Source organism: Tetrao urogallus (genome assembly GCF_951394365.1).
Source record: "Tetrao urogallus genome assembly, chromosome: 5".
NCBI lineage: Eukaryota > Metazoa > Chordata > Aves > Galliformes > Phasianidae > Tetrao > Tetrao urogallus.
Window position 1 is genome coordinate 23,558,549 of NC_136818.1, and position 288,358 is coordinate 23,846,906.

The 288,358-nt window shown below is 42.9% G+C and overlaps 8 protein-coding genes across 12 annotated transcripts; 2 read left to right on the forward strand and 6 right to left on the reverse strand.

Annotated features, from left to right (window-relative positions):
* Positions 1 to 4,638: 4,638 nt before the first annotated feature.
* Positions 4,639 to 5,584, forward strand: PIGC (phosphatidylinositol glycan anchor biosynthesis class C; the record flags this gene model as incomplete). Its single annotated transcript, XM_079535796.1, has 1 exon — positions 4,639 to 5,584. One exon carries the CDS (start codon positions 4,639 to 4,641, stop codon positions 5,530 to 5,532), a length of 894 nt encoding a protein of 297 aa, XP_079391922.1. The 3' UTR covers positions 5,533 to 5,584.
* Positions 5,585 to 10,418: 4,834 nt separating this feature from the next.
* DNM3 (dynamin 3) lies at positions 10,419 to 177,397 on the reverse strand (the record flags this gene model as incomplete). Of its 4 annotated transcripts, XM_079535787.1 has the most annotated exons (23): positions 10,419 to 10,615; positions 13,345 to 13,415; positions 28,944 to 29,180; positions 30,187 to 30,413; positions 34,619 to 34,783; positions 59,978 to 59,989; positions 64,081 to 64,192; positions 74,433 to 74,542; positions 127,784 to 127,897; positions 134,074 to 134,103; positions 135,746 to 135,794; positions 139,371 to 139,441; positions 142,817 to 142,903; positions 144,470 to 144,608; positions 147,227 to 147,294; positions 148,997 to 149,132; positions 150,548 to 150,690; positions 153,991 to 154,151; positions 155,053 to 155,151; positions 155,403 to 155,606; positions 157,038 to 157,187; positions 166,099 to 166,172; positions 177,252 to 177,397. In XM_079535787.1, 23 exons carry the CDS (start codon positions 177,395 to 177,397, stop codon positions 10,419 to 10,421), a joined length of 2,802 nt encoding a protein of 933 aa, XP_079391913.1. The 4 variants fall into 4 exon arrangements, with proteins under 4 accessions (XP_079391913.1, XP_079391915.1, XP_079391914.1 ...); XM_079535789.1 differs by lacking the exons at positions 10,419 to 10,615; positions 13,345 to 13,415 and adding an exon at positions 15,955 to 16,024; XM_079535788.1 differs by lacking the exons at positions 10,419 to 10,615; positions 13,345 to 13,415; positions 59,978 to 59,989 and adding an exon at positions 15,955 to 16,024.
* A 4,413-nt stretch (positions 177,398 to 181,810) lies between these two features.
* METTL13 (methyltransferase 13, eEF1A N-terminus and K55) lies at positions 181,811 to 186,249 on the reverse strand (the record flags this gene model as incomplete). Of its 2 annotated transcripts, none has more annotated exons than XM_079535793.1 (8): positions 181,811 to 182,085; positions 182,432 to 182,563; positions 182,947 to 183,159; positions 183,282 to 183,425; positions 183,651 to 183,846; positions 184,242 to 184,441; positions 184,885 to 185,632; positions 186,097 to 186,249. In XM_079535793.1, 8 exons carry the CDS (start codon positions 186,247 to 186,249, stop codon positions 181,811 to 181,813), a joined length of 2,061 nt encoding a protein of 686 aa, XP_079391919.1. The 2 variants fall into 2 exon arrangements, with proteins under 2 accessions (XP_079391919.1, XP_079391918.1); XM_079535792.1 differs by having other exon boundaries at positions 183,282 to 183,440.
* Positions 186,250 to 186,730: 481 nt separating this feature from the next.
* On the reverse strand, positions 186,731 to 190,208 carry ITPA (inosine triphosphatase; the record flags this gene model as incomplete). The annotated part of the gene is made up of 8 exons (XM_079535802.1): positions 186,731 to 186,941; positions 187,250 to 187,326; positions 187,696 to 187,811; positions 188,444 to 188,475; positions 189,263 to 189,336; positions 189,811 to 189,875; positions 189,973 to 190,030; positions 190,146 to 190,208. 8 exons carry the CDS (start codon positions 190,206 to 190,208, stop codon positions 186,821 to 186,823), a joined length of 606 nt encoding a protein of 201 aa, XP_079391928.1. The 3' UTR covers positions 186,731 to 186,820.
* A 4,252-nt stretch (positions 190,209 to 194,460) lies between these two features.
* On the reverse strand, positions 194,461 to 205,901 carry VAMP4 (vesicle associated membrane protein 4; the record flags this gene model as incomplete). Its single annotated transcript, XM_079535803.1, has 8 exons — positions 194,461 to 194,487; positions 194,629 to 194,722; positions 195,680 to 195,731; positions 196,399 to 196,478; positions 197,322 to 197,422; positions 204,294 to 204,344; positions 205,150 to 205,196; positions 205,836 to 205,901. The coding sequence occupies 7 exons, from the start codon at positions 205,899 to 205,901 to the stop codon at positions 194,694 to 194,696; spliced, it is 426 nt and encodes a 141-aa protein (XP_079391929.1). The 3' UTR covers positions 194,461 to 194,487; positions 194,629 to 194,693.
* A 728-nt stretch (positions 205,902 to 206,629) lies between these two features.
* Positions 206,630 to 208,627, forward strand: MYOC (myocilin; the record flags this gene model as incomplete). Its single annotated transcript, XM_079535794.1, has 3 exons — positions 206,630 to 207,128; positions 207,582 to 207,701; positions 207,843 to 208,627. 3 exons carry the CDS (start codon positions 206,630 to 206,632, stop codon positions 208,625 to 208,627), a joined length of 1,404 nt encoding a protein of 467 aa, XP_079391920.1.
* Positions 208,628 to 214,069: 5,442 nt separating this feature from the next.
* PRRC2C (proline rich coiled-coil 2C) lies at positions 214,070 to 265,493 on the reverse strand (the record flags this gene model as incomplete). Its single annotated transcript, XM_079535785.1, has 31 exons — positions 214,070 to 214,327; positions 217,594 to 217,720; positions 219,378 to 219,481; positions 221,252 to 221,470; positions 222,638 to 222,745; positions 223,222 to 223,456; positions 225,511 to 225,647; positions 225,937 to 226,049; positions 226,705 to 226,908; positions 227,881 to 228,094; positions 239,060 to 239,311; positions 243,046 to 243,234; positions 243,979 to 244,064; positions 244,557 to 244,887; positions 245,141 to 245,295; positions 245,686 to 245,894; positions 247,074 to 249,437; positions 250,212 to 250,425; positions 251,501 to 251,747; positions 252,374 to 252,543; positions 253,309 to 253,924; positions 254,641 to 254,715; positions 255,693 to 255,834; positions 256,115 to 256,202; positions 256,286 to 256,419; positions 256,987 to 257,066; positions 257,458 to 257,636; positions 258,565 to 258,696; positions 261,125 to 261,231; positions 264,177 to 264,354; positions 265,379 to 265,493. 31 exons carry the CDS (start codon positions 265,491 to 265,493, stop codon positions 214,070 to 214,072), a joined length of 7,782 nt encoding a protein of 2,593 aa, XP_079391911.1.
* A 16,914-nt stretch (positions 265,494 to 282,407) lies between these two features.
* Positions 282,408 to 288,296, reverse strand: LOC306946695 (dimethylaniline monooxygenase [N-oxide-forming] 2-like; the record flags this gene model as incomplete). Its single annotated transcript, XM_079535795.1, has 9 exons — positions 288,067 to 288,296; positions 286,776 to 286,913; positions 286,519 to 286,707; positions 286,020 to 286,182; positions 285,521 to 285,666; positions 284,621 to 284,820; positions 283,849 to 284,201; positions 283,587 to 283,656; positions 282,408 to 282,792 (listed from the first exon to the last, which is right to left on the reverse strand). Exons 2-9 carry the CDS (start codon positions 286,905 to 286,907, stop codon positions 282,408 to 282,410), a joined length of 1,638 nt encoding a protein of 545 aa, XP_079391921.1. The 5' UTR covers positions 286,908 to 286,913; positions 288,067 to 288,296.
* Positions 288,297 to 288,358: the final 62 nt, after the last annotated feature.

A 288,358-nucleotide genomic window follows, 5' to 3' on the forward strand; every position in this document is an offset into this window, starting at 1 on the left:
ACATTTGTCCCCAAGCAGCCCCCCACATCTGCATGCTTTTGTACTGTTTCTGCTTTGCAGGAAAGAGATGGCCCTCATCTGGGTGTGCGGCCACACTGAGGGTGGTGAGAAGCTCTCCCAGGCAGATGGGGAGGAGAACTGCAATCAGCGATGTTTGGCAGGGACTGCATGACCCTGTGTGGGAGAGTGACTGCTTTCATCTCTGGCCAACCAGCCCTGATCTAGAGCCTTGATGTCTGGCACAGGTAGACTGTGGCATGGTCCTACAGCTCCTAAAGCCCTGATGCACATGTGCTAGGGGCAGGTGAGGGGCAGAGGTAATGCCAGGGGGTCCAGAGAGGCCTCCACATGCTGCTGTATCCCAGCACAGTCAAAGCAGATGAGTGACCAGTGTGACACATCCTGGGCTCCTGCCGCTGCCCTGGCAATCTCCCATTTGCAACCCAGCCAAGGGCACATCCCTGGCCCTGCAGGCCCAGGTGACTCCAGTGCAGAGGCTGCTGCTCTGTGCCAGCTGTGCCATCCAGCTGCTGAAGCCACCCTCTGTGCCCATCTAGGAAAAGAGAAACCAAATCTCATCACAGAAACTGAGGTGTACGCCTATTCTTTGTCCCTGTTTCTGAGAGGACAGCATGGCTTGAAGCTGCTCACAACAAGATGAGGGGTCAGGGGAGCACCTAGCACCACAACATGGTGTTGGTTTCCATTCTACGCTCTAATGCAAATCAAGGTGAAAGCAAAGCAAAGCTCTGCAAAGCAGCACAGTGGCACATCTGTTGCTTTGTCAAGGCAAAACCAAACCTGTGAGCACCCCAGGACTGGGGCCATCCTCAACAGCTCCTTAGCAGTGGCACAAGGAACACATAAGATGTAAGCCAGACAGGAGCAAGGCTGTCAGAATGCACATTTTGTTGAGGATGGTGCCTGCATGGCCCATGGACAGGGCAGAGCCAGTGGCACCTTGCCTACAACTGCTTTCAGCTCGCATTTCTGAAACAGCCCCATCTGTGCTTCCTTCAAAAGATGACTTGTTTGCATTCTCACTTCATTTTGTCCAGTCTCCTCTGGTCTATTTCTGGCTTTCTTTGTACTTATGCAGCCAGAGAACAAAAACTTCTCCTGGACAGAGGAAGAACCTTGTGGGGAGGCACTGTGTCTTTTCACACCGCTCTCGCTGTGTCTCAGAGCCATTGGGAGGAACCAGCTGCTGGATGAGACTGCAGCTGGCAAGACCCCCAAACGTTGTGTGTCTGCTTTCCTCCCCCCAGGGGGTGATTTTTGGTGAGTTTTACCACTCATAGCTCTCCATGTGTTGTCACCAATCATGGCTGAGCTGGATCAGCACCTCAAATCCCATCCCCACGCTTCAACTTCAGGGCAAAACAAAGGGGAACACAGTCAGAAACAACCCCAAAAAGGCTTCATCGGGAGCCCCAGCCCTGCTCTGCCTGGGGTTGGGAACCTGAGTCCCCCTTACTCCCACACCTTTGGCTTTTTTCACCCTCAACCTCAGTGATTACCTCCACACTGCTCATGCAGACAGGTTTTTATCCTCACACCCTGAGGTCTGTTTTCCTCCCTGTGTGCTATGGATGTGCCACGTACAGTGTGGGTTGAGCTGAGGTTACCTGGGCAGCTGACACTTGGCCTCCTCCCACACGGCGCTGCCCAACCTGCAGCTGGCAGGGCACATCCTTGACATCATTCTTGGAGGCAGTTTCCTAGGGACTTAAAAAAAAAATAATAATAATTTAAAAAAGCCAGTGAAAAAGCAAAAACTTTCCCACCACATTAATTGCATAGAAGCCTCCTTCAAAACAGGAACCAGTTGTCCCCTGTCCTTGAGCTGGCTGGAAATCCCAGCAGAACCACCTTGTTCTCCTCCCAGCATGGGTGCTGGGGGAGTTTGGCCGCAGGGTTTCAGAGCTATGTGCTGACCGCTGGGGAATGCCAGCATCGGGGAGCTCAGTTTGCAGCCAGAGGTCACATCCCTGTGTGTGCGTCCCTCCAAATTGCACCCCTCCTGCCCTAGCTCCACAACACCTTTTCCATCCTTCTACCCTGCCACTGGCTCAGCAAACCTCATGCTGCAGGTCACAGTTCTCCATACTTCCCAGGTGCTTGCAGACGCTGAGGAGGAGCTCACAGGCCTCATGGGCAGCTCTGGGAAGGTCTGGTCAAAAAGACCACTTCTTGGCTAGCATAAGAGAGCATCTGTCCTTAGCACAACCTGCCCATGGTGAGGGCATTTCTGGCATCTCCCTGGGACCAGGAAGTGGCCCCAGATCCAGGACCTCAGGCAACCAGCCATGTGAGCCCCAGCATCCCTCCCTGACAGCTTTGTAGTTGTAAGTCTGCTCAGAGCTTAAGGCCTGGTGTCACAGAATCACTGAATGGCTTGGGTTGGAAGGGAACTTAAAGATCATCTAGTTCCAACCCCCCATCCACATGCACGGGACTTAAATTCCTAAATAGGTGCTTGCAGGAAAGCAGCCGCAGCAAGCGCTCTGGGGCCATGTAAGGCAGGAAATGGTCTCTGGTCATGGAAAAATTCAGCTGCTGGAGCCACGCCAACCTCCCCCCAAAAACATTCCTCCAAAGGGAGGTTTCGGCTCCAGGGTCAAAGGGAAAAACTCAGGGATTGGTTGTCAGAGAAACAAAGCCTGGGTGCACATAGCTGTGCTCACAGGCAGACCTGCCAGTCCTGCAGCCTACACCTGGCAGAAGCAGCTCAGGACTGCTGGTGAGAAGGAATGAGCCCATGCTGCAGGGACACCCTGGGGACACAGAATGCACTTGGTGGCATGTTAGACTCAGCAGCCGTAGGATGATGAGGAAGAGCCTGAGCTGAGGGATGTGGGAACACTCAGGATCTGCCTGTCCCCACAGCCTCTGGCATTCTTGTCTCCAAGCAAGGCACAGTTGTTTGGAGGAGCACCACAAATGCCAGCTCACACACACTCGTCCCACTGTGGGAAGATGCAGACATGGCGCTGAGGCAACCCATGCCCTGAATACTTTGATATTCAAATACCTTCAGCAGAGGCCTAGATCAGTCACAGCTATTTAAATCCCAGCCTGTCACCTTTTCCAGCATGGCTTCCAAAAAGCTTTAGCAGCATATTGCAGTGCAGGAGCCCTGAAGAAACTAAACAGGTCTGCAGTGGGGTCAGTTGTGCAACACAGTGGCTAGCATTGAGCTTCAAGTGGATCTGAAACACAGGTGGGAGCAGTTGTGTCCCCCAGAGCTGGCGTTATGGCAACATAACCACAAGTGCTCCTCAGAGCTAACTGTGTGGCAGGATGGGTAGCACCACCAAGTGTGTTGCTGTATGACAGAGGGCTCAGCCTGTCTGGGGTCCACAAACCCCCCCTGCAGCTGGTGAGGGAGATCTTGTTGCACGGAATTAAGACATGCACAAAGGGGTTTTGCATCCTTGGCCTTAGGCACCACTCGGGGTGTGACAGGAACGTCCTTCTCCCAGCTGCTCTGCTCTGCCTGCCAAGTCCACGTTGCCGTGGGAAGGCTGAGGGGTGACTCCACAGCACGTGCTCCCTCCGACTGGCAGGGACAGCCGGTGACGTGGCTTGTCCCATAGTCATAGGTGCAGGACTGCTGTGCAGGCAGGTGATTCATTCCCTGCAGACAGAGTCTGGGCCACCTGGAGGGCTGAGCTGCCCTTTAGACCGCGGGTGGAGAGTTTTCCAGAGGGATGCGAGTGCAGTGGCAACAACAGGTGCCCTGTGTTCCCATTCCCGAGGCATTGCAGTCACTCACAGCAGTCTCAGGAGGAGGCACCCAAGCGTGCTGTGACGCAGCCGCAGGAGTCAGTGGGTGGTGAGCCGAGAGCCTGGAACGTGAGCACAAAGCAGCGTCAGTGCAGGATGGGCTGGCAGGGGTGCCCATCGCCCCCGGCCCACATCGTCCACCCCCTGGCACAGCTTTCTTCTGCCACGGCGGAACACGGCTTCTTTCAAACTCTCAAATCCCCAGGCCGTGGGATGGCAGCACCTGGGGGAAGGCTCTGGCAAAGAATAAAAAATAAAAAAAAGTCCAAGCCGCTAACTAAGCTTGTAAGCGATTTCATTTATCCACAGTTACCAAGTTGATTACGATCGCCTCCAACAGGCGATGAGCATCCCCTGCACACCGCCCCTCCCCGCCCTTCTCCCTTCCGGCCCGGCTCCAGCGCCGCCCAGCTCCGGGGGCAGCGGACACCCGCTCGGCGACCGGGCTCCTCCGCCAGGGGGCGCCTCCGAGCGCCCCGGCGTCCCTTGCGCCGCGCCGGGCCTGGCGGAGGCGACGGCGGCCGGAGGGAGCCGCGGAGCGCGGTGCGGGGTAGCCGGGCGGGCGGGGAGGGGGGTGAGCGCCGTCCTCGCGGCTGGAGCAGGGCGGGCCGGCGGAATGGATCGCTGGCTCGGAGGGAGGGATGCGCAGCCGCTCTTGCTCGCTCGCTGCCTTTTGTCCCGGGCGGGCTGCCCGAGTCCCGTGGCCGTCCCGCAGCCCAAGGGGGAACCTTACGTCACGGTTAACACGCACCCTGCTCTTTCCCAGGTCTCTGAGAGCATCGTCAGGCTGTGAGCGGAGGAGAGGAGCGGAGCCGCGTGCAGGCCTCCTCTGGGGCAGCCCGTGGGAGGATGGTCTGTGCGCAGGTGGAGACGAGCCCGAGGCGGTGCTGGCAGAAGGTGCTGTACGAGCGGCAGCCCTTCCCCGATAACTACGTGGACCAGCGGTTCCTGGAGGAGCTGCGGAAGAACATCCACGCCCGCCAGTACCAGTACTGGAACGTGGTCTTCGAGTCAGGGGTGGTGGTGCAGCAGCTCTGCAGCGTGTGTGTCTTTGTTGTAACCTGGTGGTACATGGACGCCGGGGTGCTGAGCCCGCAGGGGTTGTTTGGGGCAGCCCTGCTCACTTCTCTGCTTGGCTATGTCCTCTTTGATGCCGTTGACGCCGGGGTCGGGCGGCGGCAGAGCGGGCGGACACGGTGGGCAGACCTGAAGAGCACGCTGGTGTTCACCGCCTTCACCTACGGCTTCTCACCGGTGCTGAAGACACTGACGGAGTCCATCAGCACGGACACCATCTATGCCATGTCGGCCTTCATGCTCCTCGGCCACCTCATCTTCTTCGACTACGGCGCCAACGCCGCCATCGTGTCCAGCACGCTGTCCCTCAACATGGCCATCTTCGCCTCGGTGTGCCTGGCCTCTCGTCTGCCTCGCTCCCTCCACGCCTTCGTCATGGTCACCTTCGCAATGCAGATCTTTGCCCTCTGGCCCATGCTGCAGAAGAAGCTGAAGGCCCGGACGCCATACTGCTATGTGGGGGTGACCGCGCTGTTCGCGTTGGTTGCCCTTGTGGGGCTGGCGAGCGTTTCCAGTGTGGGTGCTGTGCTCTTTGCCTCGCTGCTGCTCTCCGTTTCCTGCCTCTGCCCTTACTGCCTCATCCGGCTTCAGCAGCTCAAGGACAACATCCACGGGCCATGGGATGAGGCTGAAATCAAGGAGGACCTCTCCAGGTTCCTCATGTAGGGGGGAAGCAGTGCCCTCTGCTGTGAGGGGCCTTTCTGGGGCACAGCTCCAAGGGGACACCCAACCCAATAAAGACTCGCACTACAGCAGGGACTGCATGTGTGTGTGCTGTGACTGCTCTGGGCTGTTGGTGAGCGGGGAGGTGCTGGCAGACGCATGGCAGTATTTTTGTCCAACCACCGAGCCAGAGGCATGGAGCAAGGTCTCTCTGCTTTCCTGTGGAGGGATGTAGTCCCAGCAGTGGGCACCCAGTGGCCATCCAGCCCAGCCCCAGGGTGCTGCAGCAGTGATGGGACATCCACTAGTCCTTCCTGGCACTTACATGTCTGGTTTCTGACTCCACACACCCCACAACAGAGGGTCTTCTAAGCAAAAAAGTCAAACTGGAGGGCATCTCCGTATGAGCCAGTGCTGTGTTGTTGTTTTCCAGAGGCAAGTGGTCCAGCAGAGCATGGGCTTGGCCATAGGAATAGCATTCTAGGCTTCCTTTTACCAGAGCCTTCCTCATGCTGGGCAGGAGGCCGAAAGCACAGGGGCACACACAGACCTGAGTACACTCACACATCCTGCATGCACAGCCACACTGCCATGTCCATCAGCAAATACACAGTCTGCACCTCTGCAGACTGTGGGACCACAGCTGCTTGTTCCTGCAGTATTTACCCCTAGCATTAAGACGAGAGGAAGCACTGCTCCTTTCAAAGTAAAAGAGTCAGAACCCTCCTACTCTGGAGGCAGCACAAGGAGATGTTTAAAACACCCAATTTCTCCAGTAAGATGTGGCACCAGCTTTGCATGCACGCGCAGGGGTGGTGGAAGATTACAGGGACGAGGAGCTCTTCTGCTGCAGAAGTGCAGGTTTGAACCTATTGATTGAATCCATTGAGTGTGAAGGGCTTTTGCAGGCAAACAGCTCAGAGCACTGTTGTCTCATCCCAGCAAGCAGGCGCTGGCTCCATGAGCTTCTTAGGAAATGAGCAGCCCACTGCAGAGCCCCCAACACCTCCAGTGCTTTGTTAGACAACTTGCCAAGTTTTAAATGTTGCTGTTGTTGTCATGGAGATGACTACATCTAATTTTGTTTTTAATTAAAGAAAACCTGCAGAGGTTTAGAGTATGTGCTCCAGGCTCACAGGGAGTGCAGAGTAGCCAGATGCTCACAATCAAGATGACAGTCTTCAGTTCTTCTAAAAGAAGATTATTTCTTCATGAGGAGGTTTCCAAGAAAGTCAGTCAGTTGCTGGTGGCCAGGATGCCCCAGTCTATCAGACTCATGCTGCTGTAACACTGCCATCCACGGCAATTCACAGAATCCATCTCTGGACAAGGCTTTGGTATGCTTGGATCAAATTTAAGAAGGCAAGTAACAGTTTGTCAAAGAAGCAAATGAAATGTAGCTTTCTTGGCTCCTGCAGTTAATGTCTCTCTTGGTAGGGCCATGCTCTTTGCAGTCAGGTTTACTTGAAATTGCTGCTGCACAAACACCTCTGTCCTCAAACTGTTGTTAACTGCCATCCTAAACCTTTGCAGTTACCAACTGCTGGTGCATCTCAGATGTAGCACAGCCCTGACTCCATTTTGAATATGCAGTACCCAGGCTAACGGTGACAAAATGGAGTGTGTACAGGAGTTGTTTCATCTCAGGCACAGCACGTGAGGCTGAGGAGGCAGCTGTCCCTTGTCAGTGGCCCAAGGAGGCAACAGTGATCTGGTGGTTCATTAGGCTAATGCGACTGGGGCAAGGTAGCCTTGGAGTTTTTTTTTTGAGCCTGGACTTATGACTACAAGATAGTATAGTTTCTGCTGGACCCATTCACCCAAAGTGAAATGTTTTCTAAAAAAATACTCTTCTCAAATCCAGACTCTTAAACAGCTTTGTGTTAGGAAAAGTGCAAACATCGGTTATCCAGTTATGATTCCATGTGGCAATGCGCACTGATTATCACGGCTCTGGGCAATAAGGGAGCTAGAAACACATGGAAGAGCAGAGAAGCAGCGTCTCTCTGTTGCTACCCCAACAAAGCTTCATCTCAGATCCTGAGAAGGACTCGGGGTGATCCAGAGGCTGTGCTCTTACCTTCACTGGAGCTCTCTGCTTGTCTGGAGCTGCTGTCCCAGTGCTGCTCGGTGCACAGCAATCCACATGCTGGGACATTCAGGTTCCCTGCTCTGATGTGGAATGGTCATGTCCAGGAGGAGGAGGAGACACTGCCTCAAGCTGATGGAGACCTGTTGGGCAAGTGGAGGCCAGCTGTGGCATGTGGTATCTGTGCCATGGTCACCTCAACCACAGCTGAAACCCAATGGGCTTATCTCTGGCAGTTTAAAATTACTTGCATTTGGGCCAGATCCCTGGGCTTTGTTTGATCCAGCACACCACACCTTCCTTGCTCCAGGCAGGATGCAGGATTTGTCTTGTACAGCTTGCTACAAGCAGTTTTACCCCCTTAAGTTGCCACAGGCCTCTTTGCTCTGCCCAGCTCCTTCAGCCCTGCACACTTTACCAACACTGCTGGAATAAATGGCTGCAATAAATATGTCCTTATGCCTGAGATCAGAATATGTTGTACAGAACATAACGATCTCAACTTACTGTTCAACTCATCAGTAAAATTACATGCCCTTTTAGCACTTGCTACCTGAGTGTACAGCTCTCTGGTTTGGCCAAACAGAGAAATAGGTCCATCTTGGTTTGCATGCGACTGGATCACCATCAAGCAACTCTGAAGAGTTAAACATTAGTTTGCACCACAAGAAAGTGCAGTTCCTTTATCTAAAGTTGCCATTCCCAAGTCCACTGAGATACAGTATCTCAGCAGGACATTTTCTTTTGATTTGAATCTGGCCCAAATGCAAGTAATTGTACACTGACCAGGGCTAAGCTGTGCTCCTGGGGGAGTCGCTGACACGTGCCGTCTGCAATCTCCATCTACAGCATCTGCAGCAGGGAAAGGAAAGCGTCAGCCACCCACAGCAGGCACAACGGGCTGTCAGGGGCCTCTGTCCCTCCTCCTCGTGGGAGCACAGCATCTGGGAAGCCTGGAAACAGTGAAGCTTTAGTCTTTGAAGGTAAGATCTTTTTATCTCTTCAGTTCCCACTCTAATCACTAGGCTTTTCTCTGCACATCATATAGGTTCATGCTGTGAGGAGGCCACAGCAGAGTGAGCAGGAAACCAAAACTGGCTTTTGGTCTGAAATCATCCTTTGAGAAAACCTAGGATGCATAATGCCACCAGCTGGGGTACAGCACCCTCCACCTTCACCAGCTACACTCAGAGCATATGCCAGTGCAGAATGAAAACAGCACAGGGTTGAGCAGCTTCTTTAAAAAGTCACCCTGTGAGCTGATACCAAAGCATGTGCCAAAGTTTTCCAGCACAAAAGCTCCTGCACTCATCACCAATGCCTTCTGCTACCCAGCAGACTTTAAGAAGAGCTACTTGAAAACCATGAAGTTCAGAGTCCCATCTCCAACAGTATTTTTAATAAATACTTCTGAAGAATGTAACCATTTCTGTGAACGATTTAACACTATAAAACACCCCTAAAAGAGAACTTTGTGCCTTACAGCACTGATGCCGGCTGGCAGACAGGAAAGCAGCAAATGCTTTCTGGGTTACTGTAGATAATAAGGCTCTAGAATTAAAATATCAGCCATTTTCTACCTGTTCCCCTCTCAGGACCTTGCCATACTATAGAGGTAAAGCAGTGAGTGCTGCCCCCAGGCCAGAACAAATTCTTCAACAACCCAGAAAGAAGAAGAAGAAAAAAAAAAGTAGCTAGTGAAATTCAATCTGGTCCCATTCCCTCTTACCTGGGAGGTGAGCAAGGCCAGAACCTCTTGCCTCTTGAACAGCCTGCCGGGTACAAATGCCACTTTCTGTACTTCTGAACTCTGCTGAGGGCTTTTTAGCTACTATCTGATGACAGCAAGTTCCACTGATGAGAGATGCAGCAAGGTAAATCGGCCCCAACTAAGCAGTGTCAGACCTGGCTTGAATCTGAGCACAGTCTGTGTGTTGTCAGGCTCCTTCTACACATGATACGAATCTCCTCTGCTCGTCTGCTCCCAGAGCGGCCCTGCAGCAGCTTGCTCTCACTGTAGCCTTCCTACTATAAAGAAATGTTTTGTTCATACCTTTCAAAGAACAGGCTGGAATCCTGATGCTGCACTGTACCTCCAGTTCATGTCTGTGCAGTTCCCTCTGATTTATCAGTATTGTTTGTGAGATTGTCCCAGTGTCCCTTCACTGTTTTCATGTGAGAAAAAAAATAAATCAATAAAACCATAAATTTAAAACTTTTTAAAGACTTATTCTTTATATACTTCTCTAGCACCTAAGACAAGAACATCTTCTGAATATTATATTAAATTCCAGATTTTATCTTCCACTCAACACTCAACACTGGGTCAAACTTACTTGAAATCCAGAGGGAACTACTTACAGATACTTTAGCTCAGATGCTCTAGTGAGGTTAGCTTGCAGAGAATTCAGAGGTTTAGCTTGAAAAAAGTGGTCAGAGCAGCTGCAATGTGTTTACAATTGTGCAGATTCATCAGTGGAGAGACTGCTACAACCTTCTTAGGTTTTTCACTCAGCACAGTCATGGGCTGCTGGTGCATTAGACATCTTACAGGAGCCTTTTGCAATCTCTGCTGTTCAAAAAGTTGGAAGTTCTTCCTGCTGATGCTAAGTCAAAGGCATTTACAAGAACAGTCATGGTGGTCAATGAATTCAGATACAGTGACGGAATCCCAGCAGCACATCCCTCCCTCCAAAACCTCGGATGTGGGGGGTCTCTTCAGAGCCGAGGCTTCATGGAGCATTAATGGCTCCTTTTGAGAAAGAGTAGATAGACCCTTCCATTGAAAAACAGCACACATTCATTTTGTAGCCAGAATTTTTATTTTCTTTATATCCAAGCTTATCATTGACATCTGAAAATAAAATCTTTCATTTACAAATGGACTAGTGCAAATTAAAGATAAATTTGGACAAAAAGAAGACAGACTGCATGTAACAACAACAACAACAAAGTGTGTGTTAGGCTGATCTTCCTGGAACGGCTGGAGGAGGTCGCCTAGGAAAAAGACAAAAAATAACCCAAAATTCGTGGGGAGAGGGAGAAGAGATTTAAAACAAAAGCTCAAGATACAATAAAATGACTCATATACAAAATTATCTTAATAAAATGAGTTAAGAGGAAAAGGCACAGAACATGCACAGTGAGGAAAAGAGCAAGAACGAGATTAGGATCAGCTGGCTATCAGCACAGCCTCAGCTTTCATCCTCACCGCTTCCCATCTGACGTCCTGGCACCAGAGAGCTGGGACAATCACACTGAACAATCACACTGGACAATCGCATCGCAAGTGTGTTGCTGCTCAGAGGCTTTCTAATTTTCTTGAAGGAAATAATATTCTCCAAAGGAGCCTTTCCTCAGCCAGCCTTAAAATTTGCACTGCTATATGCTTCAAACGCTGTTCTCACTTCTACAAGTGAGATTCTGATGAAATCAGGAGTGATAAAACAAGATGGATCTATGCGCTCGTGTATCTGGAGGGGGGGGGATTGCTCATTGCTCAGGAAGTTAGAAGCTTGGGTGATGGCACTGCCGTGAATCTGCTGCCAAAACGAGCAGGAGTGACCCGTGGCAGCGGGTGCCTCAGTGCCTCGGTTGGAGGAGAGTGGCTGCTCATCCCATTTCCTGCATACAGCACCTGTGTGTTACTGGCCAGCATGCCAGGAAGCAGCTCACACAGCAGTATGTAACATAATGCAGGCAGAGACATGCACGTGACGTGGCTGTTTACCAAAGGAGGCTGCACAGACTGCCTATGACAAAAAAAAAGGTTCCCAAATTTGCTGTGAGTACAATGGGGATGTGAGTGCTTTGCTCATCCCACCTCTTGTTCCCTCTTTCCCAAAACTTGAGGAGCAGCACAGTGATGGTTGGTGGGGAAATGCCCCCTGCTGTTGTGCTGTTATAACTGTGCCATGCAGATCATCTCTGAGCACCAATTTCACTTACTTGGCTCACACTAACCTGAAGGAGGAACTGAGTAATCAAGGCATTTTGAGGCAGCTGCATGTGCACATACAACCGCTCTGGGGGGAAATCCTTTCCAGGCAGGACATGTCCACATGCACAATTTTACTCCAACTCCTGAGAGGTTGCTCTGGCCCTGCGCTCAGCTTTCAATCTCCCCCCAGACACACTTTTCCCAGCAATGAAACAAACAGCATGCACTGCCTGACAAACATTCACTTAGCAAAATACCCCTGCAGCTCTGCAAGCCCCTAGCAGGGTAGCATGCTGAAAGCTTCCCATGGGCTGCTTCTCTTCTGTCTGCCCCTTCCACGACACGTGTATGATCTGAGCTGCAGCACACACCTCTCTGGTCAATCCTCACCGCAGTCCCAACAGAGGCAGGGTGCAGAGTGCCAGATTGGAGATCGCTCATGCGCATCAGAAAGTAATAATAAAGCCCATCAAGAGTTACAGTTTATTTCAGGTTCAGAAATGCAGCATAACATGTTTACAGCAGGTGTATGCAATGCTCAGCAATGACCATGGTTTCGAGAACCGACTGGCTGTGCTCAAAGATCTACACCAGATACCACTTACAGACTAGGAAACCAAAGGCAGATGTTTTGGTTCATATGAAGCAGGGTATTAACGTACAGAGCAAAATTCAGTAAGAAATGAAGCGTTTGCTTCTTACAAAAAGAAGTCATTGTTTACACCATCCTGGAAAAGTAAAGAGACAGGAAGTAAAGCAAACGGCCAGCAAGACGGGACAAATCATATATCAAGCAAGAGTGGAGGACTGTCTGGACGGGAGGAGCCATCGGCATCAGCTCGCCTGCAGACAAAGCAAGAGGAGAGACAGGCAGAGTAACATTCATTTACACAAGGGAGTTGTTCTGCAAGAGCCCGGGGGAGGAGGTTCAATGCCACCGCGGGAGGAGGTGTGCCATGAGCACACCAAGGAGTCGATGCCTCCCCAGTGCCACATGTGCAAAATTGGTCTGCTTAGAATTCAGGAGGTTTGGACTATTTTAAGACAGAAAGACAGAACTAGGCAGTAATCTTAATATGCTGTACACATTATGTAGTGTAGCTGTCTGCAATACAGAGTATAATATTTTCTACGTTATACTTCAACATGAAATGCTATAACCTCTAAAGTATCTCCTTTAATATAATTACCTACTTTTATGAGGCTTACTCAGAAAGTGCAATGAGATCGGCAATAAAACAAACATACATCAACTATGTACAAAAGCCTTTTCTTCAAACATACAATCATTTTAATCCTAACACAAGATCCCTGGACGTTAAAGGCCAAGAGCTATTTACAGTGTGAGCAAGCTCCTCAGCTGCTGGTCAGCCGTATGAAGGTGAGGTGGAATGTGTTCTCTGGGCACAGGCCCAGGCTTAGCCTCCATGCAGTACTAGATAAGCACCCTCCTGAAGCTTTGCTGCCTTCGTCATCCAGCTCACTAAGCTTGCAAACCCTGCTGTTGCTTAACGGGAGTCTCCACTGCTCCCTGGCAATCTTCCCTTTGCCTGAGGGTATCAAACAAATGGAGAGCAACCCGTGCTTCTCTGTTATGGGAGCCCAGGCTCAGCTGTCCCTGGGTAAGGGTACCTGCAGAGGGGCCGGGGCCAGTCCCAGCCAGCTGGTCCCCCTAGCAGATCCCTGAGAATATACTGGTGAGCTCTTCCTCCTGTCCTTCAGGCACAGAGCAAGCTACTGCCAACTTGCTCCTCTGAGAACAAGGGATCGGAGAGACACAGCTTACCAGAATCAGGAGCCAGCAGGACAAACAAACACATTCCAGGCACTGTACAGCACGAGGAAAATGGGTCAAAGCTAGGGAGGAGAGTATGTAGTCAATTGCAAGTGGCAATTTCTTGGGAAGCAATTAGCATGTTCCTAGGAACAATTCTTTATAGTTTATTCTAAAAAGTGTATATGCAATACATTCGAGGTGAATTCATCAATCTATGGATCTGTGCTCAACACCAGTTATTAGCTTACACGTCTCAAAGCTCTGCATTTCAGGAGCAGGTTCTTATTTAGATGTGATGGAGATGCAGAGGATGGGAAGGCTGCGCAGCTGCACTCTGTGTCCCATGAGCTCAAAACTGAGTGCAGAATGCACTGCTGCTGACACTGGGGCCACTGCACTGAGCTGTGCTATTTCCTTACTCTTGACAGAAAGGGTCATCAAAGTAAATTAAGGAGTCTCAAGTACAGAAGATTTAAGCACACCTTTTTAAGTCAAAACCTACATCATTTAATTGAGGCTCCTAACTTACTGGCATTGCCACCCTCATCTCCCAAGCAATTACACCAGTCTGAGTCATCCCTTCTCTTTCCACAGAACAAATGGGAGACCTTGGACAACTCAGCCAAGTGCTTAGGATAAGGTGGGATAAACACAGCCCATGGGCTCGCCGTAGCACTGAACGAATACCAACATTTGGGATTAAGGTGACTTTCTGTGGCTGAGGTGGAACAATGTGGTTGACTTTACAACCTTTTCATCCTTGAAAGCTGATTCTGTGTGCTCCGCGTGGAGGATCTAAGCCTACTCCCCAAACAAACAGCAGCCATTTAAGCAATCTTCTGAGCTCACCGAGATGCCGGTGTGCTGACAAGTTTCCCCGTGCTTCAGATGTTGACCTCAGCTCCCCAGGTGTGTGTCACAAGTGTGTGGTTGTCAGGAAATTAAAGTCAGGCTAGCATACAAATCACGATGCTTTCCCAAACTCGTTTCTTCTACAAGCAGAAACACGATTTGCTTTGGTAGTGAACATAACTGTTATTCAATCAGCGGCCTGGGAATATTTAATGGGCAAAATCCCCACTGGTTGTGGCTCCTTGATTGGATTCTTCCTAACCACGGGGCTGCAGCATACTGGAGCCCTACATACAGCTTCAATAAGTGAATTTATTAGACTGATTATAGTGGGGGACTTTGAAACCACCAATCGCTTTGCCTAGGGATCTGTAACCATAATTGCAATAACAGCAATTAATATTTTCTGACTACACAAGGCCAACTTCATCTCTGTTTTAATCCTGTCAACTCAAGAAGTTTTAAATTACAGGGGTGTTGCGGAGCTTAAGTGTTTAAAGTTAAGGAATGCAGTTAAGACAAAAGGTTTTTATATTACATTAATACACAGTGTAAAACAACAGGCAGAGAACTTCTGAAAGTGAACATCTGCTAAAAAAGAATGCACGGCCAGGATGCACAGCTGAGCATTTCTCAGCACCTATTTGGATACAATGACTCCTAATCTGAAGTGAGTAGAATGTCAAGAGACACAAAGGGAAAATACTTAGTGGACGTCGTGGAACTTTATCAACTGGTGTGAGCAAATATCTCAAACCCAAATGGGATCCCTTGGAAAGCCCAGATGCAGATCTAGGCCATAGCTCTGAACTGGCTCCCAGAGTGGGCCCATTTACAGCTGTGCATATATTTATACATATATACATCTCTCAGTTCTCTGGACCCTTCCATGCATCATATATATACATATTACATGCTCTCACTTACACACAAGGCTTCACATGAGTTCAGTGGGAGGACCGATGTGAGTGAGCGCTACCAGAGGACAAAGCAAGCTGGCACAGCCTGCTCTGTCACACACTGGCTCTTCAAAATGCCCTTCTCACATCTTTGCTGCAGGGTGAGCCAGCTCCACACCTTACAAGCCGGGGTGCTGCAGCCTGCTCCTTACCTGCCACCCAACCAGCTCTGCTATCAATCAGCAGAGGGGAAGGAAAGTGAAGCACACACTGTCTCACACACATCCTTCTAGTTTAGCAATATTCCTTATAAACTTAGCTGCAGATCAGAAAAAATGATAGGAGAAGCAGCGTTCCAGCAAGCTTCTTGCAAGAGAGATGAAAGCGTGAGGCCTTCAGAAGAGCTTGATAAGAAACCACGCTTTTCTCTGCCCAGTTTAGCCATTAACATAGAAAGTGGGCACAACTGTAAAACACCACGTGACAGAAAACATGAAAGGTACAAATAAAAGCAAGATTTCGGCAGGTAAGAGAAAAAGAAGCAGCTAAAATCAACACGTGCACAAACACAGACTCAAGTCCTCCTTTGACTGTATAGGATTGTGAGCACGGGTGCCTGGGTGAACACGTGTGTCAGTACATTAGCTAACATCAGCTACTGCAGAAGGAAAAGTCAAGACAGCACAGACCTTCCCAAAACATTTGAGAGCTCATAAACAATGCAGAATGGACAGAGATATATCAGTAAAATTGGTTACTTGCCTATGGACGTCCATACATGCGACTATACATTGGTTATTGCAACAGTTATCAAGCAGTTTGCTTCCACATATTTGGTTAACAATGAGTGGCATGCCAGAAACTTCATTTAGTCTAACAGGGATGAATCTAATGGACGAATTACAGTGGGCCGAGTAGGTGAGGGGGGTGGTCTTCGACTGGAGAAAAAGAGAGAAGAAACAGTAAGCACAAACATTAAGAGCGAACTCTGCACCTTTCGTGGCTGCTACATGAACCTGCACATGCACCCAAACACAACCATTTCCATGTATACTGGCAGCCACAAGGAAGAAAGCAAAGGGGTTGCAGCATGCATACCGTGTATCAGTTCCCTCACGTATTTGACAGCTCTCTTCTCCAGCTCACAGTCTGCTTAACATCTGAACACAGCCACTCTCTTCTGCCAGGGAAATCAGCAGTGGATGATCATTATTCCCATTTTCTCAGGGGTCATCCCAGCCTGGCCAGCCACAGAATGGACTTATGGGCACATGTGAGGGTCGTCAGATGCCTTCACAAAAGCAGCCTGCAGTGACTTCTGCCGCTGTATGCAGAAGAAAAATCTGTGGCTTCTTACACAGTTGGTCTTACTGGGACCACAGCACAGAGAAGTGGTGGCACAGAACTGGTTCTCCTCCAGTCTGTTAAAGGGGACACACCGACCCTACTAAAGTTGCAGATAGTTTATCTTTGGTCACAACGCAACTGCCTTTTGCATTTCTGCTTATATTTAGGGTACACAGTCCACGTCAGCATGGCATGGAAATAAATCAGCTTTGTTAGTGGTGCTGCCTTGTTCTCTATCTCCTTGCTACTCTGCTACCTCAGTAGCTATTCAGCTCTCTCCAGCAGCAATCTACTGCTCCAATTTATTCCATGCCATCTCTTAGCACAGTGTTTTTGCCCCCTAGTTTCTTGAATGGGAGGTACAAATGCTCTCTCTGTTCCTTAATCTGACAGAGATCATCATAAGAGCATATATCTGAGCTTGTGATCTGAACAAAGGAAGCCAAGGGCTCTTCAATTCTAATCCAGCTTTGGCAGACTCTATCAATGACCCTAACAAACCACAGAGCCCTCTCCTACTCCGTCCTCTACCTGTCAAAGTAGGAACTGCCTGTCTCTGAAGAATATTACAAAGAAAATTTGTCTCGTTCTGTTAAATAAAATTAAATAGAAGATGAAAAGAATACAACAATGTGTTAATCTTCTTTGAACTGGAACATAATACACGAGACAAATTTACACTTGACCAAAAAAAAAATCTTGTTTGGCTTAAAGTGCATCTTGTATGACAATATTCTCTTTTGGTGAAGAAATGAGAATTTTAATCCCTAACATGCAACAAACAGAACGCATGCCAACCAAAGCGTTCAAGTAAATCAGCAAGCTAAAACAAAATAGGCAAAATATAATTTCTTCATGGTGTATTTTTCTTACAGAAAAATGTTACTGTCTTAACTATTGTTCCTTGTGTTGCTCCAGTGTAGGTCTTCTGGACCCATTTCCAAAATTTGTAGTTTCATAAAGAACCACTTCTAAGGCTCTGTGTTTCTGCTGGGTTGCATTAAATTATTCCTTTGTTGAAATGCCTCACATTGCATTGTTTAGCGCTTACTGAAAACATCATATCATGTGTATACAATTTACAAACAAGGGAAAATGCATACAGCTGTCTTCATATCAAATTTAAAAGTTACAAGCCAAAGCATGCATTTTAATATGAGGTTGAATGCAGCACAATGAGTTCAAATAATGTAATTTAGTCAAATTGCTGTTTAGCCCAGCTGGATCAGAAACTGGAGGGCACAAGGGGAGGTTATCCTGGATTTAATCACCCAAACCAAACCTGAATCAAAATCAGGCCTGAGCCCTCTTTTCTCCTTGACCCAGGGCTGCTGCTGCACTTGGACAATTATTTTTTATTTTCCTTCAAGCCCAATCCAAAACTGCTCAGGAAAATACAGGGATGCAGTGAGGCACAGGCAGACCTCCTCAGCCCCATTCCTCTCCTCCATCCCATAATGGTGCTGCCTTGCTCCATGGGCAGCGCAGCTGCTCACAGCTTCCTTCTGGCTCCACGATCACACCATGGCTGGGGGAGCGGGATGTGCCCTCTGCAAGTCAGAAGCACCCTCCAGAGGAGTGGCAGATATTTCATAGAATAGAGTCATGGAATCATGAGGATGGAAAAGACCACTAAGATCACCTAGTCCAACCATCTGCCCACCCGCACCATGCCCACTGCCCACGTCCCTCAGTGCCACATCTCCATGGCTCCTGAACACCTCCAGGGACAGTGACCCCACCACCTTCCTGGGCAGCCTTTGGGAAGAGGCAAGGCTTGGGAGACCTGCAAAAGCACCGTTCAGTCTCCTGGGCGCGTGCCTGTCATGCAACAAGATGGGCCAAGGACCACTGCCTCAGGCATGGCCCAGCACAGAGCTGCAGCTTGGGAAGAGACCTGGCCTTCATTAGCCACCAGCATGCAGTCATGATGGCATGAGCTGGAGCTCAGAGCAGAAAGTGAGGGAACGGACAAGCCCAGAAATTGTCTGTCTCTAGATTTCCCTACCAAGGTGACAAGCCACTACACGACCATTTTTTACTCAGGAAGCACAATTCAGACCTCTTTTTCTCCTTCTAAAAGAGAAATCAACCCCAGGCTGAAGGAGAAGCCTACCCCCACACCCCTGTCTCTCCCTGCATCACAGCTGGATGTGCTGGCTGTGATGGAGCAGTGCAGAGCCTGGCACCCAAACTGCCACCCCAGGATAATGGAGCAGGCACCTCCAAAAGCACAGATCTGAGGAAGGCTGGCTTGGCTTTTGGCACAGCTGCTTTCTGAGCCTAAAGTTGAGCAAAGGTTAAATAAATGTGTACTGCCAGTCTCTTCAAATGGCAGCCGTGCAGAGGCCGGCAAGCAGAGCAGCAGAGGGAGCTGCAGCCTGCCTGTGGCCGTGCAGCTGGGGCAGCCGCAGCACAGCAAGCCCCCGCAGGTCCGGCTGCACTGGCTGCCATGGCAGCGAGGAAATATGTGACTAAGCCGTATTAAATGTTTAGTCTGGAGCCAAAAGATGAGACACGGAGAGACAGCACAGAGCACATTTTCTCTGTGTTATCAGAGCGATTCCATCAGCAGCACCGAGCTGCTCCTCCTAGGCTGCAAGGGGCTGCTCTGGATTCATAGAAAGCTCTGTCTTATAAAAACGGCACTTCTGCACTAATTCCTGTTTGCTTATTGTCTCAAGCATTTTCACTGTGTTTTGTAGTTGTGGGGCCGAGTCCCACTGCTCAGCCCCTCAGCCCCTTTATCACTCTGCTATTTGCCTTTTTTTTTCTTCTTCTTTTTTTTTCTTTTTCCCTTTATTTTTAGGGTAAAAAAAAAAAACCCAAAAAACAAAACGGGAAACAGTGTTTGTAAAAGTTAGTGCTAAAGGGGCAGGGGATCATAGGTCCCTAGGGTTGAGTAAACGAGTCTGCAGAAAGAATCAGTTCTTCTAACTAGCACACATTAAGCAGACATAAAGAATTTACCAATGAAAATTGTGGACTAAGTATGTATTTAATAACTCCCTGATGTTGCTGCAGAAACTCCTCCTTTGAAGAACTCAGTGGGATTTTGAACGGAGGATAACTCTTACCCCCATGCACAAACTTTTTTAAAAGGAAAAGTTTTCTATTTATTTTTAACATAAGCAGCACACCCCGTTTTTTTTAGTTTTGAAAGAAGTCCCCAAAAGCTTCAGCTAGGCAAGTACAGAGCGAATGAAACTAAGTAAAGCAAGTCTAGACTTAAAATGCGATCAGAAACATATGGGAGCTCTTCAAACATTTGCCTTCTGCAGAGTGCTATCACTCCCCACACAGAGTCCACAAAATATGCTTTCAGTAAAGCAGAGCTGTAATTACCATGGGAGGCCCCGTTCTCAGAAGATGGCTTCTCTTCTCGGAGCACAGCTAGCATGCTTCTAAATAAAAGGCTTGCGTTTCCACTTACGTTTCACATTCTTGTTTGCTTGTGACCACCAGAGAACACTTGCGGAAGGCATGCACATAACTGTATTTTATGATACATTCCTATAGATCTGAAGCTGTAAACAAAAGTCCATTATTCTCTCCCTTTTCCTCGATCTCAGTTTCCCTATAGCGCAGGCCCCTTGGAGTACCCCGTGATGTGATATTCATTGTTTTTGCAGAATCTAACAAGAAAACAGTTTGAAAAAATCTCCAAATGGCTCTAGGTCTGACTGAAGGCAGATTTTAATTGAGGTGACAATAAAAATCTGGATGTGAGTCACTCCAGAACAGAAAAGTGGCTTATTTCAGGTGAGAGATAAATATCAAATCTCATTGATGTGATTATTCAGAGGTACACGTAGCCCGTTTCCAAGGCCTGTCCTTGGGAGAGTAACAGTGCCTTGACTCATCTGACTTCTAGATGACTTTCTCAGTTTCAGTAAGATTCCAAAAGACCCACACAACTTCAGCCCTGCTTTTCCCAATTCTTCTATCAATCTGTCTTTATACATTCCATCTTGACCTTCACCAGCTTCTGCATTTGGCAGAAAATCCAAACCAGAAGTGAAAGGGCTGTAGTTTAGCAGGGGGTTGGACTAGATGATCTCCAGAGATCCCTTCCAGTCCCTACACTTCTGTCATTCTGTGTAGCCATGATGGCTGAAGAATAGAGGCGAGATACGGTTTGCAGGTCTGATGAGCTTGTCTGCTGTCTGTGCTTACTTAAAACTCTTCCTGGCCTGTAGCAGAAGCAGCATGGCTGCTCTGGAGACTCCAGAACATCAGCTCAGGAGGAAGGATCTTGAGTAGAAGCAGGAAGATCATGAAGAGGAAAGCAACTTAATACTAGTGACAGTTCACAGGAATATAGGAAAAGCAGAAAAGGGATGAAAGTAAGAGTGGTTCAGCAGAGCCACAGACAAAAATGGGTAAGAGATGTTATGGGAGAAATGAGAAACAGCCCTCAGTGGTGATGAAAGGGGAAAGTAGTGGAGGAACGCTTGCTTGTAATGGTCCCTTACCTCAACATTATGGTCCAAGAGACTGAAGGTTTCTCTCATCTGTTTCTCTACTGAAAACTGTTGTTTTCCGTATTGAACATGAAACATTGCTAGTCAGCATGCCAGCAGGATTCTCCTTGGAGGGCAAGTCAGGAATGGAAGAACTGAGATGCATAGCATGAGACTGCCAGGTTCTGAAGCAACCCTCCAATAGAACATGTATGTATCAGGCTCCACGAACATACAGAGCATGCTGTATTGCCAATACTTGCACTATTTCACTATTTCAGATGACCCAAACAATATTCTGTCAGTGGAGTTTATGTGTTTAGTATGATCAAGTTAAAGTAGTTAGATGAAGTGTTTTTATCTGATGCCTATTTCTCTTCAGTGAAAGAATAAAAAACAGCAAATGGGAAGGATGTGTCCTTCCACTAGACAGCATAAAGCAGCAATCTAAATCTCCTTTAATGCAAATGCTAGCACTGTTTCAAAGCATTAAGATTACTGTGGTTCCAAAGCATGTGATTTTACATAATGTGGATATTCCTTTCAGAGGCAAAGAGGTCAAAATATGATGCTCCACTAGATTAATTTATTTGCAAATCAAACTGGGTTTTCTGTATGACCATCACAAATTAACATCTATCACAGACACAAACTTGTCTGTATGTTTAAGAGAATGCTGCATTTTGAAATTAGTCATTTTAGGGAATTAACGTGTCATATGGAAAAAAACAGCTTGAAAACACACACAAAAAAATAATAATTCAATGGAGCAACCAAAAGAGACTATTATTCTAAACAGTGTGTTCTTATTTGCCCTTCAGCAGGGAACATGAGAAGTTTGCAAGCTCGCTAAACATTAGAGGAGGTCTGTCCCAACCCTTTGGAAATCCAAGGTCAGAAAAGGATCAAAAATCCATGAGGAAGAAGAGAGATTTAGGAATTCTTAGTGATACATTCTGAATGCTGCTCTTCCTTTGTCCATCTGCAGCAGATGATGACAACAGAAGGGTCACAAAATCTGGAGGAGGAACATACGATCTTTATGTAGTCACTCCAATCTTGTGTACTGGTCTGTGTTCAGCTGTACTGTCCCATGTCAATGTAAATCATGTATGAAGTCTTTGAAGGCCGCAGCTACTTCTGCTCATTCTGTTCTTTCTTCCTACTCACACTCCATCCTCCTTTCCCAGTTTGTCTGTCTCTTCTATACTTACCTTAAGGCAAGAAAGGGAACAAGCATTGTGGCTATTACCTCTAGCTGGACTAGCACCTCTTCTTGTCCACGATAACAACTAACATTATCCATATCAATCTTGTTAATGCAGCCATTGAGTGCCCTGTTTTTCAGTAATGATCCAATACAGCTTGTGGGCACAGGAATGTTTCAAAATGCCTGCAGGTTCAGGAAGTTCAAATCATCACTACTTTCTTTTTAAAAGTACGTCACACATTTTCTCTTGCAGCATAAGGAAGGCTAGGAATGTACTACTATTCAATCCGCTCTTTCAAATACGGCCAAAAATTTCCTGTTAATCACCCTTGCTTTAATCCTATATAACCTTCATGTTGTTAAATTACTCTTTTATGAGACTGAATAAATAACTGAGACCAGAGCACATCTTTGGATTCCTGTCTGTATTTCTGGCAAACAGCATTTGCTATTGTTTGACTCTACTTTCCTTTTTCAAGTTGAGAGATGCTAAAAATAAAAACCACTTCCTTTTATTGATAGTATATTGATAGAGAAAAGGCTAAGGAGGCAAAAACAAAAAGCAAACAAGCAAAAAATTACTGAAAATACCTAACTATAAAATTAGTCATTCATGCAGTTCACCAGCTGACAATCCCAAAGCTGACTTCAGCTGTATTTTGGTTGGGGACTGCAGTCACAATATCATTTTTATCCTAGAATGACTTCTAACAACTCTCTTTAGGTTACTTATTTCTCTGTCTACCTCTCTCCTGCATAATTTTTCATTACCCTTCTCCATCACATGGGACTGGTCAACGCTAAGAGTAATGAAGAGCCATTTCAGCTGATCCAGTTATAGCTGAATTGCAAAAGTAACTCACAACAGTCCCAAATGATGTGTCTCTCTCCTTATTCACCTGATTTTAAAAGCAATTTTTGTTGAATAAGTTTTTCGGAGCAGTAGCTCCGAAAAGTAGCTCAGTAACAATAGTTTACTATTACTAGCTAAGTAGCTCAGGAACAATACTAAAGACAATCAAAACTACCTGAGTTACAAAAAGCAGATTAAATCTAAAACCCATGTAGAACAAGCAACTCTTCAAACATTTGTTCAGCTGTCCTAGTGCATTGCCAACCACAGCACATAATAAAATCCCAGCACCACTGAACGTGCAAAGTGGAGAGCCTTTGGCTGATGAAGGGAGATGCTGATGGAAGTGAGATTCAGAGGCAGCAGATGTAGTACCTAGGCTGCAGTGTCTGCCATCCCATGAATTGCGTTATAGCTGGTCTTCAGGACAGTCATCTGCAGGAGGAGCACACGGAGGAAGGTGGTGAACAAAACGCTTTTGCGACTCTAGGAGACAGCTGTCCTCTTAGGGGTGAGCAATTGCTGCAGCTCCTGGAACAAACTCAGGGACACTCCTGTCTCTGACGGCGTTAAGTACAGGCTGCTGAAGAGTCTCTTCTGCCCATTTCTGCTTCAGATTTCTCGCAAGAACAGTATTGAAGAATTATAATGAAACCACAGGAGTTGTTATATTCTGATATGTCACAAGTTTTTAAAAGGTTCTGCGTCCCACTTTCTGGCCAACCCCTCCAATGTTTATCCTCATTCAAAACATTACTTCTTTCATTGATTCTATTAAGAATGAAGCTGCCAGGTGACCATATTCCTCAATTTTTTTTTTGCCACGTGGTATGGCTACCATAAGCAGTGTAGCTAGAATTTCTAGAGGTTGTCATGGCCACTAACACCAAGCTGCTGTTAGAAAAAATTGCCAGATATTGCATTTTATGGTTTGAAAACAGGATGAAAAGCTTTAAAAGAAGACAGAAATACAAGGAGCAGGAGACAGATTTACTAAGGTGCCAGGGAAGGGATAAGTTGGAAAGAAACCAACAAAAGACAGTGAGAAGGAAAGGGGGGAATATGTGGGGAATGGAGACAAATGTTCTAGGCAGGAAACCAAGAGAGGGGAGAAGGTGAAAAAAGAAGTAGACAGGATGGTCAAGAAAGGGAAAGCAAGAGACGTGCAGAAAAAGGGAAAAACAAAATAGTGATAAAGGAGTCAGTGGAGGAGGGGGGGGGAAAAGCAGAGTTACTTTCCAACAGATAAAGGGAAATATAATCTCCAGCTGGAAGCAGCCAGTAGCTGAGTGTATTCCTGGGTGTGCCTTTCAACAAGAACTGTAATTGAGAATGGTAACAAATTGCACAGGGATGTCTTCCCACAGGGGAGAAATCCCAGAAAGAATAACTGATATTCTCATAAGTCTTGTGATCTGGGGCTCTTTGGGCAGGCAGAGTTGGAAACCTACTGACTACAGAAGAGCAATGTTCCCTCCTGTGATGGGCTCTGGCTTTGCATCACCCGTGTAGCTGTAATATTCTTCTGACCACAGATGTGAAATGCAGAACTGAAGTAGTTATGCTTTGACTTCCATTTTCCCTTTAAATTCAGCAGAATTTTGAAATCCCTCCAGATAACAGTTTTGCCCCTTTGCTTACAAGAAACATTCCTAATTACCAATTATGTCTTGTGAATCATCTTCACTGAAGGTACATTCAGAGAGGACAAACAGATTCTACTGTAAAACAAAGCTGTACTCTTCTTTGTGGGTATTCAGACTAAGATCATCCAAATCAGCATGCAGTAACTTTAAAGCTAGCACCTATTCACCCTGCCATAAGAGTCTGAAGCAATGGCTATTTGATTATTATTTATATTTCATTAAAAAAATAGTGGTAAGTTTTTAGAGCTGCAAAAGGAAGATGCCTAGACTAACGTAGGCTAAACCATCTGGCCTTATCTGTGTATGCATTATGACAGAATTTAATAAGAGGATTTGCATGCAGTTTTTGCAGTGGATCCTCTTATTGTTCAACACACAGTGTTGGATGTTAACGCTAAATGTTTTGAAAGAACACTAATTCATAAAATCCATCACAGAAAAGTGACTTAGTGGCTGATGTTTGGCAATCGAAGAGCTGAGTTCAGAGCCTGCAAACCAGGAAATGTTAGGCAGTGATACTTTCTGCAGTGCTTCTGGCTTTGTCTGGAATTGTCTGACTGCAATTACTATCAAGTATAAGCACTTTTTTAATGCTGGATTGGCAGAAGTACATAACGATGGCTAACAATGCAGATTAGCTATGAACACAACTGGTCATATAATTAGCCTTAGTGAAACAATAAAACATAGGTGGATGGTAGCATCTTCTGTGTTGGTTGGCTGTGGATTGATGTAAATTGTATGAAGACAGCTGAAAGAGGAGGCAGGGAGATTATGGGACCACTGCTGAATGGCATGAGATGAATTATGAATTCTCTCTCTGCTCTGCTTGGCTCACGTGTAAAGATTATCCTCAACCCCAGGGGCTGTGCACCAGCAGCCCTGAGCACAAGTCATAGGTGCTTGAAAGTATGTATATTCCTGTCTGTTTGAATGGACTCTGAAGCCCTTCAGCTCCTCTGTTTAACCAGGTCCACATAAGACAGGGTTTGAATGGCAAAGTGAGTCTTAATCTTTGGTTCTTTGTTGGGGAACCCTTCATGAAGCCATAGGGGCACTGCCGAGCACAAGACAGAGAGGAAAGGGGAGCACCATCCCACCCTCGCTGACACCAGGGGCCCTGCTGCCAGGAGAAAAACATTTCTAATTCAATTGTTCTCCCTGTGGCAAAGCTGAGATTCCCGTTCAGGACATTTAAAAGTCATAAATCAAAGCATCCCACAGTAGAACTAAATTGATCAAGATCAGGCTTCCCAAAGAGGCAGGCAAACACACATCACGGTAACTAAAGAGGCTACGGTGCCTGCTTCAAGCAGTCCTACCAAAGTGAGTGCACAGCTGCATTTTCTTTCAAAATACTACTGCAGCCTTTTAAGAGAGAGAAGGAATAATCTCAATTCTGGCAGCAGAGAATATTTCACAAATCATATATGCTTTGGCATCAAGCCCTTAACAAAGCCAGGGGCCTTTACTCACAGGCTTTGCTGGGAGAGATCCACCCACCTCAAGTGGGATTAATTAAAAGAGGCATGTATCATGCAAATAGTTTCTGTTTCCTTACAGAAATATTCAGAGCACATAACCCGAAACAGCTTTAGAATCAGAGCGAAGCAAGGAAGAAAATTATTTCCTGCTCCCCTAACCGCTTTCCTTTCCCTGTACAGTATGCAAAGAACAGTGAGAAAATGCAGAAAGCTCACAGTTTCTGGACAATTCCTTTGAATAAATGCTAATAAAAGCTGAAAGAGAAGGGGGAGAGTGTGGTTTTATTATTATTTTTTTTAAAGGCATAGGCAATACCTCACTATAAAGTAGCAAACTCTCCAAACTAAATGTGTGTTCAGCCACTCATTGGAACAGGATGGTTCCAATCTTACTCCTGGAAGTGACCTTTTATCTTGAAGTGGAACACAAGAAAAACTGAATGCTACTTCTTTGTGTGTCAGGATTTTCAGCTCCATGTGACAGTGACGGGGCTGCATCCAACCAACCTATGGAAAGCTGGATGCTAACCTATTCCCTGGATGTGACAGATCCCAACACTTGAAGAAACACAGCAGCAAACAGCGGCAGCACAATCAGAGCATGGAGCCTCAGCTCAGAAACAAATTATGGAGAAAGGTGAGGTTTCCTCAAGAACTCTTCCTCAAAATGATTTCTTTTTCCTTTTAATATCTCAGACCCATTTTCTGAGTCAATCTCCTATGATCCTGCGAAGGCTGTTATTGAAACCAGACCAAGCGTAGCAGAAATTCCAGGGCTCAAAAGGACTTTTAATAGGCACAGGAGCCTGCCACACTGTCCCCCTCAGGTGATTTCCCCTGCAGCCCCTTCCCTGGGATTTCCTCTCCCGGAGTTTAGTCAGCAGGAGAAGCCTGAAGTTTCAGCAGAACGGCAAACCCTTCCTGCATTCCTTAGCATCTGAGAATTTTATGTCTGAGGCTTTCATAGCTCTAAAAAAAGGGGACTAGGATCCAGTCCAGAAGATGTGTATTGCAGATATTTTTTTCCACAAAAATGTCAGGCACTCGTACATTCAATTATGCATCCAGCTACAGCATTTTAAAAGCACTGACCTCCTTTATCAGGCCCTGCTTCGCCTGCCACCAGTGGCTGTCATAAACTGAGTTGTTCACAGGCTGCTTACCCCAAGTGTCTGTGAGCTTGGAAATTCCTTTCTGGTCTCCATCCCACCTATCACTTCGGCATCAAAAAGATGATCATCAGACATGCTCTTGACAAGCCACCTCAGGAAAGCAATGCTCATGCAGAATCACAGCCAGGCTGGACAAAGGACACATGCTGTTCTCAAGGCAAGGTGAGAGACACTGGAGAGCTATGGTTCTTTCCAGTAGGACAACTGATGAAACGCTGGACCTCCTGTCCACATCTGGTACATCATCTATCCACCGATGGCACAGTGGGAACACCCCTGCCAGTGCCTTTCAAGCTCTCCCAGTGGGGAACCTGGGCTTCTTTCTTTCCAGTGTGAAGTTTAGTACCCAGAAACGGTGTTTCTCCCTAATGCAAGCTATGGAGTATCCACTGAGACGAAAGAATGACTTTCATGATTAGGCAGTGCAACTCCTTTTTCATAGAAAATAGATAAAAATGCTTCATTGATTTGATATACCCTCTTTAACTGATTTATTTTTCATATTATAATGGTCATAATGATATATAAGTGCTCAACTTCAGAAGTAGCAAGCACCCTCCAACAGCGTGATATGCATCTCCATACTGTGTGATATATAAATGGTGATGTTAGAAAAACTGGGCATCACATTTAAGTTGCTGACAGCTACCACTGATCTCACTTATTCAAAAGAAAGTATTCAATATTTTTTCTCCAAAGGCAGGTTACGGTTTTATTTTCCATTACTATTTCTAAAATTGAGAATGTACACATTTTGTTTCTGTTTAAGTAGGTTTTTTTGTTCGCTTTTCTCCAAACTGTGACTAAGCCTAATATAACAGTTAATTTATTAAAATTGGAGAAAGATCTTTGTTCCAGCATTGCCTAATGTGCCCATGCCTCTCGTAATTGGGGAAGTTACTGAAGCTCTAGGAGTTAGAGCCTTTCATATATGAGTGATTAAGTGTGTTATGTCATACTGAAAATAAATACTAAGGACAAGTTTTTCATATAACTTATATTAAAAAGTGGTTAATGCCACACAGAATTATAACATATGAAAAGCTACTTTTAAAAGTACTGATAACTGCAAAGTTGTCAGAAGGAAACAATGTGATCATTAAAATCCTGTTCCTTAACTAAGCATGTTGTGCTGTGTGACCTACACTGTTAGACAGCTGCAAACTGTTTTCAACTGGCTGTAAATTATTTGCCTTGTGGAATAAAAATCAGACTCCCATCAGTTTGTTCCACTGATTCTACAAGGCCTTGCTCTTGTTCTCTCCCCAAAGAGCTGTTACTTCCTTCAGTGAGCACTCAAAATGGTGAAAGTGAGCTATTTGTTGCACCACTGCCCATGTTCTGGTGGAGGTCTAGAGGACTTGACTCTGTGAACAACGCCTGTGTTCATGATACCACGTAACCAGAACAGGGGCTTTTAATGTAATATAATCTAGTTTCTTCGAACTGACTGACAAGAAAATGCTTTCTGCCACAAATACAAGTATCTTTCCAAAAAGTCTTATTTGTGCTAGAAATCGGTTCCTCACAACACCTTTGACTCTCTGCAGGGAATACACGGTTGTGTTTTGTTACTGGACTCACTCAACAACAGTGCTTGACTTTCCTGGGTCGTGCAGCATCTGTCTGTTATGCTACGGGAAGAGAACCATGCCCACCACCAGGAAGCTGAGACATCTTACCTTGGGACACTGGGAGGAGCCCGCGTCGGCCGGGATGGAACTTGGGGAGGTCCTCCATGGGCTTCACCACCACTTGAAAATGGTGGCAACGGTCCTGGGCGGAACGGGACCGGGGGAGCCCCTGACTGAGGGCCTGGAGATGGGATTGCAGGAGCAGGTCCTCGGCCAGATAAAGGTCTGGTTGGGGGATTATTTAATGTAGGCCTCCTCTGAGTTGAGGGACTTGGAGGAGGTGATCTAGTGAAATAACCAGAGATTGAAGATGTTTGCTACAGTGCAAATATTTATTTAAAAAAAAAAAAGTTAAAATATTTTTTTTTCTTTGCACCCCCTTTGCTGCCAGTTTCAGACCTATATGTATGTCTAACACATACCATTCCCATAGACAGCTCTGAGATAGAAGAAATGGAAATACAGTCAAGGAGCTAATATGTAATGGATTGAAATGCTAGAATTCTAACAGTGTTGTATGAAAAGGATTTGCTAGGACATGCAGCCTGAAGGACTGAAGTTTAATAAAAGCTTGCAAGAAAAAGCCTTGTGAATACACAGTTGGGGTTAGATTGCAGAGACAGGTGGGATTTCTTCAATAAAGGAATCAAAACAGTATTTGGTGGCAGAAGTGGCTGCTATTTGAAGCATCAGACAAGCTGTAAATCCAACATAAAGTATTCTAGACAAATGAATGACAAATGTCTTGTCTGGTGTTTATATGCATACCCATAGAATGTCTATATGTGGAAAAGGTTTTTAAAAAATAAACATGTAAATGGGGACATGCAGCACGCATGCAGGTTCGCGTCTGCTCTGGAGCACAGTATCTGGATTTCTGGATTTGGCCTCCAGCTAGTGTAACATGGTAGCACACAAAGCTCCTGGCACTTTAGGTAAAATGCAGCTCACTGAAACTAGAACTAGAAGCAGATTTTTCTCCTAGCTGGGCTTGAACAGAATACGGGATGCTGGGAAAAAGGCTGATGGCTTTACTAGAAAGAGCTCATGGGTGTTTAAAGTCTGTCTTGTGTCAGGTATTCTAAGCAGCATGCAAGAAAATAAATCTGCATGTTCTTTATCTTAATGTACTCTAAGCAGCTCAAAATAGCGTCTAAATAATACCAAGATGTCTGATTTCCCTCACAAGTGTCATTAAGACCTGCCCAAAACACAGGTAAGAAGGGAGTTGCCAATGCTAATAACGTCTGCCAGTCCTAAATTTCATTGCAAAGCAAATCAAGAACCTCACCTGCGGGCCTGCTGAAGCCAAGAATCATCTACAGGAGGTGGTGCAGGGGTTGACACAGTGCTAGTGCTGATATCGCCAATGATTGCTAGGGCTTCCTTTAGAGCTTGGTACATGCGGAGCATTTCATCTCGCCTCTGTGCCTGCTCAGCTGATTCCTCCATTAGAGTATTTTGGTCCTCAGAAGAATACAAGTGAGCCAGGAGCTCAGCGTTGATAAATTCTTTCACCTATTTCATTGCACAAAACAAATGCACAAATAAACAACAAGAAAAATCGAAAATAGAGCATTGAACAAGTACAGTGGGTGACCCACAGAACCAGGAGACAGACCTATCTAAATTGAAGCAGTTTTTCCCACTGCTTTGTTTACATTGAGTCTTGGTCGTGCAGCTTTTTGTTAGGTCTAGTGAGGGACTCAAAAATGCTGAACTCAGAATGATCTGATGGTGCAGCAGCCTGGGGGGGGGGAGCTGAGACCCAGGGAAAGGCTGGCATACAGCTGGGCAGAGCAGCTGGAAAGGGATGGACTGGACATTTTAGCAGCTGTCTGCACGTAGATGGGTTTAAAACAATTACAAAGCTACATTTTGAGATCGCTATTCACATCTGAGAATCAGACAGTTTTGTGCAGTCCCTCCACAATGAACTGTGGACTTTTTTTCTGTCTTTGAAACATCAGACTTGGTTGGAGTTAACACTGGTCTTTGTCTCTAACACTTTACAGCATCTCTGTCAATTATTTTCTTAGCAATGATATACCTTGCTGTAAATGATGCTCTTCATCTCCAGCAATTTTGCCAGATTCTAAATATCCCATGCACACACATTCAAGCTGAAGGAAGAAGTCTCCAAGTAATCTAATTCAATATATTGATTTCGTGCTGTGCCTGCCCCAGTTATGGAAACCAGGGCCACAATAAGATAAAAAGCTAGAGGTGTTCTGATTAAATAAGACTTTGGTAAATAGACCAACTGCTGACCTACTAAATCCTTGATTTGAGCCTTTTGTCGCTGTTCTGATCTATGTCTCATTTGGTTTTTTTGCTCTCTAAAGGGTTTGGAGTTGTTTTGAGCTGGAGATACTACTACTGGGAATACATTCCCAAGATTCTGATTACATAAACCTGAGTTCCATTTGCACATGGGTTTGTGCTAGTCAGCTACAGTGATATAAATCCTGATGAGTCTATGGCAACGTTTGCATTCATATGAGGTCAGCTGTGCAAATTGTGCAGGACGGTGAGCAGAAGGTCGGGACAGAGCTTACAGGGAAACAAACCCATATTGACTGAGCTTGGCTGTCATTTCCCATTCATATATGATAAGAGATGCTCAAAGTCTTAGCAGAGCCTGCAAAACTTTTTCATGAGCCTCATGCTGTTTTCCAGTAGATGGTACTGATCAAGAGCCAGAGTACACTACTTTCCTCATGATTGCCAAAGACTCCACATTAAAAACAGATATCACAGTTAAACAGCATCACATTCTACTTGATGAAATGAGTATTTTAATGGCAACACTTCAAAAAAAAAAAAAAAAAAAAAAAAAGAAGTCCTAAAATTAGATTAAGGCTAGAGCTGATTGTAAAAGCATTGCTAAACCGCAAGTATCTCTTTGGAAAAAAATAAAAAAATCCTGTGATGTTTATCATGAGATCCCTGCCTGCCACTAGCACAAACTCAAGAAACTCGCTGCACTCTTCTGCAAAGGAAGACTACTGTATTAAGACTGGTTCTTGAATCAACCTCCTTCCTTTACTAGATAGAGGAAGGTCTTCCTAAATAGCCACTTTCTCTGGCTTGGGAAAGGAAGAGAAAGTGACACTTTATGAGCCTTTGCCTTTTTATAAAACAGAAACATTCACCACAATGTTTTAAAATGTTTCCCTTACAGACTTCAAACCAACAGTCAAAGCTGAATCACAGCCAGCATCCAGAACACCCATACTGCGAAGCCTGCCCTGTCCCTCCAGAATGGGGTAAGATGGGCTTGCAAAGAACTCTGATTTATCAGTGGGCAGACTGCAAGCAGCAGAAAAGCCTCAGAAAATTAATTTCTTAAGGTTGGCAGTAACAAGAACTCCTGAGTTTTTCTGCTCAGCTGAGATGAATATTAGCACTGGCTATAGAGCAAGTATTATCTACTCCAAGACCACCCCTCTTGAATAATCTGCAATACTGAGGCATCAAGAACTAATGGTGAGAACTCTGAAATGTGTGTTTTGTTTGTGCATGTTTGAATTTCTAATGGTAACTCAATGCAATTCCATGCGGTAAATGTATTTTCTTTTAGGGTAATCAACATCCACCCCTAAGGGAAGAATAAGGGATGCATTTGGAATACAACAATCTAAGTTTAGGCCTCAAAACATGCTTAGGGACATCATCTAATTATTTGCTGTATGTTGAGTTTGAATTTGATACTTCCTCTGAATTGAAAGTGCTCATTTACAGGCCCACAAAATGGAAAGGAAGTTCTAGGAGGACTTGGGAGGTAACAATTGTCATGGAAACAAATTCCTTGGGATCAATCTGTTTCCAGACTTTTGAAGGCAACAGAAAGTACAGACTATTATCAGCCAGAGGAAGAGAAGATATTTTCTCTTAACTCCGAGTGAGTAGGTTGGACTCCCGAAGGCTCCAAGGAGCACACGCACTACTTAATGGGACCCACCTTCCCTCACAGCTGCACTTCTTTCCAGGTCTTTGAACAACTTTTTGACCTGCTTTAGCAATCTCAATTCAAGCATTCCTTTCTCTTTTTAATAGCTCTACTTTTTGAAAAATTCCTATTTTAGTTATTATATTTAATGTGGTATTTACTGCCTATGCTGCAAAGAAAAAAAAAGTGCATTAAAGTTTTCAGTCTCGTTCTTTACAGTCTTTTAAAAACTTTTGACTCTTTGCCATGAATTTAAATTCTAGGATTGAGGCCTGGTTGTCAGATCACTAGCAAGTCCAAACACAGCTATGGACTATGAGGTCAACTGAAAGGTGGATGATGTGGTAAGTATGCTGTTTCTATGTGCCACTGTCAGCCAGCATGGCAGGTTTCTACCAATGTAACAGTTGATGAGATTGCAAGTACAAAATCTTCTGAGTAAAGCAAGCACTTCTGAGACCCTTAAACTATTCCATATGAGGAGGTGAGTGGCAGAAAATTTAATGTAAACTTTCAAAAGGAGCTGCTCACCAACTCTGCAGTTCATGAAATGAGAGCTGAAAAACAGCCCTTTTAAAAGGCACTGAAGTTGTGCTAAGTGGAAGAAGCAAGTTGCTAGCTATGACCTGGAAAGAGCTGAGGGAATATGCTCACCTTATAAATTCTAGACCACGTCTGATTTCAGGTGGAGAAAAAAAATAGGCAGCTCCATTGTTCCCATGCTCTTCTGCAAAAACTCACCCATGACTGGAACATAATTTGGAGTCTGACTTCCCTAAACTTACAAGAATTCAACAGAGTATCTCTTGTCCTCTTGCAAAAATTCTACTCGTATTATCTTTCCCTGGAACTGCCAATGAAATTTCCTGTCCAGCCACCTACCTCTTAGGTGAAACACAAATTCTACAGGGCTAATGAAATTCATCAGCGTAAAAACAGAGGTGACTTCAAGTCAAGAGAAAAATCCTTTCTTACCAGATTTGTGTAACAGCACGCTTGTATTTGTAACAACTGATTGGCAAAGGTACTACCCATAACTAACAGGAACTGTGCGCTCCACATTAATTCTTATGGCACCAATGGCTCTAATAGCCAGCTCAGTTCAACAAAGTCCATTCAGTACTCTGCCAAAAAGGAAAGGCTGAGATTCTAGCACAGTGGAAAAACAATGATATTTCAAAGCCATTTCTTTAATCAAATAATCTTCAGATCTAAGAAAGACACACACGATAAATCAAACAACCACATCTGCTTATCTAAACAACGGTGTCCAAGGCTTCTAGATTTATTCCTTGAAAATGGTATTCAGAAAATATAAAGAAACCCAAATAAAATAAGAACTGCTTTAAGAAACTGTGACAAAGGACTACTGAAACTGAGACTGAAAATCAAGGAAGCACTGCTCCACTCCTCTCACAGACTGCCTAGATGGAGCTCCCAACCCCCTTTTCCCGGCTATATCAATAACAGGGCAGAAAAAAAAGGATCTTTAATTTACCTTTAAATAATAACATATTCTGATTAAGACATGAATTCCATCTTCAGCATGCTGGAATTAGCACTCAGGGCACTGTGCCAGCTTTCAGAAGGCTGCGGGACTTTGTGCTACTGAAGGAGAAAGGAGTATTTTGTTTTGGAGCGTGACATTTATGGGATCGTGTTCTTCTCCTCAGTTTGTACTGTTGTTGCTGTCTGTTCAAGAGGTATGTTTGTACATGTGCAAGAGATTTAACAGACGTTGAAGGAGTCTAGAATCATGGCTGTTACTTACATTATTGATCATAAGGTGCATGATTGTTTTCGGTATCAAATCTCGGATACATTTGTTGATAATAGACATGTAGGAATCCACCAGATTTCGAATTGTCTCCACCTGTCTCTCCAATTGGGGGTCCATTGAAAAATTGTCCGCTTGACCATTCTCATCATTTTCAGTCTGCATGGAAGAAGAAAGGAAAAATCAAATATTTCAGATTACAGCAAACTGGAAATATACTGGGGGGAAAAAATAGACTTACAATGTAGTAAACCAGTAACGCAACTCACACAGAGAATGTCTGGAGGTTTTCAGGTGAAGATGTATGAAGGTAAATGAAACCCCAAGATACTATTTCAGATCACCGGCTGCAATATTTAATGTCAAATCTTTTACCATCCAGATCCAGCCTGCCTGACTCATGCAGCGCTGTAAGTCTGGATATTGAATTTTACCCTCTTATGGGGACAAAACTTCCTTGTTACCCAAAGCTGACTCAATTGTGACAAATTCTGCATTTCAGTCTCAGACTTGTTAGATGTGAATAGCACCTATCTAAACAAAGGATTTTTTATGAAGGATAACAGCAAAAACATCATTGGTTCCAATGCTCATAACATAAGCTGGTTTATATATTAGAGATCTCTTTTCCATTGGACAGAAAAAAACCTTCTTTGTATGTAAATAGGTGACCTAATTAAAGAAAATACAAGGAATTTTAACTGGAAGCTAAAAGGTATGCACTTTGCTTTGGTCTGGCCTGTACAAACCCAAGAAAACTGAGCAATAAAAAGAACAATATCCCTTTGACAAAAATCACACTGCTTTCTGAGGCTCAAAGACGCCAAAAGAAAGGAATTTCAACCTGTGAAGTAAAAGGGCAATGTCCTTTCCACAGACTGACACATAATAGTTCTCCCTGAAAACTAAGACAGCGAGCACTTCAGCCATGCTAGCATGAACTAAAATCCAAACCTGTTCTGTGGATAGCATGAGGAAACAGTAATTACTTGCAAAAATTAATAAACTATAATAGAAACTAGTTATATACCAGCCAGATATCACTACCAGCACAATTCCATTGACAACCATAGCACTGAGCTAAACTTTGCACATCACCAGTCCTTTACAGACTCCTCGATCAGTTGCAATTGGTAGCCAACCTGTTAGCAAAAGCCCATTGGAGCTGGAAAGAGGCCTCTCCTTGCACAAAATGCTGAGCCACAATTACCCTGAACCTGATTTGGAATACTTTGTTGTGTATACCAACTACAGTTTGTCCATGTATTCTTACTTCTGCTGCTGCTGGTTTATTTTTTTCTTTCTCCCTGTTTAAAAGATAGATTACAGTAAGATTCTTAGCTTACTAAGAAGCGAAGTGACAGATGTTTATCATTATCCTCATCAAGAGAATGTAAAGTGAAAATAGTAATTAGTCTCTGATCTTAAAGTCAAAGAGTGATACGTCTGCAAACATTTAACCTTTTATATAGAGGCACACAGGTGATATTTACAGAGAGTGAGTAATACTTCAGGAGTCCATGTCTTGTTTGAAACTGTAATGGAGCTGATTTCATACTGTTGATTTGTTTTCTCTAAAAATTAAAAAGTAATTTACTTTTTAATAAATTACCTTCAGTAATTTATTACAAAAGCTCCTGACCATAGCATTCCTACTGACCGGCCATCCCAACTGAAGGCTTCTCGTGCCAGCAAGCACTTTGATGCAAGTGTTGGCATCACACCCCACACAATGGAGATGTTTGCTTCTAGCAGCTTTCCCTGTTACTGCAGTGCACCTATGAACGTCATCAGGCTTTTCTCAGTGCCAAGAGCAGCACTTGAGAACAAGGGTGCTTGTTAATGCTGGGCATCATAACAAGATAGAAGTGATGGACACACCACATTCCATTTTCATTCCATTCTTTCAGAATGGTTGGGTTTCTGCCGGAGCATCACAGTGACTCTAACTCCAGCTCCAGACACCCTTCAGCCCACTGCCCGCCATCTGCATTCTGAAAAAGCATTCTCAAGTCTCCGAGTAACAGCAGTGCTTTGCACACACTGCACAGCATGCTGGCAGAAGCTGGAATGTAGGCCAAGAGGTGTCAGCATACTGAGCAGAAAAGGAAGAAGCCTAGAAATGGGTTTCTGTGCCTCTATTCCCAAGGGTCAGGGCAGCCACCATCCCCTTTCAGTGCTCATCACCCACAACTTGTTAATCCCAATGGCAAAGCTTTAGGTGCCAGCACCAACACAACTATAGTCATTTTAGGAGCTTTTTGAAGCCTACAGCAAAGAAATGATGGAATAAATGAGAGCTAAAAATCAAGTAAAGAAAATGAGATTCGCCCATGGAAAGTGAAATTGAATATCAGATGAAAATACACAAAGCTAGATATAAGAAACAGGAGAAAAAATACATAGAAGAAGGTAACGTGGAAACCAGGATGCTGCTTTCATTTACACATAGGACACATTGCCACAGAGAGTAAAGAGACAGTCCTTCCTTTCAAAGTTCTCCATATTTGAAGGAATGAAAATAATCTCTCTTCCTTCAGCTCTGCAGAAGGTCTCACCTTTCATAAGCTGCCTTACGATCCTTGCAGGACAAGCTGGCAGTGAAACACCAAATACACAGCATTGCTATTGTATTACAACCACTCTTCTGTACTAAAAACGTATTAGGATTAATTAAAGCGTCACACAAGAGATAACTGAAAACTGCATGTGAAATTCAAACCCCTTAAGTTTGTGGGAATTTTACTGTTAGCTGCAGTGGGAAAAGGATTTCACCCTTCGGATGCATTTTGACCAGAAAAGTTATCAGTCTTCTCTAGACTGTAAACTCCTTGGTGCAAGAGGAAAGATTTAATGTGGTGCAAAGGGAAGGAGGCACGAGTAATTACACGCGATCCAAAAAAAGGAACAGTACCTCAGAACAACAGGATAATTTTTCTGATTGGGGGAATTATAAGACTGTTGAAGAGTGTCTCCAGAAATATCCAAGAGAACTAATTCCTTCTGAAATTCACAGTAAAGCAGTGCAATACACTGAAAACAGTCCTGAGCTGGCCACACAGAGAGCAATACTTCTAATTTCCATGATTTCATTACATTCAGGGCAGCTGCCAGCATATTTAAGAATGTCTTGTATAACATTCCTGATGTCAGTTCCAAGAAGGAGCATTTGTCTAGCATTTTCATTAGAACAGTGTATCAACCAATTTTGTGTAATCAAAAAGGCATTCAATTAAAAATGACTGAGGGGAAGCAGATTTGAAGGTGACTGATGAAAGGGTAAAATCCAAAGCAGCAGCAAAGCAATAGGCCGCGTGCTACAAAATGAATCCATGGCTGCTGTGAGAAACCAATCATTTAAAAACAACTTTCATATCTTTCATTTACAGATGCAAGCTCATAACAACAACCACCTGAAAAGGAATTATTCCCTCCAGTTCATATTTATGTTTGAATTCACAACTGCTGAACACATAATCTGCTTTTATCTTCTCTTGTCCAAGCAGGATTTTTCTTTAATGCAGCACCACTCAGAAAGTTGCATTTGTCCTAAAGCCCCCTGCTTTCTCTCAAGTCTTTTCAACTGATTCTTGATATTCTCTCTTTGGTGCCTTCTGATGTTGTATATGCAATGTAGCTAATATGCCCTCAGCTGCACACAGCGTGGCTTTTGCCAGAGGACTTCTGAAACCACATGACAGCTTCACGCAGGGAGGTTTTCTTACTGGAAGGAACCACAAGTAAATGACAATACATTGCTGTTGTGTATGTACAACAAAGCAAGAAGCAGAAAAAGAACATTTCCTGGGTAGCTTGGAAGCTGTCCTTTCCCCTCAGAGAGGGTAACTGCCACTCTCTTCATGCTTTCAGCATCTCCTGACTGTGAGTCGCTGCTGCCTTTCCTGAGCCACCCACAGGCTGCCCCTTTCAGCAGCGCTGCTTTCATTTGCAGCCCCGCGCTGCTCCACACGCAGCTTACGATCCAGGTTTCCCTTGCACCTGGTCTGTCTCACTTCACACCCATGCAGAAGATCGCCAGTTCAATTTGATTCAGAAGCATTTAACTATCTGGATTAGTTTAAACAATCGTCTACTTGGATTCTTCTTTGTGGTTGCAGACATTGTATAGCACAGACCACGAGCTAAAACGTTCTGCTGAATCCACATACTGGTCCCCAGATATTTACATAACTTTAATGATCCCAAACGTTCAAAATCTACACTAGGCTCTCCCTGCCTCCTTTAATCAAGAATCTGATTTGAAACCATGAGACTGAAAGGAATGATGTATTACCAGAACTCTGACACATCCGGAGTAACTTTTGTCTTCTAGTTTGCAAGCCTTTAGGGTAGTTTTTGTAAACTTCAGCCATTTTTCAGCTTAGTGCAGCTGAAGGAAGTTCTTCTAGACTTAAAACCAAGAGGCAGGGAATGAAGGCAGGTCTCCTCCTGGTAAGACTGTGAAACAAAGCACTTGACAAAAAGACACAAGGAACAACCAACGAGGATGTCAAGTAATCACATCAAGTCGGTCCAATTTCCTTTTAGAGCAGAGATTTGGATCTTATGGGCATAAAGTCAGATGCCACATATTTCAGACTTTGGCAAAGCTTTTTGACACCATTATGACGTTTTCATAAAAGGAAGTGTGCTCCCTTTGCAATTACTGGATTGGGTGCACATTTCCATAGAAAAGCTGTCAGTGGCTCGCTGTCAAACTGGAAAAGTTTATAAAGGGCACTTCATATGGGATGTGTTAGTTAATGTGGTTATTAATGCTTTAATGCTCAGGATGGTGGGTTACAGCCTATGCTTATTACACTTACAGATGAGAAGAAACTTGAGGGAATGCAAATATGTTAGATGACAGGACCAGAATTCACAATGATCTAGAGAAACAGTTTAAAATCTAAATGAAACCCATTATGAATAGAAAATATTTGACTTAGGAATAAATCAGTTATAAACACACAGCATGAGAATGGCCACTTAAGTAGCTCTTCCGCAGAAAGGGAACTGCATCTGCAGTGGAATATAAACAGAATATTAGTCAACAATGTCCTGCTATTATGAAATCAGTACAAGAATTATATATCCAAGTTCATTTGTTACAATATCAGAAATTTGCGGCACATTTTAAGAGTGGTTGGAGGAAACAGAGGAGCAGAAATCCTGCTTTGAGGCAGGGGAAAGAGCTGGACAACCTCTTGCAGCCCTTCCATTGGGTGACACTGGGTGCAAAGCAGCATGAAATTATGAGCTGGCAACGCTGCAACAGGAAAGAGCATTTCTGACAATACAAAAAACAACAGCGATATCTTCTACTCTACTGTTTGTTCTTTACAAAAACCGAGTAAATAAAAAACAAAAAGCTAAAGCATCGCCACGAATAGTAATCTCCCCTCAAAGAATCTGTGCTCCAATTTCACCATTTGCTGCCATGTACATCACTAACACAAAGAACTTTTACATAACCCTCCCTGCACTGCAAGTTCTGAGTCCGGGCCAACAGCTGCCTCATGCCTTTCAGAACAGGCTGCTGGACAAGCAAAAGCAGAAAGAGGCTGGCATAAGGAAAACAGCACCTTTGTTTATAAAACAAATACTACTTTGGAATTTGCAAACTTTTCAGTCAAAGAATTTCCTTGTCATAACAACAGATGAAGTGCCTCATATTTATGGGAGCACATTAGAAAAGAAATACATAGATGGGAGATATCATTGATGTAGCATTTGCCATTATTTTAGTGCAGAAGAAGGTCAATGGGCTTTGTGAAGTCTCAAATGGCAGCGAGTTACCCAGGAACTCAAATCATGATAAAGACTCCAAATGTGATGATCAGCTCAGAAGATCTAACTGTGCTTTTGTAACATGGCACATGAAGCAAACCCCAAAGACAATAGCTTAAAGCAGCACTGGACTTATCTGTAAAGAGAGCAGAATCAAGAGAGGTTGCTGTTGGAGGATGCAATCAATGGGTGCAGGCATCAGCCAGATATGAAGATTAGGGCTGTTGGTGGTGGTTTGTAGTTCTGCCCAGAACAGAAACAAATAGAAGTCCTGCAGCTTCTACCAGAGAAGATGGCACTTACAGCACTGATCAGAGGAGTAGTAAGAGTCCTCATGAAGACTGAAATTAACACCTTGCCATCCATCTTCATTATATTTTCCTCCTTACCAAAACTGTTCTTAAATGACTGTTCCCCAAACGTTGGCAGAAATGATTGATACTCAGGACTTTTGCTTAGCAGTATCCATGCAACACAGGATGACTAACAAAGCTTTCCTTGTTCCAGCAACAGTGCATCAGCTTTGGCTGGAGGACTGCACTACCTCATGGGGTTAGAAAAAGGCACAGTAAGTGTGCAGTGTGTGGATGGTGCATTGGTGAGGGCAAATCTTGAAAAATATTTTGCCCAAAATTATGCATTTAAAACACAGTTTATGACTTCTTGTGCCTGTGTGTATAGAAGAGTTGTGTGCTTTTCACAAATGTGGTCATTGTAGAGGTAGAAGAGAGAACAATAAGAATAAAAACCACAATTTTATTCCTAGATCTTGTACCGAGTGCCTATTCCGTGGTCTTCCTTCATTTCTCCCAGCTTTCCAGGCTGGTTTAAATGAATCTGCATACAGAGAGAAGCAGGGCAGAATGTATATCTCCTTGCACCCTGGAAGGGGAGGACTTGGGGGAGGCCTCGCAGTGGAGGAGCTCTGTACAGTATCCAATGCAGGGACCCTATAAATTACAGCCTCGCCTTTCATTTTTAGCTGATCTAATGCAATGTGTCACCTAGAACTGCACTTTTTTCCATAATTGATGATGTCTAGGAAAATATTCTGAAACTCCCCACTGATAAGCACCTAGACAAAATTGTTTCCTCTCTGAGAGTTTCCTCTCTGAGAGGCAAAAGAGGATGTTGAACTGTTCTCACCCCCATGTCCCCCGAGTCATGAGAAGTACCAGAGCTGTCTCCTGGGCCAGACTAAGCCCTGCTTCACCACAAACCCAGTGCAGTACCGACAAATGATCTCCATAGTAAATGATGCAAATAAGAAATGTCAGCATGTTCCAAAATTCCTCACTTAATCTTATTGCCAGTTGTATAGTCTGGATAATCAGTAAATAAATTCCTCTAACTTTGCTCAAATCCTTGGGGGCTGAAAACACAGAAAGTGCTTTCTAATTCATTCTCATTAACCTTCCCAGCTCTAAACAAAGCTATTTCCTACTTTTCTTAGCGTCTGATTTTTCCAACTGGCCTCTGCAACACCTGAGTTAGCGGCAATGATTTCTCACTTGTGATTTCTGTTTTGAGCTGGTATTGTTCTTTCTCCTCACACATATGCTTGCTGGAATAGCACGAATCAGCAAGATTTAAAACCTCTCATTCTCAAGTTTGAAGCCCCTAAAGGGAAATTGCAGTTGTGATGCCAAGGAACACAGTCGTACGTTATTTGACTTTTCCTCAGCCAGGCTGACAGCAGAGGGGGGAGGGAGGGAGGAAGGAAAGGGGAAGGGAGAGGAAGATGGCATTTTAATAGCACCCACACTGATTTCACACAGTTGGATCACTGTGCTCCAGAGCAGCACCATTTCCTTTCCCCTTTGCCTTGCATTCAGTCAATATTACTAAGCCAGACTCTATGGGAAGGATTCTCAATCTTTTTCTCCCAGAATAGACCACATCTTAGTAGGGAAATCTGTCAAGTAGACACCTCCCTCCCAGGCTAGCTGGCTAGCCCAGCTATTACCCCTCGTTTGTACAGACTATTACCAGCTCAGGCTTTGCACAGACCACCCCACCCGAATCCCAGATGTGACTAAATGGGTCAACATTCCTGCCATGACAAGATGGATTATCCCCTGTTTCTCACCCCAAGTTTCATAGTCTCTGTAGAATCCACACTAATTGGCCATCTGAAAAAAATAATAACCAAGAGCAGGTACGTATTTAATCTAATTGAGCAAGTGAACATACAAGAAGAACCAGAATCTTACACGGATAATCTACCTTTCCCAGATATTAGTCAGATGTTAGCCAGAGGTATCTTGGCCAAAGTTCTGCCCAAAAGATTCAGTTTGGCAACTTGGGTCCTAGGAATGGGTTTTCCATAAGCGCCCTGTCAGGCAAAGTCACAGTGGTCTATGAGTCCTGGCACATGCTGTTATGCCAGTAGGGCACTGCTGATTCCCACCATGTAAACTCCCCATTTAAGAAGTCCTTTAACTTTGAAAGTGAAAATTTGAGCTGCAGCATTCCTGTGGCAGAACTGCCTCACAGCAGAACAGGAGAGGAATCTGAAAACACAGAGAGCTTTACTGAAGTGTAACAAATATCGCTCAACAAAAGAAATTCACCCATAAAGGAGCACTTGGGTTTCATACGACAGGAACAGAAACTGAACATTACTGGGCAAAATTACTCTCAAGAGAAGAACAGATTTGTGAGCAACTATGCTACCTATAACCCTAGATCAAATTAAATTAGGTACTGCTTTTTGGCGTGGCTTCCATTTGGTATAAATAGGCCCAAACCTTTCTTAGTATTCTACAAAACTAGTAGAAAGTGAAAGATTCTTTTTCTTTCTTCCGAAAAGAAAACCAAATTGTGTTTAAGAGCCAGTGAGATTCTGAACAAATACTTCATAAGATCATGCTCTTGTTGGCAAAAAACAACAAGCTGTAAAGTTTAAACCTGAAATCAGTTTGATTTTCTCTATTTGGTGAAGTTTCAGGGCACCAGAGATAGCACCTTGCTACCGAGGGCCAAGCGGACACAGGATGGAGCTGATCGGTACAACGGAGACCATCTGCATTTACTGGTGCTACAACGACCTTAACCTACCGCTTCATCTGTCTATTTCTGCCAGTCAGCTTTGCAGTGACCTGTAGCATGCTGATCAGCAGCAAAAGGTACAGTAAAACCACCTGACTTCTCTGACTGTTTGGCTCCTGCACTGCACCACGCACACAAGGAACTCTGTCCCTGTGGCAGCGCAATGAAAAGGCAGACTTCCTTCAGACATGGCGCAGTCGCTCACACTCGCACACATAGATTAGAAATTCTTTTGTCAAGAGGTAAAAAAGCTGCCACAACACGAGGGCTCTCCTCTCCCTGTTCAGAGGGTTGCTGGCTGCTAAGCAGAGATGGGCAGTCCAACCAGTGGTTTATCACGTCACCCCTATATCTAAACAACTTGCTATACAGCTATAGACAAAGTTTCACTCTTCTTCCCCCATGGTTCTATTTTAAAATGTTTTCTGCAATAAAATTACTGTGAGACAGCTAAATCCAAGGGCGGGCGAGGAACTCGAACCCATGGCCTTCTGGCTTAGAGGTGAGACTATTCCAAACGGAGCCAAAGTGACACACACACAATACGCTTTCAAGGTTTTTCGAGAGCTCTGTCATGATTTAAAAACACTGAGTCTTTGTGGTACAAACCACAGCACAGGAAAGAACTGGGGCTCCCTTTTTACTGCTAATTTTAGCTGATGAATTGTTTATAATCTCCTGCAAAATACATACAGCCTTATTCTGCCTTAAGCGAGGAGGGAACAGCCTTTCAAAACTGATTCTTAATTATAGCATTCCCCAGTGCTGGATGGAATGGAGTCAGGTTCCAAAATTGTGTCAGAGTATATGAAGTGATAAAATGAGGATGGGTGAGCTATTTTTAAACACACACAAAGACTTTGAGGTCAAAAATCCCTGAATTTATAGCCTTACAGCCATATTAAGGCTCATGGGTTATTAAGACCTGCATGGTGAGACTCAAGCAGCAATTTATTTGAGACACTCTCTGGCTTCAGCACATGTGCTCCCTACCGGTGTGCTGCCAAAGTGGGGCCCCCCAGGGAGCAGCCTTTAAGCACAGATATATTCCCATGTCCACAGGTACTTGGGAGACAAAGGGGATCAGATGCTTCCCTAGCAGTGTACCCCCTCCTCTTCCTCTCTTTTCCCAGGACATTTTGCAAGCCAGAGGCCTGTGCTTCCAGATGGGCAGGAAGCAAGCGGGTCAGAGATAACTTGAGGAACATGAGACAAAAGCACAGGATTTTTCCTTACTCTACCCAGCCTGGAAAGCTAGAACAGCCTGGCCCCACTGACATCCCCTCCTCACAAGCATTACCTGGGGAGGAAGTGCTACTGCCTTCCTTTGCCCCACAGGCTTCTCAGCACTGCCAAGTGATGCTCCTGATCCCAGTCTGATTCGTAGGAGCACTTGGCTATGGAAAAGCTGTTGCCCCCTATATACATTGGTTTCTTTTCAATCACAGTCAGTATACACCATGTCATTTTAGTAAAGGACAAAAGCTACCATTGAGGACAAACAAACAGGACAGAATTTTCATGCTTTACAAGTCAAAATGGAAACAGCTCTGAGGCCCTCTTCCCTACCCTTCGTGACACTCTACAAAAGCTTTTGCAGTGTCTTCCTCTGGAAGGTGCAACTCATCTTGAGGCACAAGCAGAGGCAGTAAAGACATCAGGGTTCCAAGGGTTCCAAAATAATGTGCACCACTTACACTGTTCATTTTGTAAATGAAGAAAGGCTTTACAGGAAGCTGTGGCAAAGTGTTGAGCAAAAGAGATGTATTATTTTTGGAAAAGACCAGACGGAGGTTTGGAGCATCAGAGAAAAACAAAAGGCTTTAAGAGCCACTTTCAAGTGAGTACATCCACTTGTCCAAGTTGTGCAGCTGCATTCATCTAAGTATCACCTAAACTTGCCTTTTTTTTCTTTTTTTTTTTTCCATTTGGACTTCCAGGTAGTGGCTGAACATAAAATTCTAATGAATTGTAGATGGCCAATGTGAAAATAAAAACATTAGTCAAAACTTAAATTTTTTCTTGACTGCTTATGGATTTGTAAAGCAATAAAAACCACAGTGTTCACCAAACTAAAGCCTAGTAATGAAAAAAAAAAAAAGGTTTAGTACAAAAGGCCTTTTAAAAAAGAATCTAGTATTACTGGTTCTGTCAGTAATTAATGTACCCTTAGGTACTGATCAAAAAGGACCTTCTGAAGTAGAATCTGTATTATTAGAAGACTATGATGCACATATTAGCTTCAGAGGTTCTCCCACTTGGAGCAACACTGAAGGGATTCGTGTTCCTTTACTTAAGGAATACCTGCATCTTTTTTACAAATCCATGGATCTATACCATCCTGTAAGCATTAAAGACTCATTCATTCCTGTCCTCCTGAAAACCTTTGCCACATCAAAGTGATGCACTCTGAGGTACTTTTGCTCCTATAGCAAAGGACGTCATTCATATTTCCCCACAGATGCTCATTATTTATTTGAGAATTGTTACCTTCAGGAATTTGGCCTCATTTATCTCCAGCTGAAGTCACTAGGCATCTTCCTCCTGAACTCCACCAGCATTTAATCAGACTACAACAAGGGCTTCCTTACGCTGCAGGAAAGGCAGAACCATTTTTAAAGCTTTTCCTATAGGTGCCCTTCTTAAGTTTGATTTCCAGGAATACAGAATTCATTAACTCTGCTCTGCACCACAAATCATCCTGCAGCTACATCCTGTACAACTGCATCCAACTCTGCTCTCAGTGAAGCCCTTGGAACAATTCCCACCAAGTTTAATAGTTACGTCCTATTCCCCCCCTGTTCCTAACTAAGGTTAATTTCTTCTCTCCCACTATACACAGAAATCAGCAGGTAAAAAAGTTTTGTCTAATGTGGCACCAAGGCTGTGGAATTTACTCCCATGTGAGAATGGCACAATAAAGTCATTTGTTTAAAAGTAAATTGAAAACATTCCAGTCCTCTCAGGCTTACCACTATTAGCTTTAGTTTCTGCACAGCACTGTAGAATGTCTGGCATCAAAGGCACTTTGTACACTGCACTGTATTGGACACTGTTAGTGGACCATTAATCACTGCAAACAAAGACCCATGCAAACACAGAAAAAGTACTGGTTTTTCACAGGAAAAGGTTGACAACACAGTTTTCTAGATACTATGCAGTTTAAGATGTGAGGTGTTGACAAGGCATTCTAAAGGGTGCAGATTTTTCAATTGATAATTACGTATCCCAAATTAAACAACTCTCATTTGTGCCTAATAGTCTCTAGAATTACAGAGAAATGTATCTCAGCATAAACTAGCACCTTTAAATTCACAGATGTCTATAAACTCACATGCTTCATTAAACCCCCACACAGATAACATGCATACGTGCACAGGTAACGGTTATGGGTAAGAAAACCTTCAAGGATATGAACTCGTAAACCATGGTTGAAGAAAGCAAAGGCTTATATGAAACATGCATTAATGGAAAAAATAGCCTGAGGGAATATGATTGCATGTTTGGAAGTGCTGGAAGAAGAATTGGAACCCAATCAGTTCCTATAGAAATGCAAAAATCTGAGAGAAAACCAGTTCATGGCCGGGCAAGAAGCAAATAAGGAAAGCCCATGGTCTGGAACCACAAGCTGTACTTCAGGGTGCAACTTACTGATGAGATCAAAGGAAAAAAATGCTGCTATGTCACAAGAGTGTGAATTACTGCGTTCAGCTCCTCATCATTGCCATAGGCAGTTTCTTCCCATCCAGAGCAAGAGAAAATCTGAGTCAGCAGCCCCAAAGATTGTTATATATCATGAAGATTTCCATTGAGTTTCTCAAAGCAAAGTATTTTGTCTCTCAAGGAGAAAAGCTGTTGTATTCTTCTACCAACTGTCCCAGGTGAAACACAATCCACAGTGCAAGGAAATACAGGTCTAAGTGTAATGGCTCTGTAAAGCTTTGGAACATAATTTTAAAGACAGGCATACCAAAATAAACAAATAAACAAACAAGCAAGACATCAGACTCAATCAGTCAACTGATGTTTTGGAAATTTTACAGATCTTAGTTTCGGTAGAGTTATAAGTGATATCTTTAGAAGACTGCTCATTGAGTTTGTTAGGATGGGTATTAATGAAAAGAATGGTAGTCATAAAGTAACAGATAGGTACACGGCAGCATGGCAGGAAGAACTAGCAGCCTTAAAAGGTTTCATCATCAAAGTGTCCAACAGATAGTCCAGCTGGAAGAAAATAGCATGAACTTGCCGGGTAATGTTGTTTCTGCCCATAACGCAAGACTGAGGTACTGTCAGTACAGTGGACAATAGAAAGGTGTCCTGCAGGACACGGTAATGTCAAGGACTGGAAAAACAGAAGCAGGATTAAATACAAGTTACACAGTGGCAGACTAATGATAGCTGCTGTGCTGGACTGAGGTTCATCAGCTAGCAGTAATAAAAGAAATCCTGAGCACCTTTAACAAAGCATCAGGCAATTCTAAGGCAATACTATCACACGGCCACAAAAAGGCTGAACGCGTTTGCCTCTGTTATGAGCAATGCAGGTCCAAGAATGGAAACATGTTTTTTTACAGTACAGGTGTATCATCTCCAGATCACTGAGGGAGGAGGTTATATGCCATCTGGTGAAAGATAACATTCTATATCTCCCTTGATTCCAGAGATGCTGCATACTTCACTAATAGTCAAATGAAACTGAGTGGCCAGAACAACAGGATTTTATTGCAATTGCACCGAAGCTGCTTTTCAGCATCTATAGGATAGAGCACTGCAGTTTTCAAGAGGGCTAGACAGTTAAATTGAAATATTTCTGCATCTTATATGAACTGTGTAGCCTTTTTCCTTCCTCCCTCACAGGGTTCTTGTCCATGTTCCAAAGCATGCTCCCTGGTCTCAGAGCTGGAACAGGCTCTGCATCAGCACTCCCATTAAGCAGGAGAGTATATCTGGGAGGAAAGAGTGAGGATATTTGATTAGTGGTCTCGGAAAATTCCCAGGTACACACTGATCATCCCAAAGCTGCTCCTGCTGCTCACGGAGCCTGGGAAAAGATGAATGTGGCCTTTGGAAAAGACCTCTCTTAAAAACCCACTGGGCATGGAGATTGTTTTTTGATCACTTCCTTCAGGGAGGGCTGGAGAATGACTGCATGTTCCACAGGTCTGTGAAGAGTGATTTAGAGAGCCTGATGAGACTAGAGGAGAGAAATGGTATAAGAAAACAATTTCTGCCCTTCCGGGAATGTTTTTTTTTCCATTATTGTCTCAAAACTGGAATATCAGTCCTGCGTATCTTCACCTTCTTCTTCACGTGGAGGAGAGGGACCAGGCTGTAAGAAAGAGTGATCTGAATGGCAAAAGGAGCAAACAAACTGTCACTGCCAGTACAACAAGCTGGTCCCACAGGCTGACTTGGCACCTTCTGTCACCCTTCCTAAGCCTTAATCCAATTTGGTAAGAGCACATGTTGTTTGTGAGAAAAGAGCAGACTGCTGAGAAGGCAGCTAAACAGCTGATGAAAGATACTGATGCTACCATTACCATGTAGGTTGCTGGTTACAGCTTTCTTGCAATGGAGAGGGGGAGGAAAAACTTCATGTGAGACCCTAAAATTAACTTTTGAATTACTAAAAGCACATTGGGCTAAGCCTTCAGTAATGAGCATCAGGTATGATGCAATCAACACATCAACAGCTAACCTCGTGTAGTGGAAGGATGCCTTACAGTTATCAAATGACACGCTGGAGAATCTGCTACTCCAACTAACTCTCTGTATGTGTCAGGAGAACTTTTGGGGTGTTTATCAGAAGGGGAATAGTAGAAAGGGGTGAGAGAGAGGTGAACTCCTTAAAATATAATTTATTTTCTGGCTACCTTCCTTTCATAAGGGGAAAAAAAAAGTTCAGCTTAAATTACAGGCATGCAGGCAAGCTCTTTCAGCCCCAGAAATTCATCCTACATGTTGATTAATAGTCAAACTATTACAGCTTTAACATGAAAAATGGGAAAGGCTTCAACTGAAGACTGCCTGTAGCTAATGATGCAGTGGAATGAACGTTTTCGTTCCAGCTAAACCATTCCTGTTCCTGTAAAAATAAAGAAATCCAATCCTGGGATATGAAAAAGACTCAAAGAACTATGCATGTTTATTGGCCTAAAATAATGCCATGTACGTATGGGATATTTTACCTGTTCAATGAAACATATGTAATTGCATACATGTACACACAGAATATACATAGCTGAAGTGAGATAGATATCTATAGTGGGTACAAAGTGCAGAAGATAAGTTGGTGACCATAACCTGGAATTTCTCTGTAAGCGCTTCACAGAGCTAATAGATTTTAACGTAGCTCCTGTCTCAGGCTAAAAAAAATTAAAATGCAATAACCAAAACACCGCAAGGAAGTGCAGTGGGCTGTATAGAATCTGCCTGGCAAGGCTGCCTGACACACGCAGGACTTGCTTGGAGATCTCCCTGCGGTTCAGCCCCTGGCGCCATCAGTTGGGCTCAAAATCAAAAGCAGTGGAAGGAGGTAATTAAAAGTGACTCTACACTGCTCTCCTGGCAAAAGACGACTCCACTGCAGCCACTGAAGGAGGGTGGGAAAGGATTCAGGGGTATGTAAGAGAAGGCATGTGTCTCTCCAGCTTTAGTGATTTCCATTATGGAAAAGCAGCGCTTTCCAGCTTTTAACCTTTACGCCGCTGAAGTCAAACATCAACTTTTTGTTTTAATTTCAGCATGTAAAAGACAAACTCCGGTTTGGCTAATGTCAACAGCATGCTCTCCCTAAGCTATAAGTAAGGTGCGGAGCTGAAAAAGCCCTACAAGGCAAAAAGCTGAGAAGCAAAATGATAGAGAAGCAGCGATTGCCACCAGCACTTCCACTGGCTGACTTGGCCCAGTGATTCTCAAGGCTATGGGACACAGGGTGAAGGGAAAGGCCAGGAGGTTCAAACCATGCTGTTGGCTGCAGGAACATCCATTAAAAGAAATTAAGAGCAAAGTCAGACCCCAGAAGGAGCAGAAGACACTGTGTTCCAACTCTAACCAGCTGAAGGAAAGTTTATATAAAAACAATCCCTTGGTCAGTGAGTCATGAGGAAAGAATTCCTAAGCTTTCTTCAGGGAAACCCCAGTAAATAACATGTCTAAAAACACATGAAGATGGTGTTGTCTGTTTCCTTACGATACTTGGTCTACATGATAAAACCTTTGGCAGCAAAACAACCTACCGAGAACAGATCTCTTTGGGAAACCCAAAAACCAGTAAGAACTGCTGTGGCTCCTTGCAAAGCCTGTCTCATATTCTAGCTCTTGTATGAGTTGTCTAATGCAAACTGGGAAGAAACATGAAAAGAATGCTTTTCCTTACAGCTTTGGAGAGTGCTTCTCCGTCGATTGCATGCAGTCGTACTCTCAAGATACATAGATGCCTGGATTTCAGTACATTCTGCATCTTTTATAACTATGCGCTTTGGACCGAAATATCTTGCTGTACTACGCCCAAAGAAACTGAATGAAAAGCTCTCTGCATGCACAGCCTGTCTGGAATATGTTATCAGACATGCAGCAGGCTGTGCAAGAAATAGTACTCTAGCAAAAGAAAGGCTGGATGGCTGGATTTCAATTCCAATGTAAAACTTCTTTGGCTATGAGCATTTTTTTCATCTTTTTTTTTTTTTTTTTTTCTTTCTTCTTTTTTAATTATCACAACATTTTAGAAGCGTGTTACGTGTTTTTAAGCATATCTTCCAGCAAAGAGATTTTAAAGTAACTTAACATAGGCTCAGAAAAATAAGAGATTGCAGTGGTTTCCAGACAAATGATCAGAGCTGAACACTGTGCCGCCTGAATTTGGACTGACTAAAAACTACTGTTGGAGATTCCAGGTAGGAATATTAACTAAAGCACATATATTCTGTGTCAAGCAGAGCTCACACTCTGTAGCAAAGCTTCTTAATTGTTGCAGATGCCCAGGACAGACTCATTTTACCTCTCCCCATAAGGAGTTTTTAGCTTATTGAGTGTGAATGTGAACGTTTTGGTTTGCACTGGAAGCTTCGCCTGCCCAATGTAAAATTCCTTTATGGATTTTATTTCAGGTTATGCTGCTCCCATATTTTCAGCTGCTATAGATCCATAGCAGACTCCAGAAGTTTTCCAGGATATAGCCAGAAACTTGTCAAGAAAAAAAAAAGGAAGGTTGGAAGCATTACAGGGTAATTCCCAAGGGGCTGTGGAGTTACCATAGTAAAGGAGTGTTTTTACCAAAATGCACAGAAACAAAAGAGGTAGCTTCACTGATATTTGAATTGTAATTTTCCATGCTTTGAGTGAATAGGGCATTTGTGACCATCTTTCAGGTATCTGTGACTAACTGTAAACTCTGGGAGATAGCTTAATACTCCTCTGCGTGAAGAAATACATGATGAAAAATATTGCTTAAAAGCTATGAAGGATCAGCCTAAAGGCTATCAGTACTGACAAAGCACAAGCTTTGCACAGAGAAAATGCAGACGCACGATGAAAGGAACTCTTGAAAATAGGAGCATCTTTTAGTCCCGTTAAACCAGTCCATCATCCAAAAGGGAAGATGAAGCCAGAAAGAGCACAGGTGGAAAGAACTTTTTATCAAAACTCACAGAAGTGGGATAGGTGACACTGAGAAGTGCTGCATCCTTTCATCTTACATGGAGCGGCAGCGCTCCTGAGCCTTACCAGAGAAAAGATGTGTATTTAAGTGCTTCATCATAATCTGAATTCTGTTGCTTAACTGTCATGGTGCTGGTAGACAATTAATCAGGAACTTTAACAATTACACACGAGTATCAACAGTCAAGAGATCCAGACACAGAAGGAATAACCACAGATTATTCTAGACACAGATGCCTGGAAATACATGCAGTTCCCCAGTGGGGTATCATCCAAAAAGATCTGAATTGCGACAGGAAAATGTTGGCACTTGTACACGTAAAGCAAATACATTCAGCATATCTGAGCAAACACACCAAACCTCTCAGGATGCGCACACACACACACCCTCTTGACTCAGGTAAAATCGTTTCAAACAGTTCCCCACAGTTTTTCTTTCTACTCTTCATTAAACCAGCAAAAGGATGAAGAGTCTCATACACACCTAGGTTAGTTAATAACGATTACTGACTTTAAAGACTTCAACAAGTGACCTAACAAAACTGCTTGAGCAAATTTCCAGTCTTACTTTAAGCTGAGATGCTTCTGGTTCCCCAGCTAAGGGGACACTCAAATTAACTGAAATCAAATTAGGATTAATCCATCATTGTTGATTCTTAAATTCATCACTGTATATGCAGATGATATAGGAGTGAGGTATTTTTAAAGAGCAAAGACAAAGATGTTTTGCCAAACCTGCTCCAAACACCAGAAATAGTGCCTTCTTAGGCTTGAAGAGACAAGTCCTGTAGAAAGAAATTATGCTGCTGCTCTACAGAATTCCTTAATCATATAATAATCTTAAAGCCTACATCGCCTGCTAGTCAGACCAGTGACAAACAGGTAGTTTGTTCTGAGACTATCAATTTCCACAGATCTCAATGGCTAGTGACAAACCTCTAACCCAAAATGCAGACAGGACAATGTTCAGTAATTATCCACTGATTCTCTCCTGTCATTCTTTGACTGTAAGCTTTACAAGCCAGGAACCACGTTTTTATTTTACATTTGTAAAATGGGATCTGGGTCCACAACTGCAGCTTCTAGACAAATAGTATCTATTCACAATATTAACAACAGCTGCTGGAGAGGCATCATGCTGTGACTTACAAAAGAAACTGTACGAATAAGATGGAACTAAATAAGAGAAATGCAACATGGGGCAGAAATCACAGTCCCAGTTGGACAACACCAGGACTGGTTCTAGGAAAGGAGGATTTTAGCAGAACACTCACCAGACTACAGTAAGCAGGGAAAAAAACAGCATTCCACTAAAAACTTACAGGATGAAGCAGAACACGTTCAGTCACAGCAGATGAAATGCTAACCCTCCAGACATTGATGGGAGCTTTACAATTGACTTCACCATGCCCAGTTTTCACTCATGTTCCAGTCTTTTTGCTACCAATGCTGGTTGCAGTTTAATTGTTTCTGAGCATATGCATCCACTCATTGGTTTTTATTCTACACAGCAGTATATAACAGAGACCATAAAGAAAAAGAGTTATGTTTTCAAACTCTTGGAGATGACAAGTGTCCTAAAGCAAGGGCCCATGATTTCCACCATACCAAGAGCAAGACACTGTTGAGGACTGCACACAATGCTGCATTTTGCTCTTGGTTAACTTCCTAAGCTTTAACATTGAAACTAGCAGTGAGCCCTGAATTGGAAGCCATTGATCCAGAAGAAAAGAAACCCGACAGATAAAGGTAAGCTATAGACACCTATGCATTCGAGGTTGCTTGCTGGTGTCCTTGTTCATAGAGTCAGATCATTCCCTGGGTTGAAGCCCTCAGCTGAGGAGCAGCAGGTACAGAGCCCCTACTCACTGAACAGCTCAAGAGAATACTGTGACAAATAAAGATGACTGAAAAGTTTCATTTTCTGCTAATGAAAAGGTCCAGTGCAGCCCAACACCTTGTGTAACAGCTCGTGGGAACTTTCTGTCTACGCATCACAGAGCTTTCATCCAGCCAGATAATTTCACATACGTCATTTGAACTGAGTGCAATATTCAGTGATGCATCATCCTCTCTTTGAATTACAAGTAATTTGATTAGGAAATGTTAGGTTTAAAAAGAATGAAAGAAGGTAAAGGTGAACCAAGTAAGATGATTTGTTTCTCCACTTTGGGACCAGGAACAACAGTAGGTGAGGCACCAAAGTGGAAGAGAACCAAAAATCAAATACCACAAGTGTCCACAGCCAGCTTTTCCTAGGGTCAAAACTCAGTTCTCCAGAATCAGCACAGTTAGAATAGCAAATGTTCTCCAAATCCATCAAACTGTGAAGAACAGAGAACACACTGGTCAATGAAAGGCCACAATGGAACTGGGACACAGGTGCAGGAGGGGTGACCACAGAACAGGAACAAATGACATCATGAGTGCTGTGAGGAAAGAATGAAATTTCAGAACAGGGAATTTCACACACAAAGCATCGTGTGAAATTGACTCCATGTGGACAGTAATTATAACCCTACCTCCACCAAAAGAAAGGTAGGGTAAGCTAAACAAATCCAGGATAAAACCATGCATCAGAATAGACATTGCATGTCTTTGCTTTTGTCCAAAACAGAATGAGAAAAAACAGCATTCAGTTTCTCTTAATGGTCTTGTTTTCTCTTACAAGTGAGAGAAAAAGAAGGATCTGGCTGTTTACCAGCTGCCCTCCACCCTCCTGTCCAATGACTACATTTCCTGCTACACTGTAAATGCTATGGAAGTTACTCCGGTGACATTTTTGGCAGAAAAAACTCACATTTTTATTTAGACCCAATTACTTTTTTTAAAAACTGCTACTCAGGAGTAGTTTTTTGTGCAGGAACTGACTTGGAGAACAACAAAAAAAATTGCTCAAGTCTCGTGATATCTGAGTGCGTTTCCCTTTCTGTTCAGTTTTGCACATGGGTGACACGGTGGAGCTGCACTAAAGGGGTTTGGAGGCAACGCGACCTTCCAGCTATGGCTGTCCTGAGACCTGGGGGCACAGACACCCAGCCTGCAGTCTCAAGGATCTCTGTAGGTCTGAGTAGTGCAGCACAGCCCAGAAGCACCCTCCTGTGCCAGCCAACTCTTAGCACTCATTGACCAGTTCTAGGAAAGGATCTGCAGGAGTTGGCTTTCTTTACTGCCTTCCCCAGGGCGGATCTCCCTCTCTTTTCAATAGCAATTCATGTCCAGAACATGGCTGACACTCCACACTCCATCATCTGAAACTTCACAGCCAGAAAGTTTTCACCTTCCGGTACAGCTTCAATAAAATCCTTCATTAGAGTGGAAGTGGTGCAAAAATGAGCTGCACCATAAAAAATGAGAATTTAAAAATATTTTCAAGGTGCAGGTGTCTCATGGAAAGCAAAGAGCCCACCACGAAGACATTGCAAACATAATAATAATAAAAAAAATCTGCTCCATTCTAAATTTCCTGGAGCTTGCTTAATGTCAGCAGGTTTGTTTAATAGCAGAAATGTAAAACTGTGACAGCTATTGAACGGCTGACCCCTGACACAGGCAGTTACCAGTTTGCTGGGACTGGTTCTGAAATCCTTCAGTTAGCAAGGCTGCATCTTGTTACAGTCAGTGCAACTGATGCAATGCTCTGGATCTCTCTCTCCCTTGTACGTTTTTAAGTCTCTTGTGCCAACAATTATTTTACTCTTAGAGAATATAAAAGAGGGCTGCTCTGTGTTTCAGGGAACAGGAGTGCCTCTAGGTTTGGTTTGAAGTAGTAAATACTTAGAAGGATGATTTTTATGGAGGGGTGTTTTCGCATTCATGAAAGCGTAAGGCAGCACGGAAGGCACTGACAAACAGCCATTTCCTTTCCTCCCTCTGCTTTGGACTGCTGCTGACCCTGTGGGGACGCGCATGCACGCACTGCTCTGCTCCGTCACGCCGTCACTTCATTGTAAAACTCAATTCATCTGTTTGAAGCAATGACTGAAGCACCGTCTATAAAATTATGGCATTTTTCCCGCTTTAAAAAGTATTATAACACTTCTTTCATTTGAAAGTTATTTTTAAACCTCCTTGGCCTGGAGCCAATTTTAGTCATAACTGAAGTGGATTCTTCTTTTCCTAGAATTCAGTGCCTTCCTTTCCTAGAATATAGTTGTCTGGGTGTTGTTTTTTTAAGTTAAAAAAAAACAAACCAACAAAAACAAAACAGTAAATGCACAGTTTTCATTTCCATCTACGCTGCTTTCCCTCTGACACATCAGCACAAGTTGCTGTTCAGCCTGCTGCTACACAACAAACACAAGCGAGTCCTTACTTTTTTTAGCTTAGGACCTTAACTCGAACACCACCCTCAGCAGTCTGGGAGCAGAGGCACCGACTCTCAGTTTGAGCCTGGCTGGGAACATTACCATGGCCAGAGTCAGAGCGTGATTTGCAGGTAAGTGCAGACACTTCAGAAACACAGCTGGATTTGGTAAAACAAGCATCACAGCCCTGTTGCAAAGATGCACGTGGCTTCTGGCGCAGTACCTGCGTAGAAACGTCAATAGCCAGGCATGAAATAGATGAACTGAGAGCTGTTGTCATACACTTAGGTAGGATGAGTACCCTGACTTCACTCACTCTAAGTTCCCACTTTCCAGGGCTGTCTCGAGAGGGAGTAGGACATCTGGTCTTCTTAATGAAGTAGCTGATCTGGAATCTGGGTTCGGTATAACTACTCCCATCCCTTTCCCCTCCCCCTCCCAAAAAAAGAGACTTGAAACTAAGCAATTAATATGTCACCAAGAAGTATTTTAAGCAATAACATGCAAACTGACCTGGCAGCGAGATTATTTTCCTTTTCTTTTCAAAGGAAATTCTGTTTTCCTCAGGAGAAAATTCAAACTAAATTCTACTAAGTGACTTTGTATTCGGTGAATGCTCGTATGCTCAGTGTTATCCACACTGAGACAATTCCACTAACCAAGATGCAAATTTTGTGTGTGTGTGTTTTATTTTTGCTAGCTCAGCCTATGGGGTTTGGGATGAGAATTTCAGTAGGACACAGCACCTAGTAAATCTTCTAACCTAACAACGTTGGGCACGTACAGAAAACTGCCTATGTGAGAATATTGTAGGCTTTGTTGCTGTTGTTATTTTCAAACAGCAGGATCTGGAGGGCTGCTGTTTTTTGCTTTTGTTTTTAAACAACAAGAGTGATGAAAATGCACGGGGGAGGAAGCGAATTCACAAAGATGGATTAAGACACTGAGTCAGTGTCTTCAGCATCTGGACCGAAGCTACAAGCAGCTTCCCAGCGCTCTGTGCAGCTTGGCACAACGCTCCTCTCATCCTGCTTCTGCACAGGACTGCAGAGCAGAGTTCAGTTTTAACTTTAGTAAGACGTGGCTTGCCAACATGTGCTTGCTGAATGAGGTAGGTCTCCATTACCTCATTCTAAACGACCCCTTTTACAGATCTTATCCAACAAAGCTTTGAAGATATATTTATTTTTAACCATGTGAGAAATCTCACTTACAGTAATGATTGTGCAACAATAAAAAGTAAAAATAACAATGATTAGTAGTCCACTGATGACCATAAACCCTCTTCTTTTCCCTCCCCCTGCTTTTTCTTAGGACCTCATTACTCCAATGTTTATTTTTACTTTGCAAATTTAAGAGGCAAAGCTAAGGGCAGTACCCATTCAGGTTGTGTGGGCGGTTACGGAATCTTTCCACGTGACATGAGACAGTGTGAAAGCCCTAGCAGGTAATAATAAGAGGAATTTTAAAGCCTTGCTAGGTACCCAAGTAAATCCATACCAGGACAGTAAGGAAGGATTCTGCAGGTTTGAAAACCCTGGGATCTACAGTCTGCAGCTCCTCCTTTCTCCCAGCCACATCTCAGACTCTGTTACCGCCTCTCAGGTGCACCCACTTCATTTTCCATACAACTAGGTACAGAAGTCTCAAGATGTCTGCAGGCTTTGAGCCACTACAGGCAGCTGCAGTTAGTTCTGCCTGCCTAACTGGGATTCATAACCTCCTAAAATCACAGAATCATAGAATGGCTTGGGCTGCAAGGGACCTTTAAGATCATCTAGCTCCAGCTCCCTGAGTATGAGCAACTCATGTGAAAGAAGGGAGGGGACACAGATGAGGATTCGATGATCCTCACCAGGATCTGGGTTCCAAGGGAAAGATGAGGATGGCTGTCATGGAGATTTGTTTTGGAATTACCTTCTGGCTGACATCCCAAGGCCAATGGGGGAATTTCTGCGAACGTACAGCAAAAATCACCCATTGCTCACAGCATAAGGAAAGCTAACAGATCCAACAAGCCTCAAATCTCACAGGTTTCTCCTATACCTGCTTAAATCTATCCTATCTTTTGCTAGCAACTGAACTCCACGTCAGACACTACTACTGGTCCTCCCTCCCTGGAGGTGCCCCATAGCTCAGGTCACTGGAGAACAGTGCTTGTCCACATGCATCCTGACCCCTGTTTCTGGCAGCGCCAACAGATCTCTGGTGCCCCATCTCACTTGACAGAGCATCTACAGTCTAACTCCTCTCATCAGGAGATCAGCTCAGTACCCAGCATAGCAGCAAAGCCTTAAGTCAGCATATCGTAAAGCAACATTATAAACATTACCTTGATATTTCAGTGTACACAGTTAACATTTACATTTCACACCAACTCCTGCATACAGTCCCTCTCTCTATGCCATCAATTCTTAACCCTTCACCACCCAACAGGCAAGCCAATAAAACACATTTTTGGTGCTTCTGAGCCCAGTTACTATGGAGACAGCAGCAGACAAAAAGTGATAAAAATATCAAAATTAAAAGCAGACAAATTCCCACATCTTCAGGCAATTTTAAGTGCACCTGGGTCTTTCCCAAATAGCCAAGAAATGTTAGAAGCTCACAGTGAGATACTACAAGCAATATTTCAAGGGACAGTTTCAACATTTGCTATGAAGCATCCTTTGATGCTCCAGATACATCCTCCTAAGGGTTAATGTGTCAAAAGAGGAAAGAAAAAAAATGCAAAAGCCGTGTAAATTCTTTCTGTAGCATGACAAAATCTCTTTGCATCATGTTCCAAAGTGTGAGATGTGAAATTTTCATTCTTAAGTTAAGTAAAAATGGCAGAAAAAGTACAAACCCTGGGAACTACTTAATTATTAGTTTATCAGATCAGCATCAGCAAAACTATCTTTTTATGTGCTGCTCAGTTTTAAAAATCTACCATGCATATTTCAGTTCTCCCTCTCTACACCCCACACCCTTCTGCTGCTGTCCAGCTGGAACACATCAAGGGTCTAGAAGCCAAGTCAAATGTTGACCCCACCCTCCTCCATCCATTTTAAGGCACCTTCAAAGCCACTACACTGATCTAGTTCAGCTTAGCCAACAACGCCAGCAAATCTGTTATTTAAGACTTTAGTGCCGGGTTTTTATAACTGCCCATTAATACGAGCTTTGATGTATGGTCAAAAAATCCAGCTGTAATGAGTTTCATCAGACTGTAGCAACCTTTCCTCAGAAGGTCTTTATTACTGTACCTTCATAATCTTCGGACCCAATACTGTTTTATAGTATCATTCTCACTGAACTGCCTTAAAAAACAACACTCGGCATCATTTAACATATCACCTTCTGCAAAATTAAAATACAAAGATCTGTTCATAGTTTCATAGAAGACATTTTTGTACCTACATTTCCTCTTAGAAAGAAGCTAGGAGTTTCCTCGTAGGAGTATGCAGGCAACAATTGTGTGAAATAGAAGATAAAGTGATTTTTATGACAAAACCCTTGAGTCAGGATACAAAAGGATTTTGTAAAAGCACAAAGAACTTACTCTGTTATTCCCCTTTGCAGGATGCAGCAGGGAGGGAAGAGGAAAAAAGAAATATTAGATACATACATTTTACATACATTCAGTCTAACTTGTGCAGTTCTGGAAGTAGCTCAAACCAAATGAACTGACTCAAAGTACATTCACAGAATCCTTTAGTCAGACAGCTTCCTGAGGAGCACAGGACATTCACGAAGGATCTGAAATGGTCAGTGAAGCTGTAAATTCACACTGCTTTTCAAAATTTCCTCTCTACGCAAACTTTCAGATTCTACTTTTGCTTCCTCCAGTGTAAATTAGGAGCAGCTCCAGGGAAGTCGGTGGACACTAAAACAAGGGTGAGGGAAACGAGGCTCAAAATGATCTAGGGATGGGACCAAAGCCAGAGGGATTTTCGTGCATCGGTAATACTGAGCTTCCAGTACGCAAAGCAACCACTAAATATGTCTGCTTACCCTTTCACGACAGCCACTCCCTGCAACATGCCAATGAATGGAAAGTTTCACGATCCAGTGCTTTTAAAAAGCAAATATTGTACGTTTAGACTAGTAATGAAAGTAAGGAGGAGATGGCATTAGGGAAAGGGGAACGGGAATGGATGGTTGGTGCCAGCCAGGTAAAGTGTGCTGAACAGCTTACGATGAACATCTGTGCTTTCTTTTCTTTTCTTTTAATTACAAGTTTTGCCATGAGCTGGCATGAACAGTGTATATTATCCAGTGGGAAGCTGGCCAAAATAAACACCAGCCGAGTTGAGAAATACAGTCTGGAAAGGTTAGTCACAAAGTTGTAGCCATTTTTTAGAAAAGGAGGTTTGGATGCCTCAATACAGAAACCCAGCAGTAAAGTCAGCTGGTAAATGGATATCCTGTTTCAAAGTGAATTGGCCACAGTGTGATTTATATCAAGCAAGCTGCCTTGCATATGGGTTGGAATACTAAAAACACTGATTCATTGCTATCTGGGTGGCTGTCAAAGCTCACGTCCTGAGAAACGCAAATCTCTGGGGAGGGAGGTGACCTGGAAAAGTCCAAAAGAATTCAGGGGCTCAAAGAAAAACTCTGAAGGGTGGTTAAAGATAGCTAACAAGTGAATGAATACGTGAATGTACATCTGCACTCACTGAGGGATGGAGAACGCAGGCAAAAGGAAGCAAGAAAATGGAGGAACGGGGTGTTAGATGGTTTAATGAGTTTTGTTTAGGCACAAAAACAAAATGTCAACAACCTTAGACTTTGCTTAGGGTATTAAAGTAGTACTTCATAGCAGTAGTGGTAAGTACCAAGCCCCATTACCACTGTCATCATTCAATTTTAAGTAGTACTACTAGAAAAACAACAGAAAAACAAATATTCTTAGTTGAGAGATTTGCTCCTGGTGAGAACTTGAAGCAAATCTCTTTAATTCAGTGACAAATTCCTACTATTCCTTTCATTGCAGAAGTAAACCAAGTAGGGGCCAATGCGTTGGGCTTTATATCAGCATTCCCGTATGTGAGCAGCAGAGCTGTTAATGAAAGCACACAGCTTAACTTCAGATTCCAGGCTGTGCACGCTCCTCTGGCAGTTACAGAAAGCAGGCCAGCCTCACCACTGCAGCACTCCAGGTTTACAGCACTATTAATCTATTTTTCATTTCTAAGCAGCAATTTTTCTACTTCTGGTGCCAAAGTCTTGGATATTCAAAGTTACCAGCTGCAACTTGCACATGAAAAAGAATGAGAAGGTCATCCTCTGAAGGGGCTGGGGTACCTCTTTGCATTTTTAACTGCGGGACTGTGAAGCTGTTAAGAAAGACTGAAGCAAACACAACTTGCTGCCATTTCCTAACAGCATTTCTTGCATGAAAATGAGGTCTCTCAATCTTTGAAGAAGAGTAAAAGACTGGTGGGCATCTCAAAAACTATTTTATGTTGCCAGGCAAAGGTGCAGAACTGAGGAGTGTGCATATGATTATAATGAAAGTTCTGTCGAAGTTCCCAATGTGCCCTGAGTGCTGTAGCTTTTGCTTTATAAAATATAGAACTTTAACTGCAGACTTTCATTACACATTTGAACCTACAGTCGTAGTCGTAGTAGGAAGAAAATACTCTGCAAGATTAGAGTAGCATGAAGGATCCTTCCTGCACAGTTTGATGAGCTACAGCATGAATTTCAAACTGGAGGGTTTGGAACAACAATATTCACTCTTTTTTTGTGATGTAAAGGTGATTCCAGCCCAGACAACAACTGAGTTTTGACTGCCTCCTAACTTTGTCTTTTAAAGACGACTTTCAATCTTGTTTCTGAGATTCCTTCAACAGACAAACTTTAAAAAAAAAAGGGTTCTTCAGAAAACCTATTTTGAATATAAAATATTTTTAGGGAGATAGGAAAAACAAAGAGACAGAACATAAGTTTAGAAATCCAGCCATTGTGCCTTTTTTATCAATAAAGGATCAGGTATATGAAGAATATGGCAAACATGGCAGATTCAATTGGCTGGTTTGACACCATAACCTGAGCAAAAAATCAAAACGATGCAGTATTTTGAAAGTAGGAATGTATTAGATAACCTCTTATAACTAATCCTTGTAACATGACTTCTGGTAGTCCTAGATAAGAGCTAATTTACGGGGACAGGCACCCTACTGGAAAGTCATTAAGAATATTTAAAAACGAGTGCCAGATATTTGGTAGGTCTCCTGCTGAATTTCTGTCTGACCTATTAAAAAAAAACCAACACTGTTATTATAATCACTGGTCATTTCTACAATAACTGGAGAATCCCACAGTTCAAGTATTCTGATTTGGCTTTTGTTGGTAGCCTCGACAGTGTTTACACAGAGTACAGGGAGCGTTTCCTGCGCATGTAAATAGCAGCAGGAAGAGATGCAGAGAGGATTATAGAGGAAGATGTACAGGTATCACAAAAACAAGGGAAGTATGAGGAAGATGATGAAAATGGAAGACATCACAAGACCCGGGGCTCAAGGGACCTGCCCTTGTCATGGAAAACAAGCAGGAATAGGAACAAATTCCACCAAAGTCAAAGCATCATTTCTCAGAATAGATTCTCCTCTGAAGGTATCCATGCGAAAATTACTCTAGAAAGATGAGCTATGCATTAGAGAGTCTTTAGTGAATACTGAAAGAATTTAGTGAATATTGAAATACTGAAGAATTTGTCAATTCAAACTAGTCAAGCACAGAGCACAGGACAAAACAAAAAAAGAAGAAAATCCCAATACTGATTGAATCCCATGGAAGCTCTGACACTACTGAGAAAAAGTTGTGGTTACTGTAGGTTTGTCATGGGTAATAAAGGCCTTTTAAAATTGAAACCTTAACTATAAAACAGAGTAGCCATAATCTCAATGGTCTTAAAGCAGCCTCACTGCTCAGTGCCAAGGTTTTGTTCTGATGCTGCAGGCCTCTGATGCTCCAGTGCCTCACCAGGGCCTCAGCTACGCAGGCACTTGAGGGAGCTGGACTTCAGGAGCTGAGCCAACTCCCTTGTCCCAGACTTATGTAAATGACAAAACACAAAATGACAATGTCCAAAAAGTACAAAATGGTAGTTGGGCATATTCCATTTCCCAGCATTTTCCTTTTTTTGTCTTTTCTGTTTAATTTAGAGGCTGTTTTTCTTGCTGTTTCCTGTTCAATTTGCTTCACATGATTAGCACAGTAAAACTGTGTTTGGAAAGGTTTAGCATGTGTTCCATGCACAAAAACATGCAATGATTCAGTAAAATAAATACACGTGATTGCCTCAAATGCTTCTGTCAGTTCTGTAATACAGAGCTTGCAGGAATAAGCTTATTTTCTTTAGAAGATATTCATAGAAGCAACGAAGCACAGAAAACCTCACTTTGCTGAATGCTTTTACTAAACTGTTCCAATGAATGACATTTTGGAACTTTTTTTTTTTTGAATTGATGTCTGACACACAAATTAACTGTAAAGTATTTCATTATGAATATTAACCAATTACTTCCTCAGAGGCCAATGAAAAGGCTACAATTTCTTGAGATATCTGCAGATGTTCTGTTCTCCCAAATGATGCAATTGGTTTTCTGACTCAAAAAGAGCAGCTACTGAAACCGAGTGAGCTATAGAACTTACTGAGGATTTATCAGGATAGACACCGGCTCGTAGCAGAGATGCCTTCCAGCTATCCACCTCTTCTTGGGAGTCACAGGCTAGTTCAAGGAAACGGTAATCCTTGTAAACATTCCTAGGACAGAGAGCAGCACACTGTAAAATCAGAATTTTACTTCTTTGTATCACGCACACAGCATATTAACAAAAAATCCTTTGGGATCAGAAATAACTTGGTAGTTGTTTCGGACAATGGCATTTATGAGACAGGTGCTTGCTTAATAATTACATGGAGTACTTAAAAATATCTTACAATGCTTCAACACAGCTCTGGAAATAACAATTATCTGAAAGCACTGTGAAACTGCTTCAAATCAATTTTCCAGCTTTTGTTTCCAAAATGAGGCACATTTAGGAAAAGTAAAACTGTTGTGATACAGAGGACAAACACAGAAGACATTCCAACAAAGCTGTATTTTGAAGCTGATTACTGCTGTAACCAATAAATATCAGAATAACTAAGGATGCAACTTTTTCCCATGCTAGGTCCTTTTGACTTTCAGACACCGTCAGTAAAATGGGAAAAAAATACCATGACAATTAGAATTTTTTAAGAATTCCTCTAAAGTCTGCCACAATCATACGAAAACTAGGATGTGTTTAAATAATACCTACTGCAGGTAATTAATGGAACTAGATAAATATAAGCATTAGGAATAGGGAATCACATAATGGAAGAAAAGAGAAAGAAGGAAAAATACATTATATGTAGGAAGGTGGTACTTGTAAATTCTCCAATAAATAGAGCAGATTTTCCCCTTACGGTTTAGCCATTAGTTTCCGAATTCATAGTCTATATACCGACCAGATTTGCTATAAATTTGTCAGCCAACAGTCTTTTTAGGAAAGGCCACAAGCTTTGCAGACAAAGGTTATGAAACCACATTTTGCCAGATCTTAAAAGCTGCACAGGAATCGATCTTCCATTGCAACCAGACTGTTTTCTTTCCTTAGCAAGCTATGCAGAGGGGGGAGCGAAGGGCAGCAAGGAGGACTCAGAGAGATTATTCAAGCTTCAAAGAGAGCTTCAAAGAGACAAGGGGTTCTTATAGCTCCGTTATGCAACAAAAGATGTGATTCCTGCCACATATTTTGAGGAAAAAAAGAGTGAATACCTTATAGGACTTGGAGATTATTATTATCATCACTGCCCGGACAGATTTCTGTAGCATTCAGGAGCTGGTGGGATTTCACCTTCATGCTTCTGGAATACACCTGAAGATGTACTGCTGACTCAAACCAAGGACAGACTCAGGCACCTCTGCCAGGCAGGGCAGCATGCCTGCATTTCCCTCCTAGGACAACCAGACAGTGCACAAAGAGGCAGAGAGGCACTAACAGGTCACATCCCACAGCTTGGACACAGCCACCGGCAGAAGGAATGATTGAAAGCTCTACGTATCTTTTATTGATTAGAAATTTGAAATCAAACCATTTACTTCTTTGGCTCCAAATGCACTTATTCTGCCTTAATGCAAAGAATGGCCTGGACAACCTCTTCAGATTCCGTTACCTTGAAGTGATGATAAAACACTTGAATCTTAATTGATCTGTGGAACTCTGAGTCAAGATTTACAGAATAAAATACTGAATGAAAACAAACAAAAAAAGATCAATACGAAATCACTAAAGAAAAAGTGTCTTAATTTATTGTTAGGAGAAACGTCTACTGAGATAAGTTTTTTGGCTGAGATAACTAAGCAGCTATAAGGAAAAGGAAGGAAAATGAAGAGAAAGGGAAGCTAAAATGGTAACAGGATAGCCTCAGAAGACTAAAAATAACAATAAAATACAGAAAGACTGTAAAATATAGTGATAGGGAAGTTCCAAAAATACTTATCTGCAAGAGCAAAACAACATGACACCAGCTTATGAAAACATTTTTTCAGGATTGTCATGACATATATTAAACTTCTTGGCATTTTGTGACTTGCTACAGCAAGCATAGCTGTGTGAGAGGGAATTTTAGCTGAGTGCTTTGAACAGATGGGAGCTGGCAGTCCTGCGCTCCCTGTCATCATATGAAGAGCCTTCCTAGGCATAGGGACACCTGATGAGCAAGATTCTGGGTCTGGCCTCTGGCCCTCTGAGGCCTCTCACTGCAATATCTGAGTGCTCCATGACCACTACAGAAGAACACAGGTTTCTGCTTCACAGAGTAAATGAGGAGCAAAAGGGCACACAAAGCTTGCATCAGTGCGGGTAAATGGACAGTGCCTCCCAAAACAGCCTCCTTGCCCTTAGACTTCTTTGTCTTTCTCTTCCAGAAAGGCTGACAGGCACAGGAGCATTTCAAAGGAAAAAAGAAAAGCCAAAGCAACTCCTGAAGAGAGCTTGTCCTTTTACTAGCAGAATCTTACCAAAAAAACCCATACCATTAACATGTTTTACTCATTAGGAATCCACTGGCATCTCATGGAAAGCTGTAAAAACATTCTTGAAAACAATTCAAATTTTCTGTTTTGTTCTCTCTTCTACTTTTAAAAATTGCTAAAGATAATGGCACAGAAACAGTTACTACTCAATCCTTACCTACTTGTTCCATATGGAATACAATGAGATCATGCTCTCATTGTCATCTCCATAGCAGCTACATACTTTAAAGAGTGATATAATACAGGATACCAAGAAGAAAAAAGGAACTCTCAAAAATACAAGTTTTGTTGATATTCAGGCAACTTTAAGGGACTGTAGAAACAAACAGATGCAATACAATAAATGTGAATATGCCTAGCAGTAAAATTTGCATGCCACATTTCCCTTGGACATTTAACATTTTTTAAGTTTGAGCACTCAAACAAGGGAGCTGTGTGCAAAGCTGCATGCATGTACCACATCTAACTATACTGCTTCCTTCTGCAGAGTTCATAACTAAATATCCTGTGTAGTACTTGAAAATAGATCCCAAGAGGGAAAAATATAAAAGATTACAATTTATTATCTGCAGGTTTTGTCACACTCCAAATACATATACCTCAGGATGTGCATTGCAGACAAATCAAAGCACTGCTTCTGGTGATGAGCAGCCAATTGGTCTAAAGGTGCCCAAACCAAACGCAGTGCTCCAAGTAAGGCTGCACGGCGGCCTTAACCCCTTTAGCTCCTCCCACTGCAGAAGAGTCCTAGCAAGAAAAGGCAGTAATGGATTAAGAGATCTGAAAGCATTCCATAGGAAACAGAGTAGTGGCAGTAAGGCTGGAAAGTGAGTCCAGTGGTGAGTTACTGAGATTCCTGTCCCACCAGTCCTAGCCTAGGCTTGTCAGCACTGCTCAGGGAGGGTTCCATTGCCTATGCAATAGCAGAGCTACAGGAACCAGGCCCAACAGTGGAATAATAGAGGGCTGAAAATCACTAAGAACTTTCTGGATACCTGCTGTAATGGAGGCAATACCAACAGAGTTCCACAGCAGCTGTGCACCGACACTGCTTGCTATCCGAACAAGCGCTGTATCTCAAGACATGTAGCAGTTCTTGCAACTCCTTAAAACCAAGATAAGGTTAAATATTTATCTCCAACAAGCTTGGAAAGATGTTAAAGGTAACCAGTCTATACACATTACAAATCCTGTTGATATGCATGCATATAAATAAATGCATATCCACACACTAACTGTATGCACAGACAGCTTTCAGACTGAGTTGGATCTGGAACATTTCAGTAGACAAAGCTGTACTGTATGTGCAGGTGTTGGTTTTTTTTGCTTTTTCTTTCTTTTTTTTTTCTTTTTCTTTTTTTTTTTTTTTTTTTTTTTGGAGAGAGAGAGAAAATACAAACCAAGATTAAATGCAAAAGCATTTGTTCTTCCCCCTAAACCTCCCTATTGATTTATAGTAGGAGACAGAACAGGAATTAGAGAATGAGAATATTACTGAAATTTTAGGATTGTGCCTATAGGACAATTTATCTCTAATCCTGCAAAGAACACAAAGCACACATAACTTAAACAGTGACACTGAAGCAAGTGGAACTACTCATAGGCTGACAGGTCAAGGACTGTCCTCCTTTACAGGGATTTGAAACACCTGAAATGACTGTTGGTGAATCTCTCATCTTTTTAGGAGGATGCAAGCAAAATTTAAAATCAACACAAAATCTGGAACCAAATGCAAACTGGCCCAATTTTATTTCACAATAAATGCAAAAGAATGAATTCTGAGGTATCTTTGATTGAAAATGAGCTTCATACTTAGTTACTTAAAATAAGGAGAAAATAACAGAATCCAGATACACCAAACGCATGCACAACAAAGATAGCCTCGAATAAAACTCCATAGATATCCTTTGCTTATTCAATCTGCAGCTCCACTGGCTATATTCTGCTTCTCTGACCTACTCTTAGTTTGCCATTTTAAACACTTGCAATTCCACAACGTCTGGTTTGACTATATGCATGATTTTTCTTATAAGAAAGCTCTACTAAAGGCTCTGTAAATCATATATTTTAAAGAAACTGACCATCTGCTATGAGTTAACTGCAATGACTAACATTTTCTATCAAGGCATGCCATTTCAGATCAGTACAATGTGAACGTTAATTAAAATTAATTACACATGTCTCTGAAGACATTTTTCTTAATATCCAGAAAAGCCAAAGAGACAATCTCTGAGACAATGTTGAGAAATAACAGCACTTAAGGATTTTGCCATTAACTCATATAAGTGATCTCCCAGAAGAATAGGGATGTCTTCAAGTTTACACGCCCAAATACAGACACAAATGAACTTAAGGTGAAAATGAATTGAGAGATGCTGATTAGCATATAGCCAATCCTGAACAACCGAGTGTCTCAATTTCTGTATGAAAACCAGAAGAGAAATGTAGCCATGAAGGGCAACATCCGTGTGGTAAAAGTAAATGGCACAAAAATACTCTGTAACTCCATAGATAAGAAGGCTCAGTTACTGTTGTGATAGGTGATGAAAGGCTGATTTGGAACCTGCCTTGAGGGCCACACAGATACAAAAGGAGCTCCCAGCTGTCAGAGCCTCACCACAGTACCTCTGCTTCCACAGATGTGGCAGTGATGCACTTTCTGGGTCACACTGAGCGAGGAAGGAGAACTTGTCCTGCAAGCTGAGTCCGGTTTACCAGCCATGACTTGGCCATGCTTACAGCACCTGTCTGTGTGGTAGAAGATCCTAGACAATCCTTCAGGGAATTTTCTTGAAGTGTAACTCACATATAAGATACGGGTTTGCCATTCAAGTTTCTTTCCCTGAGAGTTCCTTTTTGCTCCTTAATGCCGGTTTTAGACCACCTATCTCCCATTCTACAATAAAAATGTTGTGCAAAGAATTCTTGTCAGTAAAGGCAACAATGAAATATTCCAGAATTATTATTATTATTATTATTAATGGAATGTAGTTGGGGCACAAAGACTAGCTATTCTTTGAGTTTGTATATTTTCCCCATTCTTAGACATTGTACTCACCAGCAGCTTACAGTTTGTTTACAAATCCCAGCAGCTTTTTTTTTTCTGGGTTACATTTAGATATGTATTTTTTAATTAAATAGATTTTATTTCTTCCTTTTCTAACAGAGAGAGCTGTGAATAGTTTACAGTCCAGTTCTTCCTGAGGCTTAGTTTTCTTAGCAATTCAAAAACAGTAACTAACATACATCTCATCTTAGGCTTTCTCCTTCAGCCTGGCTTCCATCCAACAGCTCCTCTGACCCGGTCTCCTTTCACTAGTTGCCTTTATTTTGGCTGTTTCCCAATTTCCCCTATATATGGATTGCAGTTAACCACTTGTTGTTTGTAAGAAAGAATTCAGTACTTAAGGTTCTAATGCATCTGGAGTCTTAGAGAAGAATTATGCTCCATTCCTTTTTAGAGCAAAACTTAGCCAACAACAGGCACCCAAAATAAAAGGTGTTGTACCTTTCACTAATCAAACATCGCATTCTTCCTTGGGTCCTACAAGGTAACGTCGTTTCCTGGGCACTACAACTCCTGACAATAAGAGTGTGCTCAGGAGACAACAGCTCTATTTCTAGCCCTGTTGTGCCCCTTCCACATTTTCTTTTGATGACTCTCCCCTTTGCGTTCATCTGTTTCTCAGATTAAGTATTTACTTCTCCAATAAAACCGTCCCAGACGGTCAGCTCTCATGCAGAGCTGTTAGCTCTGTCACACTGCTTCACAATTACTGAGGAGCATTTAAGTCGCAGGAAACTATTCTACTGAAGATAAATAAAACAATGGCTTAATGCTTTGAATTCATTTTCTCACATCCCCCTGCTATACAGAACCATAGAAAGGTGACCGATAAGTGACTACAGATCCTGAAGGGAGGCACAGTTAAAACTATGGTTCTTGTCCCAAACCTCCGTACTTAAAAATGCAAATTGGTAAATTTTTATGAGAAATGCACGAGAATGGGCAAAGGATTTGAACTAAAATCCTAGAAGGAAAGTAAATTTCCCGGGATGGGAAGAATTTGTTTGTTCTTGAACTCTGCTCAAGAGTCTCACGCATCCATCAGTTTTGACGGCGAAGGTAAATCTACATGAGCACATTCAGTGACAAAATCTTCTCCATTCTTAGCTCTGCTTCATAAAGTCAATCAGTACTACGTCTACACAACAACTTTGCTAGCACTTCATCTCTTCATACCAAGAGGGAAAGCCTTATACTACCTTGTGTTTTCATGAGAATCAAAAGCTGGCTCCAATCCTTGAGCTCCATCCCTCTGGGAATACTGGGCAGAACTCACAAGCAGCACCATGGTGTACCTCACTGCATAGTGAGGACTAGCCAGAACTCAAGTTCTTCATAACATTTTTTAATAATCACTGTTTTCAGAGCACAATTACACTTACTACCACTCTGCTTCTCATAAGAGCGAGCAGAAGTGCTCGATTTCACATTACGTTTGACAGCAAAACTGCATTCATTAGTATCGATATACAGAATGGTTCTTTTCAAATACTTTGAATACACTTGATCTCTTTTCCAGTCTAAAAGACTTGCTAACAGCTTGCTGTGGAGATAGAAGGAAAGGAGAAAAGGATGGTCAACATAAAATAGCAGTCTCTTTCTTGAGAACCTGAGACACGCACTGCTCGATCCTGCAACCCCGCTTCAGTTGCTTGCATGTAGATTTGCATAGACAGACACTGCCCCAAACGATCCAGGAGTCAAAGGACGCTTTCTCTGATGTACTTGGCTCTTAGTGCTGCTAAGGTAAGTAAACTAGAGAAGCCCATCTACAAAGGTCTTCAATGACCTCTATAAATTAAGTGGGCGCACTCAAAAACTTTGAATAAATCATTACGTTTGCTGAAAAGCATAACTGTAACCCCCCCACAACCCTGTTACTTAAGCAACACTCTATTTCACACCAAGAATTTCCTTTTTAAAAAAAAAAAACTATATTTTTTTTAACTTTTAATTAGAAAGTAACGAGAAAAGAATTTAATTATTTCACAATGCTGGCTTTTCATAGCTGCACAATTATGTACATTTCATGAGAATTTATCTTCACTGTGAAATCAATCGTCACAGTCTCCATTTACTATACATTACCAAGTCACATTTGATTCCTGTCAGAGAACTGTTGACTTCTGCAGTAAATCAAAATGACAAATACTGTTAAGTTTCCTTCTGCCTCTATCCCCTCAACTCCTAACTCAAGATGGTTTTTCCTGCTACGCAGTGAAATGAGCATTTTCCTGGTAACTGTATTTCAGAACTGGAAAGGTTTTCATAAATGGAAAAAATGCAATGCATAATCCAGGAAACTATTGAAATGTACAGTATCAGAAACACATGGCTGTAGCAAAATACCTATGCAATGAGGGGCTGGGAATGAAAATGAGAACAAGCTGATTAAAATTCTTCTCCTAAACAGATATTCCTTGAAAATTAAAATATTTTAGTAGGACATTCAAATAACTCACAAAATCAAGGGAAAAAAAAAACACCCCACAGATTATGGAAAAAGGAGATTTGGAATAATCTCCATGCTATCATCAGTCGCTCTGGAGCAGATGATTTTGCCTTTGTTCTTTAATGATCCACATCTTAAACAGTAAAATGTTTCCATAACAAGAACCCTCAGTGGGCAAACTCAGAAAACTGATTTCTTTCCCAATTACAAGGTTTTAGAAAGAAAGTAGAAACTAAGCTAATCATTACATTAATTTTGACAAAACAAGCAATATTTGGTGCCCTCTATACTCAGGAAGCAGATCAACGTAGTAGCATAAAATAAAACAACAGAAAGACTCCTCATTTCAACAGATTTTTACCATTTTTTTGTTTCAGTTTCCCCAGGAAACTGGGAAGGGAACACGGGCCCCAGCTGAGTGCTGGATTGCTTTGCTCAACTTGCAGTATCCCTACTTCTGCTGAAACAATCTATGAATTTAGGAGACACTGCAAAGCAAACTGATACTCAACTTGTTTTGACTGATTTGTGCCAGAAGGCAAATTTTTGGAAATATGAAAAAAATCAGTTGCTTCACAATAACGGAGGGGCTGCTGTTGTAATTAGAATTCAATAAACGTTTCTTCAAGAACAAGTTCTGCCTCCTTTTAAGTTGGAGGAGTGTCTTTGTAAGCAGCCACTCCCAAGACAGTTATTCTGTGGTCTTATCATCATGCTGTCACGTCCCAACATGCCCATACAGACACATGGGTGTTTTTAGAGCAGCCTGCCGATGCTGGAGGCTCTACTCACAGCCCAAATGGGCACGGTTGTCACAGACATGGCAAGCATTTTAGACATCTGACTTTGAGATCTTTGCTGTCTGGTGTGCGTGAAGATCCAGTGAAAATGCAAATGTGCAAATAATGCTCAAAGAAATCCCAAAATTGCCAAAGGAAATGCATGCTTACCTTGGATTTTCATGGCAGTTCAGTGATTGATATTTAAGATGATGAAAGCATTCAAATGTTAGTCAAGCAAAGGAGAAACAATGAGGCTAAACTTAACAGATTTCTCATGGAAGGCTGACATCAACCCACCATGACAGCCATCCTTCCTGACGAAAGTATGTGCAGTGATGGGACAATGGACAAATCACACAGCTACAGTAGAAAATCATAATTACATTAACTTCCAGCATCTGAAGAGAAAAGATGAAAAGTTTTGCAAAGTTTTTTTTCTGTGCTCCAGAAATGCTTGCTGAGAATAAGATTTCAGAGACATACTTTCAAAGGACATCTCTTGGCAAACAATGTCCACATGTGGGCTAGCTGAGATGTCAGCAAATGTAGGCAAAGCCTCCTTGGGGCAGTTCAGAGTGAGACTCACATTGCGTCCTCATGTTTCTGGAGCCAGCAGAAACTTGACAGCCCAGAAATCCTGTGCTTTGCTTTTGCTTTGCAGGAGGGAGGGACACTTCTAGCTTCTGAAAGAACTATTTCTAGCCAGTTCAGGAGCAACAACAGCTGGCTCTGCAGGGAGCCACATCCAGCCCTCATCATCTTGAACATCTGATTGAATTGCCTAGCTTTAGTGGCTGGGGGGGGTGGATGTGAAGAGACTCAGCAGAAAAGAAGAAAACAATGGCACTGATGAGTACTACCGCTAAAAGATATTCTACTTATTTTCCTGAAGAAGAAACTACAGAACTTGCATTTCATCGGCTGCAGTGCAATTCCACTGATCTAACTACAAATGCAGTAATAAATCAGTAAATAAATTAACAAAAATGCAGGTCATTTATATGCCTTTAAGTGTTCTCATGTTTTCCTGGCTTAGTTGTGCAGTTATCTGAATTGGCTCTGCCCCCTCGGTGGGCTTCCTCAGAGTGACCAATCCCTCAAATCAGAGGACAGAATCTGGAAGAAAAGTCTGAGGCAAAACACTACAAAGCAAAGATTCCAGTGAATTGAGAATGCAGAGGATGTGTTCTCCATTCAGCTGTATTTAAACCCAAACAAACAATAAAACGATGCTCAAGAATACAGACAAGCAAGTTTTTCCACTGGAGAAAGTGGAAAGCAATGACGCGTTGGTGATTTACACCAGTTGAATCTGGTCACAAGGTACAGAAGTCATGAATGTTTTGGTAAGCCTAGGAGACTGCCAAACAAAACAAAAATAGGATCAGGAGATGATTATTCAGCCATGCAGAAAAACTAAATGACGAATCACGGAGCATTTCACCCCATGAGTGGCCAGGAGAACGGACACTAACCTTTCAACCCATCATTATGCAACAGCAAAAAAGCAGATGAATCAAGAGTATCAACATTTTGTTCACTCAACACAGTGGAAATAGCAGAACTGCACTCCCAGTTATTAAAATGCTCAGTCAGATACACCTTTATGCAATTATCTGCAGAAAAGCACATTCTCTTACCTCTGCTCTGTGTTAAACAATGCAAAGATATGTTTGCTAGACATGAAGCTCTTTTCAACATCACGCACTTTCAAGTTGTCCAGAGGAAGCATGTACTTCTTCTCTTTTTCCTAGGAAAAAACAGATCAAAACAACACTGTGTAAGAAGACTCAAAGAAGTCTGACACCAACATGCTCTGATCAGTCAGCGGTATCTTCAGTACTTTTATTATAAGAGTGTATCTAAAATCAAAATGGCTTGTTATCTTTCACAGGTATAACTGCAAGAGAAATGAAATGTCAATTCCAGTTGTTTTTCTCTGATCCTATTGAAATGTTTCCTAACAAAACCAAAGTAATCCACCAGAAATAAATAAGCATCTACATTTATTCTTCTCCCTTCCTCTGAATTCTAAGAAGACACAGATTTGACTAAAGGAATCTAATCAATACAGAACACTCCTACCGTGTCTGTGCAGTGACTGGAGTAAGCTGTGATATAAAATTAATCTGTTTGGAAGTACTATTATCAGATTTTTTTGGCTGGCATTTGATGCTTCCTGGATAAAATTTCTTTCCACTAGTCAAGCATATAAAATCACAGAAAATCGAATATATACATTGCAGATAAACAAAATTGGATTCCACTCTAACCAGCTCAGTGTCCATACAACAGACATTATCTACTCTCTCTTGCTGTTGTGAACTATTCTCTTATTTATTCTCTCATGTATCGCACTCTCATTAGCAGCACAGTCTCATTTACAGCACAGTTGGTACAATTTCTAGGTTGTAAGTTTCTGGCTTCTAGTCACTCTAAATTAAGGACTAGTAACACTGACAAGCTAATTTATGATGTCTGAACAAAAAGGTCCTAAGATTGTGAACCATTCCTGTTGTGTTTAGCTTCGTTGAAGTCCTGCTACTGATAGAGAAACCAGGGCAGAACTCTCTGTTCTTCTCTGCTAATACAGTTCATGCTAAGTAGATGTCATTTAAAGACATCTTGCAAAACAAGAGGGGCATCACCTGCATCAGAGCATTTATGCCCTGAAACTTGTGCAGTGAATACCAGATGATCTTCTCCTGAACTTGGCTATTCAACAACCCTACGGAAGAAGTTCAGTTAATAACCAAAGGAATACAGCTGAGGATTCCTTTACAGTTCCCTGCCTGGCATCACAAACTAAGACAGTCTGAAAATGACCATCATTAGAACTAACTGAAATCTTGTACCCATTGCACTTGCTGAAAAGGACTGAACAGGACACTGCTTGGTAAGAAACATTCATGTGGTTTGTTGTGCCATGAAACAGAGTAAAAGGACCAAATTCAGCTAGCAATTGTTTTTAATTTGTACAAATTCCCTAGTCATTTCCATAAGAAATACACAAAAGTAACTTCCATGCAAAGAACTGGAAGAAGTTCTAGCTGTTCTGCAATGTGTGTGCTGGGAGGGCAGAAGCAATAACACTTGGCTAAGCTTCAGCAGATTGCAAAACTAAACTGGATGGGAATGTATCTACAAGTGAAACTGCAAAAATATTATAGTGATGTGTCCAGCAATGGCTCACTTTCCTAGACAGCTTTATAACAGGCCTCAGTAGAGGAAAAATGCATATTTCAAAGGCCCTTCTGGTAAAGCTTGGCTACTACTGTTTTGTCAAATCCAGAGTGGAAGTATTACATAAAAGTTATCTGATGCATTTTCAAACTGTCTAGATCAGCCATCTTAGAAAGTGTACCCAGCTAAATATGTAAAGGTCACATATAGCATATTCTACACTCTCCCATCTAATGAGTATTCTAATGAAAGACCCTTTAGGTCTGTCAGTCTAAGCTACTTATCAGAGGTAACGTGTGAATTAAAGACAAATCATAGCTTTCAATTGAAACCTGGACTAAACTGTAACATACATAAGGGGTGAGGTGCTGGAACTGGCTGCCCAGAGAGGCTGTGGATGCCCTGACCCTGGAGGGGATCAAGGCCAGGCTGGAGGGGGCCCTAGGTAATCTGATTGGGTTGGAACTGGATAATCCTTGAGGTCACTTCCAACCCAAACTATTCTATGATTCTATGAATCATTTATGATTCCATTACCAGAAATGTGAATGCTTCAGATGAAGAGCTTGTTCAGACAGACGCTATTTACTGATAAACCAAGCAACAGATGAGTAAAAATAGCACCCGATGAAAAAACGACACCAAGATTCTGATTGTCTATTCAGAAGTAGGAAAGTTTTATAAATGTTTGGTGCCAAACTGTGAGAAAGTGTTTGTTCTGTAGCCACCAGGAAAAAGGAAATGCCTATTGAAGGCTAAGAAGTGGTTGGTATTTATTTACATGGCCTTCTACCCACATGCTGAGACAGAGCAGTTTCCAAGAAAGGGAAATCATAGGGTGCCTGCGCCTGGAATTCTAACAGAGACAGCATGTCACACATGAGAGATCAGACCTAAATGTTGCCTAATTCCAGGAGAGAACTATTACTGCAATATTCAGGCATGGCAGCAAAACTCAAAGCTTTTTTTTTTTTTCCTAAACAAGAAGAAATATATCCGTATAAGACTGCGTGTGAGCTAATTTAACATAAGATGAATATAACAACATTTCAGCCTCAGCTCAGTTAATACTGTATTACAGCAGGGCAAAAAGTCTCCAGCCAGGACTGTATCTGTGCATGTTTCTCGTCTTGAGAAGCTGACAGCACAGAAAATAGGGAATGTATGAAGCCTGGGAGGAATGGGGCTAGGCACACTTCTACAAGTGACGACATGCACATAGCTGTGGGTCCAGTTTGTCCCCTCAGCATTTGTTCTTCTTTATTTATAGATTTTTATTTTTACAATGGGGCAGAGAACTTAAGCATGACATGAGGGGAAAAATGAAGTGTAACATGAAGGGAAAAACCAGCACATGCTGATCTCATGTACAGACTTTGCTTCTCTTTTTCCTATACAGTGTAGAGGAGCAGAGGGAAAAAGTGGGAGGCAGCACAGCGCATTCCTGTCTCTCTGACATAAAAAAAATGCCCATAATGCACCTTAGAAAAACAAACCAACCTGCAAGCCTGCAAGGCCTTCCGACCCTTGAGACCATGTTTCACCACCCGTGGGCATAAGTAGCACTCATGTCCTTAATGGACTGGTTCTCTCCTGCACTCCGACAGGCAAATAGGCTGCCAGGAACTGACAGCATGATGTAAATATGCCATATTACAACTGGCCCTTCCTTCTCCAGTGTTTAAATGTACTAAAAATAAATACTGCTGAAGTCCAAGATGGCACAAGGGATTGAAAAAATACAAAAGCAGCTCCCCTCCCCCAGCAATGTTTCAGCCAGTACTTCCCATCTAATGAACTGTATTTTCTTTCAGCCAGAGGCAGAAATGATGTAAAACTACATTCCCCCTCGTCTCTGCTTTTGCAGCTTTGTAGGTTCTGTCAGACCAGCAGAAGAAACCTTGGACGCAATTTCATCTAAGTGGCTTTTTCAAAGAGATTGTTTACTTCCTCATCTTCCAGTTATCAAAGTGGATTCTCATTTCTCACTTCAGGATGGTTACTGTACAACAACATGCAGGACAAACTGCACTCCCTGTTTTACATCCTGAGGAAGAGAAGCAGAATTCACAGGACAAGTCACATACATGATGCTCAGGTTGTGAGATACATTTTAGTCTGAACGTTGGCCTAACACCTTCAGTTATGTCACTGGGAATTAAGCCAGTTTGCTGACCCCTTAATGCTTTTTGGAATACCAGTGACACCAAGACCTGTCTACACTACCTGGGAGGACTGCAAGTCCAATGAAATCAGACTCTCAAGTGGAAATGCAGACAACACTGGCAAAGCCTGATGAGAGCTATTTTACAGCAAGGTTTATTCTGTACGTTTTGTCCTGAAAGCACAGTTCTAGAGAATTATTACTGCAATTGCACACTGATAGCAAGTACAAGGTATCCATGAAAGACCACTGTCAAAACTGTTATGCATGATGAGGCAAAACAGTGACTTAAACTCATAAACTGAGGAAGGACAGATATGAATGAAGGTCTGTGAGCAGCCGACAAAAAGGCCAACACTTGTATTTCTGAAGCAGGTTGCCCCACCAGCACGGCACTGCTCTCTGCATTAAGTTCACCATCAGCACCTCATGCCTAAAGCTAACCTGACCTTGTGATCATCGTCTTTAGGAGCAGCTGGTGATGGCAGGCCATGATTAAGGCATCCTTCAAGCAGGGTGCTAATGCAGTTCACCTGAACACCAAGGCCAAGCAACCATTCGGCGAAGCAGTTAAGCAGCAGAGACACAAAATAACAGCTAAACGATGTTCTAGAGCACTGTACTCTTGGTTAGCTGGATTATTACCCCAGCTTTGCAGACAGGAACAAGCACAAGAAGTGGTGGCTTGTGAACCTGCTGTACCAGGGTGATTTGTATTAGAGAAAGAATACGAACAAAAAAGTGTGAGGAAATGCTGGTGAAGTGTGCTGAAAATACACCCCCATATCTCCTGAAAAGGCACAGACTTATTTACATCTATGGGAGATGCATGCATTGCCAATACAGAATAGAGCACTCTGAGGGATTTGATAAAAATGCAGACTAAAAGTTTCGAAGCAACTTTCATAGAATTTAAATCTATTTCCAGGAGTTACCCGTAATCTAACTATATCCAAAAGCATTTTACTGTCATTTTATTTCAGCTTATTTTTCTCAGTTTAGAAAGCCACAATGCATCTTCACAACAGTCTTTGCTTGATCACACTTGGCTTTAAAGCATGCTCTGAAAAAATGAAGCATAAGATACTTGCAAATTACTCCAAACCCTTGTAGAAAAACGAGGCAAATAATTTTGTTACAGACAACTCATTGGAATTCAAGCCTGGGTACAGCTGTAGGAAACATAACTGAAGTGTCTATAAAACAAAGAAGGAACTGCTTTAAGAGAAGAGCAATGCATCCATAAGCATTCTACCGCTGTCACAAAAAGCATAGCAAAAGAATACTTAGTGAATTGCAGATGACAAAACCGTGTTCCTTCTACCTATGCACTCCTCCCTGCAGTCTTCCACCACCAGCCCCTACATGGCCTTAGCTATTGATGATAAAGCACTGACATCAAGAACTTCTCCAAGATTTTCTGTCCTTTGACCACTGAAACCAGATCAGTTTTAACCACCATGCAGATCATCTTTTCCAAGAAAGAACCACATACTTAACAGCATTTTTGACACAGACAGCTGACTTCTGTTGAATAAAAGGATGTTTTTTTTTTTAATTTCCTGTTGCAGTTGCTGAGAGTTTGCCACCATAGATTCTTAATTCTTCAATGATGTCAGTCGCCCAGGCATCAAGAAGCACTATCATATATATACAAATGATTCCCTAAGTGCTCAAGCAAAAGTTTTCAGGCAAAAAATAAAAAACAGCTTGAGCATCTCCTCCCTTCCCACCCTCTCTCCCCCTAACCCCCCAGTCTCTGCAGGCAGGCAGGCAGGCAGGCAGACTGTTCCCCTGCCCGCTCTGCTGGCAGTGTGTGCCTGGGGACTCTCTAACTTTACTACACCATCATGGATGTACCTTATGCAGAAAGCAGTACTGTCACATCTATCTATATTGACAAGGATAACTGAGTATTAGAAAACTTTCACATACAGATATATACGTGATTAAGTATTAACAGTAATGTAGAAGAACCATCATATAATGCTTATAAGAACCAACTTGAGGAAAATGCTGGAGAATAAATTGAGAACTCCAGACCGAAAATCTCAAAACAAAAACATGAGTAAGGCTTAGGATGATAACCCAGACTAACAGAAGGAAGAAGCACAGAGCACAGAAAAGCACAAATACCAGATCTTGTGCTTCTTGAGTGTTACAAGACTTTATCCTCTGCCACGTCAGACCTGAAAGCACAGCTCAACAGGGGAGATCTGATGGTAGAATTGTTTGATTTCAGATTTGAAATGTTCTTTTTACATTTTGCATTTGTAATATTTTTAGGCAACCGTGAGCATTCCTGGCACTTCTGATTTTAAGGCAATCTACTCTAAACTCTTCTTTATACGTCCCCTTATTTTTCTCAGTCTTTTGGTGCCTTCTCCCACAAGGTGCTATTAAAGAAAATAATAATCAAGTGATTTGTTTCATATCTGGTGTTCCTTCCGAATTCAGCTATGGTATTACTCCTGATGCTGATGTGCAAGCAGCCCTTAGACTGGTCTTGTCATTCACATCACAGTATGACATTTATTTCCCAGAGTACTTTTCTCAATAAGAACCTGTATTATATCTTTTTCTGTCACTTTCCTTCTGCTCAAATTCCTTCAGGAATGGAACCATAAGACTTCACAGCTCTGTATTTGAAATACTTCATCCTTTTGAGAAATGGTCACTGCTGCCTTTCTGGAAAGAGTTCACTGTTTGCTACTTCTCAAGGCCTCACAGAATTGCCTGTCAGCTATTTTTTAATAATACATTTCTCACTCTTGTGCTTTACCTTATCTTGCCTATTTTCCCAGTAGCTGCAGAGAGCACAGCAAGATGTAAGTATACAACACAAAGCAAACACCAGATCAAGCGACCGCACCTCCACTTCTCTCTGCCAGATCCTCTCAAAAGTTACTAATTTGAACCAGTAACACCAGGAGACATTTGCATGAATGGTGTTCAAGAGTATATGAAACCTTTGTGAAACTCTTATCAGCAGAGGATCACAACCTCTTGACCCAAATGAGGCACAGATAGTGAGCCAGTTTCTGGGTGATAAGGATTGCTGGGTGATCCTGCGTGCTCTGTCTCCTCCAGCCCTTTTCCTACCAACCTGAGCTCGCCTGCAGGGTGAGTACCTTGCTGTCCTCAGGGATCATAAGCCCCAGCCCAGGCTGCAGTGCAGCAAGACACTGAAAGCCTTCTCCTGCAGCCCAGCCAGACTGCTAGCACAGTACAACCATCCTCCCAGCAGCCTAATTCCCAGCTCTAGAGCTCTTCTGCCATTCTTCTCATCCCTCCCCTTGTCTCCTATGGCAGGTAACTGCATCCCTTTGTATTGATGCAGACCTTAAACAGCTGGATCAAAAATAAAAATTCCAGTTATTTCATTGGTACTCCCTGTGCCTTTCCATAATCACTGCATCCAGCACAAGTATAACAGTTTTGGGAATATGGAACAACTTCAACATGATTCAAGATTGCTGCTCTTCAGAAGAAGTTTTTGTTATCACAGGTGGAAGGTCTTTTACTGGTCTGTGCTGGGTGATGTGCTCTGAGTAAAAGGATCAATCCAAGAAAGCTCCTGATGAAGAGGAAATCTCTGTTTAGCTCCTATTAGTTAGAATCTTGAAAGGTCATTTTGAATTTGGGAAATCTTGTCTGGGAAAGAAGCCAGCTCTGCTCTGAAGTGGTGCTGGCATTTAAAATTGAGAGGAAGCCCCGACTGATGCACCAGTTAACAGTCTGGAAAAATTCTGCTTGGATGTGTCTAGTGACTGCTCAGAAGGGGGGTGGGGAAGACAATTCTGACCTTTCTATCCCTTGTAATGAAGCCTGCTTATGACAGCTTGTTTTTCTCTACTGGTGCTCAAGTTTGTATTTTTCTCTCCTCATCTACTGCAGACCATCCATCAATCACAGTGCTTTGGGGGAGCAATAGCACAGGCTGGAGGCATTGCTGCAGCATGGCAGAGGACACAGTGACAAGGACGTACCAGTGACTGACTGTGAGATCTGACTTTTCTGTTGAGTAAGGCTTTCCATTCATGCAGTTTAAAGTTTTGCTAGCATGTGTGTACATACATATACGTCTTTTCTTCTTTACAGAATAAACATAATTCTTGAAAGCTGTTCTCATTAAAAAGATGTGATGTTCATATGTCAGTTTTGAAGAGCGACCATCTAAGTGAGTAATCTCTCCAGGTCCAATGATCTCTTGCACTAGGAATATGAAGTGAACACTTAAGAAACCCCAAACAACAACAAAAGTTCATCTGCATTTTCAGCTTCTTTAGCCCCCTCAGGTTGCACATGAAGAGAGCCCTTCAAGCCTCCTGAAATTCTCTCTGGGTATATGAAGAAGATATACCTTTGCTATAGTACCCTTTTTTTCCACTGGGATTTCATTAGTTAAAACTGCTTCTGGCTTTTGAATGCATTTCAGTTTCTTTAAAATGAATCCAATTGAAGCTCTGGCTCAGGAGGCCAACATATACTTTCCTCAGGTACCAGCTGAAATATCCAAGACAAAGACAGCTTCCAGATCCTTTGCATGCACATAGGCACACAGGCATTTGTGCACACATACGTGAAAAGAATTCCTATCAAACAATAAATATTCAATAACATAATTATGTAAAAAAATAGTAAAAATAATTAAGCAGGATTTTCCTGAGGCAACGCATCTGTCTCCGCTGGACTCCTGAAGATGCAACAAAATACACACACATGCAAATGAACTCATGGTATTTGTGCTGCCCTGCTTGCTTGTTATCACTAAAAGCTTTCAGACAGTAATCAATTTCACTGCGGTGGAGATTACTGCAAAATGCATTAAGAAGTTCACGCCTGTGGCAATGGTCACTGAAAATATTTTGGAAAGTAGCCCAGAAGTATAAGACTTTTTCCAGACATCCGAGAGAAACTCTGGTATGACAGAGCTTCTGGTGTCAAGCCTTCTCCCCCACCGCTCCTCCTTTTTCTTCTTTCTCCTCCCCCTCCACCTTTTTTTTATTCTCTCTTTTATAGCAGCATTTTCAGAAGCTACATTTCAGCTTCTCTCTCCCTTTTTCATTCTTTTTTATTATTTTTTTAAATAAAGCAAACCAAGATACTTGGGTCATGGAAAACTAACTTCTGAGGCACAATTGTCTGAAGATATCTCCTGCTTTGCTCCATGCAAAATGCAGAAGTGCACACTGGCTTCTCAATTTCATCAAAGAAGTCACTGAATGATAACAAAAGAGTGAGGAAACCACATTCTTATTCCTCTGTTACAATGCTTATTTTAATTGATTTTTTAACTAGCTCTGGGACTATTTCTATATTAGATACACAAAGGAAAGGAATACATCATATTTTAGAATTTAAAAAAAAGATATCCCAAAATAATTGTGTTGATGTGCAAGAAAATCTCTGTCCTTTTAAATTACTGTTAGACTGAAGCCTCTTCAAAAAAAAAGTCGTCAGGAAACTAACCCAGACAGAAATTCTCTTGAAGTGCAGAGCCAAATTGTTCCTCAAACTGACCTTAAGTTGTCTTTGACTGCAACTGTCCACAGACAGAGTTCTCAACATCATCTGGCCCAGCAGGAACTTGAACGCGAGAGGGGACTGCAGACTTTCCCATAGCAAACATCGAACAATAGCTGAACTCTGAGAAAGGAACCTGACACACACAGGCATGGGAGCATGAAAAAAAGGTTGGTAGAGCATCCAAGATGTTGTGAAAATATCACACTTGACCAATTAAGAGCTAGAGGAGAGCAGCAGAGGAAACAACATCAAAGCATTCCTTAAAGTTACTGTCATTAAAAAAAAACAAACAGCAAAAACACACAACTGGAAGGTTGTGGAAGGCATTATGTCAGAGCCCACTACCAGGATGTATGCAAGTACACAAGAGCTGGGCACACAGTGATGGTTTTGAAACTGCAGATTCCATACATTAAAAGCTAATGTCCCAGAGCTGCTCACCTACAGCAAATTCCTTCCTGATAACACACGTTGTTTTCATACATGGGAAAGTGTGTACAGTGAAGGCAACAACACGCTGCTAGCTGTTTTGATTGTGCTCAGAACACAGAGAACAGGACCTGTTCCACTATCACCATAAGGGAAAGTATGTGGAGCGTTCAGCGTATCTGAGTAACACAACTGACAAGTAAGCACAACTCCTACAGCAATGGCTGCACGCTCCCTTTAAATACCGTGGCAGATGGTGAATTGAGACAGAACTCAGCAGGAGGTACCAAGCCTGGAAATGCCTACAGCAGCACCTCTGGAAGGAAGGAGGATTCCTCCAGCAGAAATAGCCATAACTGCTCAGCTGTCATCGCTGCCCTTCTGTGTGACTGCAGAACACATTTATTGACAGATCGTCTTTGTCAATTCCATACGTGCTCACCTCTGTGCCCTTGCTGAAACAGAGTGACAAGATAATATCCGAACACCAGATTTGAGAGCTGTCAAATACTTGGCACTGAAAGCAGTTCCCTGGAGGCTCAGCTATGCAGTCCTGAGCAGACAATACTTGTGTCCAGCAACAGACTGCCCAAAGCTGTACTTCGCAGCCAGGCAGAAGCATGCATAGCTAAGAAGCAGGCTAAGAAACATAGAAACTTTAACTTGAAGCAAATTGTCAGCCCTGTGGTATTAATTTCACTTCATTGGAGGTGACAGCTTGAGGTTTCTGTTGTAAGAGGCTGAAGGAGCACCGCTATAGCCAAGGGATGAGAGTGGGAGGGCTGACACTGCACAGGGCGAGAGGCTCCCCAGGAAGGTGGGCTGCTGAGGAGGCAACCTGTGACACTTCTGGCTGCCAGATTCATTTCCACCAGAGCAGCCACAAAAGCTCGGTTAACCAGAGACTTCGTCATCACTGCTGCAAGCAACACTATGCATCTCAGTGTCTCAGCAGCTGGGAGGAGGAATTTCCCTTGCTTCTGGATGGTTCACAACGTCTTCAGTAACTGCCAGATTAACACTCTTGCAGTTGCATCTTTTTACCATCTCAAAATGACACCGTTATCTATCATTAAAATTAGTTTTAATTGTTTTTCTACTTTTTTCAGGATTGAATTCCTATAGCCAAGCATTACTCTGAATCATATCAAACACCATTTGCTTAGGGAGGAGAAAAGAATATTCCATGGTGCAGACTAGAAGTTGAGTTGAGATGTAAACACCTGCATCCACTTAATCATCTCTGTTAGGATACTGGCGGTTCGACTCCCCAGGAACACAATTAATGAGCAAAATAATTTTAAGGACTATCATCATCACATTAAAAATGTGCAACTTGCAGCTTGGGTAGGTTACTGTTGTATTGATGTTAACAAAACAGATTCTAAAAACTCAATAAGGAATAGGTCAGCTTTTGCACCAGCAGAGCTGCCTATGGGTGCTTAACGCCAGCTGTCTCAAAGAGCCTACGAAACATGCAGTGTCTTCAAGAGTCCCCAGCAGCTTCAGAACAATAATTAAGGTCAGTGCAAGAGTAGCGACTTCACTGCAAACACAGAAATACAGTTAAAACGGTGTGCTGGAAGCTGACACAAGTCGACAAGAACAATGAATTTCCATAGCATACGGTTGCATTACAGATAAGATAGATAATGTCTCTGCTTTTCTAGAAGAAGGAGAATTATTTATTTGGAAAGACAGCACTTCCTCGAGAATGTAGGTCTTCATCAGTGCTGGGAGACAATGGTGTAAATCATCAATACCCTGGCCTTAAACTTGCAGGACACAATTGTATTTGTAAACAAACACTCCGAAGCACATCACTAATTCTGCATCACACTGACATGCAGCGCTGAATTCCCAGACAGTCAGTCAAAGTTCCGGGCAGGAAACCAAATTCCATGATTTTCTTTCTTTAAACACCATGTCAAAACACTCCGATTGCTTGTTCCTTGTGCTTTGAAAGATATACTCCATTACTCCTTAATGTCGTAAGCTTTCTACAGACACTGCAACCAACAAGGAACTGCTGCTGGAAAAAAATACATTATAGCTCTTTTTTAACACTGACATACTGAAACTGTTTCAACATGAAAGAGGCAAAAAAAAAAAAACACAAACAAGTTAAAAGGAGATACCTTCTTTACAAATACCAGTACAAACTGAAATTTCAGCAAGGAGTCCGTAATTGAAATAAACTATCAAGTAGTAACACCTCCCCTCCCCCCGGCTGATTCTCTTTTAGATATAAAATAATCTTAGCACCCATTTTGCAAACTGATTTCATACTACCCAAGTCTTAGTGGCATAAACCATCTCATTAGCAATCAATGAGGAATCAGTGTGTGAAATCTACAGAGACGACCTTGTAATGTGCTCTAATGTAATAAAGAGCAACATTGAAAACAGACGTTTGTTCACTCATTTTGTTCTCAAGACACTCAGAGATACAAAGCAGGGAGGACGGCTCACTGCAAAGCCATTCATGCTACAAACTTATTTAGAAAATGAAAATAAAAAGCAATACAACAAAAAAATGCAAATCAAAGAAAAATTCTCCCTTCCATCAGCCAAAAGCTTCAAATGTACTGAAACAAAATGTTGAAGTGAAACGTTCATTAAAAGCATTCCAAGTCATCCTGAATTAAACATCCAATTAAGCAATGTGATTTTCTGTAATCCATTTTCTTTAAGTTTACATTACCCAAATTTAATGCATATTTTAATTATTTTCTCAATTCATTCATTTTGCTGAAATAACATTCTACTCCCCTATGAGAATTTCCCTTAGGTTATTAAAACTACATTGTCTAACACCCTAAATTTGTTTTAAATGTCTAATAACACATTACACAGAAATAGTTTGAAATAATGAGGCTTTTATACTAACAAATTACCAAACTATATAATGACCAGTCATTCACAGCAAAAAGTACACAACAATAGATGTAATTAAAAAAGAACTACAGAACCATTGCCATTACTCAAAGGAAAAAAAAACAAACTCAAAAAAAAAAAGAACCCACCACAACCTGGGCACTATCAACCTGGAAATGTTACAGTGAGAAGTAGTTCATACTCTCTAATGGGAAGAGAACACTTCAAATACATTTCAGCACACCTTAAGACTGCAGTTTGGAATGAGGAGGGAGACAACCTATTTCAGGCAGGGGAAAAGTGCACTTCAGTCTAATAATACAGAACATAGGTTTTAAAACCCAATTAATTTGGCAGCCTTTACAGGTGAACCTGAATGTGTCTTGCTTTTTCTTAAGTTCACTTCCATTTCCACACTCACCCCCCACGTCTACTTCTGAGCGTATTTTGCTCAGGAGTTAGAAGATTACTGATACTCAGAGAATGTTTCGGTCACAGGTTGAACATGGCCAAAGCCATGACTTCTATAGGGACATTCTGCAGGGAAAGCACTGCCTGCACAGGGACTGACACTGCACTGTGACTGCACTCTTTCAAGGCTACCTCCCTCTTCAAGGTAAGTGAAGATGGAATGCAGCGACTTGCAGTATTTTCAGAAGACAGAAACAAAATCCCAGACTCCATCAGAGCACTGGGACACATGACCGTGTTGTAGAGGTCTCCACAAGAGACCTCTCAGAATTTTCCTGTAAGAATTTTTCTTACACTCACTGAAAAGGAGAAAGAAGTTTTATGCCATCAGGCACACACCCCTGGATCAAAAATAACTGTAGTCTAGTTACCACTGTAGGCAAATTTCTCTGAGCTTAAACAATGCAGTTTAAAAGATCTGCACAATTCCATTCCTAGAATTGTAACATGGTCTCAGGAGCTTAATGAAGAAGATATTTCTAATTAATTTGAATTAACCTATGCATTCTCAGCTTACCCTGCAGTCAAAGGAAAATCCTCACCACCTCCCACACACAGGCATCTTTACAGAGATGGCACTGCTGATAAAGAAGTTATATTACAACTCCTGTTTCTCACTTACTCACTACTAAAAAGGGAGGAAGGGGTGCTGAGGAGAAGAATACAGGGAGGACAATCTTAAAGCAGTTCAGACCATTACAGAGATGAAACTGAGAGTGTAGAAATATCTACTGATAAGTACAGCATGTGGGGACCTCAACAAGAGGCTGTAGAGAAGAGAGTAAAGTCAGGAAGTTGTTATAGAAGAAACTGGTATGCAGGTATCTAAAACATCAGTGGAATGACTTACTGCTGGCACATGGAATAAATAGGGGAGGATAAAAATCTCAATACAGAATCCAAATTACGACTTAATTGATCTAACGGAGACCTGGTGCAGTAATTCACATAATATGGCAATTTGACATCTCTTCATATTCTTTGTTCAGGCAGTCAGACAGAAGCTACCTGGGAAGGCATCACCTTCCTTATCAAGAACAAATGTACCATGTGGGGCTTACACTAAACATGGGGAGAGATATTCTGAGTGTTTTGGGGACAACTAAAGAACAAAAAGTGTGCATCACCATCACCTGGACTTTCAGACATCACTATAATAACTTCCAGTACAGGACTTAATGATTATGAGGTATCTTAATTAAAGGAAAGAAATCAAGGAAAAATCTGACACTCCACTTGGTTGAGTGGGAAGCCAGTTAATAGACACTGCTGAGACACCTCCAATATTCAGTCCTTCCTTCCCGTTCATCTTCACTAAATAGACCAAGAAATAATAAAAATGATTAAGGCCAGAATTAGAGAAATAAATTAGGTAAAGAAAGTGAAGCACTAATATATACGGCTACGTTCAACACACATATGTCCCACACACTCTCAAGTGCCTCCATTTTGAATCAACAGTTTAAAGACAAAAGAAGAAAATCTCAGCAACTGATGTGTAAACCTCTTATCTAAATTACCTGAAATAAACAGAAAAACAAACCTGAGTTAAAAGCACAACCATTCCTCGGAATTAAGCCTGCTCTTACTCTGCTATTTATACTGCTTGTATAGCATCTTTGCTGTACAAGACAACATGTAACTCTTCATTGAAAACACAGCCAAACCTAGATTCACAAATGTTTCCTTTTTAAGCATGTTCTCTGCTTTGCCTCAGTGCAGAGGATTTTGCACACTCCAGGCCTGCATGCCCTAGCTCCTTCTCTCCAGAACTGCTGTTTGAAAGTGTCAGCTCCCAAGCTGTGCTGACCGGGAAGGTGCTGGAAACAAGCAGTGCTTAACACAGAGGGACGGGCTCCAACTGCAGAACTAGACAGCTTCATTTAGTAGAAGTGGTGCATCAGTGCATATCTGAAATACCAGAACAAACCAAACCTGGAGATACGGAGCACCTGCTCTCCACCACACCATGGCAAATCCTGATGAGCAAGACACTCAATCCACAGGGACACCTTCTTTGTTCACAGAGGAGGTAGACATCTGGTTCTGCTCCAAGAATGAAGGGATCAAGACTGGGAAATAACACATCACACATCCCATTATCCCCTCCTGGCTGGGTTCCAGCCCCATGCAGGAGTCATCTTTCCCTCTTGGTAGAGGAGGGTGTTGTCCAGTAACCTCAGTGGCAAATCATTTACAGAAAAGCATTATTTCATGCAACTTAAATGAAAGCTATAGGAAAACATGCACTGTATACAGCAAAGAAGATCATTACAAAAATACCAGAGAACTTAAAATTTAAGGTTTCACATAGCTTGTGCCAATAAAATGTTGCTTATCCTCAAATTAAGCTTGCTATATAAACTATCCCTGAACTGCTGAGATAAATCTTTTCATAAGCAAGGAGAAATGCGACCATAAATGTCTTAAGTCCTTGTTCACATTTTGACCTCAACTGCCTAACGGCACTTGTTCTGCTCCCACAGTCTGGAACGCCCTCCCACAAAGCACCCATGTGTGATCTTCAGAGGCTATTTTTGAAAAGCATAATAAAAAGGCATTTCTTCCTTGAGTCTCTGCTGTTAGAAATACAGCTTATTGACCATCTCGTCTCTGCGGATGTTTACGCTTTCTGTACTTTTTCATGCAGATGGGGCTTGGGATTTCCTATATGTGGTTACTAATTACAAAAATCCAACTGAAAATGTATAGCTATTAACAACAAGACAAAGGAGGAAGCAGCCTTCTCTTTACATGAGGATTACCCATCCTCACAGCGAAAAAAAGAAAATATTATTTCCATGAGGTTCACTGCAAATTTATTACAGCAATTAAACTGTCCAGTGAATGGCTGCATGCATCAACTAATTTCCGGATTCAAAACCATGTGTAAAAACCATCTTTTGTTTAATTTGATTATTCTAACATGAGTAGAGTATGTAGAAATAGATATTTTGGCAACCAGTTGCTAATGAGCTTTCCTAACTCTCTAAAGCTGTTCCTGCAATGCTTTTCCTATAGTATTTAGGGGAGAAAAAAAAAAAAGCTAGTGAATAGTAAGTGATTAAAATCATTGCTCTTACTGCAGCAGGACACATCGACTCTCTTTTAAGAAGAAGATATATTTGAACAGGCTTAATTAATCTCTTCTTCATGAGAATCCAATCTCTTGCAGGCCATTACTTCAGTCTTCTGTATTTTAGCTGTACAGGAAAGGGTTAGTAAGCCCATCTACAGCAAACCGCCCATTGCCATACTCCACCCATTAGTGGACTTCTAAGGCTAGCAAAAATGTGCAGTATTTTTAACCCAGTGTTGAACATTACTATGCCCAACAGCATTAAAACTGACATTCAAATGCTCAAGCAACATTTAGGTTTTGCCCTTCTGCACTGCATAATAGATTAAGTGCCCTCTATAAACATCAGCTATTAAATTGAACTCTTGGAAAATGCAGAATATTTTATAGATGAGATAGTTTTTGCAATCAAAGGGAGATGAATGTGCTGTTTTAATTTAAACCAAACCAAAACACAACTGCAGTCAGTAGTATAAGGCTCTAGCTATCGCTCCAAGCACCCAGCTATATTTTGAAGCTTTATAATTAGTTTTCTGTGTTTGTGAATATTGTATGCTCCAGCATAAACAAAAGATGAAATCAAAGAAGTGAGTGACTTTTGCATTTCCTCTGTGAAAGCTGATAAACAGCAGTTTATTTAAACAAAGCACATACTGAAGCTATGGACTCCATGGATGCCAAGCATCCCTGAGGCTAAGAATTCGCAGTGATTGCAGGAATCCTTTCCTATGGACAAGCACAGAAAAGAGCAATTAATGCAAAGAAAAGAGGGCTTCCTAGTGCCAGGGAGAGAGCCAAATGCTACCCAAATGTCTGCTCTGGGGAATGGGTGTAAATTTCTTCCATTAGATTTAGATCCTCTACACAGTAGAGTCTACAGCATATGGCATTTCCTGCTTTCTCATACAAATGTGCAGACAAAACACTGATCTGATTCAGGATAGGAATTGCTACATTTCAAAGTACTGTCAAATACACAGTGGCGAAAGCAGAGTTGTGTTTTTTTTTTTTCCTCCTAGGTTTTTCAAAAGATTTGTTTGAATCCAGCAGATAACAAATAACAGATAACTCAATAACTGATTGAAATCTGAAGGTGTCCTTGGCAATACCTCCTCATGGCAACCTCACCAACAATGAGATAAACAATGAGTATGAACTGAATGAAAGTTTTTAGGAGTTCATCCTACGTTTTAGTTACAAGACTATTGCAAAATGTTCAAAACCATTACCCTGACTTCTCATTTGTTAGCTTGATAATTAAGAGGCGGTACAGAAGTAGGAAACCTGAAGGAAAAATTTTAGATAAGCAAATAGCGCATTAGATAAGCTTAGGATTAGCACATGGGGTATATCTCAAGATATAAAAGCTGCTCACATCCTATGAAAGTGATTTTCCATTTTTAGGACCTTTATCGATAGCTAAGGATAGCCCAGAATTTAGATAAAAAGCAGTAAAGAAGAGATGCTGTGTCCAGTCCCATAATACCATCTCATACAGCGTTTACCCCCACACTTCTAAATCACACAAGAACACTCCTATTTGTACAACTCTTCAGATGCCCTACCGATTTCTCTCTACAGCAAGTGGGTTAAAACTCCAAAGCTGGAGGGATTGGGTGAAAGGCTTCTCCTGTGCAGAGCGCAGGAACCTTCGTGACAACAAACAGCCTGACATATTAATCTGTTTTCTGATTCTCTTCCTAATACTTTTTGCTCTGGTTCATATGCTTTGCTTCAAGTGCCAGTGCAATAATTTCTTTGTCACAGTTCATAGAAAATAGCTTCCAAAAATTAAGATTTAACAGGCTAGTGAGATGGTCATTCACCCAGACAGCTTAAAGGAGCAATTAGCAATGCCTCAGCCAAAAAAAAAAAGCCATACTTATTGGTTCTATTACTTGTGGTTAGTAAGGGATGTCTCAATAGAAGTCAGTATATTCTGATTAAAAGTAAAAACCTGCAACATGTTGTGTGAGACAGACAGAAGACGCAAGTAGAAGAAGGTCTGAGAAATTCAGATAATTTCCATATACTGCTGAATTCAAGACTGGACAAAAGATCATTATCAACACCTCCATTACATTTGCCCAGTTACATTTTCTGCAGCTTGAATCCTGTCCAAGAAGCACCACAGTGTCCTGCTGGTTAGGAGACCAATGTGAGGCACAGTCCCATGGCCTGCCATCAGACCTGCCCTTGGAAAGGTAGCAGTTTGCTATGCAGAAGCCCCGGAAAACCAAAACAGACTCCCATTGTTTCCACACAGCATTTTGTCTGGTTCTTTCTGAGGAAATGTTGCTGCGTCAAGAACTTGCACACAGCAAAGATGCTGCAAAACACAATCCACTTCTTAACAGCAAACCATACAGAATGGCTCCTCTATGGACTGCTGGTAAAGACACTAACATCAGAAATCCTTTGTCAGACTGACCAGTACTGGAGCAGAGGACCCAGCATCACCTGGGTTAAGGACACAAAAGAACACGATGCATGAAGCCTAGCCAAGTTCTCTTTAGCCAGTGGTTACCATCCTGTGCAGGGCAGCACTGAATGCAAATACTGAGTCTAAATCTGGAAGTAGGACGGATCTGTTGCCAATGGGCTGCACCAAGACTTGAGACCTCTGAGCTTCAACAAGTTTCCCAGCACAGGTACCTGTGCAGATATGAGAGCAGTGCTTTCAGTTCCAGAATGGTTGTAAGCTCACTCAACAAGAGGTGTTACAGGATAAAGCCCAGCTGCCAGTGTCCCCAGTGTAGCACTAAACAAATCTCAGGTGTACGTCGGAGTACACCTTCAGCCACTCTGCGAAGAACAAGCCACCAAACATGCAAGTCAGCTCCCAGAAATCCAGTTCAGTTGCCTTTTGAACGTCACCTGATTCTCCAAAACAGCAGCAGGAGACTCCAACAACACTAAATATTGTGAATAAACTGGACAAAATATTCTGTAGCTAGATCAACTCATAGGCATAAGAAATCACTGCACTCTGATCTGTATGAAGTGCTTCCATCAACTGAAGTCACAGAGACCAACAGATCACTAAAGAGCAGAAATACTACCGTACCTACTGGTGATGCAGCTTTGTTCAGCAGTTCCACAGCTCAACACTAGAGGCGCCGAATCCCATGAGAAGGAGCATACAATAGACCTTCAAAAAAGATTCAATAATCACTATGGTATGCATGAACCCATGAGAGGATCCAACAGCACTGTAGAGTCTGGGCTGACTCCAAGCTGTGTGCAATAATTATTAACTAGCGTTTTGGGCAGCATCTTGAAGGTTTGTTTTTGGACATTGCAACTGAAGTTAGTTCTTTAAGTCACATGGGACTCGCTACTATAACCAGGTGGTTATGATTTGCAGGACTTTCACAACACTTGCTCCTTTTGCTGCTTTTTTCCTCCTCTGCTTCAGGTTCATACCACGTTTTTGGTTGGTTGTGTTTTTTTTGTTCATTTTCCTCAGTTTTATGTTTAATAGTATGAAATAAACTAGCCACTTTTTTTTTTTTTTAACCTGGTTTCTAATCGAAGCTAAACACCACAGCCCAATGCAAGACTCAAAGCATTCTACATCTTTGTCAAAGTAGACCAAAATGTAGTGAACTAATGGTAGAAGTAGGTGACAAGTTTATGTGATTAATCACCAATGTGTGCTTGTTAACAAACAAAACAAAACAAAACAAAAGGCTAAAAAGATGCTTAAAGATCTTTTGGAGGCCATTTATACTGGTAAAATAAAAGATGTGAATTTCTCCAGCTGAAAGTACAATATAGAGGGTGGAGCAGTCGAACAGATACCTCTTGTGAATAATGTGGTTGGAAGTGATTATATGTTCTGTTAAAGCAGCTGTGGAAAGCACAAAGCACTGGTGTCCCTGCCTGAGCAGGGCGGATGGACCAGAAGACTTCCAGAGGTCCCTCCCAGCCTCAACCATTTGGTGATTCTGTGAAAGAAAGCAAACTGGAAAGAAAGCACAATACCTGGGTGCTGCCACAAAAAATGGAAACCCCACTATTTGAGTGCTCTAAGGGTTTTATCCAAATTTGAAATGTGACCACAAAGTGAAACCAAATCGAAGGGCTTCTACCTCTCAAAGTTTTGACATGTTTTTTGTTGTTGTTTGTTTTTGCAAATCTCTTCTGTTTTTATCATCCAAAGCAGTGTCAGAAAGTCACTCTTCCTGTAAAAGAAGGTATGAAAACAAGAGAAATGCTTTTACACGCAGCTGTAATTCTGGATATGAGCATGGGCACAATAAACAAGAACAGCTATATAGAGACAGCTTACCTCCAACATTTTAAAACACACAGATTGGATTTCCCCCCTTCTTTTCAAACAGTATTCAGCAGCTGAGCTTTCCGGGCTCCAAGGAGGCTAAGCTGGGTAAACTCAGCCAACCACAAGGTTGAAAATATAGCACACGTATCATAAAAATTTAGTAATGCTTTTAAACTACTTCTCACCTCACTGGTTTGAAGGTGGTGCGGTACTGTTATACAATATGTGCTGTTGCCCAGGCAACCCCATCTCACCTCAACAGCTGCTGCAACTTCAGTGAATCAACATGACGAGCTGTGGCAACCTTGAATTTTATTTTTTTTTTGTTAAAGAGTCTTTCCAACTATAAAGCATTTGCAGATGAACCTCTGGGGCTCTTTATCCGAGGGCTATTGCTATTTCTCGAAAATACTTTTCGCTTTATTCTAGTGGAAACATTTTGATGCTAAGTTCAAAAACATATTCTGTTAAATCAGATTTGTGTCTGGCAATTTTATACCTGGAGTAAAAACATTATCATGCCTCTGTGCTCATTCAGTTTAAGCGCAAGAATTTTATATCTCTGGCAACAATAAGAGCCTTCCTGAACTGCTTAGCATGTCTTTTTCCATTAGGGAAAAAAAAAAACAAATCAACAAAAAAACAAACAACAAAAACCCAACAAACTCCTTGAAGCAGAAAAAGCCTAAGTTCTATCCCATCCCTTCAACAGGAGCCAAACTGTAATATTGCTTCAACTCCATTTTAAGCAGAGCTAAAATGAAGGTTGAAATCCAAAACAAGATGTTGTGAAAAGAAAGCGGCACAGAGTGCTTCTGTGATAAAGGCTTTTTTGGAGGGAGGTGGCTAGAGCCTCGTGGTCCAAACCCCAAAGGTTTTTTGTTTTGTTTTGTTTTTATTTTCATGCCCTTGGATTCAGAGATATTGCTGTGTGAGCAAGCACTAGAAAAAGAATCTGAACATTACAAGTCTTCCCCGCAGTAAGTATCAATTGCAGCTTTTAAGAAGATTTGGTGCTATTTCTTTCTTTTTCTCAACCTATTTGGGTATAGAACCAAAGTAAACATAAGACAGTAGAGCAAGTCTGAGAGGGTGTTTTGTGAAACGCTGCCAATGTCTCTGCTATTTTAATTTGGGGAGGAAAATAAGTGTTATAAAATGTCTAGGAAAAGTTTGTGCTGAGAAAGCACATAAGCATTTAAAGGTGGGCAATGCAATTTATTACAGAGAAATAACAGAGTGAATTAAAATCATGAGGAGATCGACAGATTTTTAATCAACAAAACAGTGAAGCTGATCTTTTTTCCACTCTAGACTTTTCTCCTTCCCTTCTACTTTTTCTCTCTTCCCAGCCCCACTGCAGCCACTGCTCTGTCAGAAAGCACACAGCGGTGGTGACAGGAAAGACGTTGGACTTCAGAGCCTGCACGGCTATAGTCCTCCTTCACTGACAGTCAGGGATTTAACTACATTTGTGCAATCCTGGCTCCTATTCCAATCTGCAAACACGACACTGATAGGAACGTTTCTTTCTCAGCGAAATAAAGTCTCTCTCTACAAAACTCTTTCAACTGCCCCTTCTGTGCATTCACCACAAAGTACCCTGCTACGCAACAAATGCCCTCTGCTTCTCAAAAAATTTGCAGTGTGCAGTGTGCACGTTCATTTGATCCTCATGATTCCCTTTTTCTATCCCGCAACTCAAATACGTGTAGCAAGAGCTCCAGTGGTAATGCTGAAAGTGGCAAAGAATCTGTTAAATGCAACGACACAAAGAGAGTTAAAAAACAAAACAAAACAAAAAACAAGGAGCAAAGAATGTACCTAATTACCACTAATCCTGCCTATTAGATTTCATTCAGACACCACAACTTCTTTCAAATAACCCCAGTTTATTTTTGAAAAAAAATTCCTTTCTTCAGACAGGATATGGGGGAGGAGTCAGTCGGTGATGTTTTACACATGCACATCTGGATACAGTCCAATAATTCCCCTTATACATTCCTCCAGTTGTTTTCATTTTGCTCCATGCTCTGGCATTCATAAATTTGTGAGATTAATTGTGTGTGAGCGTCTGCAGTCTTGGATCTGGGCACGAGTTTAGCAGCAACGCAGCTAGAAGTCAACATTAAAGAGAGCTTCAGCTCAGAAAGTACAGTTTACATCCATACATCTTTGGTACTGTAAGAACTGAAGCAACCATCATCCTTACCACATGCGGCAAATTGGTAAGATTAATTCAATCTAAACTAAGCTACATTACAGCAGCTAGTTTGAGCCTCCTGGAGCCATTCAGTTTTGCAAAAGAAGGGTGTTTTTTCTGTGTATGACTTCATTTGTCTTTGAGAACGACAAGAGGTCACAAAGAACAGAGGCACCCTCCAGCCCCCACGGGTTCCAGGCGATGGAGCAGACTGTGCCACTCTGGCTGCTAACAGGGTCCCCAGAGCTGGCAAATCCAGCAATGTGGGAAATCCCCATATGAAAGGTATTCCCATGCGAAGCTCGGATTCCTTGCTGCTTTAACTTGCTATTTACAGCCCTCAGCAAACGCAGACAGGAAGGTTGTGACTGGAGCTCTGCTGTTCGCTGGCTATTCTAGGCTGCTAGAACAGCCCCCTTTGGGGCCAAAGGCGAGTGAGCTTAAACCAATCACCAGAACAGGGAGAGCAAGGGGGCTAAACACAGCTTCTCCTCTCCTGGGGCCAAGCCTTCAATTTACTGATGTTTTGTATTTTATGTGCAATTTACTAACTAAAACCACCTGTTTCCTCAAGCTCTCTGCAATTTATTGTTTTGCAAAATCAGTTTCACATTACACTTCTGATCAGTGCAGTTCCACATGAGAGCTACAGAACGTAGGTGATGTATTAAAAAGCAAAGGGTTGAAGGCCAAGAATCTACCCACTTCACTGCAAGTTTTCCACCCTCAAAACAGGGCTATCTATGCACAAATCCCTCTCGCACTGCCATGGCACAGTCACATCTGTGTTATGCTGTCAAGGCAGCAGGGTGACGAGCGAGCTGAGCTGTGCCCAGTTCACAAAGCTTTCCCCAAAGCAGTTAGTTGCTAGTGGGAATATTTGGATAGCTATAGGTTGTTCTCGGGTTGGCTTTTCTTCAGTGCGAGATGGCTGCTACTCTTATGAACAAGTATCCATCAGGTTTGACAGGCTATTTACTGGAGATAAATTGAACCGATAACTTGTTACAACCACCTATTCTTTTCCAAAAATCCTGCTGTACTGTAAAAGACTCAAAATGGGCACACCATTCTGAATATAGGAGATAACAGAACTCTGGAATATTTTAACTCCCTCACATTTCCTATTATTAATCCATCTTGTGGATTTCCTCTCAAATCTGTGCTGTTTGTAGAAGGCTCTTGATAAAACATGGCAGAATAAAAGCATTCCTTGAGCCAGGAGCTTTTTTAGTTTCTTGTTTTTTTTCTTTTCTCCATCACATGAAATTGTTCCACTTTTCTTGACCCAGAAGGAAAACAGATTGAGTTTGGCATTCCTCATGCCCCAAATACCTGAATCTAGCAATTGACCCCCTCTGCACAGAGACAATTTTCTTCTCTTGCCAGCCACCACGGTTAATCCCTACAACTCCTTTGGCAATGATTTGCATTGCAATGCTGAAGCAAGAAGGCCCGAAATGCAGGCAGAGTGCTTACAGTTGCAGTGGGTCAATCGGCAGGGCAAGCGTGTCTCATGTCCCCAGCATCGCACTGCTCGTGCCTATAGCGGCTCGTGCTGTGTTACTTGAGAATTGGGCCAGCTGGGAAGTTCAGCCCCTCACCCTGAACTTCCATCATTAGAGCTGCATCCAACCTTAACAGTTGCGTACTGTATTTGAGCCTTTTCCTCCCTAAAGTCAGGAAATCGTACCTAAAACCAACAAATGCTGCAATTTAAATGAAATCCTTTCAACATCGAGTACCTGAGAGCCAGGGAATGTCAGATTTATGGCTGCACATACAGCTTGGTTTCCACTCCCCATGCGGATGCATTGTGATTAAGTATCTAATTACGTGATTGCATACTACTTTTCTCTGGGATTCCTGCCTCATTCAGTGCACAGAAAGCACATACAAGAGCGGAGAATTATATTTGCACAAACAACCATAAATCCAGCATTTCCTAGCTTCTGAGTACTTCACTTTGCAAAGAACGTTCCCTTCACGTAGATTTTTGTTTGCGCTATTTGTACAGCTCACACCTACAGAGCACTGCAACATTATTGCATTCTCTTAAGCCCGTAATCGATTGCTGAGCCCCTCTCATTTTACGGATATAACATTTTCAAAAACTCATTTCATGCCTGCACTATCATGCTTATAAAAGTCATATTTTCCAGACAATAGAGGCAGTATAAAAATTAAAACAAGCTGTACCCTGATTGGCCAAGCTGTCTGAATTATTCTCTTTCTTCCTAACAATGAACTGTATTCTCTGAGCTCTGAGTAAACAATTAAGAAGGGTGGGGGTGGAGGGCAACCTGTAGTAAACAGTGTTTGAATTGCACTCTTAGAAAAATAAAATAGGGAAAAAGTAATAAGTAAAGTAAACCCGGACCTCCTAATGGAGACTGATGTGCAACTGATGATGAAGGAAGGTGCTTTCTAGTAAACAATGAGAAGATCTGCGCTACAGAAGAGAGCACAAATCTTATTAAACAGAACTTAAAAAGATAACAGAAAGTTCCTTATGCATTTCCAGAAACATCTCTCCAAAGGCAGCAGCTTTTATCCCTAGGTAAGATTATCTGAGCATCCGCTCGCCTCCACTATCAGTAGAGATGCAGCACATAATGCAGTTGCTGCCTCAGCAGGTGGCACTGGATTAATACAGATTCAATACTTCATAGTCCTCAAACAGAATTCTTAAGAAAAGCTATTAGCAAAATGTGGTTCTGCTTTGAAAAACAAACAACATGATTTGGAGGGTTCCCATGTTACTGAGTCTCACTGATCCTACTTTGAGAGCTCTTGAAGGAAAACCCTCCCAGCTCAGCGTGGGATCTCTGCCACATCTCCAGAATCAGTGCGCATCTTGCAGCCTCAGGTACTCACCTACATTCAGCTCCTTTAACTGTGAGGGCATTTGTACCAGGTGGAAGCAAACAATATAGCAAACTACTGCTTCTACTTTAAGTTGGTTAGGCAGAGTAGGGCAGTGAGCAGAAGAAAACAGTGAATATCTGCCTACATCTAGTTGCTTTTCATACCATTCAGCATTCGCAGGGATTCTTAAACTTTCCCTTTGACATTGGGAAGAGGCTGGGAAAGACTTCAGCAAATTTGAGTTATTCCACAGAACAGACCAAACATTTCAGGTAAATTGCAGCTGTCATTTCTATTGGAAACAGATAGTCAGGTCTCCAGTACTGCAATGCATTCTGGAATTTCCATAACAGTTTACAAGCAGTCTTAATAGAGATGGAAACCAGAATGCAGCACTTTTAGGTAAAATGTCACTGTATAATACAAGCAGTATGGAAGCAGGTCTAGATTCCTGTTCATACACATAACCATGCTTCAGCAATGGCCACAATACATATTACCTATGCTGAAAAGTACAAACAGGGCCATTCATTGTCAGCAATCACATGAGATGATTGTAGAATGAGAAAGTAGGGTCCTTTCCCCATGTGAACACTAGAGCAACATCTTTGAATCACAATAAATAAATATTGTTCAGAAAAAAAAATTACCAAACCAGGTTGAATAGCAAGTAATGAGCAGAAAGGAAGAGTGTCTTAAGGCTAGCTTGTATTTCCCCTGTAAGAGCATTCAGACAATGTCCTTCACACACCCAAACCAGACTCAGGTAAACATCTTCAGGTACAACAGACACATGATTTGGCGATCTGTACTTCAACATAAGAGAGAACTAGCATCCATTTCTAAGAAGCCACCTTGCTAAGACTGCAGTTATTAATGGAATATCAACTTCTTCATTTCTTAATTAGCTAACAAGGTCTCCAGGCATAGCTACTGCAACCCTTGGGTGCTCTTCCAGAGTCTAACACTGGCGTTTGTGTCACAAAGCCTTGGAGAGACTAAATGCTGTGAGCAAATTTAATTTTTACCATTACCCATATGACTATCACGTGGAGATTTCTGGGAGGCTGTCTATATTATTCAGGTACCTCTTGGTCTGCTGGAAGCAAGATCTCTGTCTCATCACACAGTGAATTACAAGAGACAGTGCAAAATTTCATCTTAGTACCTATCTTCTAACAGCATATATTAAATCTTGCAGTGCCACCTGACATGGGACAGCCTCCTCTGTGCTGTGTGCTCCCTTCTCCAATCTCCTTCCACCTGATAGCATTCACTCTGCATCTTTCAGTGGTTTTTCATCTGCTGTACTGGCACAGGCTCCACTTTTCCTTTCTTCACAAATGCATCCCATGGCCCACAGAAGAACCTGGAGACTATCCACAAGATGAAGTTAATTCAGTAACATCTACTTTCATGAGACACATTGAAAAACTTTAATTGCCTCCTCGAGGGATCTGGAAAAATTCTTGGAAGAATTTTCTAAGTGTGTTTACAAGCGCTTCTGAAAACATTCAGATTTATAAATAGCTTATCAAATCCAGTTTTCCTAGGGAAAAAAAAAGAACTAAATTCCCTTTCTAGGGAAAGAAACAAACCTTCGTAGGAACGTCTTCACACTTGCAGGTGTATCTGTGTAGATAGAGGTGAAAAAATTCTGTTTAGGTATCCGGATGTTTGAGGGTTTCCTAGGGATGTCCCTGAACACAGACTGGTGTTACTTCTAACTTTCATTTATCCCTTTATCACATGTAACACTGTCATTGCAAATCAAGTCACAAATTATCACAGGTAATATGGCTGAACCGAGCAAAGAAATGCAACACGGTTGTGACAAGTGTACGAATGAGTTGTGGTTAATCTCACCAAAGATCAGTGATGAAGCTTTCTGTTTTCACTATTGATTTAGTCAAAAAAATCCATAGATAGGAGCAGAGCTACTCTAGAATGAATCACCAACACCCTCATAAACATATGAAGAGTGTAGTATGGTGTGAAATATCAGATTCTGCACAGAAGACTATAAATTGGGCATGTGTTTAATAGCTCTCCCTGATGTTACCTTCAGATACCATAAAGTAAGGCCTCATTTCTGACTTTCTGGCTCTGGAGAATGTTTTTCTTTCATTATATTCACATACCCTATGTAAAAGGAATTTACCATTAGTTTTCTGGCCTTCACCAGACGTCTTTATTAATTATTTTAAAATGCTGAAATTATGATAGGGAGTGAAGATAAACATAATATCTATGCAGAAAGACCTTCTGGGCTGCAGATGCAATTAGGTGAATGAACCGGACATGACTTCCACAGACTCCTCTCCTAGAGGATGTTCTTTCCAAATCCAACCTGATATTACAAGGTCTCACGTTATGACAGCTTGGCTACAAACTAACAATCTGTATTATCAGTTGAGTGCAAAGCAACAGAACAAAAGAAAACTAAAAAAGAGATCTCTGGCAGAATACCCGAGTGCATCGCAAGTAGACACAGCACCAAGTAGACCAAAGCCCTGAGAGAAGCATTTTTTGTTCAGAGTTGTCATTCCCTTATTCAGATTAATCTTCTGGTAACTCCAACTCATTTGAGAAAATCCACACCTATTTGGAAGTTTTTGGAGTTTTTTTCCCCTTGTAAATCATCATAGTTTGGGACATATTCATATTTGTGCTTGGGTTTTTACCTCCATGCAGAGTGCCACATACTGACTATTAACCCCATCAAACATACGGACGAGATATCTATGGAGAGAATAGAAAGTTTGTAAAAAATGACAAGGTTTTTGGGAGGTAGACTTTGGGAAGTGGAGTGATATCACGAGAAAGGAGATAGAGGTAAAATAGCAGTAAAGGTTAATTAAGGCAAGAGCTTCAATGTGCCACTGAAGTTTCTGATATGACTGAAATATACTGGACACTGAGAAATACAGCAACAGGTGGGACTAGAATGGCTCTAAGCAAGAAGGGGACTGGATGCAGAAAGAACTGCAGTATTACACCTCCTAGAATTAGGAGGCTGCAGTCTGTAGATACGACAAAGAGAGGAAGTTGCCGGGGGGATGAATTGAAGGGCCCTGAGAGGACTGAGAATCAATTCAAGAGACTCCTTGGGAGATGCAACAGACGATACATTTTCAAAAACGCATGTTCAAATATATGGCCTCAGGGCCATGTGACAAAGGAGACCCCACTGAAATCCCAATTTGAATCCAACTCATCGTAGTCCAAAGCAATTCCAGCCAAATCTCACAGGCATAAGGATACAGAAACTCTAGCTGGCAGGTTATATTCCAGAAAGAGACTGCATCTAAACATGATCTTTCTGCAAAGCTCTCGTCCAAAGACAAAGACAGTATATTGTATGAAGAATTCTTTTTCTGGCTTTTCAAACGCACACCTTCCACGAGGTATCATAAAAGGGACACTGCAAGAGACTTCATGAGACAGACTTCATCCTAGAGCCTAAAAAACACAACTGTGTATACACAATCCATCCCCTATTGCATACCTAACCAGCATCTCTTGCAGAGCTTCAAACATTCCCTACTACCTGTTTCAGTCACTATTTCACTGCAGCTCCAGACAAGCACTTCACATCATGGTCTGAGCTGAAGGTTTTACAGAAAAGAGAGAGACTCCAAAGCAGAAAGAATTTGTTCAAGACCACACAACAAATAGGCAACAGACAAGGGCAAAAATCTTCATCTCCTTTTTGCTCCAAACATACAGTTATTCCCAACATTATCACTACAAATACATTCATTTCCTCTAAGCATTTTCAACACCAGCGAATTATGAAGCATCTTTCCTGAGATTCTGCTTTTCCAGTATCTTCTTTTGTGGAACGTCTCAAGATCATTGTGCTTCTAAATCCCCAAGTCTATACTACAGTGAATACAGAAGCTTGTGAAACAAACACAACAATCCCCATGATTTCCTCATCATATGAAGCATTGTATGTACACACACAAACAAGCATAAGTTCAGCTTCAGAACAAGAGCTTTACACTACATAGGACAAGAGCTTCTCTTTGGAGTACCATCTGCTATTACAACTGATTTATACACTGACTTTTCCAACTTGCTCTGAGATGGCTCATTCAGAACAAACTGATCTGAAGGGCTGATGATGTTGCTGGGAGGACGGAAACACTGCGATCACAGGGCGAGCTGTGCAACATATCCAACAGCCTGATACAGTCATCCTATTTAAAGTAATTCTATACTGCCTTTATGTATTAGTAGCTCTCTCCTAACACTGATGAACTCACGTATCTATTTTCAGTTCCTAAACTAGGATTCTATTACAAATGCACAGTGTTTTCTTTTTTATAGTGAGGGCTAATGATGTAATAAACAGACTGTAACCTGCAGTCATTAAATATTCACATCACAGTGCGATTTACTCAAGCTCACTGTCTTCTGCAGGAAATTTTCTGCCATCCCTTTTCTGAAAGATCAAAACACAACTGGATATGGAATGGAATGCGCACCATCTTTCAACCTAACTGAGGCTTCTAAAACAGCAGCATACTGACTGTATGTAATGATACCCCTGGTGAATCTTCATAGTGAAGAAGGGAGGGACAGCACAAAGAAGGGTTTTTTTTTAAATGCCCATGACTGTTCTCCCCAGTCAGGGCAGTTCAATGTCAACACCACCAAGTACGCCAAATATGAAGTTTCAAAACAGGGGCTTGAATCAAGAACGAAAGCTAAAAGAACGCCACAAATATTTCTCAACAGGTGGAAAGTATATAAATAAAATTTCAGATAATTCAAATACATTCAAACAGCTAAATTTTCCACAGAAAAACATGTTTCTCTCTAACTAACTGGAAAGCTTCAGACCAAAGACAGCATTATGATTTATCCAACCTGAAAAACAAAATATTTCCCTTTCCCTCCAAAATTAATTTAACTTCTAAAAGCAAATGATATTTTGTGAAACAAAACACAAGCCAAATGTTAGTGTTATTTGCAGTAACCGTTTCTGTCATAGCAGGATCCAAGTGCCATAACTTAGATTTGCAGCTTTTAGACTCAGATTTGGATGCACACAGAGGCAATGGATACTTTGATGTGTGTACAGCTTACAGACACAAGCAGAGAGCGTGGAGGGGACTGAGATATGCCAGGAAATATATTTCAAAAGGATTCACATCACTTCGTTAATTCATTTGGATTTTTGAGGGATGAAATATGTTTGCAAATTATTCTATTGTGATTCAAATAAGAACTTACACATTTTGTCAATAAGATGCATGGATACAATGATTATGTCTTCTGCCCACTCATCACCTTCGCACTACATAAAGATCTGTCCTTTTCTCCTTCTTTTTTTAAAGGAAAATACACACAGTTTGCTAGGAAGCTTTGTCTACACCAATTCCAAATTACACTGTACCTCCTCTCACAGGACAGGAGTGTCAGTGCATTTCTACAATTGATTGAATTCTAGAATTAAATATACCTCATCAACACCTTCCCCAGAAGAATAAAGGAGAACAACACTCTCTCCTATTTAATGTCAACAAAAAAAGGCAAGAATTCAGAACTACGTTCCCCTGAATTACAGTTCCATTTCTTTTCCTGTTTGGAATTTGAATACTCCGAGAGAACCCGTGAGTGGTGTGACACTGACAGGACTGTAAAAACATTTAATAGCTTCTCTGACTTGCTCTTTGGTTATGCCATTGTGTGCCTTCAGGTCTTTGTTGTCAATTAAATCAAACCAGATTTCTACCAACAGCGTGACAGCAGCGTCATCAGCACGCAATCTGCTGAGGCTTTCTCAAAGTCCCCCTCATTACTTTTGCAAGTTCAGTGGCTCTTTGTGCAGCCCTTGACTGCGTAAAAGATGCACTACCTTTTATTCAGTGCATTTCTCGTGCTCAGAAGCTATTTTCCCATTCTTATTGTAGTTCCACAAAAATACTGAACGTCTGCTTAAAGAGCTACAGAACGTGGTCTTTCAGCCTTCATCCATGCAGTTGACAGGAGGTACAGAAAACTTGTGAGTGTTCCTTTCTGATAAGTCTTGTTATTTTTCAAGCAAATTTAGACAACGTTTTCCTGGGAAATCTAAAGAAACTGCATGTAAGGATCGTTCTCCCTTGCTTCATTTTCACTGTCACCCTGACCAAATGAAAGAGATTCATTCCTTACCATGCTGTTTACATTTCTGGGTAGCACTTTCAGCAGCCTGAAATCACTGCACAAATGGAGGTGTTTACCACTCCCACACACGTACTGCTGAGCACCTGGCAATTCCGACCCAACTTCTCCATCCCGCACAGCTTCCAAAAGATGCAGAGAATCTTTCAGCCATCTCAGTCTTTCATTCACAGACAGGACTTGAAGTACAGCACATCCAATATGTTAAAATATTCAGCTTTTTAAAAGAGCTGTATGCTGGTTTATTTGTCCTTCTTTTCCCAGGCTGTGTGCAAAATCACAGGACTACCTTGGCGTTAAGGGCTCTCAGCAAACTTTTTAAAAGTGAACTTTCCTAGCTTTCAAAGCTAGGAAAAAAGAAAAAAACAACCAAACTCTGAGACTGAGTAAATCCACTGGACTGTTTTCAGAGATGGTGAAATTTTCCATAACTCCACACTGGATTGAGGATTTTTTTTTTAAACAATACTAGAAACTACTAAATTTGCATTCGGAGCTAAAATGAAGAGTTCATAAAAGCATCTATTCTGTGCCACCAGAATGGCACGGCTCTATTAATGCAGCAACATTGCAGTTCTTGCAGTTGATTCAATCCACTAACACTTAAAACAACAGACGTTCCAGCATTATATAAATTGTCTCATTCCTACAGAATCCTAGGCACAATTATAGTACCAGTCAAACATTTCTTTCTTCAGTTTTAAAAAATGCACTGCCTTTTATTTTAAGCTCTATACTATTCATCTAGCATTTTGTTTCTTTCTCCTACCAGCAAAAAAAATATAATACAGGAAAAGATTTAAATGAAAAACAGATCTGTGTAGTGGATTGCATATGGTTTCCATTTTCCTTCATGCAGTTTCATAGACAGTCAACTCAGAAATCCCTCCCACAAATCCAGATTTGAAATCTACTTTCAGAATTTTGTCAGCACAGGAGTTAGGAGACAACTCTCAGTGCATGAAAATGCTGTGATACATCTTTGCTTCATCTTGTTAGGGTAAATCTTTCCTAAAAAGCATCACTGGATGTGCCTAATAAACCAGTATGTATAAAATAAGCACACTGAGATGAAGCTGGCTGTGTCCATGCTGACCTGCTGTAGAGTTCTCTGTTTCCTGGCATACTATGTTTGTGTCCACACCACACAGCTTATTGCATTTTATGCCTGTTCACAACACACAGAGTTTTCCAGCGCTAACAACTTTATACCTAGTTGACATGCTCAGTACTATACTAAATCCAGCCAATAAATACTACTTCTGCCAAGAAGACTCCAGAACTATTACATTCCATCAGCTTCCCTAGCTGATTTCAACAATTATTTACAAGGTCCTTCTGACTTTGTTTACATAAAATGCATCTTTTCCTCCTATTTCTCATAGCCAGTACTAATCTTCTTCTCTCATGTTTTCAGCAATTCCTGATGACATATGAATACCAAAGTAAGCGTGCCATGTTTCTATCAGACACCACAGGAGGTTTACAAAAGCAGTAAACTCCTGGCTTCCCTAGACACTCCCAGGGGCTTACATGTCAGTGGAAGAGTAGGAAGGATAAGCTGCTGATTGTCAGCTGCTGTTGTTGTTGCCATCAGCTAACAATTGTTTGGATTTCCTCCTCTTTAGAGAGCAGCTCTGAGGGGGTCTTGGGTGAGATGCAAAAATGAAACAGAAGACCTTGGAGCACCTTTCTTTTTTCCCCTTCAAGGTAAAAGTCCAAGTAGGAGAGCATGCATGTGGAGAAAGCAATGTTTTCAATAAGCATGATTTGGTTAGCAGATCGGAATGACACAGCACAGGTCCCTGAAAATGCAAGACACTTCAATGGTGTGCACATGCAGATAAGAAGAAGAATTCTAGCAAGACCTCAGAAAACATATGTATTAATGCTGCGTCTTAGAGAAAATGTTTGTCAGCCAGGAAGATGTGTTTTTTCCCTTGGTTGCAGACATCACCTTTGTTTAAAATTAGAACTTGTCAATTTATGCCTGTTCAGAAAAGCACAAACATGACCTGTTATGGTGGTCTGCTTTTAATGGATACTTGCTGACTGATAATTCTCTGATATGTAAAAAAAGAAAGCTAAGGAAGTTTTGCTGATTCCATGTCTCCTACACTAGAAAATGAAAAACATACTTAGGGAAAGAAGCAGTCAGTAGAAAACTTGCTCACGTGCTCAAAAATCTAGTAAGACACCTGTTATCCCCATACGAGTCTATAGTTGTGTTCAAGCTAGCACTTGATCCTGGCATTCTTAACTATTGACCCAGAGACCAGACCAGGTCAGGCTGCTGAAAAAGCAGCACATTTCTGAGGTCTGAGGTAACAACTTCCAATCCCTGAATCTTCACGTGAAATTTGCTTCCAAAAAAGTCTAACTGGAATGAACAAACTTTTCCATCACTAATTCCCTTCTACACTTCCCACACTTTCTCCCCTAATCAGCTTAAGTTGCTTAACTTCCCAAATAAAAATTATCAATTTGCTTTCAGAGGATTCTCAGACACCTGGCAACTCTTTTCAATTTGCTCACTGTTAGTGTTACACCTACCATCAAATATTTTCTTTTTGTCTACCAGTTTTGAGTAAAAATCCAGCAATCTCCAGTTCCAAGAATGATATACGTTCCTCCGTGGAGGAAAGTTAGGGGTTAACCTAGGACCTCTCCCCAGTATTTTTCAGCCAGTCCTGGTCTATGAGGGATGCAACCTGAATCTTCTTGTGCACAAGTATGTGACACAGCTCCTTGATACTCTTGGCTTTGCTAAGGTCACTGTAAATTGATTTCTGGAACAGAATGAAGAAAGCTGTAATTGCACCAGGTGCTTTGCTTACAAATGAATGCAGCAGACAGGACAATGTCTTCTGATTTCTTTGATGTAACCATAAATATATGGGTAAGACACATTATAGGCCATATAACACATTTCATAACAATTAAAAATCTTATTCAATTAATGCAAAGAAGAGCACAGAGAAATAACCCACTGCATGGTAACGTTATACTATGAACTCCACTATTTTTTATGCCATGATCAGTTAGGTAAGATTTTTCAGCAAGAAAGATGCTGAGCTCAATCAGTCTCCTAAAACCTACTTGGCTTGCAGAACTTTTCAGACATGTACTTCAGCATTCATAATACCTCAGGGACCCTATACTCATCATGTTCTCAGATCTCTCCTGAATTTATCCACTAAACTGTTTCTCAGGTCTCACCCCACATACACCGTAATTATGAAAGACGTATCAGTACCCATAAAACATTGCTGCCTTTTCTGCATACTCTGCGTTATCTGTAAGGGAATGTTTTGGTTTAGTGTTTAACCAGAAATGCTTTTCTCAGGCTTTAGGAACAGATACATTGACTAAACATACCATGTAGCAGGAGTAAAAGACGGTACAGTCTGTAGGGGCCTTTGGTTCTCATGAGGAATCTGAGTTTTTAACCAGTGTCTGATTACTCTCCTTTTTCTCCACACATGAGAGAAGGTTCAGGAGGGAATCTAAAGCAGAGTTATCTACTTCATCCTTAAATTTTAGGCAATCTTCAGAATTTGCTAAGATTCACCTACCGGATGAACATCAGTACAACAACAAAAGAAACCACTTCAGCTATGTGAAATGTGAGCAAAGATGCATGCAAGTTTATCTTGTAAAAAAAAATATTCTATTACAGCACTACCTGAGAGGTTTGTGTTGTCACTTTGGTTTGTTTTAAATCATGATCAGATTCTCAAGAGATTAAGCACTATACATAAAAGGTTCAATTGAAGCTGTTTGCTCTCTTAGGATGAAGCATTCAATTTGCACAGCAGAGAGGGTAATTCTGTATGTATGTGTAATGTACAGCTTCCCAAGCAAAAGGAAGGCCTGGAATGAAGCTGTGGAGACTGTCACAAAAGGAATAGATGAATATGCAATGAAGGTTCCTACCTGTGAGAGAGAACAGCACATGGATCAGCAAAGGAAAACCATGAAAGGAGAGAGAAGGGTCACAATAGACCCCACAGGCAAAAGACATTGAAGTAGAAAGTGGGACTTCAAAGAAAGAATTCCTACTCCATTTTCAGGTTTTAATATTGTAACCGGTTAATCAGAGAGTAAAAAGGGAAAAAAACCCTCAACTTTTTGATCTCTGAAGAGTGTTATGTCAAGGGGCTTCAGTTTAGGTGTTTGTCATGAGCACACCACAACAAAAGGACACTTTCACACTATCCCGTCATAAAGAAGGCCTTTTCCTTGTTTGTCAAACATTTAGAAATATCCACCCACCTGACCAACACAATAGGCAGTGGCTCACAGGCTTCTAGAATGCAGCTCCTCTCAAATGCTAAGAGGACATCAGCGAAGCCACAATAAACACCCATTTACTGGTATAGAAGAGATAGAAAGATAGAAACAGTTAACACCTCGGTTTTATCAGGATTATAAATGATAAATCATACCTTAGTTCACTGACAAGCAAAACCAAACAGTTGCAGACAAGTAGGGCACTACTTATTGTTGGCAATGGAAGCTCAAATGACTCGTAAAAAAATCTCATTCTTTTAAATTGGAAAATCAAGGGGAGTAACAATGAGCTATTTGGAAACCTTTCATCTTAGGAGACACTGAGACAAAGAGCAACTCCAAATATCAGGGATATTGAAGTAAAACACAAGGACTTTGTGTTGATACATTAACTCCTCTGTTTCGCACAGAACAGATGCTTCTGCTATGCAGGTACCCTTGAGATGTTCCATGGAGAGGAGCAGTAGAGCTCCCCGAGGCTCTTTGACAGTCACCTCTTCTTAGAATGCACATCTCGGCACCACACCAGTGATTGATTCCTATATTCAGCCTCGGGAAAGGAACTCAATTTCACATTCAAGAGTGTGATTCATTATTGTTAAGACTTTATCAAAAGCAAGACAACCTAAGAAAAAAAATTATATTATGAACAGAAGTTTTGGCAAGACAAGACGACACTTCATGCAGCAGTTAATATAAAGAGAGGATAACAGTTCTGCCAAAGACAATAAATACTAGAAGAAATGTCTCTCAGTTTTAGAGGCCCTGAGCAATATTGCTGGTGTTCATTTTAAGATCTGCTTCTACAACACAATTCCCTAAAGACTGTTCTGAAATGTGAAAAAGATGCATGTTTTTGTTTTGGGCTCATTCACAATGCTGGCATTACAAACCACAGCCTTGAAGTGAGGTGAGAGCTAATATCACTTTGCCACTAATTTCTTTCAACTGCATCCTTCTCTTTCTTGATCTCTCTTCTCCACCGCTAAAAATTTCTCCAGGCATTGCTATCAAAAATACGCTCAAGTAATAAATCATCTATCTGCTCTCACGTGACTGGTATTCATCAGAGTCAAAGATCTCCAAGATCTGCCCCCAGAGTGTATTATGTTTCTGAAGCAAGAAATAGCTGCAACACAAAATTTTGCCAGGAAAGAAAGAAAGACAGAAAAAAACAACAACACAAAAGTAACAACAAACTGCCTCTCAGTTGGGCAGCAGAAAGAATGTTCATAAAAATATGTTTGAGGGGTAAATCAAACCCCAAATTCTAATGAGACAAAACCAACAGTCTAAACACAACAGGGCAAAGTATTTAACGCAGGATTTTTAACTAGAAATTTCTGTAAAGTATATACTTTTTTTTGGCCATCCCAGCAGTTCTATTTGCAAAAAGCTTTCTCTTCTTTTTATGGAAAAGAATAAAATAAAAAAAAGAGCCAACCACGAAAACCACAGCAAGTTTATCCATGATGTACCTTTGCTTTTGCTAGGTAATAAGTAACACCCACCTACACTCACAGAGATGCTTTGTTCCCTTTTATCATCCAGTGATTTTGCTTTACTGAATACTACAGTCACTTCGCAACTGAAGTGACATCTTCTCTGAGACACAATGATCTTTAAGTGATGTGGTGACCTGAGTGAATCATTTGAGTCTGAGTGGGGAGAACGAACACTTCTCTCAGCTGCACATCTGGGTTTCATAAAGGGTCCAACAGCTTAAAACTAACGTGCTGCAGGGCTAAAACAAAGTCTGAGGAGATCACAGCAGGCGAGAAAGAAGACAGTGTTAATCCAGGGCATATCATGCTCTCCACCACTACTCTGAAAATTAACTTAGCTCAGCTAATTTTGCATCTCCACTAATTGTGCGTTGTGTATGAGTAAGCAGTGACTCAGGAAATGTCAAAGCTATTCCATATCCTGTCCTTTTCCTGAAGAAAAACATGACAGGCACAGAGGACACCTCCCCCATTAGGCCGCAACAATTCAACGAGGCAGATATTTATTTTAGCAAGAATGAAATAACCTTTATGCAAACTAAATGCTGCCATTCAGACATTACAATCACTTGTTACCGCTGTGCTGAATTTACACAGCTCCCTAAAAACAATTTGCTGCCCAAATCCCAGGCCAGATGTTCAGTTACATGGCTACACACAAAGATGAAGCTGGAAAATACACAGGGAACACAAAGTCACTCAAACATAAGCATTCCTTATCTATGGTACTCCAATTATTTTCAAACATTTCTGATTATACATTGGTAAAATTTGACCACTGTCTCTAAGGCAATAAAAATACTGAACAATACAAGACTACAAAACGACACATCATAACCAGGGTGAAAATAACCGGACTGCTAATGAGGGAAAAAGGAAAAAAAATGAAGTGGCATCAGTATTGAACCTCTCATTATTGTTTACTTCCTCAATACACAAGGGTGGATGCTGATGCTAGCTAACTACAAGTACCCAACTCATTGGCACAGAGCTGTCCCCTGCTCACTGAAGACACAAGGAACACAAGCTCCAAAACTGTTAGGTGCCCAAAGTAGAGGGACTGACCCCCTCCACCTTCATTTTCTCCCCTTTCATGTCTTTCTTGCAAACTCCTGCAAAGATGGAGGCAAAGCCCAAGCAGAGCAGAGAAGTGACACAGGGGAAAGGAAAACAGCACAGCAGAGAAGGTGGAAAAGCGAATATGCTGTGTATCCTAGGTATGTGTCTGGTGAAGAGAGAAAGCAGGCCAGAGGGACAAGTGAAAAAGAGGTCAGAGAAGGGAAAAGGACCAGGAACTTGGTGTTTAGGGGCTTTACTCACAGAGCTCCCCAACAGAGGTGGAAGCTTATCCAGAATACACAGATCTGGACTGAAGCGATTTATAAAAGAACAAACCACTACCTGCAACACCGAGGGCAGACCCTTCAGAAAACTGAGCAGCACTTAGAGATGAGAGATGTGGCTCCTAACAGTAACGCAGCCTTCCTACAGGGGCCTCTATCAAAGGGATTTTTCAGTTAGTACTTGGAAACTGCTGTCAACCTTGTACTTTTTTTTGTCATGTCACAAAGCTCCAATCAACTGATCAGGCTGATCAGGCAACAAGGTTAAGGTGCAAAACGAGCAACACGCTTCTTCATTCTTTCTCATAGCCATGGACACAGTTACCTGCAAGCACAGATCATTCGTATGTGCATTTGCCAGAAGTAACAAAATTGCTAGGGAGCACATTTAATAAAAATAAAAACAAATGAGTGCATCAAGTTGCAGTGAAGCATTAATAAACAGCAGGAGTGCAAGACTACATTAGACTTTGCCCTGATGTCAGCGATATCAGTTCATCAATGGGTGACAAATGCTGACAAAGCAAGTCTCAGACATACTCTCCTGACATGAAGATGCTTCCTCAGCCCTCAGCTGTCCTCTCCCCACATTATTACTAATTGCCATTTTACAAATACGTGGTATTAACTCTGGTGACCCCTGAGAGTATGTGGTTGTATGGTGGTTTGGGGTTTGTTGTTGTTGTTGTTTTTTGCTTTGTTTTAATGAAAAAGCCTACCTGTTCTGTTCCCTGTGTTCTATGCCTACCTGTTTCTCAGCCTCTTAAGGCATGATTTAGCTTCTTGAGTGCTGAAAAGGGTTAATCTTTCCTGCTGGATGTGCAAGAACTTCAGAACAAATTATGATAGACGACTTACTTTTGCAGAATGATTTCAAAAATAACTATGTTCAATTGTCTGCTATTATTCAACTAATTTATCAGCTGCAGACATCCAGCTTACTGTTCTGTAGTTCCCTGGATCATATCTAGAGCTTCTGAAAACTAAAGATACAAAATTTACAATTGTCCAGACACTTGCTACAATAATTTTTTAATGTAAAAACTTGTGTTAGCAGCAGTTCAGCTACTTCTCCAGTGTAAATACAGCCCAGAAAGCTTTACAAACAAGAAGCATGTAGGTCCCATGCTATCTATGCACCAAGATCATTTAAAAGAAGCCTGTCCTATTCAGCATGAAGAGGAGCCTGGCACTGTAATGCAGTCCTGCCAGTAAAAGGAAATAATCCAGCAGAAGTGCTGCTATTTTCTTTTTCATGATGGTCTTCCAAGTAAGCGTCAATGAAGAAGAAAGAAGCTGGACTTTGCAAAATCCTTAGTTTCATCAAAGTTAAAATAGAATAAAAATAATAAAAGAATATTTTAGGCTTGTGGAAAAGAATTTGATCACTGGGCTGAATTCATGGGCATGTCAGAAATGTCAGAATGATAACACACCCACGAAAAACGAAAACCTATCCTCACGTTTGGAAGGCACTTATGATGAGCTCTGGTAACAAGTTATTACTGACAGAAACTCTCTGAGTCAAGGTTCCTGCAGCCATGAAAGCGACCTGACACTTCAGTACTACAGCTAAGCAAAAGCCTTAGAAGTGTATCCATTTTGTCAAATGCACTTTTAAAACCAACAGGATAGCTGGGAAGCCATTCAATAGAAGATTTTAAATATTTCAGGTATCACGTTATCAGAATGAATCGAAATGTCTATTTCTTTTTGGGCCTATAGCCTTCCAAATAGAGATCAAGTGAAAAAGGAGGGGCTGGATCTAAATGCTTAACACAGACGTGTGTAACAAGCCAAGCAGAATCTACGAAGGAAAAACGAAACATACCTAAGAGGTCTGAATGGCTTTTCACTGTATTAGAAGCTCTCCCTGATAAGGCTTTAGCATCCTTCTGGGCACACAGAACAAGCCCAAAACCCCTGTTCATGTACTCCATTTCTCCAGTGCTCAGCTTTTGCCAGGAAAGAAGCTTAGAGGGAGAAAATTTCCAGGCTGCAGTGCAATGAGCCATTCTGCTTCTATTTAACTATCTCGTGAAAAATTCACAGACTAATGTTGCAGCAGTCAGCAGCAAAATTCAGAATATCACATTCCTCAGATCCTAAGCCTTCTTGGATCTTTAATGCACTGCCTCTTGTTTTGTTCAGAATCTCTGCACACTGCAGGGACTGAGGTGTCAGACCACCTCTCCTCCTGGTACACAAAGGATCCCTGGTCTTTTCCTGACAGCGCAACCATTTCTTGCTCTTCATCTCTGATGGTTCCTCACTGCAGAAAACCTGACCCACTATACTTAGGGTCCCATTTACAGAAGTCTCTCATTACTCACTCTTTCCCAAATCATATTCTTCTGCAGCAAGGTAAGTGCTAAATGGTTATACAATAAGAACGCTGGCTCCTGCAAGTGCTGTGATATGTAGACAAGGAGCCCTCTGGACTTGTCCACAGTGTTTCCTATTTTGTTTGTATTAACAGCCTTACCTCTAAAAGCTCTCGTGCGTCAGTTCACTTTCTCTTATACACCTGTCTAAGAAAGTCAAACACTCTGCACCTTAGGCCTCCTTTTATAGCATTTCCAAAGCTTTACCTTGGCTAATTAAAAAAATCTCACTACTGCTTGGATGCACATCAGCCTACCATGATCCAAATAGTGGAACTGGACGCACAATCTGAGATAGACAACACTTGGCGTGCTACCATAAGAAAACAGCCTGCAGGTCACTTTTCTTTCTCATTGACTGGAGTCTCTGAAACCACCTTCCCTGATGTTCAAGTTCATTGTGTTAACGCTCTCTGAAGTTAGAGCTCTGCAACCTGCCCTGCGCGTGCCTCTAGAAGCTATGGCTCTCAGAGCATCTGCCATCACCTACGAAGGACAGCAGAACTCACAGCACACATTTAGATTTATGTATGTAGTTCTTTCCAAAGCTGTTCAGGAAGTTGGTGGATATCTACCTTTCAGAATGAAGTCCCAGTGCTCAAACTTCCAGGAAGAAAAAGAGCTACTGGCAACAATTCCATCGAGCACATATCCTATATAAAGTCACCTCCAGTTTTGACTTTGGAAGAGCTTACCCGGTTAAACATCCCTTAGTTTCAGGCTACAAGCTAAGCCAGGTTAAAAATTAAAAAAAAAAAAAAAAAAAAAAAAAAAAAGAAAAAGGTATAACATTTAGAATCAACAGGAGAACTAGCAAAGGGAAAAAAAAAAAAAGTCAACAGGAGAGAACGGACTGATGCCTGTGGGGAGAATATCTTAAAATCTACGGTAAAGTCATACTTGGCAAAATTCAATAGATCTGGTAAACATCAAAGATAAAATTTAGCAGGATAATTCCACCAAGCACCATTAAAAGAAAAATGGGACCAGCAGGGTTACCAGTGAAAAACAATGCCAGGCCTAATAGCACTGATCTACCAGAAGCAATTTATTATGACACCAGAAATAGCTATTTTCACAGTGGATGCTTGAAATGAAAACTTTAAAGCTTCTTTAAGTCTTGAGCTATAGCAAAGTATTCAGCCAGCCAGCCAAAATAGCTGAAGGGAAATAGGAAGGCCACATGTGGAACTAATTACTCATGTAGAGGCTATGACAAAGAACATTTCTCCAGACTTTTCATGGGGGCTTCACTTTCAGGAAGTAACTCTAATTACTGTTCAAGTCTCGGCAGCCTGCATGCCGCTGACAGTTCCAAGAAAAAATGAACCTATTTGCCCTTTTCTTGGTCTGAAATGCCAAAATATAAAAGCGCGACTGGAGGCATTAAAAAGAAACAAAATAAGCATTGGCTTATTGCAGCAGATTCTCGAGCTGAATTCTTTTTATAAATTCAGTTTTTCAGTCTGCAGAAAACAGCAAATTCTGCCTACATTAACTCGCTCTCCGTTGGCTGCAGCAGAACTGTACATCTTGACTTTTTACAGCTTTTCCATACTGGGGCCCACTTCCTGCCCGGTTGAAGAAAAAAATCTGGCCTGAAGATGAAATGACTGCTTAACATTACACTAAAACATCTGGTACCATTTTATACACAGACCCATGTCTGAGAGCAGGCAATTCTAGCGGTCTCACCAGCGGCACAGTGCATACCCAAACCTCCCTAGGGTGACATCATCCCATATATGGACTCTCAGGCCCAGCCCTCCCCCTTTTCCTGGTCCTAAATTCATTGCCAGATCCCCAGTCTGCTGCAAATGTGCCACGTCAAGACTGGAAATCACAGCACTTCAGTGTGTTTCAGTGAGTGCTGCAGAGTGTGAGGGAGAGCCGAGCACAACCCGTGATGCAGGAAGGCAGTTTTTCCCAAAGACTAAAAGAGGATTTAAAATAAATAAATAGAAGCGTCCGGAGATCCTGCTCCGTCGCCCCAGTGTTCAGACTACCTGTTCAGGACAATGCTGTTGTACAGTAGTCTGCACATTGGTTAGACTGGGCAAGGGAAAGCAGCGACATGGACTATTGGGGACGCCAGTTGCTCTTGCCAAGGAGAAGACAGTTATTGCTCCTTTCAGATCTCATATACAGTATTTTTCTTCACAGGTTTTGCACACTAGGGAATAAGAAACGCTAAGGGACACTGTGAAAAAGGAGGACTGCAGAATAATGCGGGGAAGACATTCTGGTAAGGCCTACTTTGGAAGAACACCTGGCCTATGACCTGGCAAACCTAGGTGACTCCCCCCCCCTTCCTCCAGTCATCACTGCAAGAAAGATGGAGCTCTGATGATTTACTAAAACCTATGCAAGAAATGAGAGAGGTATACTACCTAGACGTGTACTGCTTAGAGAAGTGTACAAGAGCATAGCTGAAGTTCGGTCATTTCCTTTTTTATTTTTTTTTTAATTTAAAATAAAGTTTATTTTTGCCCACAAACTAAAAAGGTAAATTTAATATTTTTTTACTTGTAGCAATCAGTATAAATATCTAAGGAGTATATTGTTTTCTTTTAATGCAGAAGAGGCTTGCTAGAAATATGTATTCCGAATAGCTCTTGTTATGAACTATTGATCTGAAGATCAATTTTAAGAAAATACTTTCTCTTAAAGTAATAAAGTAATATAAATGAATGCATGAATATTATTTAAAATTATTGTAAAATATATTATGTCGCTGTTGGGAGAACTGTACTTTGATTTTCTATGCAACTGAAACTTCTTTGCAAGTAACCTATGCTCTATGTACTAATGAAAACTGGGAGGGTTGCCATAGGGAATGTATGACTACTCCGTGCTTGGCTTCTGCCATGTAGCATACAAAATATTTGATTGTTAAGGAAAAATTACCTCTGAAAGTGCAGGATGTAATGGGGAAAAGTAATCCAAATCAATCAATAAATAAAACAGAACAAACAGCTTTCCACCCCATACCTGCCTGGCTATTGCTTATAAGTGACCAACACCGATTGATTGTTGCCGCTGATGAATAGCTTGCTTTGCTGATATTTCTTCTAACATTCTAACATCTTCTAACAAAATGATAAGTTACTTTGTCCTAAATCCCACTGATAGAAATGGAATTTGTAAACGAATGCAGAAGTTTGCTTTGGTGAATTTCCAGCTGTCCTGGTAGGGGAAAAAAACCCTCAGGCTGAATGAAATCCCCACGGACAGAATAATACAAAAAGTCTGGGCTGCAATCTGATACCAGCTGAACTCCAGAGTCAGCTCCCCTAAAGTTAACACTAGTAACAAACTACTGCAACCAGAAAAAAAAAAATCCCATCTATATGGTGCTCATTATGGCCAGGAAGGCTTGCAATAGCTGTACTATAAAAAGAATTAGCAGAAATATGCAGCCATTAGTATAATAAGCAGGCAATTATGCAGAATGCATGTTATATTGCAGACAGTCTTGATGCTGTACAATTAAAAAAAAAATACGTATATTATTATTACCTTTCTCACTGCTCCTTCAATAATCAATAGAAGTCCTTTTGGGAACGTGGCCATGTAGCATTAGTGTGACTGTGCCTATACTGCTTGTCTTACAGCCTGCAAAGCGACAGCTAGCACTGCCATTTCCCTTACCCTCCCAAAAAAGCTTATGCATTTTGACTTAAAGAATGATTACTTCTTTTAATTGCAGATGTTGCTCACCCTCTCTTCCCTTATTTCACCAAAGATTATCTTCAGTGTTAAATTAGTGAGTTTTAATCCATATGTAGTCCGAAGGAATTTTTACCCTCGTTCTACTTTAAAGTGAAATTACAAGCAAGATAAATGTAGTCATTAATAGCAAAGCTGAAGAAATAGGCACAAATTAAAGGAATGGAACGAGATTCAGGCTTGCATTAATATTTCTCAATCTTTAAGCTTGATTGCTGTTTTAGGCATAAAAAAATCTGAGAAGTTTTATGACTTTTTGTCAGAGCGGTAGAAAAATGGCTTTCAAACTGCATTAAGAAACTTGCTCTGTTACACTTTCAGAGGAAACGCAATCGCTCACAAGTATGTGTTCTATCTATTGCTTACTTGCATATCCACTTTTTGTTTGTTTGTTTGAGAATTCTGATCTAGAAATTAAGAAAGTAGCGTTAACAGGCCGTGTGCGAAACCCCGTTAGAGACAGCTGTTAGAGATAGCTTACATGATTGTGGGCTAAATAAGCAAAGAGCACCAATACGTACAGAACGAGTATTTCTCTTATCTCTAGTCTGCTATTTGCATTAATCTTTATTTTAAACGGCCTTTCTGGATTTAGGAAGTGACTCCCCTCCCATACACCCATGACTGCTCAAAGTTACATTTTTAGCCTGCAGGGCTGAGAGCTAGGAGGCCCCTTGGCTTGGGGCTTGGGAAGGGGGGGCTGTGCACAAAGCAGCCGATACGGGAAGAAAGCCTGTATTGTTAGCGATGAATAAGGAAGTATATCTACTTCGACTCAGCAATCAAAACATTTCCAAAGTGAATTAAGTGATTCTCTGCTTCTTCAAACGGCTCTGTTTTAGCTAGGAAAAGTTCTAGCTGATTATAATCAGAAGAGACTTCCAAAGTTATAAAATAGAGGTTTTAAATAGGCATGACAATAAACACAAGGCAGCCGTATACAATTTTTTCATGAGCAGAAAAAATCATTACTATTTGCAAAGACTATATGTATATACAAGCATATATATATATGAGAGCAAGTTTCAATACGTAATTAATCACAGAGATCTGTGTGCAACCAGAGAGATACCAAAGCTTAAATCTGTAGTAGGAGTTAAAGGATACAGCTCACGTTATCATACAATGCTCAAAACTAAGAAAAGCAAATGTGATCAGTTGAAGAGGTCAGGGATTCAATATAATGAACTTTTGTATTTATCTTTTAGTACAACCAAAAAAAATTAAATAGGGAAGAGGAAAAAGTATTTAAAACTTTTTCTATATGTGTATATATATATATATATATATATATATATATATATATTTTTTTTTTTAAGAAGAAAAAAAAAGGAGAGTGGGAAGCCACTGAACCCTACAAAATTACAGAGCAAGGAGCATCCAGGGGCAAAAAACCACTTTAACAAATGGCATTTGACATTTTTCAGCCTCGTCTTTAAGTCGCTCGTTGCCTTCTGCATTACAGTTAGCAGCACTCTGTAATGTGCCTGCATGTCAGGAAGGATGCAGCTCTGCTCCCCACGCTCCTTGCCCCCCTCCCTGCACCATCACTGCATGTCCACAGGCACTGCTCAGACCACCCAGGTGCCATCGCTGGGTGCAAAACAGGACGGCCCAAAGAGCCAAATACTGGCAAACAGTTCCGAACTCATCAATAGAGAGTTAAGTGATGATTACCTTGACATCAAAAGATGCTGAGCAGGCTGGAAAAATGGAAAAAAATGTAAATCTTAGGCTGGGTAGAGTTGTTTTTTTTTTTCTTCTTTTTTGTCATTATTATTTATTTAGTTCTTATCAAGGACGTAAGTCAACAACTACTTGCAGAAGGCTTTCCTTCCCAAACTGCACTTCATTTTAACAAAATCTAATTAAAATAATGTTAAGGATCAGGTTAAACCTAGAAAAGGACAGGAAAACTGTAGAGTTCAGAATGAAACTTTCCTGAATAATGCTATTGTGCTTCTGTGCTGCATTTTATGCTGCATTGCAAAACGGTATCTAAAAATAACAGCCTTCCTTGATCACAGCTGGAGAGAACATAATTCTCAATTTGATTTCCAAACTACCTATATTTAAAGCCAAATCCTTCCTATATGTTCCTGTAAAAATAACACTGGAAATCATAGCATTTTGTTACGAATACTGTAAAATACTCTTAAGCCCTTTCCTGACCTAATGAATGAACCAGACAGAGCACACAGACGTTTAGCCCTTTTGTCAAGCCAACTAGAATCCAACTTTTAAGAATATCTGCTTTTCAATGAGAATCAAGTGGAGGCAGAGCAGTACCACGAGCAATCCCAATTCTCTGAAGGCAAAATGAATGTGCCCCAGTTACAACAAGTACAGCCGTTTGCTGATTGCTTGATGAATTCTCCTTATGCACAGTTATTAGAAAGACCGCACAGCCTTTCATTTATAACTCCTACTCACGAATTCCCTGATAGCTGCTAATAGGAAACCTATTAATTACAATGCATGTTTTTGTTTTTCCAGTCTTTTTTTTTTTAAAAAACTATTGTTTGCCAATGATTTTTACCGTACAACTCTTCCAAAGATCGACAGCACAGAAACTGAGACCTAATTTTCTCCCAAACCACTGATTTATTTGACAACTCAATTCAGACGTTATATATAAAACAAGCAGTTTGTTATATGTGCTTTAAAAGTACTTTTCACTTGTCACTTTTTGCATTAGAATTACCAGGTGGGCAGGGAGGTGTACTGTGCCATATTAGCACCCAGACTTATTTCTGGAGTCCTAAATTTTAAGCAAGCATATTATAAAACTAAAGGGAGCATATTTAATGACTTGGAATTAATTTATTGTGCCTAAATTAGCTAGTCATGCTTTATGTTTGATTATGTTTTTAAGATGCATTACTTCATTTTGCTAGTTTTGAGGAAAATGGATATATTTTATGTAATCTAGGTCCTTAATTTGTATCATTCTTGCATACTTGCGTATTAGCTAAAGTGTCTTTAATTTTAAGTCAAAATAATTATTACTGCTAAAACGACACAATTATTACATATTAATTTATTATTGGACTATCCACACCATCAGCCCTTTGGTAAATGCACCCCTTTTACAATCAGCTCTCAGACCAGAGCTTCAGTGCTCCTCTTCTAAATGGGAAATACTTAGCATTGGTTTGAAGGCTTGCTGCTTACCTATGGAGGCACTAGTGAGCAACAGGGACATAAGAACACCGTTACAAAACAGAATTATTCCATCTGTATAAAAAAGTGATACAACTATTTATCTCCTACTTCTTTTATATGTCTATGCGTTTATACTTTCTGAAACAATGCCTCAACGCATAAATGTCATTGAAAAATTGGATTACATTTACTGTGTGTATTTTATATATAGTGAAGCATCACATCTTGTGATGTAAATGATACTACTTGCTTTATTTTTTAATATTGATCTGAAAAACCGACTGAAGCTCAACAAATTTGTTTTCTAACAAATTATGGATTTTGAGAGAGAGCTAAATTGAAATAATATGCAAAGCAAGATACTAAAGTGATATGATCGTGGTAATGGGACAGCTCGCACATATTGCCATAATGGATATAAAATGCAACTGGTTTTCTTTCTAGCACATCACCCTTAACTGGGTAAATGTGCAAGTTGTTGTCTCCATTTGTACAGGAAGATTTTTATTTATTTTTAACATGCAAGATTATTGTACTTATCTGCTCCTAGAAAATATGTACTGTGTAAACATATCCTTTATCTTGAACTTCAGTATTTCTGTGCTTCCAAGAAGAGTCAAACCATCTGGTTATGTTACCACACGTGAGTGCAATACGCAGGCAGACTCCTGTATGAGTTGCATATAAAATAAATTACAGTAATTACGGTTTCAATTATTTTTTTTTTTAAAGACCGTTCCACGTGTTGAACTCGTATCTGATCCATGTCAGCACAATGCCAACCGATGTACTGAAATGCTTATTTTTCTGAATAAAATCAAATTACGTTCTTGTCCTACAGCTCGCAATGCTTTAAAGTTTAATTCTGTTTTGTGTGCTCCCCCCAACAAAGTCCCCCAAAGCGGATGGGTACAAAGCGATCCCCACCAGCGGTGATGGCTCCAAGGGACTGGCTGGACGGAGTTGTCATGTGTCTGCCTGTCTACACTTGCTGTGCAGAACATCCTCTCACCTGTACAGCAGGCACAGACAGGCAGTCACATGACAACCCAGCCTGAGTGACAGCCGGCTCTGACACCCCAGAGCATCTTCAGCAAGAGCTGCAGCCACGAGTCGCTCTGGATCTCAGATGGTCGGTCAGTAACCAAGCCGCGTCCTGCAACCCACCTAGAGTCAAACCAACAGTGCCTATAAAATACAATAAAACCCACTGCTGAAATTTTTACTGTGCTTTCTATAGTACTCTTTTCCTAGTTGTTCTCATTAACTCGCTAATGACAGGTTTTATTTACGTGCAGCTCTGCGGCACCACAGTAAATGGGAGGAGAGAGTTCTCAGCCATAAAACCCGAGCAACTCGTGCTCTTAGATTGCTGCTGTGCAGAACCACAAGTGTTGCTGTTAGCCATACAAGTGAGAGCAGCTTGCTGTGTGGCAAGTCAATCCTAGAAACACACACAATGTCAGAGCCCAAAGGAACTTCTCCCCTTTTTGCTCTCTTACCCCCCTCTCTTATTATCTCCCTCTCAAACCTTACTGAATTTTACAATTGGGAATAAACTGAAATTACAACACAGGCTGCATCTATCACCAGATACGCCCTTTGCTATTAAAGGAAAAAGGAAATATTTGATTTGAAAATCAGAATTAAAAAGATTTTTCAAATTAACAAAAATTTCACATTTCTAGAAGTTCTTATCCTAGCCCCAGCATGGCATCCTTTGGTCTCCACTGAGGCTCTGAGTGCTTTGGAAAAAATAATAAATTAAGTTCTCTGACCATGCCCTGTAAAATGCAGCACTGCTTTACCGACGGTATCCTCCTGTTTATGGCAGAGCTTTTGAGCCACTGGAACAACTTTCCACATTCCCACAGCCTGTATTGTCCCAGTGTAGAAACTGCTAATTCCAAAACTTCAGATTTGCAGGCTGGCTTTTAAGCAAATCTTAGCACAGAATGATACAGCTTTTTGTGTGAAAGCAGTAACAACTGAGAGCTGAAATGATTTCAAATGGATGTGTGTGTATATATATATTATATATATATTTGTAGGAGATGCATCTCATAAATCTTCAGCTAGTATTACATAGAGTACTTCACTAAAGAAAACTGTATTTGTGAGCTATATGAACGTGCTAATTTTGCATATTTACAACAGTCTCAAAGCAGTACACAACATTTTCCACGCTTAATCTTAAGTTCATGGAAAAGCACAAAGTCACAGTCATGCAACAATTTTATGAACACAAGCAACTGTGTGCAGGGCCAGAAACTAATTCAGATAAGTGTACACATACTAATAGCATAACCACTGTACCCACGGTGATCCTTAACTACAGGATTGAAAAGACCTCTTAGGCACTGATTCTCATCTCATCTAGCACTAAAATCCCCTTGCATGTTTGAACAGCAGCAAAACACATCAATAAGGAGCAAAAGAAACTATTGGTCCCTTTTTTTTTTTCTTTCCAATTTTGATACCATGCAACAAGTTTTGAAATGCTTTACTTCAAAACGCATTCCACTGTACTCTCTGCTCCAAAAGCCACAGCTTACAAGTAGAAGAAATAATTTGCATCCTCCTAATGGCACTAGCAATTACTCGTGTTGAGAGAGCGATTTTCATCTCCGAGTAAATTCCAGACTACACAGAACAGGCTCAGCTTACACCAGAGGGGGTACACAGCCCCAGAGGTCCCAACAAACGCTGTGGCTTTGTGAAGCACATTGTCAGAGCTCTCTGGTGCACAGAAGTTGCAGCCGTCCTCGCTCAGGGGTAGAGGCACAGGGGGAATGAACTCACTGCTGTGCTTGGGAGAACAAAGGGGAGAGCAGAGCTGCATCTCCCCCAGACGCAAGGAGATGCTCCCACTGCCAGGGAGGAGCCCCAGCAGGGACACGAGGGACCTGAACTCCCTGTGACCTCTCTGAACACACACCCGTGCAGCGCCGGGCACAAGGCAGACACGTAAACATCAGTATCACTTCACACGTCGCTGAGCACCACATATCTTCCTGGGGTGGAGACTCAGCAGCATGCAGCCTTTTCTATAATGATCCGAGAACAGGATGTGACAACTACCAAACAGAGCTGAAAGTAAGGAGAACATTTTAAGGACACTAAATATAATTACACAAATTGGAATTCATCCAGGAGAGCAAATATTTGCTGCTTTATTTTCAGAAGCCAGTAGTCTTGTTTCTGAAACAAGCCCCCGGTCTGTTGATTAACCAAATGGTCAAGAGGTGGCTTTGACTGTTTTTACAAAGTGTCTAAAACAGACCTCACTAATTTTTGAGTCCTACTGGGAAAGGCTCTGAAATAAAAGAAACCCAACATAACTTTGTGAACTATTCCACAGAACAGAATAATCAAATTATGCAGCAAATTTGTACTCAACAGGGAACTTCTTCCACCCCCAAAATGTGGAATACTGTGCAGTTAATGGGCTGCTCGGGGAGGTGGTGGAGTCGCCTTCTCTGGAGGTGTTCAAGAAGCATCTAGATGTTGTACTGAGGGACATGGTTTAGTGGAAATATTGGTGATGGGTGGATGGTTGGACTGGATGATCTTGGAGGCCTTTTCCAACCTTGATGATTCTATGATTCTGTTACCTTCTCTTACTATCATAAGAGATTCCTAGTGATCTCCCATATCAGCCTGAATGAACTCCACGTATTTCCATGACTCTCAAGCACACCTGGTTGGCAACTAAGAAACCTTAAAAAAATTAAAATATACACGTGGAAATCAGACAGTGGCCAATTCTCTCCACATGCTGTTCTAAGATTCCCAAGTGACTATCTCTAGCACACTACACAAACAAACCAGTTATTTTCAAGTTGCATAGCAAAGGGCATTCCATAAATATTTTGAGGAATTTTTGTTTCCCACTAAACAAAGATAAGACAAAAAAAACAACATCAAAACTACCACCGAAGTTGCCACATCACATCTTAGATGCTTCTCCAAGTGCTTGAGTGGAAAATAGAAGGGATGTAGATTTCAGCACATCACTTACCTGTAGTCAGTTACCTGTACCTAGTCTAAGACAGTAAGTTCTTCAAGGCAGGTCAGAAACAAAGACAAGTTTTCACATTCATAAAGGCAACTTCACTTTTTTTTTTTTTTATAAATTACACAATTGATTATAATTTAGTGATCATAGAATTAAATTCCCTGTTTCCACCTAGCACATCCCTGACTGAAAATTTAATCATTTTCTTGTTATAGTATGTACATTCAAATTCCTATACACCTTAAACAAAGGGGTAAGGGGCATAACCTTCAAGGTTCAACTAATTTGTCCATCAATCCTACCATCTACCTAAGATTTCAAAATGGCAATAGACAAAGGGAAAACACTCTGCTGACCACCATGATTTCCACCATCAACAGTATTACTGGAGTAACTACTACTCATAAACACTCATTAAAATTCCCTCTTTACCTGTGCCCAATTTTCCAATGATAATTAAAAAAAAAAAATAGCGTACAGAATAATCCCATTTAAACCTTTAACACAACAAAGTAACAACAGAACTGCTTTTGAGTTTTGGATAGAGGATATTATTGCTAACATTGTTGGAAAAAGAAAAAAAAAAAAAAGCCCAAGCAGAACAGATCAGCAAAAGTTGGTTCCCAAAATTGCCTAACAACATATTCATATTTCATAAAGTAAGGAACATAAACATCTTGTTTATCATAGAACTACTTTTTCCAGTTCTCTTATTTCCCACCTCAGATTTAAAGATTTCTTAACAGGGGGCTTTTTCTGGCTTTCCAGTAGCAAATGTGAACACCCACTACATTTGGCTACAGAACACCACAGTCAGGCTTATCAACTTCTCAGAACATGAAGCCAGACAACAATTGTTATCACTAAATAAACTGCTGTAATTACTTCTAGGAGTAACTGTAACTAAACAATTTATGATCAACTCACAGTAGACATATAAAAGCAGCCCAAACAAACACATAAAAATAAACAGACCACTCCAAAATAGGCTTTTTCTATTTTAGATCTATCTGTGAAACCACAGGAAGAGAAGTTTAAAGAGTAAATAAATAAATAAAAGCAAAACAAAATAAACCCATCACAACACCCTATATTTGTCACCAACATTTTGATGGAAGTCTTAGAAGGTCAGCATTCTTCATAAATCAAAACCAAGAATTTAAAACAACTCAGGTGAAACCTTAAATCATTCATTCAGATCAGTACGTATTAATTTCATATTTTAAGGTGATTTCAGAAGACTGAATGAATATTGTTTTTCTAGTAGACATTATTTTTTCATTTCTTACCTCATCATCTTTATACCAAGACAGGCTTTCTGCAGTTAGAACGAACCAGTATTCCTTGGATCCTCCTTTCATGATGCCAATATTGTTGATGGTCAGCCAGCCCTTCCGGATGACCTGTGCAGAGGTGCAGTCAGGCACAAGTTAAGTTCATTATTCATTTAACATAATTCTGTCGCTGCATTCATACTTTTAAATGAAGAATTGTTAAATAAAACAAGAATAAATACATTTTTTTAGCCCAGTAAATTCAAAACAGTGTTTTTCAAGTTCCTGACTTTCAGTCAAAAAGCTGGAGAAAGAAAAAAACCTGAAGATTATCTTGTATTTACAGCAAGTACAAATGAACTAGGGGTAATGTAAACTTTTATTTCTTTGCTGCATAACAGCACAGAGTCGAAGTCCATTAAACTTTACATATGACTATACTGACAGTTCTAGGAACTGCACCTTCTCTCTGGAGAAGCACACAGCTTCTGGTGTGCATGGGGAACATTCAGAAGCTGAAAGATTTTTCTGCAGTCCATGGTCCTCTTTCTCCAAAATGTGATAGGGACAGGAACATGAGAGCTGTTCGCCTCTTGTAAGGTAAAAGAGGAGAAAAAAAAAAAAAACTAACAAAGCAAAAATGGCGATTGAAGAAATGCATAAAGGAGAACTTGCAGAAAACAGATACAACTTGAAGATGGAAGAACAGAGGGGAAAGCAAACCTGTAAGTACTAAGGCCAGGAGGCCATCTTATATAGAGAGAAAGGGACAAAAGAAAACTGGAGAGGAACGAGAACTCGAGAGATGAATCAGAAGAGAGACCAATGATGAGAACTCGTTTATGCATCATACAGACGGAAACTTTTAATTTTATTGGAACATTTATTTTCTTCTGTTATATACATGAATAAATGTTTCTTCCTATCATACTTTGAATAAGCAAATAGAACTCATCAATACAGGCAACCTCAGACCATTCTGTTCTTCCTGTCAGAAAACCCTTTCCTTGCCTACGAGACACCAAGATGGAAAGAAAAAAAATGCTCAGAAAAGCCTTCCAGAATTCCCTCAGCAAGTCCCACAAGTGTGGGACTGTGTGAACAAACCTAAGGTTCCTCCTATTCTACAGGAAAGGTGAGAATGCAACATTCCTTTCATAGAACTTAACAAGACTAAGAAGTCCTAGACAGTCCAAGAAAAACATTCAGCGTCGATTGCCTACTCCTTGACATACATGAAGTTTTAGGGTCAGAATTCCCTTCCATTCAGCATGGCATTGAGCAGTTTGGGCACTGCACTGCGCAAAGGAACAAACCAAGTAGGAAAGATATTAGAAGTTGCATCAAACTGGTAAACATATTGGTACTGCACATATTCTGAGAGTATCAGGTTTTTTGGCCTGAGTGCAACTTAAAGGAACACACTGATAAGAATTTGATTACCCATCAAATCTTCATTTTACTTTTTGCTGCTTAATGAAGTAAAGTTTTAACAGAGAACAAGTAACATAAATATATCCAAACAAGTGTACTGGCCTTCATGTATCTCCCACAGATTAAGTTGTAGAACCAATCTACTTTATTATTAATTTATTTTCACTGAACTACATAAATGCAGCTTTGTGGAAGAAATTTTAGGCAAAATTTAGTCAAATAGGGATTTCTAATTACCTGAGCTTTGCCTCTCAACAAAGTGAGCTATACCTGTACCTCACAGCAAATGCTCTGCAAAGGCAGTTAACTGCAAAGGCAGTTAACCTCATGTTATGCTCACTTAAGAGGAGATAGGACAGGATGCCATTGAACCATGCAGTCCACAACTTAATGTGCTGTTTTGCTTCCAGCATAGAACATGTCACTTATGGGAAGCACAAACAGCCAAGGCCAGCACAGTACTACAAATTGTTCTGGATACAAATCTTGGAGAGGGTAAGTGATTTAAAGACAGATACCACAGTAGGAATAGAAGGCTGGTTTCCAGAAGTAAACTGGTGAGAACACCTGAGAAGCAGGATTAAACCCCTTACAGGTAATGAATACTTAAAATGGACGAGACATAATAATCTACATATTCCAACCAATGCTTTCACTCATCATTAAAGACAGACTTTGTAGAATGTTAAGATAGTCAGTTTTTCCTCATTTTGATAAGAAGAAATTTGCAACAGAGGTCTCAGCGCAGACTAAGCTAAGGTTTTAAAGTCTAACCTATACAAGACATTTAAATAGTAAATGAAGCTTTTAATACTTCCTTCCTATAAATATAAAGACTGTCTCAATAGCTCCAGAAGACCCCCCTGCTCCAGTCTGACACATTTCACTATCACTGAGTGTGAACAGAAACAAGCTGACTTGCTAGTACAAACATTGGGTGCTGTCTTGTAAACAAAAGAACTTGACAGTTACTTCCTCGAGAATCCTGTGTGCTGATGATTAGGCACACAATGTGACACGAAGAGCAGGGCACCAAGCTATAGCAATACCTCGGGCACATGTTTGTAGAGAGCAAATTGCTAGATCTTCTAATGCATAACTCTCTTGAAAAACAGGGTACTGACTTCTGATCTCTACAGCAAAACATAATTACAAAAAATACTTGAAAGCAGTTTCAGGGTACATCATGGCAGAGAATATGATCTCGGTGCACTATAACATCCAAAGAGCAACAGTGGAACCTTATGTTCTTTTCACTGAATTGTTCACTGAATTTCCCATACACTTTTATTTTTTAAACAAAAAATAGCTCTACACTTTCAAAATACTCAGTATCAATGTTGGGGTCAGGGGAGAGGGAAATGTCAGATCAAGGTGTAAATGCAAAACAAAGCAACTTTAAGCAATGCACTTTTAATTTCCAGAAGAGCTGAGTTCCACCTCACACTCAGCAAATTTCTCAGAAGATAAACCGAGCTGTATTTTAGAGATGTCCTCCCATGGGCAATCGGCAGCTAAGACTTCCAAAGAGATTTTTGAAGTTAAGAACTCCAATTGTGTCTGCTTTATTTGTTTTCGATCACGTTAGCTATTTTGTACAGTACTCAACTACTCGGCATGGAAAATGAACGTTGCGTTTTTCATTATTGTTTTCTCAGTTCACCTTCTGGTTGGTTTGGATTTAGGAGATCCACTTCAATAGTCTGTGTTGATTTCTAAATGTCACTCTGCACAAACCGGATAGTCACAATGTGATTTACAAGCCTCAGGAAGGTGAAAAATGTGAGTATTGCCAGAAGCTAGCAAAGACAATATTCTGACCGGTAGTCAGACTCCATGTACAGGATGAACAAGAGATGACACAGTTCCTTCCTTCAGAGTCCTGATATCTAATCTAGGTGTCTGAAAGATGAAGCTTAGAGGGCACAAATGCACATGAACAAGCCAGAAGGAAGTCGCTTTCTGACAGCTCTGCTGCATGAAATCCAAATCACGTCTGTGCTTATATGCCACCATTTCAGGGCTAAAGAGGAAAACAGGATTTTACACACTAAGTGCTTTTTAGGGATTGCTGTTTGACTTGCTCCTTCCATTAAATCAAAAAAGATACTTATGAAAGAAATACAGAAGAGACTCAGTAAGCATTCCTCTTATTTCAAAAGAAGTATTTGAAAGACAATTTAAAGCAAGACAAGGAAAATTGGCTGAGCAGACAAAAATACAAGTGTGAAAATCTTGAGCCTGCCTACAGCAACCTTACAACACAGCATTTTGTTGAATTAACATAGTCCTCTACTGAAGGTAAGAAACGTAACTCCATTGAAATACCTCTGAATACATAACACCAGACCCAACACAGCTCCACTTCATCTTGTAATTGCTGTGACACAGCATGCATTACCAAGTAACAAGCACACTGAGGAAGAAAACAAACTGCAGGAACTAGTTTGGCATCCTTACGAGCTATTGATCCTTCAGGTTCAACTATGAAGATTCTTGCGCTACAATCAGTACTGCTGTGCTAATGCAGTATTTTGCTGTAATTTGCTAAATTACAGAATATAAACACGTTGTGCATTTTGTCTGTGTCCAGCAACAGAAAGCATCTTGAAATGACATCATTTCCCTGAGATCACTGCACAATATACCACATTACTTTCAGAAGAAAGGAAAAGATGGCAGTGACCAAGTCCACACCTCCAATTTAAAGAAAACTGTAGCGTCTACTAACACCTGGCAGTAGAAAACTGAAATATGCTTCCAAATGTCATTCTTCAAACACTGAAGTGATCAAATCAATCACAATGATAATCTAAAAGTAAGGATCAGTAAGCATCATTTCAAACAGTATAACCCTATTCCTGATAAGGTGAAAATTCAACAGCAGCATGACTTGTTCAAGGATATTTCAAAGTTTAGCATCATGCTACTGTTCATGAGCTCCACTTCTAGAATCCCTCACATAAACATTGGCATGTCTTAACAGAACAGCTTCGTCAGGACTTTCTAAGACCACCTCACTGAGCAGGGTACACGTTTCCACTTCCATCCAGTTGCTGTAAAAAGATCTGTAAATATGCTTCTTCCTGGGACATTCAAGTTAACATGATTCAAGTGCATCTGAAGACAAGACTATGTCAATTAAATATAATTTTTAAAAAAAAAGGAAACAGGAAAAAAGATACTGCTAGTGCAAAAAGCTACTTATTAGCACAATAGCTGAGGCCGGGGTCTGAATGCTACTTGCATTCAGAGAAAGTGAATCAGATTATGGGTGTCTTGCTGGAAACGAGGTGGGTCAAACAAAACCTTTATACCCAAACCCCTGAGTCACTACACTGACATTAATCTCCTCCTCCGATTACATGGGCAACTTGGAGAACAGCAGCAGAAACACAAAACAGAATTTTTATATAGGTGAAATTTAATCCTCTGTAATTTGAGCAGTTTGCATTCTCACACACAGTGATCTTGACTGGGCACATGGATCACAACATCCTCATCTTCTGAAGTTTATCAGGAAGGGAAGTTCTCAGCAAAAACAAATCTCAACATACATAATACAACAGCTAAGCGCAGACCAGCCTCCAGGATCCGGATCTTGTTAGTGTCTTGTGCAAAACTAAGCATTATATTGATTATTTCAAGCAAATTAGAAGACAAACTAACCTGTGGCTTAAAAAGAAACTTTGTGGAGTCAGGTCAAAACCTCAGGCGGTAGCAAAGAAAAGAAAAAACAAGAGAGGCCAAAGATTGAGCATGAGAGGAAAAATTAGTAGCAGAAGAAAAAGGAGCAAAAACATGTTAAGAGGAATTGGCATTGCATTCTTTGCCTAAAATACAACATTGCCCAACATATTTCTGAGACGCATAAAGACAGTCAATAGCTATTTACATCATACCAGTTCAAAGCACATCAGAAAAAAGAAAAGCCATGTGATTGCAAACAAGCACTCCAAAAACGCAGGAAAACTGAATGATCTTGATTCCCCTGACAGATTCAATTCCACTGCCGTCAGGATCAGTGCTGCTCAGCCCTTTTTTTTCCTTTACTAAACTCTTTAGTCATACAATTTAAAGATATGGCCCCAAACTGGAAAAACGTGTATGTTTTCAGCATAGATATCAGATAGTGCACACGGTAGAAATTTACTTCTTACACCTAAACATCACTGAACCAGAAATACCTTGTTATAAAATTGCCTGCTGTTTCGGCTATTAATTCTGATTAGTAATATTAAATGCATTCGCATTTTTATTTATTCATGAGATGGAAGGAGTAGAAAGGAATCTGTCCATCATATACTGATCCTTTTGGAGCTTTGAGAAGAATACTGAAGAGGCTTTAGATATTTTTATTTCTTCTATTGGAGGTAATTACTTTATATAAGCAAACAATGCCAGTAATAGTACCTGTAACCATAAACAGCACGTTCATTTCCACAACAGCTAAATTGTTTTTGATTACCAAAAACTATTATTCACCCACCCTTTCAAAAAATAAAATTGAAAAGGTTTACTATAAATAGAGGCACTCACACAAGATAAACACTGCTTTCCAATTATATAATAAACATCAGTTAGTCATTTTAGTTTGAGAAACTTGGTAAACTATAAAAATATTAATTTTACTCAACATTTTCTATAGCATTTTGAGTTATGCTAGGTTCATACTTGTAACAGCACGTTAGTGGCAGTTAAGTGATGAACTGCAATTATACTTCATTGAGGAAAGGTTACGAACAAAATAGCTCAATATGAAGTAGTTTAGTAGCAAGTATTAAAAAAAACTCAATGAGTTAGAGACAAACTTTTCTTCTGAGAAGCTAAATGAAAAAGCAACAATAAAGCTTACAGAACTTAGCTCGTACAATTTGCCTTGAAGGCGGTAGATTGGTTCCCTGAAACAGCAAATTGCAAAAATGAAGTTTTATTTCAGAAACATTTCTCATTCTTTTCAACTCCAAACAATTAACTTACAAACATCTGCTTATTATCTTTAAAATAAAAGGTTCAGCAAAGCCCTTTATACCAATAAGTAACTGAGTTGCAGTGTACAACTTACAACTCCCAGCTTCATCTCCACTTCTTTAGAGAGAGAACATTCACTTAATTAAAAAATCATTCATTTCATTTGTGTATTTTTGAAGAGTCAGATAACTGGCTGATTTTCCTTTTATGGGACACTCCATAGTGATGACAGTTGTTGTGTTTGACACATGTTCCGGCACAGCTAGATAAGAAGGAAATCTCTCCTCAGAGGGGAGAGGCAAGTCTTTGAAGCTTTTTCAGCATTTAGACCTTTCAACTTTTTTCATTTTAGTCCAAACCATACATTACAGCAGAAATGTCACTCACGCCGCTCAGGCTCTGGGGCAGCATCACATTCAAGAACTTAATGGAGTAATTTTGACCAATGTCTTAATAAAATAACTTCCAATTTCTTGGTGTGAGAAGGAGATTGGCTTTCCATCTCCAAAAAGACAGCTGAGTCAATCCTATAACCTCTTATTTATGACAGCACAGATAGAGACTTTCTGAAATCTCAGGTTTAATACTCAAGGGACCTATATTCAGCGGTCACACATGAGAACTTCAGCCTTACACCTTTGACCACACTGCTCACGAAAGCATCAGGAAGATGGTCAATGTGGGTAATTACTTACACAGAATCTGATTGGCTTTTTTAGTAGAATTTTCAGAAACCCATTAAAGTGTGTACTATTTCTACAATACTTCCTTTTTTTTTTTTCCCCCTGCTCAAGACTTTGCAAAACACTCAAAGCAAGCAGAAATGCTCAGCAGCATTTTCATTATTTTAATTTGACATTAAACTAGGAGTGATCCTGTGAAGTACCAAGTACCCCTGGCCCACACAAGAGCACAGAAGCAAAGCTCAGCAGCACTTTGCACCTTGCAGAATCAATTTCAAATCGTTATCAGATAAAAACAAAAAGCCAACTGGTTTTATGAATGAATCTCAGTGAAAACACTAATTTGACTGAGATCAGCACTTATTTTTTGTTTGGGTCGAAAGAAAATGACAGTACACAGTCAACATCTTCAAGAAGTTAACTGAAAATTTTCAGAGGTAAGGACAAATCTGTTTTTGCTTGCTGAATTGCCCCTTCGCTGCTATTAAGCTGTGAGCACATGAGAACAAGAAAAAAAAAAAATGCGTGACAAAGAACACACAAGCAAGTACTCACCAGTGTTTTGGATTCTGAAATTCACAAGCTTGCAGTTAATGGAAAAATGCATTTGTGTGTAACATGAAAGACTCAATGCATTAAATGACGTGGGAGGGGAAGCACTAACCAGAAGGGCAAGCAGTAGCACAGTTTTAAATAAGTAATGATGGTAACAACGAAATTCAGGTGGCTCTAAAAACTTCAGTAAAACAAGGAGATGATAATGCATTTTATGTGTTTCATGCAGAAATGGTAAGTTACAGATCCACAAAAAAATAAATGCAGCCAAGTACACCAGACAGCTTGGATTAACTTGCACATGCCATTATCCATTCTCTGTTAAGGTGCCTACCTGATTTCCCACTGCACTTTTGTTAACCTGACTGCTTCTTTGTTGGGCACTAAGGAAAGCAGAGGAAAAAAGTTATACTGAAGAAACTCAAAAACTAAACCAGTTCCTGAGCAGCAGATTATAGCAATAATAGTTACTATTGATTCCAGCACATAAAGCCAGTGTAACAAAGAAACACAGCAAAATCATTGCATACACGTGCATCTTTCACTGTGTTTATTTCCTCTTTTACACTTCCACCTACTTCGTTTTATGGGAATATTTGCCTGCTTAGCACAGAAGAGAGATGCACAAATAACCCCTACCAATCACCTCCTTTGCAACAACGTTCTACTTACAATGGTAAAAGTTACTAAAAACAGAGAGATTACGGCTCATCTGGGTAACTTTGGAAATGTTAGCTTCAATAAATATTAAAAAAAGACAAAAAAAAAAGAGTTATTTCTGTTATTTGGAGCACTACAACAAAATCCTCCCCTGCTGGAGACTTCTTAATAGCTTTGTCTTGACAGTTTGTTTTGAATATTGTTCTAATATTTACATGCACTTTGAGGGTGTAAATTTAACCAATGGACAAAGCTGCCATGAAGTTGGTTCAAAAACCTGGAACCTTGTAAGAACAGAACACATTTAAAATTATAACATTTAAAATATTTTTCTTAATTCTTGGACTCTGGTAATCCCAGTTCCTGAAACAAAACACATTCCTTTACCAAATACACAAGTTGTTCTTAATTTTAAAAGCCTTTGCATTATGCAGCTTCTACATGGTAGGCCATACAACTGCCATATTGCTGGAAATAGGAAATAGATGTTCTAAAAGTAGGCTTCTGCTACTTTACCACCAGAGCAACCACTGGTGACAGCAAGTTTTTTTTGGATTACGTTATACTATTTCAGCAGGCATTGATTAAATGACAGGGAAAAAAAAGCACAGATTTAGATAGCTATAACATTATTCTGAAAGAGTAAGAAAGATAGATGTGCTTAGATCACAACTAAAGTTCCCAAGGCTGAAATCATTTTATGCAGAGATACCGATCCAAAGAATTGCTGGAGCATCATAACTCAGTTCTGTCCCAACTCTGATCATGCCTTAAGGCCATGATCTATCAAACCAGCAATCCACACACTGTCAGAGAGAATATCCAGAGTGATGTGTCTGTTTGCTGGGCTTAGTTCTCAATATTTGGTCAAATAGCAGTTCATGTTTCCCATGCATCATCATAACTTTGGTGCACAAATTGTGATTAAATAACCTGGATATAGAAAACAGAACAATAATTCAGATCTGATCAGTTGCCTGAGAAGCACAATACATCTTTACAAAACTTAACTGCCATTCTTACAGTGATCATTGCTGGTTTTTCTCTTTCAGTTCATTGTCTTATGGAAGACAATTAAATAGACAACTAATGTCATACTAAGAAATCCACATCTTTTAGCAGTAGTCCATCTACTGTTCTAAATACAAATTACTCTTCATGCAGATTGAAGCATGTAGTTATGTTAGAGTTACACAAACTGGAAACAAACCCAATCCCTGCATTTTACCAGTCATTCCCCACTTAAATGAGACAAGTATTAATATTCTAAGATTTTCCCAAAATGAATACATTTCTTCACAATTACGTAAAGTTGTTCTAAATATTGGCACTCTTAAAACTTTCTGAAGCCAATTCACATCACACTGTAACCACCCCAAACCCTGCAATGCTGCACAACAGTGTGAAATGCCTTGAGCTCTCATTCATATGAAGAAGGTTCACTGGACTTACGCTTGTGAAATAATACAGTCACAGGAGACAGCTGGTTAGAAGACTCAGCAATCAAAAGGAAACAGTAGGAAATCTGAGGAAGCTACACTTCAGGATGTTTAGATACTGCAGAAGTTTGCATGCTCCCCCCAGAATGATTTCATTTTTCAAGTTTTAGCATAATTGCTAAAACAACAATATGATTATAGATTAAAATGTGTATTTTCTACCGTTCAGGTCATAAATAAATATTACATCTTAAATTCTCTTAATTAACCAAGTTTTCTCTTCCAGTTGATCACAAGTCAACAAAAATAACTTGCCTAGTCATCAATTTCAACTCCTATACAGACTTGCTTAAACTTATAGTTATTAGTAAAACTGTCTAGAACCATTTGTTATCTGTTCATGTCCCTCACAAAAGGGCTGGGAATTTCCAGATCTCAGTTGGCTAAAGAGGAAGAAGCTTTGCTGAGAATCTGGACACTGCAACTATTTGGAAAAGGATGTAGCAGTGAGGTCCACAGACTGAACTACAGGCCCTAAAAACAGCGTCCATGAGCAGGATTTTTCCAAGAAAGAGGCATGAAGCAGCTCCAAATATACCTGGCACTCCAGAATCCAGGGCCGTAAATAGGAGGCTCCAATCTGACATAAGGAAACATCTTTCACAGTGAGGAGAAAGTCGACTGGGATAGATTGCACAGAGAACCTGGAGAATCTGGTTTTTTTTCCCCTGGACATTTTCAGGACAAATCCCTGAGCAAATTGGTCTGAACTCAGCATTGTTTCTCTATGTGATTTCCCAAGGTCACAACACACCATTACTATGTAACGGAGTGTTTTCAGCAGGCTTTTTCCTGTCAGAAGAGGATGAAGTGAAGCAAATAGCAGGCAGGTTGTTGTCTTGACCTCTAGAAGGCCAGCTACCATTCCTACAACATCCTGTCATTTGTCAAAAGAACTGATAAAGATATCCAGGACCTGAAAACAATATCAGAGAAAGTTGTTCAAGCTAAACACAAACAGTGCCTCACTTTGCCTTTGCCATTCTCAGCTTTTTGAATTCTGTATTATTGCTTCAAGACACGCTGTCCAAGTTGTAGACCTTCCTTTTCAGTGCTAAGTAGAATAGGCCATAATATAACATGTACAGTGCTGCCAAACTTAGTTTCCAGCACCACATGTAGATGAAACCCGTTACGATTCCAAACACTGTTATAGAAAATGAATAAGACTGAAGAAACATTTATTTGTCAAAGTACGGAGACATCTTTAACATTTTTACAAGTGTCAAGGAGTTGGTATGAAGTCTCTGACAAAAAAAAAAAAAAAAGACTGGCTGGGAGCTGAGGGAGAACATTTCGGAGAATATTCTCACAATCTTTTCAATTAAGAGGAGAATGTCAAAGCAGGCTCTGGAAGTTATTCTGCTATTATTCTCTACAGCCAAACAGCAGGCACACTTAAACTTCTGACACTTAAATTCAGTGATATGCTTAACTCCAAGCAAAACTGCTTCACACAGAATCACAGCTCCCAAAACAAGCATTAGCAACAAGGAGAGTCCACAATAACATACATTTCTGTGTTCCTAAAATGGATACATCAACAGCTTTGTCAATGCCCCCTCTTAAAAATCGATGTGATTCCCAACCAAGATAAAATCCTCAGTGAAATCAGATTTGTGAACGAGGGTAAAGAATCCACTACAAGCATATATTGAAAAAGAGCATCTTCCTGCATGACTGGGATTTTGCAGCTTCCATCCCCATTGTCACAGCATGACACATGTTGAACTCATTTAAATTAAGAAAAAAAAGCCACTCTTCCAGTGTCTTTATAACAAAGAATCTATATGTACATACTTTGCAAAGCCAATGAAGTCTTCATGGTTGGTGTTGATGTAAGAAACCTGGATATCAATCAGCAGCAGCACCTATTAGGGGAGACAGCAGACCAAAAAAAAAAAAAAAAAAAAAAGAGGTGAGTGAGGTTGAAGAGTGAGACTGAGAAAAACGGAGAAAAAGAAACCTTCGTTTTTCTCCATATTCTCTCAATATTTCTTACATAATTGTTCGAGCAAAAGTTTTCTAAGTCCTACCACTTCTGTTCATATACTTGGTTAACAAGCTAGATTACAGGAAAGCTTAACACTTCCCTCTGCTGTTTTTTTTCCCCCTTCTGATAGACATAATTTTCACCAACTTGCGTTTGCTCAGCTCCTTAAGACCAACTATCTGTTGTCAGCAAGAGCTTAATAATGTGCAACAAGTTTTTGCAAGTTAGGTCTAATCCTGTCTACTTGGACCGTTTCAGTCAAGCCAGCAAGGAACCTTACAATATCAGGGCATCATTTGCTTTAGGTACCTCACGCAGAAGTGATACATAAGCTAGAATTGTGACAGGAAATTTACAGTCCAGGGACTAAGCAGCCATTCTGATGCAGACACCATGCACAAGAGATAAGTTAGTCAATGAAATAATGAAACAAGTGATCTGTGAAAGAGCAAAATTTCAACTTACTACTTGCTAGTCCTTTTAGATGCAAATTTGAATCAAACTTGATAATCTACCCAGGCAAAGAGTTTAATAAGGCATAGGAGAAAGCTCAATTCCACCCCTGGACAGTTTCTTGAACAGATACGAGACTGAAGGGAACCATGACTGTATTTTCCCTTCATCTTTCCAGACTTCCGTTTATCAGCAGGAAGTAAAGAGGAAACATATTGCTATCACAGAAGTCCCAACACTTCACATAGGACCTTGCTGAACACAAGAGGAAGCCTTTAGTGTCTCCTCCTTCCTCCCATCCAGAGCTTCACAACCAGGGCTAACAATTTACATTGCATAATTACCCACTGCCCACACTGATGCCTTTGAGGTGTCAGCTTCTCAGTAAATGCCATTTTCAGACTGAAAGGACAACACTTGGGACGGATGAGCCTCAGCAGTGAAAATGAAGTATGAGTTTTACTTTTATAAAATACTGACATAATGACCACTTTGTTAGAATACCAGGCTCTCTTTATTTAACAAAGAAGTCCCATCTATTTTTTTCCCAAGAGACCCTAACTTCCACATGCTTTACTGTGTCCTATCAAGGCATCACAATACTGTGCTTATGAGCAAGACCTAAGCACTACGAATAACTCCACCTGGATCCTTTCATACTCCTCAAAGTGTAGAGTTATTTCTGCACAGCTCTACAAATGTAGTATCACTCTTGAACTCCCCATCATTTCTAACAAACATGTAGTGCCTCACGCTGTGCAAAAGATAGCGGGGATTTCAGTCTAGCTCTTACCTCCAAAAATATCCTCTCTAGAATTTTGATTTAATCGTGATAAGCTGCGAATTTTGATTTAATCGTGATAAGCTGCTAACAGCATAAATAATGATGTGGCTGTGAATAACGTATTTGACAAACTCTTGGCTTATACAGAAAGATGGTATTTTGTACATTGTTCTGGGAAATTGCCAGGTAAAAGCACATAATGAAGAATGGGAGGAAAAAAAAGAGAGACTACTTATTCTAAGCATCTTCTTCCAAATTTTGAAGAAACCAAATGAATCAACTAGAACACTCAGCAAGCTTATGCCCACTATGTTCTTAGAAGTTATTTAAGACTTCACTTAAATTGTTCTGCGATTATAAAGAAGCAGAATATGCTGCACAGCTTACTATCTTGCACGTGGAGAGAACTATTCAGAGCCGAGAACTAAGGAGCTGTGCTCAAGGCTTCTTCCCCAGTTATACTTCCTGTCACACTCTGCACTCCCCAGACAATAATTCCATTTCCATCCTCGGTAAACTTTCTCATATGTAGCCCAAGCCTTACAGTTTCCTGGATTTGGAATGCTTAACTGGGTGACAAATATCTTAAAAACATTTCTCTGCATTTCATTCATTTATTTTTTCTATACTTCAAGGAAAACTATAGCCAGAAAAGCTATATATCCATGAACCTGAATGGTACTGATTAACGAACTCTCAAAACAAAGTTTAAAATATCAGAACTAGAAATAACCAACCTAATAGCAATCCCTGTCTTTTAGAAGAAGTTAAAAGTAGGGACTTTTTCTTTCTGATTTTAGAGATCACTTTCTAATCTTAACATTGGAGATAATACCTTTCAAAGCAGACAATAGCCTTCAATGGTCAGTTCCAGTGGCTCTAACCTATGCACCTCAGCAAGTCTGTCAACATGGCCAGAGACAGACAGGGCCAAATTGCTCAGCTCTGTGCACTGTGGTACAGGAACAAGCTAACACTATTTTAAGCCAACATTGCCATTGAGGCCCAGTATCCTTAAGTCATATCTTGAGCTCACTGGATTAAAAGGTGCTGTCACCCAGAGGCTGCTTGCCCAGTCAAATAATGCTGTTTCTGAGCCATTAAGCCCTGGGATAAAGAGGAAAGTTGCATTACCCTGAATGCAATTCTGGAGCTGGACCATGCCCAACCAGCTCATAAAACAATCGGGAGATCATTCTTCCCAACTCACAACCACAGCGCTGATACAACAGCACCTCTTCTTTATCATCAGTATTCTTAAGAGAAAAAAGGAGGAGGAAATGAGAAGAAACTTTGAGCACTTAGAGAAGCATATCTGGGTTCCACTTTCACATTAAACAGAAAACAGCATTAGAGATTGTATGAAGATGCCAACTGTCCTGAGTTAATCTATGATAACGATTAACTCCTTTTTTATTTTATAGTAATTCCCAGAAATATATGCCCAGATTTTCATCAAGAGGGACAGAAGAATTACAGTCATTGTGTCTAAATAAAACAAACAGATAGTAATTTCTTTCATCACCTTTCCATCCTCTCTTACCTCTCTGTGAAAGGAACACATTCATTTCCAAGAAGTACACAAAAAGCACAATGAGGAGGAAGATGATGAACCTATAACAAAGGACTCAGATCCTCACCATAAAGCAGAGGAATAAAAGGCTTATTCTAAATTAGGTTGTTTCACTGTTACTAGGGAAGACAAAATCATTAAGAATGAGGACATCAGCCTACCTCTTGGGTCCACAGGCATTGACAGGGAGGATGTCTGATGCTGGAGCTGTACTGCCAGCACCTTTGCTTGCCATTTCTACTTATCTTGAAAGATCAGATTAGGATTTTCTATATCAATTTAGTCTCTTCTGTCAAAGCTTAGTGGTAGAAGAGCAATTTCTAGCCTATTCTCAAGTGTGTAGCCTGCTGCTACAAAAAACATCTTTTGTTATTTTACTTTACGTGTAATAACTTCCTTCCTCCATACATTTCCCTGAACACAGAACTCCTGTGTATTCTCACCTGATCCTTGGTCTTCTCTTCTCTTTCACGAATGTAGCCAGCAACAATTCTTTCTGTTTCCTCACATAATCTTGGATAGGTTGCCAACTGAAAAGCAAAAATACTAAAAATTCATATCTGCAGGATAGCTTCAATAACATGTAAACAAAGGAACTTCAACTTTCTTTCTTGGAGGAAAGCAAGTATTATAAATGGTTTGGCGAATGTAAGCCTCCCTTGCTATTAATAGTGATCTTCCAAAGAAACTGTAGGTACGTAAACCCTTGGACTTTTTTTCTGTGTTTTTGCTCTATAGAACAATGAGGAGGAAAAGAACTGTTTGGAATAAAAGTAACTGCATCACTGAAATCTAAACATTCACAAGAATCCAACCAATCTTGCTCAGAGGTGTGGGAAGACTCCCACTGCAGATCTGGGATAATAGGTTAGAAAGGCCAGTCTTACAACGTAGCATTTCACTCTTAACTAATTGCATATCCTTTGAATACATCCTACATCTGACACAAACCTCCATAGAAGATAAAGGGAAGGCATTAGGTAAAGGTTGTCTTCCTCAATATACAGATTCTGAATGGACATGTACAAGAACTCTGCAACAAAGCTTCAGCAGCTAAAACACAAATCGTAAGCCACTCCAATAAGAAATCATACTTCTATCTGACTGTTCAGAAGTCACATAACTTTGAGAAATGAACTTCCATCATGAGTTTTCTTATTTCCTTGACTGTTATCACAAGATGGACAACAAAATATTAACAATTTTTTAAACCGGTTGGTACGTTTGCCTTTAAGTTGTTCACTTATCCTGCTTAGCTACTCTAACTTACACTAGCTGCAGTATTACCCATAAGATGGATGTTTGAATAGTCAAAAAAAACAAACTAAAAAGAAAAAAGCAAAACAAAAGCTTGTATATGACACTTAAACATTGAGCACACTCTAAAAGATGTGATATGCGGCAAGTGTGCTTACTCATGAAAAAGGTAGTATGGGCTCTACCCTGCTCACAACTGACAAATTTATCAGCCTTGAAGTGACATCTCTACATTTTGCTCTTCTTCTGTGTGTAATTCCAGAACAGTATTCTCAGTATTTTCCAAGTTTCTTGTTCTTTAAAGGCTCCACCTTGTGGCAACACGTTACATCTTTACATCTCAATAATGGTACTTTAAGACGTGATCAATAAAATGCAAGAGTAATCGCAGCCAACAATGGGAAAGAATCTGCACAATTAATTCAAACAATATCCTCCAAATTCAGCTCAAATATCGTGAATCCTTTCCACACTTCCCTACAATCTTCACCAAAGGATGATCAACCTGCCCTGTTTTAAGAAATTGTTCATTTTATCTCCTCATTGGTACAAAAAGTTGTGTTATTCAGAGGGATACAAAGAACAAGCCAGGATGTTTTTCAACAATTTCAGTACATCAGTACTCACATCCCAGACCTACTCGAGGACTTGCTACTTTTGGCTGTTATTTTCATTATTACTTTGTTTGGAGTTTGACAGAAGTTGTAACTATTTAGAGTCTTACTCTTTAGATAAAATAACAATATCTTTTATAATACCATAAAATGCAAGAAAGACTTTGTGTTAACTACTATAAAAATTACATTCTACTTACATTACCAGATCTACTTGCGAGTTACCTTTTTAGTGCACTTCTTGACAGTGTTGATTAACTCCTGCATCACTAGATCCACACTTTTTAAGCAAGGTCCTTTCAGCTTCACTATCTGCTTTTTAACAATAGCTTCAAACGCCATATCTGGAGTAAATAAACCTGTTCTGTAGACATGAAAGAATATGTAAGATAGTAATACAAACATCACACAAGGAAGTTTATTTCTTTTTAAACCTGATTGCTCATCTGCCTTTTCAGAAACTTGTAGCTGAATTACAACAGTATCCCTACACAAACTGCCTTCCATCGAACTAAATTAGCTCTTTTCTCTTTAAAAACTGTTACAGTATTGCAAGAATATGTAAGTTTAAGCATGCTGTATTTCTCGAAGATGACTATGAGAACTCTAAAAAGTATTGGAATAATATTGTGAAGCTTCTTCAGCAGTGCACCAAACCTGAGAGAGGAATGGCAGCAGTAGTGCTCTCGTACAGCCAATGGCATAACAAACCAATAAGATTTACACAGATGTATTTTCCCTCTTCAGTCACAACAGTAAAGATGGTTTTATTACTCAGGGTCCTATGAAGAGAAATTCAGTTTGTCACTGCAGCATATAGGAACCTTATATGGACAGGTACCTTGTAGAACCAGTTCTAAACTAACAGCCCTTCCTTCTCTTTCAAACACTACTTGCAAGATTTAGCTCAGTACAACATAAGTTATATTAAAAAAAAGACACAAACTATAAAGACACCCTGAACTGTTAGTTTGTCACCACAAGTTTTTCTTCAAGATCTTGCCACCAATAAGGCAAAATTCTTGAAAAAGCTTTCACAGTAAATACTGCATTTTCAGAAGATGCAGCCTGTCACAGTGCTGTCCATTTAAATGGAAAGCCAGAGATGGAGCACAGCAAGGAATGTTTAACTTCCAGCTTCGATGGTTTTTTCATCAAAAATGGTCAGAAGTCATCTTCCTATGCTAGATAACACAAATCTTAATAGTGAGATGCCCATCAAAATCTGAGATGAATTGTCACTGATTTAAGAGGAACAAAGCTGCCAGCACTACACAGAGTGCTAGAACAGCCTTGTGAGCTTTGATTTCTTTGATTTCTAAGTGCCTTGCACCAAAAGATGAACCCCCATCAGGTAACTGAGACAAGCAACAATCCCAAAGAAGGGAAGGAAATTCTATGCCATTAGATTGCTTGAGGTAACATGCTGCTTTCAGATTTTGGTACATAATGCTGCAATGAAGAAGCTGGAGAACTTATTTTAACCCTAAATAAAAAGTCTTTTGTTCGGCTTACAGTAGCTGATATTGCATTACAATATGTTTGTAGATTATGACATTCCCTAGAAAGGTTCTATGTTATTCCTGAAGGACCCCTCACAGCGCCAGTTAACCTACATGGTAATTTCTCACATCCTTCACATCTATCTTATAAGACTTCTCCATCTCTAAATGTGGAGATGCAGGAATTAATTTTATCTAATCAGTGAAGTAAGAACAGAGAAGAGCGGAGTTGCAAGCCTTCATCTGTCAGAAACAAGGAGACATTAAGAATTTCCACAATTCATCCACAGCTAAAAATTTACTTTACGAGCCACTATTGATGCATGTCACATTTAGATTCTTAGTCTCCTCTTGCTTTATGCAGTTACGTTTGTGAAAGCTACAATGGATTCGGCTCTATCACCACTACTTGATGCACAAATGTTAACAAAAACTTTGCTTCCTTAAAGTAGGCAGCTAGAATTTCTTCTGGCACCAATTCTGAAGTAAAAAGGCAGAAAAGCCTACGTGATAGCTCTTCAGTAAAGAAAACTATGACCTTGATAAGGCATCCCAAAATGGATAGGATGTGTAAGCCTAAAGGATGGGCAGAAAATGTCTGAGGTGAGGTCTATTTAGTATCTGGACACATTTACCATTGCAGCATACCAGGAAAAAGCCAATGATATCACGAAGAGAGGTACAGATTAAGCCATGTGCAAATACTATTGAGTGCTACAGCATTTATTTGAGAGTTTCTTTGTGTGTTTTGTAGGTATTAACTGTCGAGCAAATCTCCCGCTTACATTTTTGGCCACTGAATGACTGCATTTAAGAGACATCCTTTGAAGAAGAGCTTCACTCAGCTGTGACAGTCTCAACATTCCTAAATCCCAGCAGTACTTTCAATCCACTGATATGTCAAGTTCCAGACAGTCTCATAGTTAGCCTTTGAACTTATGCTTTCATTGTGTGCTTTCTACAGGTTTCTGACTTGTCTGTAGTGAGTGTGTGTGCAAAATTGCATTGCTTCATAGCTTTATACCATTTTCTGAAAGGAAAAAAGTCTTCCTTACATTCTAGACTGATTTACCTGGTAAGGTGACTAAGTAATAGCAGAAAAGGGAGAGCTAAAATTTCTCCCCCATGAACGTATAGTTACAATCAGTTACACCAATTCCAACAGCTTTATACAGTAGAAAGAAAGCTTACGTTATATTGAAAATTATAGTTATACATTCCAGCCTGCGGTACCAGGAAATAAAAGTAAATGATTTTCTCTATAAAATAATTTTCCAAGATTTTCAAGTAAACTAAACATCTCCAGGCAAACCAGCTGTTCAGCCCAAAATAGCTACCTGAAAAAGAGAAGTACGAAGGAGTAGAAGAAACATCAGCTATTGGAAGCAGTGCATTAGAAATGTAGTCTAGCAATCAACAATCAGCACATCCACAGATTAAGATGACCTGTGATCAGCCTTGAAAACAGGGGTGCACTTGCCTGATACCATGTATGTTCTTGATTGCATAACTTATTTCTCTCCGCAGCTCTTTCTCATTGAACTCCATCTAAAGGAACAAAAACATTTAAGATCACATTAGGGGAAGCTTTGAAGTGAAATAGAAAATATTACTTTTTTCCAGTATAACTGGAAGACAGGCAAGCTCAACTAATGTAACATTAATCTTTAATCATGCTGAACAAAAGGTAAGTATTATGAAATGTTTTAACACTAAGGCTACAAGCAACAGTTAGGACTGCTAGAAATTATGCACCCTTCTATTCCCAATATATCAAACAGCTGAAATGATCTTGCAGCACATCCCAAAAGAGACAATAGTTGGTGGATGAAGCCAGAAACAACATTTTAAAGACACAATTTATTTATTTATTTTTAAGTCTGGTTTCATGCAGTGGTACAACTTACACCGCCACGTTCTCTGCTTATCCTTGTATAATCAGTGAACGTACAGATGTTATAATTATGAAATATACCAGAGAGTTTAGCTAAGCAGTTATTATACCAAAAGAGAATAGATACAATGCTCGCCCGTATCCTGGGCTCACTATGAAACTCCAGAGGAGAGATCTCCAGAAGAGATCCTTCCCCACTGGCAGTCAGCTGTTAAATGGGGTCTAGGAGAGGTGCAGCCTGGCTCCACCCCTTCCAGCAGCACAGGTGAATTGCCTTCACCTGTGCTCCCATGGCTGACTCATTGCTCGCCTCAGGTGATCAATCAGAGGTTCAGGCCTTGATTCAGCAGTTCCCGTACAATCCTCAATTTCCCATCCTACTGTTTTTCAACCAAATTTAAGAGAGGAATGAATGGTCTCAGAGTTACGAACCTTTTCTTCATGTTTCTCAAAAGCAAACTAGCTGACAATATTTTAGTATTGTCACAAGTGAAAGGCTCACTATGTAATCCCAACTGTAGCCTGTTCTCTTGAAGTGCTAGTTGGCACAGCATATTTAAACCTCAGAACTAGCTAAAACCTGTGTGATTCTCACCCAGCTGAAAGCTAAGTCATTATTGAGGCAGCCATACATAAAATACAAGGAAACTTAGGAAAAGTGTCAAAGAAAGCAGACTGGAAATACAGCAGGACTCATGGAGAGGGGAAGCTAGGATCACTGAAGAGAAAAAAAAAGGGTAAAAGAACACAACATGAATTCAGTTGACCACTTCTTAGTTCACAGACCACTGTAGTTTATTCTGTCACTCAGAAGGCGGGTAAGCAAGAGATGTATCAGGAGGAAAAAAAAAGTTATCTCTAAACACCAAATTTGAACCTGTTCCACTCCCTCTCCCCTTTCCACTATGAAAACATGGGACAGAAAATCAGTTTTGTCTTATGCTCTGAAAAAAGCAAGAAAATAACCTGCAAAATGTACATGTTTCATTTGTGTAGTTTTAACAGGTACTAGCTACTTGAACACAGCAACTGAAATTTGCCAATGGTAGTTGTTTCTTTTCCCCACCTAACCAGAAAGAAAATGCCATTAGTGAGAAAAAAAATAAAAAGCATGAAAAATAATAGGAGCTGGGACTATAATTATATTCATATTACCATACTTCAGAATCTTCATTGTATCTCAGTACCCATAACTAGAAACAAAGCTAAATGTCTCAATAATCACGCAATGAAATTTCTTCTACAGTAAAGATCATGTTCCTCACATCAAGCTTTATCTTTGCTTTAGTACTTTTGGTATTGAAATAGGAATACATAAATAAGACAAAAAGTAACATCACCAAGATGGATAAATACCTTCACTAGTTCAAAAGGGAAACGTTCATGGAAAATACGATTGATTTTGGCACCACCTGAAAGTTCTAGTGTATCCACCTGATCTCCTGATCCTTCAATTCTTTTTTCAAAGTCCACTGAAAACTGCTGTACCATCCTAAATTTCAAAGAGATGGAAAAAGATTAACTTAAGCACTTCAACTATCAACTATTAGTTCAGCACTATTGAACAATTAAAATGGGTTTGGGAATTGACAAAAGTGTCTACAACAATTAATTCACCCAAGCTGCCTATCCAGGGTGCTATACTTGTAAATCCATTCCTACATACATACACACACCCCCACATTTCGTCCTTATAGGATGTAGCTCCATATACTACCTTCCTTTTTTCTTAAATGTTGTGTTTAAAAATAGTAACAACAGCTTATTAAACCATATGTTAAAGTCAGCTTCAAATATATCAGGGCACCAGGCTACATTTCTATTCCACTGTAATTGCTATCGCTATTTATCACATTCATTTATTTATTAGAAAGAAAAATAACAGCAATCCCTTTGAATTCTTTCTCCTTCAGAAAACAGTACTGTAGCAGAATATGCTTGAGATGCTCACAGACCGAACGAGTCACAACTTCATATATATGCTTCTATCAGCTTAATGACCAAATATACAGACTAAAAAAAATAAAAATACCCACGTTGTACTCTCATAGAAGAGTCCCAGGCTCTGTTCCCAGGTTTTCCTCTCAATCAAAACATCTTAAGTTATGAGGGACAGAATTACATCTACTCTTTTGACACAGTTGTTACAAAAAGCAAGGAGTAAATCAAAGTCTGTGGCTGGATCAATGAAGTCTTGATAGTTCAGGTGACCATTTTCCTTTCTGAATTCCAGCACTGGCCTCAGTTGCTGTTCATGTGTCCCAGAACAACAGAGATATGACTTTGTACTCACCAAACTTGAATATTTTCCTTGTCCCCAACAACATGCTTAACTGCTTTCTGAAGACAAACCATCTTTTAGAATCAGCTCCTTCATAAGGAGCTCTGTAACTTTGCTGCATACCACATGAAGGACTACCATCAAAGATTAATTTTGATCTTGCCATTTGCAAGTTCTTTTGGATGGCCAAGTTTTCATATCTTATTAAAAAAAAAAAAAAAAAAAAACACAAAAACGAACATTCCCTATTCTCCTTTCATGCTTCTCATCTTACAGAACTCTAACACAACCTCCTCCCTTTGCTTGAGGGCATCTTTTTGACAGGCTGTAGAATGTGTCCTGCAATCTAAAGCATTTTCTTACCTTAACATCACGTATGTTACTCATCTTCGTACCTTTTCCTGCTCCACCTTTTCTCTTTCTATGATTGCTAATGCTAATTTAGGGAAACCCTTGCTGAAATATTCAAGTGTTCTGGAACACCAAACACAATATTTTTCAGAGCTTGAATAAAGCATCTTTTTCCATATCCTAACATTTAAACACATGGGGGAAAAAAATGTCAAGCAAAACAAAACAAAACAAACCTATAGACAAATGGAAAGCAGATAAAAGACAACACTCACTGCAACAAGGCTTTTGTTTTTCTGGTTGGATCTTCTGGTCTGAAGTTTTTGTATACCTCTACTTCATGTTCTATAGAAAGCAGCTGGCTCTGAAGTTTGCTCCTGAAGGCTGGCAGGGTATCCCGAATATGATTGGTAAGTTGCTAAAAAGCAAATAGAAGTCCTTTTATACTGTTACTAAAGATGAAAGCAAGAGCATAGCTATTTCCTTCTGGCTGCCAAACATATCAGTGTAGCCTGTGCTAGCTTACTAGTGTAAGCTTGATCTTTGAAGCAATGGAGACAGTTCAAGAACACCACAACATCCCTTTCATGTACACATTATATGGAGGCTTGAAAAACTTCTTGACTTTTTCACTCATTATGGCCTGATATGACATAGTTGTTTAGCTATACGCTAAGAAGTTATTTTAATTTGAAATGGACTCTCACAATAACTCAGCATTTTGTTGCCAACATCCATTTCGCTGATTCTGAGCATCCAAAACCACTTGAGAACAGTGACAGAAGGCAGTATAGGCATACAGAGTATCTACTTAGCACTCTCTCTTTCACTACTCACAAAACTGACTTTCACAACACTTCTACTTCGTTGTATCCAGAACACTAAAGAGAAGAGATTTAGCCCTCTTACAGCACTTAACTTCTTTAAAAATATGTATTTTTAAAAAATCTTGATATAAAGCATTATCACTGAAGAGTGTTGGCTTTCATTCATGAAAACTATACCTAAAAATACTGGAAAATAAACTGGAGTAGAAAAAGTCTTAGAAAAGCTCTTATCTCAGTTACTTCTGCCCATATATGTTGTAATGTGTATGGACAATACTGTCAACTGTCCAATGAGCCTCTCATGCATTGTATCCATTCCTTGATTTAAACTAAAATGGACTTTTTTCACTATACCTTCCCAGTCACACAATGATAAATAAAGAATGTCAAATACCAAAGTAGGAAAACTGAGCCCCGAAGTTGTTCAGAAGGCCCGAAAGGCACATTATCAAACGCTGGGGTTTCCCTAGAGCACCACCTTGTGGACGCAGAATAATTTAAATACTACCCGGAACCACAAACACTCATGCATTAATAACCTGGGGACAATTCTTGCATACATCCTCTCATGTAATATTCTACATACAGTAATAGCAACAGAAGACCAACAATTCATACTGAAATAGATAAACTAAAAGGAAAAGAAGGTAAAAAATGTTACTAGTATATAAACTCAACGACATATAAGACAGTTTCAAGGAAGATGAAACTCAGTTGATTTAGTTTCAAAACTAAGACATAAGGTATTCATCTTTCAATGCATTTAAACAGACAAAACATCCCAAACACACACAAACCTGTAGGATGCAAGCAAGTTCTTGCATTCTGTTGAAGAATGTTTTTCTAAGGCACAAATAAATAGCATTCGCATTCTTTCTGAACAAGCCCAGAGTATACCTTAACCTGGTTGTAAAGATACACAGCTGCAAAGTCAGAGCAGCAAGAAATTAGCAGGCCAACCATGTAGTCTACTTATCCAGTATGTCCTGTGCTGTTTCCAGCTGCTATCCAAAATGGACAAAGCCAGGCTGACCTAGCCTCTGTCTATTCCAAACCTACAGCAGCAATTCAGCAATGAACCGGAGAAAATACTATCAACTCCAGATTTTAGGAATGTCAAAAGCACTGGTTGGCTGATAAAACTTAGTTTCAAAGTAACAGTAATAATATCAATGAAATTTTAAAAAAATAAATAAATCATAGCATCATCAGTAAATTTAGGGGGACAGGCAGGGTTTGGTCTTGCCCTTTTTGAATTTGTTGAGACTCATTATCATCAGGGTCACATACGATTCAAGCTAAGGCTGGCATTACCAATGGACACAGTGGTGACAAGAATTACATATTTCTGCAATTGTGCAGCAGGCAGCATATTGACTAGGACAGTAAGCTACAAGTTTCTTCTCCAGCTATCTGGGAAGAAGACCCCTATTTCCTGCTGAAGAAAGCTGCAATCTGATGAGTTTGGGCATGAATGCTTAGAAACAGACCAAAGGTTTGGGCAAAACTAAAGGCAATGTGAACCAAGTCCTCCTGTGTTTGTCATTTATATCATTAGTGTACTGTATGTGCTTCTACTAAAAACTACATCAAAGCATAGATTTTCAGGTTAAAGTACACATATGCAGGGAACCTTCAGGACACATCATATCTCAAAACATCTCTCACCTCCCCTCTTCCCCCCACAAATTTCCAGAATCGATTTCTAAGAGTCGTGTTAAACTAGAAGAAATGTGATAATTACAGAATAGTGTACTTGGAGAAACACCAAGGAAGAGAGAATTTTAACTCTTTGTACTTTCATATTCAGCACTCAAGAGAATAGGGAAGTGCATAACTGTTAGTACAAGTCATAAACAGCATTATTATCAGGTAAATTAAAAACAACAAAAGTTCTGCACACTAATCTAAGTACTAACTACTCATCTAAGTAAGAGGGAATTTATCCTGAGCATGAAAAGCGGCAGGGAGAAGATATAGAGTACCCTGATATTGGAAGATGTTAGGATCCCAGTGCTCCAAGGTTACTTAGAATTGTCACCCTTGTTTTCCATCTCTTGTGACTACACTTCCAGTTTTGTAGATTGAGCGCACACAATTCTGCTTTGCTGGAGCAAAAGAATTTTTGCAAGGAATGCCAAGTCCTCCCCAAGGCAGCAGAGAACATCTTGTACTTTTTAATGGCCAAAACCAGCTTGCTTCTACACAGTCTCCCTCAGAGTTACTCTGTTCACCCACACAGTACACAGTGAAAGAAGACTGTAGGTTACAACTATGTGCTGCTGTGCACAGCCCCAAAGAAAAAAAAAGAAGTCCATTGAATGGCTCTGTACCCCCCCAGTATCTTCATAAGGATTTTGGGGGTATGTGCACATTATTTTACTGCATCTGTAATTAATATTACAGCTTAAATTGCAGCTTTAAGTAATACAGACAGAGCTAAGAGAAGCTACTCTAGATTATTACAAACTAATAAAGTGGAATAAAATATTACAGAATTTCCAAAGTTGGAAAACTGCATAGTCAAAGAGTACCATTATTAGCTTGTGTCTGGATGCATGAGGTACCAATCTGAGTAAGTTTCTGACTAAGAAATAAAAAATAAAATCATGATTTTCTTGGAACAAAAATCAAGATTGAATATTATGTTATCAACGATGGAAATTTCTGCAATTAGCAATCTTAATTATTGTAGGCTTATGAATACTGACAAGTGCCTACAAATAAGGTTCTCTATATCCCACAGTACATTTCTGTTATTTTTAACATGCTACTTTGTTAATTACACTATAAAAATTAAAAGGCAGAAAAGAATAAATAAGGTTCATTTTAGTGAAGATTTTATATCAAAGCTGTCTCACAGCTGTCTCCACAAAGAACTCAGGTTTTACCTGGTTTAGAACTTTCTGAAGATACGGCGTTCCCATCCGATCTGCCATGTGCCTGTATGCTGGGTGGGAAAGAAAGAATTTCCTTTCTGCTAGAAGAGCTGCCTTTATGTCCTTCTTCCCATCAATGTCCTTTTGGCTTCTGTTCACAACACCAATATAACCTGAAACAATCCCAGCCCAATGGGCATGTTAATGCAGGTATTCTCTGCACAACTGGATTCATATTAAATTGAACTATGTTGCCTCAATTCAAACAAAAGTTTCCAATTCAGGTATTTCAGACATCATTTACAAGCACTGTAAATGAACTTAACATCCAATTTGTTCATTCTGTTTATGTGAAATAGATGCACTTCTTTTTACGTTACTAATTCAAGCGTACAAATATCTGAAACTTCAGTGCACTCCAAAGAAGTCACTTCAAATAAAAACAAAATCAAAGTAACAAAAAAGAACAACAAAAAGAAAACCCAACAAGTCTGGGTAAGTAAACAATACAGCACTAAGAAAATACAGGAAAAATGAGTAATTTCTTCATGTCTGCTGGAGGAATACGTTCACAACTTTGCTGTGTTCATATACTGAAAGGACATGGTGGTCTCATAAGCCAAGTATAACTAGAAACAAAATTATTGATACTGTTAACAGTGAAAGTGACTGTAACAGTAGCTGTTGGAACAATCAAATAGAGAACTTCCACAAGAGGTCAAAACCAGATTAACAGCAAGATTACCGAAGCGCTGGTGCTGGCTTCTGTCATACGTAAGAAAAAAGACTCTTTTGTTGAAAGAGACAGCAACCTGGCACAGAAAAAGAAAACTGGCTAATAAATAATGCTGACATTTCTTGTTTCCTCGGGAATAAGCAGCATATTTTCCAGGTCCAGGATAAATTATTTTACTTACAGGATATTTTTAGCACATCCCCTTTCTGTGTTTGCTGAATGGAATATAATAAAAGCTAGGAACACATCAGGTCCAGGATAACCCTTCATTCATCTCCAGAACTCTCAAACACTGCTGTTACCAAAACCAAAGAACAGAGGCAATTGAACATTTTTACCTCTACGAAGAGGAAGTAGTTTATTTTCTAGAACGTCTCTTGCATCTGTTCCTTCATCCATCAGATCCAATTTTGTGATCACACCAATGGTTCTAAGGCCTAATCAAATCAGAGATGGGAAAAAAAACAACAGTGAAAAAATCATTTATTTGGAAAAAAAAACAAATTATGTCCTACAGTTCCATAGTGATTATTGAAAATGTGATCATCTCAAAGATTTATCACACAACAACCACCACAGTTGCAAGTAAGGGCATGATTGGAAATGAAGAGATCATCATTGGCAGTGCTGAAATGTATTCCTCAAATTTGTTTAACGAGGCTCGGTGGCTACTTTTAATCATGCTTACCTTGAGGGTCTACTTCTTTAGCTAACTTCAGAGCATCTGAGTTGGCCAGATCCGTGTTAGCTGGAGTCACGGCCAGTATCAAACAGTTTTCTCGAGAGATGAACTGCATTATCATGTCTCTTATCTGCTGCTCGATATCTGGAGGCTGATCTCCTACTGGCACTTTAGTGATTCCCGGCAAGTCAATAAGAGTCAGGCTTAGTACTGCATGGAGAACACAGAACCACAACACTGGTTAGCATGCCAGACACATCTAAAGAGATCTATACAGGTATGGTTGTAGACAGATTTTAGTCACATAAAATCTTATACAAAGCTTATATCCTTCCAAAAGCAGTTATCAGCGGTTCAAATAAAACACCTGAGAGTCTGAAAAGTGTATTTGTTACTGTAGTTGCTTCCCTATTGCTCCTTCATTTGGATTTAAGAGTATTACTCAATATTGTAAGCATTACAACTGGTGTAGGCAAATGATACTTATATGGAATATCACTGAAGTCTCTTAGGCAAATGAATATGGCTTTCTGAGCTTTTTCCATCAGCTGTAGCACAGTTAACAGGCCATTCATATTTCATACTTCAATCCACAGACCACCTAGAATCATCAGCTTGTTCAACTACTACTGCAACAGAATATCCTTCAGACAAAGGAGAAAATTAGGATTCCTAGAAAGGAAATACATTTGGTGCCTGTCCAATACAGATAATAGTTGCTACACTAAAAGACTGATCCATAAAACAAATTAAGAGCATTAGGTAGAAAATTTTCACATTCTCCTGGTGTCAGCACGTTCAGGAAGCTTGCTGTGAGGCACAGCATTTAGTTCAGTCACTCTCCTGTTTGCTGTGCCACATCTGCATAGCAGCAACAGGGCTCAGGAGCACACACTTAGAGCCAAGGCATATCAAAGGGAGGACCAGCATCTCTTTAATTACCTCTCCTCTTATTTTAATCCTTATGTCCTTTGATTCACAATCAAGGCATCAGATGAAGTGGTTAGATAAATGCCTGATCCAGGCACACCACTTTTCCCCTACATGCAGACTGAACTCAATGCAAAACATTTCCTCTAGATTGCCTTCATTAAATAGAGCAGATGGCAACCAGAGAACAGAACTTTCATCTACACTGGGGATCTATAACATAATGCAGCTTCAAACATCAGCATTGTCCAAGTATGTTTTTAGTGACAAGGAATAAGAAACATCCAATAGGACAAAGAGATATAATGACTTTCTAGATCATTGATCTAAGAAATCCATATGGGTGGAGGCAAGAAGGGTTTTTCCACTTCATCTGCTACCTCCTATGTCTCTTTACCAAAGAGTTTACTGGTGAGCTCCTAATAGTATATGTGCTGCAGGAAGGATTGGCTTCTCCCTGATGTAGAGGGGGAATGTTTTAAAATCATGAGAAGATTAAATGGGATAGAGTCCATGTTCTGCCCAACTCTAGAAGTAACAGCTCTCTGCAATAGAGTGGTTTCATAATGCAGCAGATGCTGAATTTCCTTACACAGGTATATCCACTTCTGGTGGAAATCTTTGCATCCCAGAAGACTGCTAATCAATAAACAGACAGAGCTCAGTAATATATTACATCACAGGAATATACAGTTGAATGATCTCACTTACCATGTGGAGAATATATTCTTAAATTAATAGGAATTGAAGAAATCCCTTTGTTCACTCCTGTTATTCTATCTGTTTCTACTTCAATTTCCTGACGAACTTCATCAAAATCTGTAAACTTTCTTCCTTTGCAGTGTAGAAATTCAGCATACTCTGTGAAGAATATCAATAGCATGTCTGTATTTCACAAGTTCATAACAGGCTTCACTATTTTCAAGCCCCTAGGTACTCTTCACATGAGGATACACAAAAGCACGTCATCACGTATATCAAGAAAACATTCCATATGAGCACATGCAGTTAATACGATGGCACAGGTGAAAGAGTTTGTTAAAGAAGTCAGGTTGACTGAATATGATTTACTACTTTTATCATTAGCATTTCATCTTTCGAAACAACCTGAAAGATTCAGATAAATACCATATACGTCTACAGAGTAAAGAACTGGTTTGAACTCAGATTCTGACTTTTCATGCAATTACTTTTGCTCATAATACATCACTGAATGAAGAAAAGTTATTCAAGTTCCATATCACATTTGTTTTATCATCATTTGTTTTCAAAAACTAACAGCACTTGTTTCAGATGATCTTAGCAAGGGAGTTTTCTACATTTTTACAAGTTGATAATGAAAATAAGAGCACTTAAAACACTTCAGTGTTTTCAAATACAACTCCTCACTAAAGACTTCCCATAGTCTAAATCCAAACCATGCTTTAACAGTTTGTAAAAGCTTCTACAGGTGTAGCTGTGATTTCACTGAAGTGGCAAAACTCCACTCATCATCAGCTTGTCCTCTTAGCCTACAAGGGTATCAACTAGGAATTGTTTTGCTATCAGACATTGACTCCAACATGACACTAGGTCCCTGTTTTCACACTTGCATCCAAACACTGCTTCTACTCTTTGGATTCCTCAGGATTTCCTGCCCTCATGGTGTACAGCCAAAGGCATACCTCAGGATTTTAAAAGTGGAGTTTCATCCTTCAAAAGAGGATAAACATAGAAGTTGCTGAAAGCTGTGACAAACACTAATGAGGACAGATATGAGCTCACATCCTGTTCCTACAGGGTCTAAGCAGTAGGATGGAGAAAGGTTGGACAAAAGACTGCAAGTTCAAGTCAGTTTTGCTCTGCAGTCAAAGCCTGATCTCACAGTTCAATTTTGGTACTTCTTCTGCAGGAAACATTTCTGATAGAAATGCCTTGAACACCAGGAAATTGCTTGAGCTGCTGCTGTTTGAGCAGATCAGAGAGTGCAAATGGATAGATGGCCTTATCTGTCAGAACTAAGTCTGTCCCGCAGGTTTCCCTTACGTCATTTTACTACCGTTGCTGACCGCGTTGTTAAAAAAATGAAATAGTCAAAACTAGATGTCAAACCATAACAGTAGTAAAAGCAAACCAAAAGCCAAAAACAGCAAGAAGTGGGCAAACAGTAAACATCACCTCACTGCCCCACACTGCCATAAACTCCCTGGGATTCAAAGTGTGAGGGACAGGGAAACCCATCCTTGCTGAGACAAAAACAATGCATCTCATCCTAAAAATAAGAGGGCACTTCATCTTACTTTTCACGACTTAAGAACTGCAGAGCATAGGATAATGACAATCAATGTTTTTCTGTATACTTAATATTCAACTATTTATTAAAAAAATAAAATAAAATAACAACCAACAAGGAATATTCAAATACTGCAAAGTGAAAGAGAAGACATTACACTTGTAACACTTGTTATTGCAAAGATGAGAAATAGGTACCTACTGAAAATAAGAGCTGACAAGTGGTTCCTATTTTGTCTGAGTGCTCCTGGGATAAAGCAAACTGCATTCTTCCCATCTACAGTTTTTAAACTGGTGGCTCATCATAATTTCTCAGCATAAAATTTCAAAATTGAACCAAAAACTTTGTGCTTAGCTACAATCAGATGGCTGGCTCAGCTCAAAAAAGCTTTTCTCTTTCTTCCACATGGCATTTAATAACAGGACAAGTCCCAGTCTGAAACGGCTTCAAGGTAATCCAAGTGAAAAAGCTGACTACCTTTTAGCTATGTTAATATTTCTCTTTCTCATTCCCCTCAGAGCCATCTGCAGTCCCATTAGTTCTGAAGGAAGAGGCTTTACAACTGTGCATAACCTGTGGTGCCACACAGCCTACAGAATAAAAATCCAAATGAACAAGCAGTGCTTTGTTCCGGCCCTCTCAGCTCCTCGCCTGTCCTTGGCAGTGATGCCCTCAGCCTGGATGAACACACGCTTTAATGCAAGCCTCAGTTTTCAACCTTCACATGCAGAGGAACACATTAACACTTAAACTTCTTGTGGGAACAGACACAGAGTTGGACAGAAGGCATGATCCTGCCTGACACTCAGTGTTTACTGATGTGTTTTCTGTATAAAGCTGGAGTTACATCAAGAGAAGGAATAAGAAAAAGAAACAACCATCATCTTCACATGTATCATACTTTTCAAAATTATCTTTAAATAAACAGTATCATTTAAAGCAGTTTGGATAACATGGAACAAAGAAGCTACCATCACATAGCTCTTTATGGCATCCAGCTACAAGTGTCACGACAGGTTATCATTTCTCTTCAATTTTGATTCATTTGGACAAGATGTGCAAACGGGTGTTATGGGATAATATTTTGCAGAATGCTTCCCATTTTTCCTGTATGTTACTTCCCCAAGGACTTCTATGAGTTCATCCAGCACAGCAATGCACTGTTACAAACAACAAACAGCTATTGCTGTTTCCAGACCACTCACTCACTGTGCTGAGCTCTTCCACAGGCCAGCTAAAGAAAGCCAAGTTAGGTAAGCCATGCGACAAGAAACGAAACAGGTCTTAGAAATACATCAAAGGTTTCTGGAAAACGCCCCTGATGTGCATCGGTCTGAACCCACAACCCCTCACAGTCTGATAAAGCCCTAAAAGGTTACCTAACAGAACAACCTCGTAGAGCTCAGGAATTTACCAGTGAGACGAGACAGAAATTCAGTTCCTCCAAGTCTGATTTCAGCAAGAATTATTCCCATGGTATCTCAGAGGAGCTAACACTCCAGCTTGGAGTTTTCAAAGAAAGATGATGCAGGAAATCAGAGGCCTATAGCAAACATTTTAAATACACCTTGTAAGGGGGAATACCTTCTGTGGCCATGGTTTCTATCTTCCAAATCCTTTAGGGAGAAAATCTCACCCAAAAATGACATTTCTGCTAGCTTCAGCTAACAGTCCACCAGCCTCAGGGAAATCACTGTGTTTTTAAATCACTCCTTCAAAGGAGTGATTTAAAAACACAGAACCAGAGTTCATGAGTTAAAGCCCCTCACCTTTTCTTTGATGATGGAGCAGCTTTTTCTGAACAAAATAAATGCAGTTGATCCATTTAGACTTTAACAAATCGTTCAATATATTTTAATAGGAGAGAGAGAGGCAGTATCAAAAACCCTTGTTGTCTCATCCAATCTACAATTCCTTTTAATTCTCCATTGCTCTAGCTTTGTTGACATGATGAAGATAAAATTCAGGTCTTCCCTGCTAACCTTCAAACAGCAAGTCTACAAGAAGTACAAGAGTTTTCTGAAGTGGTATTCCTGTTAATGCACAGAATGACAAGAATATCATAGCCAAAGAGCTTAAAAACATTGGAAACAGCATAGATTTGACCAGCATAAAATACCAGTTCACAGACTTAGGAACCAATTAAATGCTTTAATTATAATGGTAAACACTCATATAAGGGGAGGAAAAGTAAGTATGCTATTCACTGAAATAGTCTGGTGCATCCTTGACAGTTTTTGCTTCTAGGAAACAAGAGTTCTCTAGGAAACAACAGTTCCTCTGTTCTTTCAGCCTTGCTCTACAGCTTATGCTTTCTATGCAACTCATTTTTAAGACTGTATTGCTGTTAACGTACCTTGCACAACATTTACTTCTCTGTTTTACAAGAGCGTGACATCAGTGGTTTGTGTTCTGTCAGTGATCAAACGTGAATGCTACTGCAGATCTACTCAGGTTACTGCAGACAGACAGACACACACACACACCAGTCAGAGAGGCAAAGGAGGCCTGCAGCCTCGCACTAACAGCGCTCTCCTTCTTAGACCTTATTAGCCCTGTTTGGATGGCGGGTCTTTCACGGCCCCATTCCTGCTGAGGAAATCTGTGAGATCATTTGTATTAAGTGAATTAAGCAGCCTACATTCTTTTAACAATTTTTTCCATTTTCTCCTATGGATGTTTTTTGCCACCAGATGGCAATAAAAGATGGATGGGCCTAAGGAATGAAGCCTCGTAACACTTTAACGCAAGGGCACTTGCATTAAAGCTCAGCAACTTCAAAAGGAAAGAGCATCTGCAAGATTTGAGAAAAAATCCACAACATTTTTGAACCCTACGGTGATTTACATTCCACTCAATGTTCTAATTGGCAGAACTGAAACAAATGTGGGCACTGTACATGTGGAGCGCTCATCTAAAAACGTCCAGCTCAGTAACACTTCTCAAAATCTGTTAGCCTGACGTTTTTCTTTAGCAGAGAAATCAAAGGACTGACCATGAAAGAAATTCAAAGCTCCTCAAAAAAACAGTTATCAAAATGAGGAAAACAACCCTCCTCCACAGTATTTTAACATTTAAACAGCCAATTCACACAGAGAGCAAAGCATTTCTAACAAATGTAAGACCTACAGCAATAGCCTCACCCAAAACCAGAGAGCATCTTTTAGCTGTTGTTACTGTTTAAAAAGCACAGTAGCCAGTCTCCAGGAACCTAGATAATTACTTCACCATCACAAGAAGGAGAAAACATATCAGAAAGAAGAATAGATTGCCTAAAGTCATAGGGATGCTGCAATAAAATTATGTTTACAAAATAGGTTTTAATGCATAAATGAAGGCACACCAAGCGAATGGAAGAAAGTCTTAAGCCTTCCCTTAAGGAATGCTGGCAACAGAGAACAAATCACTGTAAGTTAGCATGCTTATCAGTAAAGTTTGCAGACAGAAGAGTTGAAATGAAAGCAAGGTACCTGATACAGACTTCAGTTATACTTCTCCTAGACGACTGAACACTAACACAGCCCTTATAGCTCCTGTCCCAGCTCATACTGTGTGCTAACACTTACATCCTAAAGATACACACAGAGAAATACTTCCAGGAGCGCAACTATAGGAGTCTGTAGTTGCATCCTTCCTCCTGAAGAGGAATCACAAGTAAGGGAGGATGAGAGCAGCACTCAACTCATTGGTAACTGCTGAAACACCACAACTGTTTAGTATTTAAACCAAATGCTTTCTGGTCAGATCAAATGAGCTTCCTGTTTCTTATGAAGCAGCAGTCAAGTGCTTGAAGAGCCAGCACATCTTTTGTCTGGTTTGGATATCAGACTCACAAAGTCAACTGCCTTCACATCCAACTTCTCACCCAGGAGAAGGGAGATGGAGTCACTCCCACAAACAGCACCTGAATGCCTGGGCTCATTTAGCACAATTGTCCTGTTTGCCCTGCAAAAACCCAAAGCTCACCAGCAGAGCAGCTGCCAGCTAACAGCACCACATCTCTGCCTTCTAAAAACTCACTGAAGTGGGTCCTCTCCAGTGGGACTGTTTTCTCCTATATTCTCTACTCTGAGTTCCTTCAAAGCCTAGCAGCAAAGCACCCGGGAGCAAGAGTCCTGGTTCACCTGGCACTGAAGATTCCCAATGCTGCATAACTGCCCAGGGTTGAGTGCAGTGACCGCACACCATCAAGCTGCATCTGGATCGTTCCGCACGCTCAGTGTAAGATGGGAGCTCTCAGTTGTGATTTCTATGTGGCAAACAAAGCTGCATTAGCAGTATTTGTTTATTACAGAACAATGACTTCATGCTGTTTGGCTCAATTTCAGAAAAACCTCATATACGCCATCTTTCTTCAACAGTAGGGATACAAGAGAATTATAAATCTGAGATGAAAACTAAGCATACAGCACTGTGATCCCACCTTCAGGACTACAGATGAACGGCTTTAGGACAAGCAATGAGTACCAAATTCTGACTACCAGAAGAGAACCACCTTGGAGACTCAAATACTTACAGGATGGAGATCTTTTTCTTCTCCTGTAGCTGGTGCAGTGGTTTATTGAATGCAGAACACATTTACTGTTTCATCTGTAATGCAGCTGGGCAGTTCCAAGAAGAAATTCAAGCGGACTCAAGAAGAGCCCCAAGTAGTACAGAGAAGAACAAGAGAGTTGTTTGCAGTACTATACAATCATTTTTAACATCCATGCTATGATTTATTCCATGGTACCAGGTACTTCTCTCATTATCAGAGTCAAAGGAAAACAGGCACAACTACTCACGGCTGTCATGTCAGCTGTGATAATTAAAACCTGTCTTTGCCTCCAAGATTTCAGCAGAGTACAGTGCTTGCATGGATATGGAAATGCAAACGGCACAAAGCCACATGTAGCAAAAAATGTTACTGTGATTAGAGGAAGTCAACAGATCACAGCAAAATAGCTTTGCACTAATTACACGGAAATTTCTAAAAAGACACAGACAAACTCCTAAAACACTGTCTCATATGAGATACATTTCTTAGTACTGGGTTGTCTCACGTTACTGCTTGCATATTCTCATCTTTAAGGCCCAAAGACACCAGCTCTTTACCCAGACATACCAGACCCTTTCAGATGTTGGAGATCCCTAGCAATGTCTCCCAGCCAAACCCTGCTGTACCCTTCCATGATGTCTCCAAGCTTAAGAGTGAGCAACCAAAGTTCCCCCTTATTCGAGCGTGCACAAATGCCTCAGCTGGCAACCTTCATCCCTTAGCGCCGCAACTGAAAGCCAGAGGAAGCCTTAACCATCAGCCCAATTCATCTTTCAAAAAGATCTTCAGACAGTTGAAAACACTTCTAAAATACCCTGCAGTCAACTCTGCATGCTTATATGTTACAGCACATAGTATATAGAAAGTGTTCTGTTCCCCTCCCTAGAATATTACAAGGTTAAGAATAGCTATTTTTAACAGGTGAGAAAGGTTCTAGGATTAGAAAGCAGTTAAGCTTGCTACAGTAGCAGAAACCTGATAATATCCTCTAACTACTTTCTGTAACAGCTTAGACAATAATTACAAACTTGATAAAAATCAGTCCAGCATCTGCTTCCTGTGAGAGAACACTGTGCTTCTCTGAGTAGTTTATTTTCTCTTTTAAATCAGTTCTGAAAGATTAAAGCAGCTCCAAATATCTTTTTCTTTTAAAATTCCCCACCAAAACCACCAAAATCAAATAATGAAACACAGTTTAAAGCAAGTAACAAAATAATCAAAGCCTGCGTATTCAAAGGTGCTGACATCTGGTCCCAGACAAGAAATACACAGCATTTCCTAAAGGGATAAATATGTCCTAGCAGCTAGGAAACAATACGTGAGGCAGAAGCTTATTGCTTCAGAATTGTTGTTGTTTTTAAGCTGTAATGGAAAAACTACTTCACAGCAGAACAGGCATTCAGACAAAGATGTAGATGCAGCTAAGGCTGGAAACATTACATGAATATATTAATGGGGAAAATATCGGGAAGAGAGAGAAATCCTTTCATTGACCTTAACCAGAGAGAAAACAATGATTTTACAAAACAAGGCAATAGAGATCAGGCAGGGTACATTTAGGATGGATGTCAAGGAAGATTTAACCACCTTAGAGTGTAAGAGTTTGCTTCCTTTTTTTCTTATGTCCCCACAGTTCAGTCATTCTGTTAGGAATGCCAGCACAGAGCTTGATTCTTTTCTTTCTTCTGCTCCTACATGGTGCTGGGAAAATTACATCATGATTTTTCACATTTGGTCCTTATTCATGTTTCAGCATTTTTATCAGGGCTCTGAAGCCAGGCATGCAGATTTGACAAGTGTTCATACTTCTAACCTAAATGAACTTGATCTTCTACTATGTATAAAACACTACAAGTACACATTACATACTTTAAATCCCTGAGGTATAAGTTGGGCATACAGAAATACTAGATTCTACAATCTTTCACTTTCATAGTATATAACTAAAGAAAATTTCTTAGATGTATTGAAATATTGAACGTGTTTTACAAGCAGTAAGCCAGAGAAAAATTTAGAGTGCAGGCAGACTGAAGCCTACCTTCCTGCTGAATGACATAGGGACATTTTAGAGAAAAAATGCACCCAAAAACTTAATTACATCTCACACATAGAGACAGACTCAAGTCCTGCAGACAGTTTCAAATTTGTTTCTTCCCCAGCTTCACAGTGTATCACAATTTAAAGAGAATTCCTTCTTAAATCCTACTTTGGATGTAATCTCTTTTCACTCGTTTCAGAAGATGTCAACAGAAAACCAGTGATTTTATTGCTTATATTGTTTAGCATGGAAAAAAAAAAAAAGAGAAAAACAGGAAACAGGTTTTAAACATGCCAGAGAATGGAGCTACTTGACAGCAGATGCCACGTCACTTGGAAGAGTCCCAGGTGGTGAGTTCTGATGAAAGGTCCCAATATCTCACATAGCTCAGTGGTATACATGCAGTATTTTCATTTTTGACCAGACAAATACACAGGAGCCTCATTCTCACAAAGTCTACCTTCTGCTCTACTTAGTGCAGTGAGTGCAACCTAAAAAGACAAGTCACGAAAACAAGCTGCATGAAACCAAATCCGTGTGCACTGGAGCAAGGGTCGAAGACAGAAGTACCTTAATCTTGATGTGTTACAACTAATACAACTGCAGAGCTCATTAAGCAACGCAACATCAAAATTAACTTCTGAATCAATTTGCTTGTAATAACTCTTTTCTCCTCTGCCACAAGTTTGATCTTGGATCAAATTGACTATGTTCTCTAGGATTGAGGTTGCATTATTTTACCAGACAGGACAATGAGCTTAGTTGGCCTTGAGCATGCAATTCTGAAGCAGCTGGCCCTTGTTCCAGGCAGTGCAGTTGCACCTTTCTTTGCACTGATTAATTTTCCTGGATTTTTAATTTCCTCCTGCCAAAGTACACAACAGCATTTTGTCCAGGCAGCGAACTCAGAAGAAAGAGAGGTTACCTGTTTTGGCAGTGACAAGCTGCAACACCAATGGCCGTCTTGTTACAATCCCAGAACCTCGTGGAAGAAAATCCCTAGAAACATGAATAAAACAGAAGTCACAACCCAGAAAGGACTGTCCAGTTACATAAGGTATTGAACTAATTTGGAACCTTTGAGCTGCAATGGAAGTGGAGGGTTGCTGTACGCAAACTAATACAAATTTGGGCTGTTCATTTTGATTAGAGATAGCAATAGATCAATAGACAAATATGTAGCAAACATTAATTACCAATTCTATTTCCTCACAATCATCATATAGAACACCTTACAATTCACAATGCAGACAGAGGACCTGAAGCCATGCCCACATTTCCTGGGGTCTCTAAATAAACATGTCCCCATCCTATACTCCACTTGAAGATGCACAGAGAATAGAGTCATACAAATACACTTTAAAGCAAAGATAATGCAAAAAGCATTACATGTACTGATCTGTACCTGCTGTGATGTTTTGCAACACTTGAGACAGCAAAAGGATCAAAGAAGTAGCTTAAAAGGATATCAAAGGTTTCAAAAGGTCTGTTACAACTTCCTTACCTCCTGAGAGATGCCTGTCTCACAGCCAAGTGCCAGCTACGGATATATTCTCGTGGTGAAGATGAGAACATTTTAAGAAAAACATATTCCTTTCTCTTTATGTACTGAAGTCACAGTAACCCAGGGTGCAGAGAACACCTACCAAGATGATAATTTCAGACTTGAATTCTTTAATCTTTTTTTCTCCATTAAGAAGCCAAAAGGAATCACTATTCAGGACAAGCTGACCAGTCAGAACAAACCGGGGCAGTCTGCAACACCATACAAGGCCCTGAAATCCTTCTTGAGAGAGTTAAAGGTTAAAAATACTGATCAGTTTTCAGACTAAGCACATCCAGAGATAAAGAACACTGCACTCACACAATTCCTAGTTGTACAACACTGACCTTCCATCAGCAGCAAAATTACAAAGAAGCATAAGCCAACAACCTTCAGAACACTCTCTTTCCATGCTCACAGTAGGCTGCATTTGATAAAACCCTCTCTAACTGTAACAACAGACTGCATTCGGTAACCCTTCCTACTGTGCAAGTTAAACAACTTAAAGCTATTTTCAAGTTAAACTACAAGTTAAACCATATCTTCTTTTTTAAGGAAAAGCAACATAGTACTACCTTCCAACTCCAGCAATAGGGGAATCACATGAAATGCTGTAGTACTGCTCCTGCAGAAATCCTGCTTTGAAACCTACAGGACAGGATGCAGGTGCTTCCCCATCCCCTCAATTTAGAGAGCATTCTCCACAGGGTTTGTTAGCAGTGCAGAAAAAAAACAACCAGCAATGTATTAAGAATGGCCCCAAACCTCCACTTTCCCCCAAAACATCTGCAAAATACAATGTTTCATAAAAGCAAAAAAGAGGCAGCAAATACTACAGGACTGAAGACAGCCAAGACACAAAGGTCTCGTCAGACCAATAGATGATGCCCCTTAACATCCTGCTGTGCCCTTAACACTGAAGCAGAGGGCAGTTTGCAGATAGCTGCTTTTCCCAGCCTTCTGCCTACAGATCTTGGCAGAACAATCCCATCACAGGTGAAGCCTGTGATGAAAAGAAAAGAAACAAATTTTTCTGTGGTTTCAGAAATTCATCCAGGAAATCAAAGATGTTCCTGAGAACGTGTGGGTGAAGACACCAGCAAGGGAGAGAACAGGGTGCTCTGTGGGGCGAGCCATGAGCATCTCAGTGCACAAATGCAAGAATGGATTAAAATGACAAGGTGCAGGAAACAAGAATAAAATTGGAACAAAAGCTTTTTCCTTTAAAAGACAGGCATCCCACCACAAGAATCGAGCTACCTTTATACCTCTATTCTCATTGTTTTCAGCAAAAGCTCCTCTGCTGGCAGCACATATGCCAGCTCAGCAGCAGCTCTGCTCTGACGTGACGCTTTGCAGACCGGCAGCACAATGTGACCGTTCGCCCAAAACAACTGAGATACCAGCAGCCAAGCATTCAAGAGCATCACCTCAGTAACTCAGCAGCCTTAGAACATACTCATCTGTTGGAATATCATCAAATATTTTTAAGGACAACTATTATTTTTATGGCCAAGTAGTTTTTACTGTAAATGCTTTACAATTACTCACGTCTTGCTGCACAACTGTACTGTCTTCAGCATCTATTACTGTTCATTTCCAATATCAGAGAACAGGACAAGCGTATCTACTAAAACTTTTATTTAATGAGCAAGGGTAACAGATATTAGTCTGAATTTGACTTGCTAAAGGACAGGTGCCATAAACCGATGTCACAGGACGCAAAGCCTGTTCCTAAATGGCCACATCAGTACATTATTGGTTCACAATGACACAACACTTTGAGGTCTGGTCTTTCCGGCAGTAGTTCACTGTTGAGTAAAAACAAAGTTCCCATCTCTGTCTCTCCGACTAATGCTCAAGGAACAAATGAGCTGAAACTGGACGATTCATTAACGGGAAGGATCCCACACGAGAGATGGGATCACCCTTGTATATGTTCAGAAAGAGCTGAAGCACAGCACAGCTAACAGCACAGCAAAACAAACTAAGCAGGACTCTGCTCAATGAGCTTGTCTGGTTACAAAGCAGGACTACAGCTCACAAAGAAAAACATATATCAAAATACAAAGCAAAACAGGTATTATGTGGTACAGGGGGCTCTCCAGGTCAGGGAATGGTTTTCATTTAGCAGCTCTCTGGCATACTAGCAGCAGTCATTATATCAAAGGAAAAAAATGCAAGAAATCCCCCAGGCTGTGCAACACAAGGTGAAGACTGATGATGCACCACCACTTCAAACTTGTCATTGATTGTCATTTCAAAAGAACAACTTCAGTCCATTCTACTCTGGCAGTGCAGTACTGTGCAACGCCCTGCACTTCAACAAGTGGTCAGTACTGTACAGGTAAGTGCTGAGCTCACACTGACAGCAATACAGTGAATTCCTACAAAACACAAGGGGGATTCAGGAAACCAAAGGATGAAGGAAAATGACAATTATTAGACCTTTATTGCCAAGGTTTGCCAGAACTACAACACAGCTTTAATTGCAATAGGAAGCAATCAGGTCAGAAGTCAACAGTTTTACCGGGCAGTTCTCCAGCACACATTCATTGTTCCACACAGCTTCAGCAGGGCACTCCAGGAGCACTGGTCTCTCTCGCCCAGGAAGGCAGCACTTGATGGTGAACACCAACATATGAGCGCATGCCAAGCACCTCCTGTGTCTGCAACAAACATGCGTTGCACTGCAGTACCACAAATCGTTTTCATTTTCTGGCATTTATCACATTTTAGCCTTGAAGCACAGTGCTTCACAACACAACAACAAAGCATGGCCCAGTGGAACACTACTGGAGACCCATTAACTTAGCATCTTTCCTCAGGCTCACTTTTTCAAATCCACAAACCAAACCCAGTTAATTTATAACTAAAGAACTCTTAATTGTAAAAGTGTCCATCTGAAGACCTGCACTGGACATCGCTGTACTTATTGTTCCCCAGTGGCTCTGGAAGCACAGCTCCCCTGCCCTTCAAACAGCACTACAAACAGTACAGGGAAACCTTTCAAGTTCTAGAAGCTGCAAGGCAGTTCCTCTGTTGTGCTTTGGCATTCTGAACCACAAGCCACTCTTATTCAGTAATTGAGCAGCATACATGACTTTCACCTCACACTGGTATTTGGCTATATGTGTTCTTCCTTATTAACTCAAAGTCCAGAGACCAATTCTTCTTATCAGCAACCACTTGATCCCTCACCTCCTCTCATTAGTTACAGAATAGTAAATGCTCTTCTGTTTTGGCCTGTCTGTCAATCAAGGGAATCTCCCACAGCGTCATTCAATGATGCAAAATCTCAGCCTAACTTAATGGGGCTTACATAAAGATGTGCAGAATAATTAAGCCTCCTTATTGAAGACCAATGACACCTACCTGCTAGGCAGGCTAAATGCATTAAGAGGCTGCGGACATGTAATGACCTTGGCTGTAATAGTTCTTACAGTTTTATAGCAGTCCTTGCAGGGACTTTTTGTAAAACACAGCATAGATGCTGCCATCTCTACCAGCACACTTCAGTGCAGGATCTCTTAAGTATGTTTGTAGCAGGCATTCTCTCAAGGTAAGCTGAGAAATCAGTTACATTGCTGCATCGAGATGCACTCCAACACCCAGGAGCAGGAACCACACACTGCAGCCCACACAACTCAGGAGTCAGATTCTGGGATCCCAGCCCCTGTGGTGAAGTTTTCCATTAAACATAACTGGACAGAAGGTACCGACTATCACATTACCCCAACATCATGTTTTGACAGCAATGAGAGTACCTTACATTGCAGTTCTGCACAGAAAAAGACAAGCTTGTTCACAGTAGCAAATAAAAAGAACGTGCTTTCTACTACTTAAAAATATAATCTACTACGTAATAAAATGTTGTGAAGCCTCAGTAGCGTTCATAGGGGCTGAAAATTTGCCATACTCGGCTATGAAAAGTTGCCAGGCAAACACACGCGAGCGCTGAGCTGAACAGTGCTCTGTTTGCAGTGATTATGCCGGGCTGTGGGCTGGCTGTATGAACAGATCAGGAAGCTGCCACTGTGCAGTCTCGTAGACAAGGCACTGTATGCTCGATGCATCTGTCCTCCCTGGCAGACATCCAAAACTTTGCTGCATCATCCTACTTCCATTTGTGAAAATGCCCCTTTTCCTCTCTCTTTTAAGATTCAACAAAAGCTCCCGCTATTTCCTGCCCAGTGGTGCTCTCCAGCAATTCCAAGCCGGGGGGTGGGGGGAGAAACCACAGAACAAACAAAACCCAGCAATTCTTAGAATTTCATGTTGAAAAGAGTAAAGCAGACCTCTCAGGACAACCATATTCTCCCTAATCAGATGTGCCTGCTTTTAGGAAAAGGTTAATTTACACATGCTGTTAGTGCGTGAAAGCCCATCCATTCTCAGGACGCATACTAATGCAGTGAGATTTGGTATTTCAATACAAGAAATGAACAGCAAACGTTCCTTCCTCACCTCAAATTGTTGTCAGTGCATAAACACAAGGCGAGTTGTCGGGCTGCTTTTCTTTTTTTGAACTTATAGCTGCCAAACACTATTAACTATGCTGTTGGCTGTTGTTTCTTTTTCTTCTAAAGAAATATTTGAGGAAGATTTTCCTCTACCACAAAATCAGACAAACAAAAACGTGCTGGCTGTGAGGATCAGGCAGCAGGCGATGTGCTCCCAGCTGCATGAAGCTACCTACTTTGTAAAGGCACACATTTAGCACACAACTCACCTCTGGATCACCTCGTCATGACAAAACTCTTGGATACTGCAAATCTCAGTGCTGTCATCAAAATTCAGACAAAACAAGCTCCGGTCTTTCCTCCCAAATCGGCGTGCTGATCTCAGATACATCAACACTGAGCCATTAAGCAGAGTTACAGAATGCAATCAGCTACGATGTATCACAAAGACCAAGGGCAAAACCTCTGACTCTCCAGATACACTGTGACAGTGCATTTCTCTCTTTTGTGATGAACGTGTGAAAACGTGAAACTAACTGTCTTTGCACTAGACAAACCATCAAAGATCCTTCTGCAAAGCTGAAAAGTATCTAAATTCAGTTTTTCTGCTCCTTCCAAAAAATATATGGAGGGAGAACACAAAAGAAACTGTAGCATAAAGCCTGAATTTATAGTCAGAAAAACAACGGTAAGAGATGGTAGTGGGGAGCAACTTCCCAGAAACGATGTGCTCTGGGGACCTTCTGTCCACCTGAACCAAAGAACAGGTGAGCACATCAGAGCACAACATTGCCTCTATGGTTGATGTTACAAGGTGCCTTCAGCAGTTCCCAGCTCAGCTGGAGGAGCCTGCAGGTACCTTCCAGTTGTTCTTGTGCTTGCCACAGAGCCTAGTCTGTTCTCTGCAGGTGAATCTACACGCAGGTCATGTTAGTGCATCCCACATAAATGAGCACAACTGAATACACATGTAGATTTGTAGGCAACTACATAGGAAGCAAGGTACCAAGTGCTTAAGAGGAATCCAGCTTTGATTTTATCAGCTGTGAAGGCAGAAATCTAGCTGTGTTACAGCAAGTAGTAGAACTCCTACATCTTTGAAGGATAGAAGCTTGCACAGAAGTTAGGGGATGCAGAAATACTCTGCTAGGTATTGATTTAAGCATGACTTTCTCAAACAAATTATAAAAGCTGACATTATCGCTAGATGCCTTGGTTGAAAACTTCTCTTATCTCCAGCTACAGTCTCCTTTGCATCCCAGAGGCTATCACAGACAACAGTACTTGGCAGTACATCAAAGCCCAGCATGCAGTTAAATGGGATTTGCTCCTCTCAAGTTCAATAATGCTGCCTTGTTCGTCTTACTGCAACTTGCTGAAGAAAAAAGATGCAAGGTCACACTTAAATAATGCTCGCTTCCTGCTCTCAGCATATTTACACTGCAGATACACAGCATTAAAGAGCCTCCCTGAAAGTCTCTGCACATGAGGACAGTGAGCAAGGGGAGTTCACAGTCACCAGAAGGCCTTGCTTTGTCATGCACTGTTTAAAAAAAAACAGAGAAAGCAAAAATGGATTCTGCCCCTCAGTGCTTGCAATCTAGGCAGAGGTTATGCAGGAAATGTGTGAATCCTTCAGAAAAATATCAGTTTGTTCCATGATTAACAGACGGATGCCAAAGCACAATGTGATCTCTCTGAAGGACTAAACAGAACACTGGCAAGGGGCCCTTCAGAACCCTGCTACATCTCAGCTACTGCAAGCAGAACCCAATGTCCTGCTTTAGTGTCATATGGTATCTAAAGCAGCCATCCCACGAAGCAGAAAAATGTGTCACAGCAAGCTTTAGACTACAGTTGCAGTTATTCCATACAGAGATAAAGATTATAAGCTCACATTTTCCTTTAAAAATAGATGGAAGTTAAAAATAAATTAATTTTTTAAAAATCCAAATCATAAACCTACCTCCAGAGTAGAGACTTGAGGCACGTGCGTGAGGATACAGGCGTGGGTAACAGTTAAAAAGGCATGAGGTCACACCATAAACCAGAGGCAAAGAAAAGCACAGCATCCTCCTGTAACCTGTAGCAGTTCACTCCCTATGTCTGCAGGTGCACGTGCAAACAATCACACTGCTAACATGCATTTATCTATCTATTTGTGTATTAAGACCATGCATATCTCCCAGGTACACTTTTCAGCAGAAGCAAGAATTACTAACTGATTAGCATCTCTGTAAAGCACTTGATAAGCTGAACTTAAACACCAGGATGTGAGCCAGGGCTCCCAATGCTCTGCCTCATTACTGAGCACAGCTTCTCTTAAAAACAGACTAAATGTGTTAATAACAAAATTTAAGTGCCAGAAATAAGAGACATGGGTCCTCAACTCATATTTAAAAGCAAATTCTTACCTTACATATGAAAAAACTGATTAGCATCTTTGTTTGCACGTCTGTTTTAACCGCACATTTATTTTACTTGGCACATACCAATTCTCAGGACCTGGGATAAAACTGAACATTCAATTCACATCAGATTTTTATTTAAGGACAAAACTAGGCCATCTACATCACTTCTAAATACCACGTTTGTTTAACAACCTTTACATCTATAAAAGAATTTGGAGAAGGAACCAAAAGGAGCCACTGTCTCATTTGCTACTGTTTCCATTTAATGGAATCCCCAGAAACAATCCTTGCTTTCAGCACACCAGAGTGTTTTGATAGCTACACTAATACCATCAATGCAGCCGTACAATGGCTTAATTAGTCAGGAAAAGGAGGGGTTGCTTCTCATTTCCAGAAGGTCCTTAAGATTAAAAAAAGAACGCAGAGCACCACGGAGATGCCTGCATCTCCTGCCGCTTGGCTTTTCTGTGCCTGTTTCATGTAAGAGGTGAATTTCCTGTAAAAAGAAGTGCTTCTGTCAATGACAGAAAACCAAAAGAATAAAATATCTGCAGCAATGTAAGTCATCTCCCCAGGATGCCTGCTGGGAGAAACGCTCTGCTCCAGTGGCTGGATTGAAGCCCCCTTCTCTTCCCTTAATGCCTCAGCATTTCACATTCACCATCAAAAGGCACAGGAATGAGCTGAGCACACGAAGAACGGCAATGCAAAAGGCAGAAAGTGGTACACATTTCATAACAAATAGCTGCACACGGCGTAGGGGCCCTAAGATTATCCAAAGCGACTGAGATCAAAAAGCTGCAAAGCTGTATGACAAAAGCAGACCTCGGGCTCTTCAAATGAAAGCAGTTGTGTGACTGTGACTGACAGGCTTACAATCAGGACTTCACGTCTCTTATAAAACAATTATTCGGCCACATCCATTTTATATTACATTAGGCAGGGAAGGAAGTAAAGAGCTTTCAGCTTTGAAATCTAATTATTAATTCCTCACTATCTGTAAGAATTAAATGAGGCTCTGATGAAAATCTGCAGAAAGAGGCCCTGACAAGATAAGCAAAGGTGCAGATGGCAAGCAATCTTGGAAACCCATCTTGACGTGTGAAATAATAGGGAAACTCTCAACCCGGATACAATTCCCAAGAATTGCTTCCTGATCCTAATTTCCTTATAAATAACCTTGTTATCACCAAAAGCAAGTCACTTAACAAGCACAAACAACACATCAGGTCACAATCCTGTACCCTGCTCCCACTGAGGGGCTGGAGCTTGGATTCCCTTTGTGCTTCTCAGGCTCTCTCCCACCAGCTTGGCTTTAAGCACTGCCCCAGCACTGTATGGGCACATTTGCTTTTGTTGCACAGAAGCAGGCAGTATGAACATTTGTTCTTCCTCTACTCTTCAGACAATACCATTTCCTCCAACGAGCACCACGAGCTCCAGTTAGGAGCACGTGAAGGACTAACATGTAAGTGTAAATGCTGCTGTTCTCCTGAGTCTCTTATTTTCATCCCAACATAACATCCAAGGACTTCAAACAGAGTTCCTTAACTACCAAAAAAAGGAAGACCTCATTTCACACAGAGGAGAAATAAATGATGAGTAAACTCTCTAAATACGTGAAAGGATGTGAACCCAAATAGCAACAATAATTGCCGTACTGGGAGCCTTGATGCTGCCCTGCTGCAGCCTTGTCCCAAACCAATCTCGAGGAAATGCATGGCTCTGGCTGTCACACAATTCCTGCAGAGGCAAACACACCGAACTCTGCTGCATGCAAGCACTGAGGTCAGTCAGACCTGTGAGATATTAACCAGATGCTGGAAATGCAGAGTAAGGCTGCATAAGGAAAATGCAACTCCAATACCACCTGCAAGCAAGTAAATGTTTTCTGTGTATGTATGGGAAAATAAAGTCATCCTTAAGTCCTTCACAAGATCACAAGCAAAGGGCTCTGAAACCAGCACGTCAGCCCAGTGGCTGCAGGCTGCTGAGAAAAACCAACCTGCTCCCAGAGTTCAGAACCCTACCAACCCCTGTGCCCTCCTGCCACCAACTTGAGCCACTCTTGAGAGAGCCTCTCAGCTGTCTCTCTGAAGGCTAAGATTTCAAAACCCACTAACGATAACAGTTCACATGATGAAAAAAATGCACAAGAGCTAAAGCTCAAACATCAGAGTGATGCTGGACTGCTCTATTTTGACAACAATTTCTATGAGAATTGTGTTACTATCACTGTTTGCACTGTGGTTGAACATGTCATAGGCAATGCACCACAAACAAAAGTAAATGAGCACAGCACTTCTCTACAATGGCATGCTACCTGTATCAGCCATATTAAGACACACACAGATACAATAAACTTGTTTTCCAGATAAGAGCTTAGTTATCATGGAAATACTGGAATTTTCTAACTAAAAAGTGCATTTTACCTGCTGATCTGCCAACCAGAAATGCTCTTCAGTCTCACAGATACTTGCCCATCTGGTTCTGAGGGTTCACAATCAAGTTCTCACAGCTTAGCAAGTAACTGCACATCTGCTGACCACACGTGCTCACCCAGCACAGAGAAAAGGCAAGAGTAAAACATATCTATTTAAGCCTCATGGAAATAGGTTTGAAGTAAGGCTTTTTGATATTTACTTTTGCAAAAGACTTCAAGCTTACAGGTATGGAGGTACAACAGATTGGGTGATTCTGGTCTCTGAATGTTACTGCACAGGACTACAACGTGAGCAAGGTTGAAATACTCCAGACTGCAGCATGACAGAAACACCCCCCAGTGCTCCATAGGCTGCTGTGAACTCCTCTTAGAAGAGTCTGGCAGTGCCTGCAGGGTGCACAGCAAGCAACTATGCAGGTGAAAAAGGTCACTGTCCTTAGCTTTGCTTCCTAATTCTTGCTAGATGGCCTATTCAGTGCAGCAGGTTCCAGCCTCCTTTCAGATGGGACAGGGCAGCACCAACTTTTCTCTTTCACCTTTTGCTCTGGCCGGGCTTGGACTCAATGACCCTTAGGGGTCCCTTTCAATTCAGGATATTCTGTGATTCTGCGACTCCTGGGTTGGTGAGCAGGAGCACACCGCACTCACATGAGCTCTGCCTGCAGCTCACGCGAAGCAGAGCCCTCTGGCAGGGCAGCAGTGAGAAGCAGCTCCCAGTACCAAGCAGCAGCTCATCCTTCCAGCAGCACAGCGAGACTCAGAGGCAGCCGGCAGCCCACAGCCATCATCACACCGACCTTTGCTCCCAGGCAGGTGCTAGCGCAGACGAGGCTTCGTGACAGGGACCAGAACCTCCTCGTTCCCCACAGACACACAGAGGCCTTTCCTCCCCGCCATAACGCCTCGCTTGAGAAGCCCGCATGCCCAGCGCAGCAGGAACCCGGGAGCGGCACGAGGAGTTCGCGCTCACCGCGTTCATAAGCGGAGCCCGCCGGCCGCACCGCCAGCCTTTCAGGCGATGCGGGCATCGAGCGCGTTCCAGCCGGGGAAACCCCCAGCCTGGAACCTGGAACCGCGACGACCGCTTCGCCCCACACAACCTGCCGGGGCGGCGCCGCGGGGGGCGCGCGAAGAGGCGACCGTTAGCGACCGTTGGGAGGGGCGCCCGCAGCCGCTGAGGGGTCGGGAGGGCTGGGGAGTGGGCGGCCGCCGTCTCACCTGGAGACGCAGTTCTCCAGCACGGAGCTCTTGCCGGCGCTCTGCCCTCCCACCACCGCGATCTGCGGCAGGTCGAGCAGGCAGTTCTGGCCCAGCGCCGCGAAGGCGTCCTGCAGCCGATTGACGAGCGGGATGAGCCCCTCCATCCCGCCGCCGCCGCCGCCTCCTCCGCCCGCCGCCTCCGCTGACAGGTAACGGCCGGCGCACTGCGCGTGCGCGCCCGCTCCCGGCTGGTAGGCGGGCCCTCTGCTTAGGGGCCCCGCCCCCGCCCCGCGAGGACCCGCCCCCCAGCCGGTGGCGGGAACCTGCGGACCGCCCGCGTGCCCGGCTCCGTGCGGTGAGCCCCGCGGGGAGACGCGTGTTCTGTCGGGCTGGGTGGTTATGAGGTGTAACGTTACCCCATAGCGCAGTTGGAGGAGAACCTCGGGTTTGGGAACAGGCTGCCTTCGTATCGCAGAGGGAAAGAAGTGCAGTGGGTTCAGCATGAGTTGTGTGGTGAGGCCAAGCTGGAGGTACAGCAAACAACAATGAGATTTAGCTGCGATGACTGGCAGCCGTCACAACACAGAGACGTTCCAGACAAGGCTGAAGAGCCCTGCAGTGACGGAAGCGATCCTCTGTGCTAAGCCAGACACGGGCTTGCTCAGCACGAATAGCAAAACAACAGGGAGCTGCGAGCATCCAAGCGCTGACAGGCGCTGACAGTCTGGAGTGCGATCAAAACATCTTGGCTGGACCTCACAGTGAGCATAAGAAGTGAATCCCTTCAGTGGGCCTGCTTCTAGCCGGGGGTACAGACAGACAGCTATGGACGGAGTCACAGAAGGAGCTGAGCCCAGCACAAGGCCTGGAGCCATCCTTGCATACAGCTGGGGCTGAGAGCACACTGCCAGCACGGACACAACCCCTCAGCTTCATGAAGACCTCAGCTCATCATGAAGCCCGTCTCCATGCAAAGAGTAAGGTAAGAGCTGAACTTGTCCTCATGGCAAGGGAAGATGCTGCCTGGTATCCAAGGAGGAAGAATTGTGTTTATCTCAGGCTAAAGAGGTATTATTACTCTGTCTCTGCCCTTCTGGGAAAAGCCTTGTGTTCCTTTCTATCTAGATGGAGCCTGGGGTTATTGGCATAATTATGCCAATTAACAGCATGAATTTTTTTTTCACGCTCCCGCCTGAGCAGCCTGTGCCAGGAGGCAACAGAAGAGCTTTTTGGCCTTCTTCCAACCAATGGGTTCTTACTGGGAGTCAGGAACAACAGCATCACATTTTGGCAAAACCCTCCCAGCAGAAGCATAGGCACATTTCCCATCACTTCTGAAATCATTACTGTCAGGAAAGGAGCAGCCTGGCACCAGGCCCCCCTCAGTGCAAGAGAAACAAGCACTGGATATGGCAGGATCCCTGGGGGCAACGCTGTGCTACCCTGAAACTGGTAACCTGGGGACCTGTCCTTTCCAGTAGCTTTTATGTCTTTGTTTCCTTCCTCTAGTTAAAAATAAATGAGAAAACATCAATTACTAGAAAAAGATTAAATTATTCCCTGAAGTCCGTGAAGTTTCCACTGTTTCTGGCTAAGCTGACCATGCTCACCCTGTGATTCCATCACTTAGAAAAGTCTGCCCTCTCCCAGAACAGAGGCAGTCAGAATGTAACTTTCCCACTTCCTCGCAAACACACAAACATTTGCATGATGTATGCACATGCTATGCCAAGGATACACGTTTTCTAACAGTTCAAGATGCCAGCAAAGGAAAGAGAAGGCACCTCCAGGTCTCTGTTTTTCTGAGGAGCACAAGGCTTCAGTGCCCCACGCTGGTTCTCACTTCCTTTTGTCATACATTGTGCTCAGGAAGGAGATGAGACCTTCATGGCCCCAGCTCTCCCAGCATGGTGGGAAGGGAGGTGGCACCTCTGGATGTCACCGGCTCCAGCACTACCTGCTCAGGTCCCCAGGTTCACAGAGCTGGCAGGAGCCTCCAGTGCATTTCAGATCAAGTCTATGGATAGCAAGTATGTCCTGCCCTAGCTTATAGCAAAATAAATGGGAAGAAAAGCCTGGTTTCAGAGCACAGCTGTCGCTGTTTCTTACCCACTAACAGCTCTTCCAAACCAGGCAGCGTGACGTTAAAATGGGACTTTCAGTTCAGGTCCCCAGGCTGCTTTATAAATGCACGCCAGCGCAATTCTCTTCACGGAGAACAGGGTTATATAGGAGCTGCCACAGAGGAGACGCAGATGCCTGCAATGAGCAGCCAGGCACACTCCCCCCGCCAGCAGAGCGCAGCCAAGGTTGCATCCTCCCCCGGGCCACATTCGGAAGAGGCACGCTCCTTCATGCATGATTTTCCCATCTCTCCAGGGACCTTCCTCGCACTCTCCTTGACTCAGCTCCAAACCCAAGGTCTTACGGAGCTTTTCATACAGCTGATCTGCATGAAGCAGGAGGCGTGGGGTTGGCGCCTGTGCTGCAAGGGGAGCTCCCAGGTTTCCACTACTGCCTGGCTCCGCAGGTTTGCAGCACTGGCATTACCATGCCAGCCAGCATCACGTGGTGCATCTGCCAGCGAAGACAGCTTAGACAGGAGATCCTCAGGCTGCAAAAGAGACTGAAAGTACAAGAAAGGCTGTGCTGCACTGCAGCCGGCAGAGAGGTTTCCCTGCAGCCTCCCACTGAGGGCACCTGGGAAGCAGCAGCAGCCCCTCGCTGCAGCTCAACAGCACACCTCCTGCATCCTCAGCCAGCAGAGCCAGGCTCGCTATACATAGTTCTGGAGGAAATCAGCTCAGGATGAGTACTCAGTAGCCGGGGCTGGCTGCAGACTCAGGGCTGAGCCATGCCCCAATTTACACAGTGCTTTCTTTTTGTGCTGGGAAATCAAGAAAGGAAAGATGTCAGCATCTCCAAGACCATCAGAGTTGCTAAGTGACAGAAGCGCTTGCTTCTAGCTCCCCTGTTTACAATATGCCCATGCTGTAAAGGAAGGAAGTGAAGAGTAAAGGATGCAAACATAGTATACTGCCAAAACACTCAGCAAAACAGCTGCCAAAAATATACGTTATCTACCCCCTTTTTGCTGCCCTGAGAAAGAATTTCTATCCATCAATTATTCCGCTTTCACCTACAGAGAATTTCAGGTAGTTGCAGCACTCATTAGATATTTGCTGGTTTTCTAACTGAAATATATTTCTTGACCAACACTGCAGGGCTGCCAGTGACTGCAAGGACAGCTGCAACGGACTGAGGTCTCATCGCCACTTTCTTCCCAATAGATGCCTTTTGTTTTTCCAACAGGATGTGGCATTACACAGCAATTAGGAAACGCAGCAGAAATGCAGAACTGGACAAAGGAGGGATGAACGCACGCTTTATGCGAGCTGCCGGGGAAGAAATGAAATGGTTTAGATAAAATAAAGGGCATGCACGCTAATCTGTGTCATTGGAATTATGTTGAGGATTGGAAACAGAGTTAAAAATAGACTGAATGCAGCACTGCTGATAAGAGTTGAGAAATTTGCCGTCGCTGAGCTGGATGGATAATAGACATCCTTCAAAAAAAAAAGTGCTAATGACTAAAGAGATTTAGAAGAGAACCACGCAGGGTGGACAGACTGCTGCACAAGCTGTGTTCCAGTCTTGCCCCTGCCAGTGACCAATGACTGCGTGCAGCCCCGGGCAGAGCACAAAGCAGCACAGAGCTGTCACAGCTTATCTGTCTGCAGCGGCGAGCCGGCCAGCCCAAATCTGAGCGCTGACACTCACGAGCGCTCTGAGTGCCTGGGGAGGATCAAAAGCACTTTGTAAAAAATAAAGAAAAGAAAGAAAAAAAAAGCATCTGCACAGAAGCAGGCCAGCCAAAGGAGAAAGTGGAGCACTGACTTGTCCTGCTTCGTGAAGGAGAATAATGCAGAGAGCAACGGACACGGGATCTAAGCAACTCCCTGCACAGCCTGGCAGGACCTGGCATGCCCCAGAGCAGCAGGGGCATCACCCACCAAATGGACTGCAGTGTCCCATCACTGCTAGCAAGAAATAAACCTGGTGGAGCACTGTGAACCTCAAGAGCGGTCCTGAGCTTTATTCTCACAGCACTCAGCCCATCTATACACATCTGCTACCAGCCTCGGGGCAGAGCTGGGGGTTTGCAGAGATGCCAACGAGCAGAGCTCCTGGAGGTGTGGAAGAATATGGGAAAGAAGCAGAGCTGGAAGGGAAGAGGATGGTCAAAGTGACATTTAACCACAACAGGAAAGCAGTGGGGATAGATGCAAACACACAGCCCTGCCAACCCTAGAGCGCCTTCTTCCCCTCGCCACCCCAACACTGTCCTGTGGGCAGTGCAGCTCCCTGCTCTCCCAGCTCTGCTTTATGCAAAGAGTAGAGCCTCAGCACTCCAGGAGGCACGCCGGGCTCCCTCCTGCTATAGGAAGCCCTCTTCCATGCCAGCTGCATCCTTCAGGCAGGCACCAGGCCAGCACTGGCTCCCTGCAGGGTCAACAATGTCCCAGCTGCAGCACCATGCAGGCACTCCTTTTGCTCAAGTAGCATCAGGGCACCTCTCAGAGGATGGTGATGGCCTGCAGCATGTCTGCCAGCGCATACGAACTGTCCCAAGAGTGCCCCAACTGCTGCATTGACCCCTCCAGTGCCTGGGCAAGCACTGTGAGCTCCACAGGGTCCCGCCGGCTCTTGGGGTTCGGCTGGCAGAACAAGATCTCATTGACCTCCTCATCGATGCGGCGTGCATAGAGCAGGGGGAAAACTTCCCTGAGGATGGCCAGGACAGACTCCTTCAGCCGAGCATCACGGCATACCAGGTTGAGCACAAAGACCCCTGCAGTAGAGAAAGAGGCATTCAGGACAGTGCCACCCGTGAGCCTGGCATCCTGCACAGGCCCCATGCACACCCCCTCTCTACACAAACAGCTGTATCAGTACCACTGGTGCTACCAGCTCCATCTCACATGCAGCTTTGGGCAGCACAACAAGTGCCCTTGGCCCAGCTCCACGTCACTGGGAGCTGGGATCTGCTGGGAAAGGCAGCTGCCACACATCAGTCACAGCAGCACAGCCACTGCTTTCCAGGATGAGGAGCCCATCACCCAGACCCTGTCCAGGACCAACCAGCCCAGCCCTGCCTGGCACTTGCAAGCGCACCGCCACCAGAGCCCACCTCATACCTTCTGGCTTGAGAATGGTTTTAACTTTCTCCAGGAAGGGCTTCTCCACGAATGCCAGAGGTGGACAGCTCATTCCCAATGTGAGGTCTTTACTGTCCACATCAAACATGATGGCATCATACTGAGCTGGGGCTGCAAGAAGGAACATGGACTCATTATTCCATGGTACAGGGATGAGCCACACTGGGTGGGGAAGCAGCGAACATAGTGGCCAGGCTCCCCCCTCTGCCACTTCCAGCTGCTTCTTCTGACAGCACCTTCTGGACTGGGGAAAGACAGCAAATAGAAGGTCCCCTGCACACACACTGACAAGGACAAGTCTGCTTGCTGCAGGTACCTGTCAAGGTTGGAGCTTGTAACACATGGCATGAGGTGCTGGAGAAACATGGGGAACACCATCCCACAACGTGGCTGCTGTGGAGGGACAGGATAGCACAGGGAGAGGCAAGAGGCAGAGTTGGAAACCAGTAGGAGGGCAGGACAGGAAACAGAATTAAAGCTCTGCAAGACAGTACCTTCAGCTGCAAGCTTGGCCACGTGGTCCAGGCCATCAGCAATGTGCACCTGCATCCGGTCATCCTGGGAGAAGCCAAACCAGCGCGTGGCCACCTCCAGCATGGAGGGGTCGATCTCCACTACAGCCACATGGGCCTGCGGGAAGTAGTCATGGACGAAGAGGGGCAGGCTGCCGCCACCAAGTCCCACCACCAGCACTGCAATTGGGGCTCCTGCCAGGGGACAGAGCCCAGGTGAGCTGCCAGGACTGCCACACTCCCTCTGCCCATCACATCCTGCCTGCCCCAAGCTGCTTCTGGCTTCACAGGCTGAAAAACCCTTCCCACCTCATCACCTGGCAGGGGGTCAGAGCTGCCCAGTAGGCAGAGCCCTGCCACCATGGCCTTGTGGTGCTCACAGCACAGGTAGCTCTTGTCAATTGCCATAGGAGGCTCCGTAGGGCAAGGCTTCTTCTTGTCTTTCTTCCGTTTCTTCTGGCCTGAAAGAGAGGAGGCTGGAGCCAGGGGTACTTTCTGGGGACTGACCACCCCAAACCCAAGTCCCACCAGCAACGCAGAGAGCAAAACCCCATCCACATCTGCACTGAGACAAGACAGACAGGCCCCAGTGTGACTCTTCATCTTCTTCCTCACATTCATCTCACTCCCTACCACCCAAAGTCACCCTCGGTCCTGCTCTGTCCCTAACCATCTCCTCAGCATACCTGGGGGAGGTGCAGGGGCCAGGAGCCGGGCCTCCGACTGCACCACGTTCCTGTTGCTGAGGAAGATGAGGCGACGGAAGTAGCACGCATCGTTCCCCTTGACGTCCTCCACGACAAACTCCCCACTCAGGGAACTGGTGCCACAGTGCCATACTTTCCGCACCCCAATGTCCCCTCCCACAGACAGGAAGGGCACCTGCAGGGAGGACAGAGACTCGTGGCATCTAGGCTATAGGGACAGGCACTGGCCATGTCTTGACTGTGTCTGGAGGGGTAGGATGAAGCTGACACTTCTGGAGAGCAGCAGGATGAGCTGTACGCAGTGCACAGGACACTGGGCTCATCCTGATCTATGTTGCGGTACAGCAAGCCAGCACACGAAGGCCTTTTACAAGAGGGGCTTGGAGCAAGAAAGAAAAGACAGAAGAGATGGAAGAAGTTAAAGGTGGAAAGATAGGGCTAGATGCTCTCTAGTTTTTGGGATGGCCTTTTTTGTGTGTGTGTGTGTGTGTGTGCGCGCGTGCATGTGTTTGGCATTCTGGGGTTGGCCCTGGCAATGGGAAAGACAGAAAGCCAAGTGAATGAGCTCACCTGTTGCCGGGCAGGGAGGCCCGGCGGGGCCAGCTCCATCACCTTCCCTGACAGCTCTGCCTGGATGCTGGCCATGCCCTCGTAGTGCTGCTCCCTGTGCAGGGCCACGGTGACCAGGCGCCCAAAGCCCGCACTGGCAGCCAGCTGCCTCCGCCCTTCCTCCGTCCCAAAGAGCCACTCAGTTTCTCTGCCCTGCGGGACTGCAGATGGGGGATGCAGTCAGGAGAGCCCCAGTCAGGTGCTGCCCCTGCACAACCACTCTGGAGAGGAACTGTAGGGTACAGAGATTTCACAAGGAGGCAGCACTGCCTTATGCCTAGAGCGAGGCTGCACAATCAGTGATCAAAAGGACCTTTCTCAAATTGGGCAGGCTTGTGTAGGAGCCATATCTCATGGTAAAGGGGTGTCCAATAGCCCCAAAACTTATCTGTGGTTTGTGCTGAGCCTCAGGCTCTGCAGGCACACAGGAAGCTAACAAGGCTTCTGGCAGAGCTTGACAAATCTCTGTGAGTAAAACCCCAACCAAACCACACAGGGACAGATGATTTCCCTCTTCAGCTCCAATTCCAGCAGACCAGGACTACTGCTGCTATAGCAGCTCCCGGAGTGCTGTCTCTTTGCAGGCAGGAAAGGCTGTACTCACTGATGAAGATGGCGAAGCGATTGTCACGGGAAAGTTTCACCGCAGGGCTGTCAACTACATGCAGTGTGTAGCGGGGCCTCCCACTGGCTTTATCGCACAGATCCAGGGAAAGCTGCTCCCCACAGGGGGCTTTGCTGACCTGGCTGCAGAGCAGGGCATAGTGCTGCCTGTCTTTCACCGCCTCCACCAGCCGCTCTGCGCTCTCCAATCGCAGTGGCTTGTCCTGCTCCTCGGAGCAGATCTCCAGGATCTGCAGTGCAGAGCCAGGGATCTTCCTGAACTTTGTCATGACATAGACAAAGACCGGCAGGACAAACTGCTGCTTGTCCCCGCTGGTGGGCACTTCATGAACACGCACTACCCAGCCCTCCTGGGAGAAGTATTCCACTGCTTTCTTCAGCACATGGGCTTGAGCCAAGGAGACGCAGAGGTAGCGCCCTCCCACTTGCAGGACCCGGCTGATCTCAGCAAACATCCTGTCCACCTTAGCCAGAGTGACCTCCTCATCATCGGTGAGTATGGCATCCAGCGTGCCTTTGTCGAGGGCCACTTGGAAGTGGGCATCCGGGAAGTCCATGTGAAGCATGTCCATCTGCAGGTAGCTCATCTTTGGCCTCTTGCTCGTGCTCCGCTCCTGCATCTGACGGATCACGGCATCGCTGATGTCAATGTTCACAATGTCCTCACACATCCCCGTGTCGTACATCTGCTCGCTCAGCTCCGAGTTCCCACAGCCGACCACAAGAACCTGGGAAGAGGGACAAGAGGAGCAGTGATGGTGAGGGTGCCCTGCATACACATCTCAAAACGTTTTACAGTGCAACAATGGGACATTAACCAGGAGCCCTCAGCAAGAACCACATCCATAGCACCTCCAGATACTCCCCATGGCCCTAACAATCATTCCATAAAGGTACATGGGCACAGAAGCAACGTGCCTACATTGCCTCACTTTTGGGGATTATCTGGATGATTTAACGCCATGGTGGAACAACATCTGGTATCTTCCGATTTCTTACTACGGCACACTGGAAACATATTTCTTGTGCCAAGGCCTGACAGCTGAGTATGGAGCACTGTGTTGCAAGGCAGGGAAGGGGGGTGGGGGGAAATGACAAAGTTCAGATGTGGAGAACAACCCGGGCGGAACCGGGGGATCGGCAGAGTGCGATAAGAAGCATGCCAAACCGGGAGAGGAGAACCGGGCCTCACCTTGTCGCGGGGCCGCACGTACTTGAGCAGCACAGGGCACAGCTCCGGGAACGCCCCGTACCACTCGAAGGGCCGCTGCCCGCGCTGTCGGAAGAACCGGTCCCAATACCGCGCGGAGCCGAACTCCCCGGGGCTGCGGGGCAGCAGCTCCATGGCCCCGGTTCGGCCGTTCGGTTCGATCCGGGGCCGGTCCCGAACACGTGTTCCCGTACCGCGCCCCCACTGACGGCATCCGAGCGCGCAGCGCTCCCATTGAGCGCAGCGTCCGCGCCGCTGATTGGCTGCTGCCCCCGCCCCGGCTGCTTCCTATTGGCTTCCGCTCAAGAAGGGCGGTACTTCCCGCATCGGTGGCGCGCCCGGGGAACAGCCGCGCCGAACGCCCGTTCTCCCGGCCCGGAGAGGCGGGCGGCTACAGGCGAACAGGCGGCTCCGGCTCTGATGTTTTCATCTGTAGAACCTGCGTGAAGATGGTGGAAGGTCTCGAACGTAACAGCGCCTGCAAGCCTCCCGCGAGGCACAAACATACCATGATCTCAGCACCTTAATTAACGTGCACCTGGGTTCTACAGGCATTTCTGAAGCAACACAAATAGGGAAGAAAAAAACCAAACCAGTATTCATGGCTTCACCGTGAACAACTTTAATATAAGCATGTGACCGAACTGAGACCTTGCAGGGATGTTTATGAAAAGTATAGCATCCAGTGTCTGCGGACACGGGGATGCTAGCTGGGATTGGAGGGGGCCTCTGTTGGGTTGCTCTGAAGGAAGAAGGCAGAGAGCTCGCTCAGCGCACGGTACCGGTGTGAGATCGAGTTCTTTACAGCCTTGGGCAGCTCAGCATAGCTGGAGTGGGAAGAAACCAAAACAGTCCTCAGCAGATGAGTTGCTGCAACATGTCCCCAACACCTCCCCTTTGCCTTGCTTTGCTGCCCAACCACAGTGGGGATGTTAGCAGTGATACATGTTGGCAAAATCAAGGACCCCCATGCTGATGCTGGGTTTCTTTGTAACCCTATTTAGACCCAGAACAGTGTCTTCACCTTGCCAGCACTGCTTGTATGCGGTTCCTCTAAGTACAGAAACAAACACAGCCCCCATCCCTTCCTTTTCTTAAAATTCCCATGAAGCGCTGTAGGTAAAAAGCCACTTACGTCTGGTCATAGCCATCAGGCTGAAAGCAGGGATCCCAGCCAAAATCTCGAGGACCTCTGGGCTCAACAATTACCCCCTACCATGAAAAAGCCAAAGAGCCCTGTAAGTCGTGGTTCCTCAGCACTGCTGGTGCAGTCACATCTGAAACACAAGCTGCAAAGTGGCACTCAGAAAGCCACAGTTGTGGCCACCCACCAAAGGCTTGATGCTGCCCTAATTTCTCAGCACTCCCCCAAAACATGACCAAAATTAGCAGTGCCAAAGTCAGTGCTCCTCAGGGTGCTGTTTGTTGGCAGCCCTTTCACTACCCTCCACACCTCCCACACCGAGAGAACTAACAATTGCAATCCAAGCAGTTACCTCACTCAGTCAGTTACCTCACTCACTGACACTGTCCTTGACAGAGCCAATGCTATTACAAAATACACATTACAACCCCACCTACATGTGTCTGGCCTTTGAACAGCTTCACGGGCTCTTCTGGGTTTCCAGTACTGAATGCAAAGGTGCAAAGAGCATAGGCAGATTTGTCCTCAAATCCAGCCAGCAGCTTGTACAGGCCTGAGCAACACAGAGAGGATCCTGGTGTCAGTGTGATTCCAGGAGAGCACAAGACACCCACCTAGAGACGGATCAAGGGAGTGCTCTGCATTCACATGGACGAGGGAGAGGAAGAACCACAGGCATAACAAAGCTAAGCTGAACCCATGCTTTCGGCTGAATCCCTCCTATCCCTGAGCCGCATTAATTTGGGAGCAGAAACAAAGAAGTGCATTGCCTCAGAATGACTAAAGCCCCTTGTCAATCACAGTGATTAACACTCCTGCTGTTGATGCCAGTATAGAAGCCAGAGATCACAGGTCTTCCAGGTTACCTCTGTGAAAGGCAATTCCCACACACCCTGCCACCAGCCCGCGGGGGCAGAAGTCTGGGAACCCAGCAATGCAAGGATGATGCCAAAGCTCCTGGGGGAAACAACATCCAGTGAGGAAGGGAGCAGAACAGTCTAAGAGAGAGAGCACAAAGGGACAGAGCTGGACAGACAAAGGAACCAGCAATGAAGCAGGCAGCCAGGTGGGGGAGCACACTCAGCAGCACACAGCACAGGCAGGGATTCCCATGGCACATTTGTGCATGGCAGCCCAAGCCTGGAAAGAACAGTTACATGCAGACAGTGCTACAAGAGGCAGTACCTTCTGGCTTGAGCTTTTCCAGGAACCATTTTCTGAAGGGGGAAAAAAAGGAGGAAAGACAAATTTTTGATGATATTACTCAGAAACACAACCATCCTTGAAGCACTGTTGCCTATGTTTTCACAGCTCTCTGAATCCCTATTAAATGTACTGTCAAATCACCTCATTCTGGGCTATTTACAAATGAAAACAAACCTAGTTCTTAAATTAAATGGGAAAACAATGGTGGGGTATTTAATCTTAACTTCTGTGCAAATAACCCAGTTCTCACTCACGAGCATCAACAAGCTAAAATACATTTATTGATTGCACTCGTTCACATTTTACACTCATTTGTAGTGCACACTGCTTTTATGACTCTGATTAGCTTAGCAGAGAGTTTGAAAAAGTTAATCACGGCAAAAGATAATCCTAGGAACTAAGAGTGTACATTAATAGAAGAAATACACAGCAATGTAACAATCCTGTACCAACAGGATCAAAACAGGCCCTTATGAGAATCTAAGGGACACTCACATAAGAGCACTCCTGACACACCTGGTGTCTCAGAGCTTGGTGTGGAGCTCCCAAGCTGCAAGAGCAGGCACCCAAGACTGGGAACATGAGGCAACAGTTCAGATCTGTCTCTCCTGTCCTGTACAGTGCATTACAGCACTCCTCATGTCCTGCCCACAGGATGCAGAATTAAACAGAGGACACAGAGCACCTCCCTGACCCTACTACCCCTGGTGCATGGAGTGTTCCCTGTGAAGCTCATCCTGCCAAGCTGTATTCCTCGCTCTAGGAGGAGAAAAGTGAGGCAGGTTCCCATCTACTTACATGTATGGTCCTGGAAGTCCCCCCAGGGCATTGAAGCACAAGCAGGTGTCCTCTATTATAACAGGCCCCCGAATCTGCAGCAAAAGCAATATCATGCCTTAAGGAAGGTACTACTAGACTCATTTCCCTACTCAGTGCTGGTCTCATGCACCCAAGATAACAAGAACAACTCAGCAGCAACCAAAGCCCTCCCTTCAGTGTCAGCCCTCACCACACAGCCCACTGCGTCCCCAGCAGGGGCTGAGCGGTGGCAGAGGACCTCCCACACAACAAAATGAGCAGAGCTGCACAGCCCTGGCCCTAACGGTGCAGTGGAAATGCCCAGCACGAGCTCCAAGAGGTGGAAAATCCTGCAGCCCACAGCCGCCAGGGCCGCACTGAGGAACACGTCGCGTCTGCTCGTCGCTGTGGGGACGAGAGACCACGGGGGAGGCAGCAGTGCTGTCTAAGGGCAACGCCTGCCCTCGGAGGAAGGACACAGCAGCGGTGAGGGCCGCAGCCGGGCCCCGCCCTCCCCAAACAGCCGAAACGAACCGGGAGGCGCTGACCTGCCGGGCGGCCTCACGGCACTTCTGCACGGAGATCTCGTCCGGCTCCCCCTGGTACTCGGGCACTGGGGACACACACGGGCGGTCGCTGAGGAGACGGCCGGGCCGGGCCGGGCCGGGCCGGGCCGGGCCGGGCGTCCCCCCCTCCCCCCGCCAACTTACGGTCAATTTTCTTCGCCACCAACGTGTACGGAGAGGAGTCCCCGAGGATCTGAGTGACCTGCGGGAGGCAAGGGGGAAGCACGGCCTTCAGCCCCGCCTCCGATCCCGCTCTCGGGCCTCCGCTCAGGCCCGCGGGCCCCAAGGCCGCTCGTCGCCAGGCGACCGCCCCCCACCTCCTCCAGCTTCTTAGCGTTGCCCGTCACGAACACCACGCTCCTCCGCACCGGTGCCGCCATGCCGACCCACGCCTGCGCGCTGAGCAGCCAATCACCAGCCGCGGCACCGTGACCCTCGGTAGCGCCCGGCCAATGGGAACGGCCGAGCCTCCGCGGGCAGGCGCGTTGCATTTGCGGGTACGCATGCGCGGGATCGCGCGAAGCGATCTCGCGTGATCTGCCGCGTCGCCATGGAGACCGGTGACTCCGCTGCCGCTTTGGCGGCCCCGGCCGGGTCCCGCTCCGCCCCGGGACCCCTCAGATCGGCGCCGGGCCACGGATGCGGGAGGCGGGGACGGCGCCCAGCTCTCCCTGCCCTGTTTTCCCCGAAGCCATGGAGATGATGGAGCTGGGCCCTGGGCTGCGCTCCACGCCTTGCTGTTTACTCCAAGCTCTGGCAAGCCTGCGAGCTTGGTGCGACTGCAGATTTCCTGCGTGGGAGCGAGCAGATTTCATCCTTCTGAACACACCTGCGGGAGCAGCTGGCCCGTCATAAAAACAGGGTCAAAGGATGCTCCCTTGTGGGTCCTACTCTTTTAATTTGTACAAAAACAAATCAAATCCTACCCAGATGCATCACAGAGACAGAGCTGTGTTGGCTGTACCCCTGGGAGAGGAGCTGAGCCCTACAGAAATCACGGAATGGCCTGGATTGATAAGGACCACAACGATCATCTAATTTCAACCCCCTGCTATGTGCAGGGTCGCCAGCCACCAGACCAGGCTGCCCAGAGCCACTTTCAGCCTGAGCTTGAATACCTCCAGGGATGAGGCATCCACAACCTCCTTGGGCAACCTGTTCCAGTGCATCACTACCCTCTGTGTGAAAAACTTCCTAATATCTAACCTAAATCTCCCCTGTTTCAGTTTAAGACCATTCCCCCTTGTCCTATCACTATCTACCCTTGCAAACAGCCGTTCCCCCTCCTGTTCATACGCTCCCTTCAAGTACTGGAAGGTCACAATGAGGTCTCCCCGGAGCCTTCTCTTCTCCAAGCTAAACAAGCCCAGTTCCCTCAACCTTTTTTCATAGGTGAGGTGCTCCAGCCCTCTGATCATCTTACTGGCCATCCTGAGCCCCAACACTCAGAAGAGAGCACTGCCCATATGCAGCATCCCGGGATGCCACCGCAGAACCCGGCACCCCTCCTCGCACACTGCTGTCCCTGAAGCTCCATTTTACAAAGGGCTTCACAAGGGAGAACTTTCTCTTCCTGTAAGAGCAGAGCCAGGAGCACAGAGGCCTGTCCCTCCTGCTTCAGCACAGCAGCCATCCATCTCTGCAGCCTCCTATCCATAGGCACAGGGACCCTCACGTCCCACTGCACAGGTCCCAGTGGCAAGCCTGGAGGGAGCAGCAGCCCTGCAGAAGGAATGGGTCCCACCAACAAGCCTGGAAAGGAGAAGCAGCTCTGCAGGAGGATCATAAAGCACCAGCCAAGGCACACCACTCCCTGTGAAAACCAATCGCATGGAAAACAGCAGCTAATGAGAAGATCTGGGCAAAAAGGAAATGGATAAAACAGACACTATGCTTGGGTGGAGTTATTTTTGTTGTGAAATCTTCTTCATAACATCTCCTAAGTGAAAACCAAGCCCAAAGCACGCAGGCAGCTTCTTCCCATCCCTGCTGGGAATAATAGCCCTTCCCTATTACTGCAGCTCTCCCTGCAGTCAGGCCCTGGCAGTACTATAAAGACCAAGGCAGTGTTAAGGAGAACAAGGAGGACTGCTCCATAACATAGCTGAGACTAGATACTGTAATGGCCTTTTCAGCCTTGAAAAGCAATAAACTGCTTGATAAATTTTGTCACTGTCAACAGAACTGTTATTTGCTGTTGACTCTGTTTTCCAGCAAGAGACAGTGTCTTGAGAAGGTTTGTGCTTAGGATGACCCTGCTGCTCAGGGTCTTGAACCTAAAACACCATCCTGGCAAACCAAAGGAGAGTAGAGTGCTGAGGTCCTTGGCAGCTTTCTCTGCCCAACATCTTATGTACAAACACTTACACCCCAACCTTCTGCATGAGACTGCAAAACCACCTGGCCAGAACTGAGGCAAGCCAGCTTTCCAGGTGCCTTGGGGGCACCTGCTTCAGTTCCATTGCTATCGGAGGATGAACACAAGCAGGAGGGTGTAAGGCTCCTTCTCTGTGGATCTAGGTCAGCTGAAAATGCATCTGCACCTTTCTGCAGCAGCTTACTGCTGTGACCTGGCTAAGGACAGCTATTCTCAGAGCAGTACCCTCGTGCTCACAGGGATCATTTAATGCAAACTGGAAACTCTTTCTATGGACAGGCTGCTGGCAGATATCCACCAAATCCAGCAAGGACAGAGCTCTTCACAGACGGTTTTGTCGTTCTCGCAGTTCACATCCATCTTTGTCACTCCAAAGCAATACCTGCACCAGGCAGGGAACAGAGTCCCCAGGGGAGCCAAGCTGTAGCTGTTCCTTGGTTCAGTGGAGCAGGCAAGAGAGAAGGATGTAGCAGAAGCTCCTAGGTTTGGCAGCTAGTAGCAATTATTTAATACAGCAGGATCACCAAGAGGCCTTCATGCAACCAGCATAACCAGCATCCATTTACCAAGGTCCAGCTCAGCATGGATGTGAAGTCCTGACATATTCTTGCAGCATCTAGGTCCTTCTGTAAGTAGCAGCAGCACGTGCAACATGAGTCCAAAAGAGAATGCCAGAGGTGCCAGTAGGACCTTCAACAGTAAAACCTGCCCCTCACAGGCAGCAAAAGAGCAGACAAAGCATAGTCATAACATGGGCTCACAGTGCTGCTTCTCACTTTCCAGCTGGCAGGAAAAGGCCCCCAATACTCCAGTGAGTCTTGCAGCCCTGCTGAATACAGACAAAATCCCCCTTCATCTACCCTCTCAATCTTCTGCAGCTGGAGAGCAGCCAAAGGCATAGCCTGGGTGATTTTTATCTCTTCCATTGAATGTATGATTTTGCCCTCAGGATCTAAAAAACGTGGCAATGTGTTAGGAGGAAAAACCCAGCTTGGCTTTCTGATTCCCACCTGGAGTGAACAAGGCACACAAAAGGGAAAAGCACTATTTATACACAAGCAGAGCAAGTAGAGCTTGTAATCACATCTAGCACTCCAGCCTGCTGTGCTCACTTCTAATCCTCTTCTCTGCATGGAGCAGCACCACCACTCAGGTGGAAACTGTGCACGAGGTCCTGGGCGCAGGTCCATAAGGGAAGGCTGGGTGGTGGCATAAGAAATTCTCGGGGGCACACTATTTCCCCTTCTGCCCCAGTAAAATTCCTTCAGACACAGACTAGGAAGGACAATGTTCCTCTCGTCAGCAGAAAAGAAACAGCACAAGAACCAGGAGAGTGAGAAAAAACAGGAGAGTGATTTCAGCTAAAGTTCTAGGCTCAGTGCAGGAAGGAACTAGAGTCACAAAATAAAGTGCAGACAGAAATGCCACCAGTGCCTGAGACCATGCTGCAGTCAAACAGAAGGGGACTCATGGCTCTTGTGCCAAAACAGTCCTACCTGTGGATGGAGGACATTCACTCCCATTTAGTCCAGCACTACAGCCCACACCACACCAAACTGCCAGGCTTGGACACAGCCCCTGCCCCACTCGGTTGCAAGGAAACAAAACAAGCTGGCAATTCACAACCACCACCACTGACAGCACCAAGGTGAAGGGCTCTCAGTATAAAGTGGGCTTGGTTTATTCTGGGCCGATATAGGGACAGTTGCCATCTTCCTGCTGTGTCTTGTATCACTGGGATAACAGAGAGCTGGACTTTACATGCTTCTTCCTTCTGGTTATGAAAACACCAACACAGCTCCGTTCCTGGGGATTCCCAGCAGTTGAGAGAAGGCAAGTGCAGTAACTTCACATGTACAGTCAAAAATAGGTTTACTGGAATGTCTTTAGTCACATCTGTAAGCAGCAATAACCGAAAACACTGAGTTTGTGCATTCCCATGGATTGTAAAACTTAACTATTATTTTTTTTCTTTTGTAACATGAGAAAAACAATACCCCTACAGTTCTCCACAGAAGGGTCAGTCTCCTGGAACATAATGGTGTGTTTCCCTAGATATTCTTCTCCTCCTTCACCCCGATGAAAAGACAGAGTCCCCTCTGCCTTCCACAGCAGGAAGCAAGGAACTGCTCAAATTTGAAGTATTTTTACAACTCAACCATATATACAGATAAACCGCAGTGGCAAGTAGATGGCTCCAAATCAGAGACTCAGCATTCCACAAAGCAGGCAGTTTGGGAAATGAATCTTCTGTTATAAAAGTCTGGCAGCAGGAGCAGGTACTTGACCAAAGAAAAAAAAATAAAATAAGAAAGGGTCAGTTGGCAGTTCTCAAAATGCTCTGTTAGAACTGGCTACTTGCCGCCGCTGCCTCCTTGCTCCTTGGAGAAAAACAACTTTAAAGCTATATACAGATATCTCACTTAAGTTACACAGCAGTTTGTTTATCCCACAGCCAGCTCCACCGAAGCCTCCAGCTGACCCACCATCAGGTATGGTACTTCAGGACTATGGGTACTGGAAAATAAAACACAAACAGGCTCTCAGCCAAACACCTTCACGTGCAACAGTGACACTGACAGAGAGAGAACCCCTCATCCCTGCGGTGACAAACACCAAGCAGCCACAAGGGAAAGTGTGTCTTCAAGCTCGAGCCAATGCAAGCAGCTGCCAGCACACATGCTAGACAACATTTCCTGCCACCTTCATCTCCTTCCAGCTTCCCAAAATTAAACCAGATGGGATTTTCCATCAGTCTCTCTTTGCTGCCAGCTCTGCTTCTCCTGCTCCTAGCTGTGCATCAGCAGGACAACAGGCCACGAGGATTTTGCTGAAGGGCAGCACAAGAACTGTTACAGAGATGCCTCCAACAACAGTCAGTGGGAAGAAAACCCTCCAGACCCAGTGGCACAGAAAAGCTGCACTACTGTGCAGGGCTGCCTGAACCCCTGGGGCATGTCCTTTAGCACGCAGAGTGCTGAATTACTTCCCATCCCGCATCTCCAGAAGAAATATGCTCTCGTTATTACCTGTTATGTAGAAAATGAAGCAGCCTGGCTCCTTTAGGAAGGAGCACTTTCTGGAAGCAGGCCTATTGCAAAACGGCTGATAGACATGGAGAGGTGTTTGGAAGACACTGCTCTGGTCTGAAACCTTTCTACCTACTCTTACCAGCCACACAGCCTTGGCACTGACCTGTGCCAACCTTCTATCAGTACAGTGTTGGCAACACAATGCTGGCAACAGCCCATACGACTTGGCTTGAGCTTGCTCCTCTGCATGTACATTTAAGCTTTGAAGAAGAGAAGCATGGTGCGGGCTACAGACACCAGTTATAACTACTGAACAGAGTGAAGCCCAATGGGAGGAACTCAGGTGCTCTGCCCTGAGGGACAACAGCAACAGTGTCACTCAGTGTGCAGTGCAATGAGAATTTCAGTGCTAGAATGAATGGGGTGACCTGGAGCTACTCACTGATGATCACGAGCAGGACGACGATGGCCACCAGCACTATGATTGCTTTCATCTGCAAGAGGAGCACAGACACGTGTTACATGTGGCACCCTGCGTAGCTCCTGCATCTTTTCACCTAGAAAAATGCTTAAACTCTTTTTTCCACCAGTACCTACTTTCAAGCAGCCAGAAACTTCCCATGACAAATTTCTGCTGAGAAATATGTCTGGAAATTGCTGTACACAAACTTAGCAGAAAGCCCCAATATGATGCCTTCCTGACTCTGCAGAGGAGAAGGGATGCCTTGGCCTGGACAGATCAGTCTCCATCAGAAGAAATAGGGAGAGGGAGCCAATTCAAAGCTCAGATGCTCTCCCTTGCAAAGCACAAGCAGCCAGCTCAGGAGGGAGGATGGCTTCAAATCATCTTGCCAGGATCACCACATCCTTCCTCATCTCACACGGCCAGCATCCAGCCTGGCTAACTGAATCCAAGATCCCTAGGGAGCAAGCATGAGATACCTCCAGATGGCTCCTATACCAGCTGCACCACCTCCATGTGTGCCTCCAAGGCACTCAAGCCTGCACTGTTCACACTATTACAACAAACCAACAGGACAGGCACTCTCTCTCTAGCTTAAATTGTTCCCTTGTGGCGCTCCTGGCACACAAACTGACTCTGTTGTTTGGCCCAGAGGCTAAAGGACCTGTGTGAAGAAAATCATTCCAGTTCTTGCTCACCTTGCAGCCTCGCCACCACATCTGCCTTCGAAGCTGTTTGGCTCTGTTGCTAAATGCTGTTGCATTGTCTGATAAACTCTCTGTTGAAGGAAAAAATAGAGGCAATTCAGTAGTGCACACAGTCTATCACTCATCCCACAAACCCCACTTAGTTTCAAGCAGCAAACTTGGCATTAAGGGAGAAGACCAACTGCAGTGTGATTCCACATAGCCACAGGGGATGCCAACAGGAAGCCCCTTGCCAGGGAGCACAGACCTGTGGTTCTACTGAGCCCCCTTTGTCCTGGCTGCCCTCTGAGGAAAGGAATTCATTTTGCAAGCCAGCAAGCAGCAGATGGCCGAAGTGCTCAGGGCTGACATGAGACAGACCAACCTACATTAGATTGAAGGACCAACTAGGTCACAGCATCCAAATGCCTCCAAACTAAAGCCTGGGCATTTCCAAGCCTAAATCTTTTCCAAGGCTGACTTCACATCACTGCAGTGACAACACACTGGGCTATGCTGAGCACAGGGGTAAACCTGGATGGCTGAGCACCAGCTGGATGCTGAGTATGCAAAAGGAGCCCAACGGGCAGCTGCAGTGAGAGAGGAGGGACTGATTCCCATGGGGTGGTTAGAGCCTTACACAAAGGCTGCTGAGCAACCAACCACACAAGGGTGAGGTACCAGTGGGTGATCTACAGACATCAGTAAGCATGGGCTGGGGCTGTGCAGGACAGCAGTAGAAGGTGGAAAGGAGAACCTGGAGGCATAAAGCTAGCTCTGCAGCCCAAGGCCAGGAAACCACTCCCAAGCAGAAAAGACATACAAGCCTATGTCTGTCACTGGATACTTTCTGAGCTGAAATCAGATAACCTTGTCCAGCTGTGAGGAAGAGGTGCAGGGAAAGGGATAAGACAGCAGAGCATTTATCATCACACCTGATTTATCCTGCAGGTCATCCAGCCGCTCGCCTCTTTCAATCACCTTTGTGATGTTCTCCTGCATAACATCGATGACTTCATCCACCTGGTTCTGGACACTAGAGCAGAGCAAAGCAAAAGCAGCATGAGTAGCAGCAAGCACACCCCATCAGCTGCACAGTGCAGCACCAGCCCTCACTCTGAGCTGCACGTCATGGGGTCTGGGGAGCTCTGGTAAAAATCGAAGGGGACAACAGTGGAGGGAGGCCGATGGGATGCTGAGAAAATTGAGAGGCATGGCACTGTGTGGGGTGGATGTCTGGCAATCCCAGACAGTGCAGAGGAATGCAAGGGGCTCTAAGAGAGTCTTAGAAAGTCAGCACAAGTGGGGCACCTTCCCATCGGGGGCAGGCATAGCAATGCAAACACATGATGTGTGTGGCAACCACCTTCACAAGTACTCATCTGTTTGTGAATTTAAACTATACAGCTTCAGTGCAGAGCTGGAACATCAAAATGCTCTGCAGTTGGACTGGTGGAAACCCTGCAGCTAGAAAAGGCACTGTGGGTGGGTGCCTCTGCTGTAGAGGAGTTCACATCAAAGAGGGGAAAAAATAGAAAAAATAATCACACCTTATCTTTGTAGACTTTACAGAACTCAGCACTGCACCTTCGCTAAATAACTTGGATCGGAATCAAAGCAAGATATGCTCCCCTGCCCAGAAACTGAGCTGCTAAATGAAACCCACTCTGGCAGGGGCATCGACAGGACAGAAAAGAAATGGCTGACGTGAACTGAACCAACTCATTACAATCCATCTTCTCACAGTTACACAACTCGTGGGTAGTCCTTTCAGTGAACGGTAGCCTAAATCGTACCCGCGGGGTTATTATAAATGCATTTATTCACTCCATAAAAAAGCCACACTGGTGAGAGAGAAAAATTCTGCCGGTGGAAAAATACTGCTGCAGTCCGGTTTGTATTTTGGAGCTGATACACTTGTATTTTCCTGGAGACAGAAATAAAAGATTTCTCGGGGCCCTGGGGAGACAATAGGGTACGTCGGAGACATACCGATCCCACAGAGTAAGAGGGAACAGCAATGTCTTGGAGGCAACCCCACACACAAGGCAACAAAACAGAAATAGCTCCAGATCACTCGCTCTGCACGAAGTCTTACATTCCACTCTTCAAGCTACGCTGATTTTAAAATATTTAAATACTTGAAATATATTAGAAATGCACTGAGTGTTCACCACTGGCAGCTCTTCCCTTTGAGGGCACTACCACTTCAGCATTTGCACCATGCTCCCCAAGTAACCCTCCTTCCTCTTTGCGTCACTGCAAACCGTCTCCTCCCCACCTGCATCTTTCAGATATGAAAATTCTAAGGCATAATTTGCCAAAGCAGAATGGATTTTTAATGATTATTTATTTTCTTGTTTTATTTACAGCAGCAGCAGACTCAACACTTAAAGATCAATTGCACGGCATCTAGTCCCAGAGCACCTGGTAAGAAGAGAACAGCATAATGTGCACCACGGCCTGGAGAAATGGGGCCAAAGGAGATCCAGAGCAGCATGCCCAAGGCTGGGGCCCTGCAGAACAAGGAGCAGGGCCCCGTTCCTGAGCCTCGGCCAAAGTTCTATCTAAATAGAAGCTGCTGTGTCTCTAATTAAAAGACACTGAGTTCTGGTTCACACTGACCTAATTCTCTTGTCTCCCTAGCAGCTATGTGCCTCTCACCGAGGAGACGTTTGCACTGAGATGCACACACAAGGAACAGCTACAACACGCCATAGCAGCTTCAATGGAAAGGCATACATTCACTTATCCTTCCAAAAACAGGCAAGGAAAGTCACTAAAATATATGAAAGCTTCACACACACAAAGCTCCATGGAGCTGCAAGCAGCAGTATGAAGGGGCTTCATGCCTTAGCACTGCAGGTCAGGCTTCGCTGTGCCTCTGCACTGCAGCTTCTACAGTTGGAACAGGCAGGGGAACCCTCTAAAGCCAATTTCTGACTCATCAGCCCTCACACAGCATATGCTGGATTTCAAAAGCACACCTAAGAAATTTATTGTACTTAGAATGCCATAGGAAAGGAACCTGCCTGCCCCACGCAGTATCACAATGTCTATCCCTGCATCCACCTAATGGGGAAGGCAGGTTCCTTTCCTATGGCGTGCAGCAGCAGCTCCTGCCTTTCATTAGGAGCTTCCTACCTGGAGGAAAAAGGCACAGAAAATTCCCTGCCCTTTCCCAGCAGAACCCTGTCCTGAGCCTATCCCAACCCACCATTCATTCTGAAAGGTGAGCAGCAGGTGTGCACACGGGGCACCGAGCACGTGGGCAGGAAGCTCATGTCACAGTGTCCAGCCCAAACAGGGATTCACAACCCTGCATTCTTCTTCTGGAGCAGTGGGTGATGAGATAGGAAGCACGTTCTGCAAGGGAATTTCTTCCCCTTGGCACAACCACAACAGACAAGTCCCAGCTCAGAGCTGTAAGCAACTTTGACAGAGCCTGGGGTGAGAGAGGGAAGAAGAAACATCTGCTACCCCAAGCAAGCCAACTTGGCAAAAACTGAGGATTTAAACATCAGATTCACAGGCAGAAGACTACACATTCTTAGTATGTAAATATTTCTGAAAACATTTACTGGATTCAAAATAGAGAGATTTCCTCTCACAACAGATTTGTAGGCAAACTGTCCTGCTACAATCAGCAAGCAGGAGCACACCAGGGCCCGGTGCAGCGCAGTGCCACCTGTGCCCCACAGCCTGCACGGTGTAACACAAGTACTGCTGCACTCCCAGGGCACCCCGAGGTATTAAGGCGAAGCAGGGCAGAGGTCTGTAAGCTAACCCAACCTACTGTGCCCAGCATTTAAAGAGGTCCAGGGGGCTCAGACCCTAACCAAGCTGCACCTCAGCATCCCACCTCTTTTGACCTGAGGTGCTGGAGAACTGCTGCGTGCCTGTGTCTGCCACAGCCCTGCTATGCTGCTAGCAGAAGTAAGACGTTTCACAGATGGGGAATGGAGAGACAGAGAAATCAAGGCCTAAACTTCCATAGATATATATAGTTTTCCCTCATGGAAAGCAGACATGTTTGAGCACCCTGATACTGTCAGATATCTGATGCAAGAGAAAAGCCAGGGAAAAAAAAGGAAGGGATTGTAGCAGAGAATGAAACTTTGATCTCCAGGGTCCCACACAGTGCCTCAACCACCAGCAGCCCATTCCTGCTTTCCACCGTCTCCCACCTATCACCAAAACAAGAAAAGCCTCTACACGAAAGGGCTGAAAGATGCACAACCTATGCATCAATTCACATTAGTTTGGCACGCCTGAGGTTGGAAACTTAAGTCACATCAATTGGAAAATATTTTCTTGTTTTATTTGGCAAGAAAGAACAAATTGCCTAATATGAAGCATATTTCCCATCCAGGAGCTGTTGAGTTTTGACACATTTCATATATTTAATTCCTGATACATTTCCAATAGAAATAAAGTAGACTAGACATCTGCCAGCAAGACGAAAGCACAAAGTTTGTTTCCAACCAATGACTGCCAATATGCTTTTAACAAGGACAGCAAGTGCACGCTGTCAGAGCAGCAGGAAGAGATCCACCAGTACTCAGCTGGGTTCAGACTCTACTTGTGCTCAGCCTGGTCCAACGTGGGAAGCAGCAGCCTTTCCATTGTGGACACACCGAGTTAGCTACTGAAAAACTCTCTAGGCCAGTTGTGGCGACTGAACAACAGTGCTGCATTCTTCAGACATCGTAAACAGGCCACGCACACACCACAGGATGGGCTGCTCAAGGCTACTTGTTGTCTCTAAGGTGGCTGTTTACAGCCAGCATGACACACTTCTATTTTCCACCCCAGGCAACGCGATGGTATTAAGAGTGTTGTGTACTCTGGTGCAAATTATACCTGAACATCCCCCTATCGTGGCTGTAACCCCAGAAAAAGGCAACAGGACCAGTCAGTGCAGGCAGAGCAGAGGCAGGAGGCTGTGCTCAGCAAAGCACAGCTGCCCACACATCTCTGCTGTCCTCAGCGTGGGGTGTCAGCACAGAACTGCATCACAAATGGCTGCTTCCAAGTTGCTCCTTCAACACAGCTGTGAGGAACAAAGTGGTTGATGCCTCTTTGAAGCCTTGAAAGAAGGCATGACAACAAGGTCTTAAGTGTTACCTTCAAAGCAAAGTCTGCATTATGGATGGGGTCTATAGCACATCCATCTACCTGTGATGAGAGCCAGGCCCAGGAAAGCTCCTGCCAACTGTTGCCATCAGGCCAATCCCCAGATTCTTCTCTCTCCAGGAGGTAACACTGGGCTGGTAGCCAGACAGAGCCTCTGGGGTGCAGTCCCAGAGCCAGAGATGCTGGTAACCCCTGTCAGCACAATGAAAAAACTACAGGGACCACAACCTAGCTCCTAGTGAACCCTATGAGCACTCCTTCCCCTACAAGGTTTGCAATGTCCCCCAACACATCCTTCTGCAGCCAAGCCAGGTTCGAGGGTCTCTGCTGCCAGACTCTCCACACTGACCCATGTCTCTTCATTGCCAAGGACACTAGGTAAAATTTCCAGTCTTGCCCATCACATTCAACACGTTCTCCACCATTGCTCCCATGATTCCATTACTTTTTCCACTGCCCAGTCCTGTATCCAGTTTCATTTTACACACATCTTCACACCTCATTCCCCCCAGCAACATACAGCTCCAGTCACTCTGGCTTTGCCCAACTATGCCTCAGCTCTCCAAACACTCAAAAATTCCTCCTTAAAAATGTCTTTTCCTTGTAGTGTTTCAGCAGCAACACAACCCTGCTTTTCCCCTTCCACTGAAGAAAGAAACAAACAGACATTAATTCATTCAGCACAAGGGCTGGTTTGATCAGAAACTCAAGAATAAACTACACAACAAGAAGCTGCTGCATACTGCAAAATACTACCACACGATGCAATAAATACTGATGAGAACAGAAGATAGATACTAATTGACAGTACACGCTCTAGATACTGGAGCTTAGATGTAGCCACTTGTTATCCCAAAGGACGTATCCTCTATACCAGCTTCAACAGACAAGCAGCCTTGTGCCCCTGTGTATGTTGTGATGTGACTGGTGTCCAGCTATAAACCCACCAGCTCGTGAATTCTTTCTTTCTCCTTCCCCTTCACAGCTGCAGTGCTCACCTTCACCTCCCTGCTTCCTGAAAGCTCCCATGGCCCTTCTGCCTCACCAACGCAGTGGGAAGGGAAGAACTCACGTCCCTCTCTGCCACGCAGGGAAGAAGGAAGTCAATCTGCAATTTCCCTCTGGCAGAGGAGGATAGAGAGGCCAACATCAACTCCCCTTCCATACCCTTTATAGAGCTGACACCACTCACAGCTGTAATCCTCACTCACTTCAGACCAGCGCAGCACCACGCAAGGAAGGCTGTATCCACACTGCCTTCCTGCAACAACCTGAGCACCTCTACCAGCAGCATCCTGACGCCCCAGAGGGAGCACAGGCCTGCTGAAAACAAAGAACGCAGCAGCCAACCCACCATCTCCTGCGTAACCCAAGTGCACTTTGCCTCTCAAGATAATGCAGCAGGCACACAGCTAAGCACTGCCTAAAGCTGACAGTGAATCACTAAGCCAGAGAATGGCTGAGTTGTGGAGGTCAGCTGCCCAGCCCTCCCACTCAGCCAGCCTCACAGTCCGCCCATCCATCCCACAGCATCAACAACCTGTTTATGAGGCTGTTATGGGGGATAGCGTCAAAAGACTTACTGAAGTCCAGTTCAGAGAGGGCCAAAGAAAGACAAAGAAGGTCAGAAACTGAATAGAGAGGGTCAGAAAATGGAATAGTGTGTAGCAATTCCAAAGAAGATCCCAAAACACACCACCACCATCTCAGTCATACTGCTCTCCAGTGACCGTGAATGAACCGTAGGGGCAGAGAATATGAACAGAAGGAGCCCAGATGAATTTTATTAGCTGCCCATTTCCACGTAAAGATAAAAACAACAACAAAACAACAACCCCTACCCACATGTTTGTGCTAACAAACCCTGCCAAACCAACCTGCTTAGACCTAAATAACTTCGCTTTTTGGACTGAAAAGATCCATTTGCCTCCTTTGGTTAGGAATTTCAATTCAAATCCACAAACTCCTAAAATATCATTATTAAATCACTTCACTGTGGGCTTGTAAAACTCAGAGCTCTCCCTAATTAAGTCTCACCTAGAAGAGCCTATTTTACACTAGCTCCCAATGACTCATCTCAGAGATGCACTGCCTGCTTCCTGGCATGAAAAAAAACATTCCTAATGAAGAGTAACTCTAAAGCTACAAACAAAACAACCCAACTGATCAATGCGTGGTCATCAGTCTGATTTCTGTTCTGCCTTTGTGGAGGCCAGCAAAGGCAACAACACAACACAAAACAGGGCCTGTAAGTACCCTGTCCTTCCCATTAAGTATCACCATCACTTCCCTTTTAGGAAAGAGCAGAGCTAATCAGAGCACAGAACAAGCATCACCCAGGAAATGACTCACTTGGAGGATTCAGTGTTCCTCCCTTCTTCTTGCCCTGCTATAGCCAATAATCCTGCTCCAGCTGTAAAGGGTTCCTGTTTCTCCAGCTGCTTCAACTCCACTGAGTCACTGCTCATCTCCAGGTCACCTCTACCACATTATCACTAAAATATAGCACGCGCTTTGGAAATTCCACCATGCTGCTGTGATAAAGTTCTACCCCTCTGCTGCTATTAAAGCACAATTCCTTGATAACTTGACACAAACTCGATTTTCCTTATCTATGGACAGGTGGGATGTGAAATTACAATCAGGTGAAACAAAGCACAAGCCACATTCCTGTTCAGAACTACAGAAAAATACCCTGTTAGCAGAGCAGCGGGAGTTTGTAATGTCAGCATAAAGCATTACTTGAACGACACAGAGGAACACGAACTTACTGCCTGATCTTGTCATTTCTGGGTCCAAATCTTGGTCCGGAAGGCCCTCTCCTGCAATAGAAAAAGACATGAATTATGATAGCAGATGCAATGAAACATGCATTTAAATCAGAGACCTAAGATACACAATAGGGAACCAGTATTTTCTGGTTCTCTTGCCTCCCACCCGTTCCTCTCATGTCCCTCAAGATATGGAGCACCACAGTTTCCTACAGGTCACATTTCTTCTTTCAAGGCTCTGGGAAATCACAGAATGGCCAGGGTTGGAAGGGACCTCAAGGATCATGAAGCTCCAACCCCCCTGCCACATGCAGGGCCACCAACCTCCCCATTTCATACTAGACCTGGCTGCCAAGGGCCCCATCCAACCTGGCCTTGAACACCTCAGGGATGGGGCATCCACAACCTCTCTGGGCAGCTGTTCCAGCACTTCACCACTGTCATGGTAAAGAACTTCCCTCTGACATCCAACCTAAATCTCCCCTCCCTCAACTTAAAACCATTTCCCCTCGTCCTGCAGTTATCTACCCTTTCAAAGAGTTGACTCCCCTCCTGTTTGTAGGCTCCCTTGAGGTACTGAAAGTCTGCAATGACGTTACCCCGCAGCCTTCTTTTCTCCAGGCTGAACAAGCCCAGCTCCCTCAGCCTGTCTTTGCAGGGGAGCTGCTCCAGTCTCCTCATCATCTTCGTGGCCCTCCTCTGGGCCCTCTCCATCAGCTCTCTGTGACCTCAAAGGAAATAAGGGTGCAAGCTCCCACATATTTGGCAGGGAGCAGCTCTTGGTATTCGGCACTACCAGTCTTAGTGCTTTAGGCAGTTAAAACATCATATGCCCTACATCTGTTCAGAAACTCACAAGAAAAAGTCTTCCTCTTCATCTGAATCCTCCTCTAAAAGGTTCCTCTGTGAACAAAGAAAAGCACCATCAATATCCGCCATTTCACACGACCTTCCAGACTTCAGGACACCACCAGCATCTTCTAAGCACAGGGCACTGGTGAGCCCCCTCGTGAGAATACCAGTGCTACTTTTCAGATAGCTGTGCTGTTTCCCCCCTGCAGAGATGCCTCCATGCAGTCAGAGCACCCAGGAGGCGTTTGCCAGCTCTGCAAAGCATAGACCGATGTCCTGAACCACAGCCGGGCAACGCTTACAGCACCGTTCATAAACCAAAGTGCATTTCTACCAACTGGTCTATCTGTGCAGGTTCAGATCCTGACCCCGTGCGTCAGTAACGCACCCTACGACACAGCAGCAGGCAGCACTGCAACACAGCGGGCAGAATCCACACCCGGGCCAGCTACGGAAGCGCTCCGGGCCCAAGGGGTGACGCGCAGTGCCATGCCGTGACCAACCGCCCCGAGCATCGCAGGCACGCGGTAACGCGGGCCTACCACCGACTGCGGTGACAGCAGACATAAGGAGCACCGCGCGGCAGCACCCGGCCAGCCCCGCGCGGCACGCCGCGGCTCGGCCCTTCCGCCCGCGGGCTGAGCCGAAGCTGCAGGCGCTGCGGAGCGCGGCGAGCCCGGCCGCACTCACCCGCTCGCTCTTCACCGAGCCCGTCACCTCGTCGTCGTTCAGGTGCCGCTTGAACTTGGGCGGCATGATCCCCGCCGGCGGAGGGGGCCGGGAGGAGCGCCTGGAGGACGAGCACGGCCCCTCAGCGGGCTGCGGGCCGGGCCGGCGGCAAATGGCCGCCGCGACGGGAACCGGTCTGCGCCATCGACCGCTCTGCGCTCCGCCGAGAGCCGAGCGATCCACCGCGGGAGGGGCGTGGCCTGCGGTCGTGGGCGTGGCCTGCGGGATGCCCGCCGACGGGGTCCCGGGAGCGCTGCCCGGCTAGCCGCGTGCGGCCCCACCCCGCGCCCAACTGCACCCAACGTTCCGCAGCGGGGAAATTTCCACCTCCCGGCCCGGGCTCGTTGCCCCTCGGCGCTTCTCCACCTGCTTTTTCTTCCCCCTCTCCAACTCACAAAAGCGCGCTGTGGGACCCCCGTGCCCGGCAGCCGTGCGGCCCCGAGCTGACGATGGGCGCCGACAGGAGCGGCGCCGCCACGGGGGGCGGTGCGGGGAGCGGCCCCGGTGCCTGGGAATGGCGCGGCGCGGACCCCCCCCCGTACGGCGCCCGGGGTCCCCCGGGGGTCTCCGCCGCCCCGGCCCCGGTCTCGCCTCCCCGCCGCAGCCTTGGCACGCGGCCGCGCAAATATTTTGGCCTCGGCCACCGCACGCTGCCGGAGCTTTGCCAGCGGGCGGCACGGGGGGAGCGCGGGGATCTGGAAGGTTCCCGCGGCCCTATAAAGGCGGGCGAGCTGCGCGGGGCGGTGAGAGGGACCATGCCGGGTGCTTGGGTGCCGCTGCTGCTGGCGGGGGGCCTCGCTCTGAGCGCTAGCGGGGACCCCGCGGCCCTGCTGCGGCGCGGCAACGATGCCAGCGGGCGATGTACCTACAGCTTCACGGTGGCCAGCCCCGGCGAGGCCAGCTGCCCCGAGGCTGGCGGCGTAGCCCAGCTGCGCGAGGAGCTGGCCGCGCTCACCGCCCGTCTGAACCGCCTGGAGGGAGCGGGAGGTTTGGGGGGCTCGGGGCCGAGGGGGGCTGATGTGAGTGGCATGTGGTCGCGAGGCCCTCAGCGAGCGGCCCCGGGGGGCTGCGAGGAGCTGCAGCGGGCCAAGGAGCGGCTGGAGGAGGAGAAGGGGAGGTTGGAGAGGGAGAAAGAGGAGCTGGGCCGGCGGCTGGAGAGCAGCGCCCAGGAGATCGCCCGGCTCAGGGCCACCCGCTGCCCCTCCGGCACAGGCGGGGTGCCTGGCCGCGACGCCCCGCGCTCTGCCAGCAAAGGTCAGTGCTGGGGGATGGGAATCTGTGGGCATCCCCTCCTCACCCCAAATCCTACATCCTCCCCATGCCCTCGGGTCCCTTTGTCCCCCCCCCTCCACCCTGCAGCCCGTGCTCCCACCTGGGGCATCTGCTTTCGCCCCTTAGAACAGTGCCCACCCACTGTAAGGAACAGTGCCTGGCCTGGGGACCCCCGGACCCTCTTCCTGTCTCCATACCTGGGCTGTTTGCTGGTCACCTCGGCGTGGGGAGGACCACACGAATCTGGGGTCCCTGGGATTCACCCAAGGGAAATAAAACTCCTGGGGAGGGAACGACGGGGTCGGCAGTGTCCCTCAGCCCTGGGTCACCGATGTGCCCCAGCTCGGGGCACCAGGCTCCTGAGAAAGACGTTAGCATTTTTGGGGGGTGGGGGCTCGGTGCTGGGGTTCACCTGGCTGCCTGGACCCCCCGCAGCCTCCAGGTGGGAACCGGAGCCCCTCAGCTACCAGGAGCTGAAGTCGGAGAGGACGGAGCTCCCTGCATCTCGGCTGCTGGAGGAGACGGCGCTCGGCCGCCCGCGAGCTGAGGACTCAGGTACAGCCCTGGGACTGGGCTGGGGGGCCTTGGGGCAGTGGTGTGGGGAATCGCAGGGGAATCGGGGAGAACTGGGGCTGGGGGAGCCCCGGGGTCCCGCACGACCACGGCCCTAACGCATCCCTCCTGCTGTCCCCACAGGCTGCGGCGAGCTGGCATGGGTGGGGGAGCCGGTGGTGCTGGGCCGGGCCGACACCATCGCCGGCAAATACGGGGTGTGGATGAAGGACCCCGAGCCCGTGGCGCCCTTCACGCGGGAGACCACATGGCGCGTGGACACGGTGGGCACGGAGGTGCGCCAGCTCTTCCAGTACGAGGCGGCCGAGCAGCTGGCCCGCGGCTATCCCGCCAAGGTGCACGTCCTGCCACGGCCCCTGGAGAGCACCGGGGCTGTCGTCTATCGTGGCGGGCTCTTCTTCCAGCCGCGCCGCTCCCGCGCGCTGGCTCGCTACGACCTGCGGGCTGAGGCCATCTCTGCTGAGCGGGAGCTGCCCGGTGCTGGCTACCATGGGCAGTATCCCTACTCGTGGGGTGGCTACACTGACATCGACCTGGCGGTGGATGAGACCGGGCTGTGGGTGGTGTACAGCACCGAGAAGGCCAAGGGAGCCATCGTCCTCTCCAAGCTGGACCCTGAGACGCTGGAGATCCAGCGCACCTGGGAGACCAACATCCGCAAGCAGTCGGTGGCCAACTCCTTCATCATCTGCGGGACTCTGTACACTGTCAGTAGCTACTCCGCACCCAATGCCACCGTCAACTTTGCCTACGACACGACCACCAGTACCAGCCGCAGCCTCAGCATCCCCTTCGAGAACCGCTTCCAGTACCTCAGCATGGTGGACTACAACCCGGCGGAGCGGCGGCTCTTTGCCTGGGACAGCTACAACATGGTGGCCTACCCTGTGCGCCTTGCCCACGCCTGAGCGCCGACCGGCCCCCGGCCTCCTGCTGACGCCTCCTGCGAAGAAATTCCTTTGTGCTCCATGAAACAAAGCGCTTCTCCAGGGCTGAGCTGTGCCGGTGGACACGTCCCTGTCTGGCCTTTGTGGGTCTGAGTGGGTGCTGGTGGTTCCCAACCCTGCTCCAGCATCCTCCCAGCCCAGAGCTGGGAGCGGGCAGGGCTCATATGGGCAGGCTGCTGGCTGCCTTCCTGCTGGGACAGTGGGACTGGTGAGGGGGCACCTTCAGCCATGCTGGCCCTTTGTTGCCCAGGAGCCCCTGCACTGCCCCTATCCCATCTGGCCTCGTCTCACCTCGCCTCGCCAGCAGCTCTCCCATGCTGCTTTCAGAGCCCACAGTTATCACTATTTATTGTAGAAAGGCTGTAGGAGGCTTGCTACCCCCTCAGCTTGGGGAGACGCACCAATAAATGCTGCAGTATTTAATCAGAACAAATGTCTGAGTTTCAACTGCTAACCAAGCTGGAGATTTGCTTAATAAAAGTATCATTACAAGGTCCAGGGGGCAAGTTTGGGACTGGTGGGGGGCAGGTTTGGGGGACGGGAGTGTGCCGTGTTCTGTCCTTGCTGAGCAGTGCTGGTTGTCTACTGCCACCCCCAGGGTGGGGGACAAGAGCACGGTCCCATTCTAGAATGGCAGTGGACAAGGGGATGCCACAGGCACCATGGCAACCTGACTCCTACAACCAGGCAGCACACACGTCCTGCAATGCCGGTGAGTCTGGAGGGCTGGGGGCCAAAGCACATGGCAAAACAGCTGGGGTGGGGGGGCTCTGCCTTAAGGGCCGACAAGGGATGGGGTACATCCCAACAAGTGTCAGCACTTGCTGCCCCTCTGGCTGCAGGCAGGCTCCTGGAGGCTCTGAGCGCCCTTTTCCTCCTGCAGGCCTGCAGTGGGGCTGGGGCATAGCAGAACAGTGCAGGCAAAGGTGTTCCCCCGGCAGTGATGTGCCCACATCATCACCATGATGAAGCCTGGAAGAAGTAGCACAGAGTTCCGTGACCTGCAGCAAGCCTCTGTCGCGTTGAGATGCCTCAGCTCCCTGTGCATGGTGTCCAAGCCTGGGGAGGCCATATCCTGCAGCTCCCGCCACCTCTGTGCCACCCCAGGGCTGGCAGCCACTTCACTGCAGGACTACGGCGAGGTGGACCGGCAGCACATCCCCCCACTCTCTGTCAGCTACGCCATCTTCTCCAGGGATGAGGAGCCAGACCTTCAGGAGGAGCCGGGAGCCTCCATTGCCCCCTCCATGGAGCCCGAGTGCTTTGAGGCCTGCAGCACCTGCGTGCTGTGGAACGCCCGGCTCCATACACAGACCTGCATGGAGGAGCAGCCCACCGCCACTCTGAGAGAAGCCGAGCCCAGGGCTGAGGCCTTCCCGTGGCTCCCAACAGCGCAGTGCAACAACTCCGCCATCGACCGCAGCCCCATGCCTGCCCTGCACACCTGCTGGGCGCTGTATGAGGGCCGAGAGCTGGGCCAGCAGGGTGAGGGGATGCAGTATAGGCACAGCTGCCAGCAATAAACTTCAGTCCATCACAGCACTCCTGGCCTTGGGAACTGCTGTCCGCACCTCTAGGGCAGCCCTCTGCCTCACTCTGAAACCCATCCTGGGGATGAATGGCCTGATGGAGATAGAACTGAGGTGGAAGGGACCCCTAAAGGCCTTAAAGGCCATCAGGTCCCACTCCCCTGTGATGAACGGGGACACCCACAGCTCCATCAGGTGCTCAGAGCCCATCCAGCCTGACCTTGGCTGTCTGCAGGGACGGGACACCACTCAATGTCCCCAAAGCTGAGGTGAGAGGCATTGCAGGAGCTCAGGACCACAGAGTTGGGGTGGAGGGGCCCAAGTGTGCTTGCTCCTCCCCACTGGGATGAAGGGATGGTTTGTTCCCATGCACTGTGGAGCTCAGGGAGCAGCACAAGGATCAGACGGACCGAGCCCAGGAATTCAGGCCTCCCATTCCATGCCAGCACCGGGGGCTTTTCAGGCTGGGAAGTCCGTCATTTAATTGACTAAGAAAATAAATAAAGACGAGCCAAGGTACACAGGATTTCCAGAAAGCCGGGCTTGAGCTGAGCAGCAGTAAATAGACAGATTGACTTAGCACGCTATTCAAAGCAAGCACAGAAATTCCCTCCCCTCCCAAAGCCCAGCAGAAAGATTGAGCTGAGCAGAGCTGCTGGCTCCAGCCCCACTCACACCAACCCCTCTGCTCCTGTCTTTCAGAACAGGACAGGTCCTAATTAAAAAAACAGCGAGTTCTCCAAATGAAATAGCTTCCCAATTCATGGGACTTCCAATGCAATTGATCCTGACAGCCAGAGAACTGAGATTACACACCAAACCCCACTCCAAGACAAAAAGCCCAGAAGGGAATCTCTGCATGCTTCACCTGCCCTCAAAGGCAAGGAAGGAGGGCCCGGGCTATTTTGGAAAGCATACATCAAAATAGCACGCTGAACTCCCCAATGTTTGTTTTTGATTAGGTTCCAACAGAAATACTGTCCTTGTTCTGCTCAGCAGCATCAAAAAGTTTAGCACGTTCCCACTGCTGATTTGGGGAAATCGAACTGGTTTTTCCAGTGGCTTTATCGGAGAACTGAAGATTAATCTCTTCAGAATTCCCCTGAAATACAATAGCTCAGTGAACTACTTTCCCAGCTTTAGAGTCCCTCCAAAACGAGCCAGCAGGAAACAGGCACTCATTTCTCCCACCTTCTTCCTCATCTTCCCAAGTGCTTACTATAGCTGTGCTTGTCCTCCCATAAAAGCAGTACTTTATCTGCAGTGTTACCTACTCAGGAGTTACTTCTGCACATGGCTCCGGCTGCAGCTTACAGCACCTTGATCCAATCCATCACTGAAAGCCCCTGGAAGAACTGACACAGCAGGACAGACTCCTGCGCTGCCCCCAGAGCACAGCCCCAGCCTGCCGCCCCTCACCCAATAGCAGCACGGCTCTTTCCCGTGTCTGCCCTTTGGAGAGATAGAGCTAACCAGCTCCTTTTCTCAGGGCAGGATTGTTTCTGTGCCCCGAGGCAGAAATGGGGAAAAAAGGCACCGGACTCTGCTATGAACACTGTACCATCTGGTGGCCAGCAGGGAGCAACTGCCTTCCCCTGATACTGTGCCTCCAGCTACTCTGCTCAGCGATGCCCTGCAGCTGAAGGGCTGCTAAGGTGTTCAGCCCCTCACTAACACCTGTGCTTCAGATAAAGGTCAGTAATTGGATGGTGTGAACTGGTGGGTGCGTCTGGTGCTTTGCGTTTGGTGCTTGGCCGTTTTGTTTCCTTCTGGCCCCGCAGCAGTGGGAAGCTCCCTCCTTCCTTGGGAGCACTTCCCCTGCAGGAAACGGACACATCTTGCTTTCAGCACCAGCTGAGGTGAGAACAGCCAGCTGGCTAAATCCAGGTCTCCTATGACAAGCAGATCTTCTCCAAGCAAAGCATCACGAGTCTCTACCACTGAGCAGCTCACCAGCGACGTCACGTCCTGCAGATGCAAACAGCAGGCTCCTTGCAGGGCTCCATGGAAGCCACGTCACCTGAGATCTTCACTGGAGAGCAGGATCAGGAGCAGTAAGAGCAGAAGGAAGCCACCCAAAGAGCCGTTTCAAACTCAGTTTCTCTCTGGCCCTTCTGCTTTCCCAAGCTGCAGAATGCACTCTTCGCCTGGCACGTGACGTTTGGGCTCTCTCCTCGCATCCTGCAGCACTTTGCTAATCATGAGATTACCAGGATACTTTATTTAGAGAATACTTTATTAGTTTCTGTAATCAAACCCATGTAAATAAGACCGTACATATTTTTAATACAGTGCGTTACCCCTGTACAAATGGAAAAAAAATTAAGTTTAACATTTCTAGACCAATATGGCTGTTAATTTCTGTACAATGCCAACTCACACTACAAGTGGGATACTTTTTTTTTTTTTTTCTGAAGTTGACATCACAGCTAAAGTTTCCAAAAATTCAAATTATATATATATTTATATAAAAAGATAACCAAGAGCAATTCACTAGGCATCAATAGCAGCAACAGCCTCTCCAGCTTCTGCAGTCATCTGAACAAAATTATACACATTAGACTTTCAACTCACTCTTCTTTCAAAAAAAAAAAAAAAAAAAAAAAAAAAAAAAAAAAAAAAAAAAAAAAAAAAAGGTAACAAAAAAAATCCCAGAAAAAAACCAGCAAGTTCTGCTACTGATGTGGTACCTGGTGCTTTTTATTAGCTTTTCAATCATTGTCTGGAAAAAAACCTCTAGAATAACATTATTAAAAACAGCTCCAGTATAGCACAGTCACTACTACATATCATAAGCAGGTACAGGATATCTTACATTCACAGAAGTATCATACAGTACTGTCCTACAGCTATAATACTAGAGGATACAATTAAAAAGGCATTATCTGACTTGATTCTACGTTCCAGCACACTGTGGGCAGGGAAATGGTGAGACGCAGCTCCGATATAAAGAATGCACCTTTTAGATAAGATTCTCTTTAATCCAACAAGGTTTCTTTTATTCTTGTGGCACAGCTCTAAGTGCTCATCGCTGTATACAGACATAAGCTGGAAACCGTTTAAAGATCACTCGCTTCATATAAAGATAGCTGGACAGAGGTGAACAGAGTAACTGGGACTATTGATGCAATTAACCTTTCAACTCCAGAGGTGAACAACTGAGGGAGTGGGTGTAGAGAACACAGGTGGCCAAGTAGCATTTTCATATTGTGATCTAAATACAGTATATTGTCATCCAAGAAGCAGCAGCCAGCAAAGCACTGCCTTCAGAGGGAATTCAACACTGCCACGTTAGCCTTTGTGCGACGTTACACGTCACACAGTAAAGGTGATTCTGCCAGCTATGTGAATTCCTCTGTTTAGTACAACACGGGAGCTCCTCTAGTCACTACAAACTTAATGCACGTTACTTGGCCCAGCACCATTTTCAGATCTGCATGTTCTCATACTCATGAGTTTATAAAAAGATAAATAGCAGCTGAAGATCAGAAGAAAGTAAGAGTATTCATCTCGTCAGCTAGGAACATGCCTCCCCAACCGCCTTCCTCCTCGCTGTGCTGTTTCTCAGCTTTCAGGCTGGGAAGCATTTAGGTGTGTAAGCCAAAACATGCGCACACGTGTAAAACGTGCACACTATCGAAAGCGGTCTTCATGCTGTCACAGGAAATAATAAGCCCAAAGAGCCTAGAAGCTTGGCTGGATACACAGCAGTTTAAATTCATAACTGCTGGCAGCTTCTATGTCCCTTTATGCAGTTAAGAGCCCTGCAGGGAGAGAGGACTGCTGTCTCATCCTTGGGGCTACAAATTCATGCTGCTGCCGCCATCTCCCCCATCCTTCCCTCTCCCCTCCCACCTCCAAGGAAATACAGCCTCTAAGATTTTGTTTCTTCAGTTTTGATTGCCTGAGGTTTGATTGGTCCAGTTCTAACAGGCTTTGTTGCTGCAGGAGGTGCGGGGGCAGGCTTTTCCTCTGCTTTGTCCTGGCAGACTCCTGAAGAGTCAGCAATTGCCTCGGAGGGTTTGCTCCCATTCTCATCCACTTTTTGCGCTTTGCCTCCTATTGGTTTGCTCTGCTGCTGCTCAGAAAAGAATCTCTGGGTGGACTGAAGTACCTCTGCTCTCTGCTTTGCCTTAAGAAAGGGAGAAAATATATTTACTGAAGAGATGGGTACAGGAATAAAAGCGACTTCACAAAAGTAATTCCTAAATGAAAGGACTGACCACCTGGCCAGGCTTTGCCAGAAGGGCAGTGTCAATCCTGTTCCTTCCCAGATACCAACACATGGGCAACCAGGGCACCTGGCTCCTCAGCAGCAGCGTAACATTGTGCCTCGGCTTCCCTTGCTCTTCATACTCCTCACATCCACAAGAGAGAACCAAGAACAAGTTTCAATCATTATCTCACATCTTTTTATGTTGCTAACTAGCATTACAGAGCCCCAAAGTACTCTTAGTACAAACAAACTGAAGTTTCATTGCACAGTGTCAGACAGGGCCAGAACACATCGAGCTCCGACACTACCCAGCCACACAAGCACTGAGGGTTACACCAGCTGTCCTTCATCCAGTCCCTGCGCTCAGGAAGCTCAGAGCATGGGGCAGGGGGAGAGAAGCAGAGTCTCTGAGCAGCCAAATTTTCCCCCTGTTGCTCTGGACACAGATTTCAGAGCCTGCAATGCCAATGCAACTGAACATGCCTCAAATCTGTGCTACATGTAGCTGAAGCTGTACCTGCTTCCAACTCAATGCAGGTTCTCATCCTGGGAAGCACAAACCATTGCCTGGCTTTCTCCAAATCCCTCCTGATCCCACCAGTAACCTCAACTTGCACTTGTTAAGTTCAGCCTTCATGATCAAGTGTTAAAGCTGCAGTCTTACGCTGGACCTTCCACATGTCAGTGAAGAGCTGTGCACACAAACAAAAGAAGCTGTGCTTCACAAACTAAGAACTTGGCTCTCCCCTCCATCCCAGACTTGCTTAAAGCAGGAGCTGCGCTACCAGTTAAACCTTCCGGAAGCAGTTAAATGCCTTTTTAAAATAAGACCTATTTTATACAAGGAACCCCAACCACAACACAGACAACCAAAACCCATGTACCTCTCCGTATTTTAAGTATTTTACAGACAATTGGAGAGAAAAAATAGCCAAAGCCCAGAACATGAGGTCCTGGTTTTGATAATGTCTAGTTGCTTCAAGTAGCCAAACCAGTAACAGAATAGAAAACAGACCTGTGAACTTTGGCATGCTAAACTGCAAATACAGTCTGGTTTTACTGAAGCCAGACAGACACCTGAAATCCTTTGTGCAATTTCAGATATCCCCTGAGGTTAAGGCTAAAAAGCTGGATGATTTGATCACAAGCAACCAAGCGTGACAAAATAACTTACATTCTTCTGAACAGCATTTGCAGGGAGATTCAGAAAGCCAGGACTGCATGTCTGTATTTGCTATGACAGGTTAGATCCAGTTTGCAATACAGACTCAAGACAATACCCTGAAAACATCATTTGTTAGGTTTCCAAATGGCATCAACTGGTGGTAGAAAAATTCTAGATATTTGGCCTATTTAAAGGGGGACAATCAACTCCTACAACCAGACGTCATCGGAAAAAGCATCGTCTTCTACTTTATACCTCCCCACATGAGTTGTGGCCAATGACAGCATGTAAGGGAGCTCCTTGGCACCATCCATCCACATAAGCAGCTTATTCTGCACAATACAGGTACATGAGCTAAGCATACAGTACCTCTATGCAGAACCCTTGTACTGCAGTCTCTGCCTTGTAAGAAGAGCTTGCCTCACCCTTAAGGGTCCCAAAGCACTCTAACAAGATACATGACTCATTGCCTACTACCAAAACACAGCCACCTCTTCTGCAGAGCATACCACATCACTGCATTCTGTCAGAGAGACTTATCACAGACACTGCAACTCACCAGGAAAAGAATTAGCAGAATAAGCTAGAAGCAAGGCTGGCTGGGACAGGAGGGTTCATACCGGTGCTCAGAGTTGGGGGAGATGTGAAATGACAGCAAGCACTCGAGTTCATGGGCTTCATCGCTCATTCAAAAATCCAGTTGTTAGACTGCCTTGGGCAGCGGCAGCTGCTTCACAGCCACTCACCACAGGACCACTTAAGAAAGGAAGCTCCCTAATCATTTTTTTAGTCTCAAGTTCTTATTAATAAAAAAAACGAAAACAAAACAAGGTTTAGAAAAGGTCTATGTTCAGCTATTGGAGGCCCAGCTACTGGCTTGTGCCCCAGAGGCATCTGAATTAAGACATGATTTGCAGACACATTCCTGCCCTACAAGCCGTCAAGACTGAACTGGTGTTAGCAGCACTGCAGTTCAAATACTAACCTTCATGTCTTGTTCAGCCTTCATCGCAGCCTGGGCCTGACTGCCTCTGGCTCCAGACACTGATCCACAAAGACCTCTGGCCACATGCGGTAAGCGAGGGTGGCTCATAAGGCCTGTGATCATCTGAGACGGCATCTGACTATGCAGTACTATTGGCAGCCTCTGAACAGGCGCTGGGAAGGTGTTAGTATATGGGGCTCTTACCAATGGAGGGAGCAGGTTAGGCTGAGAGAGGATCTAAGTGGGGGAAAAACAACAAAAAGAGACATTTAACAATTAGAAAACTGCCAACTAGATTGCACGTTGGCATCATCTTATAGGGGGAAAAAAACAACGCCTGCTCTGCTGTCAAAGTGACAGGCTTTTATGTTGAGAGGCCATGCTTAAATTCCAGGACAAAACAGCACTGTAGTGCTGCTGTGCCTTCAAGTTTTACTGACAACTTAGACATTGTAAATAATAAGGAAGAAGACTCAGGCAAGGCGGTGGAGAAGTCACTAGAGAAATGCAGTGCTGAAAAGCCCAGGTAGTTTCTGCTAGTTGCAATCCAAAAAAAAAAAAAAAAAAAAAAAAAAAAAAAAAAAAAAAAAAATCAAACCTTAAGCTCTGCAGTCAGACACTCAAATGTTAAAGCCTGAAGAGAAACATCCTACATTTTAACAGAGACTATGTCTCCCTAGCAGCCTGGCTACAGTCACCCACAAGCGGGATGCAGCACCCTTGTAAAGCTGCGCTCCCTGGAAAGCCAGCACAAGAACTGACCTCATTCACAGCTACTGACAGATTCCTTGGCACACACAGAACTCTCCAATTAAACCCACCACAAAATCTGCACTACTAGTTAGCAAGACCAGAAGGTATTTTTGCCTTGATCTTGAAATCAGTTTCTTTACACTTTTTTTTTTTTTTTTTTTTTTGAAGGATTTCATTGTGCATCTCCCTGTGATAAAACCTGAAGAAACAGAGCAAAGTTGAGAAGTCACTGAGTTACACAGGGCAAGATTTGCCTGCAGGAAGCCACCAGCTGCCTACCTGTGGTGCAAACTGTGCAGGAAATGGCTGGGTCATTCTCACAGCAGCAGCTGCTGACTGGAACTGCTTCTGGTAGACAATGCTGTTCATTTTATTGGACTGATTGTTAGGACTTGTAGAACTGGCCCTGAAGAAAAACAACAGTTAGAATCACATTGCTCTCAAACAAAGCATGTTTCTATCATTAGTTGCAACTTAAAAGACAGCCTGGAGTAGGGGAAATCTCTTATAGAAACTAGTATCAGATTTTTCTGGATGTACTTTCAATTCAAACTGAAACAAACCCAGAACTTAAGGCTATTAAGAATACAAAGAGAAAACACAAGAGAAATTTTTGAGATTTGGAAAGGCTATAGGGTGATGTCTATATGAAAGACTTCTCCTCAAAGTACTACCATACAAGTTCTAACAAAGCATGTACTCTTCCCTATCTCTGCTACCTTTTGCTCAGTCCTACCCTTTCACACTGCTTTGGGGCTCTGAGCTTGTCACAACAGGCATTAAACTGCAATGTGCAGCTGCTTCCACTCTGACCTGCTGGCAAATGTTTTAAAGATGCATTTGAGCAAATTTCCAGAGTTCTACAGAAATTGCTCTCTTCGTGTTTTATTTGGCTGAGAGTCCCTCCATTATAACTTCTAAGATGCGAGGAATCACCGCAAATTAAATGAAGCTTGAAAGATTACTGGGGGAAGGGCACTCAACACTCTTTCCTCAGAGGAAAGAGTGAACAGCTTTCTTTAAAAATGGAGGCTGACTTGCAGAGAGCTCTCATGCAGAGGATGTGGGCAAAACACAACGTGAATCAAGCAGCAGGACAGCAGTGACAAGGCAGGCAGCTACACTCAGTCCACACAACATTTCACAAACTTGGGACTTTTGAGCTCTGTTATGCTTTCCCGCATCTTCCCAGTACCTTCACACTTAACACCAAAGCTTATGGTACATCCTGCTTCAGCTGCATCCCACAGATTCTACATGAGACATTTCTACAAGACACAGACCATCGTCTTCCTCACTCCTTTTTTTTTGTATGTGAAATGTTGCATGCAAGAATTCAGGACTGCATGCAGGAGTTCAAACTAATTCCTGCTTCACTAGAAAAGCCTGGACGCTTTCAGCCTGCTACACTGAAAGTCAATGAAATATAGTTACCACGCATGGGAGTGCAGTTTTCAAGAACAAAACTACCTTGCTCCAAAGTTCCATTTTTAAGTTCCTTCAGCCCACTCAACTTCACACACAAGCATTTCAGCAAGTTCACTAAGAGGTACATTCTGCATATGAGAATTTAATTCATTTTGTCAATTAACCAAGTTAACCTGCCAACTACTTAATTTCAATCATGAGAAGCTTAGGAAACAAAGATGCAGAATCTATAACAGAACTGCTGCTCAGGTGCTTTTAGTTTTGTTTCTTAGACTTTCAACACTGCAGTTATTATTACGCTCAGGGAAGTTAAACAGTCTTGATAGTTTTACTCCAAAATACATCTTTCTCTGCCCAGTTCTGTCTGTTAGGTCATTTTTAGTTCATTTCCTTAGTTCCATTTAATTCCAAAATATTTTTAATGTCTTATTTCAAAGCTTTATTTTTCTGGCTGAATGCAGTGGGGATCTGATGACATACACCTTAAGAGCATGCTCCTTTTAAGTTCAGATTAAACACTGCATTTTGCATTAGTAGCCCCTCATCCCACGCTTTTCAAAGCTGGCTGTTCATGTATGACTAGGCAAATTTTCCAGATCTGATTTCAAGAATTTGGAACTTGAAAAGAAATTTACCGGAAGGGACTGGATGTTGGAGTAGTACTTCTGCCAGACACTGGTGGCGTTCCAGGTTTAACATCAATACCACCTCCAAATGCCTTCAGTTCCATTTCTGATATCTGAAAAGCACAGCAGTTAATGTCCCAATTCAATAAAAGAAAAACTTGTAGTTTGAACTTTTCTTTCCCACCTCAGAAAACACAGGAAAATATTTAGCAACAATTCTGAAAAACGCTGAAAGGAAGAGCTGAATAAAATAAGCACGTTCTAAAAAACAAGCAAAAAAAAATTCAGAAGCACAGCAAAGAAGTCATTCACATTGAAAATCCTCAGACTATAAATGGAGCAATGAATCTTGCATGTTATCTTGCAGATACAGTCAATAGAATAAATTAGTCTCTGGAACAGCATCCTTCCACACACACCTATAAAGCATAATAACAACAATAAGTCAAATGTAAGTGGGTTTTGTTTTCATTTGGCTACCTTTAGCAGGAATATGATGGAACCCCTAACACGGCAGCAAAGGCACCTACAGGAAAATCCCACCATCCCACCTTAGCCTCCTCATTTCTTGCTGAAGCAATAGTGACTGCCCCCTGAAATCCAGGCCACAAGCTCTAAGTATTTCAAGCATAGCTCTAGAGCTAGATGACTTCCTGCTCCAGGGAAAGACCTTGCTACACCTCCCAGAAAGCTTGGCTGTGTTCACTGTACTGCACAGTGTTACAGTGCCACTGAAAGCGTCACAAGTGTGTGGTGCTGTGCACTATCCAAAAGTCCCATGTGCCTGCAAATCTGAAATTGCATCTAAGAGACCTCATGATTGAATGGCAGCTCTTCACATCTCTCTTTACTAGCAACTGCCACAGAGGCTCCACACAAAGGAGAAAATTCCCTTGTAGTATTCGAGTTTCCAGCACTGTTCCAGTGTTATCTCCTTGCTAGAGCTGTCACTTGAGGCAAGTTTTCTTTTGCTGTGAGACCCACCTTTGCACACTATGTTCTGTGTTCTCATAGCACCTTATGGTGCTATTCAGAAAAGCAGAACCTCAGAGAGCAGAAGAATTTAGTCCTATTTTAAGGTCACAGCTAATACAAAGTCCACCAAAGTCCCTAAAACTCCAGTCCGTTACATCAGAAAGAGTAGTTTCCATGCCATTCGCTCTTAGATTCACACCAAAGAGCAGAAGAGATTTTAATGTCCTTACAAAAGTAGAAGGGATAACTTCCCGTCTCTAGAATTATCTACACACACATACACAAGCTTCTCCAGAGGTTTTTCACCACAGCTACCTGACAGGAATTCTCTGGGATACTTAACTACACAGAGAACAAGACAGTATTAGTAAGGATTACATCTACCCTGTTAGAGCAACAGGTACACGATAGAATAAATTCATGCAGCAGGTGGCAGCATTACAATCCAATCAATACATTGCCAGTTCAGAAGCACAAATGAAAACTCAGTTTGCTCCAGTATTAGATTAGAAACAAATACTGACAAATAGAAGCATGTCCAGAACAAAAAACCAGCTCTGACACTGTGATGATGCTTTAACAATTCCTTCTGTACAGTTTTCTACATGGTGCCCTACATGAAATATTCTACTAGCCCACAAAGCCGTTATCAAAGTATTCCTGCAGTGCAATTTGTCTAGTCACAAGCCAACCACAAATGAAACTCATCTAAGCTTTCACAAGATGCACACAGTCACTAAGGGACTAATCATGGCTGGCTTCCCTGTTTTCCCCTCTCTAGCTTTTAAGGTCAAGGTATGTTTTTTTAAATGCAAGTGTCATCACAGGTTGCCATGCTGCTTCTACAGAATAGCAAATAGCCATGCTTCATATTAATTTTTGTACTGCAGATTTATCCATACAAATACCTTTCCAGTCGCAGCTATCATGCTGTGCTGAGTTCCTGCTGGGATTAATCCTCTGAAAGGCTGGGTTACTTGTGCTGGTCTGCTTAGATTTTGAGCCTGTGCTTGAGGTGGTGTGTGCTGTAGTGGTGGTTGTAAAGACTGGGGTAGGGCAATAAGTGGCTGTGCTGTGGATCCAAAGTTAGGCAAAGAAAGTTGTGATCCTGGTAAAGGTACTGTTACCTGGGGGAAAAAAGAAGTATAGAATCACTGTGACATATACACATCATTTAACTTCCTTTATCAGTTCTGTGATTTCAGTTACATACAGGGAAAATGGCTTAATCTCTTATGGAATCAGAGTAGTTTGGGCTAGAAGGGATCTTAAAGATCAGTGGATAAGCACGTGAGAATACCACAGTGACCTGACGGGCAGGAATAATTGCATTTAGTAGTTTGACCACCAGTCTCAAACCTGAAAAGAATATATTGAGTGACTACGAGACTATGCATGATATGATATCTCCAGATGTGAAAGACTCAGCAAAGCTCTGCTCCGAATGATAAAAAAAATTTCAAGTATAGACAGTCATAGTTGAACACAATAAAACATGAACATTTCCAGAAGGTCCTTAAAACTATGCTCCATTTTTCAAGACGAGACCCAATTTTTCAATACTCTTTTCTAGACATCTGCTTTGGTAACTTCTTGTGTATTAAGGAGCCTACTATAGCTTCCCCTTCCCCCCCCCCCCCCAAGCCACTTAAAAATCAAAATTTGAACAAGAAGATAAAAGCCAATAGACAGCATGCTGTAAATATGACTATACCTGCACAGAGCAAATTAACAGATCTTTCACAAAAGAATTCCACATATTTTACAAATCTCCTGATGCACGTTACTGACCTGGTTGTCTTATTTTGCTTGTTTGATCATTTATCTGCCCACTTCTCAGTTATTTTCTATATTTGATCTCTGACACGTGGCAGATCTAACTTTTCAACTCAGTGAAACTTGGGTGTTAACAACTGGGCTGCATGAAGCCCTCCCTCTGCAGTTTACTCTGCTCTTTCCACCAATATTTGAACCCAAGAAGGCAGCACATGCCTCAGCTAGTTAGCAACAGCATTGTGCAAACTACATCTCTGCTTGTCACTGGAAGGTGAACTATTTAAGAGGAGACCATAGACAAACTATCACGAGGAACTTGCAGGTCATTCAGCTTCTCAGTAACTCAATTTTGCAGTGCTGCTGCAGTAACTCCCCGCAGCTATCAGTTTTTAATTCTTGCAGTTCAGAAGAATTAATGATTCTCTGAAACCTCCTTTCCCATAACCTACCCAAACCATCACCAACAACACGCTTTTAAGAAGAATACAATTTAGGAAATTTACCATGCCATAGTTTACCTGCTGGAGAGCACTGGGAGACTGGGCAGTGTTGTAGAAATTGCTCTGGCCAGGCTGCTGAACTTGCCCAGAATACAGATTTGAAGCCTGGGTGAGTGTAGCTCTGGCCTAGGAAGAGTGAAAAACAACATTAAGAATACTTAATTCCAATAAACTTAATAATACTTAGTATAATGATTAAGAAAATACTTAACTCTTAAAACTGAGACAGCGTGACACAGTAGTACAGTAGAAAGAACAGGACAGAATTATGAAAACCTGAATGTTTCAGACTGTAATAAAGCACTTATTTGCAAATGGTGGAATAGTCCTTTGCCATCTACAATAAATGAAACCAGACCAAGAGCTCCAAAAGTAACACAAGTGCAAGGATTCCTGTATTCTGGAGAACAATCCTCAATTAAGAGATAATGTACATTTATGAAACTAAAAGAACATTATCTTCCAAGTGTCTGAAGTTTTCTGCCACCTACAACCATCACGTAACTATTACAGAAGTAGGCAATACTTTATTATTGCTTTTTTTTTTTTTTTTTTTAAAAAATCAAACGCTGCAAAAGTTTTTCATTTTTGATATTTCCTACCTGGAGAATGTGTGTATCAAGAAGCTGAGAGCCTCCCAGTCCTGAAGCTTGACCAAGCTGATGTTCATATAGGATTGGAATAGGTTGCGTATTAGAAGTCTGCTGAAATGCCAGGCTTGACTGCGCCTTTGCAAGTTCCTGGTGTTGCACTGTCGGGAAGTTGTGTAAGGCTGTACCAGACAGAACTACTGGTGATGGCTGAGACAAACCACTTTGCATAAAAGCTTGCTGGGACCTGCAATAGATTGGAGCATTATGTATAAAAACTAAGAGTTCAACAGCTATCCACCAGAAATTTAAAGTCACGAGTTACATTGTTTAAGCACAATTAGAAAACTTGACAGGCCAAATTTTTACTAGAGAAAGATTTTTTTTTATTCTGCAGGCAGCAAAATAAGAGATACTAAAGACCGCATGAAAATAATCAGGCTTTTTTTTTATTTATACCCATATACACACCAAGCTGAAGTATTTTTTCATAATTTGACCAAACTGTAATGTACACTAACTACTAGTTACTAGTTCATGCGCTATAAGGTAGGTCAGTGTGAAAGTACCACATTAGCAGCCCCATTCAGTCATAAAGCAAATTGCTTTTGTACTCTTGACTTCATAGGTCTCCAAAATCTGACCTATAATACTTACAAGTTAAGTTACTGGATGTTTGACAATTGTAGTTTCCAAATGAATGCTCTGGCTTCAAAATTGGAACACAAATAGACACCAAAGCCTTTAATTTTAACCAAATTGCTTTGTCGTCACCATAGGAAAGTTGCAGTTTAAAAAACAAAGGCCAAAAACAAGGAACAGCAAAGCACTGCAACAGAGAGGTGGTTTTAGTCCACCAGGAATTATTTCTTCAAACTCCTCCCTTAAGTCAGCTGAATAGCCACCTTCACATTGGAGAATCAAATAAGAGCTTTGAAAGTTGCTTAAACTAATCTCAAAGGACAGTGTTTTCCATGTAAAAATGCCTTTCACCAAGAACTTGGTTGATATGTACTAGCATAGCACTAGCCCTATTAACCTGGTATGTGCTTGCTTGCCTTACAGAACATCCAGGTTAGTTCCATTCTGTATCTTAAGTTACACACCATTCTTATAGTTGTACAATTTTAATTGTAAGCACTGGAAAAAAAAAAAAAACTTTCCTAAATTGAATGCAAATACTGTTGTCAAAGTAGAGGCATTTTCCTGTGTTTTATATATGCATCTACCTACATAGATATTTATCTATTTTAAACCAGTAACCCCTGTAGCTCATCTTTCTCTGCATCTTTAAAGATGTGGGGAAGGTATTAGTTCCCTCAGATAGCACACCCCAAAACTCCATCAATACTGGGTGTGTGAGTGACTAGAACAGGCAGAAGCATTTATTTAATCTGGACTGCATGCCAGACTGATTGTGTTTCTGCAGCTAGCCAATTGCTTGCAACCATTTTTGTCAGCTTTGGAAGGACAAACAATATTTGGTCTGATTCACCCAGTACAAAAAGCACTTGGTACACAGGAGAGAGAGAGATTAAAGGTTAAAGGGATTCAGGATACACATGTGAGATTCCTCTTCGTCTACTTAGTTTGGCTTTGGCTTTCTGCATCACAAGCAACAGCCTTTTCTACACGCAGGCAAAAATCTCTCATTACTTTCACAAAAAAAACTTTCTCCAAGTGAAACTAACCAAGCTTGTCAGAATACCACCGTGAATAAGTTTTGATGGGAACAACATGGAAGCTTTGGAACAGTTTACAGTGGAAAATTGTATGCAGATTTATATGCAGACAAATCCAATGCCATCTGAGATACAATGATCTTCTGATTGACTTCTGTAGCAAACAGAAAATATTTATTCTAAAATGTGATCTGCTATCCCCAATGCATCTGGGGTTACCTACAGAGTTCAAATTAAGATTTCAAAGTTTGTTTCTAGATTCCAATGCTGGTTTGATCAGCAAATAAACAAAATGCCGAGTTAGAGGCTCAGACTTCTCTCCCCTCCCACCACTTTTTCAAGTTATTTAAGACTGATTATGTTTTCAGCTTTTTAGCCTGATTCCCTCAAGGTACAAATATCACTGATAACTTCTGAATCCAAAATTTCACAGCTCCACTTGTACATGCCAACCAGCTAATCTGCGTATGGAGTTCTCATGTGGATCAACAGATTAAAGATTTCGGGAGGGAAAGACAGAAAGATAAAGTAGCCACTGAACACAGAATATATCTGCAAGGATGCGGGTTCTATGAATTCCACCACCCAAAAAGCAAATAAATTCACACATGCTATTTACCTGTAAGGTTGTAAAGAAGAGTTGAACAACTCTTGGGCTTGTGACACAGCTGGTGCTGCTCCTAAACTCAACTGAGCTTGGTGCTGCCCTTGCAGAGGTGCATAGATGGGGATGGGGATCTGCTGTACTGAAGCAGGCTGCATAAAGAAGAAGGCATTAAATTGAATAAACCTGCCTTAACATGATCATACAGGCACCTTGTGAATATGTGCATTCACATTAAGTACACCATGAGAGCTTTTTATGACAATTGTTTTGAACGGAGAGGAGCAGGAGAGATTGAATACCATCCACAGGCATCAGTATGAAGCAGTAAAAGTAGGCGTGATTTTGTTTCTTGCGGAATCTTCCCACTCTTGCCTGCCCCTATGTTCCCATCAGCAGAGCTGGGATGGAGGAGAAAGTAAGACAAAAATCCCCAAATACCTGAGAAAGTCCTGGCTGAAAGCCTTGCTGTTGGGCCAAAGAAGGTGGTGCCAGACGTGCATGTTGGGTGTTGAACAGGTGACTTGTATCCATATAAAAAGCTGGAATTTGGGCTGCAGTACCTCAAGAGGAGAAATACAATTAGTATCAACTTCCAAGCATTCCCTTGCTAGACAAATTTTCACCAAGAGTTAGAGATGCAGCTACTGTCTGTACTTCCCAGTACAACTACCAGAGTTTGAATGCAGCAGCTGGGTGCATAATAAGTGTGCTATTTTTTCTTTGTTATCAATTCACCCCTATTAGAATCTATCAGTTTTGCATACCCATATTATTCTTTGGGGACAAAACAGATTCCGGCAGAAAGAGGCATTTTAACGAAGGCAGGGAAAGAACATGCTTCATGTAATTTAGGTTAACTATATGTAGAATTTTCTTTGAAGAAAAAAATGCCATTACCATAAACTACTGTGGCACCTTATTAAAATCACCAACTAAGTCATTCTTTGTCTTAAACAGTGATTTAAAATTCTGGAACAGAAAAGTGGTATATCAAAGAGCAAGAAACTCACTTTCCTCACTAAGCTAACAATATAGCATTATTGATATTACTTGCATATGTAGCTTAAAATAATTAGTGAATATCTGCTTATAAAAGCTTCTCCATCGTTCTGCCTTTACTACAGATAAATTCAGAATGAAATTCAATTCTCAAGCTTCAGAATGCCAAAAAAGCAGACACGTGGTTTCTCAGTCAAACACCATTACCTGCTGCAGACTGAGACACATAGACCTGGGGACTCTGCTGTTGCTGGGCAATGAGGGATGGCATGCAGCTCAGCTGGGAAAAGTGACTTGCAGAAGCTAGGCTGCTTGTCTGCAACTGCTGTGGTTTCACTTTACATATATTGGGAGGGTCCGAGGTGCTTGCAGTCTTTGTACTCAGTGAAGAGGTCGTGTATGTTCCAGCTCCTAGAAGGAGAGAAGCAAGTGGTGTATCATCAACCAGTTGAAGACACTCCAAAGCCTCCTCTCTTTCAGTGCTCAGAGTTTTTGGTATAGCTATGCAAGCACAGCCACTATCGGTAATGAAAACCACAATCTACTGCAGCTATTTCCATCACTGTAAGGCAGATGGAGAGTAGAAAGAACAATTCTATTAAGTTCACTACAGGAAGAGCTACAACAATAGTACTTCTCCCTTCTCAAGCGCAGGAGAATGTAAAAATATCAAAGTAGTTATCTCAGTTAATAATACTACAATGTACTGTGATTGTGCCTCAAGACCCAAAAGCCTGGCTCCAAAAAAAGCTCTTTTTAATCCGCTGAGGTTTTGACATATATTCTAATGCTCCTAGGCGTGAAGACTTAATCGGAAGTAGCATCTCTTGGTTCTGACAAACAATAAGGATGGGAACAAGCACTGTTCATGAAGAACAGTTGGGCATTTGCTCTCCCTAATACAAGGGAGGCTCGGTATCAGCTGTTGAAGCCTTGGCTCTAAAAGTAAACTGCAAATGAAATTAATGCTGCAACTAGCTGGATGAAGTGTTTGCTGGAAGGTAAACCTGCTTGCTGGAACTGAGTGGCTGCCAGAACTGACATCTGTTCCAAAAAAATCCCACTTGCCTCCCTTCACTCAGATAAACAAAATGAAACTAACATGTCAGCCAACAGAAGCTTACATCCTCTTTCAAGTTCTTATATGTAGCATAAGCAGAAAGATGTCTTTTCAGTATTCTTTTTAGCTGACTGAAGTGCAATAGGGGAAGGATCTCTTTGTTAATTAGAGGTATCTGGGAAACTACTCTTCATATATGACATTTCACATCCGCACAAAATTTGTCAGCTCTGTACTAAACATATCTCCATAGGGAACCTAACTTTTTGGAACATAAAACAAAGAGCAACATAGCAGTACATTGCAATCTTAACACCCAGTACCTGAGAGTGAAGTTGTTGGTGTAACAGAAGCCACAGGAATAGGAGGCATTGATGCACTAGAGAAAGAGCTGTAAGTACCACTGCTTGGCACTGCGTTGCTGCTGCTGCTGTTGCTGCTGCTGCCACCAGCTATGGGAGATGCTGCTGAGGTCACTGGTGAACTCTTCTCCCCCATGTTTGGGGAATTCTCCCATGCTTTGCGTGCAGACTCCATCTATTTAAAAAGAAAACAAATCTCCTTATCTATTAGGAAATTCAGCCAGTCCAACAGCCTTCCTCTTTTAACAGTTATTTTTAGTTCAAAAGGCAACTCAGGCTTCATGCGAGCCTCTTAAAAAAAATTGCCGTAATCGTGCAACTCTGTTCATGCAAAAAGCATACGGCCTGAAGTTGGAGCTTCTTTTCTGTTCCAACTGCACACGTGCACAGTTCATCTTAATGCTGAGTACTCAAAAGACAGTTCACTCACACTAATCTGGCTTACTTTTATTTGACATGGAGAGCAAATGACATAGGAAGCAAAAGAAAGGTACAAAAGAATCCAAGTATTTCCAGGAAGACTTTTTCTTTTAAGTGATTTGGACCTTTTAAACAAAGTAGCTCCTTGCTCTCTTGCTAAGTCATATATTTTGAGTGACCACCAAATCTAATATACGTTTTAGAAAACCCAAGAGCACCCAAGTGCGCATTTCCAAATCAGCTGCTGTTCAAAATGCTATCAAAGCTGACACAGCCTGTGCATACTGCTCTACGTTAAAGCTAAAGATGCTTCACGCTCCTCCTCCTTCAGTGCATTTCACTACTGCACAGCAAGTTGAAACTGCAATCTACAATTTTTAGACACAATCCTCTTCCACCAAAAGTGAGAAGAACTACTGTTCCACTGCAGTCAACAACAATCTCATCATTGCTAGAACAGGTTCATAAGGCTGTATCTTTGAATTCAGACACTTCTAAGGGACTACTGAAAATATCTGTGTTCAGACTGCATCCAGAAATTCAAACGCTCAAAGTCCACAGACTTCTCTCTACAACTGAGGACAGCCAGAGGTTGAACTGGAAAGACTGTGTGCACAGTCGGATGCCAGAGGCTAAAATCCCTGATCTATAGCACTCTAAGCTTCTCAAGGCCAGATGCTGTATTGAAAAGTATTTGTAAAGGTTCAAATACAGCCCCAGCAGCCTCGCTGCCGGGATCAGTAGAGTGCCCTAACTGGGATTTGCAGCCTCTGAAAGTCACGCTTTCAAACACCCTGCATAAAACGCATTAGGCAGAGTCTGGACAGGCCAAAGGGAACTTGGATTATTTGGCTAGATGCTTCAAAAGTGATTAAAAAAAAGCAAAGCAGTACACACAAAAAAGTGGCTAACACAACTGATACACAACAAGTGTACAAGTACAAGTGATACACAAGTAGCTACAGCTCTGTATTCTTCAAGAGTAAAAGGGAAGAGAAAGAAACTTCGTTGCACCTCAAACAATTTGAAGATAGGTGACTTATCTATTTTCCTTCCTGAGACTGTCATCATGCACTTATGTTTAGTTCCCCCATTATAACACTGTCCTCCAAACTGGTTCCCATTTTTGCAGATAGGACAAAAATAAAAATTTATTATAAGTCTGCTGGAAAGGATTTTGCATAAGGTGGAACACCACTGCACTGGTACTATGAGAAAATGAGGAAAGTGCCTGTAGATATCTGAACGGAGAATGGATCTACTACATTCATCATGTTTCATGATGCCCTGAAGAAACTAGTGACAACAAGAGCAGGAGTCTACACACCGAATTTTGTCTTCCAAACCTAGACACTACCAAGATTTCTCAAGTCATTCCATATCTCTACCGATTTGCTACAAATGGCATTTAACAGAGATCTGAGCCTTGCTTTTAAAGAGCTCCTCAACAACCTCTGGATGGAAGAGACACTGACATGCATGTATCCATGCAGCACCATCTAGAGACCAGACGTGAAGAAGGAAGTAGCTCTAAATTGAGAGAGACTTGGGAAGGTGTTGTAATTTTGCTTACTGCTCAGCCATAGGAAGGGGACAGCACAGGCTGAAGACCCTGGCTGCTCGAGGCTTCTTCTTCACGGCTCACCCACTGGGGCCTCAACACTGAATTAAAAATCCAGTACTTACTACCTACAAACTTAACTGGAGACAAATACGTACACGCACATGCTTCTCTATGCCAAAGTTTAGGTGACAGACAAAAGAAATTCAAAGGATGCCAGATTCCAGACTCAGGTGACTACACAGGAATTTTATGTTGAACTCTGGAACATGGAAGCAGGCCAAGCAGTTCAGTTTGAGATGACTTTGGCTTTCTTCTGCTCATCTCTTGAACTAGAAATAGCCACGTCAGATAAGTCCTTTGAGGACTATTGCCTCAGTAAAGGTGTAAAGTTGTGCAAAGGTGTAAAGTACAGTTGGTGTAAGGAAAAATTTCCCAATCTCTCTCAGACTAGCACCTTTTGCACCTACTCTTGCAGAATGATACAAAGTACTGGGAGCAGGTGTGGCTGGAGAAAGGAGGCAGAGCCCGGAGACTTTGCTCTAAGGCAGGGAAGGAAATGCTTTGTTTTCTGTTGCTCTTAATGAGCTTTTTTAAAAGCAAGGATGATACGAAAGGTCAGAAAGAGCAGCTTTGCCCTGTCTGAGTCAGAAAGCCTTTTGTGGAAGTGATAGCCTCAGTGCACACCTCAAATCAAGCTTGCTGCCTTCAGCATTTGGAAGAAGGATATAGCGTTCCAGCAACTGGAACAGAGAACACAGAAACAAAGCTGTTTCTAAACATCCTTCCATTCAGATTTTAATCACTGTACTTCAAGGTAGCGTTAAAACATGGATCTTCAATGTATTCTTTTACTACACATCCAAGATTTATCATCCACTGAGAAATGAATCAAATCACTGACACCAGAACTACAGAACAAGAAACTGCAGGATGAAATAAACAAACGCTGTAGTCTGCTCTGTGGCTGAGCAGTGTCATGTTCCTTGTGGTTTCATGCTGTGGTAACAATCCTACCTGTATTACATGTGGATTGGATGTCCAGTTGCTAAACAGTTAGAGACTGCTACTTCAGAAAAATGCTTTCAGGCGCCAGAAAGTCAGATTATGGTAATTTGTTACACAAGAATGCAACTGAAAATCAGAGTTTTGTTAATTTACTTGTCCCTCCTCAAGCCCTCTCCCCATTTTGCTGGCCCAAGTGTCTATGATGTTATATTTTTTTCTCCCCAGGAAAAAGGTGTTAACAAAAGAAAAGCAAAGACAACAAGAGATCATTAATAACTATCATCCATAGAGAGTATGAGCAAGCAGCTGTCAAACCATGCCAGCAAGACTGAAGTCTCACCAGGACTGACAAATAACTTTCTCCAGTGTTAGTTCTGCATCCAATCTCTAGCTTCAAGTGTTTGGTTTTTTTTTTTTAAAGTAAATTACAGAAACTAATTTCAAACATCACTCTCAATACTAGAAGTAGGAACACCGTTTCTACTAGTTCAATCACCTGCAGTCACAACAGCAAAGCAGATCTCACACACCAAAAAGACCAAACAACTTCTAAAGGTACAGTAGCAAAAGAGACCAATACTATGTTAGTGAGTTATACAATACACACAGCCCAAAGTCCATCAAAATGGCAAAATGCCACTCAAAATATTCTATGCACTTGCTCTACACTGAAGAGCAGAAAACAGCAGAATATTTATAACACAAATCATGTTCTGACTAGCTAATAGAGCTGCCTTTCAGAGTCACCAGCACTCCACCCTACTTTGTATTTTTTGGAACTTCAGCCATCCAACTCAAAACACAGTATCACTGCACCAAAATCTTACTGCTAAGAAAATCAAGCTTGGCTTACCAAGCAACTCCTTGCAGCCTTTAGTATCCAACTAACAACTTGCCACATACAAAAAAAAAAAAAAAAAAAAAAAAAAAAAAAAAAAAAACTTATAAAAAAAATCAGTCAGATTCTGATGGTTTGTCATGAACACAATGGTACAATGCTAAAATGCTAGGATCCTTTTTCAGGGCAGTGGGAGCCAAGACTGGTTGATGCCAAGTGTTAATGCAAAATGGGGTTAGAGATTTAGAATTTAAATGCATCCTTTAATAGTCTGGTGTTTCAGCCATCCGTTTATATGCAGAAGCAAGTCAGCAGAGGAAACAAAGGAAGGCTCTAAAAAAAGGTTTACCAGCAAGTTCTCCATTAACTTTCCCCTGCATGCAAGAAAACAACCCTTAGAGGGATGTGGTACATACCTTGAGGGTGAGGTCGACGGTAGCGGGAGAAACTGGAGTTAGGCTGGAGCTCTGTTGTAGAGTCTCCCTCCTAGGGAGGGGAAGGGTGTGGGGCAGGGGCACCTGAAAGGCAGGCAACACACATCACATTCTAACTACGTCTATTATGAAAGCCCCAGAAAAAGCAAAGCTCAAGCTTTATTCAGTGAGCTACAACTTTGTCAAGGCTTGAGCATTTGGCAGGGAGATTTTGATAAAATAAGGTGAAAATATGGTAGGTGGGAAAAGGTCATTCAGCAGGTGCTGAGATGCTTCTCAACTCTCTTTAATAAAAAGAGGCTGAAGACTGGGGTTCTGAAGGGTCCGTGTCTTCTGCGTAAACAAATACCAATTTTCTGCTGTGGGATATACTTTGAAGTACCATTTTACTTTACTGATATGCAAAAATTCTTCCCAAGCCAAGTTTGGCCCACTCTGTACCAATACAGTACATGGGGTATAGTGACCTCTTGAGTTCTGAGATGCAGTTTCTGCAAAGAGGAAGCTATAAACCTTCAGAGTCACAGGACCACGAAACAAACCAAAACAGATTTGCCATCCAGTAGCCGAATACAGATATCTTCTCTTTCAAAAGATTAAAGATGTCAAACCTAGGGAAATAAAGTTGACAAAAGGCTATTTCTATCTTTACTGCAGAAAATGCTGATGATTTCCTTGATATTCTAAATAGAATGTACCAAAAATAATGCAGTGGCCAGTCTACTCCCTTCTGACTAGTTCTTCATCTTTCTCGTCTCACAGAGCACAGCTAACAGAATTCCAACCACTGAAGAAATGGGGCTAATCCAAAAGATACAGATACTGAAGCTTTGAAGCAGGTGATACTACAGATCCTTTGTGGCCAGGATCCTGTGCTGCAAGTCCAACTCCAACATGCCACACTGGAGCACACACTACCACCATTTACACAAAAGTAGCCAGTTTTCTACACTAACCACCAAAGGCACAAACCACAACAACACCAGAAAATCCAACAGAAGAGTAAGCTTAGCCAACATTGCTTGAAAACTGCATTAAAGGATGCTGCAGTAAGCTGAAAAGCATTTCACGAGACATCAGCAAAAACCTGAGACACTACTGCATGAATTCTTCCCTCCCCCAACCAGCAAGTGACTCAACACTCTGAGCTAATTATACTTCTGCTACTCAAACAAAAATAACAAGATCCATGTTTCCAACCCGGTATCCCAGCAAACTCAAGACAAACTTGACTCCACAACATAATCCAGTTGGTCTTCTCAATCAGAACACCACACACACAATCAGAATCACTGGCTTTGTGAGGACTGCAGACATTACATCTCTACTGAATACATGAAATCCTGCTGCACGCTTTCAAAAGCCATTAAGCTGCTCTCTTTGCATATGGTCACTGATTTCGGGCTACAGTTCAAAACCGCTTTCTTTTTAGAAGCCTTGCTTCAAACCTACAGACCTTCACACCAGGTTCAAAGCCCAGCTACTGCTGAGAGTGCATTCATTATACTTTTCTTTGTATATTTTAGAATTGTCCCTAGAAACATTTTCACACTTAGTCTGCTCTGCAGAAAAACAAGGAAATATCTGAAGAATTCCAGAACAGATACTAATTGAAACAACAACTGTCCTTCAGAGGAAGATCACTGGGTAGTGCAGCTAGTCAACATGAAGAAACTCTAGTGACTTGTTAACTGAAGGCAGTATTTTGTGCTTTAAGGAAGTGTGAAAAATTTTCTTGTCTTCAAAGTCGATTCACTGCAATAGACTTACGTTCGTCACCAAAGTCTCCTCCATTTTTGTACTGCTAGTAGCCACTGTGTTAGGATGAGAAGGTGTAGTGTAGTCTGTTACAGACTCCTGTGAAGAAAAATAATTCCATTAAAATATCTCCCTTACCTAAATCCGATTTTAAGTTTCTTGGAAAAAGGTCAGCCTTTCCACAGGAAGAAACCTCACCATTCAGCAGGTTAGAATTTGATCTCCCAAAGACATATTTTTTTCTTGGTAGGCACATCCTTGTTCAGCAATCCTTGCTGCTGAACTGCTATTGAAGAACTATTTTGGGTAGACTACAGTTTGTCCCATGATCTCAGAAGCATGACTTGAGACAAGTCAAAATACAGTCTTTAAAGCAGATACAGAGTGATGTCACGTCTGGGCATTGAACACACGGAACTGTGGGGGCAGAGGCACTCATTGGTCACTCAAGATGCTTTAGCTGTTCGTAAGCACTTTTTGTCCAATTCATTCAAAAAGTGAAATCACGTTAGCTGAAACCTTCCTGTAGCTTTAAACAAGCAGGAATATCTTGGGTAGATCTGTAACAAGCACGGCCTTCCAGTTAAAAAAAAAGACAGAACAATTTTCCTTAAGGCCTGTCTTAAACTTAGTGCCTCTGGACAGCTCATGTTTGCTTCCTAATTTCTGCACTGGGCAGTAATATCAAGAAATAAAAGGGCTGGAAGCGCAAGCCCACCCAAAGGCTTTTCTTGTAGCTCATTTATCCTCACAGTTAGGTAAGCCACAACACGCTCCATGAATCAAACTCACTCTCATGGACTTAACTGTAGTCAGTGACTACTGCAGCTGCGGGTCTAAGCTCCCCGCTGAAAACATGTAATTGATGGCACTGCCAGCTCTCTAGAGAATGACCTACCATGAACAAAAAGGGACTGGCACCTCTCTGAAACAAAATTTAGCATTGTTTTTAGTCTTCGTCACTGGATGTTTAAATCTGAGTGTATTCCAGACAAACAAGTGGTGTAAGAACTGTTTTAAGATTATCAGATAAACGATGTGACCAAACACTCCCAAATTAGCCAAGATTCATTAATTTGCTAGCAAATACTGAAAGCCCAGAATAGGTTCTACCATTTTTACAGAACCAAACACCAAGAAGTAACTGAAGCATAAATTAGCTGTTGACAAGTGTTTGGACTTGCCAACGCAATGCCTCTGAAAGCACCAAAGAGATGATACTTGTTTAATTCAGCCATATTCAACCAGTATGATGATAAACTATGAAAAACTACATATTGAATTCACTGCTAAAGTCTGTGACAATGTCTCCTAAGATATTAATTGAAGCATTAAGATACTAATCAGCAAGTGACAAAGAGCCATCCTTAAGGATAAGCTTATTTTGGTAAAAGACCAGGACAAAGAGCCCTATACTATGAGGGCTAGGATGTGCACACATGAATTTACGATGGAGACAGAAAGAACCTGCTTTACCACGTAGTTATTCTCCTCACTTGTTGAACTGGTGGGATATTATACAATCTCATATAATCTTACACAGGATATAGGTTATATACGTAGAACAAAGCAAGCACACAAAGCTGCTTTAATCACGAGATCCTTTTAACGAAGTGTAACTGAATGGCTCCTTGTTTTTTAAAGATGCTTTATCACATAAGATCCTTTATCACAGGAACTTTTAAAGGTAACGTTACCAAAATGCCTTCAAGGCTAAGACCCAAGTTTTACATGGTCTCAGCACTACAGCTCGTCACAAAAGAAATTAAATCAAAGTTTTTGCTATCTTCCCAACTTTGGATAATTTTGCAGCATAGAAATTCTTAACTCCCAAGAGAATGTAAAACAAAAAGCCCTAACACATCCACTGTGGTGCCCTCAGAAGTGGGTGTGCAATGCTGAACAGCCCTATAAAAATAAGTTACGTGCTGAACGTGCAGAGAAGACAGTGCTTTAGTTGTAAGAACAGCACTGATGATATCATGAGTTGGTTAACCATCACCTTTCATTTACTGATAGGAAAAAGTCCAGGAGTCTTTTACATACAGATACCATATGCTTTTGTAGTTCAATTACAGTGAATCTTCTGAACTGTTTTAGTGAATAAACCAACTGAATGCTTTGCTATAAATTAATAACTGTAGGTACTGAAGTTATCTACAGGGTATTTACATCTGAACAAAAAACAGGTTACCTTTTTACAACTGTTTCATTTGCTCAAAAGAGCTCACAAAACCTAAAGTGACTTTATGAACAGAAGGATACAGCAGACCTCAGAGCTGACCTAGCTACTGCAAAGGAGCAAGGGCCCTCAAATAATTAACATGCTGAACGTTTGATTTATTCCTGAGATATGGAATTAATTCAAACCAGAGTGCTTGTCAATACTGAACCATTTCAGAAATTACTTCTATATAAAGCATGCCTCCTTTTTGATATCACCTCTGCAACATACCGCTTTTATCACCCATTCATCCAAAGCTTTGTTGCCATTTCCACTAGGTACTGATCACTGCTGTGATCAGAAAGCTTCCAAACTTTACTTGGAGGTGCTCAAATGGAAGAAAGCTAAAGACATCCTACCTGATTCAGAGACTTACGCAAGAAATTGCTTTTCACTCCAAAAATACTACCAAACTCAAGAGAAACAGCTGAAAGTGCTCCAGAGCATCACAGTGATACATTCCTGATAAACAGCTCATCAGTACAAGGTGATTTACATTCACAGTTTGAGGCAGAACAGTCCCGTCTGATTAAATATATATGATCTTATTAAAGGGCTTGTTTTGATATGGATGGGATACTTCTACAAAGTCTCTGCTTCTGAAGAAAGACAGCTAAGCTTGACTTTCATAAACATTCAAATCAACAAATACGCTGAAGAAAGTGCACCTTGCTGCAACCTGAGCAGCAGTTTCCCAAAAAGGATGGCAGTGTTCAAAGAAATAATTTTAGTTTGCTAAAAATTAAACATCTGACATTCAAACAACAGATTAAAAATGACATTGCTTCTTTCCTCATTAATGAGCAAAGACAATGTTACAGACAGGAAAAAGCAGCTGCAATACCAACCAGCACAGGAACCTCAAGACTAGGACAGTAAGTATTTAAAACCATTTCAGAAGTACCAAGACTGGTTTATTTCTGTGAAATCCAGGTGAAGTTTATCTTCCCTGATAGATCTGCAGGCTCTTGGTTCAATTTCCATAGAAGTTAATACAAAATATGACCGCTTGTTCCCTAGAAAACTTACCACTGATGCCCATGGAACTCTACATGACAAAGGAATTCAAAAGCAAATCTGGAACTGCTGAAGGTGTTTTAAGGCCTATTTACACCATACATTAAATGCTTCTAAAAGAAGCCACTTCAAACAATGAAGAAATTGTTGGAAATTGGCATGTCCAGCAAAAACTTTCCATTTTCCTTTCAATTTGATCTTCCCTTTAGAAGAGGTTTGGCACTTCAATAATGTGGTAGTTCAAAGAACAAAGGCAACCTGTTTTTAACTAGGGCCAGAAAGGCACAAAATACAGACTTCCCTTTTGAAGATCTCATTCTTTTAAAATACGTGTATACATGGTACCAATTTACTTCAGCAGAGCTACCAGCAAGTTAGTCTAGCGATCAAAGATGTCTACTCTACAGGATTAGAAGAGGAGTTTCTCCTTGAGTGCAAGTCAAAGAAGTTTGAGAGACGGTGAGAAAGTACATGGCACACAAAGAACAGTCTCCTTAGCAAACACTTGAACAGGTTAATGTTTATGGTTCTGCACTTCTAATTCTGTGCACAAAAGAAGAGCACCTCGTTCAGTTCTGGTGTCAACACAAACCATTCACATCTACTACCAAAGACAAAAACCGCTAGGAAAGATGAAAGATCCCAGTACTTAATTTTCACACATTTGTCATTCCACTCAAAATCAAATTTGCAGCTAACAGCTGGGAACCATTTCTCCCTTAACATTTGCTCTGCAACAAGATTTCATCACAACAGCATCTTCTGCTTGTATGATAGCTTGACAAGTACCTGCTAGGACTGCTCCCCACCACCCCAGCAACAGGCTTAAACAAAAAAACTGATCTGCATTTCAGACTCTTCAACTATTAGTGAAACTTCTGCAGATGAATGGCTTTCCTGAGAGGTGTCAGAACGTTTCTGCTTAAGATTAGAAAGACAGATTGAGACAGCACGCAACAAACTTGAGTCTAAACTCACAGAACTGTTTTGCAAACTTTCCAGTTATCAAAGCAGGTGCAACTATTGAACTAGCACCAACTCAATCCTGCATAGCTTCTCTCCATTTAAGAACACTCACAGTTCTTGCCTTAGACATGTAACTGACAGAAGAGAAAACAGCCCCCACATGGGCCATTATGCAAACAGGAGAGTCTGTCCATGGGTGTTTTTCAATGATTCAGTGCTTTTGGCACATAACAGCCAAGAACTGAGCTACAGACCAGTGAAGGCTAACAGTAAGTCACCATCTCACTGGAAGGCAAGGGAGTTCCTTGCTGACAACTGCAATGAGTCCTGAATTCTGCAAGTGAATGTACCTTGAGTATATCCCAAGCCTGACACACAGAACCTTTAGGTAAACTGACTGAGCCTTATGCAATGCCTTAGCATCTTCCTAGCTTAGAGATTTCAACTCCACTCCCCCCCTTCACCCGTCTCAGAACACTTAACTCACAGCTTCAGGACATCCATGCTCTCAAACAACCACGGGGCATGCTCCTTTTCTGTAGCTTTCTGTTGAAAGTCAAGCTCTCATCTTGTGTATACCAGAAACACATTCAAGACATGAGTTCACACAATCTGTATCAAGCTCTAGTGCCACTCTCCACAAAAAGTAAAGGCTCTGAATAGTTCTCACGCTCATAAGGCAGTGGAAGACTTTACAACTTTCCAAGCTGATCTCTGCAACGACTGTAACAGCACATCTCCATACCACTTCCAGAGAACTATTTAAGTTCAAGCAGTAATCATTTGTTTCAAATCTGCTAATCAGCAAGCTCTGCTGTCCAGATCACTACAACCAGCAGGCAACAGAATTTAATCACATCACTGTGGCATTATTTTATATATAGTGCTCTATAACATTTCAACATTTTTCTTACCTTTGTGCTTGTTCCGAACTCTGGAGCAGACACAGATATCATTGTTCCTATTTCCGTACTCAGTTCACTTGTCGCTTTGGTTTCCTTTGCAGTGACAGGTTCTGGACTTCTCACAGAGGTGGGAGATGACTTCTCCTGTCCCTCAGGCTCTCCCTGTTGGGCATCCTTCACTTTCCTGTTCTTTAAAGAACGCTCTTTCCCAATAGGACCGGGTTTATACTCTTTGTTTTCTACTGGACTCAAGTCTGGAAGCTAAGTTAGTGTTAACTTGTCAGTTATGTCTTCCCCCCCACAGCTTACCCATAAAACAATATTTAACATGCTTAGAACAAGTTTGTTTAAATCTAACAAAGCTTTCCTCAAAGCTAAGCATTTTCTAATAAGTAAATCAATCAAGATTAAATTAGTGGCAAGCGTTCAAAATGCATCCACTCTGGACATTAAGAATTTAAATACTGTTGCCAAGTGAGACATATCATATGAAGTACAGCTAAAATAAAACCTAATTAAAACCTACAGCAGACTTTTCTTATAAGTACAGAAAAGTAAGGAAGCCACAAGACTTCATGTCCACACAACTTGTTCCAATTTTTAGAGAATTCTGATTTTACAGGGTTCCAGGAGATTAGAAAACTAGAAAAGGACTCCCTTCATATGTTGATGTCTCAGTGTTGGCAGCGTTTTTTTCCTACTGACTGAGCACTAAAAGGATATCCAGAAAAAAAAACAAAAAAACACCCACCACGTTCATGCATTGCCTTATATTGTGGAGACTATGGCTGGAGTAGCTGCTGTAATTCAGCAGTTCCTTTTTGTACAGCTCAATTAAAGAATGAAGGCCCCAGGGAACATAAATGTTCTGTTTAAAGAGGCATATCCTTCCTGGCTCAGCCCACCTTACTACAGAGCACAAAAATTCTTTAAAGGCAGTTTCTGAAATCCTATTGCTTGAGCTTTGATAGTGGAAAACCAGAAGCTGATGGTATGTCTCTACAAACATGAACCATCTGTTTCACAAATGGACGAAGACCTTTTGTATTAAAATGCCTTTGGGGAGGGATGAAATTTTCCCAATGTATTTAGTACCCTCAGGAGGCCAGTACAGACTGGAAAATGTCTTTAGAGGGAAAGACAAAAGCACCTTGGAAGCGAGTGCCTAAGCTCTGCAATGCAGCAATCAGGATCACCAAACCCACCTCACCCTAAATACCTTTTCTTGTAATAATTAACAGAAGAAGTTCCTCCAGACAATTTCAGGTCACATTCTGAGAGGTTAAATGGCTTTGTTTCAATTACAGTCCTCTCGTTGCCTGCAGACATTGAACAAGCTAATATCTGGATGACCAGACTGGTAGATGACAGAAGGGCTATTGATGTAGTCTACCTAGACTTCAGCAAAGCCTTTGACACAGTCCCTCACAGGCTTCTTCTGGGGAAACTGGTTGCCCATGGTCTGGAGAGGTATACACTCCTTTAGGTAAAAAACTGGCTAGAGGGCTGTGCCCAACGGGTAAGTGGTGAATGGAGTTAAGTCCAGCTGGCAACCTGTTTCAAGTGGTGTTCCCCAGGGCTCGGTACTGAGGCCCATCTTGTTTAGCATCTTCACTGATGACCCAGATGAGGGGATTGAGTGTACCCTTAGAAAATTTGCAGATGACACCAAGCTGGGAGGTGGTATCAATCTGCCTGAGGGTAGGGAGGCCCTTCAGAGGGATTTAGATAAGCTCGATCGCTGGGCTGAGGTTGAACAAGACCAAGTGTCGGGTCCTACACTTTGGCCGCAACAACCCCATGCAGTGTTATAGGCTTGGGGATGAGTGGCTGGATGATTGTGAAAAGGGACCTGGAGGTGTTGGTTGATGCTCAGCTGAACATGAGCCGACAGTGTGCCCAGGTGGCCAAGAGGGCCAACAGCATCCTGGCCTGCATTGGGAATGGTGTGGCCAGCGGGAGCAGGGAGGTGATCATCCCCCTCTACTCAGCACTGGTGAGGCCGCACCTCGAGTACTGTGTTCAGTTTTGGGCCCCTCACTACAGAAAAGACATTGAGACCCTGGAACATGTCCAGAGAAGGGCAACAAAACTGGTGAGGGGTCTGGAGCACAAGGAGCAGCTGAGGGAGCTGGGATTGTTCAGTCTGAAAAAGAGGAGGCTCAAGGGAGACCTCATTGCACTCTACAACTTCCTGAAGGGAGGTTGTGGTGAAGAGGAATTTGGCCTCTTCTCCCAGGCAACAAACAGGATCCAGGGAAATGGCCACAAGTTGTACCAGAGGAGGTTTAGGTTAGACATGAGGAAAAACTTTTTCTCTCAGAGAGTGGTCAGGCACTGGAATGGCTGCCCAGAGAGGTGATGTAATCACTGTCCCTGGCAGTGTTTAAGAGGCGTCTGGATGAGGAGCTGGGAGATATGGTTTAGTGCTTGTGGTAGCAATGGTAATGAGAAGACTGTTGGACTAAATGATCTCGTAGGTCGTTTCCAACTTTGTGATTCTATGATCTGGGCTTCATTGTGCATACCATCATGATGGGGGGTGCGTAGGATTTTTTTTTTCCCATTCCTCCTCTCCATCAGAAAGGTTGAAGGATTGCAACTCTCATTTAGAAAAGCTCATCAAAATGGTCATTTCCAATGAGTTTACCATTTAGTTGCACGTCTTTCAACAAAACCTTCAGGAGTCTTAAGTTATAACCAAGCAGGAAAAAAAAAAAATCTCTACATGGAAAATGGACAATTTTAGGAGGAGTTTCATATCCAAGTGACTTCATGGGGGGCACTTCTAGGCATGACACTGGTTACTGAACATGCTGTGCTAGTACAACTCACCAGCATGATTAGCTACTGTACACTTCTCTGTTATAAGGGTTTTATATTTTGCAATGAAAACCATCAACTGCAGCAGAGTTACTAAGTGCCTCAATAAATTCACAATGCATATAACTGCAATTTTAGATTTCAAGGGTTTTTTGGAGAAAAAAAAAAAAAAAGCACCTGTGTTCCAGAAAGACAAAAAGGGCTTTAAGTACATCAGGACTGCTGCCAAATCTCAGACAAGAGAAACTGAACTAACTGGTTTAGTAACTTATGAGCAAAGCATATCTGTCCGAGCTACCTCTTCCTTCAAGTGAGTGCTAGCAATGCAGAGATAAGTACACACTGGAGGAGAAAACAACAGGAAATTAAGTTCCATTAACCTGAAAGATCACTAAGTGTAATGTGAATGACAGCAGTCATTCAGACTCCTTGTGAGTGGTAACAATGGAAATACAAACTGATTATGGTTAACTGGAAGCTCTAAATCTCCTGAGAAAAACGAGAAACGTATTTTAATTAAGTTAAGCTTGATTACCTATTCATTCTTCCCAGATTAATTTAAAAAAAAAGTTAATTTTCTAGATGTCTGTGCTTTTGAGACTTCTTATCAGTGGGCTCTAACATTCTTCCCTTTTCTCCAAACACTTCTTCCCCTGCAACTTAATGTATTTCTTGGTAATCCTAGGTACAAAACTAAGCAAGGCACCATGTGTCAATGGCTACAGACGGTGGTGTGGGGGAGAAAGGCAGACACGGCCACAGGAAGAAGTGAAATTGGAGATGTAAGACAGAAATAGCCTGCCCTCAAGACAACCTGAGCAAAATAAGCACAGGTGTACACAAAAATTAAAAACAAAAACACCCTACAAAATCCATACTTCTCCAGCAAAGCTAACAGATTCACAACTCCATCTTTATTGCAGCTACATCTGTTGCTCCAAATGGAGTCAGTGGATCAACTCTTGCCTTCGTATGCTGTGTACTTACACTTCTTTAAGCGAATTCCCCATCTTATTTTTTATCTTATGTTATTATTTTAGGAAATACAAACGTGGAATGCAATTTTTATAGGTCTAGTCCTATTTAAGTTAGCATTCCATTTTTCAATCAATTATTTGCAACATCTTTTTGACTAATCTTTCTTTTCAAGTTTTAGAAGTATGATGTTTTACCTTTTGTGCTTTGATGGGTCCAGCCCGAGGCTGTTTCTGTCTTTGCTCTTTTGGTTCTGGTAGCTTGTCAGTCGACTTCTCAGAAAGTACAGGGCCAACTTCATTATCACTACCACTGGAAGCAGGGGCTCCAAACTGAATAGTTTCTATACCAAGCTCGACTCCACCTTCTTGCCCAGGCTTTGCTCCCTATTTAAAAAGCAAGCATTTAACACATTTCAAAAGACTTCTATCAGTACACTGCCATTAGTTAATAAAAGACCATAAAGTATACTGGAAGTTGAATGCTACAAGCATACTTCTACCTTCTGCCAGCAAAAGCATTATTCATGATTGCAATAAACTTGCAAGTAATAAACAACATATGAAGGCACACAGTTTTCTTCTCAGCTTCCTACTGTTTATAAGAGCTCAGGGGGGAGGAAAGTAAAAGTAGTGAAGAAATGCATAAATGAGATTGTGAAAAAGATGTGGTACTGAAAAGGAAAGAGAAATACAATATTTAAAAAGTCTAGATTCAAGTTCATATTATTCTCCTGAAACTTCAAAATTAGCATTCAAGAAAAAACAAAGACTTAAAAAGATTCACAGAACTCCTTATGCCATCCGAAATGGTGTTGTAAGAGAAAGCATCCTGTTTCTGTTTGCATTACTAAGCTGGACACAAGCATTCACAAACTAGACAATATTTCAGCTTAAAAATATACACTGAACAGCAGCTATCAATAAAATCTGTGAAATCTGAGATTGATTCATAAAGAACAGCTCTTCTGTTTTGCAGTTAATAAAAACATCAGCCTGCATCTTCCTGTACTACCTCCCTACCTCATGAAATTCTGCACACACCAGTTTATGTATGGCCACACCTGAATAATCGGCACCCAATCTTCACAATAAACAATTTGAGTAAGCTTCTTTCCCCTTCATCCTTACCTCTGGAGATGTAGCTGATCCAAAAGATGTCAAAGGTTTGTTCCAAGCACTCACTGAAGGCGGCTGAGGTGGACTAATAGGTCCCACTGACAAGTAAGGAAAGAGTTAAAAGCAAAACACCACCAAAAAAACCTAAGTTGCTAAATGCATTTGACTACAAATACCAACTGATTGAGAAAAATTAGACCACAGATGTATCCATTAACAAAGTTCTGGTTCAGAAGTTATTAGCGTACCCAGGAGTTAGCAATATGATTCATATTTAGCTGTTTTTAAAAGGGTTGATCATCACATTTGGAAGCTTGACCAAGCCCAACAAAACAGATTTCTGAAGGGAGTAATATCCTTATTTTTCGTAAACAGACTATGCTAACAGCATAAAATACTGAGTAATGTCACACTGCAAAAGTCTTTTGAGTCTTTTGAAGTATTCATAGGTTTAAACATTACATTGTTGCCCTCTATTCCCTTTGCAAAATACACTTGCATGTGTAAATGTAAGAGCTGAGAGTCAGTGTTCTCTAACTACAATACCTGCCCCTCTTACGCACAAAAAGAATCCAGAAAACAGTACTTACATTTTTTGGAGATGTCATTCAGAACTGCGGTAGGAGGCACCTTGTTTTCCCATAGTTCAGTTCCCAGACCATTGTGAGCCTGGGCATTCTGCAAGACTTTGCCTGATACCGTGAATTCTGTGCTGGCTGCTGCCCCTCCTGCAGCCTGATTTTGAGGCTGAACAGAAGCTGGTGGCTGACCTGGAGTCTGTGCTGCACACGGAGTCTGTGCCTGAGCTTGTGCCTGCTGCGCAGCTGCAGCTGCTGCCTGCTGCTGCTTTTTGGCAAACCTGGGTGGAAGTTTGGAATTTTGACCTCGACCTTTTTCACTCGATCCTTTTTTGGTCCAAACCTGCAAGCAAAAGTAAATTTTTACTCTTGCAGCTGGTAGCCTAAACAGAAAGTACTGAATCCTAAGACGTTCAAGTGAAAGTTAATTTAATCTACTAATTCCGAACTCAAAATTAATACAACTATCTAGTTACATTTAACAGGTGAAAATATAGCTTCCTGGAATGAAGACACTGCAGACCTCATAACATTCCCAGTATTGCAAGGAGCTTTTTCCCACCACAAACGCCAGGTACAAATGCTGTGTCTTGTACCTGCACTGTTTGCTCCTCCTTCTTTCTGCGCTCTTCATCTTGCAAGCGTTTCTGTTGTTTCTTTGACACCACTTCAGTGAAGCCATCATCATTCAAGTTAGACTGAGAGTCTTCAACTACTGTCACTTCAGGGTGATCATCAATGATCACAACGCCTATTGAAATAGGAAAGGTGCCAATGTTGCTGTTTTAACAGCTTCAGATGCAGTGCACAACAAAATACATTAAGAATGAACTGCTTTAGGTAGAAGCAATTTCCCAATAAGCCGACACAGACGATGGGCCCTGATAAAAGCTGAGGCTTTGCTTGCTAAGTGCATTGCAGGTGAACTAGGACTGAATATTTATTAAGTGAAAAAGTTAATTAAGCATGACAAAAGTAGCAATCCTGAAATATACAATTATTCACACATTTTAAAAAATTGTCATCTTTTGTATGCTTTCAAACATCTAGCAATCTATCATCTACCCAGCAATCGAACATCTATCCAGACAAGCTGAAGGGTGACAAGCTCTTGTTCGCATGGTATCTTATCAATACATACTTGCATAGTTATTAAGATCAAATTGAGACAAAGCATCCACTTTTTCCTTAGGCTTTTTTGGACCAGCTTTAGGTTCTTCTCTCTTTTTGCCACTTGCATCCTTGGTACTCTTCTGCCCTGCTGCATTAACACCTCCTTCTTCCTGATGCAAAGAGTTGTTGTTGCTGGGCTCAACACCAGGCACGCTTGCTGTCTGGTCTTCAAATGGCCTATATTAGAAAAAAAATTATATTAAGGAAATTAACATCCACAGAGCTTAGGAAGGAAGGAGCTAGCAAAATGCAAATCACATTATAGGGTCAAGAGTGTTTAATGTGCAACTTCTTGGTAGGCTCCAGACATTTACTTTCAGCTCCTCAGTGAGCAGAAACTGAACAGAAAAAGCTGTTTTGGTAACACATCCAATGCACTGCTGTCAGAAGTATTCATAGGGAAAAAAAAAGTGCGTGATTTTAAGATGAACTCTGCCTCACTCTATGTAGTTAGACACACCACAACTCAACAGGTTCGCAGTTCAAAACTCTAGTAAAGCGTTCTGCGGAGAAACAAACAAACAAGCACACACAAAAATGGAAGCTTACAGTATGAAATGTTTCACAGGCTCCCTTGCCAGAAGCTCTCTGCAGCCATCACAGTCAGAGACTTGAAACATTCTGGCTTTGCTGTGGAACCTGGAAAACCCAGCCTTCGTTTCAAAATCATATTTAACTGACTTATCAAAGAAAGCCTTAGTATTTTTAATTCAGAGATTAGAGCACTGAATTTAAGTCTTTAAGTCCAAGCAAAATGTGAAGTTAATATACAGCAACCTACAAGAACAAGAAAGGTAGGAAATCAATGAAGAAAGAACGACTTGCTCTGCTTCCCACCTATTAATTACTGTGCACTGTGGCTACAAAACAGTGGGAAAACAGTAACACTAGATAATTATCAAATTCTAATCAAATTTAACAGATAGAGAAACAAAATTTATTCTCAGTGGCAAGCATGTCTCAGCATGCTTTTCTGTTAGACAATTAACCTAAAAATACAATAGGTCAAATGGAATGCAGCTATGTATGTATTAAACTGCAAAAGCATTCACATTAAGCCTTCAGCTTGCACCCAGATCTTGGAAAACATACCCAACTGAGAAAATGCATCATTTTTTTTAATTAGGCTAATTAACACTATGCATACATGTAAGAATACTGTGCAATTCAGTCAATTTTCTGTATTATACACACAAACCAAAAAACCAGAAAGCACAGAGATATTGGTGCATGTGGTTACCTTGCACTCGTCTACCAGTCACAACAAATCTAAAGCAATTATTAATGACTTTGAACCACAACAGGACAACGCATGACCACAGCTATGCCTGCCTCCTAACCGAAGCTGGTACTCACCCTCTTTTTCCACTTCTGGGCGGAGGACCACTGCGCCTCTCACTCCTAGGCCCTGAGAAGGTCCTCCCTGGTTTGGCTGGCCCAGTGTTACCACGTCTGTTTTGACGGTCTATTCCAGGCCTCTGACTAGAGAAACTTCTCTTGGCTATTTCCCTTTTTGGAACTCCAGTGTTTTCTCCTGCTTTTGCAGCCACCTGAGCTGCTATATCTGCTGTTTTCTTCTCATCCCTCTCACGCCTCTCATTAAAATCGCTGCTTTCTGAGGCCGTTTCCCACTCCTCATTTGCCTGGTCTGAAGAATTCTGATTGGACAAGTCTGGTGTCTTACTTCCTGAAACATCCAGAGCAGTATTGGAGGGCTCAGTAACCGCATTAGTGACTGCAGCAGCAGTTGATGAGCCAGTTACTGCCTCATTTATCTTTGATGCAGCTTCTCTCTCTTTTAGGCGCCTGAAGCGTGGTGGCTTATCTTGCCTTGGAGGCCGAGCAGGCCTTTGTCTTCGTGGTCTCTCTCTTGTTGGATCAAACTTCCTCTCAAATTTTGGAGGTCTTTTATCAACTGGTATAGGACCATAGTGCTCATTTCTCCTTGGCGGCTCCCCATCTTCTGGTTTAATAATCTCTGCTTGCCTGGGGTTCCACTGATTGTCTCTGTAAGCTGGCCTCCTTATTGTGGATGGTCGTGGAGGACGCCCACCAGGATCCCTTCCACCACGTCTGTACATTCCCCCTCTACCTCGCCTGGAAGGCTCTCCTTTAGGAAGAAACCCTGGTTTAGGTTTATTCTCATCATCTCTCATATATGTTTTTTCCAGAGATCTGTTGTCCACTCTGATATTGTTTTCAGGTTTGAATGACAGCGGCTTTGTAGGTTTTTTGCCATCAGCTCTCTCTTCTCTTTTTGGGTGTTTGCCTTTGGTGAGACTGTCTTTGTCGGAAAGCAGAGTGTCACTTGCACTTTCATGGACCTCGCTGTCAGAATCAGTCTCTGAACCATGCTGCCGTCGTCGTTTTGGAATCACTTCAAAGTCTGAACTCTCACTGCGAGTTTCACTCTCTTCCCTTTGTCTAACAGGCCCAGAAGGCACATGCTCTGTTCTAGGCTTAGTATCTCTGTAGTGTGGATACTCCCTGTTATGGCCCCTACTGCCCCGACCACGTCCTCCGTAAGAACCCCTGTAGCTACGACCTCTAGAATAATACTCCCCACGACCTCTGCCTCTGTACCCCTGATCTGGGAACCAGTCTCTGTCCCTCGCCTCTTTCCAGTATGTCCTAGGTGGTAAGCCAGGCTCTCTTTTTACTGGTCTGGTTTCTAAGCGTGGTTTCTCTATAACTTCTTTGTTAACTACCTTCTCTGTCTGCTTTTCTTCCTTCACTGTGGTAACTGGCTGCTGTGCTTGTGGCTGCTGCTGTGCTACAGGCTGAGTTGGTGGTTGCTGCAGTATTGCAGGGGGAAGCTGTGGAACAGCGGGCTGTGCAGCTGGTAGCTGCTGCGAGACTGGAGGAGTGGGTGGCTGAACTGGAACTTTAGCTGCAGTCTCAGTCTGAGTGCTCTCTGGGCTCGCTGGTGTTGGAGCAGCATCCTGGACTACCTTCTTAGCTAGAAGAGCACTGCTAGAGGTGGATGTCTCTGGCTCAGTCTGAGGCACTGGCCCTTGAGGTACTTCCTTTTTGTCGCTTTTTTCAGCCTTGGTTGGTTTTTCACTACCTATCTTTTCTCCTTCCTTCTCCTTCCTCTGTTCACGCTCTTCTCTCTGTTCACGCTCTTCTTTCATATCTCTAAGCACAGGTTTTTTAATAGGACCTGATCTTCTTATTGGTCTATCACTGCCTTCCTCTCTCCTGCCATAACCAGGCCTAGGACCCCACCTTGTTTCAGACTTAGGTTTAAATGTTTTCTCAAGTTTAGGTCCTTCGGATGTTCTATTATTGATCAAAACTTCTTTTTTTGGCTTAATCTCAATTCTCTCAATTGTCTCCTTTGACTCAACAGGCCTGCTACTTATTTTAGAGATATTTGCTGTTGTCTCGATCCTCTGTTCTTCCGATTTTAGAGAATGACTTGAGCCGTGGGAAATGCTTCTCTTTAATGAAGAATGACTTTCCCCAACAGGCATGAGTTCTTCTGCAGAGCTGCGTGAAACATTCTCATCAATTCCTTCAAAATTAACTTTAGTGTTAGATGTGTCAGTTTGGAGAGGTTGGGCATCTTCCAAAGGCCTGCTTGGGAACTTTTGTACTTCCACCTCTCCTGGTTCTCTGAAAAAGTCTGGCTTTGGATGAGAGTCCAGCTGGTTGTGTTCTACAGGATAAGCTGCAGCGGGAACAGCAACCCGTTCTTGCTCCAAGTGTGCCTCAGATCTAAGAAACAATTAAGAATATTATGGGGGAGGGATAAAGTTCTCATTCAAAAATATTTACTTGAATGACTTTCTGTTTGTATGAAGGATTCCTGTCAGATTCAGGAAACAATGTATCAATTTTCACAGTGGCTGCCAGTTTTATAGGTATTTATTTTATGCCACTTTGGTTAAAAATTCAGTGTCAAATGTACAGTCTGTTTTAGGAATCCATTCACATTAATGGCTATATGTGCATTTTAAACAGAACCTTCAGGTTAGCAGGCTGTCAGCAAGTATTACACAGGAAATGCTACAGGAAAAAAAACAGGGGAGGGGTACTTTAAAGAAGCCCAAGCCAACTATCTTAGTTTATACTGCTTGTTTATACATATCACTTCTGAAACCGATGTGCACCAGGCAGAAGCTCACTAATATGGGGAAGATGGAGAGCAGATGAAGGATAGTATACAACCCTGCAGCAACATTCTACAAAACTGAAAATTCGTAGTATTATCACAATCACCATTCATCAAATCAGGTTAAGGATCCTAAACAATGGGTAAATTGTTTTTCTATGCCCTACTGTGCAGCAGGCATGTCTTGTTTATACAACAGTGCCAAGCACGTTCCCTCCAGTCACAACTCCTTTTTAAGTTTCGTGTGAAAAGCAGCATTAACTTTGTCTGAATTTACAGTTTAAACTATCTTTTACAATACAAATTACAGAGCTGAATGCGTAAGCAGGTTTGGCTCAGTCGTGACAGGCATGAAAGGGTACATAACTCAGGCTTACCTCAAACTGTCAGGCTCTTCTAACACTTTGGGAGGAGAACTAGCTTGCTGAGGTTCCGCGTGGGGGTATGGATCTGACCCCCACATTATGCGGGGCTCTGACAAAGGAACAGCATGCTCTCTTGCTGAGCGAGCTATATGTTCAAATGAATCTGAGCTGGTTGCTGATCCTTCCAGCTGGTCTCTTCTCATCAGTGGTTTGGGAGGCATAATTCCTGTTACAAGTTTAAGTTCAACAGCTGAATTAGCAAAGAGACTTAGCTCATGAAATACAAAGTATATCAGTAGGTCCAGAAAAGCCCTTTTCTCTGTCCTCCTACATTTCCTCTGTACCTTCTCTTACTGGAACCAAATGTCTCTTCATTGTCAATTGACCCCAAAATGATTAAGTCATATCCACTACCAGTGCCCTCAGTACCAACAAAAGCAAAAGCTGTCTGTTTCCACCGTAACGAAAGAACAAGGCCTCTAAACCTGCAAGTGTGAGAATGAAGGTTCTGCTTTAAGATATGAATGGCAAAAAGCAAGATGAATGTACATACAAGGTGGTCCTTGGCACTGTTATTAAGACTCTAGGTCCTATTTTGTAAACATTTTAAAAGCAGCACCATGGTTATCATCAGTTTTGCTTAGGTTACCAATTCCTCAATTCAGTCTCTACATTCCTTTTGAGAGATGCATTCCCTTGTGTCCTGCTCCTTCTGCTCAGTGGTCTCCCCGCTATGTTATCTGCCAGTCTGGTGTTATTTATGCACATCAGCTTTTCTACTCTCAAATCAAATAGCTATTCCAAAAGTTTAAAAGGACTTTTTAGTGCCAAGAATTTGAAAACAGGAATTGAACAAGACTCCAGAGATGCTAGTATGTAAAATAAAAACAACAACATCTCATTTTTTATTTAAAATAATTGAAGTAATACCAAGAGCTAATACATAATGGAAGATGAACCATAAATATACTGTTTTTATAGCATAACAATCTAACTCATGCCAACTATGATAACCGTAAGCAAGTAGGGCTTATGGTGACATTTTGAATACAGTCTTGCTATCAGTAACTTGCCTGTGATACAGGAGAAAGCTCTGATTTTACTATGTAGACAAGATATATATTGATGCATGACTGTCTCTACCTAACAAAAGCATTCCAACATACTTAGTCTCAAATCATACTTATCTTTAAAAAAAATAAATAAATAAAAGCTCATTTACTATATATAATGTGGTTAAGAAAAGACATCTATTTCAAGCCCAAGAAAGTTTGACAGTCAGAAGAGTTGCCAGATTTTACCTGGATGAATAGGAGGCATATCCATTGCAGGCCTTCCTGACATCATTCGTGGGTCCATGTAAGACTGCATCATAAGCCACCGTGGATCAAAACCCATTGAAGCCAAATGCTGTGGATGTGGTTGCATTGGTTGGTAAAGAGGTCTATGCTGGGGAGGAGGGACAGGGCCACTAGAAGGCTGTGAGGGAGCAGACTGTGGAATTACACCTTGTTGCTGTTGCTGCCACTGCTGCTGTTTCATTTGCTCCTGAATAATAGAAAATAGCATTATAGGACTTTACATTAAGATGAAGACTTGAGCAGAATTAAAAGAACCCTTGGAAACAAGGATTGCAGTCACCTCTGGGATACTAAACATTTTGAAAATTCATCACAAACAAACCAGAATGAACGAGGAGAAAAGGGGGAGGAGATGGGAGAAGACTGTACAATTTAAAATAGCTATAGTTTTGCTAGTGTTCAGCTGAGATACAGAACGATCTATACTTTGTTCATGCTGTGACCAGTGCTCTTCAGACCATAGAAACTGAATGCAGAATACATTTGCAAGTGCCACAGCCTTTAACGTAAAGCTGAAGAAAGAATGATTGTCAGATCTCTCTGATTGCACAAGTATCCACAGGGTAATGCTCTACTTCTGTTAACTGATGCCAAAAGCAGCCAGTTTTAGAAGCCTCTCTTGTCTTCTGCTCTCTTGTGTACTTTGCAAGTGATGGGAGGTGCTCCCTACAAAACCAATTCAGCCAATACAATATTATAGAAGCTGGAAACCAATAACTTAAGATTTCCCCCGCCCCTAAATAGTCACATTCTTACTCAGAATGAAGCAGAAGACATTGCGTTATTCTTCCTTTTAGCAAACAAGTTGGTTACCTGCTGCCTCTGAAATCTCGGTGGTAATGATTTCTGGAACTGTTTAGAATAGCCTGAGGAAACAGCAGGACGAGGTTGAGATCCTGATTCTGGTTCGCTCTCATGAGTCACCTGTGAAATCTCTTTTTCATTCCGACCACTGTCTTGTCGGGTAAAGACTGCTTGATCTTCTGAAAAAACAAATGCAGGAGAAAAGAGCGTATTTTAAAGCTAGTAATTTCACATTAACCAGAGTGTCAGGTAAGAGATATCTTTCTAAAATGAAAACAAGCTTGCTTTCTCTAACCTCACAGTTCTAGTTTCCAACACACACACAGACTAAAAGAACAGAATTTCAAAACATTATTTCCCAGAGTTCCCTTTAAACTCAAATAATCATAAATGATTGCTCAGTTCATGCTGCAACTATTGTGTGATTTAAGCAGCACTACTGCTTTAAATTTTAATAAATTTCTTTATGAACCAAAGTTCAGTTTTACAATCATTTTTACTCACTTAAGGGATGACACCATGGTATAAAGAATAGTCTAACAGAGGCACTCAAGCTCCACTACAAAAAAATGCATTAAGTATAAACATGTGCTCTGTGTCTACTTCTCCAGGCTTGCTTAACAAACAGAATAGCTGAAATAATTTACATTGTTTTTTGACAATACGAATCAATTACTCTCTTATAGCAAGAAAAAAAGTCTTTTACTTTTTCTGTATTCTTTCATGTTCTGCTTAAGTTACAGAACTCAACTTTTCCTTTAACACTTTGATGAGTTGGCCAGACAGGTCTAGCTCAAATGACAGAGTCAGCAGCTGTAGCGTGCCAGGGAAACACATGATCTAGATGCACAGTTAATCAGGTATGGCAATTAGACTGCTAGATTACTACTACGCTCTGTGGCTCAGCTGCAAGAGAGACAACTCCTACTTGCATGTAAGCATACCTTTTTCTTCCTTGTTATTCCTGCTTTCACTTTCTTGTTTTTCTACCACAGGCGTTACCACAGGTTCTACAGGCTCAGGAGCTTCATGTACTGGTTTCTCCTCTTCTTTCTCCTTCTCCTTCTCTTTTTCTTCCTTCTCTCTCTCATTTTCTTTCTCTTTTTCCCTTTCTTGTTCTTTTGCTTTCTCCAGTTTTTCTTTTTCTTCTTTTTCCCTTTCCCGCTCCCTCTCCTTTTCTTTTTCCCTTTCCCTCTCCCTCTCCTTTTCTCTCTCCCGCTCTCTCTCCCGTTCCCTCTCCCTCTCCCTTTCCCTTTCTCTCTCCCTTTCCCTTTCCCTCTCCCTCTCTCTCTCTTTCAGAGGGTCTTCACGGGAGGGTTTTGTCATACAGCCAAATTTCTCATTTAACCGTTTCAGCTTTTCTGCACAAGCTGCTTTTCTTTGTTCTTCCATTCTTCTTTCTTCCTCTTCGCGGCGCTTACGGGCTCGCTCAACCGCAGCAGATATCTCTGACTGCTGTCTTCTCCTCTGTTTCCAGATTTCATCTTCATCTGGTACTGGTTTAGGAGGAAAGGGTCCCTGCCTTCCAGGTCCTAGCTGGCGATCAGGAGGAGGAGGATGCTGTAGTATTAAAATCAGTGAGTCAGCAATGGCACGATTACATAAAACAAACTAGCTGAAATACAACATTTTAACTGTCTGCCCACTGATGTATTTGGATGGCATTTTTACAAAGTAAGGCTTGAAAGACACCTTCCATGCGAAGTAGAAGTAAAGATTCAGCTGAGCTCGTGTCACTTCTTACTGCTGCTAATGAAAAGTGACAAACACCTTTTAGATTTGGTTACAGTTTGCTCTGGCAAATCTCAGATGGAAAGTCCAAGTAGACCAAGAAACTCAAGATTATCTTAGGATAATCAAGATTTTAATGAGCACTGCTGAAAATTGTTAAGCAGCTACTACCTACACATTTCACTCGGAACTTCATTTCCCTGTCTACCTCGGCATGCAGCCAACATTAAGCCACACTCAACTCTTAAACACCTTCCTCATGTCCCTCCCCTCTCTAGTCCCAGGTAAGGCTAGATTATCAAAAGCTCTTGAAGTTCACATGCATTTCACAAGCCACTTTCAAGACTTACACAATTTACACAATCAATTAGCAGCATGGCTATGTTGAGGTCTCACTCTCATCAGCCCCAGGTATTACAGTCACACTGTTACAGAAAAAGGCTCACCCTACGTGAAGCATTGTTACTTTTCCAAGTTTAATTCCCTCCATCACAGCATTAAGGAATTTAACTCAAAAAAATAAGGACAATTCTGATCTTTCTTACCGGTGGTAGAATAGATTTGGGATGAAGAGGAGGACCACCTCTTTCATGTATAGAGGGCTGTGCTGGACCCCGATCCTATTGGATCAAGCACAATACCAGGGTAAATAGCTTGTAACAGGAGTAAGGCTGGTAATTTTTAGGTGTACTTTTTCCTACGACATTAAAATACTATATCTAGTGAACTACATTGCATAGGATACAGATTAGCATGCAAAGAGGGCAAGAACATCTTCATTGCAGCTGAACAATTACTTAAAAAGCATCCAAATTTTGCATTTAGTTTACTGCAATGTTTTTCTTCAGATTCTGTACAGCATCAAACCTTGGAAAATGAATGACGCAATCTCTCTACAGAGAAAAAGAGCAAGAAAAACAAATTTGGGATCCCCCATCTTCATTGTTACTGGTGTCAGGAAATTTTCACTCAACGCCAACGGCAGCTTTTCATGGGGAAAAAATACCCCAGCAAGCTGAAGCAGGCATAAGCTGAGATGGCTGCCATTCTACTGCAGGATAATCCAAAAACCAAAATGGCTGAACTGATGCATTCTACGACGTCTGGAGAGAAACCTATCTACCTGAGAAGAAACAAGTTAACACGCTACTGCAAAGCTGTACTGAAGAAAACCAGGTCATGATTTACAAAAAAAAAAAAAAAAAAGAAAGAAAACAAGGAGAGCATGTGAGTCAACATGGCACTATTTCTCTGTGCCTCTACAAAAAATGATGGACACCAGAATGATTTTATTCACTGTTACAGCAATGGACAGACAAAATAATTAAGTTAAAACCTGTCAATTGAGTAACAGTAAGCGACATAAGAGTTCTCCTCTCTCACAACTGTGGATTAGAACACACTAGAAAAAGACATTTTTATTTGGGAACAGAAGCTAAGCAACACCCCATCACTTATTACAGCTCAGATAAGCAGTAGATAATGCTTTTACTCATGTTCATAACCCTTAATCCACCTGACAGCTTCAGAAGAAGCAGAGTGGGATCTCCCCTGACAAGACTCTTGCCAGAAGAGCTAAAGAGAAAAAAACACAAACCTGATCAAGCTGAGAACTTTTGCCATAAGATCCTTTGGTTGCTGCTGCAGAAGCCTGAGTGGCAGACTTAGCATTAGTCTGTTCTTCTGCTTCTTTCTGGGCATCAGGGCTCTGAGAATCTTTTGATGGCGTTTGTTCGTCACTGTGCAAAAAGATGAGAAAAGTAGGAGTATTCCATACAGCTCTTTGGCGATTTATCTTCTATCCTCAAAATCTCTAAGCAAGAGTGAAAGATTCTCACAAGAAAAATCACTCGTACTTCATGCCTCACAGGCTGCAGACAGTTACAGGGCTTAACGCAGTACTTAAATACTGAAGCAAGTATTTCTGGAGTAAGTACTTCACACACATACTCCATTCAAGTTTCCCAAAAGCTAAGCTAGCTGTGTAGCATTCACACACAACTAGCAGCTCCAACTCACCCACTTTCCTTCTCTTTTTGACTACTTCCTTGCTCATCATCATCACTGAAATTCAACTGTTCAGTGTAATCCACTTCACTCTGAGCACCTGACACACAAGCAAATATTCAATTAATCCTTCAGAAAAATTAAATATACAAAGAAAAGAAATCGTTAATCTGAGGTTCTTACCTGCCCAGCCTTCATCAGCCTCAGCATCTAAGTTATCAAATTTATCAAGTTCTTTAAGTTCACTAGCACTAAGAATGGATGGGCGCTCAATAGGCTCTGAACACCACGAAGGAGGTCCTCTTCCCCTTGGCCCCCTACAAGAGAAAGAGAAACAATGGCCACCATTACTATTTTTTTCAGCAAAATGACTAAACAGAAGCTCAAGTTGCATGACACGTGCTGCTTCCTCACGTCAGTACAAATGTTATACATCACACACGAGACCATCGCAGTTCAAATAATTACTGCCACACCACCACAAAGAAGGAAAATTATTTTTAAAAAGGATTAGAGTTCTACTGTAATTGAAGAGCAATACAGATGTGAACCGGAAATTAACTACTTTCATTGTGACATTGGAGCAACAGTCTTTTTACAGATAAAGTGCTGCTCAGAATTATAGAGGTGTCCCTTTCTCCTGCTTTTCCCATTAAAAAGCCCCATAACATGCAAGATTCTCCTAGTTTTGCAGCTGAGATGTCAAACACTGTACAGCCACTATATAACTACTCCACACAAGCCGAAGTTATAAGACTAACCAGTGACAGCACATAGCTGTAATCAAGACAATCAGTGCAATGCTCTTTTTTTCTTTTTAATTTTTCCCCTTTAGAGGGGGATGCAGAGTTCATAATCACAGAACAAGAACACTTGTATCTTACCTACTAGGCTCAGAATTCGGAAACCTTGTTGGGCCTTGTATGGAAGGAGGATATGCCATTCTAGGATACTGATTAAACATCTAAGGAAAGTTTAAAACAGAAGCCATTTGTTAAAAATATCACCGTATCAGACATACTCAGAACAGTGAAATCATAATGGAATTAAAGCAAGGCTCTTCACTCAAAACAGTCTGCTCTAATGATGGTCTGTGTGACCATCAGGCCACAAAGGTGGAACGATCACCTCTGTACTCAGCAACATGTGACACACTGAAGCTTAGCACATGAGTGACAACATGGAGCACATGAGTGACAACATGGAGCCACATCCTTTGAGGAGCTTGTTGTGATCCTATGCTTCTTACTAAACTACTAAGCGTTCCATGGAGGGAGGATAAAAAAGGCATAAGGGAATCACAGTAGCCAATAACCAATCCCTGCTGCTTACAACTCTGTGTAACCCCTACTCACGTAAGGCGGCATCATTGCCCTGTACTGAGACGAGATGGGCGGCTGCTGCTGGCCATTCATCTTGGGCTGTGGGATCTGTGGTAAGCGTGCATCCCTCTTCTCTGCTGCCTTCTGGCCATCACTTTGTTCTGCTGGAGTAGCATTGCCATCTTCCTGCCCAAGAGCCTTAGCTTCTTGATCTGTTGGAGAATTGGGTGAATTTTTATTACTATTTTCTCTCCAACTAGCAGCATCTACACAGGCAGAGCCAGTAGAAGAAAAGACGACCACACTAGATCTTCCTCGGCGGTTTCCAGTGACACAGCTGGAACACAGTCTGTGCAGATGGACATTCGCTACTAAGAAAATAGAGGTTGTTTTCTAATCCTCTTCAGCCCTACATCCAGCTGTGATCCCAAAGGGTAAGATTTAAATTTATAGACAGCTCTAGCTGCTTTTCTCTACCTTCTAAAACACCATGCTATTTAGGAAAGATGCTGATCATAGTACAAGATAGAAAACAGCTTTAAGTGAGCTAGTGCTGATTTGACACACAGATGCTGCCAATGGAAAGATCAAACTTCTTTCTACGGGGAGTATCACAGACTTCTCAAGCAGCTCATAATGACATATCTGTGCGTTACATTTCAAAGTAAAGAAGTATTCAGATACTGGCTTGTATCTCTGATAAAGGATGGAATAGAAATGATGAGGGTTGTATTTCATTGGTTATAAGGATAGTTCTTGAATATACATTCTAGTTGTCATGGCATCTAGCAGGTGGAAGAAAACACCAATAATGTGCAACAAACGCTCCTCCAAGCATCAGCCTGGGCAAATATGAAGTGAGCTGTAGGATACAATTAAATACCTGTTTTCCATACCAGGAACAAATATAGCAGAAAAGGAACCAAACACAAAAATCTTTATAACAAGCTTTTACACAATAAAACCATATAACAGAGAAGAAAGTTACAAGATTTTCAGATAGGACGACTGTTTGTAGGTGTTTATTTATTGCAGAAGTGAATCCTTAAAGTAGTATTAATACACCTATTTTGTATGGGAGCAAATATGCATTCCACACAACTGTGTGCAATTTCACTAAAAGTTCTACCATATACTTACTTTGTGGCCTCAAGCTGGGTCCATGGCCCTCTTCAGATGCATCTTTCTCTTTGCCTGACTTTTCTTGATCCCCAGCTGCCGGCAGACTGGGAAACTCTTGCTGGAAATAACTATTTATTGGAAGAGCTGGACCTACAAAATAAGATATCCACAGTCATAAATCTTCTGTAATCAAAGCAGTTCAGAAAGTGCTCCTATAAGCCTGATCATCCTTAAAAATGAAGCATAAAGTCATTAATTTAATAGCAATAGAATTTGCAAACCAAGAGCAAACCTCATAAAATGTTTATATTTATTAGTAAAGCTGCTGAATGGCTACATGGACTATAAGGTAAACAAAACAAAAAAAAGCAGTTCAAAAAAAACCCCAGCCTCAATTACATACTTTTTGTTTTTTTAAGCCAGCAAGCTAAAAACTTCTATCATCTCTGATCCATGAAAGAGCCATGGATCACAGCAGTAAGAATACAGCATGAAAGACAGGGATCTTGTTTTGCTTTTTCTTTTTTAAGGGTTAAATGTTAAGCACAGGATAAACTCCTCTCTTTTCACTTTCTTTGTAACTTGATGACAACAAATACCACAACAATTACCTCTGTGCCCACAGATCAGCTTAAAAGCTTTCAATCTTCCAACTTCACCTACTACAGGTCATGTTAATTTGTTTTTTGTTACTGGGCATTAGATATTTCATGCTCACAAGCAGCCACATCCAGCAGTTTAAGGCGACTGAAAACCACAGCCACACTAAGCAAATGGCCTGCCAGGCCAGAGAACCATTTTGGAGACCCGGTAGCAGGTAGAAGTTTCATGAATCTTGAAACATGTTCTCTGCTCAAGCTTACGCAGCAACAATGTTTCAGTTGCAAAACAATAGTATCCTCAATTATCAGCCTAACAGCACCTAAGCTATCAGCCTGAAACAGACCCATCTCCAGTTGTTGAAGATTTCAAATGTAATATGGTGGTTATTGACTCCCAACTCTTAACCAATGGGTGAGCCAAAGAAATACACATTCCCCATCAGGTTTGGCAGTTGTTTTTTTTTTTCCCTGCATGGTTATCAATAGCATCAGGACAGGACTTAGTTTCTCCTCACTCAGCTGACGTCTTATTCAAGGAGCATGAGGCAGCTGGCTGAATGACTGCTGGAAAGTGTACAGGGCACCTGGAAGAAGTACAAGTTCCACCAGCCAACTGCAGATCGGGAAAGTATGAACACAACAGGTGTATCCCAAGCTTCAAACTAAGGATGATAGCAAGCAGCTGAAGCCGGTTCACATTCTGTATTTCTTCTGGAAACAGCAAACCCACTACTGCATTAATTGAATGAAATGAGGATGCCATCTGGGTTTGGCACACAAGCTGCCATGGTAACCATAAAATAATTAGCTAAATGCATTCTGAAACCATTGAGCTGAATCATCCTGTGTCACATCAGAGATGATCTAATCAGCTTATGCAGAAAGGTTGATGCAAAATGATCTGCATTCCAGTGTTAATTCCTTTTTTTTTTTTTTTAGATCTCTTATTATACAACACTCCTGCAAGAGCTTTATGGAAAAGAGTTTCTGTATCTGAGAATGAAGGAAGCACTGAGCACTACACAGGAGAGCAAGAAATGTAGGATATAGAATTGCCATTTCTAACACTTGCAGCAAGAAATGGCAAAGTCATTAGATACGTGATGTTAACAAACTCCAAATACAGTCTTATAAGCTACCTCCATATAATTTCCATTTTACTATTCTGAGATATCGGCAGAGAGCTGACTTTTTCCAGCAATGAAGCCAAAATTCTCTTTTTTCAGTCACAGAAAGCTCGCAAGTCTTCAATTTAAGGAATAAAACACATCATATGCTATTTTCCATAATGGCAACACGGAAATTTTAAGTAATCTCTAACTCTACGAACAACTTTTAAGCTCTGCTGAAGATTCAATTTGATCTCACACCTGTCATGAAAACACACAACCTGAGATCCACAATGGAAATTGTGTGTAAGGACTGAGAACAATTATGTAAAACAAACAACCAAATATACCCTTAATGCTTCTCCTGAGCAAAAAAACCCAAAATTTACTTGAACATTACCACTTTGAAAACGAAATCATCTACAAAATAAAAGGGAAAGTGTTGTGGTAGCACACATTGAAACAGAAATGAGACCACACACACTCTGCATAAAATGATCCCAACTCAGGACCAAATTTACCACTAACTGTTTATGGTTCTTACGCAAAAAATTGTAGCTGTTACAGTAAGTGGCTGAGATTTTCCTCTCTCTAGAACAGCCACGTTCAAGACCTTATGCTCTGATCACTATTTCTGTGGCAATTAAAAAAAAAGAAAAAAAAAAAAAGAAAGGCTATGCAGGTCCTTCAAAAGGCAGTCAGACAGGACTACCACTCTTACAGGCTACAAAAGCTGCTTCCACAGCATTCTTAGTCCCCGCTGTTCCGCTCAGGACTCAAAAGGCTGCTGGGTCTGAATGCTGTGAGAAGCAGCATTCCCAGCCCGCTAGGCTGGTCAAAAACCTCTGCACCTTTAAAATCACTTACCATCTTGCCCACCTGGCTTGGTGTTGGCCCACGATTTGGCAACAGGAGCTGCTTCTGGAGGAGCAGGAACAGCAGGTTTTGGCTGTGTCTGTGGCACCTCTGGCTGTCTGGAGTTAGAGGGAAAGCACTCATGAATGCAAGACTGTCAGGATTACTACTGCAAACAAGTGAATGAGACGAGATAACTATGCAGCTAAAGAGCCAATAACTCCTCTGCAAAAAAAGCATTTTCTTACATAAAAGGAGCTGTTACAGTAAAGTCAAAATTGGAATAAATTAGCTAATTCTTTCGAAAGATTTCTCAAAGTGGAGAGGAATGAATGAAAACGAAGGGGCAGAAAATGCAGTCAGTCGTGAATAGAATTATAACTTTCTAAGCAGCTTATCAGACCATCTGAAATCAATTTACAACCATGGAAGGGAATAATTCGGAGTAATGCTCCTGGGCTGGGTGTAAAAAGCACTTTAAAAAAAGATCACCATGAATGGGGGGAAAGACAAGTACGTATGTCAGAAATTACTACATACAGGAACTGATAAGGCCTGAGAAACCATGAAAAAAATTTATGGGCACCAGGAATCAGAACGGGAAAATTTGCCTTTATGAAGATCAAATACAGTCTGAGACATTTAAAATAATTCTGTCATTCTGTCCAATCTAAAAAGTGACTGCATTCTAAGGGAAGATATTTTTAATCTAGACATTTCTGAAACCTGCATATATAAATAACTGAAGATTCCAAAGCATCAGAGTCTGCAAGACCTCCAGCGCCCTAGCATCTTTTTTTTTTTTCCTCCAGAGGGGAAGTCTAACAGTCTGGAACCACTTTATTAACCCAGTGAAGAGAACCAGTGAAAAACAGGCTGGAATTCTTATTTATTTATTTTTAAGTTTGCACCACAGACCTTGAGGATTATTTTGCTTCCTATAAAGGATAACAGCAACTTGCCATCCACAAACAGCCTTCTCTGAAAACAACAGATTCTGTAGTTCTCTCTACAAACGTTACACACTCAGCCTCTTAAACAGCAGCTAAATTCCACTGCATAATGTTTCAAAAAACAAGTGTAAATGCTTCAAATAATCTGAGCAATCATGCAGTGGTCAGCCCAAAGCACTATACAGTGCCACTGCTAGCAGGAATATGTGCTAGATAAGGACAGAATGGCAGATGCCAACATCAGGAAGGACAAAACAACTTGGGTCATTCTATCATTAAAAAAAATAAATGTATTTCATTGTACTTGCAGAAGCATACACTGACTGACATAGACTTCTATATTGAACAGGCAAATGCAACTACTGTTACCTGCCTAACTGGCCATCCAGTGACAATTTGGAATAGCAATGAAGTAAACACAGGAAGCAACTCCTGTGAACTCCAAAGCAGTGATACAATAGGAAAAAAAGAAAGGATTTATACTCGAAGTAAATATCAGAATGCTTTATACATAAACTGAAACATTTATAAATACATTGAAAATTGGGGAATTACAGCAGTTGAAGATGAGGGACAGCTATTTAGTTAGAAACACAATCAACTACTGGAACATACTTCTAGCAGATGTAGCAGGCAATGGAAAGGTGCAGACGGAAGTGTGTTTTTATTAAAGGAGCCATTGAGCTCAACACCCAATTTAACTAGATCAAATGGAAATGACCTCTGGGGCACAGGAACTACCATACAAAACACTGGGCAGAATATTGTAGATTTGCAGTTTCGCTAACCTAAGATAAAAGCTAAACATTAAAGTGAACCCTTGAAGTCTACGTTTTTCACAGAGATGTTAAAATTGACATCTAGATGTAGGGAAGTATATGGGACGAAATAAAGTAACAGCACAAAGGGGAAGAATCTTCAGTCATCTCTTGCTTACACAGGAGTAGAACACACTAACAACACAGCATCACCACAAGAAGCAGCAAAGCCCCATCAAGCCATGAAGGCATCAGCTGCAGCCTTTAACTAACCACAACCACAGTTAGCTGCATTTCTACCAAGCAAATGGATCGATATCCAGCAAAGAGACTGCTGATACTTCTTCCTGCATCTTTAAATTAGTGCCTCTATTTCAAATCTTTCCCAGAACAAATCATACGTCAAGGAATAAACACTTAAAAGCCACTTCCACTTCTGTGGTGTGAAGCACATCCTATTTTAAGCTTTCATGACAATAAATTTTGCTTTAAAACTTTTTCTAATTGTATTATTGGAACAACACTTAAGTCTATTTTCTTCAGAGGTTGCTGTCAGATGTCCCTCACAAGTATGAAACAAACTCAGCTGATGACTTGTACTGAGAACAGGCAATTAAACTGCATGCAATATACAGCAGTGAGCCAGCACTATTCCCACGCCTGTTTTGTTTGTATCACATATCTGGGCAGCATGAAACAATACTGTGAAGTCTGTAGCAGAAAACTTCCATGAGAAGCCTCTGGAATTTATGGCATACTAATCAAACAAATTGAAGGGCGTGTAGTATGAACAGATAGGAAAAGTAGAAGATTCAAACTAATATATACAGAATTAAGAGTTTTTAAGCTTTTCCCGACATACATCCAGAAAACCACACTAAAATCAAACAGGTTTTTTGCATACACACAAATTGTCAGGTTAAATTTAAACTTAGCTGCCATGTGCTCGAGGATTTCTCTTAGTTTCGTAAGGATTTTAAAGTGATTACACCAATTTTTACAAGAACATACCACAGGATTTCATGTAAGGAGCCACCAAGACTTAAAGAAAAGGTAGCCATATCAGGTGCCCTCTTACATCAGATTTATAAACATACTGCCTTCAACCTAAGTGGCATTTTTGTTGTTTTATTTTCTTTTTCTTGCTGTTCTTTCTCTCCCATTCCCCCAACAGCAAGATTATTCCTTACAAAAATTAATAATGTTAATTTTTGAGGTGCTATTTCCCCTCTAATACCTCTCTTGAAGACTTCTAAGCCTAACCAGTTCCTTCCCAGTTCCTATCCTCTGCAAGTTTTGGAAAATTGAGAGAAATGTTACAGCCAAACAACCCTGATTTCATTGGTCACTTACTTCTCTTCTTCGTGCTGTTCTTGTTTTGAAGCCCATCCTGTGCCGTCCTTAGGCACAATGTTCACATTGGGATCGTTGCCTTTGTTTTCTGCTTTGAGACTAGGGAGGTTAGCTGGGGGAGGCATCCTCCTTGAAATAGCAACTTTTCCAAGACTTTGTAATCCATGGCGTGTGGCAACTGCATGCCAGAACAGAAAGTGCAAGTTAGCAGTGCTGATTAGCAGGCTGATTAGCCTGCAAAGCTGCACAAATCAGTGAAAATGCTTGTTAAAAAAAAGAAAATTGAGGAATATAAGAACTAGAATTTCCCTTTTCTTTTAATTAAACAATGAAAAAAATTGAATTATAAATACTTGATTTGGGAGAACTTGAGTGCTTTGAATATTGAGTCACTATGGTTAACTTATTCCAGAAGCAAAAAAGCACCTCAGTTTACTCTGCCATTGTGCTCAATGCTCTCTCACAGAACGTTGGAGAAGACATTTTAGGTATGACATTGACACCTTGCTACTTTTAGGACATTGCTGTCAACTATTATTTTCTTGCTCTTCTCAGAGGTTTCTCATGCTTTAATGGGTCCAGCAATACCCACACAGGATCATCTCATTTTTTCTGCCAGTCCCAGTTGGCAGATGCTGTTCATACAAAAGCATTCCTACACAGTTTGTTTACTCCAGATCACAATTACGAAAGCAGTATGAAGCCAACACACGGCACTGGACATTCAACCACCAATTTATAAGTTCAGATGAACAAGATTCTCTGCTAAGTATGTTCTATAATCACAAGCATTTTATTTTCAACCTCTGAACATCACATTACAGTAAACTTAAGGAGCCAATGTATACACCAAAGATCTCAAAATATACTCAAGTGACATAAGTGCTGTTTTCTTCAGAAATACACCAAAAAGCACAGCTGGGGAATGGTGCGTCATACACTGATAACAGATGGAAACTGCAGCCATAAAACTGTTATTTACTTGCATGCTACTGAACTGAAAATGCTGTTTCTCCCTGAACTTGAAGTTTACAGGTAACCAGCAAGTGGAATCAAAACTGTTTTTCCACAATCCTTCCAGTTAGCTGTTATATAAAGCAGCTTAAAAGCCTTGCTGTGGTTAACGATTGTACTGCCCTCCTAATTAGCTGTACAACAATGAAGATGAAACGAAACACATAAACAAAATCAGTTTAATTTACCTGTGGTTTTCTGAGTTTCCAGTGACTTTCCCTTGTAAGTATTAAAGAGACTGAGCGTTGCATACTTGGTTTTTCCATCCTTTGCTTTTGTACTCTGGCCTGACTTTTCCGACATGTCGATGGAAACTCATCGAGTCTGGTACCGCCCGCTCACTCCTCTAATCAGCCTGAAAACAACAACACCAGAAGAATAAATCAACTTGAATGTAAGCCAGGACTTAAGACAGTGGTCATAAAATGAAACTTTACAGCATATTTAATACTATTAAGCATTACTTCATTTAAGCAAACTGCAGACGCATTAGAATATAGTAGACCGAGGAACAGCTTACGTTATGAAACAAAATGCCATCACAAAATCAGGAGGGTCAGCATTTGAACAGCATCAAACTCTGAAAATGTTAAGTATTGTCTATAATCTCAATTTATAACCAAAAAAAACCCAAACAACAACAACAACAAAAAAAACAAGCAGAGTTTCCATCAGCAACCAGTTTCCCACTGGGGGAGCACTATGACCTCATCCCCTCCTGCAGCCAAGTGCTCAGATAGCACAAACTGCAACACAGTATTTCTGGAATTTGCTTTTTCCAATTAAAACCACCATAAACTCAGCAGCTAGAGAAGTGAAATACAACCAAATCTGAAGTTTATCAAAACTAGAAATAGGATATGTTCAGACATATAGCAAATAATTCTTTGAACTAAAAGCTATGCTATTCTTGCAACTGTGAATCACAGGGCTGCTAGAGAAGGCCTTCTCTCCTCCCTTCCCCTACAGTAGCAGATCTTGAGAAGAACCACCCAGTAATTATCACTGATGTTTCTCTTGTTCTTAGAAGGAACTTGCCACAGTTTCTGCTCACCATCAGCTAGGAACACAAATGAGCATTCATAAATGGACTAGACAATAATATTCTGTTTAAATTTTAACACTACTGGAAAAATAAAAAACAAAAACAACACTACAGCCACTAGAATAACCATTTTTCACACACTCCCACTTTGATTCCAGAAGCTATAGGTGCTCAAATACTCTTGCATTTCACTCTAGGACCAGCCAGCAAGAAGCAAGACAGAGCTGTCCAATCTGCTCAAACTCCTCAGTGATCAACTTCATGGTCAAACTCACAGTCTCAAAAGACCTTCAGGAGAAACTCAATTTGCATGTAAGGCACTCACGTATTATAAAGAGACTGCACAGATAAATAGCTGAAATAAAATACTTAGTTGGTCATGATGACATAAACCAATGGCAAAAGATCAAGGAAGTCTCATATAGGATAACATTCCCACTCTGCCCTGCCTTCTACCTCCATTTACAAGCCACCAACAAGAAGATGAAGAAATGGAGATGTGAACAGCCTTAGCATGGTGTTTGGCTTCAGCAGGACTTGGGCCAAATGCTATTCCATTAGAGCACGTGCAGACTCCTACAAAGGGGACAGTCTTCAGCTTCGTACTGGGCCATACGTGGATATGAAATGCATTTTGCACTCTCACAAGGAGGAAGCAACTCCCAGATTTGTTTTTTGCTAGACTGGTCAGCATCCTCCTATCATCCAGAAACTTGAAAAACAATAGAACTATTTAAAATTGCACGTTCCTCAGGGATCTGCTTTGCAGGAAGTAGATGAAGCACTGTAAACAGTCTTCTTTCAAACCAGGCCAGTTAATACATTCACATTTAAGTGAATTTAAACCTGATACTGGTTGCCAGACAAGATATACTGGTAAAATTAGACTTCAGAGCAGGTATTTAAGTGAAGGGTGACAAACACTCCCTTTGAAAGGCCTCTGTCTCTTTACAAGCATATCTTCCATGTCATATACTGAATAAGCACCCTAGTGCCATCTAACTACAGCTATAAGTGTCTGGTTCCAAGCCATATAATAAAGCCAGATGAAATAAAATTCCAGCCCATGTCCCTGTCCAAGTTCTGTGCCTTTTCACTCCAGCTTCACTTGTACCTACTGCATTCTTATACAGGAAAATCACAATCATTCCCTCTTTAGTACCATCTATAAGACACTTGTACATACAATTATGCTTTTGGTTGGCAAGCACCAGACTCGCTAACTGATACTAAATTTTCCCTAGTATTGATATATTTTTTATTACCAGTAAGGTAGTGGTGAGTTTGAACTCTGTTAATCAAAGCTTTAAAAGCAAGAGCACGACAACAGCTGTACAGCTCTGAACAGCAGCAACATAAAAAAAAACACTTCCAAGAATGAAATCATTACCATGACAGCAAACAGAAGGACAGGCAGCAGTGCAAGCAAAACCAGCAGCTGGCAGGGCTTAGTGCACTATGAACAAACTTACGCAAATCAGTGACTGATTTTTAAGGACTACAGTTACTCCATGGATAATTACAGGAGGGCCAGTGCTCCCAAACTCTGGAGCAAAGATTACCCTTTGGACGCTTAGTAACGTTATCAAATAACACAACTGACCTTTTCTGTGGCCTTAAGACCTGCATATTAAAATTATTACTGTAATTTCTGTATGAGTCTTTTTTCAGACTGCAATCCGCTGGCTTATTTAGATCCTGCAGTGACCTCAAGCACACGTACAGAAATCTGCACAGTAAGCAGCCATCATCACATCCAGAACTCCTGATTTCCTGAAACCCACTATTAAGGAACATTTTCTCCTGCCCTCTGAGATATTTACAGTCAGTAGAATAACAAATTGAATGCAGTATGTGTCCTCATGGACTGTGATTGCAGAACCCTATTTCTAAAACATTAACATACAAAACAAACAGCAAAATTTCCCACTCCACACAGATCTTTTCCACCAAGCTCCTCATTCTCCTCATCACTTCAGATTCCCCCCAAATTAGTTGTGTGGAATAATGATGATTCACATCTCTGTACATTTGATAAAGTTTTTGATAAGGATAAACTGCATATCAGGAAAGATCTTATTTCCACTTTGGAAAAGTGTTCTTCTGTGATTAAACAAGGAAGAGAAGATTTCTGAGGTCACTTTTCTAGGAGTGGAATGGTAAGGAGTTTAAAACATCTCGCATCATAACTCAGCAGCAGCTGTTGTCTGGTTTCCTTCTCTGTCTTCTACCACATCCACGTCAGTGTTTTGTGGTTTTATTACACACACGCACAAAAAAAAAAAACCAAACAGTTTCACAAAATTCCATTCGAATACAGAAAAGCATTTTGCCTAAGTTGTGACGTTTTGTTATCTCTGGAAAAAGGGAACAGAGTTATGTAAAGCTTCAAGTAAAAAGTTCCTGGCAAAACGTAGATCAACTCTTACTACTGCCGTGGGAAATAATTTCATTTTCTTTGTTATGGGCTCCAGAGGAACCTGTTTCTGTACATATCTGAGGCACAACGCACACCATTCCTCAGTTTTGAGAGAAAGATTACTATTCTCTCTATTTCCCAGGCATCCCATTCTAGCTGAGGTAAGCACAGGTGGCTGCATGAAAACATCTCAACTGTACTTTATACAATCCACTTGTAAACTTCTAAGCAAAGTCTTCTTTGTTTCTTGTTTGTTTTGGTTGTTGTTTCAACAAAAGCATAACATGTCAAAAGACCTCCTTAGCTTTATTTTTTTAAATTACACTTATCTTTTACACAGTCCAATCAGCTTAGGATATCCTCCTCAGTTTAGCCTTCATGCATTCAGTCACTTACAGCAGGCTATTTGTGCCTAAACATAATTTGGAAGTTTCAAAAATGTTAACAAAACAGCAGCATCATTCCCACATTCCCTATTTAACTCAGAGTAGCTCATCCCATCGCTTCAACTCCAAAGACGTATTTTGGCTGAACTGGAGAGGATGAGCTGCAATGACATAACATGAGGCACATAATTCAAGACAAACCTGCTGTGTATTTCCTAGGAACTGAAATTCTCAGTGCCTCAAATAACCATCTGTGAAGTGGGAAACTTTAAAAAAACAACAAAAAAAACGTGATATGAAAGTTTTTTCATAACCGGGACACATTAGCACCTCTCAAACCAGAAAACAAGAAACAAATCCAAAGACTTTTCATAACATCTTACCCTAATTTTAAGCACACTAAAAAGTGGTTAAGGAGCAAAAAGCCTCACGTACAAATTTGTCATCACATACAAATTTTGAATCTGTTTTTAACTCCACTTTCTTTTTTAGAATAGCTCTATTTTGGGCACACTGAAGAATGTGATTCTTCTAAGTTTTGAATCTAAAAAAAAAAAAAAAAAAAAAAAAATACAATGGAAAAAAAACAACAGAGCTTTCTTGCCATATACTGAATGGATATTAAGAAGCAGATTTCCCAAATTCAGTGTTACTAATTTTGAAAGAGCATTCCTGATATCTCAATAAGGTCTGCACTTGATACCCCAGATAACATGACATCAGAAACTTCAGCTAGAAAGAAAGGATTTCATTTCAAGGCAGTTGCCTCACAAGAGTAAAACCCAAGTATTATCCACAAGTAGACAGTAAGTTTTGAACATTTACAGGCTATCCTGAAAAACAGTCACCACCATCATGTAGAGCGAAGTCAAGTCAATTCAAAACAGGACAACAAAGCATGCTGGATTCCATGCAACCAGGAACCTAAGAAAGCTTTCCTTGTGCCTTATCCATAGCATATTATGTATAAGGATCATATTATTTTACAAATGAACACTGTTGTGTAATTACTGATGATATGGTTTTGCACAAAAAGAAGGTTGCACACAAATGACGAATGGTACTGCAACTAATACTGACTCCACCTCTCTGACATACGACATGCTAATGAACACCACACACTCTCTAGAACCCTCTTATTGCTGCCCTCATACTTACAACTTTCTAGTGCCCAAAGCATCATTCTGGGATACAGTTTGCAGGAGCAATTTCTATTAAAAAAAAAAAAAAAAAACAACACAGCAATATAGTGGGATAAATGGCCAAAACAAAGAACTCCTTATAGCTTCAGCATCAGGCAGCTTGAAATGACATGAAAATAAGCCACAAAACCTCTCTAATAACACCTGAGTAGCAAAACGCTCTGTCAAATCAAAGCATCTAATAGAACAGTCTCTGAGGTCAGGATTTTTTTTTTTTAAAGGATATTTTGCAGCAGCATTCACTGTCAAGTAGATCATTGCTAAGCAGGCTGAAAATTACTGTAAGGATTTCAGGGACTTTCGAGCTTCTATTTAATGTACTTCAGACAAACTACATAGATCTGTTATCTACTACTACAGCAGCTCTGCAGACCTTCAGAGGGTTCTGGGTAGATCTCATTACAACCCACTCTTGAACATCCAGATTAAATTTTATGTACTTTGAAAGCCAGGTGAATAATTCCATCCTCACTTCTCTTCCACACATCTAGATTTTGGGCTCCCTGGTTTTCAATCAAGCCTGAAGAGTGCACAACATAAGGGTCACAAGGGTTAGTCTCCAAGTACAAAAGAAAAGCCTTTAAATACCATCTCTTCTGCACCCACCACCTCTGAGGAAGAACTGCAGCACAGGTCAATCTCCTAAGCACTGGGCACGCTGGAGAGAAGTACTGCAAATGACCCTCAAATGGAAAAATCAAGGAGTTGTTCTCCTTAGAACCAAAGCATTCTGTAAGATGAAGCTGAAACCAAACAGGCTTTGCTTCAAATTACTTGCCTTCTAAGCCTATTAATGTTTTGGGGAGAAAAAAAAAGACCAAAACAAGCTACGAGCTGGGTGGAAAACAGTCCATGACAGCAGACAGTCACTTGAGGACATCACCCCATCTTATGCATCTTATAAAAATGCAGTCTGCAGACACCAGAAAGGAGCATCCACAAATACGCCTGCATCAGTTTTGAGGCAAAGATCTACATTTTAAAACAGAGCTACTACAACGAGCAACGAAAACCAAAATAAGCCACTTACAAAAACTGCATGCAATAACCAAGTGTTCTGCAAATCGTATGTTAGTTCAAACTAGAGATCTGTCGAGCAAGCAAAACTTCTGCAGCCTTAAACTGTAGGGCAGCTTGTTGAACAGTCTCGTGAGAAACAGCGTCACCTTGAACATGGCCTTACAACAGCACAGCTTGCAACAAGCCACAAGTATGAAGGGAACTTTCATTAGGCTCTCTCAAATATAAGATGGCACTAACAGAAGTGACTAACACTTTTTAAAATAAAGTTTCAGGACACATCCTGCAGCAGAGAAAGGCTAGAAGGGATTCAAACAAAATTATTTCTACTTCTTTTTTTCAGAGCATTCTTGAGAACAAAAGGAAAAATGAGTTAAGAGAGCTGGCTGGAGTCAAAAGCCAAAGATAGAAAGGATGGCAGCCATGCAAACTCCCAGTCTGTCTCTGTTCACAGATCTGAATAAATATTTAACAGTATGTGCATGAACAACTCACTTAATAAAACTGTCAGAGCCACATCAAATATTTCCATGTATCACCTGGCTATTTTGTTTAGCTAAGGTAATTAATAATACTTGTACTCTTCATGAACTCTTCTCCTTCTGAATTTTACCCAGGGCATGGAGAGTTCATGGTCTTGCCCCCTCATGGGCAGAATGGTGCCAGTACAGCTGCTTAAGATAGCTGGGAAAAGAAAGGAAAAGGGACAGTTTTGATTTTGTTTAGTTTGAGGATAATTTTGTGCATGTTCAAAGTTCAAAGAATGAAGCTGTTCATTATTTTAACAAACACTATCTAAATATTACTTACAGCAATACTATTACCTTTGGGTTTCAGTATTTTCAATAATTACATCGCTTTTTTTCTGTGTTAATGTAAGATGCTGTTCATAAGCACAATACTTTCTAAAAGGAAGGAGATCATGTGAAGAGGTGCTCAAAAATGAATGCAACCATTCTCATGACCAAAATCCTGAAGTTAAGCATCTCACTAAAAATTTATTCAGCTCTTACCTATTCTACATACAGAATCACAGAATGGCCAGAGTTGGAAGGGACCTCAAGGATCATGAAGCTCCAACCCCCCACCTCCCCATTTCATACTAGACCAGGCTGCCAAGGGCCCCATCCAACCTGGCCTTGAACACCTCCAGGAATGGGGCATCCCCATCCTCTCTGGGCAGCCTGTTCCAGCACCTCACCACTGTCATAGTAAAGAACTTCCCTCTGACATCCAACCTAAATCTCCCCTCCCTCAACTTAAAACCATTTCCCCTCATCCTGCAGTTATCAACCCTTTCAAAGAGTTGACTCCCCTCCTGTTTGTAGGCTCCCTTTAGGTACTGAAAGTCTGCAATGAGGTCACCCCACAGCCTTCTTTTCTCCAGGCTGAACAAGCCCAGCTCCCTCAGCCTGTCTTTGCAGGGGAGCTGCTCCAGTCCCTTGATCATCTTCATGGCCCTCCTCTGGACCCTCTCCAACAGCTCTCTGTCTTTCTTGTACTGGCGACTCCAGACCTGGACACAGTACTCCAGAAGATTTAATACTAATATAAAATTAAATTTCTGCTTAAATTTCACATGAAAGCCATGATCTTCCAAATACCTTTAGGCATCTAATTTCTATTGACCATAATAGGAAGTGAGTTCTTACATGAACAGAATGAAGACTTCAGATCTCACCCTATGAATCAAACTAGCTCAGACTGTCCAGTAACTTCTTAGTGTTTCTCTGCTACCATTCCCGAAACATACCAGCAGCCAGCAACTTACACTTTGTAGCTCCTAAGGAAAAAGCAGGCTGTTGCAAGGTAGCACTGCCACTTGGCAGAGAACAAACACCACATGGAAGAAGGCAGCAGCAAAATTCCCAAAGAATGGGACTCCTAAGAGAGCAATTGATGCTTCCAAGCAACAGGCAGAGAGGGGACCCTGGAGCACAAAGCCCTGCTCACCAGCAGCAGTATGGGTGGTTTAAAACCAGCAAGGAAACATCTTCTCAGACTAACACTCCTCTGTCTCTCCACTGAAGTTCTCACTCTTTCTGGTCTATGTGCTGATCTATTTAAATTCTCCATATAGGAAAATAAATAGATTTCTATTTTAAAGACACATCTACAATTTTTATTATTTTTTTTAAGTGAGTTCAAGTACCATATCAACAATCACATAAATAAATAAATAAATGTCACATCCTCAACCCAAATAGAGGATAAACTTAGAACTCCAAAGCTCTCACTCTTGTCGCGTCCAAAACTATTTCCAGAACTTCTAAACGCAGCAATGGTAATTCTTACACTTACTTGAAATTAAATAATGACAAAGGCTACAAAATCAGGACCTACATTTTTTCCAAAAATTCTACTCTTAGATTTCCAATCACACCTTCCTGTTTCCCCACTCAAGCAATATCAGCAGCACAACTCAAGTAAAAATGACGACGATTAATAAGTACTGCATTAATACCAGTTCTCCTACAAGTACCACTTTTTCAAATTACCGAAGTACATTTAAGCAGCTTCTCTTGCCAGAAGGTTATTTCAAGAGATTCCAGCGAAGACTGACAGCGCGTGCCACACGTAAGCCAGAACTAGCACAGCATGCAGCTCAGGCACTAACAGCACTAAGCTATTCTTGCCTCTTTCTGATAAACCTCAAACATAAATTAGAATAATCTAAATGCTCTGCAGGATTACCAAATACTAACGCAGAATGTACGTTTCTGTAAATCTAAGATCCAAAATCTCTTTCGTGTTCAACTTTAAGGCAAGCTACTGTGCTCCTAATTAGCCTGACTAACCTTCACAAATCTTTCTTTCTCTGCCACTAAGTGTTAGAGCACGTTTTTTGTGAGACATATTTCTGCTTCCCCAGTTTCATGCAGTTTGCTAAGGAACTTTTTCAGATTGTAAATTTGTAATTGCAGCAGGGCTTCTGAAGTGCTGGAAGGGAGCCAGGACCAGGAAAAAAAAAAAAAAAAAAAAAGTAAGACCAGCTTCTATACAATTAAGGAGAACATCATAATGAGATGCATTCCCATTACTTCTGGGAACCAAACAATGCGAGCGCTTTCACCCAACTAGCTTTTCAACTCATAGATGCCAAATAAGATTTTTATTTTCAAGATTTTCAAGAGTTTATTAAAGAAATTTCCATTATTTAAGAAGAATGAGAATACTTCAAAGCCCTTGAACTAATTTGCTGACTATATGAGAAAAAGATAAGTGAACAAAATAAGGCAAATTCTTGCAGAAACGATCCATACACCTGCTATTAAAGAACAGCACTCAAGTAGTAGTTAAGCAGGCAGCAAGTTTCACTGAATAAAGAGAATGAACACAACCTCTCTCACCTATCAGTTATTTTTAATTGAAAAAGAAAGTTAAACTGTACACTAGGCTTCTCACAAACTAATCCAGGTCAGTTTACTCTGACCACAGCTGCTTTCTGTAAAGGCATCTGTTAATGTTTAAGATCACAACGGTCTGTTAAATTACAACAGCACTTAACATGCTGTCACAAGTACCACTTTGTTTCTTGCTCAACTACAGCACAGCATCCAGCAGAAGCCTGGGAAGGCAGAACTCCTGGCATGCCCATTGTCCTGAGGCATAGCAAAGGCAACATGGGGAGTCTCCTTCTCAGTGGCACCCCAAGCAGCACTGTTCTGCTTGCTGAGAACAGCATGTCTGATAACAGAGGAACAAAGGGGAAGCCCACGTCTGATCTGCTGGAGAAGCAATGCTGCTGATGATAGACAGCCATCCCTGTGATTATTCAAACGAGTGCTGAAAGCACTCAGATGCTCAGCCCCACTCTGCTTAAATTTCAATGTATGGAAAACCACAAAGATTAAGCAAAACCAGTGATATTGGTGGGTTTGAGGATCCATTCGGAAGAATAATTTAAAAAAATCTGCCTGCACCCTACAGTAAAAAGGTACGAACAAGTAGTCTACATGTCACTGGATTCCTTCACATTTCTAAACGTACACAGGAAGCAAGGCATGGTTTTGTTCCAGCTGCACTTCAGCAGCTCTGACTCCAGATGCAGACTTAACAGCATGCAGGATGCGTTCCTGTGCAGACGCCCGGCTGGGATAAGTTACCTGAAACAAGAGCCGGGCTGCACAAGGGTCAGCTCCTTAAGTCAGCCACAGTGTCAGGTGCAAAATATCTCCTTTTAGGAAGCTGGTGAAACATAATCTCAATAGGTACGTGACAACAGACCAGATTCTCTAAACTTCCACCTAAATGAGTGGAAGTAGAAGCCCTTTTAAGTCACCCATCTCTCTACTACTTCATCTTCTCCCTTCGATCTAACGCTCTTACTGCAAGCACCCCTGTGCTTTCTTACAGACTCTGAATCAACGCCATTTAAACCCGTGGCACTTTCGCCTCTCCAGTATGCCTCAACTATTGCCTAGGTTCAAATGAGAAAGTCTTCGTGGTGATTTCTAAAAGCTGAATGAGACCTCCTACATATTTCCTACCCTTCCCACTCACTGAACAGACAGCAGAATAGGGCAGGATAGATAAAATATGAAAGTAAAGCCAAGTTGTTCCTTGCTGTGGATAATCCAGACTAAAAATCTTTCTTTCCAGATGTCAATTTCTTCCCCCTTTGATACAATTTCCAAGTCCAACTGTAACAATTAACATTTTTCTATAGAGGAAGAAACACTTTTCAGTTTTAGTGTTCCTCTCAAGGAACCACAGTTCACTTGCAGCAGTGAATTTATTTCTCTCAACACCTTTAAAACCCCCTGACACCAGCTGAAAATAAGTAAAAATTTGCCAGTTTTTAAGCAAAACATTTTTTCAGTGTCTCCATCCACAGATGAATTTTAAGTAACAGATCATTACACTTAAGGCTCCTTACTTCAGAAATCAATAAGATGCTTTGAAACAGTGTTCAGGCAAAGTATTCTGGTCATGAACTCTTGCAGAATATTTTATAAGTGCACAAGAACTACAGTGGGGCTAAATCTTGACCATTTTTATTTCTCACTAGAATACATGTGCCAAAATGAATTTCTCTTCTCTAGCTACTAATTCCAACATCTTTCCCTTCACATTCTCAAGTACCTTTGTTACTGAAGATGGCAACCTCAAGATGGAAGGAAACTCATTAACAGTAGGAATCTGCAGAACATAAAATTTTATACAGAGCTCTGTACACCCTTAACGTGATGAAAAACAGTTCAGTAACAGTTACTCTAGTCAGTAAACCTGTCTTAAGCTTCTTGTCACAACCCTTAAAAATTCCCACCTTCTTTAATATTCCAAATCTGTGTTGCCTGTAATTCCCACCATACTTCTAAATTGATTTATATAGCTAAAACCACAATCTCTCCCCTGTATTAGGAGATGTTACATCTTACTTGTCTTTAAGACAGTGTAAGACAAGTTCCCACTGTGACAGCCAGAGTCAGGGATGCCAAATGCTCACAGATTACCACTCTCCATCATCAATAAAGAACTTCACTCCTGTGCACAGAAAGGTAGAATCTGCTCCTTCACAAGCCTTGGGCCGATCCAGTTCATTACCGTGCAGCCTCTTATGCCCATCATCTCTGCTTATGTGGTGGTTGCTGACGACACACTGATTTCTTTAAACAGAAACCATCTCCATCCTGTATCTAAAGCAATGCTCGTTATGTAAGAGAAGCAACTGTGAAAATCACATCAACGACTGGACAATGCTGCTTAATTAAGGGTCAGCTTCAGCTCTCTGCTTTAGACCACATTCATTATTGAAAAATAAAAATGATGAGCTAAATTAGAAAAGATCAGAAAAGTCTTGTCAGCATACCTAATTTATGTATAGGACTTTCATCATTACAGAATTGATTTAAGTATGAAAGTTAACTTTCATCTGTCCAATTATACCAGATTAAGCCAAATATTTCAGTTTCTCTTGGTTCTTTGTTTACCAAAAACAACGGACACAATCCCTTGATGCTCTGCTTTCAAAAGCAGCCAAGAAATCTCAGTACACTGTCAAAACCACAGTTTAAAAAACTATGATGAATCCAAAGCTAAGTGCATACTAAAGTTTTGTCCCTGCTTGATACATGGCATAAAAAACATTCTCTAACCAAGGTGAATCCAGTAAATGAATCACGTAGCCATACCATGAGAAAAAGGCAAGCTTCTCTTCGTAGAATGCATTCTTCCTGCAGAGTATTTATTCTTATTTGCAGAAGAAAATTTGTTACTGCAGAATATTTTTGATGTACACATAAACACACATTTCAATACACTTGCAAAGGAAGCACAAGCTGTTTTTAACAGTAAAAAAACAAGACCTGTAAACACAGAAATGTAGTTTTAGCCAAATGAAAGCATCAGTGCACTGACCCCCAGACAGCAAGGTCTCTCAGTGGGATAGATGGTTACTTTGAAAAGGAAGAAACACCCAAGTCCTGTAACTTATCAAGTCTTAAACTGGGAGAAATACCAGTGGCTTCTGAAACAAAGTTATTCTTCTGGAAAGATGAAGACTCTCCTGCAGACACCTGGGCTGAAGATTGAAAGCAGTTAAATAAGGTGAAAAAAGACAGACAGCTTACAAATGTCTCATTTGAAAATAAGAAGCCATATGTATGCACATACTGTTTATATCTATAATTTTAAAAGCTTACAAGCTAAAAATCTGGAAATATGAAGGTCATGTGCTTACAGAAACATTAATACTAAAAATAAACTGAAATTGCCTGTGTGATTGAATGAGGACAGCCTGAAACTGTTTGCTTTTCTAAGCAGAGAAGTTTGATGTTTGCTAACAGAAGCAAACAGTGGCAAAAATGGGCAACCTAGCCACTGCAGTTTTACTATAGAAATCCATTTGGTTGCTGAGAGCATGCTGAGCTACAACTTACATCCCAGCTACCTAAACATGGAGTAAATCTGCTCTGTCACTGAGAAGTCAGTTGTACATTGAACAAAAGAGATATTTAAGATCATCTTCTCTCAGCTACCCCAACACCAGGTGGTCCAATACTTTCACAGCTGATGTACCCAAATGTAAAATGCAGTAATTTCTGTCTCTGGCAATGCAAATCTCTGAAAACGTAGCTCAAGTTATCTTCAAAAACACATCAGTTAAAAGTTACCACTATCATACTTGAGATAGAAGATACACAATGCAATTCTGCACTCTAATTTAATCATTAATCAAGATGTTATCAGATACAGGAAAACAATACGATGATATAAAGCTTCTCACTCTAATACAGTGCAATCTGTAATAGTCTAGTTCATTACTGTTTAGTTAGAATGTTATGTAATGGCTGAGGTATTTGTAATAAAAACAGTCTATTTCTGTTAGCCTGTTCTTCCTAGACATAAAAGCTGTCTTCATCTGATTTTTATTAGGACTTCATCTTCCTCTGCTCTTTATGCATTTCTTTTTCCAAGACTTCTGTCCACCCCATCTGCATTTCACAAACACGAGCACACTGTATTATCTCCCCAGCCTCCTCACACCAATCTCAGCATTTCTTTTTACACCTGCTTTCACCCATGGAAAGTTTCCACAAGGTTTAGTGAAACCCAGTCCTGAAAAAAAAACAACAAAAAAACACCCACCAACAACCCACAAACGAGGGCATGAAACTGAGTGAAGAAAAAATTCACTACCGAAGATGAACAACTGGTTCTACCAGTAAAATACCACTTGTGGTCCCGTCATTACAGGCCCAGCATCCATCCCCAACTAGTGGAAAGGTGCTGCATTTTCAGGGCGGAGGTTTCCTTCCCCCTTCATGTCCTCCATTACTGTAATTGGCCTCTGCCCCATTCTTCCTTCAATAACTACAGGAACATCTGTCTTCCTCACTCCCACCTCCAATGAATCATAGAATGCCCTGGGTTGAAAAGGACCACAATGAACATGTAGTTTCAACCTCCTGCTATATGCAGGGTTGCCAACCACCAGACCAGGCTGCCCAGAGCCACATCCTTGAATGCCTCCAGGGATGGAGCATCCACAACCTCCTTGGGCAACCTGTTCCAGTGCATCACCACCCTGTGTGAAAAACTTCCTCCTAATATCTAATCTAAACCTCCCTTGTCTCAGTTTAAAACCATCCCCCCTTGTCCTATCACTATCCAAAATGCACTATACAAGGGTTTGTTCCTCTGCAAGAGTACAAGGTGCATGGGTTTAATCCTCCTGTGAGAGCTACCTTTTCCTTTCTGTTTCCACATCTAAGCCTCTTATCCACATCACCCTTATATGGTATTTAGGCTGTTCTCCACCCTCTCTCCACTTTCCCATCACTCCCACAGCTGACTAGGCAAATATGTCAGACTAAGGGGCTTGCACTTTGTGTAACCCAGGACACCTGGCACAAGTCAACCCCACCAACACATCCACTGCTTTGCCTTACATTCTTTCATTTTATTAATCTAAGAAATCCATTCAGACAAGAACAAAACCTGAATGAGAGATCCCTCATCTTTTGATGAAAGCACCATCTTTTCCCTCTTCTTTGTGGGTCATTTAACCTTCCCTGGTAGACTAGAGGATTTGAGAAAGAGAGACCTAAAGAAAGTGCATTCCATAAATCTGTACCATCAAACAAGGACTCCAGCAATAAGGAAGTTACAGCTGTAAACAGATGCAACAATTTGTAAAGGTTTTTCTACAAAAAATTAGGGCTCCAGTTACTAAATCTAAACAAAAGTAAAGAAACTACAGGTTGATATTCATAAAATATCTGCAGAAGACTAGCCAAGATTACACACATTTTACAAGCTAATACTTACCAAAGCAAGGCCTAATGTGGAAAACACATATATAGTACGGTGGTGTTCCAGGTGACAGGAACCAGTCCTGGTGGCCATACACAAACACTGGCCTATGCCACTTCCCAATTCAGCTCACATGGCCACCTTTTATTAACACACCTGCATCACAGCAGCCATAACCTCACACACTGAGCCCAATACTGAGAGACAAAACGCCTCTCCATTGAACTCTAAGTCTAAAGAGCTCTCAAAACTTAAAGGTTCTTTAGTCCCAGGGAAGACCCTGGGAAAGGGTCCCAATGTTAATTATGAAGAAAAATTCTCTGGGTTTTATGATTCAAAGGAATTTGAGAACCGTTCATCTCCTGGCACTCAGTATTATAAGGCCATCCTTTCGTTTCTTCCTGATGGACAGATGAGATCACGTCCCATTTCCTCCCCCATTAAAATGCAGTTTCTTGTCCAAGCACAGCTCTTAAGGCTAGACAATGGGTAGGCCTGATATCCCACAGCACAAGAAACAAATCAGTTGAAGAAAAAACAACACTCCTTCTGCTTGAAATAATCCTTATTTCTACTAGTACACTCAGTTGACTCCAGTAACCAAAGAATGATAATGAAAAACAGCCCTTTTCCAATGAGAAAGGGTTCAAGACCTTTTACAAAGGGACATGCTTACAAAACGCATGCCCAAGACACAAAAGGGAAAGAAACCACACACCGTTCACTACAACTCCCAGCACCAGGCTCTCATGCATGCTCTGATTCCTCCATAAAGAGGGCCTGAGCTGGAAACTAGCCCCAAAATTTCAATCTGTATCTGTATGTGATGGCTCCCATTGCAGACCACCTACCTGAATTTTAGTCATGTCATCTAACCATGCTCACACCATGATTTAATCGCTAAGCCCCCTCCCAGCCCTCTCCACCCCCACTCCTACAAACCTCATTCCTGAGAGCAGAAGCCACAATACCTTTCCCAAAGGCGCTTCACTCACATCTAAGATAAATAACCCAGCAGCAGCAGCAGCCTTTTACTGTGCATCTCCAGAACTGTGGATGGACATTTCAGAGTTAGAAAATCAAGCCGCACAGCCCAGCGTGCAGCAGGAAAAAAAAAAACTCCCCCCGGGGGATCTCGGGAGGAAGAATCAGTGCCACAAAGAGAACACGAACGCCGGGGATCTCCCCAGAGAGGGACAGAGACGTTCAGAGAGAAAGGGAAGGAATAGAACCGAAGGCAGAAATTGAGAAAGGGGTGGGAAACGGGGAAGAAGGATGAGAAACGGGGAGCCGTGGATCGGGAAGCGGCCCCCGCAGCCCAGCCGCGGGGCGAGGCCCGGCGCCGTGCCCGCTGCGGGGCGCGGCCGGCCGCAGACGGCGATGCGCTGCGTTGCGGCCCAGCAGCCCGGCCCGCCGCAGGCCCGGGCGCCCTGCCGCCTCCCTTCTTCCCTCCTCCCTTCCCGCTCTCTCGCCCTCCTCCACCCGGCCGCGGCCCCGCGCGCACCCCGCTCCCCGCCAGGCCGCTCAGCACCGCCGCCAGGCCGGCCGGAAGCCGCCCCCGCCCGAGGCCATGCGGCGCAGGCCGCTCTCCCGCTCCTCCCGGCGCCGGTTCCTCATCGCCGGCCGGCGAGGAGCCGCGGGAGAAGGGAAGCGGTCGCTCTCACCTGGCGCGCAGCGCGGCGGGCCGGCGTTCCGGCCTCCCCCCCACCCCGCGCTCCCCGGGGCTCCCGGATTCGGCGAGGCCGCTGCCGCTCCCGGCGCCGCGACGCCGCGCCTCAGCCGCTTCCACACAGGGGCCAAGATGGCGGGCGGCCAAGCCGGCGCCAACGACGTCTGACCTCACCGCGCCGCGCGCGCGCGCCACCCCTCGCACCGCCGCTCACGTGACCCCACGCCGTGCCGCAGTCCGGGAGGCGCGCGGAGCCCGCGAGCACCCCCTAGCGGTCGGAAGTGGCGGCTTCCCCCAGCGGGAGGCGTGGCTCGCGCGCCCCCTGCTCTTCCGAGCCCTTGTCTGTGCGCGGGGTGGGCTGGCGCCGGGCCGTGGCCCAAAGCTGTGAGTCCCCCTCGCTTTTCCCCAACCCCCATCGCCGATTAGTCAACGCTTTACTAAAAACGTGGACTCCCACCATGCGTAGCACCGTTAGAAGCTCGCTGAGGTTTATTTCCGGCTAGCCCCTCCCAGAAGTTTCCATATGAACACAACTGCAGTTCCCAAATCCGCAGTGCTGAGGAGGACCGTGCCCTTCGGCCTCATCCCAAACCTCCCCACAGTCTTGTCCCGCTGCATTTCAACCACAGATAGGGACAGAGGGGTGAGATCCCACACACACTGGACCCACAAATACCTCCCTGTTGGCGCGGCACGGCACCGTCCTCGTAGGGTCTCTTCTAGAACATAAGTCGTGCCCAGGGAGCCCACCCCAGCTTGGGACATTTGGAGAGGAGGAACCCTACCACCAGTGCTGTAGGCAGGGCGAGGAGGCCCAGCCAGCGCCAGGAGTGTGAGGAGGCACTGTCCTCCAACACCCGAGTTCTCAAAGGTTTCAAGACCCGCTGCCACTGTGTCAAGATGGCAGCCCTAGCCCCGCTCCACTGCCCCCGTCCCATCAGGCGGTACTGGTAGGATGTGCAGGGCCCGAAGAAGACAGCCAGGGCCAGCCGAGGGTCAGTCAGGAGCAGCCGCAGCACGCTGGGCTTCACACCGGCACACGAAGCAATCTCACTGGTGTAACTAATGAAATTCAACTTCAAGTTCCGCTTCTCAGGCACATCCCTTCCATGGGCATAAAATCAGTACAGAAAATCAAATAGCATGTTATGTTCCCACCTTGGGTCACTGCTCTGGGCTTGCAAGAGCCACCATGTTGCAAGGAACACAAGCTGGCTGAGCTCCCTCAGGCTGCCCTGCTGTAGGGTGACATGAAGTGACCTAAAAGCACCTAAAGAACCTTTATGCAGGGTTATCAGCAGCTGGCCTAGCACAAGGAAGAGGCTCTGTCTCCATAACCTGCTTGTGGTCTCTGAAACACAACCCACAGAGTGGCCTGAGCTAGGAAACTGCCCCTAAACTCCAGTGGGCTTTGGGGATGGGATGTGGCCTTCAGCCCACGCTGCCTGTTTCCGAGACTGGGGAGGGAGAAGCCACGAGATGGCACCCTCTGTCTAGAGGAAAACAAAGCTCCACGCAGAGGTGCTGTGAGAGAGGGTGGGTTGTGCAGGACCCACAGAGGGACCTGCAGGTTATGGGTGCTGTGCTGCTTCCTCCCCACATCGCTGAGGGTTTGCTTCATCCCAGAGCTCAGCATGGATCAGCAGAAAGGGTTTGGCAAGAGAAAGGTCCAACTTTTCTCAGCTTGATTTGCTTATGAAGAGCAAAGGCATATCATACTATGCTGCTTCCTCCCCACATCGCTGAGGGTTTGCTTCATCCCAGAGCTCAGCATGGATCAGCAGAAAGGGTTTGGCAAGAGAAAGGTCCAACTTTTCTCAGCTTGATTTGCTTATGAAGAGCAAAGGCATATCATACTATGCTCACTCTATGAGCCCAAGTACAGGAGCATCACACACCTTTTGACTGGCAGCTGTTTTTTCGAGACTTCAGCCATCATCTTGCTGCTGGGAGGGAGTTTGCATGCGCCTGAGAAGAGTAAAGAGACCAGAAGTCATGTAGAGACCTATGAGCAGAGCAGTTAGTAGTCATTCTTCCCATTTGATGCTCCCAGCACCTTCACCAAAAGCATTTGGTGATGCCCAGCATGGTCCCAAGAGCAGCAAGGTGACCTGTCTTCCCTCCTCAGCACCTCCCCTATCCCTGCAGTCTCTCTCTCACCTGCAAAGACTCCTGTCACCCAGCGAGCCTGGATTTCTGCTCCCACCATCACAGAGCCAGTCAGCTGGATCAAACCAATGACAGCTAGCGTTGGCCTTTCCAGCTGGGGTGGGAAGACACATTTATATAGGGTACGATTACTTTTGAGTTGGTTGCAAATTGACTCTTCAAGAAAGGAAAATGAAAAATTGTAGCCTGTGGCAAAGATCACCACATCGATGTTCTCTTCAGTTGTTCCATCTTCAAAAATGGCTGAAGTTTCAGTGAACTCCTTCACATTTGATTTCAGCACAATGGTTCCAGAGAGCATGCAAAATGGCAGCTCTTCGTTGATAATGAATTTAAAATTGGAACTTTTGCATGGAAAAAAAAAGAAGGAGAGAAATGTTAGCATCCAAGGGAGACGCAATATTTCTTTTGTGGCCTTTCCTAAGAAAGCGGTGCTTGGGAGGGATGTGAGGGGTGTGTGCCTCGGGTTTGGATCTCTGCCCCCTGTGGCTTGATTAACCATTGCAAAACACCCTGATGTGGGGTGGAGTTGATACTAGGACATGGACAACATTGAGTTCCCAGAACCCAACAGGACTGTAAACAGGCACCAAGAGTGTGAAGCCATACTAAATGCATTATCAGTGAAAAAAAAAATCCTCTCTGATGGTTTGCTATTCTGCAAATATCCTTTGAAATGAAAGATGATTTCACACTATTAAAAAATACATTCTAACAAAACAAAACAAAACAACAACAACAAAAAAAAAAACAGAACAACCACCTTTTAGCAGAAGCCAAGCCGTAAATCTCATGGTTAAACCATGAATTCATCTTCCAAATCTTGATCCTTTTCATGATGGCTGATGGGAGAAGCCATTCAAGAAAGTGATTAAAGCGCGTGTTGTTGAGCATGTCCCAGGGTAAGCCATGGTTTGCCACCCGGCTGAACACCCACGTGGTGCTCCTGGCACTGAGAAATACCTGGCAGAGAAGGCAGGCCTGAGGGCCTCGTGCCCAGAAGCCTGACTTCCATTTTTGCCTGATGTAGCAAATCCCAACTCCTGTGCTTGTGAGCAAGGTCCCAATGAAGGCATCTGGTGTCCAGATGAACCAACCAGTTCATGGTGGGCTTTTGCAAAGTTCCCAGATAGTCCAAATTCTCCAGAAATTGCAAAGCTCATTCAATTGGCCTCAATTTAAGGCTTGTTTGTTGAGAAACCCAATGGGCAAGTGAGAGGAAACGCTTGGGGAGCAAAACTGTGAGTTTCTGTGGGTACTGAGAGGCAAAGATAGAGCTGTACTTGCAAGATGGACAGAGAGAAGAAATCAAAGGTGTGCAACATAGCTATTAACAGCGGTGCAGCGGTCTCATATTTCTGTTCAAGAAGGTGCTTTAGCATCTTCTGTGTGCTTGTAGAAAGTTTTGGGGAGGTATATGGGAACAGGAAGAGCTTGGCTGTGTGTCAGTAAAGTGGAAAAGCAGTGATGAAGCCTCGCTCAGAGAGTGAGTGGTTGAAGGGAAGGCAAGTGCCTAACGCCAGGAAGCGGTTGGTCAAAGAACCATGCAAAGGAAAGGGAAACGTGTCCCTGTGGTGGGTCTTGCTAACCTTGGCTTTGAGAAAAATCCTGGTTTTAACCTCCCTCCTGCTTGTCCCATCTCCCACCCATCGTGATGCTGTACCTTTGCAGCAACATGACTCATATCCACAGCAATATCACAGGCGGTGTTCCCGAGTCCAACCACGAGGACCCGCTTTCCCTGGAAAGCAGCTGCATCTTTGTATTCCAGGCTGTGAAAGTACTGACCTCTGAAGCGGGTCTCAATACCTGTGCAGAGGGTGAGGAACATCTCCTGTCACCACAGATTTGCACCGAGTTGATGCCAAACCCGGTCATGCTGCTTTGCAGCCAAGCCCAGTGCTGCAAAGCCCACAGAACTCTCAGCTGCACCAGTAGTGGTGATGCTTTCACCTTTTCCCACCTTTCTGAGTAACCTTGTCATGGTCCTGCTCAGAAAATCCTCATGGAACAGCACTGTTGCATCTTCGTGAGGTGGTTTATCCATTTCTGGATATCCCGCATCCATTTTCATGGGGCAAGGGTCACAGGTGCCCTGGCTGGTGAGCCTTGTGGAGCAGAGGAACAACCCCAGCCCACCCCACTGCAGAGGCAGGACTCACCTGGGAAAGAAGCCAACGGCAGGTGGGGCTTCTGAAAGTTTCCTGCACAGACCATGACAGCATCAAAGATGTACGACTCCTGGATGCCCTCTGTCTCAGTGATCACATCCCACTGGCCTGAGGTGGCAAAATCCAGGCGCTTCCTCACACTGATAACTGTTGTCTTGAAAAGCCCAATAACGCAAGGATCAGAGACTGTGCTGTGTTTCAGAAAGGTGCTGTTCACAAAGGGCTGGGGCTGCTGGGCCTTCGGGTACCTTTCAGGTATGAACTGCAAAAATAAACCTACACCTTCCTCCTGCATGGGGCACAGCATGGGGGGCACAAGGCAGTCCATGCTCAAGCAGCCTCACTTAAAAGATAGAGCCAAAAAGGCTGCATTGAGGATGCCCAGAGCATGCAGAGCTTGTGGGCTTCGCACCCATCATTGCCCTGTCCCACCCATGTGATGGCAGCTCCTGCAGCCCCTCAGGCCATCCTGCTTTTGGTCCCAGCTCACCTTGAAGCGGATGTGCCTCAGGAGCTGGAAGTGCCGAGCATACATGCGGAAATACTCCAAGAAGAGGCTGTGAGGGAGGAAACAGGGGAAATCCTCCGGGAAGGGGAAGTCACTGAAGCAGGACATCTCCTTGGAGGTGTTGCTGATGATGGAGCGGTACACGCTGAGCCTCCCGCAGTCTGCATTGTCCTGTGAGAAACGAGCAGGGCTGCTGTGGGAGCACAGCAGAAGGAGAAAACCAGGCAGAGCTCACTCACTGCAAAGCGCCACAGCCCCCCGATGTCCTCGCTTCTCTCAAAGCAGGTGGGCTCCAAACCCTCATCCAGGCAGCACTTGGTGGCCACCAGCCCGCTGATCCCTGCCCCGATGACGGCCACTCGGTGCACCATGGTGTCCTGTTGGCAGCGAGGGGAGCACAGAGAGTGACCAACAAGGAAACGAGGAGTGCAGAATCAGCAAAAACACAGCACTTTTCCTCCCACCCCCATGGCTTGTTTTTGTGCTTTTGTATTTAATTTCCGTTAAGCAGCAAAGAAAAAGGCTTCAGGAAAAAAACTGCCACGATGCCTGATGGGCATGGAGCAGCGATTCAGAAGTAGCGCAGTGTTGTGAAAGTGCTGCTTGCATTACAAAACATGCAAGGCGAGAAACCCAGGCGGGGCAGGGCTCAGGGGAGGAAGTGCAAGCTCAGCTGTGTAAAATGAGCTACGCTGAAACCAGCGTAATCAGAGAAATGAAAAGAATGAGTCTGTGCAAACTCTGACTAGATAACAAGCATTTCTCCTGCAGTCTCAAGAAAGATTCATTTATAACTTACTTCCAACCAATTTTACAATCGAAGATTAAGTTAACTTAAATAGGAGCTGGAAGATAGTGCAGAAATCCAGAGAAAATCACCTGGAAGAAGCAAGGAACTCGAGTACACCCACAGATGCTCTCGTCCAGCCGCAGCTCTCTGTGCCACAGGAACAGGTGCAAACCCCATATAGCAAAGTGAGTGTGCCTTTAAGCCAGTCACCACTCCATCTCCATAAAGCCCCCAAACTCACCCGCCCCGATACCAGTCCCGCTGGCCAGCTGTCTTGATTACACGTAAAACACAGCCAGAAAGAAATTCAGAGCAAACTTTCACTGTGCCTTTTCTACTTAGGACTCATCCAGTCTTCTCTTGGAGCTTCTCCAAGCATGGATTTAAGGGCGAAGTGGAATTCTGCCTGGCCCTGCTCACAGAACTGCTGCACCACTGACCTTTATACCCATGCTTACTTCACTGCCAGTGCTTGAATGCGTGCACAGCAAAGACATGGACCTTAATCCCCAAGGAAGCATGCTTGCTTGCAGGGACTCCCACCCATGACACTGGTGTCGCGTCTGTGCCTGAGGACCCCTGCATCCTGCCCCATCACTGGGCACCCCTGGGGCAATGGGCCACCAGGCTCCCTGTGCCTGCCTGCTGGCTTGGGGGGGTATGGACTACTGAATGCTGCACATAAAATCTCCACAAATGGAGGTCACCCACTGTCACTGGAGGAGGTGCTGGGGCCACATGCCTTGGTTGGCTGCAAGGGGCTGTCTCAATGAGTGAAGACATCCCCAAGTACCCCACTGCTGCCACCAGTAGGAGATGCGGGGACCAAGGAAGGTGGAGAAGGACAGACAGGGTTGGTCAGAAGCAGTATATTGGACTTGGTGCCAATGAAAGGGGCAAGGTTTTCCACGTACACCCTACAGTCAATTTTGAGGATTTTGTCAAAGGACAGCTCAAACCTTAATGAGTTGGAGGAATGAGTCTGGGTTGGCAGAGGAAATGGAGGTCAGATGCTTTGCATCTGCGCTGCTG